The 288358-nt window shown below is 33.1% G+C and overlaps 1 protein-coding gene across 5 annotated transcripts; it reads right to left on the bottom strand.

Annotated features, from left to right (window-relative positions):
* Nucleotides 1-58911: 58911 nt before the first annotated feature.
* On the bottom strand, nt 58912-274979 carry LOC126745258 (telomerase-binding protein EST1A-like). Of its 5 annotated transcripts, none has more exons than XM_050453028.1 (27): nt 274933-274979; nt 274372-274704; nt 268439-268594; nt 266880-267184; nt 260336-260550; nt 259999-260244; nt 249732-249895; nt 249425-249672; nt 249188-249336; nt 249033-249062; nt 245255-245338; nt 237979-238154; nt 237541-237898; nt 233234-233550; nt 227598-227893; nt 218498-218608; nt 211748-211969; nt 211507-211568; nt 202899-203044; nt 118887-119166; nt 111725-111825; nt 105724-105998; nt 95377-95562; nt 65331-65478; nt 61712-62017; nt 61434-61652; nt 58912-60573 (listed from the first exon to the last, which is right to left on the bottom strand). In XM_050453028.1, the coding sequence occupies exons 1-26, from the start codon at nt 274940-274942 to the stop codon at nt 61519-61521; spliced, it is 5058 nt and encodes a 1685-aa protein (XP_050308985.1). In that variant the 5' UTR covers nt 274943-274979; the 3' UTR covers nt 58912-60573; nt 61434-61518. The 5 variants fall into 5 exon arrangements, with proteins under 5 accessions (XP_050308985.1, XP_050308977.1, XP_050308996.1 ...); XM_050453020.1 differs by having other exon boundaries at nt 274937-274979; XM_050453039.1 differs by having other exon boundaries at nt 259999-260214; nt 274937-274979.
* Between the last annotated feature and the right edge of the window lie 13379 nt (nt 274980-288358).

Genomic DNA, 288358 nt, shown 5'->3' with positions numbered 1-288358 from the left:
ATACAAACATTTTTACTAAAACGAGAAACCGCTATAATTGTAATCAAATGCGCGTGCATATTACACAACTTAATTCGTGACTTTGATGGGAATTCTGACTTGGATTATGTTTATGTCGTAGAAAATGCTGCTAATGCAAGGCAAGGCAATGTAAATAATTTAAATGTAAGAAACAACAGAGCCTCTAAACTTGCTACAGGAATTCGAGATTCGTTTAAGGACTATTTTAGTAACAACCCTCTTTAGATAAGTAAAAAATTATTTTAATTTTTTTTAAAATTTTAAAAACTAACACAATTAGCACCATCTATCAAAAATACAAAAACTGTATGCATAATTTTATTTTTTTTTTTTTTTAAATTGTATGTTCTAAATTTCATGTAAATATGTCATTTGGCTCCGGACCTATGAGAAAAAAGCGATAAATTGAATAATACTCTGACACCCTGTATTTCAGTTACTATTAAAGTTAGGATAAGGCAAGTTGACCTAAATCACATTATTTTGATGTAAGGAATCTACTATTGTTCTATGTCCCATTACTTTCGGGACACCCTGTATAGCTTAAATATACTCTCTTCGAGAAATTTGGCTGCGTAGATTAAAATGAAACCGTCGTGTAAAATAATAACGTTTATCTAGCTAGCTATAAGATAATTTAATTAACAACATACTTACTTGAAATACCCAAAATTTCAGCCACTTCAGCATACAGACGATCCCTTAAATTTTTGTCCTTATACGATCCCAATTTCGTATTCCACAATGGCGGTCGTGCCTGTATTTCGGTTATTAGCATCTCGTTCATGTCACTCCCTGAAGTCATCTTGACCAACTAACCACCACAAAACGCGAAAAAAAACAATCCTAATTGAATCGGACGCTGACGCTCGACAAACGCTCTTTACGACGCTAGACGCGCCTTGCTGCGACGCTCCTACTCTGAACGTGTATATGCAAATACATTGGATTGTTTTTTAACAGACGCGACGCTCGACGCTTCCACTCTGAACGGACCTTAAGCGAGACTTGCGCCAGACTTAAACTGCATTAAAACAGAAATGAAGTATTGTATGAGCATTTATTCATTATGTAGGTTTTTGTTTTAATTAAAGTCATTATTTATTTGTTTATTTATTTATTTATTTATTATGTTACTATGATTGTAAACGATTGAAATGCTATTTATTGCTAATAAATTTATTATTGTTATTATTATTTTGAAAAAAGCAACATTTACTGTTTAATGTTTAATGTTTCTTGGAGATTTTAATACTTTTTAAGGATACCTTAAAAAGTTACCTTCCTAATATTGTTTTATGTTACGATTTAAAAACAAAATATAAAAAAAAAACAAAGAAATAAATAACTTATTTCTCATTTACCTTATACAGATTACTAAATTTTATGCTAGACCGGAATTACCTTCACTGATAGCCATTAAATTTAATTGTTTTCCACCGAAGATATTATCAACGTTTTCAAATAATTGTAAAAGAGTCAAAGTCGAAAAATCATCACAAAACCAATTTTTAGGAATGTAAACGACTTTTTATGAACGTATGAACCGTTACGCTAAATATACCTTAGAACCATCAGATCGTACGACCAAACCATTCATCTTGTGATGTTACGGGCATATTTTTAGCGAACGAATTTCACGGACCGCAGGTGGTTGAGCCTGAAGAAGCAAAAGAATTCAGTCACGTCGATCTTCAGGATGAAGGATTTTTTTCTTCGACAATTTAAAATGCAAATGACTCGCGGCTTTGTTTTGGGGACCGCGCGATCGTCAAAAAGTGAATTCGCAAATGTATTCGGGTTTTTTTTTCTCATGCTTATCTCGGTTGATTTTTCGCGAATTATTCGGTTAAATTGATGTATTGTCGATTGTTAAACTGCCATAAAATAATTAAAAAGTAATCGGAATAGAATTGTTTGCCTTTTTTTTTTAGTTTTTACTGAGATTAGACCACGTGCGTCTACGAAAAGCGAAACGCCTTTAGCCTTAGAAGGCCAAATTACTGGAATCTTGCATGAAAAAAGACTATTCTTTTTTAGAAGCTTTCATATTAATTGACAGTGGCGTAACCACTAATTTAGTTTAATCATTTCTTTTAATAAAAATATTTTATTATTTTCTAAGTCATCTTGAAATTCAGAACCATCATTTCGTTACGATCCTCCAAGAATGATGGAATTATTTATGAATACTATCTTTAAAAAAACATTATTTCAAAATAATTTTACACAATAAAAGGGGTTGACTATTTATTTAAGTACAGTCTTAACTAGTCGAAAATTAAAAGATAAGTGAATGGTAAAACTAGTAATGGCAATTAATACTATGTTATTGACCTGGTTGCATCACATAACTCCTTCCTTCTAAAGTTTGGAAAATAAAGACTGCGATGGTTGGCTTTTCCGGCTTTCTTATAAATGTTAGTCCGTAGGAGAGTTCTTGTAGAAGTGGTTTCTTTGGGAGGAAACAGACTTCTTTCATTCAATGTACAAAAGCATTTCATATACAAGGGCGGCAACTGATATCAGTGAAGCGGTCCAAGCTTAGAATATTGAAAGGCTAGATAGAACTAGTAAACAACAACTTTGTTGGCTTTTTCTCTAATATACGTTATCTACATTTATTTAACTTTAAACGTTGACTTCTTTATAGAGTATCTTATCGTATTTTATAAATTATTATTATATTTTATGAAAAAAAAATGCTTCATATTCTATCAAAGAAAAATAGTATTGTTTTGCGCCTGTCAAAATAAGTGACAAATTTTTATGATATTATAAAGTGTGTTTTTTTTTGCCATTTCTACATAAGCATTTGGCATCATTGCATCAGAGATGTTGCAAGCAAACAAACTGCCCATAGTTCCACGGCAATGATAATTCTAGCCAATGAGGGTTTATTTAAAAAATCCTGATACATTCTTGTTTTAGGATCCACTTTCTAATCTGGAAAATTGTACAGTAACTACTATATTAATAAAATAAATATATATGCTAATAAAATTATATGTTTAAAATGTAATAAAAATGAGTCGTGTATGTATCTTTAACGATAATCTGATGAAAGGTATTCATTATTTGGAATTGTTGTTTTTCTTAATCGATAGGAATGGATAGTAAATAATCAAAATAATAAAACAGATGAGCCAACGTGGGTGTGCAAATTTCATGATAAATTGAATGAAGTCCATATAATCTATGCAAAGGGATAAAACTTCTTAGTTCAGCTTGTGTACTTAAGCACTTGTCATTAGAGAACATTTCTTTATTGATTTCTATGAGTTCCAAGAAATCCAAATCCAAAATCAAATTTTTACTCTTGACATTGACTAAAATTTTTGAATCTTTGTCGGGATCAAATTTGTGTTTAAAGAATTTTATATGATGTATTAGGATTTTTTACGTACTCGGATTACCAGATCATCAGCGTAGGCTTGTGTGTATAGGCCAGCATTATTTAAAATATTTATTAGGCTGTCGACTACAAGGCACCACAAGGTAGGTGACAATATTTCTCCCTGCGGGCAGCCCCTAGCCGCCAACGTTTTGACAATCTCGTTGTTAAGTTGGGCAGATACATGACGTTTCGTGAGCATGGCCTCTATCCAGCTAACCAAACAGGGTTCTGAGCTGCGGCTCTCGAGTGCTTGGCAGATTAATGCGAAAGGGGTGTTGTCGAATGCCCCTTCAATGTCCAAAAATGCACCCAGGTAGGCCTTGCCACTACCCGGAGCACCCTCCAACTTCCTCACAAGGTGGTGTAGGGCCAGGTCCGTGGATTTGCCCGCCTGATAGGCGTATTGGTGCACATGCAGTGGTTTTTTAACCAGGATGCTTTCCTTAAGGCACCGATAAATCAGCCTCTATTATGGATATAATCCATCCATGCCCGGAGATTTGAAGGGGGAAATTACTTGATTGCCCATTTCACCCTCTCGTAGGTAATTATTCTTTTAGCAGTCTCGAACTCTAAGCGAATCGGAGCCCGAGAACAGCTAGGAGGATCGCGAGATGAGTTGGAGTCTGGGAAGTGAGTACGTAGCATGACCTCCAGTGACTCCCGCTCATTGGTAGTAAAGCCGCCATCTGGAAGTGACAGCTACCCCACTTTAGTTCCAGGTTCCTTGGACAGTACTTTGCACAGTCGTGCTGCGGAGGGTGTGTTTTAAACGTCATCGCAGAACCGTCTCCAGCACTGTCTTTTGGAGTCCCTTAGTGTCTTTTTGTATTGCCTTTGAGCTGCGTGGAACGCATCCCAGTCAGTGGCAAGCTTAGTGCGCTCAGCCCTGCGAAGGAGCCGACGCGTAGTGTCACGGTGCTTTTCCGTGTTACTGTTCCACCAGGCATTTTTGGCATTGGCGGGTCTCCGTCTGAGGGGACAGCTGCCCTCGAATGCCGCGACTATCGCACGAGTCAGGTTGACAGTCCCGATCTCTGTGTCGGCCGGAAGTGTGTACCTTGCCGGCATGTCCGCAAGACTAGAGTTGTAGTTGAATAGTTCTAAGCCATTTGAGCACAGAAAGTCAACCAGGGAGCGGCCCCTTGGGTTCTCATCTCCGCATCCCCAAAGGCCGTGATCGTGATGTGAATTCGAATCGCAACCCATAAGAAGCGGGAGACCCAAGTCTTCACAGTATTTGACAACCGCAGTGACGGCCGGGGGGGGGGGTGTGATTCAATTTCGATGGGAAAGTAGGCAGAGCTGACTACCAGATCCTTTCCCGTGTCCATTGACAGTTTGACGGCTACTAGGTCCCTTGTACAGAGACCTGAGAGGAGAAAGCACCGCACAATATAATAAGGCGACGTCGATATGGAGCTCAGTGAGCCTTTTGCACAGAACAGCGGTGGACGCTCTTCCATGCTGTAGATTCGCCTGCAGAAATGTTAAAGGCATGCTGTATGGTGTGGGACTGGCTGACTGCCAGCACGCTTAGTCCTTGGAGCTGGAAGGGCCATCGTCTACGGATTGCCCTGGCCCCTCGGAAGCTGCGGTGTCAGCAGTAGTGGCCATTTCTAAGTCGGCGGCCGAGGGCCCAGGGGCCACTGTGGAAGTAGCCACCCTGGTGTCATCAGCCGCTTGTTGTTGTGTTGTTAATGTTTGTGGTGTTAATCCAATAGCTTTAGCAGTAAGTTATATCTCAAGATTGTAATTTATGTCTATGCATTGTTGTTTTTATACTAGGGTTGCTTTCTATTTTCTTTTAGATCTGCCTTAGGGCGAAACACGTGTAATCGTTTTTTAAAAAATAAACATAATTTGAGACCATTGACTTTGTGTCCCTCCAATCTCTGAATTTTTATTATTAAGAGGTCTCTTTGAGAAAAATGGACTACTTTTTTGAATAGTGGAATATTGTAGATGCCATGCACAAATCATTGGCTATGATGCGAATAATCACAATACAGTGCGAAGAACACGAACAAAAGAGGTGAGTCATTCCTAGAATACCTAATATACTACTATGGGGATTGAAAATAGGGGTAATAATTTAACTTTTTACAACGTCATGCGTCAGTAGGGTAGAGGTTCTTGATCTGACACTGATAACTAACAAATCTCTTGATACGATCAATGGGTGCCGAGTGGAGAGTCTCCGAAGCAAAGTTCATTGAATTAAAGGAATCGATGACGAGTGAATCGCTGTATAGAAATGCCAGGACAAGAGATAATATGTTAAAATACTAAAGATCGGCAGTCTAAAATTAGTAGTAACACATTTTCCATTAGATCACCTGAGGAATTCGATGCTTCAGTAGACAACTAACTGATACGATAATATCCTCATTTTAAGACAATTGCCATGTCAAGACAAAATCTTCTACAAAGACGTTACTTTGGTCACTGCACTTCACTTCCTTGACTGCAGGTTTGAAGCTTCGACCAGGTAGGCAGGAGATTAGTGCTCTTTGAGAGAGTGGAATGGGCTGTGAACTCTTTCAGACCTTAGAAGTCAGATGGCATTTTCCGGCACTGTTGTCAAGAGCAAATGATATCCTCTAGCGGGAGATGGGCAACACCTTTCCAAGCTTAAAATTCATATTCCTATTCTTTCCCAAGGGTACTCTCGGAATCTCCCTAAAATACAATGGAAAAATTATTGGACCAGTACCTCAAAATGGATGTACTCTCTATGAGACGGTTGCATGGACTGCAAATCGCCTATCAGAAGAGCAAATCTACTATTCGGGATATCGAACTACTGCCCAAATTCTATATGAATTGTGTTTTTTACGTTATTTTATACTTATATACTTTATCTTTTTGTATTGTTCTTCTTTTCTAACACACTTCATTCCTCTATTTCGGTCTTTTTTTATATCATCATTCAATTCATTATCATACGTCAATCAAAAAACCACTGCTACATTGTACCAACGAACGTCGCACTCTTTGCTACCACTTTCATTGAAAAATATAAACTTTCCTACGACACTGGGCATGTTTTTAAAAACGATTATTCTAATAATAAAGTAGGAATTCCGCTTTTTCTCACAAGTACCGTTCACTCGAATTTTAGTCGGGGAAAAGGGGAAGGGGACATTAAGGTAACTGACCCACGCTACCAAATAATTCTGACCTCTCCTTTACGATTTCCCATCTTATTATTGCTGAAGGATTTTCATTTCGAACTGTCGGTATCTATTAGAAGGTGAACTCGTTCTCTTTCTGTGTCTACAGTTTAAATTGTGATACTCTGAAAAAGGTAAAAGTGGAACCACCAGTATTTGCTCTCTAATAATAATAAAATTTTTATTTGAAATTTCAAACTACAATAATTATATTTCAAATTTTAGAAGATAATTACGAATGGAAAACACTATATCCTAATCAAAATAAACTTAAAAAGTCTTAAAAGCAAAACATTGTTCGTTGAATAAAAATGGATTAAAGACTCACGCATTATTTTTCATTATTAAAGTATCAAATTTTTTTAAAACACAAACATCTTTTGTCCAAAATATTTTTTTTTAGTTAGAGAAAGTTCAGAAGTAAGTTTCTATAATAAACTACGTCATCTGCATATGCAAGATATTTACAGATAGAGAAACATTGACCAATGTCGTTTAAAAAGATTGAGAACAAAATCGGTCCCAAATGAGAACCTTGCGATACTCCTGAAGTTACGGTTGTACAAGAAGACTTTACTCCATTTATGACAACGTACTGAGAGCGATTTGTTACATCACTTTTAAGGAGTTTGAGTAAAGCCCCGTGCACACCGACTTTAACTTTACGACAAGTGTAGGATGATGTACCTTATCAAAAGCCTTAGAAAAGTCGGTGTACACGGCACAAGTTTCCAGACCCCTAGCCATACTTTCGTTTATACTCTGAATAAATGGTATTAAGTTGGTTATTACCGATCTTTTTTGGAAAAAGCCATGTTGGTTAACATCAGTAGCTTCTTTGACCTTAAAGAATAATTGTTTTAGCAGCAAAGATTCAAATAGTTTACAGGAATCTACCGTTAAGACCGTCTAAATGCTACCGCACCCCAAACCCAATATGTCAATAATAATACCTAAATATTTAATTGAAGCTGACTATGGAATTTCTTCGCTAAACATTTAATGAACCGAGAAGTTAGGTACTTAAGTTTAGGATATAAAGCAAGGGGAGGGTTTAATGATTTGTAAGTTTATTGATTTGAAACTAAGATCCCATATTTTGAAAGTCATTTGTTACTAAAAACTAATCTATGTATTTGCACTGTATAAAAAGGCAGTGTCATCAACGAAACTTTATTATTTTTCCAGAGTATTTTAATTTTATTGATCGATCCATGCAAATGGTAAATAACAGAGATTCTAACATCGTACCTTCAGGCACTTCATACAGTAATTTTTCTGTTTTGCTTACTTCATTCTCAACTTCCACAGATTGATGATTGATTTGTCTGGTTTAAAATTGATGACATAAAAAGAAGTTGTGAAATTGTAACATAACATGTTTATACAGATATTTCCAATCTCTTAGTGCGGAAATTAAGCAAATTTCGTGCTTTATAGACCGTTGTATCGGCCAAAATCTAAATAAATGTACAGCAGGATGGTAACTAACTGCAGTGCAAGATTTAGCCAATTTGCATTCCATAAATTTTAACTTTATAGTTGTCGGTTATAGTGAAATGGAAAATGAATAGTCGAGTGAACTTAATGGATGCGCAGCAGAAGAAACCACAGACAGCTTGAATGATCAAATACCTGTCACCTTGTTGAAAAACCAAAGATATTGATACAGAAAGAAAAACAGCTAGGACAAGCAACTAATGGAAAAGAAGGAGAGTTAAAAGAAGCGATGAGACGACCACTACTAAACAGTGAAAAGAAACAAACATACTAATATCAAAAGTCATTAGAAGAGACATTAGATTATATAATCAAAGGCAAATCCAACTAACAACAGAAAGTACTACGCAAAAATGTCTAAAGTGGGTGATAAAAGTAAACTGTTAACAGGAAAAACTTATAATAAATAGAGAGGAGATTCTAATAATAGTTAGATTCTAATAATAGTTAGATACTATTGTAGCATCTTTACCCGTTCGTGAGTTATAAATTAAAACAATTAAAAATAGTCAACTAATTTATTTACACACTTACAACAACACGATCAATTACTTCTAATGGCACTATTTTTCTTTTCACTGTATTTATTTCCAACTATTTAAATCTCGCGCCAATATTACGAACTTTACTTCACTGAACTGACAGTTGACAACTCTTGGTAATGCGGCTCCTTATATACTCGGCAGAACGCTGTTTTAGAAGATTCTCGCTAACCTTTGAGACATCGTGCGGTGTGTCATTCTGGAATGACGAAGTATCAGCTGGATTCTGATGTTGTTTACAATATCCTTATAATATTTAAGAGTCGAAAGGAAGAAACAAACAATATCTCAAATATTCTTTATTCTTTATTTACGGGATTAACCCCATTACAAAACAAAGAAATTCAAATACAAAATAATATTTTAGCCTAATACCCAATTTAACACTTCATAACAAAAATAATACAGTTAATATGATTGTTGCTACATTCCAACAAGTACTATAAACTATTAAAACAATAACTAACAACAATTCATATTAGCCCGATATTTGAATAAAATTAACAATAAATAAAAATTTAACAAATCATTTACTATTAATTAAGATCCAACATTAATCAATAGCAATTTACTAATCCACATTATAACAACCAGGTTATGGAAATAACAAAAAAATAGTAGTTTAAAACTAGTTAAAGTAATGCCCAATATTTCAACTTCATTAAAATGAATAAATTTAAGTGTTCATTCAATAGAGGAGTGAGACTCAAACCAAACACCTAGATCCTTATTAATATTACATGACTGAAGAGAAATGCCTCTATCTTGTAAAATGAGTCAAACCTTTTATTTTTTCTTGTAGAAACTAATAAACTTACATTTTCTTACATTCAAAAACAGTTCATTGGCAATACACCATTGATTGAACATTTCTAAGTCACTCTGTAATAAAACCTAAAGATCAGAAGAAGAAACTGTTCCCAAAGCACTTACTTATATCATTTATGAAAATGATAAATAGTAAAGGAGAACAATGCCTCCCTTGAGGAACTCCAGAGGTTACACTCACGCCACTTGATTTGGCATTTCCGATTTTCGTCTGTTGAGTCCTGCTTGACAAAAAATCCCTAAACCAAGCAACCATAAGTTTCGAAAAACCAAAATGTTCCAGCTTTCTGAGCAGTATAGTATGATAGACCTTGTCGAATGCCTTGGAGAACTCGGTGTATACGGCATCAACATGGAGGGGTCATCCCCTGAGACAATGGCATCCATGAGGAAATATTGAGCCAGAGACAATGGCATCCATGAAAAAAATAGTTAACCAATGGTTAGATGTGTTACCAGAAAACACTATCGATGAAATAAGTTGGCAAAGTTATTTAGCTTAATATGGTTACATTTATTTACTTTAATAAAGTTTACCAGCTTATCCTTAGTATGAATTGGAAAGAAAACGTCGCAGGTTTAGGACTTTTCAGAACTATTTCTGTTTAGTTTCTGTTTGTGTGACATACGCTGATTTTATAAACAGACATAGTCCTGAAGATAGCTTAAATAGGGCCAAAATGTCGGCAATTCTTATGAAATAAAATAAGTTTTATTTGAAGTCCTAAACCTGCGCACTTTCTTTTCATTTATTGACTTTAACTCCGTGGAAGGAAAAATACAATTTTCAAGATGCCTCTTTGTCTTTAAGCAAAATTAATTTATATATACAAAACTTTTTCCAAGGACTATCTCAATAATCAGGATTCCTAAAGGAATATCATGATAGACTTAAATTTATTATTGCAGAAATAACATTCTTCAAATGATGTGTGGTTCATTCTTCAAAATGTGCCAAGTAAATTGAATAATTTCAAAACTCTTTTAGGCAGTTGAGGTAGAAGGAAAGATGTGTGTGTATGATAAAAGAGAATCTTTCAAAGAAAGATAGATGGGATTAGGTATCAAGTAACTGTTCAAAAGGTCTAAAACTTTTGAGTAATATTTTTTCAATTTGCCTATAAGTATCGTGAGACATCGTATTAGTAGAGCTATCGACAAAAATGCAGATGCTGCTTTTGTTTGAATTTATAACGTCAGATATTTGCAGTGTTATAGCATATTGCAGTTGACCTCCCTAAAACCATCCTGCATCAATTTAATTGAAAAACTAAAAAATTCTTTCTTTTAATAGTTTCTCAAGCATTTTTGAAAACACAGAAAGCAAAGATACCGGTCTGAAATTAATAATTTGGTCTTTCTTTCCCAATTTATCTAAAGCTTTCATTTTTCTTATTTTAAGATAGTCGAGAAAGCAGTAATTTTGAAAACATTAGTGGTTTATTTATTTCGTATTCTATTTCTTTTATAGATTAAGTTTTAAAATTTTCCCAACAAGGTGATTTTTTGTTTTTTTAAAGAGTTTATTGCAAAAAATACTTCACTTTTTCCTCTTCAAACAAGTGCATATCGTCTTCGAGACTTTCTTTATCTTCAACTTGTGCTTTATATAAAAGTATCTTATCTGAGTAAGTTTTTCCTAAAGTACAGTAATGCGTATTAAATCCATTATATACAGGGTGTCTCTAAAAGGTCTGTACAAAATCCTAGGACATATTCCTGAGGTCAAAATAAGCCGATTTAAATCTTACCTTTGTCCAAAGTTGCTTCGTTTCTTAGTTATAGGGTGGTAAAAAAAATTTTTTATTTAATTTTTTTAACATTTTGTGACATAGGGGAAAGGTGTACAAAACGATATAGTGGGTAAAATTACATACTTATTATATGTAACTTGCTAACGTCGTAAGAATATACGCATGCGCTAAATTAGATCATAAATTATTTACCTAACAGGTTACAACCACTTCAGTTTGTCTCTGCTCACTAACGGAGGTGTACGCTCGATATTTCTAAATTTGTGGTGCAAAAATATTTTTCGCGCTTTGTTTAATTTGGTTATAATACTAGACAACATTTCGCTAGGTAAGTTGTTTTATTTAAACTATTTTTGTTAACATTTGGTAATAAGAGATTTACAAGAGGAATAAGGCAAATATTAGAAAAATTTTTTTTTTTGTTTTCTCTAGTCGTGTAAAATGACATAGTGCGTTGTCTGCTAAAATGACATAGTATGCCATTTTGCCCGACTTATAAAAATTTTTTTTTAATTTGTTATTGCAGATTGTCATGCCCCGACTGTACGAAAGAAAGACAAATAGGCAGTCATGGAGTACAGATTCGATGTTAAAAGCCATAGAAGCGGTCAATAATGGTGAAAGGGGCTGGTTAAAGGCATGTAAGACTTACAGGGAACCACAAGCAACCCTACGAAGACATGCTTTAAAAACAAATAAAAGAATAAAGACGGGGGAAAAACGCCTTGGTAGATTTAAGCCTACTTTTCCACCAGAAGTAGAACGGCAGTTAGTAGTAGAACATCTAAAACTTCTAGAGTCAAGATTTTTTGGACTCACAAGGAAGGATGTGTTAAGCTTGGCCTACCAGTTAGCTTTTAAAAATGACTTTCAACACAACTTTAATTGGCTGCGAGAATTCCGAAGAAGAAATCCGGATATAGCATTACGTAAGCCAGAAGCGACATCTGCTGCTAGAGCCCAGGCTTTCAACAAACCAAAAGTTGCTCATTTTTTTGAGATTCTAGAAAAGGTGATTAAAAAAGAAAATATTAACCCACTTAACATATATAACGTCGATGAATCAGCACTCTACTGTGCAAAAGCCTGAAAAAATATTCGCAACAACAGGTCGTAAGCAAGTAGGAGCCATAACCAGTGCCGAAAGGGGATCCCATGTAACCGTTGTTTGCTGCATGAGTTCCAATGGTAATTTTATCCTACCAGCCTTAATATTTCCCAGAAAAAACATGAAGAACGAACTTACTGATAATCCTCCCCCAGGGACTCTTGGCATTGCTCAGGAGTCTGGTTGGATGACTGGACCAGTATTTTTGCAATGGTTAAAACATTTTCAAAAGTTTACGAAGGCCCCATCAGACGAAAAGGTGCTTTTAATTATTGATGGCCATTCCAGCCATAAGTGCCTTGATGGTCTGATTTTCTCCAAAGAACATGGTATTGTTCTGCTCTGCTTGCCTCCTCACTGCACCCACCGACTGCAGCCCCTTGATGTTTCATTCTTCGGTCCCTTAAAAACCTATTTCGATCAAGCTATAACCAAGTGGCTTAAGGCACACCCAGGCAGAGTTGTAACGCAATTTCAAGTAGGTGCCTTACTTACTGAAGCATATGGAAAAGCTGCCACTATTCAAAATGCAACCAACGGCTTTTCTAAAACCGGAATATGCCCACTAAATCCTGATGTATTTCCAGAATACATGTTTCAAGCAGCAGAGACAACAAATATTCCAGAATCTGAAGGTAATATAAATATAAAAAACACTCTAGCTGAAGAACCTTCCGCAGCACTATCTCTACAAACTTCAAGCGGGATGGGCAATTTAAAGGACGTAACCAATCTTCAAAAAGTAATCCCCAGTACATCAGATCAACAAAATAAAAGATTATACTTGCCGTTACTGTCTCCGATCTGAGTCCCATTTATCTCAGGCCAGGGAAAGAGGAAGCCGAGAAAGCGTCAGAGAACTACCGTGCTAAATTCTACTCCAAATTTAGAGGAAGCAAAATCAAGAACTACACCCACAGTCGAAAATAAAAAAAGAGCTGCAACTAAAAAGGTATTTGTTGACGCTGACTCTGAATCGCAAAACAACCCATTCTTAATAGAAGACCACGAAGATTGTACTTGCATTTACTGTGCAAAGGAAATTTAGCTGCAATATTGTTCTTGCTCGAAATGGGCACACGCTGAGTGTGCTGGAGTCGACAAAAAACTAAGATGTTTATTTGTGAACTGTGTTGCGATAATTAATTTTCTACAGAAATTTTTGGCAATATTAAGGTATGTCATTTTACCCACTTAGGAGGGTAAAACGAACTTTTACCTTTTTAAATTAAATACTTTAAAATGAGAATTTCTTTTTGAGTTTTATTTTGGAAAATAGAGTAGAGATGCCTGTATTTTTTTGTTACTTTTGTAGAATCAAAATATTTTTTGTTCATAGACAATTTTGATTTTTGAAAACCCTATGTCATTTTGTACACCCTTCCCCTACCACTTTGAAAGTTAGTACCTAGGGGTTTTTTGGTATGAGAAACTTGAAAATGGGCATCTTTTCACTGTAGATAGAGATTGATGGTGTCCTTCACGAAAAACTAGCCATTTTTTCAAGCTGAGATAGTATTTTCTCTAAAGAAATGCTATCGTTAGTGATCTGTATTTTTGTTTCAGCGCTGAAACCTTTGTTACCCAGAAGTATCCTAAGATATTTGGGTCTAAAGTCAAACTTAATTATTGGAAATTTATAAATACTGAAATTGTCTAAGGCCTCATATATTTTTGGATCTCGTTGCTTTATCGTGATGTTTTCTTCTCTTACTCTCTCAGATAAATTATTATCATGTTGTTGATTTCTTGTCATCGATCTTGTGACTGCCAAAATTTGTAAAGACTGATTTTGTAGATTTTTTAGTTCATTTATACTTATTCTTGATAGTGCGTCTGCGCCAACGTTGTCTTTACCCTTAACGTACTGAACCTCAAAATCGTAATCTTCAAGGTCCAATCGCATTCGTGTTAATTTTGATGAAGGGTTTTTCATTGAGAATAAGTATACAAGCGGCTTATGGTCTGATTTTACCAAAAATTTATTGCCATATAAATAAGGTCTAAAATGATTTATTGCAAAATAAATAGCCGTTAACTCTTGCTCAATTGTAGCTTTATTAGCTTCGCCTTTAGTAAATGATATTGATGCATATGCTACGGGTAGCTCTTTACCATTAAATTCTTGTGCTAAAATAGCTCCACACGCTTCCTTAGATGCGTCTGTTGTTACAATGAAATTCTTGCTAAAATCAGGATATTGCAAAATTCGCGGATTAATTAAGGAATTTTTTAGTTTTTCAAATGAATTTTGACAATCAGGAGTCCATTTAAATTCTGTATTTTTTCTGCTTAGCTTGTTAAGCAGTTTTGCAGTTTCTGCAAAATTACGAATAAACCTCCTGTAATAGTTACAAAATGCGACAAAACGTTTAGCTGAGTCGGCATTAGTTGGGATAGGATAGTTTTTAATCACATCGTATTTTGATTCATCTGGTAATACTCCTGAATCAGTTATCTTATGCCCAAGAGATGTTACTTCTTGCTGAAAAAATTCACATTTTGAAGGATTTAGTTTAAGATTGTATTTTCGACAAGTTTGAAAAGCATCTCTCAAATTTTGCAAATGATGATTTCTAGAACATCCTTTAACAATAAGATCATCCATGTAAAGAAATGATTTTTCAGGTGTCAAACCTGCAAAAGCCATTGTCATCATTCTCTGGAAGCTGTTTGGACTTATTTTTAAACCAAATGGTAATCTTGTATATCTATAAGATCCTGAGCTTGTACTTAAGTTGGTAATATCTCTTGAATTTTCTTGCAAGGGTATTTGATGAAACCCTGCTTTAAGATCTAAAGTAGTAAAATATTTAGCTCTCCCTAGCTGATCCAATATATCATCAATTCTTGGCAATGGAAACTTGTCTGATAATAATTTTTTATTTAATGCTCTAAAATCTGTAATTAATCTTCACGATTTTTCTCCATTTGCTGACTTTTAAGGAACCAATAAAATTGGACTGTTGTAATCTAATGTAGAAGGTTCAATTATACCATTTTGTAATAATTTTGAAACTTGAATTTATTTCTGGAATCTGTGAATGTGGTGTGCGATAATTTTTTATGTAAACTGGTGTTGGATCTGCAAGTCTCAATTCTTGTTTATTAAAATTATTGGTTGTTAATTTGTCTGTGTTTAACCCAAAAATATCTGAAAATTCATGACATAGCTGAACAACTTCTCTTTTTACAAAAATAGGCATATTCTGATTTATTTCCGCGTCCAAAGCTTTGTTTCTATTTTCTGTGTCACAATCGTAATTATAAATATGATAGTCGGCTAATTTTGCAGTTTCGATATTGGCATTTTTTATTACAACACTTTCTAATGTAGTATTTACTATTCGTATAACAGGGCTTGTCCTTGACACTATTGATCCAGCAACAAAAATTCCTGGAGAAATTTCCTTATTTAATACAACAGCATCCTCTGTAAGATTTTCTAATTTTTTAATTTTTCGTAAAATCTCGCATCTAGGTGGTATTATCAAGATGTCATCTTCTGGACTATTATAAATCGGCACAGTGATGCTCCTATTAGAATTTAGCAATTTCATGTCCAATTAGCATAATCTAAATAACACTGGTATTTACAAATAAAATCACGACCTAAAATACCATCAAATAAGATCGGAAAATCTTATGCTTACTATATGAAATGAATGTTCCACTGAATAAGCATTTTTTAAGTAAATTTGCGTTGTTGTCGTACCTAATGAATTTGTTATACCGTCTGTTATACCTTTGATTTGACTAGCGTTTGATTTATTTACTATTTGCTGTGGATTTATTTTTGTTCTCTTAATTAGTGAAATATCTCCTCCAGTATCAATCAATAATGTTATGTTGTCATTCCCCGTCATTTCCAAATTAACCACTACAAAATTAGAGAGTGACAGGTCCAAATTAAAAATATTTAGATTTCTCCCAGTGGACCCAAATGGGATTCCCGTTGGTTTTCCGATTTCTGATTTTCATACGTCCAAAGGCATTACCTCTGCCTCTTTGTGCGAATCCTCTATTAAATCTACCTCTTCTATTTCCACTATAACATCTAAAACTTTGAGGAGGAGGGGTCAGGTACCTGGTATTATCAGTTTGACGCTGGTATTGCCCTTCATAACAATAATTGTTTCTACCCCGATAGTAATTTCCTCGCCTTGGCTTGTGCTGACTTGATGTGAACAACACTGCAGATGAACCGGATTCATTGCTCACATTTACAAATTTAGCTATAGCTTCTTGACAAGTTCCAAAAGTTCCAGCTTCCAAAATTAATTTTATTTTTTCTGAATTTGAATTTGTTTTTAGAGCTTTTACAACAATATTTGAGGGATATTTCTCGGCTACAGAAACTGGTACACCTTCGTTAATATATGCTCTCTTCAATTTTGTGGCTAAGTCCTCCACTTCTGCAGCGTATTTGGACGGCTCTTTGCTATGATGTCTCAGAGATAGCAATTTTGCTGATATTAGCTCTGAGCTTTCGCTTATTATGCCACTTTTTATTTTATGACTAATATCGGCTAAAGAGTCTCCATCCCCGATTAAGTCTCTAGCTCTTCCTGTCAATTTTGTTCTAACATAAGCTACAGCATTTTGCTCATTGCCTTCGCAATTAGCTTGCAACAGGCTAAGTGAATCTAAAAATGACTGAAGCCTATCGACTGAACCATCAAATTCTTGAGACAAAATCTTGCTGGCTTGCCATTGCCATTTTTGTAAGTGTCTGTATTTTCTGTTCTTGATACGTATTGCCTAATTCCGATACTTGTTCTTCTTCTTCTTCTCCTTCTTCACTACACACCAATTCTTCGTCTACTACTTCCGTATTTATGATTTCAGTGCACGAGGTTGGTTCCTTATAAGGCACTTTAAGAACCTCATTTGTAATTAACTGTCTTAAATTTTGCAATTTTACAAGGATCTCTTCTCCGCTTTCCGTCATAGGGTTAAATAAACATTAGTTCATTTAAAAAAAAACAAAATTAAATCAAATAAATTAAGAATATTTATTGTTATAGTTATTATGGTACCATTATTTTTGCAAAATTCCCAACTTATTGATTAAAGGCTAATTAGAATTTATGCATCAACAGCTTTTTTTTTTTTTTAAATTACGCAAGTAAAATATTTAAACTTTAACCGTGTTTTATACCTATACGCGAATTTTGATAACTTTTCTGTATTTCTGGCAGTTCCTGCATAAATCTAAAATTCATTATTTATGTATTTAAGCTCATCTTAAAACCTATTAATTCATACCTCAACTTACTTAAAAATATTTTCAAAATATGACCTATATAATCATTTTTAACCATTGAATAAGCAGACCTTTATTTTGATTTTTAATTTACTGCTTAAATATACAAATTTTAACACTACTATAAAATCTGCTACGATATATAGCGATATTTGGACTGCAATTCCTCATTATTCTTAGATTACCTAAAACTAATGCGTATACGTAAAGCTAATGTGCATAAAACTTTTGTTCTTAATCTTTGACAATCATGTCAGGATTCACTTTGAATAAAGTTTATAAATATGAAATCTTCTTATGAACAAGTTTACTAGCGTAGTCGAAAATCAAAAAGCCCCTGGTCCCAGCAAAATACAAATGTACATACCATTCGGCTGCCTTTGTTTTTTTTTTGTAATACTTGCATTTTCTGGACTGAACACATAGTTTATGATACCATCCATTGTACACTACGCGTCACCCGCCTGGGTACGAAGCGCCATGCTACGTGAAAGGTCTCTTTTTAGGGTCCTTCGGTATGATTTTCGCACTTTTAGAAACACTATTACCGCTAATAATACTAGCATTATATACATTAAAACTCTTAGGGGAGAGGTCCCTATTTTGGACCGGCTCTTAAATTGGACCATCGCCTTTATCCGAATAAAAACTGTGCCAGGCGCCATTTGTTGGCCGGTATATAGCTTATATAGCTTATATATTTGCTAGCCACAGCCCGAAACAAGAGATCTGTACAGTTCGGATAATTCGGGAAATAACATGTGTTATATTTTCGTGCTGGCTGATGTAATTTTGCTGTTAGCTTCTTAGGGCTTTATTTTTTTACTGGTGAGTAACTTTGTCATCTGCCTATGTATACATTTTAAACATGTTGTCACCTATTATTTCGCCTAATAGTTTACCTGTTTTTTACAACAAAACCGTTTTAAAAACGACTATTTTGAAGTGAGGTTACAGTATCCTAAATTGAACCACTTAATAATTCTTATTTTGGACCGGTCCAAATTAAGCATTTTTTTTTCCTCAAGGTAAATATGTCACAACGTGGAAAATATGGAAAATGGAACGAGGAAGATATGAAACAACCCTTAATTGCCCATCAAAATGGAACTATCGGTTTAAACGAAATAGCTAGAAGGTATAAAATACCGAAGGCAACTTTAAAACGCAGAATTGACGACAAAATCAAACATATTCATGGAAGTGAAAAAAAATTTGGACGAGCCGCAGATCTTCCACCAGAAATTGAGGAAGAGATAGTAAAGCATGTTCTAGAGCTTGAGAGAAGTCTGTTTGGAATCACTCGTAGTGATTTAAGGAAACTCGCATACGATATCGCCGAAGCGAATGGAATTCCGCACAGGTTTAAAAATGGACGAGCGGGCAAAAAGTGGTATTATTGTTTTATGTCTAGACACAAAGGGCTATCGCTTCGCCAGCCGGAGGCAACTTCAGCGGCGAGGCCTTTCTACAGTCCAGAGACCGCAAAAAATAATTAGACAGAAGGGTAAGCATCAAATAGGATCTCTTACAAGCGGAGATGTAAAAAAGTAAACAAGATGCATGTGTTTGCTGCATTAATGCTGCTGGTATGTACGTCCCAACGATGCTTATATTCAAGCGACTAAGATTCAAAGATGAACTCAACGAAGGCGCACCTCTAGAAACAGGAGGATGACGAGTGAATTATTCGCAAAATGGCTAAGGCATTTCATTAATTTTGCGAAGCCATCTAAAAATAACAAAATACTTTTAATAATGGATGGACATACCACCCATACAAAAAATTTAGAAGCCATAACTTTAGCAAGGGATAATGGAATCATCATGTTGTCACTACCAGCACACACTACCCACAGGTTGCAACCCTGTGACGTCTCATTTTTTAAGCCCCTTAGTTTATATTACAATCAAGCAGCAGATAAATGGCTTCGTGCGCACCAAAATATTACGCAATTTCAGGTATCAAGATCACTGGGAGAAGCATATGCAAAAGCTGCATCAGTGGGAAATGCGATAAGCGGATTTGCGAAATCCGGCATATGTCCTTTAGATCAAAATGTGTTTGATGACAGTGATTTTGTTTGCCTTTTCAATGTGAACATCGAGCCTACAAATGCGCCAAAAGACAACATTACCTCTTCAGTAAACGAAATGTCCCAGAGTACTTCTACTAACATCAACAGCCTATCCCAACATGCCTCCACATCCTCAGATATCGCCCCAAAAAAGAAAATCCATTTCTGAAATATCTCCTCTACCAATTTTAAAGCGAAAATCGTGCACAGCAGCTTCCAATTCTATGACAATAATAACTAGTAGCCCTTACAAGGATGCCCTTGAAGAAAAACAACATAAGAAAGTGGCACCTCCTCAAACCGTTGAAAAGGTATTTTCTTCTTCAAAGCCGACCTTCAAGGGACATCTAAATCTGATAAGGGAAAACGCCGTTTGCCGCAAAAGTCATCAAGTGAATCGGAATCGGAAGACGAAGAGTGCCTTTGCCTCGTTTGGCTATCTCCATTTTTGCAATCTGGTCCAGGGGAAGAGTGGATACGCTGTGTTTTGTGCAAGAAGTGGGCACACTTAAAATGCACCACTGGTCGCAATATTGAGTTCTATGAATGTATAAACTGCGAGTCTGACAGTGACTGATTTTTTTCTTTTATATACCCAATATTTTAGGCCTATATATATGTTAGTAAATTAATATCAGAATTACATTTAGTTTTGTACTGTATTTGAATAGTTTAATAAACGTTTTTTTCATTTAAAATTAAAAAAACATAGACATGGTCCAATTTAGGGAACTTGCGGTTCAAAATAGGAAACCAGTATCCTAAATTGCACCAATGACTCTATTTTGATTTGTTTTTTTTTGCTAACCACAGGAACAGGTTTTAGCCTGTTTTGTAAGCTCTATACATTTATAACAGACCTAAAGTTATGTACAATTTTTTTGTTACAATTTGGTTCACAAAATTTCATTTTATAGAGGTATTTTGTTAGGTGGTCCAATATAGGGGCCTTTCCCCTATGTCTGTGGGAACCGCGATGGCACTTTCGTCGACAATAAAATTTGAGTTCACGTCGCCCGTACTTGTTACTTCGGCGTGTTTTGAACAGGTCTTTCCCATTTTAATGCCCTTTTTTTTTAGCTAAATGATATCTTTTAGGGCAGGGTCGCCATGTAATGGTCCAATCACGTAAGGTTCAAAATATGTCAAAAGAAACAACCTTATGTTTTGCATACGTATATTGTACCTCGACTGACTATCACTAGGCAGCCTAGATACCCCCAATTGGTTACTTAATTACCTAATAGTAATTTATAGAATATATAGAGTGATTCAGATTTAGATAACTAACTTGCACTACAAAATAAAAACCACACTTGCATAAAAGTTATGGCCATTTTACACCATCAACAGTGCAGTATGGAACGCCCTCTATCGGCCACAGTAAAAAGAAGCCCATTTTCGAGTTTCTCATACCAAAAAACACTTAGATGACAATTTTCAAAGTGGTAGGTATGTCGCAAAATGTTAAAAAATTAAATAAAATCGATTTTTAATTTTTTAATTTACCATCCTATAACTAAGAAACGAATCAACTTTGGACTAAGGTAAGTTACTTTAAATTGGCTAATTTTGACCTCAGAAGTATGTCGAAAGGATTTTGTACAGACCTTTTAGAGACACCCTGTATATCTGTTTTGTTCAGAACTAGTTTTTTGTCATATTGAATTAAATACCTTCCAAAGTTCAACTGACAAATTTCTATTTTGTTCTATTTGCTTTTCAAAAAAAAAAAATTTTCAACTTTTGTAAGATGTCTTATATCATTTTTACAACTATTATAATTAGTTTTTAGGTCGTTGTCTGCAGGATTTTTAACGAGTTGATTATATAACCGATGTTTCTCTTTCATTTTGTAAGGCCTTTAATCATCTTGGTTAAAGTTTTTAATTGTAATTGTACTTTTATTTACCATATTAATGCGTTTCTGAACAAACAAAAAGACCGCCTTATTTTTTTCGACCACACTAAGAAACAACTAACCACGTTTCTTGTTCAAAGTTTAAATTTTTTGACACTAAATAGAATTCTTCAAGTGTTTCCAGGGATAGTCGCTTGATTTAAATTGAATGACTCGATTTTTTATGGTAAATTGTGCATTTAAGGTGAGAATAGTACCATAAAAAGACATTTTACATAACCTTAAGAAGCGTTATATAGCGACTCTATGGCACCTCTGAAGAAATAAAATAAATTCCCAGGTGTTAACCGATGAGCTCCGACCTTATCCGTCAATCTTTTTACGATTTTTTTCACTCATTGATCACAAAAACGTCGAAAATAAATCGATTAACTTCTTGATCGTCGGACGCATAAGATGCGCCACTCGAAAATGGTATTGCACGATTCGAGGATTTAAAGTCATCGGTTAACGATTCTTCTTCTTTTGTTTCTCGAGATTCTTCTTTTTTTTAAGCAATTTGCCAAGGTGGAATGTTTTAAGCTGTGTCCAATTAAGCGTAATAAATATCCGCCACCACCGACGATTATTCAAGAAAAAATCTACGAAAAAAGAACCGATGCAGATGCACGAGAAGATCCTGGGAAGAGAGGTGATCCCATATGGTGCATACCTACCAATTAGATGAGATCATCGCGATTTGATTAAAATGTAAATTTGATCGTTGCTTTAACCTATTATTATAAAATAATTAATTGAAAAACGTTGAAATGTATATAATGTGGGCCACCTTTCCAGGAGATGTAACCCAAAGTTGGTCCTTTTCAAATTAACACTTTGTATTTTTTTGTACTGTTTTATATTTAAATTGTACCAAAAATGTACAAATTTTTAAATTTTTGACTTGCCAGCCAGGAGGAAAGAGTATTTGAATTGCGTCTTGTATATAGTCCAATTTAAATGTTCATCTGGTATGTGTTTATCAGAATCCATCAACCAGTGTATCTATATTTCTAACTAAATTGCAAAGTGTCCTTTCAGCCTATACTTTATAATCTTAGAACATTGAAAGGCTAGAATTAGTAAACAACAAATTTGTTTGAGTTCAACATGTGCACACGGGCAAGGGAGGTGTTTTGTTTACATACAACATATTCATCAATTCTCTGTTGTCAAGCTTAGACGCAATTTACAAAAGAGAAAATTTTCAGCTATATATCAATACTTATGATAATGTTAATTTAAGTTAGATTTTGAACTAAAAATAAAAAGTAGAAAGAGATATGTCATTCTAAGCCTAAAAATAACATCTTCGCAGCAAAAAAAAAATTATTAACATATTAACATTCTTATGCCTAAAACCACTTCTAAAAAATGTGAAATGGCAACACCGCAGGCAAAAACTGATGTTATTTTGACAAACGGCTTTGTGTTTACATTTGGCATTTGTGAAGTTCTGTGTTTTTTCTTTACTTTTTGGTTTAAAAAGGAAAAAGGTTGAGTCATTCCAGAGTTTTTGTAAATTATTACGATAGTAAAGACTTGTGCTGTTTGTGCCGCACCATGGGAAAAAGGCGATTTAAGCCGATCTTTTCACAAGTAAATACCGATATTGTCATAACATCATATCAAGAGAAACCGTCGTCATAAACGTAGAATAATGCTGGTTTTGATGCCTATAAAATCTTCTGTGCGACTGCCGAAAAAGTTCGGCAAAACAATCGAAATGCCAATATCATAATATTTGGAGACTTCAATTTACCCAATATACCATGGGAAATTGACAATGAAAATATGGTTCCGAAGAACTTTAACTATGCAGAGGATGAGCTGCTCTTAAATACAACTTTATATTTGGAAATGATTCAGGTCAACTTTATCAAGAACCATATGGGTAAACTTTTGGATCTGATCTTTACAGACACGCCCCACAACATCGAGGTATCTCTTGTCGATCAAGCAATGTGTAGGCTTGATTGCTATCATCCAGCTTTGGAAATGCAGGTTATCATGGGAAATATTCCCACATGTAAAAATAGAGCTAAGACCAAATTCCATTTATTTGAGCGTGCAAATTATTAGGAAGTTACTCAATATTTTGCTTCAGTCGATTGGGATCATGGGATCAAATGTTTCATCGTAATACTGTTGATGATATGGTGGATGAATTTTATAAGCATATAACATTTGTTGATAAGTTTGTGCCCAGCAAGACTATTGAGCGCGAAAAGTTTCCATTATGGTACAGTCAAGAACTTGCAAAATTATGTTCTTATAAGCAAAAACAAAATTGCTTATAAGAACAGGCTTCATAGAAAATATAAAAGGTCAGGTCTACAAGGGGACTACGATAATTATTCTGTGGTTAGGTTAGAGACAAAGTACCGCATGGATTTGTGTTACCTTCTCTTTGTCACTAATACAGAACAAATGATACCAGATAATATGAAGTATTTTTGGTCCTATGTTAACAATCTGCGTAAAGATAAATGAATACCAAAATCTATGGAATACAAGAGGATGACTATGGAGACTCCCGAGGAAGTATCTGAGGCTTTTGCTGACAATTTTGAATCCTGCTATTCGGATTTTTCTAACAAATGCATTACATCTGTTCCAGAAAATCTGGTGTCTGTTCTTTCACATCATATTTTTACCAATGAAGAAATACTGGACAAACTTAACTTATTGGATGCCAATAAAGGATCAGATGGAATCTCGCCAGTGTTTATCGAAAACTGTTCATCTGTGTTGGTTGAGCCTCTTCGGTTAATTTTTCAGAGGTCATTTGATACATCTTCATTTCTCACGTGTTGGAAGCTGTCAGTTCTATACTCGATTTTTAAAAATGGACGCAAAACTGAGATTGGAAATTATAGAGGTGTTTCTTTGCTTTCAGTTTTCTCCAAAATATTTGAATCAATTTTGACTGATGAAATATTTAACACCTTCAAATCCTATATTTCTCCGAAACAACATGGCTTTTACAAAAGTAGATCAACGGCGAACGCGAAACTTAGCGGATTTTCAGGATTTTTTAAGTGAAAATATCGAAAAAGGCTATCAGATTGATGTTGTTTACACCGATTTACAAAAAGCATTCGACAGTGTATGCCATGGTCTGTTGATAAAGAAACTTGAAGCATTGGGAGTACGTGGATCATATCTGAGAGGATCGATTCATATTTGAATAGTCGACTTCGTAACTTCTGGAGTGCCTCAGGGATCACATCTTGGGCCAATTTTGTTCCTTTTATATATAAATGAAGCTGTATCTGTTTTTAAACACTGTTAATGTCTTTTATATGCTGACGATCTAAAATTTTTTTGAACTATTGACTGTGATCTTAGTGCAACTAGATTTAAATAATTTTAATCAATGGTGTGTAAAGTTATGTCCTTTCACCGAAAAAAAGGTCCTTATAGTTTTACATATACATTAGACGGATGTTTGCTGGAAAGTGTAGATACTTTTAATGATTTAGGCGTAAAGATTTTTGATCATCAATTGGCTTTAAATGCTCATGTTGATAACATTACGATGAAGGGTTTTAGAATGCTAGGTTTTATTAGGAGACATTGTGATCAAATCAGTGATATTAGAATCATAAAATGTTTATACAATAGTTTAGTTTGTAGTGTTTTAGAATACAACTGTATTGTCTGGTCACCATTCTATAACATACATATTAATCGTATAGAAAGAGTTCAAAATAAGTTTTGCACATTTTTACTTTATAATACATAGGTTCCCTTACGAAACTATTTGTTATAATATTAGACGTCAGCTAGTTGGGCTGCAAACTTTGAAAATTAGAAGAAATAATGCCAGAATCTATTTTTTGTTTAAATTACTTAACGGTAATTTTACCTAAGAACTATCTATCTGTTTAAGAACTATCTATTTAGATAGTTCTTATCTTTTAAATAGGATATTATTAAAAGTCCCAAATAGGGTTACACGTCAAAGGATCCTTTTCTTTTTCTTTTTCCACGATCTCACCGTACCAATTATGGATTTAGAGGAGTAACAGACCAACTAATTAAATTGTATAATACGCACTATAGTTTGTATGATCTATTTACGGGAGAGTCTTGTAATAGTTTTAAAAATAAGGTTATAAGAGGAACAGGGGGATAAGTCAGATAATATATGTAGCTACTTTATTTTCTTGCTTTTTTGTTTGATTTATGTATGTTGATTTTTAAGCTTATTGCATATTGTGTATTTTTTTTAACATTTACATGTAAATGTTAATAAATAAATAATAAAAACTTATTAAGAAATCTATAATAAATATAAAATATTTAATTTCCATAAAAATGCCTTTTATTAGATAGGTGCCTTTAATGAAGTACGTTAAAAAAACGCATAAAGAGGTATAAACCGTAATATTTTTTATAATTGAAAGCATAACCTATTAATAATAGATATTTATCATGTAAATATTTTTTGACGACGTCACTGGTAAAGATTACTTGTGTCGGTGGAATCAACAATGCTCTCGAGCGGCGTTGCGATGTTGTTGCATTTTTCTCCAATATACGTTAGCTACATTCATTTATCTTTGGATGTTGACTGCTTTATAGTGTCTATCATATTTTATTGAAGAGCAATGATATTGTTTTGCTTCTGTCAAAATAAGTGACAAATTTTTATGATATTATAAAGTGTATTTTTTGTTGGCATTTCTACATAAGCATTTGGCATTATTGCATCAACTAGCCTTTCAATGTTGTAAGCTTATAATTCAAATATAATAATTTGTGGAGATTTCAATGTAAATGCCCGTGATGGAACTAACTCAAATAAAAAAATGCTTCAAAATTTAATGATTTCTTGTGGTCTGGAATTACAGGTAGACAGGAAACCCAGTCTGAAACGCTTTTTGATCATGTGTTTTTTAACTACAGTAGTGACGAAGTGTATTGCCGAAGTTTCACTTTTGCTTCCCTATAAGATCTTTAAAACAGAAAGTTTCGTCAACAGTTCGTAGAAGGAGATGAGCAAACAATTTAGGATCGTTACATCATATAAGAAAATTGAACATTTTTAATGAATTTTTGTATAGGAGGTGATATTTATTAGCTTCGCTGATTTAAGAGAAGAAATGATTTTAACTGGTATAATTAAACCAAAAAATATTATAACTTATAAACTTTACTAGCAACTGGTTCAGCAGAGAAATTTATGTAAAACCAAAAATTATTGAAAAAATTAACTTCTTAATTTAGGAAAATTGTACAATTATTTATGTCTGATATTAACACTATAAAGTATTGACCTTGTAACAAAAATACTATCTAATTATGTATTGCCGGCAGAAAAGTTGTCTTGCCTTTATATAATATGGTCCAGAAAGGCACCATATTATATAAAGGCAAACATGCATTTTGCATTACTTGAAATACATTTCGTGCAAGGAAACTAAGGCAAGGATAATCCACAAAGTCACAAAAGTTGAATCTTAAGAGAACTAAAAACTCAGACAATTCCTTTCTTAAGTTTAAATTTAGATATTGATGATTTTAATACAACAAGTTTAAACTAGAAAATGCATTTTTTGTTAACTTCAGCAACCTAACGTTTAAATTTTAGTTGTGAATTCAATATTAGACCCAAATTGCGAGATAATTTCACACAAAAAAATCAACCTTATTCTTATTTGGAAATAGCATCACGTTAGATTTAGTGCTGATTAAAAATTCGAATTATGTTCTGATGATTAATGGCAAATAAAGTTCATTTTTAGCCACATTACTGATTTTAGTAAAGTAATTAGGGTCAAATGAAAAATAGAACTTCGTAACATCAGCATAAGCAATAATCTAGCAGTGTTTTGAAGAGGTTAATAAATTCGACACATAGATAATAAAAAGTAAAGTTCCTAAAATCGAACTCCTGCTAAAATATTTAGCTTTTCTGAACAATTCCCTTTATATTGTTTGAGATAGATAAGATGTAAGTAATGCTAGAGCAGGGAAGTCAAAACCATAAAATTTAAGTTTTGAAATTAGTAACTGATGGTTAATCGTGTCGAATGCTTTTGAGTAGTCGAACAAAATGAGCAGAGTAGCAAACTCTTTATTGTAGGCTTTGTTCGCTAACACAGTTGCTGTATGAAGCCCTTACGAAACACACACTGATTTTCTGGGATTATTTTCTTCAAATAACAATGCATATTTACGCATTTTATTGCAGAGTATTTTTTCAATTGTCTTTGACAATAATGGTAGAATGCTTATTATCCTAAAATGTGAAAAATGTTTAGGTTCCTTACATTTAAGTAGGGGAATACCTTTGACACTTTTCCAAATGAGGGAAAAATAAGTTCTCTCTATACAGCAGTTAATTAGAATAGCACAATAAATTAATCAATTTCGGGACTACAGTGCGGAACCATTTTTAATGACATATAATCAGACCTGATGCAGTTCCTTCTAAAAGCAAACAAACTATAATGAACCTCCTGCCTTGTGCACAAGTTAAAAGAAAATTTAGCGGTGTTTAAAAAATTTGCATTATAAAAGTGAATTTTGCTTTGGCAATAGTCATTATTTGCAGTTTGAAAAAAATGAGAAAAATAGGTATTAATGAGGTTAGGATCCGCACGACTTAGGGGTAAATGAATGATTTTTTATTGTTGCAATAAACGTTTAGATTATCTAAGGCATATCATGTTTTACGAGCATTATTTTATACTGAATTAAAACTTAAGTCCATACTGCTGCTTTTCCCTTCTAATAGTAACAGGCAGTTTACGTAGCTGCGTGTAAGTTTCCCAGTTATTACATTATTTGTGGATTGTTTATATTTTTGTAAAGCTCTCTATCTCTATCTCGCTTTACCTACGATTTATAAGCATTTTCACGTGCTTTATAAGAAATCAAAAAAACAGTCTATGGTCGGAAATAGTATCAGCATTCAAAGTTTCCACGGAGTTCGGATCAATCAAAGTAGATCAGTTTTCGTAATTTGTGTAGGTTCAGAAGAACCTGTACTAAATCATGTGTATCAAAACTTGTTAAAATTGATTTAGATTAAATTATTCAAAATTATTATCAGCTAGTATGCTTTCTGTTCAATGTACATTTCATGCGAAAATGTGATTTAATTTAATCTCATGTAATTTTACTGCATTATGTACCATTATAAAGTGTGTGACAACCCTGCCACGCCACATAAAAAGTACGCCAAATACTTTCGCGTTATTGCTAATTTTTTCTCAGGGTTGTTGCATGGGATTATCTCTGTACCTACTAATTAACATTTCTTACTGATTTTTTTGATATTTTATATTAAAACGTCTTTTGTATGGTCACAGCACCACCACCACGCAATTCTTCCAGTTATCACATTTTTGTATTTAAATTAAAACATTTAGAAATTTTTTAGTGATTTGAGGCCTTTGGCCATGAAAAAGATCTTTTTACTACTATTTTTGTTATAAAACTGAGTCATAAAAATGTACTAATAGGGTAGTGTATATTCATGTAATATAATAGGTAGCAAACAGGGTGAGGGAATTAGCCCTAAGCTTAGTAATCTTAATGATTTTCTTGCATTTGCATCTCTAAAACAAGGTAACGATATTACAAATGTACAGGATCATCCTTGACCTGGTTCTCACGTACTTGTTATGTAATATAGGAAAAATTGTTTTGTCTCTAATGCGTGATGATTTTCACCACCCCAAAATTGATGTTCCGCTAATTGTTGCTATCCTTAAATACGCAAATTTTAAAGTAAATGGTCAAAATCAGAAATACAACTTTCGCAAAGCAAATTATTTCCCTATTAATTATATTAAATTCTAGAAATTGATTCAGCAAAAACACAACACAATACATCTCGAATCCCAGGAAACTTAATGAAATAAACTATAATGATACCCACATAAGATAATCCAGAGGGAATTGTGAATGTCTTTGCTTAGTTCTTTGAGAGTATTTTTAATGACTCTGTTGAGCACTGAGATTATCAAGATGAAGTTTCATCTCAACACATCAAAATATCAATATACAATAGTTGCGATACAGGTGCAATACGTCGAAGTTTGGTCGAATAAACGTCGTTGCAAAACCAACTAAATTTTGCACTGAAAACAACGTTGCAACTAGTAAAAATAAGAGTACCCTCAACTTAAATGACTGCAAATTGTTACTTGGATGACTAGTATCAATTAAATGACATTCCTTTACTCTGGCTATCCGGCCATCACTTGCAAACAATAATTAGATGTTATATAATATATGGATTTCGGCAAAAACATTTGGCAGGATGAACAAATTGCTCAAAGACTCTTGTTCAAAAATTTACAAATCTTGTCAAATTGTTTTTTTCCTGTCTCATCAATAGAAGTCAATTTTTAGAGTACAGTAGATTTGGTTCAGATACAGAGGGTACTCTTCAAGGTGGCAACCTTGCACCCTTTCTGTCCTCTATTTTTATAACATAGTCACAGAAATAAAGATTACAATTAATACAAAGTTGTCTTCTAACACTGATATTGACAAGTCTGCTTTGAGATCACTAGGACTTATCCTAAGATGAACTTCTGACTTTCCAAATATATCTAGCAGACAGTCTGTTTAATTCGTCGGTCAGATTACTTTATATTGCTCCTTTGTTACTAGTCTTAAATCTGTGCAACGCCAATATTTAAAATACTTATTATTCAAGACTGATGGTGTCTACCCATTTAGAAGTTTGGACCATCAATTACTCTTATACCATCTTATCTGTCTATCACTGTATAATAAAACTCTTTGTGCTAGCTTAGTCTTGCTTTATAAAATTTGTCTTTTAAATAATAATTTTGCACATTGAATTTAGCTATTTTCTAATTAATTTACTTTTATATATACTTCATGAATGGCATATAATAGTTTATTCATGTTTTCTATTTCTCATGTCACCTTAAGCATTTTATAATTGTCTTCTTATAGGTGATATTTATGTTAGACATTAAAATTTGAATTTTGAAAAATTGAAACTGTTACTTAGATATTGTACAGTGATTCGTGATCTTTTTAGTACAATTTTATGATAAACCATTTGATAAAGTATTTTAAATATTAATCGAAAAGTGTATTATTTAAAAATTTGTACTGTAAACGACTCGTACCACTGTGCAATTCAAATTCGAAATGCTTATCCAAATATACCAAAATCTATTATATTGCGGAGGGTTGTTGGGTGGGGCAGAAATAAAACAGCAACTTGTTTACTTAAATGTCGACGTTTCGACTTATATTAAGTCATCCTCAGGACACTGGTTGGTTCTACATTGTAAAAGAAAACACTTGTGATTTCTGTAATTCGTAAGTTGTCTCTATAAGAAACTGAAAATACCAAAATCTTATTGACGAAACATTACATAAACTAAAATAAAGATAGGTCTTATAATTATTAACAAACAAGTAGTAAAAATAATATATGTAGCCGATTATACAAAAAAAAGAAAAAATTTAAAACTTTGTAACTTACATGTGTGAACATATACACACACAAAATACATACACAGAAAACAAATAAAATAAAAAAAAACATGGAAGATAAAAATATATTATTTAAATTGTAAATGGTAAAACGTGCATACATATGTATATCACAAACATAAATTACACATGAATAAAAATACTGTTTTTCCTATCAGACCGCTTTAATATAAAAATATAAACAGAAGAAAACATACTTTTAAGGCACAATAGTTCGATGATAACTTCTTGTTCAGGAAATTGTTGGGTGTTTCAAATTAAAGTTTGTTGTCAATATAGGTAAACTGAAAAATATATTTTCTGTGGTATTTAATACAAAGCAATTGCCTATATATGCCGCACAAGAATCACTTTACAAAGTCATTATACTTGCGTTTGATATATTTAGACAAAAGAACTCCATGATCGAAAGCCTTTGTTAAATCACAAAATATAACCGCAGATATTTCTTTGGTCTTTTTAGAAAACTAAAAAATAGCGTCATTTATTGACTTACCTTCTAAAATTTGCATCTTTATTTATTTATAAAAATTCATTAAAAATGTACACCGAGAATTACCTACAACAACCCTGAAATCAAGTGTTATACAAATATACAAGTTCGCCACAATTTTACATCCTATAGCACAATAAAATTTACTTAAATATCTTCCTGTGACGTCTTAGCAGTTGTATGTTACCGCTCCTGATGATGTTATTGTCTTCAAAACGAAGAAAGACAGTAGAATAGCGTATGCAGTTTATGCGCACATCATGCTGAGTACAAAATGCTAATGGGGTAATCCTACCTGACTTATTTTGTGTTCTCATGCATTAGTTCCAGCGCTTACACACGGGCCCATTTTATATGCGATTAATCTTGCGCTTAGGGGGCAAATCTCCTAATTTATTGTATTATTATACGTTTATCATTTATACAAAACTAACCATTTATCAAAAAAATGAGTTCGTAACTATAAAATCTCAATTGTTGAATGGTCTCTTTTCTGGCACCTCATTAGATCATTAGATGTTCCCCTAAATCCTAGTTACTTTCTAATCTCTCTTACTTTCATTTGGTTTTTCATGTTAGCATTTTCAGTTCTCTTTGTCTGGTTAATAGATATTGTTTTTTTAGAAAATAATTATCACATTTAAAGAAGATAAATGTGTAAACAAAAAGAGGATAATACTCCCTAATTTTTCTTTACTATTTTTCTTCAATCTCAGAAGATTTTAAAGTGTTTCTAGTTATTAAGGGTGACCATGTGCCCTTCCCATTTCTTTCTATCTATATTCCGAATCTTCTGCATTAATCACTGATGATTTAAAAAAATTTATGTATCTAAGAACCAATTAAGTGATTTATCGCATCGCATCCGGGTAAAATCAAATAAATCTCAGCACTAATTACGACGAGGTTAAACTCACGAAGTCTGATTTTCATTCATTCCCATCGAGCAAATACAAATAAATTAATAGGAACATAAAAAACCGGCTATAATAGTGATTCACCATTCGTTTAGTTACTCAGCATTGAATTATGTATTTTTAGTTTTTCATTCAAGAATTGGTTCCTTGCGGTTTTTGACTGAGTAACTCGTTAAAAGAAACATTATAAAACCACAGATAATAAAATGTAGAATGAGATGAATGGATATAGAACACAGACGATAACCAATACTTACTTATACCTCTCTCACAACACCTTAAAGAAGACCAGAAAAGCCACTTAAAAATAGCAAGAACATGAAAGAACATGATACTAATTCAGTATCAGACATAATTTTAACATATCATATCAATGTATTCTAGAGAAAAAGTAAGTTCCCTAGGGAATTAAAGGGCAAGCTGGCTTTCGAATTAGAAGCTAAAACATTCATTAAGCCTAGTTACCAGGAGTAGAGAAGTAAAACATGATCGATTCAAAAGTTTTGAGAAATGGAAAAGAGAATGGTGAAATAAAAATACAAGCAAGTGATGAAGGGGAAAATCAGATTGTTTAAGCATAGAGGACAAGAGGAGATGGACCAAATAAAGAAGAACTTTTTCACTCCAAATAATCCAATCACTCATAAGCTCTTTTTAGGTTAAACTTGTTGAAACAAGTGGAACCAGTAAAGACTTGTTAATAGTTGGCGTCTTAATTACGATTTATGTGATTTATTACCAGTTAGGTCTTAATTAATTTTCTATAAAAGATTGCAGATGATGCATTTCTTGTATCCGACCATCACATACTGAATCCTGGCTGATGGCTTCTCTTTAGTTACTCTGATCTTTCATGCTTCTTTTAAGTTTTTTAATTGTTCTTTGCTCTTCTTCCATAACTTTAATGAAGTCTTCCTAGCTCCTCTAATTTTTTATTATACTTCTCCGAAAAATTAGAACACCTAAAATATTAGATCATTACTCTCTATAGTTCTTCTACCTACCATAGTTTTAACTCTAAAATGATCCTTTAGGCTTAGTGGTCATCAAAAAACTTCTTATTCTTACATTCCTATCGCTGCACCATTCTTCTTCTTCATCATTGTGTGCCATTAAAATATTCTTTCCTTTTCTTCTCCTTGTTGATCATTAGCATTTCTTCAAGATTCTTATCAAATCTTTATTATTGACTTTAATAAGGTCTTCTTTTTCTTCCTCTTCTTCTTCTCCCCCCTTTTCTAGTTCATCAGTTTGACTTTTGTATTTGATTACAAAATGCATTAGGATTTGACAAATTAAATCAAAAAGTAATTATTCCGTCCTATTTATAAATTCTTCTTGTTCTCAAATTATTTTTTCTTCGTCTCTCCTTGTTTTCTTTGCTTAATTAGACCATCTTTTTTTTATGATGTCATCCTCTTTATCATTGCACTCTACTTCTTTTTTTTAATGAGCCTAGCTTCAACGTCAGAATGTTTTTTTTTATTTAATGGCTATCATAATGTGAATCCTTCATTTTCGTTTTTTTTCCTGGTTTGTTACTAGCAGCACTTTTATAATATATATTATATTCCATCTTTTTTTCATAGATCATTAGGTGTTTTTCTTTACTGTTGTCTTCTTCTTTTTCCTCTTCTTTATTGGATTTAGATTCAACTTGAAAATGTTTTTGAGTTTTAATGGCTATTTTAATGTGAGTATTACTTGCAAACTTTACTTTCCTTCTCTTTTCCTGGTGTGTTATTAATACTTTTAAGATTCTTATTAATACTGCACATTTTTCTTTTTCTCCTTCTTTTGCTAGTTTTTCTATAAAACATTTAAGGTTCTTGTTCCTCTTTCATAACTCATAACCACTTTTTCTATATACTTGCATTTTTCTTTATCTTCTTTATTGGAATTAACTGCAATGTCAAAGTCGGTCTTTAGGTTTATTGGCTATCAAATTGTGACTATTTCTTCTAAATTCTTCTATCTTTCTCCATTCTTGGTTTATCACTAATTTATACTTTAATGATTCTTTTTTTTTCTATAGTTAACATAAGCACAAGAGGAAAGTCCTATGTCACTCTTGGAGTGGTGCTTGCGCGAAGATATTTGTAGGTTGTATGCGTCGGGAAATATGTGAGGTGGAAGCCCGTTCCACAAAGAAGATGTTCTTCAGATGAATGAGTCCCGATACAGCGACGTCCTTGGGGTAGGCAGGTAGACTCGATGTTGATGAGCCGCAACTGCTAGAGGCGTCCTTCTTGCCGGAACAGCCCTGGGTGGAATTAGGCCTGCCAGCTCAGAGGAGCACTTACCGTGATAATACCGGTAGAATAAACAGAGATCAGCCACCTGTCTCCTGTGCTCCAGACTATCCAGACTCTTTGTCAGTTCTGGTTTGTCGATAAGAATAGCTCTCTTCTGTATAGAATCCAGCAGGTTTAAACTATGCTTGGGTGCAGAGCTCCAGACATGCGAGCAATACTCGAGGGAAGGGCGTATTTGAGCCTTATAAAGAGTCAACAGCTGTTTTGGTGTATACAGTTTTTTTGTTTTGAAAAGCACTCCGAGTTTTTTGGAAGCCGCCCTGGCGACCTCGACAATGTGGTCATGCCAAGACACACTATTGGTGACCTCGACTCCTAGAAGATGTAAAGATTATTTCATTGGCAATATTTTCCCTGCCATAACCAGCTCCGGGCCACCAAGGTTAGTCTTCATCGTAAATACTGCAGCCTGCATTTTTTTAGCGTTAAAATTGACCAGATTGTTACCGCCCCACTCCAAGATTGCTCTAATATCGTTGTTGATTGAAGCTACTTGTTGCTGCCTAAGATTCTGAGAACTTGCGGCTGTCGTTGGTTTGGCGGACTTAAATGTGGAAATAAGTGTGCTATCGTCTGCAAAGCTGTATATTGGATTGACAGTGGTTTCTAGCAAATCGTTGATATATATCAAGAAAAGGGTGGGGGATAGAATGCATCCTTGAGGGACTCCAGCGTTAATGTTAAATTTGTCGGAGAGGTATCCATCGACGGCTACTTGGATTGTTCGTTGTTCAAGAAAACTTTTGATCCAATTCAATAATGAGTTTTGTATGCCGATTGAGGAGAGCTTGGTTAGTAGTCCCTCATGCCACACTCTGTCAAATGCCTTGGAAATGTCAAGAGCGACTGAGCGGGACTCGCCGTGCTTCTCCATGGCCTCCGTCCACAAGTGTGTGACGTAAGCCAGAAGATCGCCGGTGAATCTAAGCTTTCGGAAGCCGTATTGATGATCGCTGATTAGTCCAGATGATTCCAAATATCTTAACAGTTGTTGGTTGACTGCTTTCTCCATAATCTTCGATATTACTGGAACTAGTGCAATCGGGCGTTAATTGGAGGGCATTGCCTTCTTACCCTTTTTGGGTACAGCTTGCGCTCGAGCAGTTTTCCAGCTTGTTGGAAATTGGCCCTGCTTATACGATGCCGTGAACAGTCTACATAAGGGAGGAGTCAATTCGTCGGCACAACGTTTTAGTATTAGGACTGGAATTCCATCGGGTCGGAAGCTTTGTTGGTGTCTACACTTTTAATTTTATTTATAATTCGTTGGGGAAACGAAATTTCTCCTATCGATGAATTCACCCTTGGCAAATATGGCGGTGTTTTACCTTGCGAGTGCAGAGTAGAATTGGACGCGAAAAGTTTACCCAGTAAGTTGGCTTTTTCCCTTGCTGTTACCGCGATAGAACCATCATCTGCTGTTAGGGGTGGCAAGGCCGACTTAGCAAATCCTTGACTAATGGCTTTCGATACCGACCAGAAAGATCTTGTTCCATTTGGGCAGTTTAGCAGTTTGTTTTTGATCCTGTTGTTGTGACTCTCTTTGCATTCATCAATAATTCGCTTGCAGCTATTTCTGGAGGCTAAAAAGTTCCTCTGATTTTCGATGGAAGGATGTTGACGCCATTTGCGATATGCTGCGTTTTTAGTGTTTACTGCCTTTTTGCAATTCAGGTTGAACCATTGCTTGTTGTTTGATCTGCATTTAGTAGAACAAGGGATATAAGCTTCCATTCCTGCCAAGATCGTCTCTGTAATTTGGTTTGCACATTCTGAGATGTTATTGGTTCTAAAGCAGACTTCTTTCCAAGGGAATGAGCAATAAAATTCCCGAAGATGGTTCCACTCTGCTGATTTATAGTGCCATACCTTCCGCGGCATCGGAGGATCCTGCGTTTTAACCTCCAACTGTCAAGAGACTGTTATCAATTTGTGGTCCGATGTTCCTAGGGGGGCATGTACTGATACAGTGTAAGAGTCAGGGTCTGAAGCCAAGACCAGATCTAGGAGACTCGCGAACTCGCCGTCTCGATCGGAGATTCTGGTAGGTTCCTCCACAAGCTGCGTAAGCCCGCATATGGTGGCATATAGCTCAGCTTCTCGTCCTTCATCGTCGTTCTTGTTGCAGAAGCGCAGCCAGTGAACGTTAAAATCACCTATGACGATGATTTCTGCGCTTGGGTAGTCAATTTGCAGATGGTTAATGCAATCAACCAGGTTCAAAAAGAGCCGTCTATATTGGGAGTCGCTTGGTGGTCTGTAGATACAGCAGATAAATGTGGTGGCACCACTGGCTATTATTCTAAACCACATGACGTCGAAGTCCGCAGGTTCAAGCGTTTCCTCCCGCTGGCAACTCAAATCGTTCTTGATAATACTGCCAATCCAAAGTTTAGTCGAAATCGGGTGTGTAGATCGTATCCAGGATAAATGAAGTGAACATTTGTTGTTGAAGGTTTCACCTTTGTTTCTGTCAATGCCAGAATGTGAGGCTTATTTGATTGCAGGTGTTGGTGTACTGCATTAATATTGGTGTTTAAGCCTCTGATGTTGCAGAAATTGATTTTTAGGCTTTTTGATCCGCCTGATGGACCCCTCGACCAGCCTCCGCCCGGAGATCCGAATGTGAGGTGAGTTTACCTCCGGAAAGTTTTGGTAATGAGGGCGCCATCATGCATTATTTTTCTTCTCCATTTCCCCTTTGGAAACCGGACACATCGACATGGCGGCGAAACGTGAGTTCCATGGAACCACTTCACGCCGCATAAGTCCTATGTGGTGGTATTGAACCGGGCGATGCAAGTGGACAACATCTACCACTAAAGGGGTTGCTCTTTAAGGCGCCTTTTACGACAGGCAGAGCGTACCGGAGGGCTATTCTACCCCGGCCCTCCCCGAGGTTAGATTGCTCTTCCTATTTTATCATCAGCACTTTTATGATTATTATTCCATCTTCTTTCATTACTCGTATGAGGTATATAGCTCACTATTTTTCTTTATCGCTGCACCATTCTTCTTCTTCTTCTTCAACGGGCTTAGATTCAAGATCAAAATATTTTTGAGGTTTAATGGCTCTCTTAATGTAAGTGTTACTCCAAAATTCTTTTTTCATTTTCTCTTCCTGGTTTGTTATTAGCACTTTTATGATTCTTATCAAATCTTCATTCTTAGCTTTTATGAGCTGTCCTTCTTCCTCTTTTTTTCTTCCTTTTCTAGTTTACTCATAGCTTGTCAATAGAAACTTTAAGATTCTTATCCCATCTTCCGTCATAACTCATAATCCCTTTCTTTTTATAGTTGCATTCTCCTTTATCTTCTTTATTGGCTTTAGCTCTAACCTAAATACTACCTATATATTACTTCTGAATTTATTTTGCCAGTTTCTTTTCTTCTCTTTCTGATTTATTACTGATATCTTGTCTGACTAAGATCTTTGTTCATATCGCATAAGTCCTTTCTCTTTATCGTTGCATTCTTCTTGTTTTTCTTCTTCCTCAAAGATTTTAGTTTCATCACTGAAATGCTCTTTTAGATGTCATAACCAAGGAGATGTCTGTGTTCCTTCTAGTTTCTTCTTTACCTCTCCTTTGTTGTTCGTCCCATCTTCTTTCATCACTCTTGTAAAAAATATCTCATTTCTATAGCTTTATTCTTCATCATTGGGTTTGGATCCAATGGCCAAATGGTTTTTAATGATTCAAATATTTGTTCCTTTTTTCTTCTTCAGGCAGATTTATCACTTCTATGATCCTTATCAAATCTTCATCCTAAAATTTTACGAAGTGCTCTTGTTCCTCATTTCCTTTCTAGTTCATTAGTTTAGATTTTGCTTTGGTCCATAAAATAGACGGAAAAGAGTCAATTTTTAAAATAGCCATGACAAAAATGTTTATTCTTTTTAAATGCTATTTGCTCTTTATTTCTTCTCTTTATCGTTCACATTCACTTTTCTTCTTCTTTCTCATTGGGTTTAGCTTCAAAGTCAAAAGGGTTTTTAGCTTCAATCACTATCAATATGTGACTATCCCTTCTAAATTTGTGTTTCCCTTTCTTCTCCTGCTTTGTTACTGGCACTTCTATGATTCTTATTAAATCTTCCTTCTTGGCTTTTATGAATTGTTCTTCTACTTCTTGGGATTTAGCTCCAATGGCCATTAAAAAGTGACTATTCCCGTTTCTCTTCCTTTACTGGTCTTTCCGGCTCTTCCTGCTTTATCATCAGCACTTTTACGATTATTATTCCATCTTCTTTTATGAGTCTTATAAGGTTTTCCTTGTTATTGTTACATGACGGTGGTCTTTTAAGTTTATTGGTCAACAAAGAGTGAATATTCCATTTAAATTCTTCTTGCCAATTTTTTTTTTCTTTTCTTCTTCTTTTCTTGTTAATTGGGTTTATGTCCAACGTACTCAAGACACTATGGCCAAATATGTTGTACACCATTTTTTTGAATAGTGTCGTTGCTTTGACAATGTCTTAAACCCAAATGATGGCCTACGGCCGAAAACGCTAGGCAGCAATTTTTAATTTAATATACGCTGAATACAAGTAGTGTCTTTTATTTATTAAGCAAGCACAGCGCACAACTGGTAAATTCATTATTTAGGATTAGTTGCTTTCTATCAAATAGTGACTATTTCTTCTAGATTATTTTTTTCTTCTAAATCCTTATTAGTACTTAAACTTCTTATTGGTACTTTTATGATGTCTCCTTCTCCTTTTCCTAACTAATCTTCATCATGGCCTTTGGCCAATGAAATCAATATTTAAACACACGTATTTAATTATGATTAATAGCGCATGAAGAAATAAAAGAATTGCGGTGCCGCATCAACATAATAATAACTTCCTCGAAGAATTAACAATAATAATTTATTGCTTTTATAATAGCACAAGTGTATTTCCGATTTATTGAAAAAATAACGATTTGTTTTGTAATAAAGTGTGCCTATTCCCATACGGACTGTTGTAGTTTATTGTAAAGTTATTGTGCTATTCGTAGTGTAACTTTAAGGTTAAATAAATAAAAAATGCAATATTTTTTACAATTATTCATGTTTATATTAAGGCAGGTACTTAATACTCAAATCAAATACGTTACAGTAACCAATAATTAATTTTTTTCTTTATTATAGATATACCGTTAAATGCTTTAAGAATCACTTAACATGTATCATTAATCTACATTATGTAAAGTATTATACTAATAAACCTCTCGGTTGCGGCAGCGTGTATAATGTTTTCACAGTAATTATCACAAAAAGTGGCAGTCGATTTGTTAATAATAAAATATTGGATGGGTAATGGTCTTATCAACTGGATATATCTTCAGATTCGATATAATCTAGATAATCGCAAAAATGAAGCAAAAAGCTTCCCTGAAGAGCAACTTCAGGACATGCCTTAAATGATTTTCAAGTCTAAACTATAGTTGCAGTTAAAGTCTATCTTTTACAGGTAAGATATTGTCGTCCTAAGCCAAAAAGACGCATCTCAAGATTTTAAGTTTTTGAGTTATTGCAATTTATCGGTTTTTTATTACAGCACTCGTATTTATTTCAAATTGAATTTTTTTTTAGTTATTTGTAGTAATGTGTTTGAGTAATAAATAACTTTAAAGTTTTATTTGTTTAGAAAGAGATTTTTAGTTAAAAATGAGATGCGTCTATTGCGCTTAGGATTTTAGTACAAATTTTAGATACGTCAAGAAGGATATTGCATTTTGCTAATATTATTATTAAACATTTGCTAATATTACAAAAGAAATGGACAGCTTTATTACATACTTTTTAAACAAAGGTTTATTGAAAGTGAATAAGTTTAACATATCAGCATACAAAAAAATACTAACATTTTAGTTTGAGTCATCGTCTTGGGAAACTGGAAGCAGGGCCCTGCCTAGGGGGTGGCTGGTTCGTGCCCCGCACGAAGGCGCCATGCGACAGGGGTGCCAAAATGAAGAATCAAAAATAAAAATTTATAAAAAAAAAACGACACAAGCAACATAACATTTGTGAATACATATAATATCCAAAATCCAAGCAAATCGTTTGCAAAACAATTATTCCAATATTGATAACTATAAATTAAGTTTAAATTTATTTTAAAAATTATTTTGCTTTTATACACTATACAGTTTTAGAAAAAAATTACTAAGCATGATTAATTTGTAATTGCTATTGGGATTATAACGTATGCCATGTGTTTTGCTGACAATGAATTTTCCTATTTGGGCGCTAGCGTTCCGACAAGACGGCAGTGAGCGATCCTTGCTGTCTATTGTCTTTGGTATTTTCGTTAATTGATAACGGATTAGCCAAAATAGCGCGCGGCGCACCTTCTCCCTCTGTCTCCTACCTGATTACTGTCCGGTACGGTATATCATACGTTAAAAGACAAATATGCCCAGCCAATGAGAATCGAACACGGGACCAAAAACCGATTGATCCTATATTGGTCTATTGATACTATATCAATAGTATCAATAGACATTTGCTTGGTATTCACAAAGAATGATTAAACAATCATTTTTAGATTTTAGGACTTTTGAATAATATACCTCTTGGAGGCCACAAAGTAATAGGGAAATTGATTCTGATTGTCAGATCCAAAATAAATTTAAGAATGGAGAAGAACATATATTATACAATTATAAGAGGAGCGACATTAAAAGTAGTATAAACTCTTAGTCATCAGACATAATTGTATATTTTGTTGTTTACTTGTAGGATTCAATATCTCATGTAAAAGGAGATGACACAATAGAAAGGCCAAACTTGGTAACAAGAGGTAACGTGGCATATTTGATAAGGAAATATAATGTTGATAAGAAAAGAGACCATTATGATATGGTAGCTACTGCTTTAAGAATTAAGGAGAATTAAGGAGAATAAGAATTAAGGCTAAGGGAAAAATTATGCTTTGTTTTCAAATGAATTGGTATGTGTCTGTGTATAAAGATTCAATTAATACTCATAATAAATTAGAGAGTTTTGGGTGTTTTAATAATGATGTAAATAATGAAAGTGCTCATGTATATGAGGGTTGATCCATCAATGAAAGACATATCTGATTTTCTGACCAATTTCATAATTTTACTTTAGTTTTTCATAATTGAAAAATTACTACATAAAAATAATTGCATGAAAAATTATTTTCATGTAGGTTGTCTTTTTAAAAATTCCATTTACAAATTGATGTGACAGTTTTTAAAGTGATTTTTTTTGCAATAAATATAGCAATTAGTCAAACTAAACAGTTTGTACCAACATCGAATGAACTCTTTATTTATTAAGCTTTAATTTTTAGGGAATTCTTATCTGGGACTGAATGATAACAATTTTGCTACATACACTGAATTATGGAGAAGAAATCAAAAGATTGTAAATATCAGTTTAAAGAGCCTATTATTGGTATTTTATTTATTTTCTAGTATTTTAAAGTATTTTTTTTCTTTCATGGTACTACAAAAAAAATCTGTTGAATTGAAGGTAGGGTTGTTCATGACCAGCAGAAATGACAATGCTAGCTAAAGAAGTGCTACAGACCAAGCATGATGGATTCAGTTTCTTCTTTACCATTTTAGTTTTAAGTTGTTATTATTTAATATAATATATTTTGACCAATCTTAATAAAATATAGAGTCCATAGTATAGTTTATTTTAAAAACTATTAATATAAAACATGTTATTATAAAATTTAAAGCATATTTGCTAAAATTTAAAACATTTCAGTAAGCTAGTTGGCATCAAGATATTTGATGAATATGATGGGAATCTTTTCATTTCAAAGTAATATCACTGTCATCACAATGATTGAAATAATTTTCAAATTGTCTTTGAAAACTACTCAGCAAGTAAGCTGCCTCAAAATATTTATGGAATATTTACTTTTTATGGCGACTATGATGATGCTATGGGGTTTTATCAAAACAATGCCTAAACAGTTATACAAAAATTAAAATAAACACACATATTTTTTAGGATTATTTGTAATATATATTTTGATATTAATTGTTGTTAAATAAATGTTTATATGTTATTCCTATGGTTTTTTTTTTGAAAATTTACATACATTCATCGCCTAGAAATCTTTATCATATATCCACTTGATATTCTCTGATCCACATATTTTAATTTCCTAAGTAATTTATAATTATTGGCTATTTAAATAAACTTCAAACATTCATTGACAATAATTATTATATTATGAAATTATAGGTACCTATCATAGGAATATGACATGTCTCAAGAGGTTTTTTCACACTAAATTTTAATATAATACCCTAAAAACATCTTTAAAACAAGCTAAAATACCAAACAAAAAATACAAACTTTGAAGTATTATCATTAATAATAATGTCATAATTTTTTGGATTGTTTAATGTGTTTTGTATATACCGTACTCACTCATGCACTTGTACTTATTTACTAAGTAATGCAGCAGCTCTACCGTACTCCGTTCCCTATTACACACGTTTAAACTTCAACTAAAGAAAAAGAACCCTAGAACTACTTAGTGTCCTGAGAATGACTGGTTTTTGTTTTTTTTTTAATTTCTGACCCCATCCAACAACTATCTCCAGTAATAATGGATATTTCTTTCATACCTCTATCGCTATCATAATAAAATGATTTCATTATTATAGCAATAGAGAAATGAAATAAGGTACTACATAGATATCTATAAAAATCAAATTTGGCAACTATTTATAAATTACCTAACTTCATATTCTTAAAAATCTTGATCACGCAGTAATTATATAAAAAAATCATTAATTTACTAATTTATAACAGCTACAAATATTTCTTTATTGAACGTCTTTTATATTCATATGGCATTTCTTTTTCCATCTAAAATATAAATGCCTAACAAAACAAATATCTATATTAGCAATTATATAGGTAAGAGATGCCAAATCTTGCTGTTCAACTATATGCATTGAAAAATTCGTATTTTGAATTTTGGCGGTACGCAAGCCACACCTCCGTGGTGCCAGAATGCTCTCATTGGCTGGGCATATTTGTCTTTTAACGTATGCTGGTACGGTATGCTGTAGAAGTTAGAAGTTAGTAAGTTAGTTAGTTCTAGTTGGCGTTTTGGAGTATTCCGGCTCGCCTGTTTTCTGTTTGTTTTGATTTTTGCTGTCTAGTGTTTTATCCCGACTTGGTTGGAAATTGGATCGATCCAGACTATGACTTCATTATCATTTATTAATACTCGGTAGTTTGTTAATTTGGTTTATTTGTTTGTTACAAAACTGTTAAATAAGTTAATAAAAACGCCTCTCCTCCTAGTCTGATCTGATATAAGGTATGTTTATTTTTATTTATTTTAGTTATAGGTAAAATGTATTATACCGGATATTGCATTTTGCATTGCATAGCTAGGCAAGACTCATCAATTTTTTTGATATAGACGTCTTTAATTATTTTTAAATTAAATTAAATACTATTTAATTACAGTGTTAATTACTTAAATATTTAAATAAATAAAGAGCACTAAAATATACGTCAAACAAAATAAAAATTATTAAATATTACCCTGTATACCTAAACTAAACGTGCATACCTCTTATTGTTACTACTTTTTTGTAATTATTAACTTTTTTTTTTAGTAATTTACAATGTTCCCAAAGAGAAAAAAACCATCCGGAGGTGAATTTAAAAAGAGAAAGCAGATGCCATACAAAAATTTTTAAAACCCAAAGAAATTGGCAAAAATTAATCCAGTACGTCTAAAGTTAATTTTTCTAATCTCGATAGTACCAGTGCTAGTGATGAAGTCAGCTTTCCTTCGTGTAGTTCAAACAAGAACCAGGTAGACAATTCTTTAGGGTAAGCAGGGGTAATTGCGCTCAGGGGGTAATGCCGCTCACCCTATTTACTTGACACATACGTTGCATAGAAACACAGCACATGGGCTGAGACGCGAGGGGGTGATGTCGGTGCCGCCCAGCGCCATAATACCTAGCAGTTTGCTTCCGTAGCCGTAAGAGTGAAGTGCGTTTGTTTCTTTTCGGCAGCTTTCATCTAATTTTTAGCTCGGAATTTTTAGCGGTAAGTCAAGATTTTCAACACTTTTAATCACATGTATTATTATCTAAAGTACTAAGACATTCTGTTTTGTGATAATGTAAACATTATTGTGCAATTGTATTTGTATATATTTTATATTTTAAATCAAATATAAAACGGTCATTTGGGGTTATGGCGCTCAAGTGAGCGTAATTACCCCATTAGTAAAGGTTTTTTTTCAGAATATGCCCAGAAAACGTGAAAGGACCACTGCCAAAGCGGCTTGGACCGAAGAAGACCTACTGCATGCCAGAACTGCGATTGAAAGGGGGATGTCGAAAAGACTAGCAGCAAGAACATATAAAATTCCATTTACTACATTAAGAGATAGGCTAAAGAATCAAAACATAGGCCGTCCACGACTGGGTCGTAAACCAGTTTTTAATCAACAACAAGAAAGTGAAATAGCTGAACAGGTTAAGCTGCTGGGATCAATATACTATGGATTAAGCGTTACAGATTTGCGTAAATCCGTTTACAAGTATGCAGAGATTAACAGTATCAAAAATAATTTTGATAAGAACAGCAAAATGGCTGGGTTAGATTGGGTACAAGGTTTTATGCGACGCAACCCTTCTGTTGCTGTACGTAAAGCTGAAGCAACAAGTTTAAATAGGGTTTCTGCTTTTAACAAAGAAGAGATTACTCACTTCTACCAAATGCTTGGTGACCTAATGGAAAAGTATAGGTTTCCTCCTAATAATATATACAATGCTGACGAAACAGGGATCACAACCGTCACAGATCGGCGAACGTGGCAGAAATATATCAGTCATATGTGCCATGAGTGCGGCTGGGAACTTCGTACCACCAATGTTTATTTTTCCCAGGCAGAGGATGACACCGTTACTAGAAAAGGATGGACCGCCTGGTGCATTTTACACCCACTCCAAGAATGGCTGAATAAATGAGGAATTGTTTGTAGAGTGGCTTAAACATTTTGCAGCATATGTCAAGCCTACAGAAGATTCTCCTGTACTCGTAATACTCGATAACCATAGCAGCCACATCTCCCTTCCAGCTTTTAACTATTGCAAAAAAAATCACATCGCCATGCTTTCCATTCCACCACACAGCTCTCACAGAACACAACCTCTCGATGTGTCTTTTTATGGTCCCCTGAAAGCTGCTTATAAACACGAATGCAACATGCATATGAAGACACACTTAATGGCTAAAATAACTCCATATGACGTCGCCTGTTTATTTAACAAGGCATATGCACAAGTTGCAAACATAAGCAAAGGAGAAGCAGGATTCCGAGCCATTGGAATCTACCCTTTAAATCCAAATGTTTTTACTGAACAAGACTTCTTGGCAGCATCTCTGATGGCTCAAAACTCAGAACAACCCACTCAAAACGAAAATGAAACTGGCGATAATCTTGGAGCTGCGCAAACTCATCACATGACGATCAATCAAGCACCTGCATCTCCAGTTACTGGTTCATCGCTTGATATGTCAAACCACCAAGATCATGAATCTCCTGCTCCTGATCCACTGATGGAAGCGCCAAATCAAAATCTTGAAGCTTCTGTACATGCTGCATCTAAGTCCCAGTCTATCAAAAATAAATCACCCAATTCTGGTCCATCTAACCAGGCACTTTTGGGTGAACAAAAACCAACTTATGTTTCTTTTTCTAAGATAGCAATAACACCACCAACTATTGCGTCAACTTCAAAGCCATCTCAAAGGAAGAGAAAACAACATTCTACCATATTAACATCGACTCCAATGAAAAATATATTAGAAGAGAAGGAAACGAACAAGAAAAAAAAACTCAATAAGACCGGAAGAAAAGATCAAACAAGAAGTAAAGTCACAGGAAATAATAGAAATAAAAATAAAAGTCGAACATCTTGCAAACGCAAAGTTTTGCAAGACAGTTCATCAGATGACGATGAACAAATTGAAAATGTCTGTGACGATGACAGTGATGATGAATTGAGTGTGGAAGGAAATGAATATAATAAATGCAATATTTGCGAAGAATTTGGAAGAAATAATGAAATGTGGTATCGCTGTACCATATGTGGGTTCTGGACTCAAGCCATGTGCACCGGATGGGATTCTCCAGATGGATACATCTGTGATTTCTGTAACTAAAACTACAATGATGATGTTTAGTGATGCTCAACTATGACTAAATACTTTATTTTAGTTATTTAAGGTTGTTTTTTTTATTTGTTCATAAAAAAATATGTGTATACGGTTATTTTTTAAAAAAGCAGATTTGAGCGTCATTACCCCTATGGCTGAGCGGTATTACCCATAGCCAGGGACATTGACGCTCAACCCTGATTTTTTTTTGAAGTTTTCCTACTGTTTTTAGGTAAACTATAATTACGTTTTATGTTAACATATTGACACACAAAGAGGTAAACTTTTGTCATTTGTTCTTATTTTTAATAAAAACCAAAGTTTTATAAAAATATTGCGTTTTTTCCTTAACTGAGCGGCATTCCCCCTGCTTCCCCTATATAATAGTTCGAGTGAGAGCGACAGAAGTGATATAAGTACGGAAAAAGAATATCTCCATGAATCCAATTCATCCGATGAAGAGACTGAACTTGGTTGCAACGCTACAACAGCACAAGAATGTGTGAGCGATGATTTGAGTGATCCAGCAAATTGGCCTTCACCCCTTACCGTAAAATACATAGATTTTTTAATTGCTCAATATAAAACCCATGACTTAACTTTGTATTTAAATTTAGTGTTTCCTAAAAATTCAAACGGCAGAAGTTTTTCGTTGGCCTATTTTAAATAAAGAACGGCGAGGAAATTTTAAGAGAATAGCTAATATATTCAATAAAGTTAAATAGTGTTTTCTGCTTTTGTTACAAAGTTTTTGGTCAGTCTTTACAAAACATCTCGTCATGAATAAATGATAGCGGCTTCTCTGATTGGCGACACATAAGTGACAAGTTGTCCAAGCACGAAAAATCTGCAACCCATTTAAACAATTTTAAAACTTCGCAATTAAAACAATTTTAAAAGAAGTCGACCGAAATGTCAATAAAAAATAAAACAGCCATTGATGGCACTCATCAGACCCTCTTCGAAATGGAAAAGAAACATTGGTATGCAGTAATTGAAAGGCTAATTGCTATTATTCAGTATTTGGCAAGTTGTTCCTTGCCATTTCGCGGAGATTCTAATGAGCTATATGTAAATAATAATGGCAACTTTTTAAAGGCAGTGGAAATGGTGGCAAAATTTGATGCTGTCATGGCTGAGCACTTAAGAAGGATACAATTGTCAAAAAACCAAAAAACTTACCATACTGCTCATTATCTAAGTAACAAATTTCAAAATGAAATAATTTCTTTAATGGCACAAAAAATTATTAAAACCATTATCGATAAAGCAAAGATTTCCAAATATTTCTCTATAATTGTTGATAGCACTCCAGATTCCAGTCATACAGAACAAATAACTATTGTTATTAGGTTTCTAAATGAAGTAGAAAATGCATTCGTAATAGAAGAAAACTTTGAGAACCTTTGTAATAGGAGAAACTATTGGCCAAGGATTTAAACTGGGATTAGATTTACGAGATTTACGTGGCCAAAGTTATGATAATGGCGCATATATGAAAGGAAAGCACATCGGTCTCCAAAAAAGAATTTTAGAAATATCTAAACCTATCTACCCTAAAGCTTTTTGTGTGCCCTGCGCCGCACATACATTAAATTTGGTTATTAACGATGCGGCAAAAATTAATCATGAAACTATTAATTATTTTGGCTTAATTCAGGAGTTGTTTGTTTTTTTTTCAAGCTCTACTTATAGATGGGATGTTTTGAAAAATTATGTCAAAAATTTAGTTCTGAAATCTGTTAGCGAAACAGGATGGTAGAGCCGAATTAATGCAATAAAACCCCTAAGGTTTAATTTAAACGAAATATTAGAGTCCCTTTTTTTTCTAAAAAATGATAACTCAAGAGATTTAAGCACAAAACATCAAGCTGCTGCTTTACTTGGTAAAATTCAAACTTTCCATTTTATTATTTCTACTGTCATCTGGTATGGAATTCTTTCTAAAGTCAATGTTGTAAGTAAAGTCTTACAAACTTCAAATGTGGACTTAAATCTGGGTATTGACGCTTTAGAGAAGTTGCTTAGTTTTTTAAAAGACTTACGCGACAAAGACAATTTTAATAGGTTTTATAGCATTGCGGCCAACTTATCAAAAAACCTAAGCATTAATATAGCATTTCCCCAAGTTCGTCAAGGAAAAGTAAAAAAACAGTTCTCGTATAAACATAATGATGAAGCAATTATCGCCCATAAGGAACAGTTTAAAATTAATTTTTATTACTCTGTACTAGATGTTTGTATAAATTCTGTAGATGAGCGATTTGTAAGTTTGAGAGAACAGTACAGCAACTTTCATTTTTTATTTAATATACAATCACTAGATGACAATATTCTGCAAGCCTATGTAAATGATCTATATGCATTATACGTTAATGCGACAGATCAATCTTGTGATTTTAATGGTGTTGAATTATATAACAAAATTATAGCTTTAAAACCATTTTTGACAGAAAAATTAAAACCATTACAAATTTTGAATTATATATGCAAGAATAATCTTGTTTCATTATTTCCCAAGATTGCAATTGTTATAAGATTATTTCTAACTTTACCTTTAACTGTGGCATCAGATGAGCGTAGCTTTTCAAGGTTAAAATTAATAAAATACTATTTGCGCTCAACTATGTCACAGGAAAGATTAACTGGTCTTGCAACAATCGCAATTGAACAAGACATAGGCGAAAAAATTAGCTATTGTGAATTAATATCGGATTTTGCATGGAAAAAGGCAAGAAAGGCAACATTTTAATTCAGTATTTTTTAATATTTTTTAAAACCTTTATATGTCTGCATATATTTCCTTATTTTCTTTTATGTTATAGGGACTTGTTATTTTTTTTACTGCATTTATTATTAATAATTTTTTTAAATTTAGTTTTGTAATATTTTATGTTAATGTATTATGACTGAATGTTATTTTTTTGCTTATGCTATGTTAATGTGCGCTTATTAAAATAAACGCTATATATGCTGTGTGCAATAAACTGTTATACGAAAAAAAATCTTGTCATTATTTTAGTGGGCGCCAATAATTATCTTGCACGAAGGCGCCCTCACCCCTAGGAACGGCCCTGACTGGAAGGTCTTTCCAAAACTGAAGCCTGTTCTTCATTACTGCACCGAGGTTTTTTATTATTAACTCTTTCTTTTTAGATGAAATTCCAAGGACTTTTTGTTGTTTTTTTTGGTGGCGGCAGTATTTTATTTATTTTTTTTTTTTGAGCGGTAGTGTATGTTTTCGTCAATGCCACCAGAAATTATGTATTTTTCTTTAGTTGCATTTTGCCTAGCATATGATATATCACATATCAAAAAAAAAAAACACTCAGAACTCTTTTTTCTTAAATTTAATATTTTACCATATAGACATCCGTATAATTAGACACTATCGTGTGAACTAGGGACAGCTAATGCCCATTAACAGTTGTGTGTAACCATGGAAATTTTCTCACTTTTTACCCTAGCCTATTCGGTTTTAACTAAATGACACTTCGGTATCCCTACTCTCCATACATTAAGAAGATAGACTGAAAGAATATTAACAACAATTATTTGTTAAAGTATAACTAATTTGTCCAAATAATCATATTTTATATTTATATTGTGATTATTTATTAGTAAAACGATGGTATACACAAACGAATCCCATGAATCCCGTCGAAAGAAAACTTTGTCCCACTTACCATAAAAAGAACACGTATAAGTGCACTCCTAGACATACCAGGTAATTTATCTCCACATTTTTTCCCATAAAATAACTGTTATGCGTATATGTACTTAAATTATAGCCTCTCGACACCTTCTTAAAAGCTTCGCATATTTGCATATTATAGTAGTCGTGGAAAATGATTGTAATGAGCCTGATGACCACCTTTATTTAACCATAACCGTTTTTTTTTGTGCAAAATTTGAATATAAGAACTTAGTAATAGAGTGACGTCACTTTATGACCAGTTCTGACTTCAGTTAGTTCTAGAGCAGCTAGCAACATTGGTCAAAGCAAAAAAGCATTTGCAGACATGTTAACCCTATTTTGGCATTAATCTAAAAAAATAGACTATATAAACAACATTTACCATATTAATTTATATTAGGCACTAATATATTCTGAAATGCACCTGTCACCCATATAGTGGGTCGAGAGTCACCGATACGGTAGTACGATGGAGTACTACCGGTGCAGCCACGCCCATCAGCCTTTGTATGTTGTAACTTTTAATTTGCATTGAATACGATCGAGAGCTGATGATGTTGATGGTTTTCGACCGAAACAATCTTGACGGGCAGTACCGGTAAATAATACCCATCGGTGCGATCGAGCTTTAGGTTCATATTATGGTAAAAAATACGCATTTTGAATGATTGGATGGTTATAGTGTATTGTAATTTGTGAAATGGTGGGTCGAAGATGAGTCTGGTTTAGATTATCGAGTTTTTACCAGAATCTTAGTACCATTTGTAGATTCTGACCTACAATCTGAATTACTTTCAATTTAGTGGCATCTTTTTTAATTGCATTGGATCAAAAAGTCAAAAAGCAGCTTTATTTGTAACTAACAAAATAATGTTTTGTACAAAGCCTTATCTCTTAATCCTTAATTTCTAGTCTATTTTAATTTCTAAGTTAGTCAATACACAAAGCACATTTATTATTCTTTTACTTTAAGTTACATATCAAATAATATGCGAGGGTAACCTTAATTTAAACCAATGTAGGACATACAAAGATTTAATCAAATAACATAAAAAACATTTGAACAAATTTACAAAGAAAGCATCATACATGCATTCAAGCCTAATAACTAAATTTAGACAGCCGTTAAAATATTCCTGCAAGGAATAATAAGATTTTTTATTAATAGTTTCTTTCATGTTTTTCGAAATTTCCTCGCACAGTGTTGTTTTCTTAATGAGAGGGAAAGATGATTAAATAGTTTTTTGTTCGTTATTAATTATGGACTTTTTCACTTGCTCAGATCCACTCGGTAAAGGTAAAGATAGCAAAAAAATCTGTCTTGTATTATACAGGGTGGTCCAGTTTAAACGTCATTAATTTTAATACGTGATACAGAATTTAAAAGAGATAGACTTTCATTATAAATTTTTTTTCAGAAATGTTTAATAACAAGGTTACAGGGTGTTAGTTAAGAATAATTATTCGTTTATTTATCATAAGTTTTAAACGACCAGCCTAATTTTAATTAAATTGCGCATGCAGGTTATTGTAGTGAATTGTCAATTACTGATGAAGCCAATTTTTAAAAAACTTTCCAGTGGTGTAACATACGGAGGGACTTGGTCCTTTTTTGTCTCAAATCTGCAAAGGTGATAAAATATTTTTTATAAAAAGTCCACTGTTAGATTCTCCATTTAATTTGAAAAAAAAAGTTACTTTTGCAAAATTTTGATATAAGGCACTGTTTTTAAGATATCTTAGTTTAATTGTACGGAAACGCCAGTTAAAATACTGCAAAAACTTGAAAAAAAAAAGAAAATTAGGCTTGAATCTTAAATTAAACCTGTCAACCGGGAAATGAAGTTGTAAGAAAATTTCCCTAAAAAGCGGAATAATAGACAATGCAGGTTCCAAACAAAATAGCAACATTGGACGTAAACCCGTTCGATGAGCTGGCCTGTAGACCTTTAGCAGTGGAGCAATATGAAATATGTCTCAAACCGCGTCAATTTGAAGGGGGTGCAAAAGCAAATAGTTGGTCATCCACGGAGAAAGCCACTACCCTCACATTGGCGTTGAGAGGACATGCCACCCTGCAAGGCATATCTCCCAAAGAATAAGAAGTGTAACTGGTGAGGGATTTGGAGATGCCTTATGGCCAGTCGCAACTGGAACATGTCTACTACAGGAAGTTGAAAAATCAGTGCCAAAAGTCAAGGGGATCGTTGCAAGAATTTGAAGCCGATATAGCAGATTTGGTTCGACTGCCATAACCAGATCTCCACGAAAGGATAAAATGAGGTAGACCTGACTACTATCACATCCATCTAAACTAGTAGATGAACTAACACAGGGCTCTAAATTTAAAGCTATCAAGAATACGAACAGGAGCCAGGCTCGTGGCCAGCAAATGATTCCAGGAGAGCGGAAGTTGAAAATGTGGCAGGACAGGTCACATAAGAAGATACTATACAGAAAACGCTAGTTCCACTCCCGCCAATCCGGAAAACTAAAACAGGTCGATGCGAAGGAGCAATCGTCGACCTTTATTCAGCCAGCCCCAGTAAAAGTAAATACCGCCCAAATTTCCTCGCTGCAGGACCATTGCAAGTGCTTTCGACGATGCGTGTGTAGATGTAACCCTCCGCATTGTGCAACTCAATAAAGATGCGACAAAGATAATTATAAAATTCAACATGAATAAAATCTGCAGCTAGGGTTCGGCAATCAAAATGGCGTGGACGAACAACGACGGAAGATCAAGCCAATGTCCATAGTGAAACAAATGCCACTTTCACCATAGAAAAAGCTACATTCACGAACATCTCTCAATAGTGGTTGATATTGAGGATCTTCAAGGGCTTCGAGTCAAGCTTTAAGCAGGGAGTCGTGAACATAGACAATGATGACATTGTTTTTCATCATGTTAGGGACTATCATGATGCAAAACAGTTCCTCCTTTCTCCCTTTGGGTTTTAATAACAGAAGGGAGCGAGATAGTTCTGGATGGCTGCGTTGATAGCAAGTAATGAATCTAAATCATTATCTTTGCCTGAGTTTAACTCAAGACTTGCCTGGTTTACATTAGTGATATTATTGTGATAGAAAAATCGTTTGGACCGCATGAAAAAAGTAGAAGTGTTCCTGAGGCTACGAGAATCTGGATTAAAGTTGAGCCCAAATAAATGTCATCTGTTTCAAAAAATATATACAGTGTCTGGTTCATGTCGTTCATGTAGTTCCCAAAGACAGTTCTTGGTATTAAGAACTTACTACCGACGCTATGTGGAAGAATTTGCCAACATCGCAAAATCAGACCAGACCAACAGAAAAAAAAAAGAAAAGTCCAATGGTCCCAAAACTGTCAAGAAGTGTTCGATCACCTAAAAAAGGCTCTGACAAGCTGAGGTATTTCTTACCTGAAGAAAAATTTGTACTGGACACTGACGTTAACATAGGTTCCGTGCTGTCCCAAGAATGGCCAAAAAGAAAAAGTAACTAGCTATTTTAGTAAGTTGGTGTCCAAGGCAGAGCATATTGAAGGTTGCTAGCTATGGTCAAAGCGATGGAGCATTTCTACAACTACCTCTATGGGAGCAAGTTCCTGCTGCGAACTTATCATGCAGTTAAAATGGCACATTCAGTTGAAAAATCCGGAGGGTCTAGTGGCAAGACGGATAGACAGGAGTTTTGCTGAACATCGAGCAGGGACAATCCATGGAAATGAAGATGCCCTATCAAGAATACCCTGTCCAAAGAAATGCAAATATTGCCTGCTGGCAGAAGGAAAGGATGCCCAGTTGTTCAGAATCACCATCATCATATTAATGATAGTTGGCAAAATGAGAATTTTAGAAGAAACCAAGAAGAAGATCCTGAAATCCAGATAATCCTATCTAAATAAAGGAGCAAAAGAAGTCAACTTGGGAAGAAGTTGCCAAGTATTCTCCTAAAGTCAAGTCATGTTGAGCACAATGGAATTTCCTAATTTTGGAAAATGGACTTGAGGTTGAAAATGATTGACCACGATGGCAAAGAGGACAAAAGGCAAAACGTTTTACCAAAACGTCGAATATTGAAATTGCCATACGTGCACCGACGTCGGTGTGTCAGGAGAACACATTGGAGTAATAAAGATCCTGTGAAAGTGAGGAAAGATTTTATTAGATCAATAGCAAAACAGACGTAAAACACTGGTGCAGTAATGCGTTGTATGTGCGGCAAGTAATGGATCGTAGAAGAAAACGGATGGAAGCAGAAAACTTTGGTGTATCAGTACAAGTCCCTTTGAAAGAATTGCTATTGATATTGCTAGTCCATCTCCCAAGTCAGAGGCAGGACATAAGTAAATTGGTGGTCATGATGGACGTCTCCAGCAAATGGGTTGAGGCGTACTCTCTACAAATGTCTGAATGTAGCTATTTGGTATAAATTTGCAGTAAGTTTGGTATAAAGCTGCTATAAGTCAGCAATGAACTTTTTAAGGTTCAATCATATCACACAAAAATCAATTAATTATTTTAAATTTTTGGATATTAACTTACCTTCATTTGACACTCATCAAGTCAGCGACTTCGTCAGAATAAGAAACTTGAATAGTTTCTTACTCAAATAGACTAGATGTTAAAAACATCAATTAAATACCTTAGAGTCAATTTACCTTCGTTTGGCACTTAAATCAGCAACGAACTTTTCGAGATTCACTTAGATACAGACAAATCTACTATTTATCTCAAAAAAATCAATTTTATTTTTTTAAATGTATTTGGCCTTCTTTTAGAATTTGTTTCACCAATGAACTTTTCAAAATTCAGTAATATAACAAAAAATCAATTAAGGTAAAATGAAAATCGTTCAGTCTCCCTTCACTTATTTATTAAACATTTAGTTAACTTAAAATTCCCTACAAGTTTTGGACACAGTGGTGTCCATCATCAGGGGGTAAAACGTTTAAAATTGGTAACAGGCACACGCCCCAGGGTTTGATAACATATCAAAAACCCTCCATTTATTATTATTGTTTTTAATTTTAATTTTTTATTTTTATTTGTTTACATTCTGTTGTTGACATTGACGTAACTAAATGTTTAATAAATAAGTGGAGGGAGATTAAAGGATTTTCATTTGACCTTAACCTACGACTCTACTGCAAGTATGGACTATTTCTTCACTATTAAAAAATGAATTGGTTATCTAAAATTCTGTTTTCTTCTTAAGTAATTTTTTCCTCTTTTGGTACTAAGCACCGATACATTATTCAAGATTCACTCATTTCAGATATTTATATAGACATTAATACCGCAGTATAAATAGACCTTTTCAAAAAAGGCTTTTATGCCCGTAGTTAATAATTGATAATTAAATCGGGCACCTTATATACGGCAGTTGACACGTTATATCCCTTATACCAACAAACTCTAAAGAAAAGATAACTATCTCGTAGCAATTACAGAAGTTGTTAGCAGTGCTGTGTTAATTAACTTGCTCCTACCAAGTTCGCATAAGTCTGCTTTAACTGAAGGTAAATTTAATTTATAACATTTAATGTGAATAAAGGAGATTTAGGGGGAAGGATAAATTAAACAACCAATTAAATGGATATTTACAATATATTCCTGAGCAAAAATGACATTGCAATAACAATTCGAATAAGGTGATTCTTAAAAATATAAAATTCTATGCATAGATTTAACCAAAAGTTAATCCGGACTTTCCGATGTTATTTTGCGTTTATGTAAGGTAGGAGACAATTTAAAAAAAAATATGTTAAAATATTGTATATCAGGTACTATGGTTAAATTAGTGAATAAAATACCAGTGCAAGACCTAAAATCGTTATTTTATACTGTAAAATAGAGTTAGAAAGTCGAATTATCGTAGGGTCGGTTTAAAAATAAGTACAAAGTTCGACTTAAAAAAAAAACTATAACTAAAGTATTATAATTAGTAGGAATCGTAAAATAATAAAAAGAATAGCGTGTATAAATTAATTAAAAAAAAAGTTATAATAATAATAATAGTATTAATGGCACCATACGTCAGGGTTTCAACGTAAAGTTAGAAAAATAACTACGATATCGTAAATTATTATTGTTTGGGTTATTTGTGGATTCTCTTCAACAATTTTATATATAAGGTGTTTCTTTGATTAAGTCTGGTTTTCACATACTAGGTGTTACACATTTAACTGTTATATAAAAAACCAAAATAATAAAAAAAATTGTATTCAAATTGAAATTGAAGAAGGCATATTTCAGTGGTCATCATCGATATTTTTTTAATATGGTAATTTGGGCCATCCTGTACAGGGCCAAATTGAAAATATAAAGTTGATGGTGGCCACTCAAAAGTCGAAACGTCGAATTTAAAAAAAAAACTGTCTTTGATGATTCGGTTCTTGTATAAAACATCCTGTTAGGTGCAAAATTCACTGTGCTACAGCAGTTTTGGTTTGATAGCATCCAAAAAAAAAATCTAACTTGCTAACTCAAAAAATATTACAGGCATTTGAATGAGGTTTCCACTCAAAGTTGAGGCAAATCCTAAGAAACATTTTTATATACGAGGGCGGGTCAATAAGTCCGTGACTTTTTGAATTTCCCGCCCTTTAATGGAAATGGCAACTGTCAGTTGACGCCTATCAAAATTTGAACAAGCTGCGTCATTTAGTTTGTGTTTGACAGCTGTTGATAGCAGACTACCACTCGTTTTGAGAAGAAAATGGAAAAAAGTGAATTTCGTGTGCTCATTAAGCATTATTTTTTACGGAAAAAGACCATCACTCAAACCAAGGCTAAGCTTGATAAATATTATGGGGACTCTGCACCATCCATTTCCATGGTAAAGAAGTGGTATACTGAATTTCGATGTAGCCGTACAAGCACGGAAGATGCCGAACGTTCTGGACACCCAGTCGAGGTCTCTACATCCAAAACAATCGAAAAAATTAACGATATGGTTTTAGCCGATCGGAGATTGCAAGTGAGAGAGATTGTGGAAGCCATAGGCTACTCACATGGTTCAGTAGTTTCAATTTTGAATGATCATTTGGGTATGAGAAAGCTTTCCGCAAGATGGGTGCCGCGTTTGCTCACAATCGACCACAAACGCAACCGTGTGACAATTTCCCAGGAGTGTTTGGCGTTATTCAACCGCAATATAGACGAATTTTTGCGTCGTTTCGTCACCGTGGACGAAACGTGGATCCACCACAACACGCCGGAGACCAAACAGCAGTCAAAACAGTGGATTTCTCGGGGTAAATCGGCGCCCAAGAAGGCAAAGGTGGGTTTGTCAGCCAATAAAGTCATGGCGACCGTTTTTTGGGATGCACGCGGTATAATCCACATTGACTATCTTCAAAAAGGGAAAACAATCAATGGAGAATATTATACTAACTTATTGGATAGATTCAATGAGGAACTGAAAGAAAAAAGACCACATTTGGCCAAAAAAAAAGTTCTTTTCCACCAGGACAATGCAAGGGTCCGCACATGTGCAGTTTCCATGGCAAAAATCCATGAATTAGGTTATGAATTACTTCCTCATCCGCCCTATTCTCCAGCTTTAGCCCCCAGTGACTAGTTACCAAACTTAAAGAAATCGCTCGGCGAAAAGAGATTTGACTCCAACGACGAAATCATCTCTCAAACAAATGCCTATTTTGATGACCTCGACAAATCATATTTTTCCGAAGGGATAAAAAAATTGGAGAAACGTTGGACTAAGTGTATAGAACTCAAAGGAGACTATGTTAAAAAATAAAATAACTTTTTATATAAAAACCTGTCTTTTATCCAAAAAGTCACGGACTTATTGACCCGTCCTCGTATAACATATTCGTGTAGCGTAAGTACTTTCGGGGTTATATTCAGATTCACATGAGGTGGACCTTGCAAAATAAAAATAGAATTTTCGGAATGAGATTTATCATGGGTCATATAGAGATATTTTTGAGTATAACTCAAAAAGTTGTTGAAATATTTTCATATTTCATTAGGGAAACTTTACAGGAATCCCTAAGGATTCAGTTCTTGTACAAATCATCCTTTTAGGTATAAAATTGAGTGTGCTATAGCAGTTTTGGTTGAACCATCTTTGATAGCAGTTTTTTCCATAGAATTCTAAATTCTTTCCTTGATAACTCAAAAAATATTCTATGCCTTTCAATGAGGTTTCCACTCAAAGTGGAGGCAATTCCCAAGGAAAATGTTCATATATGAAGAATTCTTGTGGCTTAAAAAATTTTTAAATTAGACTCAGATTTCCATGAAATGGCCTTGGAAGGTAAAAACGAAATTTTCGTAATGAGTTTTAAGATGAGTCATATAGAGACATTTTTGAGTATAACTCAAAAAGTTAATGGAAGGTTTTCATATCTTTTGAGAAAACTTTACAGGAATTCCTGAGGTTTCAGTCAAACCTCCTTCTAGGTACAAAATTCATTGAGCTACAGCAGTTTTGGTTGAACATTGTTTGATAGCACTTTTTGCCATCAAAATTGAAATTCTATTCTTGATAACACAAAAATATTCTAGGAATGTCATTGACGTTTTTACTTGAAGTTGAGACTATTCCTAAGGAACATTTTCATATACGAAGAATTCTTGTAGCTCAAGTACTTTTTAAGTTATATCCATATTCACAGGAGGTGGACCTTGGAAGGTAAAACTGGAATTTTAGGACTGAGATCTAATATAGTACATATAGACACTTTTGACAAGACAGACAAGTTAGGAAATTTGGAAATTACTTGGATTCTAAACCCAAAAAACAAGAAAAAGATACCTCAATGGCGTTTCATTATTAAGTCGTCATCATCAATATTTTTATTTAAGTTTTATTAATATAAACATGGCCTATCCTGTACAGGGCTGTATTTAAAGAAGAATACTTAATGATGTTCTCTTGAATGCCGAAACGTCGGATATTAAAACAAAATTGTTCGTACTTGGAAAATCGAATTATTTAAATAAAAAAGGAACATAGTCTACTTAAATAATAGTTTTTAAAAGTCAAGCTAATTGCACACTAAAGGTAAATTTTTCAAAAAATGTAATTGTCCTATATCTGAAAAACTGACAAAACTTCAAATTATCCATTAAACACAAATAAATTGAATAACTTAAAAAAGTGACATAAGTAAGCCAAAAAGCCTTTAAATTTAGATCAATAAAAATTTTTAAACTAAGAATAAAAAATATATAAATACAATAAAGAAAAGTCATGTAAAAAAATTTTTAGAAGAAAGGCGTACAACTTTTAAATGATTACACCTTGTATATATGTAAAAAACAAAAATAATTTTAAATAAAATTGAAAAAATATAATATAAAAAGCGATATTAACCCAAGGATTATAATTTTAATTGATCAAAATAAACCTAACTAATAAACATACATTAATTAATTAAGTACAGAAAGTTATTTTTGTAACTTTACGCAACTATTTTGTCATTTTGCACTGTCTTGAGCCTAAATTATACCTAACTACAGTAAAATAAAATGTATTTATACATTATCCTTAGGGCTAAGTGATAATAATAAACAAATATGAGATTATAATAATGATCTTAATATGCAAGGAAAAGTAAGTTTCGTAATATTCGCTAAAATTTCCAAAAATACGTTAAATATATTTGTTATAAAATATCAATAAAACAATAGTTATGATAAACCTTTGATATACAACAATAGTAAGCAATAAGTGCTTAGTAGTAAAATGTATGCTTCACGGGATGTTAAAATTACAAGGGAATGACAGTCACAACCCAGTAAAAATTAACACTAGTGGCCTTTTTGTGACGGATAAGTAGTGAAATGTGCAAAAAAAGTCTTACTTAATTAAGGAGGTCCACTTATTTTGATTCATTATTAAATTCGTTTCGTCTATATTTTCCTTTTGAATCAGTTTGTTGATCTGAAAATGATAAAAATTAATTGTTAAAGAATTAATAGTTAAATCAAAACATGTTTGGGGGCACTTTATTTGTTGACAAAATAAAAAAAGAATTTCTTGTTAAATATAAAATACATAAATTAATATAAAGTGTATAATGTCTATTTAAATTATGCAACTCTAATAAATAATCAAGTTTCTATTGCAGGCAGTTAAATAATTTTTTGATTTCTTAGTGGAGTTGTGGTTATTTTCGGTCAACTAAAATAATTTTTGAACGAGCGCGGCAGTCAATGGTTTGTAGGGTAGGTACTTCCATTAAAGTTAGAGGACAACACTTTCAACAAATTTTATAACCTCTACTCCTACTTTATGTTTCACGCCATGTTAATCACTTTTCCCTTTCGTAAAAATCTTTGATTTTACAAGAATTAAATTGAATAAATAAAATGGATATTTTCGCGGTTCTATTTAAAAACTCAAAATGTAATAAGTGGCGCTCTCTAATAGGAACATCAAAACTATCAAAAAACTTAAATTTAGCACCTTAGAAAACCTTCCTATATCTAATTTTCTATGGTTCTTCTCGTTTACTTTCAAATTATTTAGAAAAATTTAACGTTAAACTTAAAAATTCAGAGATTGGAGGGACACAAAGTCAATAGTCTCAGATTATGTCTACTTTTTAAAAAACTATTACACATGTTTTGCCCTAAGGCATCATCAGATCGGTAAAGCTATTCGTTTAACACAACAAACATTTAAGTTAAAATAAAAAAAAAGTATATAAAAAATATTGCTGACGTTGACGCAACTCACTGAATTGCATTAGTCACCTATTTCAGCATTTTTTCAAAACTCTACAGGAAGTATCAACTTACCCTATGTTGGTTACCCGACATCTAGCAGACGCAGTAATTCTCAGTCGTGGGGTAACAGAACCCCATATCCATCAGTGGGACCCATTCACCCCCCCAGACCGGACCATCGCATAAAGTCTGGCAACGCGCGCACAGGCACGTCGCGCGCGTGCGCCTTCACGCGTAAGTTTCGGTCTTCGGTCAGCAGCACCACTTCACGTATAAGATGACGAGGCTCACCTGGAAAAACCAAAAAAAAAATTAGATAACTACCAAAAAAAAACCCTTACGTGACATACCTTCCTTCGGATCACCCGCCTGCTGATTCTTACATAGGACCAAACAAGTGGTTAGTATTTTATCGTCGTTTTTAACCGTCGCGTCCCACGTGGTATCGTCTTCGGTACTAAACGAGGTGGACGGCAACACTGTTCCTTTGGTGGTTACACATTTGACCGAAGCGTGGCGCTTTTTTAACAAATCCAAGGCCAGTCGTGATGCGACCGCAACACGTTGCACGTGATCCGCAGTAGGCGCCGATTTGCTTTTGGTGACGGTGGTGGACAAGGGGGTGCCTTTACTCAGCCCTTCCAATTCACTTAATACTGAAACAAAAGAAGACAACAAATATTATAAAATGAATTTTCGTCGAAAGTCATTTTATTAGCAGTCGGTAAAGTGAGACACCACGTTCGCATGTTCCAATACCTATATAAAGACTAGTAGGTTCGTCGGTTGCCGATCATTTTCACAGGTTTTTCTTAAAATAAGAAAACTACTAGATGTCCCTATGTATTTAATAATGGTTTGTCATTCTTCCCACCAATGCCTAAATTGCCGCGAAAAGCACAAGTAATACACAACTGTGTAGGGAGGTGTCAATACGTTCGCTTTTTTAATGCAATTTTTACTTCGTTTTTCGCGACTGAAAAGTCACTTGGGAAATAGCAGGTAAACTGAAATTTTGCAATTTTTAGTGACTTTTTACATTTTTCTTAAAAATCTATACCTATTTAATTTACCGAATTCAAATGTTTTCTTGTCCATTTTTACTTTTTTTTATTTAAAAAAATGGTAGTGGAATAATTGGAAACGAAAAAGTGTTAAAATAGCTTTTTCGACCGAAAAGTCGACAACCGGCAATTTCATCGTTTATTTTCTTGCTCTCTCGCTCCTTTTTTACACACTACTTTATTTTATATATGAGATCTTTTTTTATTGGAAAAAAAAAGTTTAGTTTATAATCTCGAGTTCGGTTTTCGACCACCCATTTTTGAGCTGCTTTTAAAAATAATAATTGAATATTAAATGTCATTAATTTCTAGTCAAAAAAGGGGGTATTACTCGACCACACCTTTGAGGTCGCCATTTTGGTAGTCCAATAACAGACCTATTTGACGACCACGATCTTTTATAATTTTGTTATTCAAAATCTGAACCTAATGATTCTGTTTTTCGGTGTAGATGTTTTTAAAATGTCATCCAAAAAGAGAAAAACTAAGAAAACTGGCGATTCAGGTTAGAAAATAGGTGACTCACACCTAACATATTTCATTTCTCTCTTACAGGTGGAAAGCTCAAGGCGATAATAAAAAATAATAAAGAAAAAAAGGCTTTTCCATAATTATTCTGCCGAAACACTAAAACTAGCTTTAAATGATAATATATAACTAGGAACCCTAAGCATAAACAACATTTCAAAAAATTATCACGTTCCAAAGAGACACTTATTGATCATTTGAAAGGCAGGAGTTCTATTGATAAAAGAAAAACCAGACCACCACCTATTATTGCAGATGTGGAAAATAAAATCAGGGAGTGGATCATAATTATTCAATATCGCAAAAGGTGGCCTTCCAGTTAACAAACAAGATTTGCTAGAAAGAGCAGCAAACATCGTAAAAGATCTGAGCCAGATTTCCCAATGGCAGACCAGGAGCTAAATGGTATTACAATTTTTTAAAAAGGAATCCGGATATTGAGGGAATGAGCAAGGCCAGAGCTATTGGGTACGTTCAGCCGATATCAGCGGATGAGTAGTTGAGCTAGCACATGCGTCGTTCATGAATATTCTTTGAAGTTTCGTTTAGTTTAAAAAAAAAAAATAATAAAGAACAATTTTCGTTATTTTAGGGAAAATGAATTTAGGAATATACAGCCTAATACTAAATGAAAAAGATCAACGACCCATAATACAAAATAAGAAAATCCTTCTATAGAATGGTTTTAGTAAGTAAAAATTTAATAAAACCTGCCTATAAAATTTTTTAACGCTAATTAATTTATTTCAGTTAAAGCGGCTGAATACCTTGAAATTACTGATGAAGTTAGAGAAAAATTTGACTTGGCCAATACGAACGTAGATGTACTGATAAATTTGGAGCAAAGTTCTACAAAATCCTCAAGTATTCTCGATGAATCTGTAGATATTGAAGGTAAATCCTTGATGCTTTAAATAAATTTACATGGACGCACCAAAGTACACTATTGCTTTTGGAAGAATACAGGAACTGAATAACAAAATTCAGGGATCCAAGAATTAAAAAAAAGAACCTTTGGGATGAAATTTCAAAGGTAATGAAAATAAGGAACTACTTTGTTGATGCAGATCTCATTGATAGAAAAATGAACAAATACAGAAAGACAAACAGAATGAACAAATAAAGAAACATGACAAATACATTCCGAAAAATATGTGACAATAATAATAAAAAAAAGTCTACTGGAAAAGGTAGAATTCAGTGGGAATACTATAATATAATGCTGGATATATTTCAAGAAAACAAAACTGTTAATTTGCCAAGTACCATTTTGTCATCAACAAAAATCACTGAGGAGTTGTCGATTGACCCTTGTGTTAGTGATAACAGTTTAAGTTCAGCTTGCATGTCACCATTTGATGATAATGGAAGAAAAACATTTTTTCCAGAGTTCAGGACAAGATATCCCAGGATGTACACCATCAACATCAAAAGCAGCTGAGGCAAAGCAATTAGATAAATTTAGAAAAAGGCAGTTGGATATTGAGGAGGTGAAATTAAATGAATTGAAAAGAATAAGAGAAAGTGTTGAGGAAAGTTTTGCACAATAATGAAAAATAGAAATTTTTGTGATTTCATTATTTAAGATACGTAAAAAGTTAAGGTATAAACATATTTTTTAAAAAGGAAGCAACTGTATATCCTAAATCTACAGTTATTGTTTCTTACACTTACTCTCGTTTCATTTTTTTTTGCTTTTAATGTTATACTGGAAACAACCAAATGTCACAAATCAATTCGTTCAGCCGAATTTCCGCATCGCTACTCTAAAGTCACCCAGCAGATAAACGCGTAAAGTCAGCCGCTGACGTCGGCTGAACGTACTCATTGTAACAGAAGAGTCCATAGTTTTTCATATTTGTTACATTATCTGTCGATATTACAATAATTGTTTTTATTATTAGGATTTATCTCCTGTTGGACCATAAATATTCAATTTGAATTATACGAGAAAGATCAAGAAAAGAAGTTATCATTGTCATTATGAGTAGTAAACATGATAATGATGAGGTGGCTTGAAGTTTTTTAATAATTTTTTTATCAACATTTGGTCGTAATAAGTGTGTTAAACAACAACTCTTTTGAACGTTTTTAATTAAACTCTGCGGCGAGAAAGACATAAATGGGACTTTTTGCTCAATTAAGCGCCCAAAGTGCTTAAGATTACGTTTTGATCTATTCTGAACGAAGGCCGTTGTCTAGACGATGGCCCCCTCTTTAAGAGGACAAATATATAAGCGGGTAATAAAACCCAGCATATATTTACGAGCAATAAAAACGACTCAAAGGCTCAAACGGGATTAATTATGCAAGTTATCGAACGGTTAAATCAAACTAGTGTAATAAGATAAGAAGGGTTTTTTTTTGCAAAACTTACCTACTATGGGGACCATTAGAGTATACGTATGGGATGTGGCTAGAGTTTGTATGCTATCCAAGTGGTCTATAAAGCAGTTGGTGTCAGGAACTAGGTACTTTGGGCGGATTTCTAGGTGAACACTTACGACTGATTGGCTTAGGATTTTCTGAAACAAACATATTTTATGAGTATAAACAGTAAAATAGATTAATGGTTTCACTAAGCAATTTCCAATTGGGTAAATAGGTCATTGATCATGATAGGTCACAGATATAATAAAGGGAGGATTGTAAGAAGGAAAAATAACTAAAATATATAAGCAGTTCGTGGGTCAATTCTAATATGTGGAGTGAATGATCAAGAGTTGATCCGTGGAATATGGCTTTTAACTTTTTTTTATAATTTGTTCATCTTCATGACAATTTATTCAATGTTTTCTTTTATTTGCCTAATGAGTGTAGTACAGTCAATTTGTCATGGAAAAAGGCTACTTTTAAAAAAATATGTCCGATTCTCTGATTTTTGGAGGGTCAATAATAGTTCATGAGAGAAGCTTAAAATTGAAGTTGAGAGCCTCCTCACCCGTTTTTTGGGAAACCCAAAAAAATTTTGGATTCGTTTTTCTTGCTAAACCGTAGGTCAAACATACAATGAAGAGAATCTTATTCTCTACAATTCATCTCTCAATCACCATGTATTCTTTTTAATATTTTAAATTAGATACAAAAACCTTATCTTTATACCTATATTTAGATTGTATCTCTTTTGTAAATTGCATATATGCTTAAACAGCATACCTATCAACTATGGTTCGTTGAAAAACACCGAGTATTTAAAAATAGTCTTGCAAACAATGTAGGGAAAATATGCACTTCTTCTAAAAAACTAATCTGTTTACAGCTCGTTTCCGATGAAATTTGAAACATTTAAAGGTTTTTAGTCTTCAAGAATCGATTTTGTGTAACATTGGTAAATAATTTCGCTTGCTTATTGACGATTGTCACCGTTTCTTTGCTGGCTTTTCAACATTCTTTAAAATGGCTAAAACAAAAGAGTTATTGGTAGAAACAAAAGGTATTATCATTGGACTTCATAAGGCTGGAAGGACTAACCGTCAAATTTCGACGGATTTGGGAATTCCAAGGCGGACTGTCGAATATAATGTTAGGAAATTCACCAGAGAAGGGACTATTAGCAATAAACCTCGATCGGGAAGGCCAAAGACAACAAGTTCAAAGGAGGATTTAGATATTATAATTACAAGCAAACGCAATAGACGCCTTACCACCCCTGAAATCGCAGCAAAAATCAACAAGGAGCGTAAAAAACGGTCAGTGTTTCGACAGTAAAACGACGACTTTATAATGCTGGTCTTAACAGTCGCACCTGGAACGGGGGGGTCAGTGCCTGATCCCCCCTATTTTTTTTAGCATTCCTTAGCTGTTTTTAATTTCCATCCAAAAATCTTTTAGGACTTTTAAACTGTGTATTTTTTTAACCCATAGACATAACATTTGTTGGTAATGGTAAAATGTTTAACCTTCGGCGTACGTTTTTATAATGCATAGTACGATCCACATGCCTACGCCTTTGTAAAAATACCGATGTGCCCGCGTCTAGCGACTTTTGACCAGTACTATCGTTACAGTTGTTGTGTAGTTCAGTGCTGATACAGTTTTTTTATAGTTTTAACTGTTTCATTTTGATATGAGTGGAAGATATTTGACTGATCGCGAATTGGAAGAAGCTCTTTATGCTGAGGATGAAGATGATGTGAGGGATTACATAGATCCAGATTTGCAAAGTTCAGATGAAGAATCCGATGACGATCAAGGTGAACAGCAGAATCGCTTTTGTCAAGAAACGGAAAATAACTCATTATCTAGTAAGTAACGTATATTATAAATAAGTAAATAAATAACTAGTTCCAAAAAAATCATAAAAACGTAGCGCGTTGTGGCAAATATTTTACTGCATTTGTATTCTATATTTTTTTGTATTCTTTTAGCTTCAAATATTCAATCAGAGCAGCATGAATCTTCTGAAGAAATTATGAATGAGGAATCAGATGAGGAAAGTAGTAGTACGGAAGAAAATAATGGTACTTCTATCTTCAAAATGGTTTATTAGTAGTTTTGATTGTTTTTTTTCTAGATTCTACAGCAATACGTCGTCCACGGCCTAAAGCTGTAATAAATCAAATTATATCTGACTTCAATCTGATCCTATTGCCCGACGAAGGCAAATTGCTGCTAATGTTATGAAAGAAGCGCCAGGTCTCAAAAATGGAGTAAATCCTAAAACGCCATACTTGAAGCTATTCGACTTTTTTTCGATGACGACACCTTCGAATTTATTTCGCAATATACGAACCAGAAACTCGCCCTTGTAAAAGAAAGCACTCCACAATCTTCTTTCATACAAAAATATACAGAAGAAATATTAGACTACATCGGCTTCTTGTAACAGCAGGTGCTTACAAGCAAAACAAAGATCCGCTTATCGACTTATTCAATGAAGAGAATTTGCCAATTTATAGGGCTACGTTTTCACACTACCGTTTCCAACTACTCCAAAAATGTATAAGGTTTGATGATAAAACTACTCGAGATGTTCGTAAAGAATACGACAACTTTGCTGCAGCAAGAGATATGTATATGGAAGCGTGTCACAGGCCAAAATCCAAATCATCAGTCAAAAGATTACAATAGTGGTCCAGAAGTCGTAAAACGTCTTGTAGAATTAGCAAAATTGCACAATAGTGGTCGCAATATCACAATGGACAGAAAATTTACGTCAGTGCCAACAGCAAATGCCTTGTTGGAACAAAATCTTATAGTCGTGGGAACAATAATGAGTAACAGAAAAGATGTTCCACCAGAACTAAGACCACAATCGTTGAAGGATGTAACTCCCGGCACTATTCGCTTTGCTTTTCGGGACCGTGAAACACTTGTAAGTTATGTACCCAAAAAGAAGGTCGTCACTGTTCTTTCTACACAAAATCATAATATGCAAGTGAAAAATGACCAGCCAGAAATTATTCTGTACTATAACTCCACAAAAGCCGGCGTCGATATACGCTTGATAAATGTGTAAGGGCATATAGTTGTCGGCGAGGCACAAGAAGATGGCCGATGGCTGTTTTTTTCAATCTGATCGATATAATTGCCTCTATATTCTTTTCATAAAAGGTAACGAGAACTAGGCAAGAGAGAAACTAAAACAAAAATCTGGGAGAAAAATATTTCTTAAATGCTTAGGCAAGGAGTTGTGTCAAATCAACATGAGAAATCGGTCAAAGTATAAGGGACTTGAAAATTAATATATAGCGTCTTTGAAAATTTTTGGTTTGGAATGTCAACAGGACCAGCACACAACAAGAGGTTTAGTTCGTCGCGAGGCAAATGGACCAGCTACTCGGTCCGCTGTGCAGAAGATTTCCAAAAAAGGAAGATGTTTTATTTGTCCAAGATCGGCTGAAAATATATGAAGGTATGTTCTAATTGCGAAAAGTATATTTGCCGTAGGCATACGGCCAGCGAACAAATTAAAACAACTAGACATTGCACAATCTGTAATAATAGTTTTTTGCACACTTATTTTTTATTATTAAGTCTTTAAAAAAATAAAATGTTTTTTTTTTAGTAAGATCATTGTTCATTCATTCATTCATTCTTTGTTGATCATTTTATTACTTAAAAAAAAAGCACCTACACACAAAAATCTGAGGTCAGTCGCTAACCCCCCTGTTCCGGTTTCAAGGAAACCTGGGGTTAGTTCCTAACCCCCTCCTTCCATATTCTCCGGGTATACTGTTAGGGTCCCAGTGCGACTGGTTAAAGACGTTTAGCTGTATCAAAACCGCTACTGAAGCATGTTAATAAGAAGAAAAGACTTGAGTAAGCCCAATCACACAAAGAATGGACCATTGATGACTGGAAGAAAGTTCTCTGGAGTGACGAGTCGAAATTCGAGATTTTTGGAACGAAGAGGCGAGTTTTTGTTCGCTATTATGCCAATGAAAGGGTCGCTGGCCTCCGTTAAACACGGTCGTGGTTCGGTGATGGTGTGGGGTTGTTTCGAGGATCTGCAGTGGGCGATCTAATTAGAAGAGAGGGAATTCTTCGAAAAGAGGGCTACAAAACAATTTTAAGTGACAATGTACTTCCTTCTGGTACTCGAATAATTGGGGAAAACTTCATCTTTCAACATGACAATGACCAAGCACACGTCGAAATTGTGCAAGCAATATTTAGGTCAATTACAAAGGCAACATCTTCTGAAAGTTATGGTATGGCCCCCACAATCACCGGACCTTAATCCTATCGAATTACTGTGGGATCAAAAGAAGACTTGTGGAGGAGCATCCAAGAAGAGTGGCACAAGATACCTCAGGAAACTTTGGACAAATTAATTACAAGGCTACCGAAACTATGTGAAGCTGTTATTCAAAATCGAGGCGGACATGTAGATGAATCCAAAATTTGATTTTCTTAAATTTAATTAATTGAAAAATGTATTGTTTATATTCTTTTTGTTATAATTAAACCGTTTCATAAGAATAACTGATTATAACTTTAAAACAGTCATAAGTAGGCAAATACTTTTGAGTGGTAGTGTATGTACATTGCATAAACTGCAAAGACTTGGGTTGTTATGTAAAACAATATGGAACTGAAGAATAAGATTCTCTTCATTTTATGCCTGATCAATTTTTCTGTCCGACCTACGGTTTAGCCAGAAAAACGAATCCAAATTTTTTTGAGTTTCTCAAAAAACAAGGAGAAGGAGGCTCTCAACTTTTGGAATTTAGGCTTCTCTCATAAACCACTATTGACCCTCCAAAAATCAGAGAATCGGATATATATTTTTTTTAATATTACAGATTGACTGTACTAGTGGATGATATCTTAAATAGTTTTAAGCATTGCAGTTCGATCGGGAAAGCTGAGTTGGTCATTATCGTATGTGACTTTTTGCTGTATATTTTTCTTTATTGATGCTGATTTTGGTTTAAGATGTTTCATTTCTCTATTACTGTCTGGATCATCTTTAAATTGTTTTTTTCTGCTAAATTTTGCATGGTAACATAGGAAAAAAACAATTTTAAATTAACCCTGAAAATGGGCTCCTTACCGGTAGTTTTATATATCAAAGCCCGAGTATGTCATACTTAATCATTTTGTGAGGAATTAATTCTAAATTTAAAAATTTGAAAAAAATATAGTGCACTTAGAACACTTCAAAAAATTTGTGAGCCTAGGAAATTTTACTCGAATTTTCAAGAAATTAGACAATAATTGCCAATTAATGACATTTTTTTGAATTTACATTTTCATGGTAAATTTAAAAATATATTAATAATTAGCAGAAAATTCCTGGAACTATTAGAATCACCCCAGTACTATTTATCTTAAGTACCATCTAAAGCTTGTAAAAATTCGCACGATTATATCATTAAAATATTTTTTCTACTACCGGGCATAAAGCGGTCACTTTACACATTTCCCAGGGTGTGTAAAGTTTCACTTTTTACGCACTAGTGCATAAAAAAGTCTTTTTACGCACTAATGCCTAAAAAGTAATTTGACGCTTATTGGACATTTAATTTACAATTTGTCAAAAAATGTTTTGACTTTTTTTACCGTAAAGTCATTTAAGTGCGTAAAGTAGTTTGATATTTTTGATTTTTTTTTATGTTTTCTTCGGTGGTAGAAAAAATTCTGTATGTTACACGTGTGTAAAATCCCCTTTTTTTATTCATGGGATTTGCTGACAAATTTCCCATTCATCAAAAAAGGCTTATTTTACACACTTGTAACATAAATAGCTGTTCTTGATGCTTTATTAGACCTGATCTCCGTGAAACGTATATACGTATAACTTCGGTTAATCAAGTTACTCAAAAAAGGCGTTGGTGAAAGCCTCTATCTTATTCGACAATTTTAAAATTACTTATCGAATCTAATTCAGTATTTTCTTGTCTTGTGAGTCTTAAAGTTTGATCTTTGTGATTGGCCGTTGGTGTCTATCTATAATCTTTGTGATTCAATTTATTTAAATTTGATTAGTTATTATAAGTAATTTTTCAATATTTACTGTCAAAAATATGTTAATACTAGAAAAAATTCACGAAGGTAAGGTTGACATTACAAATGTGCTAATATTTTTTGATATTTACAAAAAAATGCGACGGAAGAACAAGGTGTGGAAAACTAAGGAGACAATTAATTTTAAAAACTGACCAAGCAAACCAATGATAAAATTTAGAGTTTGAAGAATAAGAACTCCCAAAACACCAACTTTTTCGGTTTTTATAGTAGACACCCTGTATAGTTAAAACTAAGGGGAAATCTGTACTTTTTTGAAAATAAGGTTAATTATTGTGTTTAAAGTTAGGTTAGATTAAAAGTGTCGTACGGTGAAATAAAAATAGTTGGATAGATTTCGATGAAATTTGGTTTAAAGTAAAGGGTTTTTAATGGAGAATAAAAAAGTTTTTATCAAAATTTTGATAAAACTAATAGTTTTTGAATGAAAATATTAATGAAATTATAGTTTTTTAATGAATTTGTTCCAAGTCAAGGTTGGCCAATATACCAACAAAATGGCCACAGATATGCCATATTTAACCCGATTGTCATGAAGTTTGATTTAAATCGAGAAGTCTTTAATTGGGAACAAAAAAGGTCCTTCTGAAAATGTTGACGAAATTAGTAGTTTTTGAATGGACAACGTTTGTTCCAAGTCTAGGAGCGCAAACTTTCTTAAAAGAATGTCAATTTATGTGAAATGAATGTGAAATTTATTTTAAATTCAACAGTTGTTAAATGGAAAAAAACTTCTATGAAAATGTTGATAAAGTTAATAATGTTTAGACGAATTTATTTCAAGTCAACGTTTTCTTAACTTGCAATAAACTCATTCAACAATTTACAAGTTTCCTGAAAAAATATGGCAATTCTGACCCGATTTTTATAGTTTTTGTTTTTAATTAAAGGATTTTTAACGATAATTTAATTTTCATATATAGACATTATTATTATTATTAATAAAAGGCGTAAAATTGGGGGTATTGCTCTAAAAAGAGACAACGCCCAACAATGCAGTTCTCTAGAACCTTAAACCCATCTCGTTCGGCCGCACGGTATGTACCACTCGAGAGGCCAAGTGGTACGAGAAAGAGGCCAGCAAACTGCAACAGAAGAAGCAGAAGCAAACAGCGGGAGCAGGAAATGACCATCTCTCGCCTGTTTTAAGAGTGACATTAGTGACACCGTTGTATGGGAGGATGAGAATCGTTTTAAAATCTTATACGATTGGTATGCATGCGAAATGCAGCAGGACGTGGGTGTCCGCTTTAATCTCCTTAATAAATCACCGGCCGCTCTTCCCGGTTACAATAAATTCTTCCACCTTGCTTTGGGTTCGGTTACTTTAGGTGTGAACGCCGATGTTCGAATTTTGAATCTATGAATTAAAATCCTTGATGGTTTTAATGTGGTGAATACATTATTGGCGTTCCGCGAGTCTATAAATATGCTCTTCAGCAGCATTTTAACCCTCAAGTCTAGTCAATAATAATAACGTTTATTAATCCACACCTTTATACAGAGTGATGAGTGAAAAAAATATAAATAATGTTCATGATAATGATAATTATAACATAATAAAAAAAAATTATTGTCGTCAAACTTGCTCTTATGAGCATTTATAAATTGTGTATAAGCTCAAAAGGAGCCCACGCTAATAAAATATTTTTATTTCATTAAACTCGTTTCATAGTTTTATATCAGATTATAAAATCACTTCCAGCTCATAATAAAATATTTACAAAATTATTTTATTAACGTTATGTTTTATAACTAACTTATAAGACTATATAAGACTTTAAGATTAATAAAATTAAAAAAGTTTATAAGTTTTATAGCTTTTGTAAAAAGAAAAGAAAAATGGCGAAATTGAGAACAACACCATGGCGGCTTGGCTGATCATACCTCTAATGATTATTATATAGGTGCATATTCGCATCTCAATTTTGATGCCCTTTCGGTATATTAAAGATTTTGGATAAGTAAAAATAAATTCATAAAATTAAGATTAAAAAAGTTGCAATTTTTTCACTCAATTTTGCCTTGCAGTTATGCAATGTACATAAATAAATTAGAAATATCACAAACTAAATCGTAATTCAAGTATGTTTTTCCTAAAATTGCATATGCATTTAATTTAATTCCTAAAAGCCAACATGGCGCAAATGAACAAATGTCATTAAAAATGGCATCATTAGATAAGTCTATCTAATTTTATAAGAAACAGTAATAATTATTTTATCTGTAATAAAGGTGATATATATTTTTATTTTATAAAGAATCCGCATAAAATATAATTGTTCATTCGCGAACGCTGTCACCACTTAACAGATGGCCTTCTATAGGTGTAAAATTTAAGAGGAAATATATGAATTTCAGAATAATTTTGTTGTTCTTAGAGATCTGAAGGAATAATATTTGGAATTCTTTTATTAAAAATCTTAACTTATATTATAGTTTATTGCCCTCAACCTTAGCTCACTACTGACATCTAATTATTTAGAAATATCACTAAGTTCGCTAACCTTATTAGTACTATTTATAGCTTCCACTTAATCATCATCAGATTCTGATCAATTTTCAATGTTTCAAGTTCATAAATGTCCTCTGAGGAAGACGGCGATCTAATTACGTCACTAATAGTTGAATTCGAATGAATGTTTTTCAGTGATATGGTTTTCAAAATATTTTTTTTAAATTTCCCTTTAAATTTTCCCGATTTTTCATGTTTTTCCAGGAAGAAATTCTAGATATTTTGAACAAAATTATACTTTATAACTAAGTATTGGCAAGAAAAAACAAAACAGATTCTATTCTAGCAGATATCATTTATTAAGGTCATTTATTAAGTACAGATTTCCCTTAGTTTTAACTAAACAGGGTGTCTACTATAAAAACCGCGAAACTTTAAGAGGTAATTAAACAAGTCATTTGCAACAAAAAAGTCGTATAACATTTTTTCGAAGAGTTGTTTAGTTCTTCTGGTATTTAACATTTTTTTGATTTTATAAAATGTTTTTTTTTTCATATAAACAATATCTCCGTTATTCTTACAACCACATAAAATTTAGATATACCATCTGAAAGAGAATTAAATTTGCTATAAGATGGGTATATTTAAGTTTTTGAGTAATTTTTTATACCGGATGTTATCAAAAGTCAAATGTAACATTTGGGAAATGTGCAAAATTAGTGGTATCTTCTTCATTTTGGTAAATAGGGACATGTTTTTTTTTCAGCAAAAACTACTGTATTTAATATGCTTTCCAATGATATATTTACTTTTGTGATAGCTATTTGTTTTCACAGCAATATCATGAGCAAAAGAAAGAAAATCACAAAAATTTTTAAATTTTATATTTCTTGATCTTTTGAGCACCAACGCGGTGAGTACTTGTAGATCTCATATCTTCTAGTATCTCTTAAAGTTTGGCGGTTTTTATAGTAGACACCTTGTATAGAATCATTTACATAATACCAAGATATTTTCATTTAATAATATTTTGATATGATCTGAATATAATATTTGTAATAGCATCAATTATTTCTCTTTACTTGTCTCAAACATATTTAATTAAATAAACTTAAACGAAACAGTTCTACTAAACTTTTTCCAGAACAAGTCCGTAGGTTTCGCAATCATGATCAGTTCTTATTCTGGGCACTCTTTTACTCAAGCCTTTCTTTTTTATTTATCATAACAACATTTACGGTGTACATTACTTCTAGGTCTTTTTCATTCTTCTTAGCACTTCTATTTTTGTAATGCCAGCTGTCCATGATATTCTGAGCATTCTTTTATACAGCCACATCTCAAATGCTTCCAGTTTTTTACTGATGGCTTCTGTGAGCGTCTAGGATTCTACGTCATATAATAAAACAGAAAGGGCATACGTTGTGACTTTTGAAGATAGCACTTATTTTGTGAAATACCGTCCTTGCTTTTCCTATAAGTTACCTTATTTCTTGTGTACTGTCACACTGTTTACTTATGATAGTTCCAAGGTAGACATATAGGTGATCTCTATTTACATCTCTTTTTGTGTTGTTTCATTTTTCCTTTAAGTTGATTTTAAGACTTTGACATTAACTATACTGCGCGATATAATTTACTAACTTTTGCAGTGCTTTCAAGCTATCTGCTATCACCATGGTATCGTCGGCGTATCAAATATTAACTATCTCTTACTCCGTTAAGGGCTTCATTGAAATTTTTAGAACATATGTTCAATATCAAAGTCTAAAGGACAAATCCCTGTCTGCTGTTTAATTCTAGTAGAGACTTGAAATTAATTACCTATCGTACAAGCCGGCTTCTTTCAGGATATTAATCAATTTATGATGTTGAACGCTATTAAATGCTTTTTCATAATTGGTTAGACAAGCGTATACATCACAGTTGACATCTTTGTATCTCTAGATATGAATTTCAACTTCTGAGTCTCTTTGGTTCCGACTGCATAATTTATAAAACCAAATTGGTATTGGATTGGAAATATTTTTCTCATTTCATTCCAGGAGGTATTGGAATTTGAAATATATCTCTTCATGTATTTTAAGCATTTCAAATAATTGTGCATATTTTTTAGGTATATTAAATGATTTTTCATTTTTTATAATTATCATACCTTTAAGGTCATACCTTACAAATAACAATAATAATATATTTCAATTATATTCCAGGCATCTGAGATAATTTTTCGATTTTTTCCAGGCGTTTACTTTTATTTTATACCGATATTTTAAATAGTTTTTACATCATGGCAGGATTTGATATTATACTTAATTTTTTCCAGAGATTTGAAATAATTTGTCAAGTATTCCAGGTATTTAAAAAAATTGTGCATATCTGCTAAGCTTTAGTTTAGAGATCTTATTTAATTTTGTTTATTTTCGACGGATGTGAAATAATTTTTCATACGTTGCAGACCTTAAGTAATTTTTATTTTTTTTTTACTTTTAGAGCCGTTTTTTAAATCTTCCAGTTTTTCCAAAGATTTTTTCAATTTACTTCTTATAAATACATTTTTATTTCTTTCCCTGCGTTTGCTCTTATTTATTATTTGATCCTGATATTTTAAAATAATTTTTCACATTTTTAGCCTTGTCCAGGTATGATAATCACATTTTTCAAGCTTTGCAGCCAAAAATAATCTTATTTACTAAAATAATCGATGTAGTAGAGCAACATCAATCGCACGCATATATAATCGATTTAAATCGCTCCAGGGCAGCGTGGACAAAACGCCACACGGCTTTCGTGTTGCATTATTAAATCACTCCCGGCTCCGCTGGATAGATCAAAGAAAAACGCCACTTTTTTCCGATATCGTAAATTTTCTTCCCCCGCGACGTATCATGAATTATTGAAGCGTAAATTTACAATGTTGCGAAATTCACATTCCCACCGTCCACAACAGGTTATATAAAGCGCAGTTTAGCGTTTATGTGCTAAAAGTCCTGCGAGAGGATTTAAGTGTAATGTGGTTATTATCAACTAATTTATTCTCTAAGTTGGTAATGCTTGGGGTACACTTTTTTTCAGAAAAATTCGCGGCCGCTAAGTGCTTCTGGTAAATTATGTTGAGAGGAATGAATGTACGGCGACAATGTAACGCGATATATGAGTCGATTTGTCTTCAGGTTTTCAATGTAAATTTAAGATCAGTCTGTTTTTTAAAGAAAATACGAAACTGTCAATTGGAAAATCAAAACCGTCTAAGTATTTTATGGTTCTAATTGGATATTTTGTTATTATTGTAGTACCAAAGCCAATTTGATACGCGAATTTGATGCTTCCCAAACAGGGTAGATTAAATAAGGTTTTTTTTCGGTGTAAACACCTAGGACTTATTTTAAAGTACCAAAATGACAAGTTTGACTTTTTATTGGATGTTAGCTTACGAGGTTTTTATTTTTGTACACAAAAATAAAAAAGAAAATACAGGGGATAAGCTTAAACCTTGAAAAAGAAATAATTAGTTAATTTTTATTATCTTTAAACAATAACACATTTAAAGATTTAGAAGTTATGTCCTATAATTCTTCGTCTAAACTCACTTCAACTGACATTTTAACCTTATTTACCTAACTAATGACTAATTTAACCCTCAAAATCAATCCTTGTAGATAGGGCTGTACTAAATAAAAATAGTCATTTGATCCATGGACCTAATGAGGTTATAAATAATCACATTATGAGTTAATAGTTAAAATGAGTGAATACGTGGAAGTTTTTTCTCAAAATACGATTCTGAAAAAAAAAAGGAAAAAGGGTAATGAAAGTGTCAAGAAAAAAAGGAATTTAAGGCTAAGTAGTCCAATACAAAAATTACAAAGGTGTTGCAGTTAAGAAGCCACCTCAAATCGAGGTAACTTAATTTTGTGCACATTATTTGTATATCGGATGCAATTAAAAACATTCTTTTTACCAAATATTGAACGCACTCTAATAGTGACAATTAAACTTTCACCATTTTGCTAATAATTTTTGACAATCTGTTGTTGTACCGTGTTTACCAACTCCCGTCTGCCAAGTTTCGTTTCTGCTTTTTTCATCTACTGTGAAAATAATAATCAAAAAAGTCATTCTCAATGATGAGGCTCATTTTCACCTCAATGGCTTTGTTAACAAGCAAAACTGCCGCATTTCGGTTAATGCGATGTTGATTCTGTCTGGCGATCTCAATGTAAATTTTTTAGACAAATCTAATGGATCAAATCGAATGCTTTTTAATCTGTTAAACTCATTTGATTTTAAGATGGACGTGGATCAGCCAACCTGGATTTCAGCATTTTCTTCCTCACTGATAGATTACTTCTGTACGAATTTTAACCAACACGAAAATCAGTGTACAACAATCAATGCCGGTTTGTCTGACCATGAGGCAATAGTGGGATTAGTAAAGCTTAATAGTGCAGCTAATGAGAATAAGTTTGGACGCGATAGACTTTATACTAGAGCTAATTTCCGCAAATTTTCTTTGCTTTGCAATATGTCAAGTTGGAATAATGTATTGACTACTGTTAACCCACTGCATAGTTTTCATCAAATAGTATTAAACCATTTTAACACTGCTTTTCCTGTTGTCAATATTAAGAAACCAAATAGAAAACCTTGGTATACTAAGGGTTTACGAGTATCTGGGAAAAATATGCGTTCCCTTTTTTACATTAGGAAATACGCTATGAACAATGCAACATTTTTAAATTATTATAACAGATACCGCAAGATTTACAGAAACTCAATCAAAATGGTCTACAAAAAGTGGACCTACTTTCAAAGGAGGATAAATAATTCCTCCAACAGAGCAAAAGAGTCTTGGAAGATTTTAAATGAGCTAAGAGGCAAAAATAATGTCTTGGTTATTCCAAGTACCTTAGATTCCAATGTCCTCAATTCCTTCTACTGTGATATTGCTAGTAACCTTGCAGCCAATCTCTCACAAAAAATAAATCCCCGGAGCTATCTCAGCAATGTGGTAGTAGCCGAATCTTTCTTTTTTGCCCCTACAAGTGTAGAAGAGCTTAAATAGTTAATGGTTAATATTAAGAATAAGAGTTCATCAGGTTGGGATGGGCTTTCTCTTAAAATACTTTCTGCTTTACCTCTTGTTGCTTTGCAAGTCTTGGCCGAGTCAATTAACTTTTCATTTATGTCTGGAGTTTTCCCAGAGTGCTTAAAAAGAGCAATGATTGTTCCTCTTTACAAGGGTGGCGATCGCGACTGACCTTCTAACTTTAGACCTATAGCGTTATTGCCTACTTTAGCCAAGATAGTGGAACGGCTCGTTAAGGTGAGGATGGTTTCATTTTTAAATAGGTTTGGCCTATTGAGTCTTCAGTAGTTTGGCTTTCGTGAGTCTGTGAGCACAAATGATGCTATCTTTAGCTTTCTAGGGCACCTGTACAACCGACTGAATGTTGGTGAAGTTGCAGCAGCGGTATTCTGTGACTTGACCAAGGCATTTGACTGCGTGAGTCACAGAGTGCTGCTGATGAAACTGGAGCTCTATGGTTTCAGAGGAACTGCCCTTGAGTGGTTTCGTTCCTACTTATCAAATCGTGTCCAGACTGTCAAATTTAATGGTGGTATCTCTAAGGAACTTAATATAAATGTGGGTGTTCCGCAAGGATCAGTACTTGGTCCTTTACTTTTTCTCATTTATGTGAACGATCTGCCACAACTGCAGGTAACTGGCAAATTTACATTGGTTGCCGATGATACCACCATCCTCTGGCACGACTTTGGGCCAATATACGTGCAGATTTGTTAAAAATAAAATACTGGTGTGATGCAATTTTTTTGACATTTAATGTTTCCAAAACAAATATCCTTAATTTTAAATGTAATACAAATGATATATGTTTAAATAATGAAGCCATCACCATGCCACCGTTCAGTAAGTTTTTGGGTCTTTCCATAGACAAGTTCCTTAAATTTGAAGACCATATTGTGAAGGTATGTAGAAAAGTCTCATCAGGCTGCTACGCCCTAAGGGTTATTGCCACCAGTCTTAATTTCTCCATCGCCAGATCTGCATACTTCGCGATTATCGAGTCGCACCTTCGATATGGAATTTGCTTTTGGGGTTCATGTTCAAATTCACTTTTTAGTTCAGTGTTTATACTCCAGAAAAGGGCCATTAGATATCTATGTGGGGCCAAGCCTCGTGAGTCATGTCGACCGCTTTTTGTAAGTCATAATATTAACCCTGTGTTGTATTTTTATTTTGGAAACAGTTTGCTTAGTTTTTAGAAAATATAAACAGGAACTCCGCTTAGGAAGCCACTATAATACGCGACAAAATTATTTGTTGAGGCTACCCATTTCTCATTTCGAACTTGTCCGCAGCTCTATCATATATGGAGGTAGAAAGCTGTTTAATAAACATTAAACAATTTGTTAAATAATTTGTTCGAGTGGAACTCGAAATAAGACAACTTAAGACTGAAAAAAGCCTTTGTACAAGGACGAAAATATTTCTTGCTAGTAAAGCGTACTATAGTTTAGGTGAATTTTTTAATGATTAGCATTTAAGTATTTTTCAAAGTTTTATATAATTTTATTTTTTATTTTAAATTAGTTTCTCGTTTTTATTCCTTTAATTTACAGTCTATTGGCTTTGTCTACAACTTCTATGTTTATATTGAGAATAAAGCATTTTTGAGTTTGAGTTGAGAAAACCCACGAATGATTCATCAGAAAGCAACGCATCCACAACGTATCACTGTATGGTGTGCATACAGTGACATTTGGAGGAATAACTGATCCGTTTTTCTTCGGAAACAAAGAAGGTAATGCAGGAACGGTTAATGACGAACGTTAACAGGGTGTTGTTGTGTTCATTTAGAAGCTGTTGATCTTGACGACATGTGGTTTCAGCAGAACAATACATGTCATACCGCTCATGAAACAATGAATATCTTGCACAAGTTTGCTCGGGGTCGAGCAATTTTTCAATTTGGTTATAAGAATTGACCTCCACGCTCTTCCGATTTACCGCTACTAGACTTCTGACTGCGGGTTGTCTGAAGTCATATATTTATGTCAATAAGCCTGCAATCATTGAAACGTTAAAACCCAATCAATGAAATACCACCACCTGTATACAATTATTGAAAATTCCGTCAAAAGAGTACGCGTATGCCAGCAAATTCGTTTTCATACGTAACTCCCAAATGTATAGTTTCTAAATCAACAAATATTTCAATTATTTTCTACAGAAAACCATGTTTTATAACACTAAAATCTTGCTTCTTATTGAAACACCCTTTATAATACAGGCTAGCCATAGACGCTAATTACACATTTAATTATTTAGCCTCATTAACCTTATGGCTAATAGGTTGACTTCTCCTTATCCCATAAAGAAACCTAAGACAACAATTATGTATTCCTTGGATATGTTAGGCTAGTGCTCTTATATATAAGGCAAGGACCATAAACAACATCCGCATTGTCAAAGCTTGAAATGACAAGGGAGTAATATACATTCCGCACCAAAATTGATGCATAATTTTAGAAATTACATTTTTTTTCAATGAATGTTTTTTCCTATCCTTCCAGCCCATTTTTTGTCTTTCTAGACTAATTTATAAATAACTAAAATAAAAATACACAATGTGTTCTCAAAATTTTATTCCAAACAGTAAATCACATAATTCTATTACAAAATACATAAATTGTAACATCGAAAAAAAATCAATAACGGGTTTTCTCCCTCTGGCTTTTATAACAACCTAACAATGATCCGTCATACTAATAATTAGGACCCTTATTTGATCTTGAACTATCTGACCCCAAATTTCTACTAATCTCAAATAAAGGTCTTTCAAGTTGTTTGGGGGATCTTGGCAACTGTCGCAGTCGTCTCCCCATGCTCTATTGGATTCATATCTGGGCTTCTGGGTGGCCAATCCATGGTAGCGATTTGAACTTCTTCTTTCACCCTTGCCATGTGTGGTCGCGCATTATTGTGTATAAGCAGAAAATTAGCTCCAACATAGGGGCGAATGGGAAGTACTAATTCTGTGCGGCCATCTATTACTGTAATTAATTCCGCCCATATCATTACTGTCCTGCGACGATAACTGGCGGTTCTCACTTTATTGCACTGCGCATATCGTTCTCCTGGTACACTTCCTCGGTCACAAAAGACAGTATATGGATTCATTGCTAAACATGTTAAATGTGCCCAATCTTCTATTCCTGAGTGAATTGTAGTCTTCGTCTCCTATGCTCTCTGGTGAATAACTGACCAGTAGCTGCTTTAGCAGGCCTTATATTGGTCTCCGCTAGCATTTTTCTAATTGTGTTTTGACTTATTCTAAAATTGTAACGCTCTAAAAACTCATCTTCTAAAGAACTGCTAGTCACGAACGGCTGCTTCAAGGAATGAATTCGTAGAAATCGGTCTTCAGCAAAGGTTGTAACTCTTCCACAACCCTGGCCAAGTCCTCTAATGTCGCTACCAGTTTGTACAAACCGACTCAAAACTGTTGTTGACTGGTTAACATTAAATCTTTCAGCACGCTGAATTTGGGTACACCCTCCTTCGTGAAGTGTTATAACTCTAACACAGTCAGCTTCTGACAACTTGTAGTTTTCTCGTTGCGGCGGATTTATTTTGCAAGAACTCACTACGTAAAGTTAAAATCACGTCGAGTATCTTATCACTCTACTGAAGTAAAACGCATGGAATTCTGAATGGAGAAATATCAACCTAAACACTTTTTATCTTTGTTCGTTTTATTGCTTCCAAAGATCCAATCTCCAAGTATTCATTTATTTACAATTTATCGAAAACCAACCGTTTTAACAATACATGTACTTCTATGGTTTCAGAAATAAAAAATATTTGAAATAAAATTATGCGTTAGTTTTGAAGCGCGGTGTAGTACATTTTTAACATGTCAGTTTAATTATGCAGTGCTTTCATTTCAAAACGAACCACCCTTAATAACTTTTTCAAAAAAAATATACGTCAATATAGATATACAGGGCGACGTTTAATTTTGTATTTGACAAAGTCCTTTTAATCACCTTCGCACCTCTAGCTAAGCTTACTGTAATATGTAAAAATCCCTATCGTGTGAGCAGCATTAAAATGTCTCCTCAGCAGTGCCAAAAAATTAATTGGATGAGGTACCAGCGAATAGTGAGCTAAAATGTCTGGTAATAATGAATATTTTATCGACGCATACTTTGGTATGTCATATGGTTATCCTATAGTGTGACAGATCCATCAATTTAAAGGACATACAATCTACCACCCCAACGGTATTTAAAAAATAAACAATTTAATTGGTTTACAGAATTTATTTTATCAAGTGCTCAAAATGTGCTCTGTTTTTCGCGAGACAATAATAAAGTCTGTTTCGAAATTCCTCACGAACATTGACAAGTGTTTGTCCGCTAATATCTCTATATTCGCGAGTAATTCGATCCTTTAAATCATTAATATTGTCAGGTCGGGTTTTATAAACGTTGCTTTTTAAATACCCCAAAGCAAAAAATCTAGTGGTGTTTGGTGAGTTCCATCTTGTTGGAAATACACTTGCTCTTTCCGAAGATTAGACGATTGAAGGATATATGGTATTTTCAAGGAAGACTAAATAAATTTGTCCAGTTAAATTTTCTTCCAAAAAAAATGGCCCAATGATTTCGTTACCATAAATTCCTGCCTGTACATTAATTTTTTCAGGATACTGATTATGATCATCTTGAAAAAGGTGTGGATTTTTATTATTCCAGTATCTACAGTTATGCCGGTTTACCAGTCCATTTAGAAAAAAAGTTGACTCCTCACTGAAGCAGATGTGCTTTACTAAATGGGGATCCTCGTCAATTCGCTGGCACATCAGGTCGCACATTTCAATTCTCCTATTAAAATCGTCTTCTAGTTGTTGAAGGATTTGAATTTTGTAGGGAAAAAACTTATTTTTTTTTTTTTTAAACTATTGTGTACAGAACCTATTGAAATATTAGTTAACTCTGCAACTTTGGGGATAGACAATGTTGGATCCATTGCGAATTGTTTCAGTACTAAAGTATACATACTAAAGTAATACTTCAGTAATTAATATCGCATGCTTTATTAAGAACCCGTTCCTTAGTACACTTTTTATTGCAAACAGATCCCGTTTCCTCAAATTTCCTTACCAATTCTAGTACATATTTATGATCTACGTTCTTGTCTGTATGTCTGTCATTTAAATATCCTGTTCTTTCGGCAAGCGTGTACTACATTTTAAATTATTCGCACTTCTGAAATTTTTAACTGAGCGTCAGAATGAAAATTTTGACAATAATGATCAAGAGGTTTTTAAACGTATGAAAAGTGTTAGTTACTGCAGTGATATTTTTATACCTATTAGGTACTGTAAAAAATACTAGTAAAATAAATGCGCCAAATATTATACTGCTAAAAAATTTTCGTGAAAATTTCGAGGTAGCATTATTTATTTTCTCGCAAATAATAGATGCATATTTAAAAAAAATATATTTGGTCTCAACTGTTTATTACCATCCATTATTACTGGTAAATCGTTTTAAGTTGCATCAATTTTTTTGACGAAGTAAGATGGAAAATTGTTAGCCATTTAAAATAATTTCTGAGACATCTTAACATTTAAAATAATCAATTGACCAAAGTTTAAGTTGATAAAATGTCTTTTATTACCACACATTTTTGCTTACTATTCACTTATACGTTAACCGATTTTGTTTTTTGGCAGTTTGGTTAGACAGGAAATTGTATGCCCTTTAAAATGATGTATCACATTTATTTTTTATTTTATTTTTATTATTCGTAATATTACACATAGTGTTTTTACAAGTCAATATAAACGGTAATATATAAAATGCAATTTCATGATTTAAAACTTAAGTATTAACTAAAATTAATAAATAAAAATTATATACGCACATATACAGTAAGATTCTAAAATTTATATATAATTAAAATCTACAGACACTCAATTTAATACTTATAATAGACACACAATATTTATAAAACAGTTAAATTAGGTCATTAAAATTGTTATTTAGGTACTCTTCAAATCAATAAAAAGACTTTTTTAATAAATAGTTTTTATTTTTTTAAATAAAAGCTTGTTCATTAAGTTCCCTAACCTGCAATGGTAACACATTATAGAAACAAATCCCATGATAAACAGTTCCTCTGCGGGTTCTCCCAAGCCTGCGAAATTCCGGCAAAATATTCAGATTGTTTCGAGTTGAATACTGATGTATATTACTGTGTGTTAAATATGATGGTAGATTATTTTTTATAAAAGTCAAACATTGCCACATGGAAAAGTGAGGATGCCAAGTTCAGAATAACAGTGTCGACAACAGTCACGGTGCCCCAAACCAGTCATAGCCCTTATGCACCTGCGCTGTAAACCAGATATCTTCTCCCCATGAGTAGAGTGACCCAGCAGTGATGCCAGCTGAATAATGTGGTTTTCCCAAATGAGACCAGAGTCAAGAAGTACACCCAAGATCTTTACAGATTCATCCTGTGGCAGATCTATTTGAGAGTTTCGAAGTGAAAAATTTAGATGCTGTGTTTTTGTAGCATTAAGGTTTAGTTTGTTTGCTACAAACCATTCCCTCATTTTACTCTCTATTTCCTCTGTACTGGCGATTTTCTGTTTTGCCGGGTGATGATGCTGGAGTAGAGTAGTGTGATCAGCAAACAGGATCAACTTATGCTCATTTGCCCGGTCTGTAAAATAAGGCAAGTCATTTACATAAATAAGGATTAAGAGTGGGCCTAGAACGGATCCTTGTGGTACTCCATGATGTAATGGCTGTTTATCAGATACACTAGCATTGTATGACACATATTGGAGTCGGCCATACAGGTATGACCTGACAAAGGCAATGCTCTCTGAATGAAAGTTGTAGTAACAGAGCTTGCTTAATAAAATTTCATAAGATACACAGTCAAAGGCCTTTGTCAGGTCAAAGAATGAAGGATAGGTGTCGAAACCCATTTCCAGACCCCTTGATGAAAAATCCACCAAACTCTCAATAGCCAATGCAGTTGACCTGTTACTCCTGAAACCAAACTGAACCTGCATAGGGAGATTGTTATTTTCAAACTGTTGGTACATTTGATCCTTCATGAGTGATTCCAGAATCTTTGAGAAAATTGGCAACAGTGATATTGGGCGATAGTTTGACACATCATCAACTGAACCTTTGTTTTTATATATTGGTATCACTTTAGCCACCTTATATGTAGGAAAAATGCTTTCTTTTATGCAGGCATTTAAGAGATTTGTCAATGGATAAATGATAATATTTTTAATTGTTTTAATGAGTTTAAGTTAAGATCAAAATAGTATTTGCTCTTTTTATTTTTAAGAGAGTTTATTTTATCTCTAACCACATTGAAAGTCACCTCATGAAATTTAAAAGAGTCAGTGGTGAATCTACCAGGAGTTAAAAATGTGGAAAAATTGTTTGTGGGTGTAGGTAATTCTGAGACTATACTTTCTGCAATGTAAACAAAAAAGATTTTAAAAGTTTGAGCAGTTTGATTTTTTGAAGAAATAGATGTAGCATTTTTTGAACTAATTAAACTCCACATTGCTGCCTGCTTATTTTCCGAGCTTTTAATAAAGTTGTCATTTGCAGCTTTTTTGGCTTTGCACAGCTCTCCCCGATAGGACTTTTTATACTGAGTTAACTCTTGCTTAGAAACCATAGTAGGGTGCTGCAAATGTAGTGTGCACATGTAGTGCTCGTAACCTTTCCCTCATGTTCCTAAGATGTTCACTAAACCATGAAGGTTTGTTTTCTTTAGAGCCCGATTTAAAGATTTTAGATTTAATAGGGAAACTTTCCTCCATAGCATTACCTATTAAACCGTTGAAAGTTGCACTGTTGTTGTTGTTGCTCTGTTGTTTATATCTTGGTTGGTATTGAGAATTGAGTTAAAGTTAATTGATTCGACAGTATTGTAAAAATTGAACAAACCTTTGTCAGTGATTGGCCTGTAATTCACCCTATAAATATAATACTATAGGATAGCCATTTGACGTACCAAAGTATGACGTCGATAAAATATTAATTATTACCAAACATTGTAGCTCACGATTGCCTGGTACGTTAACCAATTTAATTTTTTTGGCGCCGTTGAATAGACATGTTAATGCTGCCTACAATATTGTGTCACACGATGGAGGTTCCGATTTGACATATAAAAGTGAGGTTACCTGGAGATGATTTACAGAACTGTGTCAAATATAAATTTGAGAGCACTGTATATTAATTTTAATACATACAATTTAAAGTCTGCTTTTTTGTACATTCGTTATTTAGACCGAAAAAATTCGTAATAAGTGCCATTAATTTCAAACCGATTTTTATGAAAACAGGCTCAAAAGAAAAAGTTATGAATTCCAGAATAAAATGAATTGTTAATAAAAAGTACAGTTAAATAACATTGCTTATAGAATTTTTTCTTGATAAAAGCTTCATACTCGTTCATAATATTAAAGACCAATACCAAAAAGTATCAAAACTAAAATATTAAACATCTGATATATAAAAGCATATTATTACGGTAAATATACCTAGAACGGAACTAAGTTATAAAACTGAACGAAATCCACCTATGGGCACAAACGACCGGTGAGGTCCGTGCAAATCTCCATTTTAACAACCTAATGGCCATCGTAGACCATGCAAAAGCTTCTGCAGAAATGATCGGAGCTCTCCTGAGAGCGGATGCAGCAGCCGCAGCAGCAGCACATCACCTAATCAGCAGCGATGGGCGACAATGGTCCTGCGGTGATTTACGGCCGCGTACTTTATCCAAGTTAATCGCAGGAATGCGACAGCAACAGGAGCAAACCGCCTCCTGCATACCGTTTTATGTTCGGCTGACCGATTCTTTCTTAGGAAATTCGTTAGGCAACGTTCTTGGTTTCTGCTTTTATAGAGGGGTTCTTTTTTTTGTAAACATATCTTATAGGATGTTCAAGGGAATTCATCCATGCTTCTTTGGTTATAAATGAAGTTTAAGATACTGTAACGAAATTCAGTAAAACACTTCTACACCTACTGCAGAAATACTCTTTCATGTCAGGAACACACTTTTATTGCCAACGTCAAAAACTCCGACCTGACTCGCATTGACTGCGGTTTAATTGTTTCCGAGGTAAATAACAAAACTAATTATAATCAGTTTAATCAGTTAAAAGTCACGAAACGCGATCCCTTTTAGAAACTCATGGACCGATTTAGAAATGTTTAAAATTTTCTTCACAAAACACAGGGATTTACAAAATTATGGTGCGACCTCAATAATCCGTACTAATAAAAACCGCACAGAAAGTTTTATTTATTGAAAATATAAATATTAAACATAAAACAACTAGAAAACATTGTACGAATAATATTTATTGTAAATTGTTAATTTGTAATATTTATTTGCGTAGCCCTCTTCTGGTTCATAAGAAATGCAATTTTTTTAAATCTTTAAAGTACCAAAATATCATGTAGTGGAATATTATTTTTCTCCGCCCACTTTATGCACACATTAAAACCTCTTGCCACCACATCATTTTTAATCTGATTACTGTTTAAAATCTTTAGTTTAACTCTGAATCTTCAAAAATTTTCCTATTATGCTCTTCAACTGTAGCTTCCATGACCAGTTCTAGTACTACCCTTCTTTTGGTAGTGATGGTAATTCTTTTGGTACTCGGCTTACTTAAAGTTTTATATTGCCCATATCACACAGTGAGCAAATAAAAAAGTCATTCGTTTATATGGGTGAGAAAAATGTCAACCACCTTCCTCTTTAAAGTAGATCAATAGAATGTCCCGTTAGATTTACGAAAATATTTCTTTAAAGAAAATATTGATCTTAAAGGCCTGTTACTAAACGAATATTAATGTAACTATCTGGAATTACTAGTCAACTTTTCTTTTATATAATTAGGGAGTTTTATTTTTTATGTATTTTAATGTTGTTGAATTTTCAATGTACAATATACACACCTCCCATTTTTATACTCAAGAACGTCGTTCTGTACTCCGTGCTACTTAGATTTTATTAGGATTAATTTAGCTCCTAGCAAGACTTTGTCAACCACTCGGTTTGTGAGAATACAGTTAGTTTTTGAATTTGGTAATAATTCTTTGTCACTTTCAAGGCAGTTGCCTATTTCAATGTTGGTAAGATCTGGTTCTGTATGAACATTTAGCATATTTATCTAAAAAATCTAAAAACTATTTGAAAAAAAAGATTAAAAATCTTCATTCAATGAAGGCAAATTTCGCCGTAGTTGACCTAGACGAATTAGATCTTCCGCATCATACTCAGTATGTGCCAGCACTTTTCCAAGACTTCAGGAGAGACCTTTTCCCAGGCATTAAATAACAGACATACTGCATTTGTCAAGTTAAAAAAAGTTTTTAAAGACTTTTGTGATAAAATAACTTTGTTAGCCGGATCGCATTTTGATCTATAGGTTGCAACAACGCTGTACAATTTCGCAAAAGCAAAAATTTTGTAAATTCTTCATCCGCACTACTAAGATCTTCTACACTTCCATGGCTCGATGAAAGAGAGCTTTCTCAGGCAAATGAAGACTTCTTCAATAACTTCTAACTTGAGAAATAAATGAAGAAAGGAACTAGTTTAGAGACATCTGTGTCGTCATCCACGCATTGGTAGATGATGTGTATTCAATTGGTGAGTTCACATTTTTAAATGCCCTTGAATTTCTTGCTTTTCCTATTAACAAATGCTTTAATTTTTCTGAACTATCAGCATTGTAACATGCTAGGAAAGTAAAACGTTCTTTGCTTATTTTTCGACCTGACGCTGTCTATTCTTGGGAACGAGACAACGAGCGCATTTTGTATTTGTGCACGTACGAGTTTAAGGTGTTTTATCTGCGTGTCTTATGCAATTCCGAAAGCGTTAAAGAGAAAAAAAGATCGTTTTTCTGCAAACCTTTTTAAAGCTCGAAACCCATGTCTTTTTGTAAAACTTGAAATCCAGCCCTTGCTAGCTCTAAAATTATCATTTCCATACGCCAGTGAATGAACACTATGAATTATATTTTTGTGTTATGTTCGGCAACATTGCAATCGACGCGTCGCACCGTTTTTCCGTCCGTTGTTATTAGCAACGATCCCGAACAACTCCCTCGAGCCGAGCGTCCAAGTACTTATTATTTCAGAAAAAAAAATTAGGTGGTTCCATTTAAAAACCACGCTTTTTTGGGATACCCTGTATCAACCAAACTAATTTTAAATAGTAACAAGTTGAACAATTTTTTCTCTTTGGTTATCCTCTGCAATAGGTTCTATATATTTTTCTTGTTCAGTCATATATAAGTTTCTCTACATAATGGTTTTTCCCCTTGCCAAATAATATTCTGAAAATATATTACATACGAGTTAATACATGCCATGTTAATCATGTTATAAAAACAAAAACTGAAAGGTCATCGTCTAGTTTTACGGTTAGTATAACATATTTTGGCACATTTAATTAAAGGTATCAACTGATCCTTTAGTTGAGTTGTAAGTTTCTATAATATATGGCTTTTTTAAATCAGGTTTAATTTTTCCAATAGTGGTGTGCATTCTGGAAATAAGATTTACTGTTTTATTTTGCTTTGCTTTATACGAAACTAAAGTACTTTTGTGACTATATACAAAAATTGTAGTTCTAACTTCTCGTTCATTTTTATTTTCTTTATTATTTGTAGTGGCAGATGGGCTTTATTCTTCCGAATAGTGCCCACTACCGTAAGACTAAATGGTTTTGCTACAAACCGATCTACTAATGGCACAGACGTAAACCAATTATCCATAATACATTTCTGTAGTTCAATGTATAGGCTTGGTACGCTGCTCCACAAAAAATCAACTAATGGTTTACCATATGTATTTGTTGATTTACCTAGATATGGTGAGGCGTTGATTAAATATTTCGTCGCCTCATCACAAAGCATTACAATTTTTAGACCATACTTTGACAGTTTATTTGAAATGTACATCCTAAAAGGACATTTTCCTCTAAACCCTACTAATTGTACGTGCCTGGTTTGTAACTTCTTTTACGCAGTCAGAAATTCAAAGCGTCCCTTGCTTGAAAAAATTTTATTAAAGCAAACTTTTGTTGATAAGTGGTTGTCTTTTAAAGCAGCAGAAACTATGTATGGACCCAAAAGCGATTTAAGTTCCACCAGATTTGTTTCAGATACAGTTTGTGATGCCACTTTATAATTTTTATTTTGTCTTATAATTTCCTGATTTGTGTAAAATAAGACTTTGTTTAAAAGTGTATCAAGGAAAAATCACTGAAAGTGTGTAACTGGTTGTAGCAATTCCTTAGCCTCTTGTGTTGGATCTGGTCTCATATATGATCAATATTTATTGATGGTATTTTTCCTCTCTTTTTAGGTTAAGTTTTCCACATACAACCATTTTTGCCTAGTAAATTTTTAACCTGTGGAACAACTATGCAGTCTAGAGTGAGTAACTTCATCAGGCGTTACTAGGTTATCCTAAAATAAGCATTACAATATATGTGTATATATATTAAAAAGCAAAAAACAAATTTACCGAAGTACTTGGGGTAGACAACCTAGCTTGAACAATATTAGAGTTTTGACGTCTTTTAGAAATTTGAATAGTACCTGGCTAACAAAAGGTGTTTTTCAAGTTATTCTCAAACGTTTCCTCAATGTCGTTCTTACCAGGAGCAAAATTAGGATCGGCTACGCTATCGTCAGAGTCACTACCTAACCACTTACATCTGTTAAACTTTTTTGAGATATTTTTTGGTAATCTAATACTGCTTATCACTATTACCACGTCAAAATTACGTCCTAAATAAAATATGGTTAATACTATTGCTACGTAAAAAATACGTGTCGGCTTTTAGAAATTCGGCTTCAACCAACACTGTAAATACACAGATCAAACTAGTTCAGGCGTGTCATACTCCTGATAGACCGCTCAAAGCACTACTGAGCGCTAAGGTGGGACACGCTAAATAGTGCTGTCCGCACGTAAATATTACGTACAATAGCATTCCAGGGTTAATAAGGTTTTTTCCGTTTCAAGGTTTAGCCTTATCGAGCACCGCGATATTGAATGTAGATAAAAATATTAAACTAAATGTAAGTCGAACCCTGAATAGACCCTACTAATTAACTTACAAAATACAAATAAAATAATACAAAAACTATGAGAATAATTATACAGTGACCACCTAAAGTTCCGCATAAATTCGATAAAAATTAGAGACATGATTTTTTGAGAAAACGCTCGGACCCGTCGGTTTTTATTTTAAGTTGCGCATTATTTCACATAAATTTTTGTATACAGGGTGAAACAAAAAAAAAGATATGACGTCATCGGTCATTTTTTTTAATGAAATGCTATATTTTTTATGGCATTTATGAAATATAGGCGAAATTCCAAGCAAGTTTCGTATCGTAACACACCTTATCTCAAAACTCAACTGTTTCAGAAATATTTACATTTAACCAACAAGAAAGCAAGTAAGTACCTCTATTTACAAATTAAGATAAAATGGAGGATAAAATGTATTAAACTGTGAAAACTCTTATTAATGTATCAAGTGTTCAAACTGATCGCCATTTACTTCTTGGCAGAAAACAAGACGGTTTACAAACTCATGAAAACACTATCAATTATTTCGGGTGATATATGTCTAATTTCATATCTAATTCTATTTTTCAAATCTTCTACGTTGTTTGGCTTCTCAATATAAACTTTACTTTTCAGGTACCCCCATAGAAAATAGTCGCAGGGATTTAGGTCTGGTGACCTGGCCGGCCACTCTATTGGCCCTCTTTGTCCTATCCATCTTCCTGGGAACACTGTATCCAAGTAATTACGGACATCGCGAAAGAAATGTGGCGGTGCGCTGTCTTGCTGAAACCACAAATTATCTGTCGGGACAGCAGGGTCTTGTTCGTCTGGGTATAGGGCAGCCAAAGCAGGGATAAGATCTTCTTGAAGAAAATTCAAATAGCGTTGTCCTGTTAAGTTTTCTTGGAAAAAGTATGGCCCTATTACTTTATTTTCCACGATACCAGCCTAAACATTAATAGATTTACGCTACTGTGTATGAGTCTCAGTGTGGATTTGACACTGATCAGTACCGACAATTTTGCCGATTTACGACACCGTTTAAACAAAAAGTTGCTTCATCCGAAAACAAAACTCGTAACACAAACTGACGGTTATTATTGCGTTTCTTCGATCAGGATCGTCCTCATTTAATTCGTGTTTAAGTTTAATTTTATAAGGGTGGTACTCATTTGCTTTTAAGATACGTCTTACTGACCTTCCAGCTATATTATTATCAACTGAAATTTGTGAAGTTGCATTGTTTGGATTTTCTTCGACGAAGAGCAGAACGTTTAATTTTGTTTCTCCAGAAATTTTTGGACGACCTGATTTTGGCAAATCCCTAACATGACCTGAAGTTATGAATTTGTGCTCTATTCTACTAACTGTTGACTGAGAAATAGGATGGTTTGGGTATTTGGCATTAAACAGTTCACTTACTTCTTTTTGCATACGCACTCGATCCCCGTACCCTAGCATCATCAAAATTTCAATTCGTTCGGTGTCCGTTAAATTAGCCATAATTTATTCTGATAAAAACTATTAATTTTCCAACTGACAGTGATACTCGAAAATGGAGATTCTTTACAAGTGCAACCATGGAAATAGAAACAATTGGCAGTGTTTATAACATTATTTTTATCCTCGATTTTACCTTAATTTGTAAATAGACGTACTTATTTGTTTTCTTGTTATTTAAATGTAAATATTTCGGAAACAGTTGAGTTTTCAGATAAGGTGTGTTATACGAAACTTGCTTGGAAGTTTACCTATATTTCATAAATGCAATAAAAAATATAGCATTCCATTTAAAAAAAAAGACCGACGAAGTCATATCCTTTTTTTTGTTACACCCTGTATACAAAAATTTATGTGAAATAATGCGCAACTTAAAATAAAAATCGACGGGTCCGAGCGTTTTCTCAAAAAATCATGTCTCTAATTTTTATCGAATTTATGCCGAACTTTAGGCGGTCACTGTATAATATATTAACGTATTTACATTTTCATAATAATACTTATAATCCCTATATATACTATATAATCCCAGGGGCATCAGTCGCTCATCCTCCTATTTAAAAAACACATAAATCCAATTTCGGCAAAAAAAGAGAGGCAAATCATTTACATGCTGCATCTCACTTAAACCAAAGAAAGAGACAAACATAAAACCAGCATCTCCCAAAGCCAGAAATTACGGAATAAGTGCGAACTTTTTCTGGTCACGTACGGATTACGCGTTGCACTTTGGAATCGATGATGATCCTCCGATGTGCGGTGAGAACCGGGTTAAGTCTTCCGAATGCGATAATTAACGTTTACGCAAAATGGTAACGCTATTGAATAATGCGATCTTGACCTTAGTTGGTAACGTTTAATGGCCCGAAACAAATTTGACAATACCGCTCCGGTTTCATATTTATGACCGTAATGGCTTTAATGTTTATATAACTAATATGCGCGGTAAATTAATAGATTCCCATGATTAAGTTTTAATAGAAGTTTAGTTTGAAGGTGTCGCCAACTGGTTTGTAGAAGCAAGGGAAGGTTTTAAATAAGATCCGGTTCCCTGATTTAAATCCTAATGGATTTCGGTTTTTGGAGGTTTATGAACAGTGGCGGCTCGTAAGGGAGGACTCTGGGACTCCCTTACAGCTCCGCAGCCAAAAGAATTGCCTAAGAAAACTGTGATTCTTGTCGCAATAAGTTTATTATTTAGAATTCTTTTTTCTTTTATAGTCAAATAAAGTATTTTGAATTCGAAATTAAATATTTCATTTCGACGTGAAGGGAAATCAAAGGAGCCAATAAAAAACGTATAATAATGCCACGTTGCCAACTCACCTAAAACATCCAGAAAGTTCAAATGTTTTTTCTGACTTAACAAAATCGTTTCGTTGGTTGACCCTGTAAATGGTGCTTTACTCTAGATGTTATCGAAGCACCGCCAAATCAAACCAAATCAGGTAGAAACCGTTTATTTTTTAGCGCACACTGAGGCCGACTACGAACGGTCGTTCGGATGCCTACCGGGACACGCAAAACGATGAATAATTCAGTTTGGGAGCATTTTTTCTTTTAAGTTCGCGGATCTCTGCGACCCCGAATGCTGAATTATTCACGCGGTTCGGATTACGCGAGGACGACAGGCGCCGGCGGCGCTCCAGCTACATATTTTTAGCCGAAAACCAACTTTTGAATTGAGAAAAACCGTAAAAGAAAGGAATAATTTGTAGATGACGAGAATCTCTGCAATTTATCTATTTGAGTCACCTACCTAGAACTAAAGGTACAGACGCTAAAGGGCCCCAAAGTTACTTACCATCACACGTTGCTGATGCAATTCCTCGCTTCTTTTACGCTTTTCTAGTTCTAATTTCCTACTTAAGAGGTGCTGAACTTCAGTTGAAGCCTCAGAAACGTTCAGTTTGCTGATGTTATCGTTTAGGTTTGTTATCTCTTCGTCGTCCCCACTGAACGTCTCTAGAAGAACATCGTCATTCCTTGCCTGCAATGCAAAAATGAATAATTACTCTCCATTAACTAATTGATTGACTTTACTTCGTTAGTTGTACGCTGTAATGAACTATCGGGAAAGTAAATTAGAATAATAAACGTATTCACTGTAAGAGTAATAAACGTATACAATACAAACACAAATTCTCTATTTCCTTTATACAGCCAATTTGTACATTGTAAGGTTCGTCAGTAATAAAAGAAAAAGTGCAGAAAATCTTAGATATCAAATTCATAATATAAATTAAATTTAAAAGTAACATTACATTACAAGTAAAAAACGATAGAAAACCTACGTATAAAGAAAAACAAAAATACATCTGAAAAAAGCATATAAAAAACTTGTATGATATCCGGGAACTGACCTAGTTAAATTTGTCTTTAGAATTTCAAGGATTATTAAAAAAAATTAAAATTAAAAAACTGTTTTAAATTTGTTTATGCTATAAAAACATGAATTGATGAGGAACCTGTTTAATTTCTTTTTTTTTAACTTTTTGCGGTTAATTCTTTATACATTTCCGAAACATATTATAAAGGCTCAGACCGCTATATAGTGGAGATTTTGTAATATTCGTGTTTAGGTTTAGGCAAATAAAATGTTGACCGTGTCTACTTGGATACGTATGTATTTCTTGGATCTTCATTTTTTATACAGAAAAAAAAACACGGTAATCTAGATATACAGGCGCTCCACTCGTGTGACCCCCATCATGTGACACATCATTGTACGCAACACGTTGACGTATCAGCAAAGAGTGAGCTAAAATAATAATAATAATAATAATAATAATAATAATAATAATAATAATAATAATAATAATAATAATAATAAGACGTTTATTAGCCACCAATACAAAAAAAAAGCATAATTACAGAAGGTAATATGATTATATACATGGAATTGAATATTAGAATATTAAACAAAGAGAGCATATTAAAAACAATAGGTTATATAAAGAATTTAGTTAACACAAGTAAGGCAACTAAAAAGCCATGCATTCAGACTTCCAGAAAAGAAGGAAACAACTTCCTGGATTCTGTTAAGGCTTATAATAGAAGAAGTGAGAGAAAAAAAAACAATTCTTATAGACAAACTAAAAAAAAACACAAATAGGTAGGCATATACTTATGAGGGGAAAAAGCAGTAGGGGAAAAATGGATGAAACGGAATGAAAAAATTCTTCTTTTTTCTTCTGTTTTTTTTAAACAGTTAATTTTTGAATAATAATTGTTAATAGAATATTTTACGTTGTATTCAGTTAGTTAGCATGTGCGTAGTATTTTAATAAAGAAAGGCATTCAAGAAAAATTAAGTTTGATTTAAAAGAAGAAGCTTGGTTTTTAATTTAAAAGTTTTTTCAGTGACAGTCAAATTAATTATTTTGAACTTATTTATCAAATTTGGTACGACATAAGAAAAGGATCGCTTAAAGAGTTCTTTGCTATGGCTAGGAATTAAAGATTAGAAATAAAATTAGAAATAAAAAAGATTTTTACGTCTTATATTAAGATTATGCACATCAGTACGATAGGTAAGCTTTTCAAGTAAATAAGGCGGAGTTTGTGATTTAAGAACTTTGTAAGAAAAACATAAAATATGTAATATTCGTCTATTGTGCATATTTAGCCAACCTGCTTCTTTTAATTTATAAGAAATATGTTGCCGTCTTCTTATACCAAATATAAGTCTTAAGCAAGAGTTTTGAAGTTTTTGAATTCTACCTGAGTCGGAGTTATCGAGACATGGTCCATAAATTGTGTCGCAAAAATTTAACGGTGATAGTACTAAAGCATCACAGAGCAGTTTTTTGATACTTGAGCTTAAAAAATGTCTTTGACGATATATTGTTTTTAAGGCAGAATATCCATTTTTTAGTTTAAGGGTAACATGTTCTTTGAATCTAAGTTTATAGTCCATTACTAGTCCAAGATTTTTTGCAGAGTTTTTAAAACTTATTATATTGTTATTAAGGTGTACATTTAAATTATTTAAAATATTAGTTCGATGGTTGTCACTACAAAAAAGAATAGCTGCTGATTTAGTGGGGTTAATCTTTAGAAGTAATTTTTGAGTTTCTATATTTAAAGTATTTAAATCCTCATTTATATATTGATTAGCTTGGACAACATTAGTGTGATGAAATGAATAAAATAGCTGGGTGTCATCTGCATAGCAATGGTGCTTACAGTGTAAAATTTTTTTAGTAATTTGTGAAGTATAAAGAGTATAAAACAAAGGACCAAGAATGCTACCTTGGGGAACCCCAGAGGTAACATCCAGTGCATTTGATTTATTGTTATTAAGCACTACTCTTTGTTTTCGATTAAACAAGAAAGAAGACACCAATGCCAACGCAGACTCAGCAAAACCCATATATTCTAATATAGCCAGTAATATTCTGTGATTTACCATGTCAAAGGCTTTAGAAAAATCTAAGAGAATCAACACCGTAGCTTTATTTTTATCAAGTTCCTTAAAAATATCATCAGTCACTTTAGATAAAGCGGTTGCACAACTATACCCCTTACGAAACCCAGACTGGTATTTAGGAATTAAATTATTTACATTTAAATATTGAACTATTTTATATTCCATAACTTTTTCTAATATTTTTGATAGTATAGGAAGTACAGATATTGAGCGAACATCATTAAATTCAACAGGATTTTTTATTTTGGGCAAAGGAATAACATTGGCTTCTTTCCATTGATCGGGAAAGCAGTTTTGTTCTAAACATACGTTTATAATATGAGTGAGTGGTTTAATTATGGTTTAATTAGGACAACAAATCAAAATCAGGGTAATGTTTAATTGATCAACGCCAAATGCTTTAGATTTAATAGATTTTAAGTAATTTATTATTATATCTTGTGTCACCAAATTAAATTTAAATTCAGCCAAATAATTTAACCTATGTTTTTTAAAATACCCAACAAATTCTTCGTCAGGGTTATTATTGTTTTTGTTAATATTAGAAAAAAAAATATTAAGTTTATCTACATCTTGCATAAGAGGAGGAAGTTGTATATTTGATTTATTAGAAATATTTAGTTTATTAAGTTCTTGCCATGTTTCTTTGTTATTACATACTCTAAATTAAAAAAAATATATATATAATATATAAAAAAAATGTCTGGTAATAATGAATATTTCATCGACGTCATACTTTGGTATATCAAATGGCTATCCTATAGTATGATACAAAATTTTAAAGAGCATACCACCCAACGGTGTATAAAAAATAAACAATTTAATAAGTTCACAGAATTTATTTTATTTAGTGCTTAAAATGTGCTTCGTTATTCGCGAGACAATAAAGTCTGTTTTAAAATTCCTTATGAACATTGGTAAGTGTTTGTCCGCTAATATCGCTACATGCGCGAGTAATTCGATCATTTAAATCATTAATATTTTCAGGAGGGATTTTTAAAACTTTGCTTTTTAAATACCCCCTAGACGAAAAAATCTAGTGGTGTTAAATCTGGCGACCGTGCGGGCCATTTAATTGCACCACGCCTGCCAATCCACATCCCTGATAACTGGTCATCAAGCCACTCTCAAACTCTCAAAGCGTAGTGCGGAGGAACTCCATCTTGTTGGAAATACAAATTATTTTCGTTTAGTATCCCAACACCATTTTCATCCACTTAATTACCAAATATTGGACGATTGAATGGATGTATTTATTAAATATATATGGTCAAGGTCTATTTATTAAACTGTAGAATATACGTATACCATATACTATCCTGTTTACAAACGAGAGAAAATTTTTTAAAAAAATCTCTCTTTTGTAAACAGAAATCATTTTTTTAAATTAGTTTAAGTTTAATTCTATTAAATTTAATTATTTTATAAAAGCATACATCGCATCTATTTAAGCTTTTTTCAATTGATGTTAGAATATTTATATACGACTTAAAATTTACTAATAAATAAGCAAGCTATACTCAAAAAAATAATATTTTTCGCTGACAATCTTTTCATCTAAAGTATTCTGCAGATATAAATTTCCAATCCGTAATAGCTCAAATTGCAATTAAAAAACATCGAATTACTGAATTTGAACTGGGTCTCATTTTACAAAAGCGTCCATCGTATCCATTTAAGTTATGCAATTTAAACTTTTTTCAATTGATGTAAGAGTATTTATATATAACTTAAAATTTACTAATAAATATGCAAACTGTACCCAAAAAAAAATAAATTTTATTCGCTGACAATCTTCTTTTCCAATCGCTAATAGCTCAAATTGCAACTCAAGAACTTCGAATTTACCGAATTTCAAAAATCTCATTTTATAAAAGCGTCCATCATATCCATTTAAGTTATGCAATTTTAATTTTCGAAAATTACAACATGGTCTTAGATTTAAGGTAAAATATACATCTTAAGCTCATTGCACTCTAAAATATTTCTGAAAAAAACCTTTTTAATTTTTTTTAACATTAGTTTATGTTTAAATGTTTCAAATTTAATTATTTTATAAAAGCATACATCGCATCTATTTAAGTTATGCAATTTAATTTTTTTAGAGTATTCATATGACTTAAAATTTGCTAATAAATATGCAAACTATACCCAAACAAATCATATTTTTCGCTGACAAACGTTTCATCTAAATTATTCTGCAGATATAATTTTCCAATCGCTAATAGCTCAAATTGCAATTAAAATGCTTCGAATTAACCGAATTTCAAAAGGGTTTCTTTTTATAAAAGCGTTCATCGTATCCACTTAAGTTAAGCATTTTTTACTTTTTTTTATTGATAGAGTATTTATATAGAAGTTAAAATTTACTAATAAATATGCAAGTTGTACCAAGAAACCGCTGACAAACTTTTCATCTAAATTAATCCGCAGATCTAATTTTACAACCCAAAAAGCTAAAATGGCATCTCAAAAAGTGACATTAATAATAACGTTAAAACGCCTAAAAAAACAAAACCTCTCCATCGCTTTGAATGTAGAAGTTCTTTTATGTTCCATTAGGGTGTGACATTGACATAACATTTACATATCTAACTTTTAAACTTGATTACTACACCTCAAATATATATATGCCACTGTGTCGACCACGCAAAAACAGTGTTAAACGTGAATAACAAAGACATAATATTAAATTATAGATAATAATTAAATTATAATTATAGGTTAAATAAAACCCTGATAATCCTTTTCTGAGGTACTCTTCCGATATCATTGCACTGTCTACCAGATCAAAATGTTGTACCTTAATACTGAATAAGCAGTTGCATAATAAACATGCATTAGTCCTTTATTATTAAGATAATTCTTTGAGGATAAAATTATTTATTTCATTTCTTTGTAAGATTTTCTATTTCCAAATGCCATGGGAGAGTGGAATCTATTAGCGACCCGGGATATTTTGTATTGTCTGTCTGTAATAATGTTTCTAGTCCAAACTGGAGTTTATATTGATATTAATTTATTAATATTATTATTATTATATATATAACACAGGCCGTTTTTTAAATATTCAAAATAAGTTTATTTCCCTGACACCAGTCATAAAATTGCTAAATGCAAATTTCAGCTTTGGTTCATCTGGGGTGGAACCAGCCACTTCACAGACTGGGTCGTCAGCGTATACAAAGATTTCACCATCGCATCGGTTAGGAACAAGTGAAGGTCATTAATATAAAGGTGACATTTTTCTGCCGATCAGGTACGATTTGGAAAACGTGTTTATGCAATCTCTTATTCAAATTCAAATGTTTTAATTGCCCATATATAAAATCATAAAATACAGTTATAAACCTAATTAAAATTTTGACAAAAAGGAGTTTTACCCTATTTTGTAACTGATGTTAATTAACCTATTCTTTGTTTAACTAGCAACTGTGATTTAATTTTTTTTAGAAAATATGTTTGAAGATAGTTGTTTAATGCTGCTTAAGGATTCCACATTTTAACTTCCTCAAATTAAAAAAAAAAAAACGCTGAAATGATGCGGTTCTATGGCGTGGCACGACAAAAATAATCATTATTTCGCTTCATGTGTTCATGCTCAGTTTCATGCAAGTTTTCCGATTGGTCCTCCTTCACAATCCGATAAAGATAAACATATGATTCTTTCTTTTATTTGTCATCTTTAATAAATTTACGTCCTTAAGGTATGGCGTTATATGCTTTCTATATGGAATATTATAGCCAAATCGCATACAAAAATTTGGATTTTTATAATTGCTTGCTTGATACATGCATACCAAGAGCTACCATATACCAGATCACCGTAATCGAATAGAGATAAAACAAGGCTTTTTAACAAAGTAAATATTTTTGTTATGGAGGCAGGTTCCGTTTAAGTTTAAAAAGGCTTTTCAGGCGTAAATAGGCTGCTTTAATTTTGTTTTATACATGGGGTTAAAAATAAGAGAATTGTCAAATATGAGTCCTAAATTTTTTGCCTCAATTGGAACAAATGGTACTGGAGTGTTATTTATATGAATATTTATACGATTTTCAAAATTTTGCCTGAAATTATTATTCGAACACAAAAGAAATTTAGATTTGTCAGCATTTAATTTATACTTGTGATTTTTTGTGTAGTCTTCTAGATTCATTAAATCGAACTGAAACTTACGTTGAAATGAATTATTATTAGTATCTTCAATAGAAACAGGAATATACGGTTGTGAGTCGTCAGCATAATGCTACAATGTGGAATATTTTACTGTTTTATACATGTCTGCCACATAGAGTGAAAAAAGTAAGGGTGACAGTATAGAACCTTGACATACGCCTTGATTTGTTTGTCTGAACTCTCTCTTGAAGTCCGAACATTTGTTTTTCTAACTATAATACAACTTTCACGATTATATAAAATTCTTAAAAAAAGGCGATTCCCAAATTCCTTAGTTTAGTCGACAACATTTCGTGATTAAGTGTGTCGAAAGCTTTACTAAAATCGAGCAAGACCACACATGTCCCTTGATTTTGCTGTTCATTCTGGATTAGTTTCGAAATTTAAGTATCTAAGCATCAACCAACTTAAAACGTACCTTTTTTTCATTTTTAAGGGTTGGATAAACGGCAAAAAAATCCAAGCTTTCAAATTTTTTCTTTATATGTCAACGTTTCGGCCTATATTAGGCCTTCTTCAGGGCAATCAATGCTCTTCGTTTATTTGTGATAAATAGAACATAGTATAAATAGAACATAGTATTCTAGTTTCATATGATTGTATTTGGTTTATTTGTTGTTGAGGAATATGTACCTGTTGGTGCGTAAGTAACAATGACGTAAAACGTACCATTCAGTCTCAATTAGGTTATGGCCTTGTAGGGTCAGGTGGGGTAAGCGACTGTCACCTAATACAACTAAATACCCGTACTATACAAAAATAGATAATTAAAATTATTTTTGAAAAAAAATCGGTTATTTTCAACCAAGTTTCTTCACGAGGAAACGAAAATAATGAGTATGCGGCAGTTATATTCATTCACCCTTTTAATGATGTAGCGGGGGTTCTACGTACTTGCCGTATGTCCACCCTCTAACCTTTGACGTCGCAGGGTATCCGTCAACCCCTCCACTATTTCTTTGTACAGTTATAGGAGAAAAGTCGACAAAATGCCTGGGGCGCCACTTTAAGTAATTAAAGGAGCTTAGAGTTCCATCTAGCCTCTTGGGTAAGCCTTTAGACAGTGGAGAAACCAGGTAGAGATTGAAAGTAGACTGTCCCGTTATAATGAGATCTTATTGCTCTTACTCTTTATTATTATAAATAGATACTAATAAGTAACAGGTTTGGTTGCATAAAACTAAATGAACAAAAAAAGTCCTTAAAATCTAACAATCCCCATTACCAATTTCTATGATTAAGCACAGGCAGTTATTTGGGAAAATGTACCGGAAAATTCGGCACTCTATTAATGACGCAAAATAGTATGATCTAAGGGACGGGGTTATGATGTTTTGTACAAGCGGTTACGGATGACATTCGTGAAGCAAAGCCGGAAACTCAACACCAATCAAGCGAAGCAATCTCAATCAATCGGAGAACATTTACCCCTGCTCTGTTAATATACGGATAATAATTATATTATCACGGACTCGGTTATTACTTGTCTTTCACCACTTTGAGAAAAAAAGTAATACTTAAGAAACGCGGCTACTGCCTGCCCTACAAAACACGAAGAAAGATGGGCCCAAACAACAGTATTTCAAAATAAAATCAAACGGAACGGAACGATATCCATAGCAACGGATTCGATAAAGATCTTGATACGCGAGCTTGGAAGCGGCCGGTCAACTGTCAACAGGTGGCTCTTACCTAACCCAATTCACACTGTCAACGTCAAAACAAAATTTAAAATTTAACGGTATTGAAATAAGGAAAAATTACTGGTACTTCGCTCGAAAGGTATGGTACGACCTTACTGCGACGAATGTGACACCTTGGTGGACAACTCACGAACATCCTCGGAACCAATCGTTGGATAAAAATGCAATTGGGAAAACTTAATGAAAATAGAGTTTTTTGCTCATGAAAACAGTACGCATTTATAGGCTATGACCTTATATGGTAAACAAGTTTAGTTTCAGCTCTCAAAACCGGGTATTTCTAGGTGAAAACTAATATAAAGAAAACCGGCTTTTCAGGAAAACCGCGGGAAACTGAATCATGATTTATATTATATTTTGCCACACCGGGTATGCCCCTTCATTTAACAGGGCTTCCCAAGGTAGGTAAACCTTGAAACTTGCAAAATAGAACATGTAAACAATGCAACAGCATGAAAGCAAAATTTCATGAAAATAACCGGAAAACTGGAAGCATAGTGATGAAAACCCTCTCAGTTTTAGGCATTTGTGGTTCTTTATTATCCTAAGAATAACCAGGGCTGAAAACAATAAGGCCAGAGACTACAACATAGTCAACGGAGAACTAGGCATAACCTATAAAAAATCGAACCTTTCCAGGATACTATCAGGCTAGAAACCTCTTTAAGTTGGTTTCTTTATATATGTTTACAATTATAAATCCCTCATGACTCACAGGTAAAGCTTAAAATGTTAACGGAGCAAAATTATCTAAGTTGTCTTATAAAAGACTGCCTGGGCTTACCCTTATTACTATAAAATAAAGACAAAATTCAAATAGGTCCTCTACCAAATCCCTACATCACCAGAAAGAAGAAAAAAAAACATGCCAAATTTCCAAAAAACAAAAAAACTATTGGTTTTAACATAAGCTAGCGATATGTGTAAGATTTTACATATATCGCACCAAAACTCTTCAATATATACCCTACAAGCCAATTAAAAATTACCCCAAAAATTGGATGCAAAAAATTGAAAGATCAATATTCCATAAAATGGTAAATAACTGATGAAATGTATTTTATGTATTGTCTCCGTCGGAGTTATTAAAGTAAAAGTAATAAAGTTTTAAATAAAACAGGCTTATTTATTTTATAAGTGTTTAAAAATTTCAAATATGACTACAATATTAAAAAAATGTCCTATTCTTAAATGTGACTTTATACTCAAATGTAACAGTCTTAAATATATTTTTTCGGACTGTCTGGCAAATTAGTGCAGCTCATGTTATTACTCGTTTTATTGCCTTTTTAGGTTGATGTAATTTCTAGATATCTTTATATTAGCAAATAAACGTATATTTAGTGATTTATTGATTTGTGTCTATGTATTGTTTTTTTATATTGCGGTTGCTTTCTACTTTTCGATTTTCAGATTCCTTAGGGCGAAACACGTGTCATAAGTTTATAAGATAAACATTCACTGAGACCGTTGATTTTGTCTGAAACGTGCATGCATTTTTTAACGTAAAATCTCTTTATGTCTGACTCCGGACGAAATCGATAGTCGTCCCTACGTAAAAGTAATTACCAGAAATTTATTGGATTAAACCCGTTGCGCCTCATAAATCTCATCCTCACTCCACTTTTAATGAACTTTCTTAATGACCCCGTCGTCATATTCCTTTAAAGGTCGCAACGATGTTTCTATGCTAATATCTGTCTCCGAAAACCCTTTCAGCTTTTAAAGTTTCCCACGTAATTGCATCAAAATCCAGAATTTACCTTTCAGCGGTGACAAATTTTATTAGTGCCAACTTTCCGATGAAATTATTATTTTTTTACTGAAGCATTAACTTACCAGGACAGACCGACTGGGCGAATCCCTCCCACGATCGGTACACACCACAGACACATAATCCCTCCTCCCGTCCTCAATTTCTAATTTTAACACGGGAGGTTCCAGACCGCAAAGGTAAACCGTACCGAAGAACAGCAACTTGGCAACGCGCAGGCGCAGTTGCGCGATTTCCGCGTCCATGTTGACCGGCGCGTACGACACCTCGCAATCATGAAAACTCAGAGGGGTGAAGCCGCTCAGGATCGCGTCTTCCGGCAGTTTTACCGGATCATAACCTGAAACAAAGAGGAAATTTTAAATGGTATTTAGTAAGGTAAATATGCAACAGAGGTGGTCATAACAGATGAGAAGGATGTGACATTATTGGGTTTATGTCACTATGAAGTCGTCTAAATAACAGATCACAGGAGCCAATTGAGTTATAGGGCAAAGCTGAAAGGAGGTGCAGAAAGATTTAGGACATAGTTGCTAAGGATTAATTATTAATTAGTCATTTGATCTATTGGTTAACATCCAAGCAGTCCAAAGAGTAGGTAGTAAAAACTTCTTGGAGTTGAGCTTGGACTAAGATCTGACTCCTTACAGTCCTTATTTTTTTTCTCCTAAGCAGTGCTTAAGAATCTAGAACATTTAAGCTTTGGTTCGACTAGTCCATGATCTATATGAGTCTAATTAAACAATCAAAGACCCTTTTACTTCCTTTCCAAGTAATTTCCAATGAAAATGCAAAAAAAAATGCTTCACATTGCAAAAGGCGAATCGTAATCGTACACGAAAACCGGCCAGTTAACTGTTACGTGTTATACAAACTATTAATAATTTAATTGTGTTCCTTATGGATATTTAACACCTAACAGCCGTGTCGTACGTCATACCTTATAAGGTCCCTATAGCGGTTTAATATATGGTAATAAGCAGAACTGCTTTAATTAGATATCCAAAAGGAACAAAACAGGGTCCAATCAATGTGATATTGTCGCCTATGGAATAGATTTTAATTAGCTCCTTAATAATGGCTCACGTTGGCGCAAGATGAAGAAGGAGAATCAGAGTCGTCCCTAAGGTTTTTTATTTTATTTATGTTAATGTAATTAAACTACTCGAGAGAAATTTTAAATTTCATTTATTCTAGGCGCTTGGATTCTATTTCTTTACTAGGATCTATACTAGGATCTATACTAGGATCTTTACTACCATCAAGGTCTCCTTCGGAAGAATTACTCTTAATCATTTTACTGAGATCAAAACTTTGAAACTACTTTCCAGATTATTTTGTTTTCCGAATTCTCTGGAAAGATCCTTTAGATTTATCACATTTTGACTATATTTATATTAAAGCCTTTTGTACTTTTTATCGTGAAGACCACGTCATTTCCTTGGTAAAAGAAATATTACTACCTTATAAGAATATACTGTGAGGTTATATACAGGAGTAGAAAGTAATAAAAAAAAGTCGCAAAGTTATTGAAACTTAGGGAAAAATGTCGTGGAACACGTAAGGAAAATTTCATGAACCTAAAATCACTAATTAATCAGTTGTGACACCACTGTTGGTGACAACGTATCAAGAGACCTTCAAGTTGTCAAGATCAAAAAGGAGAATCAGAATCATCTTAAAGAAGTGAGTTTTTATCTTATTTTTTGTTGATGTAATTGAACAACTGCCTGAGAGATATGCCTAATTTCATTTAGGAATTTGGATTCTGGTTCTTCCCTAAATTATCCAGGTCTCCTTGGAAAGAGTTGCTTATAAGCATTTCACTGAAATCAACTTTAAAACTTTCCATTCATATACCTTTCCAGGTTATTTTGTACTCCAGCTTCTCTGGAAAGGTCCTTAAGACTTATCAGATTTTGACTGAATTTACATCAAAGCTTTTCTTATTTTTTACTTCTAAAAGTCTGGCCATTGCCAAAATAAAACAACTATTACGTTACAAGAACATACTCTAAGAGTATGAGTAGATGCGGCAACAAAAACGTGTATGTAAGGGATGCAAAATCAACCTCAAATGTTCGATTCATTAACTGTTAGGACACTGCTACTTGAAAATATGCAAAAAGCCCCACAACTTAGAGCAAGATGGAGAAATAGAAGCAGAGTTATTCTTAATAAATAGGTTTATATTTAGTTTTTTGTTTATGTAATTTAATACCTGAAAGAAAGGTTTAAATTCACTTATTTCAGGCACCTGGTTTTTGTTTTCTCCCAAGATCAACCAGATCTCCTTCGGAAGTGCCACTCTTAAGCATTTTAGTGAGATCAGCTTTGAAACTTTACATTTAAATGCCTTTCCAGGTTATTTTGAAATCAGAATTCTCTTGAAAAGTCCTTTAGACTTTTCAGATTTTCACTTTAGATAGAATGTCACTTGTCAAGCCAATCTCCAAACTAACCGCTAGCAGCACCGAGGAGGAAAGCATATCATTCCTTTTTTTATGAAAAGAAATTACTATAAGGGTGTGAGTGATGGAAGGGTAAAAAAAAAAGAACTGCTGTCACCAATGGTAAAATGTCAGATTAACCGAAAATCGCTGATTAATCAGCTGATACGCCACTGTTGATTAAAAACGCATCAAAAGACCCATACACTGCACGTTTTCTTTATATAATTAGGTCTAATTACGGATCTCTAGTGGTTTTTTTCTTCATTTATTTGATAGAGAATAACAATGTGACCCGCGAACAACTGTGTTACGCAACGCCAATGATGGGAGAGCATTTTTTATGCCCCCCACATCGCTTATGTCAGTCATACTCACTGGAGAGAAAGAGAAACAAGGCAATTATCTCGGCCCGGTAGCAATTTTTCGTTTCTGTTGTTCTAACGGGTTGCTTTAAATTGAACTGGTATAAACAAAGATAGAGAAGCGTGTAGTTACATTAAAGCTTTTCTTATTTTTCCTCGTGTATGCCAGGCCATTTTCAGGGTAAAAAAGCGATTACCTTACAAGAGGATATTTTAAAGGTGTAAGTGGGTGTAGGAATATCAAGAAAATGGCAGAAGGTGGAAAAGAAAATCTCAGAGTAAATAAAACTTATGAAGAAGTGCTGTGGAGCACGTACAGAAAGCTTAATATACCTAAAATCACTAATTAATCAGGTGTTGAATACTGCTGGTCGACGATGTATCAAGAGACCTTTAAGTTGGCATAAGATAGATAAGAGAAGATAAGATAGAGAAAGAGAATATGAGTTTCCCTCAGAAAGTTTTTTTAATTTTATTTTTATTGTAAATTGAACCACCTAAAAGAAAGCTTCAATTTTATTTATTCCAGGCACTTGAATCCTGGTTGATCCAGGTCTGCTCCAGATGTATATACTCTTAAGCATTTCACTGATATCAACTTTGCAATTTTACATTTATACTCCTTTCCAGATTATTTTGTATTCCGAATTCTCTGGAAAGGTCGTTTAAACTTCTTCTTCGGAAGTGTTACTCTTAAACATTTCACTGAGATCAACTTTAAAATTTTACATGTTAATGCCTTTCCAGGTCATTCTAGACTCCAAGTTCTCTGGAAAGGTCGTCTAAACTTGTTAAATTTTCAGTGTATTTATATTAAAGCTCTTGTTATGTTCAGTCATAAAAGCCAGGGCATTTGCAGGGTAAAAGAACTATTAGCTTACAAGAAGATGCTGTAAGCGTATAAGTGGATACAGAAATAAAACAAAAATAAAAGGTGAAAAAAAAATCTCAGAGTGATTGAAATTTAGGAAAAAATGCTGTAGAACACATATTAAACAAAGCGTAATTAACATAAAACCACTCATTAGTCAGCTTTTACGCCACTATTGGGTGATGAGAAAAAAATTGAAGCAGAGTTATTTCAATAAATATGTTTATATTTAATTTTTTGTTTATGTCATTGAACTACCTAGGTTTAATGTAATTGATTTTAATTACTTGATTCCTGTTTCCTCTTTGGTTTATCCAGGTCTCTTTCGGAAGTGCTTCTCTTAAACATTTTACCGAGATCAATTTTAAAACTTTACATTTATATTCCTTTCCAGATTATCTTGTATTCCCAATTCTCTGGAAAGATGGTTTAGACTCATCAGATTTTCACTATAGTTAGAAAATTACTTGTACCAACAAGAAAGCAAGTATTCCCTGTATGACTACAAAATACTATAAAGGTATGAGTGAATGAATAAGAAGATGGAAGATAGTGTAATAAGGATTCTCATTGAAACTCAGGAAGGAGTGCTATGGTGCATGTAAGTGTTTATATTTAATTTCTTGTTTACGTATTAGCACTATCTGAAAGAAAGGTTTGATTTATTCCAGGCTCTTGTTCCTGCTTCTTTCCTGTTTCATCCAGGTCTCTTTCGGAAGAGTTGTTCTTAAGCTCTTTCATTGAGATCAACTTTAAAACTTTACATTTATATTCCTTTCCAGATTATCTTGTATTCCCAATTCTCTGGAAAGATCGTTTAGACTCATCAGATTTTCACTATAGTTAGAAAATTACTTGTACCAACAAGAAAGCAAGTATTCCCTGTATGACTAGAAAATACTATAAAGTTATGAGTGAATGAATAAGAAGATGGAAGATAGTGTAATAAGGATTCTCATTGAAACTCAGGAAGGAGTGCTATGGTGCATGTAAGTGTTTATATTTAATTTCTTGTTTACGTATTAGCACTATCTGAAAGAAAGGTTTGATTTATTCCAGGCTCTTGTTCCTGCTTCTTTCCTGTTTCATCCAGGTCTCTTTCGGAAGAGTTGTTCTTAAGCTTTTTCATTGAGATCAACTTTAAAACTTTACATTTATATTCCTTTTCAGATTATCTTGTATTCCCAATTCTCTGGAAAGATCGTTTAGACTCATCAGATTTTCACTATAGTTAGAAAATTACTTGTACCAACAAGAAAGCAAGTATTCCCTGTATGACCAGAAAATACTATAAAGGTATGAGTGAATGAATAAGAAGATGGAAGATAGTGTAATAAGGATTCTCATTGAAACTCAGGAAGGAGTGCTATGGTGCATGTAAGTGTTTATATTTAATTTCTTGTTTACGTATTAGCACTATCTGAAAGAAAAGTTTAATTAATTCCAGGCTCTTGATCCCGATTCTTTCCTGTTTCATCCAGGTCTCTTTCGGAAGAGTTATTCTTAAGCTTTTTCACTGAGATCAACTTTAAACTTTACATTTCTTTACCTTTCCAGGTCATTTTGTACTCCGAATTCTCTGCAAAGGTCCCTTAGACTCTTCAGGTTTTCACTATAAATAGAATGTTACTTTGACCAGTAACACTCACCAAACTAACCGCTAGCCAAAATGAGAACGAAAGCAAATATTTCCTTCTTGTATGAAAAGAAAATATTATAAAGATATGACTGATGCAAGTGTAACAGAAAAACGTGTTGTTGCCATTGATGGAATGTCAGGTCAATCTAAAATCGCTGATTAATCACTCACTCATACATTTTACCTACTATTTGCATAATGAGCACACGAGGGTAGATAGAAAAGGGCGTAGTTGGATTTGCAGTAAAAAAAAATAAAATGATGAGGAGAGTCCACTGACACTATTGCCACTTTGCAATACGTCGCGTTTTTCCACTTCTAACCGATTAATCTGTCTTCTCGCTATCTTCGTAATCGTTGTGCGTCTGAACATCTCCCGTTTCTTCCCATTCCCACTCGCATCAATTAAAAATAATTAATAGTGAAAATGATTAAAAATGCCGCAGCATAACGATCCCAGTAGGGGGTGAAAGTGAAACATTAATAATACCAGACGTAAACGTATTCATTTTCGTTGCATCTGTAATAAGTCATCCGCGATGATCCTCTCTCGATTTGATTAATGACGTCGTTACCAAATTAAGCCGACTTAAAGCCTGCGTGCAAGTTTATCAGTCTTTACGAACGAGTTTGTCGTATCTATAAATAAGTGCTTAACGGCATCGATTCATCATATGTTTTGTATAGTTTTTTTTCAATGTTTGTAGGAGGCAATCGAGGGATTTGATCAAGGGTTCGTACCTTCTTTGGACTCCTTGGTAATCACATCGGTTGAATGCTGATCCATCCTCTCCAGAATGTTCATTAGTAATCCGAGTCTGGACCAGAGGTCTCCCGATGGCCTGAAAAGAAAATTTAAGGTTTAAATTCGCATAAGTTATGGGATATTTGGATTATTCCAGGAAAATTAAATTAAAGGGGGGATATTAGGGGGAACTTTAGAGCTTTCTGGATTGATGAAAAGATTCTGAGATAAATTTATCAAACTTGGACTTAATTATGTCTTATACCTATGGGCATAATTAAGAAAGTTAAAATGTAAATGATTAAATGACTTATTACAGGAATTCTGGTTACTTTCAGATACTTAAGGTAAATTATGAAAGATTTTTAATCGATTAGTTACCCATTCAATCCTCTCGTATTAATTAAAAATTCTATTCCAGGCACTGGAGGTTTCATTCAAGCATTTAAAATAACTGGTCACTTATTCTTCTAATTTCAGATATTTAAAATTTATTTTCAAGCACTTAACTTATGAATACATTTTAATTAAATAAATACTTATACCAATTAAGTGAATAAATTAAAAAAAAAATATTCCAGGCTCTTGAGTTACTCAAATAATTTTCCAGGAATTTGAGATAGTTAATTTAATATGCCAGAATTATTTATAGTCACTTTGTCCAGACTTTAAGGTTACTTCCAGGAACTTGACTGCGTAACAAAAACTTGAAAATATAACTTAATATCTTGTAATAACTGTATGTTTCTGTGAAATCTTTGAGTTACCCAAAAGAGGGTTTAAGCGACTAGAAACCTAATTTCCAAGCCTGGACTAAGTGTCTGTTAAATTAATCAGTTACTTATTGCAGAAACTTGAATTACTTACAGGCACTTAAATTAACTAAAGATCCTAGAATAAGTGTCATACCATTCTCGATACCTGAAAGCAATCTTTAAGTTACCCAAAAGAGGATTTAAGTGCCTGAATGGGGCATTTAGGAATCCGGACTAAGTATTTTTGAATTATTTAGTTACTTATTCCAGGAGTTTGAGTTACTCAGAATTAACTTAAAGAACCTTTTAATTTTATACTTCTTGACTTAGTCATTTATTCCAGTTACATTATGTTTCAGGAATCTTAGGGTGCTGGTATTAAGTGCCACATTATCCTAAATACTTGAAACCAACCTTCAAGTTACTCATAAAGAGGTTTAACTGACTGGAAAACGCGTTAAGAAGCCTGGACTAAGTACTCTTCTACCTTCAGTGCTTGTTAAAATATTCAGTTACTTATTCCAGAAATTTCAGTTACTTCCAAGCACCTAAATACAAATTGCAGCCTCCTGGATTAATAAATAATTTATTCCAGTTCTTGATGCCTTGACATTTAAAATATATAATATAATCTGAAATAATTAATCACTTATTCCGCTAATTACACGATTAACTGGTGGCTTAATTAATTTTTTGTTTCAAGAACTTATTCCGGACTTCAACCTTATTTAAAAATTAATTCCAGGCACTTAATTGCTTAAAAGTTGCTTTTTAAAGAACTTAAAATTCCGGTTTCAGTACCTGAAAGAAGCATTTATACCACTGAACTAAGTTTATTATATTAAGTGTCTGTTAAATAATTCAGTTACTTATTCCAGGAATTTCAGTCACTTAGAAGTTACTTCCAGGCACTTAAATACCTATTGCAGGTGCCTGGAATAATCAAAAAATTATTTCAAGTTCTAAAGTACTTAATTTAATATGAAATAATTAATCAATTATTCCAGGATCTTCAGTTAATTACTTATTTGTTCCAGGTTTTTCAAGAACTTATTCGAGAGATTAAGGTTACTTAAAATTGATTTTCAGGCACTTAAATGCTTTAAAGTTGCCCTTTAAATTCTGGTTTAAGTACCTGGAAGAAGCGTTTATGCGCCTGGATTAAGTATATTATATTAAGTACCTGTTTAAATTGGTTATAATTCCACGCTTTTTAGTTTTTTTTTAGTTACTTCCAGGCACTTAAATGCTTATTCAAGGCACCCAGATTAATAAAATAAATATTTCAAGCTCTTGAAACCCCTGGCATTTAAGATACCTAATTTAATCTGGAATAGGTAGTCACTCATCCGAAAGAGATGAGTTAATTATTTATATCGGGAACTTATTACAGACTTTAGCCTTATTTAACAATTATTTTCAGGTACTTGATTGCTTAAAAGTTGCTCTTCAAAAAAATTAAAATTCTGGTTTCAGTACCTAAAATAATTTATAATTTATAAATAAGTGTATCATATTAAGCTCCTGTTAAATTATTTTCTTCCTCATTTCAGGACTTTAAATTACTTAAAAGTCACTACCTTGTAAGTGAGTAGTATACTCCATACTCCAGGCTCCTGGATTATTTAAAAAATATAAAAGTCTATTGTTCCAGGTTTAAAGCAACTTATTTCATGCTTTGAGGTTACTTAACCGAAATTATTCAGGTATTTATTTCAAAAAAATATAAAAGATTAAGTAACTTATTGATAATTCTAAAGTTACTTAGTGGATAATTTCAAGCACTTTACTGCTTATAGTGTCACATAAGATCCTGGACTAAGTTTACTAAATTTATTATATTAAGTGTCTGTTAAATTATTCACTCACTTATTCCAGGAATTTGAGTCACTTAGAAGTTACTTCCAGGTACTTAAATACTTATTGCAGGTGCTTGGAATAATCGAAAAGTATTTAATTTAATATTAAATAATTAATCAATTATTCCAGGATCTTCAGTTAATTACTTATTTGTTCTGATACAGTTATGGCCAACTTTTACTTTATATTTCATTTATGTTTTTATTGAATGTAGCTTTTGCTAAATAAAGATATTATTTATTTATTTATTTATTTATAACTTATTCGAGGCATTGAAGTTACTTAAAATTGATTTTCAGGCACTTAAATGCTTTAAAGTTGCCCTTTAAATTCTGGTTTGAGTGCCTGGAAGAAGCGTTTATGCGCCTGGATTAAGTATATTATATTAAGTACCTGTTTAAACTGGTTATAATTCCACGCTTTTTAGTTTTTTTTTAGTTACTTCCAGGCACTTAAATGCTTATTCAAGGCACCCAGATTAATAAAATAAATATTTCAAGCTCTTGAAACCCCTGGCATTTAAGATACCTAATTTAATCTGGAATCATTAGTCACTCATCCCAAAGAGATGACTTAATGAATTATTTATTTCGGATGAATAACTTATTGAATGAATAACGAATATCGAATAAATAACTTATTACAGGCTTTAGCCTTATTTAAAAGTTATTTTCAGGTACTTGATTGTTTAAAAGTTGCTCTTTAAAAACTTAAAATTCTGGTTTCAATACCTAAAAGAATTTATAATTTATAAGCCTGAAATAAGTGTATCATATTAAGTTCCTGTTAAATTCTTTTCTTCCTCATTTCAGGACTTTGAGTTACTTAAAAGTCACTACCTTGTAAGTGACTGGTATACTCCATACTCCAGGCTCGAGAATTATTTAAAAAATATAAAAGTCTTATATTGTTCCAGGTTTTAAGCAACTTATTTCATGCTTTGAGGTTACTTAACCGAAATTATTCAGTTATTTATTCCAGGAATTTCAATTTCACCCTTCAAAAAAATATTAAAGATTAAGTAACTTATTGATGATTCTAAAGTTACTTAGTGGTTAATTTCAAGCACTTTACTGCTTAAAGTACTACTTAGGATCCTGGACTAAGTGTTACACTATGCTAAATACATCAAAACAGCTTTCAAGTTACCCAAAAGAGGGTTTAAGTGCCAGAAAGTGCCACTTAGGAGTTTAGACCGCTTATTTATCTTAAGTGCTTGTATAATTCATTTACTTATTCTAGAAATTTCAAATTTAAATTCAGGCACTTAAATACATATTCCAGGATCCTGGAGTAATAAAAAAAATATAGTTTCAAGCTTTTAAAGTCACTTATTCCGGGTCTTTTCAATTATTTGGTCGTTTGTTTCAGGCTTTGTAGGAATTTATTCCAGACTTTAAGGTTACTTAGAATTTTTTTGCAGGCAGTTAGATACATAAAAGTTGCCCTTTAAACAACTGAAAATGTTGGATTAAGTGCCTATAAGAAGCATTTATGAGCCTGGATAAAGGTTCATATTGTCTTAAGTGCCTGGAAGAAGCTTTTAAGTAACCTAACAGTTCCGGCGTTCCAGGTAAATCGAGTAATGATTGGTACCATTACTTGTAATTTGTCGATATTCTGACACACTTTTATGGGAATAAGTCACATCTGAAATATGTAGTTTTCAAAAGGAAGAAATCCATGTTCAGTTTCCTTAACGGTTCCAGGCGGTTTGTATGGATTGGTATCGCTAAGGAAGCTCTAAGAGGTTTGATTTCAGAAATATGAAATTCCAAAAAATTGCAGAAACTGAGTCACTTAGAAGTTACTTCCGGGCACTTAAATACCTATTGCAGGTTCCTGGAATAATCAGAAAATTATTTCAAGCTCTTAAAGTCAGTTAATTAATAAATTATTCCAGGGTTTTTAAAAATTTATTCTAGACTTTTAAGGCTACTTTGTTTTCAGGCATTTGAATGATTAAAAATTGTTCCTTAAACAACTTAAAATTTCGGATTAAATGCCTGCAAGAAGCATTTTAGAACCTGGACTAAAGGTCACTTTATATCATCTTCACTCTTGTGTCTGCAAAAAGCCTTAAGTAACCCAAAAGCTAATATTCCAGAAAAATCGAATAAAACGAGTTTTACTGAACCTAAAACTAGTGGTACGAAATTTAAATTTTTCTAAATTCTGGTTTATAAACTGAATATGGCACACTTTTATAAAAAATATCACTATCAACTATACAGGGTGCCTGCGATTAAGTCGGCACTATTGGTATCTTTGTTAATATTTAAGATACAGGGTCGGTTAAATTAGCAAACTAGTAGGATTTTTTCTGTTGATTAAAATGGTGAAAACAGAAAAAAAATTGAACATCGCGTTTTCGAGAAAATGTGAAAAATGTACTTTTGTTAAATGGAATCCCCTGTATATTTTTACATAAATCAAAAGATAATAATTTTCTTAATAAAAAAGTTTATTTACACTAATAGCCTAAACCTAAAAATAACAAGGTTATAGCAATATTAATAATTTTGTTAAATTTAGGCAAGTTGGCTTTGAAATAAATAACATCAAGTAAAACTACTAATTTACAATAAATGAGCAAAAACATCGCCATCTTGTTCAATACATTTTTGAGCACACTTAAGCACACGTCTTGTAGCTTTTAAGATTGATATTCTATCTATTGATCCAATTATTTGCCTAATATGTGTTTGAAGTTCATCAACGGTTCTGTATTTTCTTTATACACTTCATTTTTTATGTAACCCCAAAAATAAAAATCTAGAGGGGTTAGTTCTGGTGACCTAGGTGGCCAACGAATCGGGCCACGTGTCGCAATCCATTTATCGTCAAACAGTCTTTTAAGTAATATTCTTACATCATTTAGTTGATGGGGAGGTGCTCCATCCTGTTGAAAATAGATTTGTTGCCGTCTCTCCAAGTTAACATTATCCAAATAATCTTCCAGCGCTCCAGATAATATGAGATCAACATATAGCCTTCCAGTCAAAGTGCCATCATAAAACACAGGTCCTATTACTTGGCTTCCTATTAAGCCGCACCAAACGTTTATACTAAATTGATTTTGAGGATTTCTGGGATCAGTAAGGAAAAGATTTTCTTGGGACCAATAGTGTACATTTTTACGGTTAAACATACCTTTGTTTGAAAAATTAGCTTCGTCGCTCCAGATTATACGGTTTAAAATATTATCATTAGCTTCATATGAATTACGTAACCAGTTGCAAAAAGCAAGTCTTCTTTCATTATCGCCAGGCAACAATGTTTGTACTGGTCGATACTTATATGGCACAAATTTGTGTTTTTTTAAGACCCGCCAAATTGTTACTAAGCTTACACCATAGGCTCTTGCTAAATCTCTAGTTGAGTTTTCCATATGAGCTTCAAAATATGCCAAAATAGAAATTTCAACATCCTCGCTTACTATAAATTGGTTCCTTCTTCTAGTTCTTTTAAACACGTTTTCGTTACTTCTAAATTTTCTGTAGAGAATTAAAAAGTATCTACCGTTTGGCAAGTTACGAGTCTGGAATCTCTGGCGGTACTCTTCTAGCGCTCTGTCACTATTTTTTCGACATACAAGGTAACATTCTAACATATCACATTTTTCAATATGCGTAAAAGGCATTTTACTAATTTAGATTTTACAAAAATCACAAACTTTGCTAACATGTAACTGTCAGTATTTCTTTATTTAATAAAATCTCTACGGCTACTGTCATTTTATTATTCAAACAATGATTTATTTGTTTTGCTCTCAAAAAGTTCAAGGCCAACTTGCCTAAATTTGACAAAATTATTAATATCGCTATAACTTTGTTATTTTTAGGTTTAGGCTATTAGTGTAAATAAGCTTTTTTATTAAGAAAATTATTATCTTTTGATTTATGTAAAAATATACAGGGGATTCTATTTAACAAAAGTAAATTTTTCACATTTTCTCGAAAATGCGATGTTCATTTTTTTTTCTGTTTTCACCATTTTAATCAACGGAAAAAATCCTACAAGTTTGCTAATTTAACCGACCCTGTATCTTAAATATTAACAAAGATACCAATAGTGCCGACTTAATCGGAGGCACCCTGTATAAGAGGCTCTTGTTCAACTGCCTGAAAGAATCATATTCTCCTATTTATTACAAGCAAATGGAAAATGCTAATGTCCACCACAACCAATGATATAATTGAAAAGAGAACATAATTATTTCAATTTATTTCCAGCCAGAGGATTCTAAATTCTATAGACAGGCCAGGATAGTTGCTTAAGAAGATTCAACTTGGAACTATTCTGGATTTTTCCAGGCTCTAGGAAACGTGTGTTTTTTCTTTTAGGTACTGACATAGTATGCTAGGTAATAAGCCTATGACTTTTCGTCAATATAAAAAGTTATTAATGCAGAATTCTGGAACGATAAGAAAATCCTAATTGTTCTTAAAAAAAAATAAGAAAAGACAGGGAAAGTACATGGTTGACCAAACAATTAAATCCAGAAGGGTTTGCAGTAACTGAAGTTCTATTGGTCTCTTACCCAACTTTATAATCGCCAGTACTCGGAGGCGGATTCCAAACGGACGTGTGGCACAACATCCAGTCGCACCACACTTTGATGGCCGGCAACAGTACATTGGCGTCATGCGGCAACGAATCCAGAGGGGATCCAGACTTGCCCTGATCGATGAATTGCGCGTGGTAGTCCTGCAGGATCGACACGCAACGCTCCAGGATCAAATTGAACATTTGCAGGGAGATGATTAGGGCACGCTCCTGAAACTCTGAGCGGTAGCTACTTGACTGCTGAAGGTTGATATCTGAAAGAAAAGAAAGCTAAAGATTATTTATCATATATCTACATGTGTAGAAAGAGTTTTTTTTTAAATTTTATTTAGTATTAATGCTACATACAAAATAACTAAAAATAAAGTAATCATAATTAATTAAAAAAAAAATATACAATAAATAAACAGTGTAAAAAAAACTAACATAAAAAAGAGTATAAATAAGAATATGATTAAAGCTGTATAAATAAAACTTTAATAAGGGTAAAATAATACTAATAAAACAGTAAAACTAAATCTAAAAAAAAAAAACAAACGATCTTACTAAGCCTTTTAAATTAGTTTACGTCATCACACGTTTTAATAATCACAGGTAATTCGTTGAACTGGATTAAGCCTTTATATAAGACTGAATTAAGCATTTGACCAGTGTTGCATCTATTTATCATTATAAGGTCTGTACGGTGTCTAGTTTCGTAATTATGAACATCTCGTAAGACTCTCAACTTATCACAGATATAGTTAGCTAACAAATGACTAATTTAATTTAAATATAAACATTAAACATTATACGTTGACTTACAAACATCATACTAAGGGCACTTAACATAGAATTGACAGGTGCATCACGATTACATTTCAATATCAGTCTCATAGCTTTATTTTGGATTATTTGTAATTGGTGAATTCTGTATTGGGGTAGACCATACAACAGAGTTGAACAATACTGTAAATGAGGAAGTGCAATTTTGTTGAAAATAAGTAATTTAATATGCATTGAGAGATTTTTCCCACTGTCGTAATAAATCCAAACTTTTTAGTTTTTGCCTACTATATACACCATTGTATCATCTGCGAATAAAACAACTTTACACCTTTTTAACACTTTCACCATATCATTTATACATAATAGGAACAATATCGGCCTCAGAACAGTTTCCTGTGGTCGCCAGAATTAACATAAACAGACTCGGACACTCCTAGCACTATAAGTTTTCTTATTAAAATTTGTCTGTCAATAGTTTCAAATGCCTTTTTAAAATCTAGGAACACTGCTAAAATTATGTTATCACAGTCAATGGCTTTGAGAAAATCATCACAAAAATTAACAATTACAGACTCGCAAGAGTGATTCTCACGAAATCCTATATGGAAACTATTATTGCATTTTTGTCACAAAAATCAAGAAGTTGTTCCTTTACGCATGACTCAAGAAGTTTCTCATAAACAGGTACAGTGTTAATAGGTCGGAACTCATTGTACTGCTTGGTATTTAGAACTTTAGGAACATGAATAACAGTAGACAGTTTCAAGATTCGAAAAATCTACTATTCTGTTGTCAATAGTTGCTGTACAGTACACATTAATGTTATTGATGCTTTTAACACCATTGAAATATAATGTCATAATCTAATTTATGGGCCAGACGAAATACCTGTTATTTTCTTGAAAAATACAAAACGTGTTCTGTCAAATGTCTTGCAAAGCATCTTTAATAGATCATTCAGTTTGGGTATTTGCCGTGTGCTCTGGAAACAGAGATACATTACACCTATATTTAAAAATGGTGCTCGTTCTGATGTCGTTAATTATAGAGCTATATCCAAAATGTCTCTTATACCGAAAATTTTGGAATCTCTTATTACTAAAGCTCTAACATCCCAATTTAATTATATTTGTTGATTCAGCGACAACACGGATTTATTAGGTTTAAATCAACTACATCTAACCTATTGGAATTTCAATCTACTGTGCCCTGGAGAGTCATTATCAAATGGATACAATAGACTTCTTGAAGGCTTTCGACCAGGCAAATCATTGTATTTTGAATCACAAACTTGTAGTACTGGGTGGTGCTCTACTCAATTGGTTGGGCAGTTACATTACAGGACGAACCCAAGTAGTAAAACTGAAGAATATCTTGTTCATTCTGATGTTCCCCAAGGTGGACACTTGTCTTCATTTCTGTTTCATTGTTTCATAAATAATTTGAATGGTGATTTTTTACTGTATGCCGATGAAAATTTTTACAGAGGTCAAATCTATTAATGACTGCTTTAAGCTTCAGCAGGATCTTACATCAATCATGCAGTGGTGCAAATTGAATAAATTAAAGCTTAATATAAATAAGTGTAAATCAATAACTTTTCACCGCATAAGGAATCCAATTTTATTCCCATATGAAATTGGCAGTATTATTCTAAAAAGACCACAAGAGATAAAGGATCTTGGCGTCACCCTAGATCAAAAGCTTGTACTTGCTTCTCACGTTGCTCAGATATCCAACAGAGCTATGAAATTGCTTGGTTTTGTATTGAGATCCCTCAAAACCTTTAATGTGTGTGTCATTAGGGATGTCTATTGTGCTGTTGTAAGATCTGTAATGGAGTATGCTAGTACTGTGTAGTCACGATTCTATCAGTGCCACATCGATCTTCTGGAAAGGGTTCAAAGACGATTTCTAAGATTCATCGCCTACAAGTTAAATATTCCGATAGATAATATTAATTATGATAATCTCCATGTGTTACTAAAACTCCCTAAATTATTAGACAGACGAACTTATATAGATTTATGTTCTCCTAATCTCCTTGCACTACTTAATTTTCATATATCTGTTAGAAGAAAAAGATATGAGGTAACGTTTTGAACACAATTTCATAGAATTAATTATGATTTTAATAGGCCTCTTGATCAGTGTAGACTGGCCAATGATCTACCCAAGGAAATTGATATCTTTTGTATGCCTTTTTTGCAATTTAGGTCACAAATAAAAAGATTGATCATTTAAATCTAAGTATATCTTTTTGTTTTTTTGCCAGTCAAAAAATAACTTGCGTTTTCATTTTAATTTATATTTCTATTGTACTATACCGAAAGGTTATTTATAACTTTTCTAATGTACTTGTAAAATACTAAGATCTCTTTTTATTATATAATTTTATATTACCATTTTATAAATGGGAATTCCGTCAATAAACTTTATTTATTTATTATAAGTTTATTTATTTATTATAAGTGAGGCATTAATAATATCTAACAGTCGATTACCAACTACACAAGAGACATCATAGAGAACTTTCTTTGAACTACCACTTTCACCACCTGCGACATTTTTTTATTTTTTTTCATTTTTGACATAGTAATTTTTTCAAATTTTGAAAATATATGGGGTGGCAATATAGGATTGTTTAATCTATCAGTTGCCTGTGGTGTCTCCCGTATAATGTTTTCCAGACTCTCAATAAAATATTTATTAAATGTATATAACTGCTTCTTCCTGGGGCCGTATTTTTGAAACCATGCGAGAATCTTCGAATGCGAACAAAGTCGAGCGGCAAAGTTCGCACACGAATTAAAAAGTGCCTTTTTGAACAGCATTCGAAATTTCATTCGCATACGAACATGAAATGTAGTGGCAACGTAGCAAAGTCGAGTGCTATTGAAGGCCATAGTAAACGGGATGAACATGATAAAGATTTTTTAACCTAATCTGAAATTTAAGTTTTAAAACATCAGGGAATTTTAAGGTTTTTTTCATGGCGTTTCTTGGGTTTTTCGAATAGATTTTTTTTATGTTGGATTCAAAAAATAACAAATATTGCGGTTTTGTGTCGAGTGAGTAAAAGAAAGAATTAATTTTATTTATGGCAGAGCACCCCGAATTAATTTGAAAGTTGAAACTAAACAGTACAAGCCTTGTGGACAAAAGTAGCGGACAGATTACACAGTCTCCCTGAAGCAATTCAGTTCCATTGTAATAGGCTTGCTTAATCTATATAATTTAATAAATTGAGCATCTGAATACATTTCAAATAGGTCAAGAAATGAAGAGTACATCCTATTCTTTCGATCTGCCAGAGTTTCAGGTGTTTTCAAAAATAGGGCCTCTGGACTATCTCCGATTTAAAGTTAATTTGCTTGGGTAGAATTTGCTTTTTATTTGGTAGAAGAGTCCTTAAATTTCTCCACATTTCGTTGGAATTATGCATTCTGCAAAAAAATTCTTCTTTTCCACTCTGATTTTATTTACAATGAAGTTTCTTTTTGCCTTGTATTCATCCCACGTATATTTTCGTTTCTACTGATTGTAGCTTTCTTCTATAGGTTATCTCTTTCCTTCATAAATTCCCTAATCTCAGCGGTTATCCATTTTTCTTAACATATTTTTATTTTTGAATAATTTGAGTTCTTGGGCAGCAGGACGACAATCATAATTGCTTATTAGCCTAGAAAATCTAACATACGTGCGGCGACTGGCGCCACACCGTAAAAGAAATCACAAGGGGGGAAAAAAGAGCCGCTGGATGATCAACGAACTATAGAAAAAAACATGAGTTGAAGAAAAAGTTGCGTGAGCGAGCACGCTCACGCCACGAAATCGTTTCGCATTCTTTCTTGGTTCTTCTTCAGATGAAATACTCGCTCGGACATTACCATAAACCGGTTGCCAACGTAGTACCGCGGCACGTATGGTACGTTGCGATGATGCGAATCGTGTTGCTTTACCCTAGGTCTATAGGGATCTACCGGGTGTACCAGTTCAGGGTAACTATCTGTTGTTCTACCTCACTAATCTTTCTTTTCTATTGTCATTAGAAGCTGTAGAATCCTCGAAGCTTCAAAAGGATCAACAGAAAGTCCAGCGACATCAGAAGAACTTCTAGTGGTTAAAATCCTTCCAGCTAGTTGATTTGGAACCTGCGGCTCACTATATCCTATAAACAAACTGGTGGATTGCTCAAATGCCTGGAAGTAATAGAAACATTCTTCCAGGCAGTTTGTAAGTTTATTTTGTGAATAATGAAGCCCTGCAACAAGTGTTTAAAGCCAACGGACAGCTCAGCCACATTTTCTGTGGCATTAACTTTACAGTGTTACTATTTTGCCAAGAGTTTGCAGACGGTAGTTCACAATTATTGGAGGCTTGGGATTGTTCGACGGTTCACTTATGACTGGCTATGCTAAAGAATCTAAACTTGATTATAACTAATAAATAAGAGGGCGCCACTTAGTTTTTTTTATAAATGAAAGAAAACTAAGAAAAAGACTTGGTATATAGGTTTCAATTCACAATTAAATGACCCTGAATAAGGTAGATTTAAAGAGGCAAAAAAAATCTCAACAATACAACCGAATTATATTTACATCAAAGATATGTACATCTGATAAATGTTAATAATTTGCTATGAATTAAAATATGAATTTTGTTGATATGAATAAAATAATTTTGACAAAAGTAACATTTAAATTATGATTTCGCTACTAGGTAGATTTCAGCACTTTAAGAAATTTAATTGCAATTATTAAAGTTTTTAGTATATATTGGTTTTACACAGGGAAAAGTTTATGAATCTCTTTACCTAAGGCATATCAGCCTTAACCGTATTATATCTACTTAACTACCAAAAATGGTACTGAAAAATACTGAACAAAAAATAATTAATATTGTAGATAAGAAATTGACGTATTAAATTATGACACTGATTAAATATTTGAAACATTATATTGAAATAAAAGGTATATTAATAAAAATGTAAATAAGTGAGACAAATCTATGGTTAGTACAATTTAAATAAATGTAATAAACTGGCCTGTACATTCCTCCAAGAAATGAACGGCTAGCCTTCAAAACCGAGGCTGTGGATGTATGCCATTTGTAGCTCAGCTATCCGGACTGGGAATCTCTAATACTAGCTCTAAATCTAGCTCCAGCTCCACCGCTTTCAGCAATTTCCCGGGGAAATCAGAAGCCTGCAGCCATCAACAATTGAAGAAGAATAAAAAGGAAAACGGAAAAGTAAAACCCTTGCTATGTTTCATTATCTATCCATCAAAATCTTGGGCATCCTGCCACCAGAATTATGAAATAAACGGTTCCCTAAAAGAACAAGATTAAGGACCATAAATTATAAACCATATTGGCCACTTCCTGCTTCACAAACTTCGGAAATTAAAAAAAAACTGGCCTTTTACGTGCGCTCCTACCTGCAACACGGGAATAAGTCCTAGCGTTGGCTCAATGATGATCAGATAGAAAAAGCCCCTAGATGTGATAGCTGCCGTGTATTTTTTCATTTGGATGAAAAATGTTCCGGTCTTTGTGCAAGTGAGCAGAAAGCCATAGTTGTGCAGAAACGCATTATTCTATTCTTTTGTGATGCTTGTGTGCCCTCCTTCAAAAAAAATCCTCTGCTGACAAACAAATATATTCAACTGGAGGAGCAGATTAAATCCCTAAAGGATGAAGTGGAAACATTAAAAAAACAGCAGACATCTCAACAGAACTTAGGTGCTCCTGCTAACAATCTAATGGTTTATGGTGTTCCTGAGTCTGGAAGTAGCAGTATGCAAGAAAGAATTGACAATGACAATATTGTACTCGCCCCCATCTTAAAAAATGTTGGCATCGCACAGGATGATGTTTTGAAGGCTTTACGAGTAGGGCAGGCTTCTCAAGGAAGGAATAGGCCAATTAAAGTAGTAACTAAACACTCAAATTTGGTAAAGAATGTAATGAAAAAGCAAAATAGACTTGATGGTAACATAAGAATAGGCTATGATAAAACAAAGCTTCAGCAAGAACGGTTTAAAGCTATCCTATCTGAGCTACGCAGCAGAGAACAAGAAGGAGAGGCTGATTTAATTATTAAATTCATAAATGGTTCTCCATCTGTTACCAAAAAGCCACTACCAAAAAACCGAACACAATAACCAAAATTAACATTTATGGTTGTATCTAAACTATCGGAAATAATTTTTCTAATAATTCCAGGCTGTTGAGCATATTCCATCAGCTCATACATAGAGTGTACAGGTTTCAACTCAACTGCCTGGAAGAACGCTTCGATTGTTTTATCGTCATAATCGATAGCAGATTTTTTGATCATATCTTACCTTCATCTAGGTATTTCCAGCCCATACCAGTCTCTAACTAAAACTGAAGAACCAGAGTTAAATCTCAATTAAACTGAAGACATGAACTGCTCTAAGGATTCAATTCAGTAAAAGACCTTGCGAATCAGTAAACTCTAACTTAACTCATTAAAAGAATTATTTTATTACTTCCAGGCAGTTGAGTAATTTACGAGCTGTCAGATAGAGTATTGAGAGCATCATGTTCCAATTTAACTGCCTGAAAGAACGCTTCGATTATTTTATCAAGTAATACTGCAGGTTCCCTGATTATATCTCATCTTCATCAAGGTATTTCAAAGTATAAATTCTTAGACCTTTTGTCTCTTAGCGAATACTGACTTGATCTTTGGTCATCAGCAATGTTTGAAAATTCATTGATCCTTAAATATTTAATGAAACTTGCTGATAATCTGTTGCACTCAAGTGTCTTTTTTTTTTCTTAAGCTTCATCCAGAATCCCAGATATCTCCTGTAAAACTGACATTCATAGTAGGAGCTGAACTATCAGGAATGATTTTTCTAATAATTCCAGGCTGTTAAGCTGTTCATCAGCTGGTACATAGAGTGTACAGAGTTCCAGGTTTTAACTCAACTGCCTGGAAGGACGCATTGATTGTTTTATCGTCATAATCGACAGCAGATTTTTTGATCATATCTTACCTTGATCCAGGTATTTCCAGCCCATACCAATCTCTAACTAAAACTGAAGAACCAGAGTTAAATCTCAATTAAACTGAAGACGTGAACTGCTCTAAGGATTCAATTCAGTAAAAGTCCTTGCGAATCAGTAAACTCTAACTTAACTTATTAAAAGAATTATTTTATTACTTCCAGGCAGTTGAGTAATTTACGAGCTGTCATATAGAGTATTGAGAGCATCATGTTCCAATTTAACTGCCTGAAAGAACGCTTCGATTATTTTATCAAGTAATACTGCAGGTTTCCTGATCATATCTCATCTTCATCAAGGTATTTCAAAGTATAAATTCTTAGACCTTTTGTCTCTTAGCGAATACTGACTTGATCTTTGGTCATCAGCAATGTTTGAGAATTCATTGATCCTTAAATATTTAATGAAACTTGCTGATAATCTGTTGCACTCAAGTGTCTTTTTTTTCTTATGCTTCATCCAGAGTCCTAGATATCTCCTGTAAAATTGACATTCTTAGTAGGAGCTGAACTATCAGGAATGATTTTTCTAATAATTCCAGGCTGTTAAGCATATTTCATCAGCTGGTACATAGAGTGTACAGAGTTCCAGGTTTTAACTCAACTGCCTGGAAGGACGCTTCGATTGTTTTATCGTCATAATCGACAGCAGATTTTTTGATCATATCTTACCTTGATCCAGGTATTTCTAGCCCATACCAGTCTCTAACTAAAACTGAAGAACCAGAGTTAAATCTCAATTAAACTGAAGACGTGAACTGCTCTAAGGATTCAATTCAGTAAAAGTCCTTGCGAATCAGTAAACTCTAACTTAACTCATTAAAAGAATTATTTTATTACTTCCAGGCAGTTAAGTAATTTACGATCTGTCACATAGAGTATTGAGAGCATCATGTTCTAATTATTTAACTGCCTAAAACAACGCTTCGATTATTTTATCAAGAAATACTGCAGGTTCCCTGATCATATCTCATCTTCATCAAGGAATTTCTAGTCTACCTGTAGGACCACATATCCTTAGACCCCTCAATAGATCAAAAACCCTTTGTCTCCTGATGAACATGACTGTCTTGATCTTTGACCATTAGCAATATTTGAAGATTCATTGATCCTTAAATATTAAATGAAACTTGCTGATATTCTGATGAACTCATCTCTCTTGAATCTAGTTCGCAAGCTTCATCCAGCATCGATTAGGATTGTTACAGATCTTAAAAAGCTTAGGAGGGAACTAAAGAAATTAATCTTACCAAAAGCTTACTACAGCATTGAAGAGTATTTTAACGACTCATTTTAATATTTATCATTAATTTATATCTGTTGTTCAGATTTTTTTAAATTCTTGTTTTATGATAGTTTTTTATTGGTTTTTTCTTCTTTTTTTCGATTTTTCTTTAATGATAATAATAATAACGTTTATTTTCAAATGCAATATAACAAAAGAAATACAAGTCAATTTAATAAACATTGGTTCGACAATAAATACATAATGCCCCAAGCCCTGCCCAGGAGCTAGTGCGCTGTGCGAAGACCTGCTGGTTTTTTTTTCGCCTTAATATAAACCTAAATTGCAAATCAAAACAAACAATCTAATCTATTAATCTATTGCAATACCAATGCTATTTGCAACGCATAAAAATTAATTAAAACTCATAAAACTAATCAAAATCAAAAAATATCAAACAATTTAACAAAACATTTTTATAACAGGATTACCAAACTAAAGACCTACTGTATTTTGTAGTCCGTTGAAAAACTGTTTTTACCGTACTGCACCAAAGCAAGACACAGATCAAGATTAAAATTAAAGGACCATATAAGTGGACACGTTAATTTCTAATATTTACCAAACCATCAATAAGCTGTCTATTTATAAATTTTTTGATCCTACTTTTAACCAATCCCAATGAGTGGCTACCTAGAATCACACCTCTCATTTCTACTGGTAAAAAATTATAACATCTGGTAAGAAGATAAGTAAAACAATGTTGTCTTATTGTCTTCCTAACTGAAATATGCTTCTATACTCAACTCACTCAACTACACTCACAACTCTTCTACACTCAAAATGAACTCTGTATCCTGTTTTAAGTTTAACCAAATAACTACTAGTATTGTAAATTCTAGGATTAGGAAGCTTTTAGCACAAGTAACTTAGCAAAGTTACTTAGTATATTTTGACTTTGACATCCCAGAGGTCTTTGCTTGAAAACTGACTCTCCTGGTAGAAACTCAATTGCCTGAAAAAAATTTTTTAGCACTTCCAGGCAGCTAAATAATTTACCAGATAATATCTGGAATAGAGAGTACCAGGTTCCAACTCAACACCCTGAAAGAATGCTTTAATTGTTTCATCAAATAATTTTGCAGGTTTCTTGATTATATTTCACGTTTATCAAGGTATTTCTAGTCCAGAAGTCGTCCATTGAAATTGAGAAGGTAATGGACGTTCTAAACGTTCGGTAAGGGTCTAACTTAACTGATTGGAAGAATATTTCTATTTCTTTCAGGCAGTTAGTAACAACTGTCAATTGGCTTGTCAAAAACAGTTGATATTAAGCCTTCGTAATACATCCATCTGTTTGTGAATTCTTAGGTAAGACTTATTGATATTGTGGTACACACAACTTTTATCTGGCTGGGAACTGCCTGAAAGATTTTTTTTATTACTTCCAGACAGTTGAGTAATCCATCAACTAGCAGATAGGGTATTATTAGGTTCCAACACAACAGAATGCTTCAATTCTTTCTATAAGTTTTCTAATCATATCTTAAGTTATTTTAGTTATCTTTAGTTATAACTTAATTAACCTAAAAGTTACCTGATCTGGTAAGACAAAACAACTTTTTCTTTTGTTTCTCTTTTTTTTAATTATCACTTATATTTTTAGTTAAGCACAAGGTGGATTAAAACAATTCAGTGAGAGATTTAAAGTGGACTGTATTTGTGTAATTAAAAGTAAATGTGAAAAGGTCGAAAAACCAGCCTTTAAAGATCCTTACCTTAAAGTGTCTGTATCCGGCTTCAGCAAGGCCTGCTCTGGACTTCTTAGGTCTTCTAATTCGGGTTTAATCACTGGGAGTGGTTGCGGGTTTGAAAAGTAAATCACGATCTGTGATGCGGTAAGATTAAGACAACAGTTGCGGAAATAAACGTATAGATCACGACACTGGAATCAATGGGCGATGATGAAGTGCTAACAACGAAGTCGTCTTCTCTCTGGTCTCCGTTCAGCACAAACCAAAGGAATTTGGAAATTTAAAGGCTATTGTACACCCGCAGATTTGTTGTTGTTAAGACTTAGAAAATATTAATTAAATTGGTTATAATGAAAGGAGAAAATTAAATTAAATGAAATGGTAGTTTTAATTTGGAGAGAAAAACAAAGAAATATTATAAAAAGAAAAAATTTAAACTATTTGGATGTTCACAAACTAAATGTGGACGGACCACACCTTAAGGTATTTCCAGTCCAGAGGTCGTCCATTACCTTTTCAATGAAATTAAAGACATAATATGGACTGCACTGTGAAATTCCATTCAAAGTGCTTTAACTTAACTGATTGCAAAAATGTGTCTATTTCTTTCAGGCAGTTGAGTACAACTCTCAATTGGTACAATTTCGGTTGAGCTAAAAGAGAAAATTCTTCTGATGTTGATCAGGCAGATCAGTTACTACGAGGAGTGTCAGATTTCAGCAAAGACTTCTATAACTCCATTCGAAGCTCAAACGACAAATTAAAGAGAGTTGGGTGCACTAAAATATAAGCGAGTTTCGTTTAAGAGATGGGTGTGTTAAGCGTGACTGATATCTCTTGTCGAACTTTCTCTGGCAACTCAACTTGTTTTTGAAATAATTTAAATTTTTTCAACTGTTTAAAAGAATGATTTTGTTTTTTTTTTTAAGACAAATATCTTCTATGGCTGATACAGAGCAGTATGTTCTAAATCAAATATCGGCGAATGATATGGCCGACGTAGGTTGCAGAGAGGACCAAACTGTTAGTCTTTCTAGAGTTTAAGTATCGTCTAAGGAAGATCTATGTAATAAAAATTACTATGCACATTTTTTTCTAATAAATTCTAACAATATTAATAACGGCGGTTTATTCCAATAATAATCGTGGTATCTTATCCGATCGCTAGATTAAATCCACTTAAGCCTCGGGACCTTTTGAAGTCAAGGCTGTTTAAATCGTCCTGTCACCATAAAATCCACGCGCTAATCGATTTGGTGGGCTAACCCACAGTAAAACTCTACGAACCTTGTTTAATATCAAATTACGGATTTATCCTGCGGCGGTTTCTTCCTTCCTGATTGGCTGTTGTTAATGCCGATTGCGTTATAAACTTTAACAACATGAGAAGATTCTTACGCACTTCGATTCCGGGGCGCCGAGTGGTATTGATTACTCGTTTATCAAATGTAAATGTTCTTTCGTCTTTGCTGCGGTATTTCAAGCCTTAGTTGCCTTGTCGTTTCTTCACAATGAAAAAAGATGGCACCATTAAAAGGAAATTATCGGTCAGTTTTACGATGGTCTTTTTCAGGAGATGAAATCGTATCCTAGTTGTGCGGGTATAAAATTACTTTTTCCTTACTTCCTATTAGCTTTCTTATGCCTATTATCATTTGATGTCATCTGCATTTTATTCTACAGTTGAGTGTATTTGACTAGGTGAAATATTAATAATAATACTAAGCACATGGCTACATGTAAGGCAATGGAAATTAAACAGCCAAAATAAGGCTCTAAAACACCAACATAAAACTTCCACCAGTCGCCATCCTAAAAACTTGCCATGCTGTTAGGAAGAACGACCCTACTCCCCTGTTGGTACTTTATATACGGGATAAGTCGATATTAAAATAATATTAATAATTTCTTCCAGGAACTTGAGTTTGAACCTGGTGCTATCCAGACTATCCAGACCCTAGATAGAAATAAAAATAGCAAATAAAAGATAACCTTCTTACTAAGAACACCATCCACCACAACTCCAAGATATGTAAGGTCCTCAGTATCTACTCAAGAAACCTCTCCTTAGACTTTCAATTCTAAGAATCCAATAACTTTAAACCCTTTCTCCAACTATATTATAGTCTTAATTCATACTTCAGTGAAGAATCAGCGAAAACACATCACCTATCATATGTTTCACCTCAACACAGAACTACTCAGTCCTATTTCCAATAATGGTTACCTAAATTCATCTGTCGACCTTTTTTAAAGAATCACTGATAAGCCAATGGCCTTTAGAAAAGAAACTTGCTATACAAGAAAATGCAGATCCATCTGATTTAAACTTCTGCTACATGCCTAAAAGAAAATCATTTAAATAACCTATAATTCACTGACGATAGCCTAACTAAAATGATGGCTCATAGAGAGAGCAACGTGGATAAGAACCAAGAGTTTGATAATTGTTTGAAAAAGAGAAATTTGAAAAAAACTGATCGAATCAAAAGAGTATTTAAACACCAAGAAACTCCTACCATTTAAAATCTCATCATAATTAAACTTATTGCAACTATCCGAATCTATTAATTACTATATAAATGCCGTGAATTGGACTAAAGAACTTCCTTTCGAATGTACAGGTGATCAACCCCAAATACATTGATCTGACTTAACTACACTATTCCATAACACACTCAATCTTTTCCCAATCAATCTTCTAATCTTATTTACACATCTGATTTTCATCCCCAATCATCCCTACATCGCTAGTTCTACACATATCAGTTCCAGAATAAGATCTTGTACTATCTATGTCTTGTACTATCCATGAATTAAAATCTTAAGTTAACTTAGGTGAGCATTAAATTTTTGTAGAATTTAATTAAATTCGTTGTATTTTAATAATTTGATTTAAATTTTCCTCAATAATTTTTTTCTTAAGTCTTGAATTTCTATTACTTCTAATTAAATTATTCTGATTTTATTGAATTTAAACACATTTTTTCGGAACTTTTGTTTCTTCAGCTTATCCTTATTAAATTTCTTTAGTAATTTGGGTTATCTTAGAATGGAATAGGTCGTAGTCTAGTATATTTTCATTATGTTTTGTATTATCCTTTAAGTAAAATATTTAATTAATGTAATTTAGGTTTGAAGTTCTGTTAAATTCAATTAATTTTCTCTTATTTTATAAATTGTGCCTATATTTTCTTGGACATTTATTAAATGTATTTTAGTCTTGAACTTCTACTACATTGAATTGACTTTAGTTCCTGTTAAATATCCGTTGATTTTTGTTACATTTCTTTAGTGTATTTTGGCTTTCAAGGATTAAAGTAATTCTTAATCGACTTAATCAATTAAATAATTAAATATGTAATTTTCTTATGTTTTATAATATTCTCGAATTAAAATTTTTAGCGTAAGTGAGGTTTCAATTTCAATTAAATTTATCAATTTTAATCAAATTTTCTACACTAAATCTTGAATTTATAATAAAGTTAATTAATTTTTCCGATTTTATTGTTCAAATATCTTTAAACTTCAGGTTCCTCAAATTTTTCTTGGATTTTTATTAAATTTCTTCAGCCCTTTTGGCTCTCTTGGATTAAAATAGCTTGTAGTACGTTTTATAAAATTTTCTTCTGTATTGTATCCTTGAACTAAAATCATTAGTGAACATAAGTGAGGTCTGAATTTCTGTTAAGTAAAATTAAATTTTTTTAACAAGTAAGAACAAGTATTAAGTTTAAGAACAAGTACCGTTGACAATTTCTTATCTATTGAGGCCATTATGTCATCAGTGAAGGTGGTAAGGACAACTCCAGTACTTAAGTCTTTTCTAAAGCCACATTGATTATCTGGAATAATTTTATTTATATTGCAATATGCTATCAACTGGCTTTATAACATATTTTCATAAAACTGGCAAAATACTTATTACTCTCAGGTCACCAAAGTTCTGTGGATTTTTTACTTTTGGTAAGGGTTTACCTAGCGAGATTTTCCATTAATTGGAAAAATAATTCTGTTCTATACAAGAATTAATTATATGAGTGATAAAAACATCCAAAAATGGACTGCAATCCTTTAACATTTTGGTATTAATTCCATCCACCCCTGAAGCATTGGTACCAATACTATGAATTATTTACACATCTATTTTTTCATCCCCAATCATCCCTACATGCTAGTTATACACATCTCAGTTCCAGAATAAGATCAAGTAAATGATCTACATTTCACTGATAATAGTAATATCCTGAGTAATGACTAAAACAACATGGACAAACACCAAGAGTTGATTTAGAGGACGAAGAAGAGTTTAAAGAAACCGATCAAACTTATTGGATTCATAAATATTTTTATTTTTTCTAGACACTTAAGAGTCTTGTAAACTTTATATCAGATAGAAGAATGCACCTAACTGTTTAAAAGAAATAAAAACATTTCTCCAGGCTTGAGATATACCCTGCTGCTCTATATCAACTAGTAGTGAGAACTTAATGCCTAGAAGAAATGATCCACTCTTATCCAAACCTTACTAAGATAGTCTCAACATTAAAAACACTATCAACCATACTTAAAGAAACATACAGTCATCATTATCTAATCTTTGAAATCTATCATCAGTATCTAATCTCCTTAGACTATCAATTTTAAAAACCCAAAACAACTGCCTCCAACTATCGAAAGTCATTAATTTTCAAAAACTCTCACTTCAGTGCCTATCAGCTTCTCTTCGACATTCAATCATCATATTCTCCTATCCCAATCTGTACATCTATTTTTTCATCCTCAATCATTTCTACACCTCTAATGTCTAATGCCTCTCAGCTCTAAAGGATCATGTAAATAATCCATAATTCACCGATGTCTGGACAAGAACTCAAACCAAAGAAAAGATGTTTAAAGAAATTGACGAAGTTTATAGGAATTAAGAATGTTTTTATTTCTTTGGGCACGAGTTAGAGCCTGGTCTTCTGTGAACTCTATATTAGCTAGAAGAATGCATTCGACTGACTGGAAAAAAATTAATACATTCTTCCAGGCAGTTGAGTAGTAGCCTGATATTCTTTATGATATTCCTACGTCACCTGGTAGACTGCACGTAACTGTCTGGAAAAAATCATCCACTTCTTAGCAACTAAATACCAAAAACACCATTAAGCATAACTCAAAGAAGAATTAGGTTCTCAGTATCTAAACCTTCGAAATTCTGAGGAAATCTTTCCTTTCAATTCTAAGAACCTACTCAATTATCCAACCCACATCTGCTCATCAAATTCTTCATCTCCAATCATCCCTAAACCTCTAGTTTCACGTCTCTTTAGAAGAAGAGCTTTAGAAGAAGATCGTATAAGGAATTTTTAATACACTGATGATGACTCAAAGAAAGAACAACCTGGATAAAAACTAAGAGTTCATTCAAAAGACAAATTTTAACAAACTGATTAAATTTATAGGATTTATTAATATTTTTATTCCTCTAAGCGATTAGAGTACAGTAAAAACTAGCCATTTTAGTGCTCTATAAACTGAATAAACACTATGCGCCCTAATAAATAAAATAGAAACATTCTTCCAAGCAGCTGTGTTGGAGTCTACTGTTCTATGTCAACTGGTAGACTATACTTAACTGCCTGAAAGAAATCATCCACTCTTACCCAAATCACACTAATATAATCTGAAAACACTATCCACAACAACAACAACAACAACAAAAAACACTATTCATTACGACTCAAAGATAAGGTCATCAATATCTAATCTTTGGAAATCTTGTGGAAACTTCTCCTCAGACTCTTAAGTTTAAAAACCCAATGCAACTTCCTCCAACTATTGAAAACCATTAATTTGTAAAAACTGTCACTTCCGTTCATATCAGCTTCTCTTCAGTCTTCGGCTTTTAAGGCGATTAACCTTTAAAAATTATCAGTCCTCACTTGCCATGTTCTCATATATTAATATTGTCAAACGAAGATAATTCATTAAAAAACATTTTAAATTTTATTTTATTAATATAAAAATCACTTATAAAAAATATTCGTTCGGTATACCAGGTCATTTACCCACAAATTGTGTAAGTAACAATTTCCTGATTGCATGATGAAATAACCAAGTCATTTCCATCGTAAAAAGATTGCAAAAGTACTTTGTCGACAGAACGATGGTTTGGAAAAAACCGGAAATTCTGCTGACAAGGAAAATTAATACCAGGGTACGACGAACGAAATTTAGCAGAGTTACGACCGGGTCTCGGGCAAGAAGAGGTAACCGAAAGCAGTGCGGAAAAGCTTTGTGAAATGTTTGCTCCAAGAATAATAATAATGTAAGTACAACATTTTATCATATCGAAGAAGATCACAATTATTGTCACTTTATTAAGTTACGTAACATTACTTTCACTTTAATTATAGAATTCGCTACATATTCCCATGTACTTAAATTATTAATCCTGTTATGTCGATCTTAGTTTATCTCTTGTCAAATTAGCTCTTTTATTTGGGTAACTCTACTTAAATCGTTATAATTATATTTTGCTGTCAATACAAGGTATTTAGTAAACTATATTTTGTTTCAATGCTAAAGCGTACCTTAAGGTCCCAGTTACATACAATGTATGTAACCGTCACACGGCCTTGTCCTAGACCGGGCCAACCCCCGGTGTGACATATGGTGGAGGCGCCGTCCCTTTTTTCCTTTTTTTTTAGCGAGACATGTTAGTTTTTTTTTTATTATACAGATTAGACATAAAGTGGAGGCACAGTTTATTTTCTTTTCTATACAGTATGATTAAAAATTTAATTAAGATCTTTTATTTTTATTTTTGATTTGCGACATAAAGAGGAAATGACAGAATTAATAATTTTAAAACATAATTTAGAGATATAAAATTTAATACAATAATATACAATAATTGCGGTCTTCGACATTAAGGTCTATTTTATTTTATTTTTTTTTTTTTGACATACTTCAGTAGATATATCGAATATATATGAATATAGGTAATACTTTAAATTTAAGTTTTTTTTAATTCAGCGAATTTTATCATTCCATTTATTATTTATTTCATAATTTATTTATAAATTAAAGTGCATAAATTTAACAACGTCGGCAAACAAAATTTTGCGCTTACCAATTATCAGTTTAATCTTCGAGCTAAACCGAACGGCTTCCACTTATCACGAAATAAAATCTCTCCCACAAGGAATGTCAACACACTACCACACATTAAACAACTCTTCTTGACACGGCGAGACATATAAACATTCATTAAATATACATTAGAAGAATAATGCGTCTCCGTTCTATGGCAGGATTCGCACCTCCAGACACAACGACATTCTCCCATAATCCGTAACTATTTAACTAACTTATAAAACCATAAATTAAACACAAGTTAATAAGCGCTTTTCGATAAATTCGCAAAACTAACAGTAATTGGAGAAACATGTACCAACTAAGAGGAAGTTTTATGTTACCAACAAAGTCACTAATACGTCATGTATAAAACTCTTAATTCTGGGAAAATAATATATTCATAAATTATATATATATATATACTTATATTATTTTATTAATATATCGATGTCTTGTCACAAGTAAAAAACCTAAATATACAAATAAATGTCGTTATACTGTTAACGCTAATGAACGAAGACGGGATTGTAACCCGCAGTAAAACAAAGAATAAAGTCGAAAAACCAGGTCCCTTAGATTTTTCAAATATTTCCGAATTTAACCCCAAGCACCAAAGCTCGAGTGCTAATGTATTTGCTTCGGCAGTGTCATTAAAAAGGACACCACCAAATTCAGCGAAAGTTTGTGGTAGCCAATTTACATTTGATTTGCCATTACACAAAACAGGTAACACAAAAAGCAGTTCTACACTAAACCAAACACCGAGATCCTCGACACCCAGACCTATACCTACAAAATCAAACGATATTTTAAATTTAAAACAATCAAACAAAATAACACATTTTCAAGAGCCAAACCCAGATTTTGACTCACAAGAAGATACACTAGTCCAAGACACATCAACACTAAACACGATTTCAGAAGAAGTTCAATCCACGAACACAACTGTAATTCCTGTAGAAAATAACCAAATTCAAGTAACAGCAGTCGAGTTAGAGCTTGGTGCTCTCAACTGGTAGTCGGGACTTCCTGAATAGAAGAAATCTTCCACTCCTATCCAAACTAATCTTTGAACATCCTGTAAGAACTTAGCGTCAGATTATCCAATTTAAAAACTCAAAATAACTTCCTTTCATGTTCTTAACTCTAGAGAAAGATCATAAGTAACCTTCAATGCACTGACATAGCAGTATCCTGCATGATGACTCAAAGAGACAACCTGGACAAGAACCAAGAGTTGATTGAAGAAGAGATATTTGAAGAAACGGATACAAAATATTTATTCTTCAAGTGATTAAATTAGAGTATTCTAAAAACTAGATATAAAACTCACTATATAAATCTCACTAATATAATCTCAAAACACTATCCACAACAACAACAAAAAACACTATCCATCACGACTCAAAGATAAGGTCATCAATATCTAATCTTTGGAAATCTTGTACTCTGAATTTTAAAAACCCAATGCAACTTCCTCCAACTATTGAAAACCATTAATTTGTAAAAACTCTCACTTCAGTTCGTATTAGCTTCTCTTCAGTCTTCGACTTTTAAGGCGATTAACCTTAAAAAAATTTATGAGTCCTCACTTGCCATGTTCTTCTATACCAATATCTACATCTACTTCTTCATCCCCAATCATCGCTACATCTCTAATTTCATGCCTCTCAGCTCTAAAAGATCATGAAAATGTACAATTGACTGATGATAACATATTTAGTGATGGCTAGCTCAAAGAAAAAACAGCCAGGACAAGAACCATAAGGCGTAGAAAAGATATCTAAAGAAACTGAATAAATTTATAGGATTTAAGGAAGTTTTTATTGCGTCCAAGAACATGAGTTAAAGCCTGGTCTTCTACGAACTCTATATCAGCTAGAAGAATTCACTCAACTGACTGGAAGAAATTAATACATTGTTTAAGGCAGTTTAGTGGTAGCTTGTTCAACTGGTAGACTGCATTTAACCGCCTGGAAGAAATCTTCCACTCCTATCCAGACCAAAGCAAGATAACTTCAATAACAAAAACACTATTCAGCAGAATTTAAAGAAAAATAAGGTTAGTATCTAAACTTCGAAAATCTTCGGAAAACCTTGCCATTCGATTTTGAATTCCAATTCAACCCAAGCTATGGCAAAGAAATCAATTCCCATAAAAATCGATCATATTGAATACAAAAACTATAACACACTCAATCATCTTTCCCTATCTAAACATCTACGTCTTCATCAATGACTTAAGAACAATTGTTACATTTCTAATTTCACGCCTCTCAGCTCTAGAAGATCTAAAGTAACTTCAATTTACTGATGATACAAGTATCCTGAATAGTGACTCAAAGAGAAAGCAACCTGGACCGAAGCCAAGAGTTGATTCAGTGGATGAAGAAGATAAATTTTAACAAACTGATTAGGTTTAAGATGAACTTTCAGAAAAATCGCTGTAACACTCTTTTCCACAAGAATTTAGAAGAAACCTTTCAGAATACAGGTGACCTTATGCACAGTTGATTTTTATGTAAGATTAAAAAAAAATGTGTTGAGAACAGAGAGATTCAAAAATGATTTTTTCTTGAAATGAGTTGAAATACATGAAAGTTTTAAAAATTAATCTCGATGAAGAATAGAGACATGTATAGTATCATCATGTATAAGCTATGACAAATTGGTCTTGTTTAAGATTTTTTGATATTATAATAGAAAGATCTGCAGAGGCAGTGAGGTTATTGCTATTTTTTTAAAAATCTGTTCTCATTAAGATCTGTATCAATATTTTTTTTATTACAATTTGTAAGAGGCTTTTGATAATATTTTACATAAATCTGTAATGTGACTTCAGATTAAATTTTTTTTTCAATATTTGGATATTGACGGTGGTAATATACTATTACATATACATAATAGGATAAAATACATAATAGGAAATTTTTATTAGTTTTAATTAAAGAAAAAAAAAATTTAAAAATACTTTTACAGCGAGGCCAACAATAAGTAATATTCCATCAAATGCATAAGAAAATGATGAAGGAAATTACGACAAAAATAGCGAGAACGATGAAGAATCTGTCGATGGAGGTCAAACTGATAAAAGTGAACCGATAGATAAAAGTGCAACACAACAAAAGGATGTATTTGTTGATTTTATGAGTTTTTTTTGAATGAGCAGCTTACTAACATAGAGAAAAAAAAATGAAACCTTCAATGCGAAAACTAACTTGGCTAGTGATTATCATTTTCTGATGAGTTTATTGCCGCTTATGAAAGCACTTCCACCTATGAGAAATATGCAAATGAGACTTAATATACAACAACTTTTTCCAACTGATCATTATCAGAATACACCTTAGACCCAGAATACACCCCAGTATACCATTACCACACCACAATCTGCTCCATGTGATACATATTCTTTGTCATTAACCGAACAGGTTTACAGTCCACCATCAACTATTGACAACAATTTTCATTATACAGTACTAGAAAGATCATTGGATATGACCCAACAACGCTCATCATTTAACCAAAGAGACCAAAATGCAGCAAGATTTTTTTTACACTTTTAAATAATTGTTATAATTATTATGTAAAAGCATTTTTATAAATAAATAATATTTACTTATCTAAGGGTTACAGTTAATTTTTCTTTTGGGTCAATATATTTTCGAAATTTTGAATATTTTTCTAGCCTTCTGGAAATTCCATAAAGAATGTATTCAAAAACTAAGGGGCTCTGAAAATCCGAAATGAAAAATTCAGCGCCGTATTTAAAAAAACAAACTGGATGATGACAGCTCAAATACGAAACGTCGGTTTGAAAATCTGACGACACCATTTTGTAATATAGAAAAAGTAGCAATAAGAATGAGTAATTTATTTTGTTATATCTAGTCAAATAGAGTCGTAAAAAAATAAAAATGAAATCGCCAATATTCGGTTTTTTCCAAATATCTTCGGAGCTATTCGGAATTTTTGAAATTTCAAAAGGGCATTTTATTAAGCATCAAATTGCGCAACTTTGCCTCAATTTAACCGACCTCGTATCTCTTCTAGTTAACGAGATCTCAACTGTTGCAAAGTAGGTTGAAAAAATTGACACTGTACAGCGTTGTGACTATTTGATCGCCCTTCAACGTGTTAATATGCCATGGTCTACTGCGCCGTGCCCGACTTTGTGGACAAAAAATTGAATCCTATTGACCAAAGACATATTTACGCTTGACATAATTAACTTCTTCAGTACATCATAAATGGTCAATAATAGTGAGAGAGAGGAGTACGTTGACCCATGCGGTGGCGCTACTGGTCATTAGCATTTCGACCATTATCATCATCGGTAGAAGGAGATCGGGGAGGAAAAAAAGGCGACCATAATAAAAATAGACGAAGCGAGGCTGTAATGGGAGCATCGAAGTGAGACAGCGGCAAGTCCGCGACCGTAGGCGACCTTGAAACAGCCTTGGGGAAATGATCGCCCTCCTGTCCCCCCTCACTTCTCCACCGTTTATTGTGTTATATTTTATAGCGAGATAGGCGCCGATTTGGAGAGAGGTACTACGTTATTAGATGAAACGCAACTTTTGTATCTTCGTAACAGGTTAATTTGTCGCAGTACCACTTTTATAGAATAATTTACTCATTTGGTTTGGATTGGAATATACAGAACTGGCATTACTTCACCTATTTGTGGACAAAACTAATCGAATACAGGGTTATTCTAATGATTAATCATGTCCCATAGTGAGTGATCCGCCACTCTTAGTGAAAAATACATATCCAAATCTACCCATTTTGCAAAAAGTCATCATTTTTCGTTAGTTTAGACAAAAGCCGCTAAACTGCAGAATTACCCAAACGATTTATCATCTATACACAAAAGCGATCCTAATCTCAATTTCGTGACTTACAGAATTGATCTGCATACTTCAGAATAATGGTTATTAAAAGCATTTGTAATTTCAATTATTTCGCTTTGTCCTGTAAGTTTATTGACCATTGTCCATAATTTATGCGCCTTTCATAATTTTCATCTTAACTCTCCATTTTAATGCTGTCAAGCTATTAAGAATTTTACCCTTATACCTCAAGTAAATTATTGAATTTCTGTTTCCTTGAACATTGATTAAATTAAATATAATGAAAGGTATCGATAAAGTAATTCTTCTAAATACGTTAATAAGTCTTCTTCCTTTTTTCTTCTTTTTTCAATATTTGAGCGTGTGAGATATAGTATTTTCTGAATTGATTTTTACTATAATAGTGACGTAATACTCAATAAAATAAATAACTCATTATGAGTTCGTCAAAACAATACATATTTTACTTACTGTCCAATTTGCCATTCCGGTTGGCTACATTTAGAAATTAAGATTAAATTTTTTTTTCATTAAATTAATTTCGAATTTAATTAATTTTCGAAATTAATTAAATTTTTTTTCATGTAGCATTGGCACACTTGGCAAATAAACTTTTTTTGAATTATTTGCCAATAATACTCCATGTATCACACATACCATTTTGCGTTTCAATTTTGATAATTTTTTGGTTATTGGTTAATTTTTTGGATTACTAATGAAGATTCTGATGGCCATATAAATTTGGTATTCAAAATCATAATCTTTAAATTGATTAAAGATACTGTAACCGTTCCTCAGCTGTACGTCAGAAGTCACAGAAGATCTAAAGGGTAAAGGGCAATAAAACCTAATCACTAGGAAAAGATAATTGAGACATAGAGACGTTTTATGACCATTAAGAAGGGTTTATGGTCTCGTGTTAAAAAGGGGACCAGGATAGTCCTATTTCGACAGTGTTATCGTTTGGTTTATTATTTTTTGCTATACTTTGGTTTCCGTGTGCTAAATAAATATATTCTCTCATTAAACGATTTATTTCCCGAAGTTTACACTATAAGTGTATTACATTAGATGCGAGTACAAGCGATTTTTTAATCGTACGACATTGTACGAGCATTTGCCGTACGAATGGGTGGTTACATTATATGCGAAAAATTCTATGAGTATTTCCGAATGACACGTATAACGTTGGAATACATTATTTATAGAATTAAAAGAAAAATATTTAACATTTCGAAAATGTATTGACCCAAAAGAAAAATTAACTGTAACCCTTAGGTAAGTAAATATTATTTATTTATGAAAATGCTTTTAAATAATAATTATGACAATTATTTAAAAGTGTGAAAAAATCTTGCTACATTTTTGTCTCCTTGGTTAATTGATGAAGGTTGTTGGGTCATATCCAATGATCTTACTGGTACTGTATAATGTAAATTGTTTTCAATAGTTGATGGTGGACTGTACACTTGTTGATGACAAAGAACATGTATCACATGGAGAAGATTGTAATGTGGTAATGGTATACTGGGGTGTATTCTGGGTCTGGGGTGTATTCTGATAATGATCAGTTAGAAAAAGTTATTATATATTAAGTCTCATTTGCATATTTCTTATAGGTGAAAGTGCTTTCATAAACATCAATAAACCCATCAGAAAATGATAATCACTAGCCAAGTTAGTTTTCGCATTATAGGTTTTTAGTTTTTTTCTCTATGTCAATAAGCTGCTCATATACGTTCTCACAACCCTTTCTTTTTCTTTGTAGTTTATTTCGATGTTCTCTTATCATTTTCTCCGTAGCAGAAATACGAAAAACATCCTTCTGTTGTGTTGCATTTTTATTTATCGGTTCACCTTAATCAGCTTGACTTCCATCGACAGATTCTTCACCGCTCTCGCTATTTTTGCCGTAATTTCCTTCATGATTTTTTTCTTCATTTGATGGAATATTACTGATTGCTGGCCTCGCTGTAAAAGTATCTTTTAAAAATAGCATCAATCCAAATGGGCCTATTGATTTTTTTTTGGATTGTCTCTCGCTGCTCAAGATCGAAAACTTTGTGACTATGCTAATTCTCTGCGTAAAGTATCGTGCAAATTTCTTCATTTGCCTTATACTGCACTATTTATGAAAATATTTAATCATTAATCAATATTATTTATTAATGAGGAAAACTAATAACTTTTTGAAAAATTAAAATAGCATAATACCTATTGACTATGGTTATTACTACAAAGGATTCAGATCTCTTGCTTTTTCATTCAGAATTTCAGATTCTACAATAAGAAACTTTGTTTATCAGGTGTGCCAAGCAATATGGGAAGAATTTAATGCACAACATCTGCGACAATCGTTATGCATGAAAAAGTAGCTAAAGATTTTTTTAGGAAATGGAATTTTCCACAATGCATAGGATGCATTGATGGAAAACTTATAAGGTTCCGTTGTCCACCAAATTCTGGTTCCATGAATTGGAATTATAAGCATTATTTTTCTATTGTTCTACAAGCTGATGCACAATGTAGATTTTTGCATGTTGATATTGGGTCATCTGGAAAACAAAGTGACCGTGGAATTTTCCCTGCTAGCAGTTTATGGGAACGATGATAAAATAAACATTTTCCATACCAGGGGAACGGCTGATTCCAAATGCAAATATTAATGTTCCATATGTACTGTTGGGGCATGAAGTGTATCCATTGAAAACCTATTTGATGAGACCTTATTCTGGTCGAAACTATCGAGTATCTCGGGCAAGAAGGAGTGTTGAATGCGCATTTGGCATACTATGCTTTAGATGAAGAATCCTCAAAAAAGAGGTAGAATGTAACCCAGATAAGCCAAAAAATAATTGTTAAAAGTGTGCGTAAGGAGAAATGTATCGAAAATAATTTTAAAATAAATTTTGAAGTAGAGAGAAAAAATAGAAATTCTGTGCATGGTTGGGTTTGGTGATAGAACACGTACTCAAAGAGAAGCTGCTCAATTATTCAATGAATTCCATCCTGATCGTCCTCCGATATGTCAAAAGGTGGTGAGTAGAATAGAGGCTAAATTTGGAGAATTCGGTCATGTTAGAGATCTTCCGAAATCTGGTCGTCCTGCTCGAGATGAAAATTAACAAATTGACGTTTTGCTTTCTTTGGAAGAAAATCCATGCACTCCTCTGTCGCTGATTGGGGCAAATTTACACATGGCGAAATCTATAATTCACCGAATAGTTATAAAGCAGAAATATCACCCCTACAAAGTTATTCTTGTGCAAAAGTTATTTGATGACGATTTCGATAGGCGAAATGAGTTTTGTGAACGCTTACAAAACATGTGCAATCTAAATAATAATGTTGTAACAAATATTATTTTTTCCGATGAAGCCACGTTCTGTTTGAATGGTAGTGTGAACAGACAAAATTGTCGATGTTGGGCAACAGAAAATCCGCATTGGATGATGCAGGTAAACACCCAGTACCCTCAAAAACTAAATGTGTGGTGTGGAATAGTGCGCGGAAGAGTAATAGGTCCCTTTTTCATTGAACAGACTTTACCGGGACAAGTGTATCTCGATTTTCTCCAATTTGAATTAGTTCCAACATTACTAGCTTTATTTCCAAATCCATTGGACCCAGACTCTCCTGCCGAATAACTAATTTTCCAGCAAGATGGCGCTCCTCCGCACTATGCTGCCACTGTGCGTACATTTTTGGATGGAACCTTTCCCAATCGGTGGATAGGAAGGAGAGGACCCAACGAATGGCCTGCTAGGTCGCCTGATCTAACACCAATGGACTTTTTTTTGTGGGAACACCTCAAGTCGAAGGTATTTGTTAATAGGCCAAATAATCTAGACGACTTGAAAGAGAGAATTCGCAGAGAAGTGCGCGCCATAACTCCGGAAAAGATTGAAAATGTGCAACGAGACTTTATTGATTGCCTTGGATAGTGTCAAGCCGTGAATGGCAAAAATTTTGAAAATACCTTGTATTTAATTTTTTTTAAATACAAGGTATAGTATAAGAAAAATTATTATTTTGTTATTAAAATAAATATTCACATTTTTTTAGACTGTCGACGAATTAAACATTAACGAATTCCCATTCACACCCTGCATCTTAGAAATTAATGGTATGTTTTTATTATTATTATTTTTTAATATATAAACTTTTCTTAGATTTAAGTGAAGATCCTGCGGCCTCAATATATTTCGTTTACTGCGAGAAAGAACAATTGAATATTGAACCATTTGACAGCTTTGGAGATTCTTTTAAAGTCTGCATGGCTAATTATTTTATCTATAACCTACAATACCCAAAAGAACTAATTACGTTATTAGAACGAGTTCAAAAAATGTTCCTAAAAATTCATCCAGATTCTGGATCGAAATCCAAAAAAGCCAATCCCACAAAGGGAAAAGGATTTAATTTCATAAATAAATATAAAAACAAGTTATGTATTTTGCCATAACCTTTACAATTAACTAATTAACTAACTGATGACTTGATAGTGATTTTGTTATTTTTGTTTTTTTATTTGTAGGTATATCCTTGACCTTAGTTATTTTTTTTCATGTTTTGCAACATCGAAATATTTACGTTATATCTTATAATTTATAAGTAGGTAAATTTATATGTATAATTTTCAGTTTAAGTTTTGTTAAGTTAAAATTTTATGAATTTTAAGTTTTTTTAACAAACCTGTTAATTTCCTGATAAAAAAAACCTGAAAAATAATAATTTGGTTTAAGTATTTTCTGTTTTTTTTTTTTAACCTGTTATATTACAAGATTACGGTAATTATACTTTACATTATTTTCCAAGAAAAGTTAGATTTTACTACTTACTTTTACATAGAAATCTACGTAAATTTACATATTTATATAACATTATCTTTCTTGTGAGTTTACTTGGGAATTCTACTGATACCGTGTAAATTACATAACCTATACAGTATATTGACATAGATATTTTACATAGCCTATTATTTTACATATGCAATGAAATTTTACATACTATGTTATGGTAACAAAATTGCAAATTATCGAAATTTACAATGTGCTTTTATCAGTTTATTCTGTTGTGGTAATCTTTGCATTTTTGATCCCACTATGGCTTTTTAGCTTGTACACATGAAATTAATTTTTCTAAGTCCATTTAGAATAATTAAATTAGGTTTTGAAAGTAATTCTCCACTATAAAATGGCACAATGTGGCACTCAAAAGCAAACAAGTTTGTTCCTCTCAAACACTCGCACAACGTTGTACGATTAAAAAATCGCATCTAACGCAACCATACACTAAGAGGCAGTATTCTCTTAATCTGCGACAAGACAAATAATTTAACTAAGATCATGGTTTTCGTAGGTCATCTGATCCTTATTTTATATTTACTTACACTGCTTTACATGAAATCAATTTACAGATTAGCACAAATCCTTGATTCCAATCACCATATTGTTCCATATGCATTTAATCAAAACAACATGATTAAAGCACATTTCATACATTATATCTTATGGCAAATAGCATGTAGTTTACTCATACACACACATTTGGTACCGTTGCGGATCGCCCTGGGGGAAATTCTTCCGAGTCAGCCCATCCCAGCCCAGCTCATCCTCCAGTGAGAATCATTTTACAGAACCAGGGTCAATTTAATTAGCTTTTGAAAACGAAAAAAATCCCGTTTTGTTTGATTCGTTTCTCGCGAACGCGAGATGTGGGTAAGTGGGTCGGCCATGGGCTCTACGACACCCATCGTTACCATACGATAGGGCCGTGCGAGTTGAATCTATCGAATCCAAGATGATTAGGCTAAAATTACGGTTGTTAATAATTATTGTTGTTGTTTTAGTTAATGATCCTTTTTTAGGATAATAAAAGTCATATATTGAGAATAAAACGGCATTTTAACGGGATTTCTTGCTTCTTCGCGTATAAGGTAATAAAATTGAGGAGTTAAATTGAATTCCCAGACTAACTCTGAACGGTTTTTCCGTACCTGCGATTGTTAAAGATTTTCATGTAAAACGTGTATTTGCGGTTAGTGAATACCGGGGGGTAGGAGAAACCTATTAATTTCTTAATCCTGGAAATTCGAGAATTTTAGGTTGCGTATGTTTTCTGACCTGTAAAGTAAAATGGACGTAAAATATATTTCGCTTGCATACAAAATTATAGGCACACATTAAGATACAACAGTGTTTGTGTGGCTGAATTTTAAAAAAAATTTTTGAGGAATTTTTATGATAAATAAGTTGAAATTTTTACCGTCTATTTTTTTCAAATATATAAAAAATTTGAAAATAAAATAATACCAAAATCTTGGCAAAGGCATAGCCCGCTTACCGTATATTAAAAGGAAATTTCTAGTATTCATATTAATCATAATATTAAATTATTTATTATTTATAGGAGCGTTAGCGACTATACAGGTCGGCGAATAGAAGACTACACAGAGGCATTATAAATGGCAACACCGCTTCTCGCTTACTTTCTGGTTAATAAGCGGCGCGGCGGATTCCGATCGTTTGATTTGGTATTTTCGGCACGGCACAATTAGCAGAGCTCATTGTGCTCAAAACGGAATTTCAAACGGCGGCCATCTTAGGGTGACTTGACATTAGGAAAATTTAATAGTGATGTTAGTAACAGTTTTGACGTTGACTTTTTTTTATTTTGGGAAGGCGTCGCCTCGTGGATCAAGATAAATTTGCAGACATTAATGGCTTTCTATTTACCGTAATTTCTAGTTTCAATTTATATTTTCTGTAGAATTGGGAATAGGGTAAGTTTTCTACACATATATACGTATTAACTTACCATCAAATATTCTTTAGTTCACCATCAATACTATCACGGTTCGCTCCAATATTTCAACAAATTTTATTGATAAATATTCTTTTCTCTTAAAGCAATATATAATGTCCATAAATTCACCATTAGCAAGTTATCTAAATTGAGGTTACTTCTAAAAAATGAAACAGTGTATATTGCTTCTTTAATGTCTCTTTAAAATGATGGAAAGTATCAGTTTATAGAAAAAAATCTTAATGAAGTAACCAAAGATTTCATTAGCTCTTATTGCTATGAAAATTCCAATCAAGAAATTTCACGGTTTAAAGACTTGTGTTCTTGGAGTAAAAACTCCAACCAAACATATAATGTTCTTGTATCCATAATTCAAGAGCTTAAAAAATCTTATAAAATGCCAGTGTCCTTTTTTTACACAACATACAGTTTAGGCAGAGGTGGTAAAAAATCTTATAATTAACTGGATTAAAGGCTTGCACTCAATTAGGATAACGGTCTATGCAACAATTTGTGGTCAAGGTAGTACTATAAAAGAGTTAACTATTGAGTACACTGAAAACAAGCCAACTATACAGGGTATCCCGGTTCATGTGGGAAATCTCTCGGATTCAGGTAGAACATCGAACGTTGCTATAAAAAAAAATTCCTACAGGCCTTCTTTACGAAGATACAGCCTCTTAAAGGACGCTGCTGGAAATTGGTTTTTCATAAATTACTTTTAAACTACCCGGTAGAATTTAATAAAAATTTTAGGTGATGGACACTATTAGGGACTTCTTAAAATGACATCCTTAAAATACATTTACCTTGTTTACTTTACCAGGGGCGGACTAGGTTGTACACTTTAATGCGTTTATTTTTAACACCCTGTATGTTAAAGTCTAAAAAAATTAATTTGGATACCTTGAACCCTAGGCTAAAAAAAAGGTACTCTTGTTCATTACCGATAAAATGAACCGTTTTGGAGAAAAAAAAAATAAACGAGCCAATTTTTTTTTTTTTTTTTAAATGAGATAAGTACGCTAGTTATTTGAAGAACAGAGAAATTTACATCGAAATTTCTCTTTAAAATAATACATGTTCCTAAAAATACAGTGATGTCCTAAAAAATACTTTTACAATATAATTAAAAAAAACCTATCATGAGTGTATGTTTTTAAATTAGAAAAAACATCTTACAAAAAAATGCCAAAAACCAAATATGTAAATAAAAGTTAAATTCTTCAATACGAGCAATAAACAATTAATTATTAAAAACTTCATAAGTATGTTCGACGTGGGCTCCGTGAACTCTAACACATTCGCGGGCACGACGAATCGAGGACTGCTGCACTCGTCACAATAACCGAAGATTGTTTTTTATATTATCACAATAAAATGTAATTCTTTGGAGCAGTTCTTCCTGAGTATCGACTGGGGTGGAATACACCAAGGTTTTGAGGTGACCCCATAGATAAAAATCTAATGGCGTTAGATCGGGAGAGCGAGGAGGCCAAGCAGCAGGTCCTCCTCTACCTATCCAACGGTTTTCAAAAGTATTATTTAAGTAGTGTCTTACAGCAAGGCTAAAATGGGCTCCATCATGCATAAAATACATATCTCGGCGGGTTGCAAGGGGCAAATCTTCTAATAAATCTGGAAGATTGTTCTGGAGGAACTCCAAATAAAGTTCTCCGTTTAAACGTGGTGGCAGTTCAAATGGCCCAATCAAAAAATTGCCCATAATTCCTGCCCAGATATTTATTGATTGGAATTGATGTTGATGATGAGAAATAATAGTATTATGGGGATTTTCATCAGCCCATACATGCGAGTTATGTAAGTTTTCAATTCCATTTTTGGTAAACCCTGCTTCATCCGTAAAAAGAATCGTGCTGATAAAGTTAGGGTTATTTCGCTGCTGGTCTAACAGCCAGTTTGCGAAATGTATTCTAGGAGCAAAATCTCTGGGCAGTAGTTCATGCACTTTTTGTAAGTGATATGGGTACAACAGTTGTTCTTGAAGTACCATATGTACAATTGTTTTGGCCGAATGAAGCTGAGCGGCTAATTTTCGAGTACTCGTTGTAGGAATGTCAACTACAGCGTCTAAAATATTTTCTTCCAATTGCACTGTACGTGTTGTTCTCCTCCGACCATCATTATTCTTTTTTTTTTTTTAAACATTCTAAAATTGCATTAAGGAAATTTAATAGTATTACCTCATTAAGTGGAAAACAGAAACCTACCAGTTTCCCTTAGACGTTAATCAGCACATTGAAATATCTTCTTATCCGGAATAATGCGATTGGGAAATCTTTCTTCGTACAATCTTTTTGCTTCCAATGCATTGCAAGACGCCAGACCATACATAAGATGCATATCTGCATACTCAATAAAAGTAAACTCCATATTTTGACGTAATTTAAATTAAAAATTACCAAAAAATATAAAAATTAAAAAAATATTATCAAATAAAGGATGACTATGTTGACAAAGATTAGGTTTAAATGATAGGTATTTGCTAAATTTGGAGTATAGCAACGTTTGTAACAAGTATTTTTTAGGACACCACTGTATTTTTAGGAACACGTATCTTTTTTAAATTAAATGACTTACATCGAAATTTGCTGGTCTTTGAATAACTGGCGTACTTATCTCATTAAAAAAAAAAAAAAACATTGGCTCGTTTTCTTTTTCTCCAAAACGGTTCATTTTATCGATAATGAACAAGAGTACCTTTTTTTTAGCCTAGGGTTCAAGGTATCCAAATTAATTTTTTTTAGACTTTAACATACAGGGTGTTAAAAATATACGCATTAAAGTGTACAACCTAGTCCGCCCCTGGTAAAGTAAACAAGGTAAATGTATTTTAAGGATGTCATTTTAAGAGGTCCCAAATAGTGTTCATCACCTAAAATTTTTATTAAATTCTACCGGGTAGTTTAAAAGTAATTTATGAAAAACCAATCTCCAGCAGCGTCCTTTAGGAGGCTGTATCTTCGTAAAGAAGGCCTGTAGGAATTTTTTTATAGGAACGTGCGGTATTATTTTTCGATGTTCTACCTGGATCCGAGAGATTTCCCACATGAACCGGGACACCCTGTATATCATGTTGTTGTTAATGGGTAATTTACTATAAAATATAATGTTGTGTATCAACTAGTTAAAAATTACATATTCCATTTACATATGTATAGTTTCTTTTACTGTTCTGTTTTTTTATTATTTCATATACAACTTGCCAGCTTTTATTTTAGCTTATCTTCAATTTTTTGACCCAGACCAATGCAGACCAATTTATTAATCGGTGTACATGGTCTATCTACCGGGTGGTGCGTCGCCGAGCGGAACATAGGAAATCCCATGTAAATTTTAAGGGGGTCATTCAGCTGAGACAGCAAATGTTTTTTTTTACATGACGGTGCTCCAGCCCATTTTAGTTTAGTGGCTCGGCAGTATTTGGATATTAGAATATATATTCTATTATTATTTATTATATATTATTAATATTCTATTAATTCTATAATATATATTCTACGTATCCAAATCGTTGGATAGGTCGGGGAAGTACGGTGAACGACCCCCACGGTCTCCCGACCTAAATCCGCTGGATTTTTTTTTGTGGGGCCACCTTAAATCACTGGTTTATAGAAATCCAATTGATAATGTGGAGGAATTGCGTAATCGCATTAAAACGTCTTGTGACATAATTCGGCAGACACCAGGAATTTTTGAACGTGTCCGCCAATCAATGCGACGTCGATTAGCTGCTTGTATTGATGTTGGAGAAGCACACTTTGAACAACTTTTGTAAAAATAATAATATTACTTAAATAAATAATAAAAAATGAAATATATTTTTATTACTTAAAAACTTGTATTTTAAATTAAATATTGTAGAAGCAAAAGTTTTAAATCCTCAATTACAATTTTATTGAATTGGGCTGGCTTTTGTACTAAATTAATTAATAAAAATTTTATTATTTATTATTAAAATTGGAATAAACTAAAAAAAAACGAATAATTACTAGAATAAAGAAAGTCTAATCAAATCTGAGCAACATTTCCAGTCCATCGTTTTTAATTTTTTGTGCGAAAACCGTGCATCTAACGGACAAAGTCCAAGGGATCAAAAATGTTGCAAATAAAACGGGGAATTTAAAAATATTTTTTAATACAAGAAAAACCAGTGGCGTACCATTTTTGTTTATAAAAGTATTCAGCGGAAAACCCGCACACACGCCACTGGAGAACATAAAAATGTTAAAAGTATGTTGGTAAATGGCTCTGGATACACAGACCCTGCATACCAATCTTTGGACAAATATCTACAGGGGTATTTAAGTTATCGAAAAAAAATCATTTTTTTGTTAAAACTTTACCACCCTGTAGCTCAAAATCTAAAAGGTTTAGGACCTATGTTTATAGGAACTTTTTTGCGAATTTTTGTCCAAAGAATACGTTCCTGAATTTTGTCGCAATATATAAAAAGCACCCTGTATATATGTATGTGTAGTGTAGCTTTTGACTACTTAAATATATATACAGGGTGTTCATTTGAAAACTTCCCACCACAGATTTATCGAAAAACACTCTTTAAAAATGCCGAAATACGTCAAAAGGTTTGTCAACGGAGACAACTTTCTAACCTAAAATCACTTCACCCTCTGCCCCCCAGGGTCATCCCCTTAAAAATTTTAAATGGCAAGGGGTATCGAGTAATAGCTTGTTTAAAAGGTCTTTCGAAGTCTTTTATTTTGACGTTTCATTTTTTTAAATCGGTGGATTCGAAAATTAGAAAAATCTTTGTTTATCTTAATTTGTTCAGATAGAAAACAAAAACATGAAAATATCAGTTTTTATTTCAATAAGTGTCCAAAAACATGTTGTGGGATATCATATGGCAGCTGTTGATGATGCGTTGACGAAGTTCATCCAAACTTTCAAGTTGGTGAGTAAACACAATAGATTTCAAATGACCCCATAGAAAAAAGTCTAACGGCGTTATATCAGGAGATCTAGCAGGCCATTCTATAGGCCCCCTTCGCCCTATCCATTTAACTGGAAACGCGTCGTTAAAAACCTACTTAATGTATTGGAGATACCTCAATCTGGGTATTCTTCCAATTTTAAGCCTTTTTTTTGTTTGTGTATTTATAGTGTATATCTACAAGAAGTAGAAATCTTTACTCATCATAGGTGTCCAATAACTTCAACTACATTTACATTGACTCAAGTCCTCCGTCTCAATCCTAGATCAAACCTGGCTCCAAGAGGGCTGCACTCTTGCGAGCCAGGTTTAGATCTGTGCTTGTAATGTATGCAGTCAGTAAACTAGTCTTGTCGACGTTTGGTAGTTTTACTGCAGTATATTATACTAAATACCAATCTCAAAAAATCTGTTCTATCATCCTCATTTTTAGATTTCACTGCAGTTTTTAAGATTTCTCTAATAAATTAAGTGACTATTAGTTATTTAATTATAATAACCGTAATATTCTTTTTTTGGGAGTGGATTAAAAAGAAATGTAATCAATGTGGTTGCAAATTTTTATGCATTGTAAATCTATACAGCATAGATAAATAAAATAGAGATATATTGCAAACATTTAAAAAAATTAAACTATTTTTATTGAAACGCAATTAATTATTACTTATTTGGCCGACTAGTTATTATCGTCCTTTGCGGCACAACATTTTCCCGAGGCACGAAGAAAAACCAGCATTTCGCTTTATATACCGCACTTAAGTTGGTGGTAATGTTTTACTAATACGACAAGAATGCAAAAAGTTGATTCCAGGTACATGCCTATGACATAACAAAAAAGAAACATGATTCGGACAAGTTTATTAGTGCTACATTACAAAATAATCATTATTCTATTATAAGCCTCCAGTTAATTGAATACTATTACTGTGTTAACGGTCCGAAGTAATAGAAGAAGAAAAAATAACAGCCCGTTCGTAAATCATCGTTTTTCCGAGAATAATTTCCCAAAGAATGAGTCTCTTGGCCGTCGTCATTTGTTTAACCGGAAATGCACACAATATCGTGCATAATTCCGCGTGTAAACATATCAAAAGAAAAACGACTCGGTAAACACGGCTATTTAAAACATTCAGTTTTACCGGGTTTACTGCGGGCTATTGCACCGCAATGAAACATTGTTATTTCCCATACCGTAATATCCTGAACAAACACAAAGTTGTACAAAGTGTGTTTATGATCTGAAAGCAATAAAGGGCATCTTATGAACATTTAAATGTTGTACAAATTGACGTACGGTACGCATACAATTTTTAATGTCCAAACGTATTATTTCATTGTAATGAATTTGTCGGATTTATCCCTTATTTTACTCACATGATCTACTGAAAATTGAAAAAATATAGATAGAGAAACAAAATTTTCAAAAGAAGTACGTACCATGCACCTTCTACTTTTATGGCTGTGTTGTTCGTAGATTTCAAGGAATGTATAAAAAGTAGGTGATGAAAGTTCTTGTTGAAACGCCCTTGGGAAGAGTTGTGTGTTATCACGTAAGGCAACTCTTTTAAATTCTTAACTAAATGTAACTTTCTATTTTGTATTTGTAAACATAACCTCTCAAAAACTTTAATTGTCCTGTTTCCCTACAATTGGCACAACTGAAATTTGTCAAGAGTGACCAACATCGAAAGGACACAATCAAGTGACCATGAAACTAATTCGGAAATAGAACTATCCCAAAATGATCAGGAAAATGATGTGGAATCAAGGCAAGACTCATTATCTTCTGACAACTATCAAGATTCACCACCCAAAGAAAAAAAAAGAAATCCAACCCTAAAAGTTATTACGCGAAAAATAAATTCAAATGGTCTTCTGAACATCCAAATACAAACGTTCGTACAACATCGGAAGAGTTCACATCTTCCAGGCAATATTGGTCCTACAAAAGAGCTAAGAAAATATTGTAGTCACATTTCTTCGTGGGAGCTTCTATGTACTGAAGACATTTTAGATTAAATAATTCTCCGTACGAATGAAAAGCTGTCACAAGTTCGGCAGAAATTGTCTAAAGAGGCCCTTTTACAGGTAACACGTAAGAAAGGTACGTAAAAATATGACTTGTCTTACTTAAATTCTTCCTGCTGGTCTTTGCATATATTTTACAAAATAGTGTAATAAATCGTTATCCAATATTGCCAGACACTTGAGTAAAAAATATTTTTATACTGATTATTTTTTGTCCTATTATTTGTTTGAAAATATTAATAAAATATAATTTGATTAAATTAATTACTATTAACAAAACTTTATTTGAAGAATTAATTAAAAAACTTATTGTTTCAGCATTAAAGCCTAATAAAATTCAATATATACGAGGGTGGTCCCAGAAGTACCCGACCCAAGAAAGAAAACACGAAAATTTTGGAAAAAAGTGTATTTATTTTTCAACATAATCTCCTTTCAGCTCTATACACTTTTCCCAGCGATGTTTTATAAGTTCGATACCCTTTTTATAATAAGAACTGTCTTGCGCCTCGAAATAGCCATTAACTGCAGACATCACTTCTTCATCGTTGGAAAATCTTTGACTACTGAGCCAGTTTTTTAAGTTTGGAAACAGAAAATAATCTGAGGAGGCTAAATCTAACGAATAGGGTGCATGAGGTAGCAATTCAAACTTTAATTCGTTAATTTTCGCCATTGCAATAACGGATTTGTGAGCTGGTGCATTGTCTTGATCAAACAACACTTTCTTCTTAACCAAATGCGGCCGTTTTTGCTTGATTTCTTCGCTCAAACGTTGCAATAAGTTCGCATAATACCCTTTTTCAAGATAGTCAATGAAAATTATCCCTCGCGCATCCCAAAAAACCGACGCCGTGACCTTGCCTGCAGATGAAACGGTTTTCGCCTTCTTTGGAGCCGGTTCTCCCTTTTGAGTCCATTGTGACCCATGTTTCCATGGTTATGAAACGACGCAAAAATTCTGCTTTGTTGCTATTAAATTTCGCTAAACACTCAATTGACCCATCTAATTCAAGACACTGTTTTTGCTCGAGTGTGAGCAAACGCGGCACTCAACTTGCACACAGCTTTCTCATGTCAAAATTGTCAGTTTTTTTCAGTCCGCACTTTTTGAAATGCCTACTATGTCCGCTAGCTCGCGCACTTTCAGTCGACGATCATCCAGTACCACTTTGTGAATTTTCTTTAAAATTTCTGGAGTCGTCAGCTCATTTGGTCGACCACTGCGATGCTCGTCTTGGCAGCTCGTACGGCCTCGTTTAAACTCTGCTACCCAATATTTTATTGTTGTTAACGAAGGAGCAGACTCACCCAGAGTAGAATCCAGTTCAGCTTTTATATTGGTTGGGCTGAGGCCTTTCAACTAAAAGTATTGTATCACATAACGATGACCTATTTTCTCCATTTTCACAAATTCACTGAAAACGTTCACTATTGATGGCTGCCAAACAAATACTAAACAACGTGGCGTCTTCAAACTTGAAACATATGCTTTATAGATTGTATACTTTCTAATACACTGATATTTTTCAAACTACTACCGACATCTCTAGGTCAGGCCGGGTACTTCTGGGACCACCCTCGTATTTGTATAATTATATATTAAATCCTTTGGTGTATACTGAGTTTGTTGACGAATATTAAAAATTTGAATTTTACTTACTTTTTTTATTATTATTGACAAGAATTTAAACGTTTGACTTCAATCATTTCTTTGCCAAGAATAAGACACTCAGGACAATAATTAGATGTTTTATTTTTTTTATTTTATTAAATATTAAAATATTCTAGTAATGATTTCACAAAATTTATTATGCTGCAATTAATTAAATTTTTATGGAAATAATGCTAAGTTATTATTTTGATGTTCATCAAAACCATTTACCACTTTAATTTCATGAAGCCATCTCATAAAGCCGTCTATCTCGCTCGCACTCAAGCGCATGGATAATGCTGTCGCGCTCACACACACACATGACGTTAATGGTATCTGGGGGGATGATTGGCCCATGGGGTTGGTCTGGCTGCATACAAAAGTTATCAAAATAGTCCCCTAAATGTCATATATAAAAATTAAAAGTAAGAAAATAAGTAAGATGCAAATATTTTTAGTGGAACTTTAATTCGTCTGCCAGAAGTTACCGCCGACAGGAAGTGTCTGACAATATTCGATAATGATTTTGTACACTATTTTGTAAAACATGTCCAAAAAAATTCTTACAGGTGTAAAAGGGACTCGTACCCAAGCTAGCGGGTATGCATGTTTTCTTAGACATATATTACTATACATATTCTGAAAATTTCGAGCAGGAGAAAATAAGTTACGTCTGGGGGGCCTGGGATCTCAGTCTAATACTCATCAGTCTTCAAATCCAATAAAGAGGATCTCGAAGCACTTTTCGCAACGGGTGGATCGTGATGTATTTCGATGCACTATTTCATTGAAGCGGTTCCTGGTTATTTTAGCCTGTCTTCGTTTTGATAATGCTGCAGATAGAGATGAGCGAAAAAAGACTAATGAGATCGCTGCAATATCTTGAATTTGTAATACATTTATCAAGAACTGTCAAGAATGTTAAGCGGAGAATATGCTTGCATAGACAGAATGTTTGTCGGATCAGATTACGTTGCAAATTTAGGATGTATAATTATGCTCAACAAGCCACGTAAATATGGCATTAAAATCATGCCCTTAAATGCAAAGACACATTAGTGCTTTAATGCCTATATTTATTTGGGAAAGGATTGTGATGAAGATACACTTTCTGATGATGAAAGAACATTGTCAAAACCAACTCAATCAGTATTACGTCTAACTGCTCCAATTGTAGGAACAAACCGAAACGTAACAGCTAATAATTGGTTTTCATCCATTCAGCTTGTTACAGAACATAAGAAACGAGATCTAATTTACGTAGGCACTTTGAGAAAAAACAAACCAGACGTGCCAAAGGAATTTCTTCCATCAAAAGTAAAGCATAAGACCACTTTATCGCTTTACTAACTAGTTCACTTTAGTTTCACAAGAAAAACAAAGCAGTTCTTTTGATCTCTTCGATGCACCACAATGAATGTACTGATAAATGTAACTGGGAAACCAGAATTATCACGTTCTACAATGCAATAAAAGGAGGAGTGGACGCGCTAGATGAAAAATGCACTGTGTATTCCACCAGTCAAAGAACTAACCGCTGGCCAGTGTTTATCTTCTACACTTTGCTCAACATAAACCTAGCCAATGCTTACGTGATATTTTCGAGTTTTCCTGGCAATTCCGCACAAAAAAGACTTGCCTTCATAAAAAGCCTTGCAAAAGAAGTTGTTGAGCCCCAACTAAAGTCTAGACTATTCAACGGTCGCTTGCTTCGCGAACTACGAGAGACCATTGTATTAGCTCATTTACATTGGCTCGTGCCTCGCCTCTTAGCTTGCGCGATCAACGCGATTTCGTATTCACACTCTCGCGGTGCGTTCAGTTCATTTTCGTGCTGCCCACAGCTAATTAGATATTTCACAATGGGCGATGTTGAAATTTTAGCGGCAACAACCCTTTCGCTAGTAAGTTTTTACTATTTTGTGAAGAAGTCACAAAAAACAAGGGAAAAAAACGATGCCCAAGAAGATGGTGGATGTTATCAATTCACCGCAATAGAACCCTGTAAGTATCCTGTGTAATTATTTACGCATTTATTACTATCGGTACGACATTGTTTTGATATATTTATTTGTTATAGACAAAGTATGGAAACTATGTTCCAAAAAATGCTCAGTGAGGAGTCTGGAGAGTTCAGCAATTTTTGTAGAATGTCACGTGCTGATTTTGAGTATCTATTAAGGAAAGTCGAACCTTTGATTAAGAAGCAAAACACTAGATTAAGAGTAGCTTACCAGCATAGGTACGCTTAGCCGTAACTTTACGCTTTTTAGCTATAGGAGATAGTTTTAGAAGCCTTCACTATTTATTTAAAATTTCAAGTTCAGCCATCTCAATAATTTTGCTTGAAGTCTGCATTACTATCAATACAATTTTGAAAAATCAAATTCAGGTAATTAATGAAAGTAAACACATAGTTTGTAGTGACTTTTTTATTTATTGAGTTTTTCATTATTTCTACATTCACATGCCATTCTGCCCTTTAAACGTACGTAATAATATTATTTATTACACAAAATCTTCGTTGCTCATAGCAGATTCATAAGCTGCATCTAAAATGTTTTGACAAGTAGTTGGCTGTAGAAATTATTCAAGTTGTATCTTGGAGGTCAAATCAATCTACGAATTCTGCTGTAAGATCTATACAAACTGTTGCCCGACGTTCACCACAGAGTGCCATGGAAATAAGAAACGAATTCGCTAGTTTTTTTTTAAACTAATCAACCTGATTTTTAGTCATGATAAAATATTATTAATACAACGCATAATAAATCTCTAGTGCCGATCTTAATGTTTTTATAGCTGTTGAATAAACAATAATTTAAACGGTTTTAATTATACTTTCGATTTCTTCAGTATTTACAGTTTTATCACACAGATAGACTGATGCCACAAACGTTTCCATCACATCATAATATATCCATACTGGCTTTTAAATATTATCTGTTCCTGCCCCGCTTTTTAGGGACTGCTTTTTACGCCGTAGATGATGACGAAAAGTTGCCATTAGAGAATTTTTTTTTGCCTTAAGCTCGGTTATGGGTCGACTCATTGACTCAGATATTCTCGTCCACGCATCATATCTTATTGTTTTTTATGAAATTTGTGTTTGGGATTCCAAATCGCTGATTCTTTTTGAAATAATTCTAGAAACCGCAAAGTATTTTCTTCAGAACAAACAAAACTAAAGCATAAAAAATGAGCGGGAAAATGCCGACTTGCCGACTAAAGAGAGAACGCGAGTGTAAATGCCACGCTCGTATCTCTCGCGAGGTCCTTTGACTCGAGTCCAAAAAACCGCTACCGCGAACGCGAGGCGACGTACCAACGAAGTGTTTACACATTCGCCTCGCGCCTCGTCTCACCACTCGCGCGAGAGTGTAAATAAGCTATAAAGATCCTGGATCAACCCATGCCATGCAGCTTTTCGAACGTCCTGGAAAAGCAAGTAAGATGTGGTAAATATCCAAGGAACAAAGATAAATAAACCAGAATTCTTTGTTCGGATTCCAGCACACGTATATGTGGCAGCTGTAGTGTGTTTCGTTGTTTAGGTTGCGCTCAATAGACTTTACGTGAAATATGATTTTATTTATACTTTATCATTTCCTATGTTTTTCAAATATTTCTGTACAAGTTCTGTGAATTTTTGAATTTACATTTTTCAGTTTGCTAACTTTAAATAACAATAAAACAAAACTAATATTGAAAAATAAATTTTAAATTGTATTATGTGAAGGGATACATTAAAATTCTATTCCTGTCAACATATCTGTTTTTTTATTTTAATATTAAAAATATTCATGCATTGTAATCAATAAGGTTACACAAAAGTAAGTAGCAAACCCGTTTTTTCTATTAGGATGCTAAAAACTGGCCTTTTCATCTGGGGGATTTTCATCTGGGTACCTCACCAGCTACGAGTTAAAGACTACCTAATGAAATATAAATATTTTGAAGGAAAACCAGTTATAAGAAAGAAAGAACCTCTGTGTTAAATATCTTAAGGAACCCAATAAACAAAAATTATAAAAGAAGATTAAAATTTTTGCTTTAAATGATTTTTATGGTCGCAGACGTATCGCTATAAAACATCATCCATCGAGCGGAATCGCAATCGGTTTACGTTTTAACCATCTCCTCGACAAAACCGTTACGCGTTATGGATGGACAAGAATAAGACGAGTGGATTTAAAAATAATCCCGAACAAGTTATCAATATTGACAAGTTACACACTGGGGTTCGCCGCTTATATACGTAACCGCATACTCCGTAAGAATCTCCTTTATTTCTTCTTCAGATTATTTTTTTTCTTGTTTTATTCTTGTGTCCATCTTCTCTCGGTGCACAGTGGAACGGCTTAGTATAATATCAAGTATAAACACGGTAAATTTTTTCCCAAGGGTAACTTGTCACGAATTTCGTTATTTTTTACATTTTTTTTTTATGTTTTGGATTAGACAAGACACATTTACATATTTCTCAAATTTACTGATTTCTCAGATTTTTTTATTGATGCATAGGTATATAAAGCCCACTTTATTGATCGAGCCAGATTTATAAATTTGAAAGAAATCATGAAATTTTTGGAAAAACAGTAAAAACATAAAAATTAAAAAAAAAGGGCAAATGATTATGTTTGTCAAAATTCAATGATTTTTCTTGCATAAAAGTTACTCCATTGATTCGGACACGTCATCATTCGGGTTGTCAGTCCTTGAATCACATGTCTCTATCTATAATGTCAAGAAAATGAAGTTTTTAGTAATTTTAAAATTACCTAAAACAGTGCTTTCATTTCAAAACGATCCACCCTTAATAACTTTCTTAAAAAAAAAAGAAAAAAAAAACACGTCAAATTAGATATACAGGGGGACGTTTAATTATGCATTTACTGAAGTTCTGTCAATCACCTCCTCACCTCCAGCTAACCTCACTTTAATATGTCAAATGAGAACCCCCATCGTGTGATACATCATAGTAAGCAGCGTAAAATTCTCTATTTAACGGTACCAAAAAAAAATTTAATCGGTAAATGTGTAAGCAAATAGTTAGAGAAAATGTCTAGAAATAATAAATATTTTATTTACGCCAAACTTTGGTATGTCAAATGGCTACTCCATGGTGTGATACATTATTTTAAAGGGCATTCATTATGCTATCAATGGTTGTAAAAAAAAATAAAATTAATTGACCAAGAAGCAGTTAAAGTGTAAATCGGTAGGGTAGAAAAACAAATTTTATTAGTTTAACAAATTTATTTTATTAAATGTTCAAAATGCGCGCCGTTATTAGCAAGACAATAAAAAAGCCTATTTTCAAACTCCTTACGAACATTGGCAAGGGTCTGCCCGCTAATTTCTCTGCATTCTTGAAATATTCTATTTTTTAAATTCTCAATACTCTCAGGTGGGGTTTTATAAACTTTGCTTTTTAAGTAGCCCCAAAGAAAAAAGTCTAATGGGGTTAGGTCCGGAGACCGCGCAGGCGATTCGATTGCATAACGTCTGCCAATCCACTTTTCTCGAAAATTTTCATCAAGCCGCTCTCGAACTACCAAAGTGTTGTGCGCGGGAGCTTCATCCTGCTGAAAGTGAATATTATTTTCATTCAATAATATAGCACTATGTTGATCTTGACATTGACTTGATTTTCTATAGATTGGATGATGGAAGGGTATATTGCATTTTCTAAAAGGTTTAAATAAATTTCGCCAGTCAAATTTTCTTCCAAAAAAAATGGCCCGATTATTTCATTCCCATAAATTCCTGCCCAAACACTAATTTTTTGGGGATATTGGGTATGGCCTTCCCGAAAAACATGCGGATTTTCATTATCCCAGTATCTACAGTTATGTCTGTTCACCAGGCCATTTCAAAAAAAAGGTCAATTCGTCACTGAAGCAAATGTTCTTCAATAAATGGGGATCGTCGTCAATTCGCTGGCACATCACTTCACAAAATTGAATTCTCCTATCAAAATCATCTTCTCCGAGTTCATGAAGAATATGAATTTTATAAGGAAAGAACTTTATTTTTTAAACTTTATGTACGGAACCAGTGGAAATATTTGTTAGTTTTGCGGCCTTTGGTATAGCCAAAGTTGGATCCATAGCAAATTGTCCTAGTACTTCAACTTGGCATGCTTCATCGACAACTCTATTTTCATATTTTTTCTTATTGCAAATCGATCCCGTCTCTTCAAATTTTCGTATCAATTCTAATACGTATTTATGGCTGACGTTTTTATCTTGATACTTTCATTAAATGCTCTCGCGGTTCTGCGAGCACACCGATCTTGAGCTTCATATAGGAAAATTGTTTCTAAGACTGCAAAGATATTTGCAAAAAATTTGAAGACACTCTACTTTTTCGCAAATAAGGGTCACATTCTTTACTTAAAGAAATAAATAATTTGCTTGATCTAAATGTACTGTTTGTTAGCACACATTTTAACTTCTAAATTGCTTGTATTTTTTTTTTGATGATCTATTATAAAAAATGTAAGAATTTTAAAATGATGTAGTTACCACACTAAAAGTATTTATTTAATTAAAATACCAAAGTTTGGCGTAAATAAAATATTCATTATTTCTAGACATTTTCGCTAACTATTTGCTTACACATTTACCGATTTCATTTTTTTTTGAACCGTTAAATAGAGAATTTTACGCTGCTTAGAAGAAAGTTATTGAGGGTGGATCATTTGAAATGAAGGCACTGTATACATGGATACATGGTGATTGGCGACCGATAGTTAGCCGTATATGGAAAACGGATGAGCATTTTTCTGATAATTTGGGAGCCATGGTAACAAACAATGCTCTATCGATCTAAAATATTAGCTAAATATTAGTCACTACAGCGTTGCCGCTTCTATACAAAAATCTTTGATTTTTTAAATGGAACATCCTATATATTTTTAGATATATGATTCTTTTTAATAATAGTTCCGTATACTTATCTCTGGCGGTTTTCAAAAAAAATAAAAAAATTTGCGTGTTGTTTGTTAAAAACCAAGGGACAAAAAATTGTTTATTTCTCAGCTGTGTAAGTTCTTAAAAAAAAGCTCAATTGTTAAAAATCACTTTAAGAAACCATCTTGATTAACTTCCCATAGCCTGATTTAATCACCATTATACAGGGTTGTCGCAAATTAAATTAAAATTCCTCATTTACAAAAAGTCAGTTTTTTTTTAAATGGAATTCCCTATATTTTATTTTTCATTCCCAATTACAGAAAATGCAAAAATAAATAAATCTTGATAAAGTTCATAAAAAAAGTAACAAAAAAAAACAAAGAGGAAAAAGAAACAAAAAATATTTTACTAAAATTACTTAATAAACCATAACCCTAACCTAAACTAAAAAATAAGTAAACAATAGAGGACAGTAATAGATCAATTAACCTTGCTAATAATTGCTTTCAAAGAATCATAGAAAATATCACAATGTGTAGAATAAGTATTAAACAAATAACAGATATAATTTATTGGCGCTCTAGTTAGCATATTAGTTCTAGGACGTTGACAATAAAAAGTTAACGAACATCTTGCGTTTAAACACGATCCTCTTTGAAAGGTTAATATTTCAAAAATTTGCGCTGCACAGACTCAAGCTTCATAATATCAAGCCGGTAAATTGGATGTCAAATGAGACAACCATACTCCAATTTGGATCTAACAAAACTAAAGTACAGAATTTTTAGTGTGTCAGGGTTCTGAAAAGTTTTGCTATTGCGAATAATAAATTCCAAAGATTGAGGCAGAGACAACATTATTTAGATCAGTTTTGAAGTCAAAGCTGCGATCAAAAGTAATCCCTAAATCCCTAATCTCACTAGATCTTGATAAAATATTATTATCAATTGCGTAATCAAATATTATTGGATTCTGTTTTCGAGAATAGGTTAAAATGCAGCATTTAGACTTATTTAAGTACAACTTTTTTGTTTTACACCATATATTAATTTTATTTATTTGATCTTGCAAATCAATACATTGATGGATAGTGTCCGCAAACTTGAGTCTCGGGCATTTAATAAGTTTAGTAAGGTCATCAATAAATATCAGAAAAAAAGGGGACCTAAATTAGATCCCTGTGGGACACCTGAAGAAACCTCGTAACTATAAGAACGGAAACCCACAATTTCGACCAATTGATGGCGGCTAGTTAAATAAGATTGTACAAGAGCAACCAACTTATCCGAAAATCCCAAGGCATTAATTTTAAAAAGAAAAGTTATCAAATGTCTTCTGATAAAATAAAAAAATCTGAAATCCATATAGGCTACATCAACCTGGCCAAACTGATCCAGAGTAGTACAGACACTCAGTATACAGATAGTCAGATACTCAACGTAGCACATAAGAGTATTTCATCAATCTGGGCGGCCAAAAGTCCGTTTTCCGAAATCGGGCCGGAAAAGATTTGATACATGTTTTTAAGTATCCAAGAGTATAGTGCATCAAACCCAACTGTTATTTATTGTTTATGCCTTATCAACGCTCTTAATTGTCATTTTAAGGTTAATAGTTTGTGAGGTCTATATCAAAGTGTTTAGAATGAAATAAATTTAATAATTTTTAATTTGAATTGTGTCGTACCTAGATTATTTTAAGAAAAGAAAAGTTATGGAGTCTAATACAACAGGTAAGTACTTACAAACTGCATTTTTATTTTTTTACATTTAATTGTATACTTTCTTTGGTATTCCATTTTTAAGATCATAACCTTTTAGTAATAAACATTTAAAAAAAATATATATCAAAAATGATATTAATATTTTTGAATAGCCTACATATTTGTCTTCTATGGTACAAAAAATAAATGTCCACTTTTTTCAACTTTTTGAACTAACGCCTTAAAGGAGGGAGAAGGACATCTCAAAATATCAAAAATTTGAAATGTGACATTTCGTGATTTTTTCATGTTTTAGCTGCATCTGGCTTTCGAAATATGACACGTAGGATGCTATTTACATTTGTCAGGGAGTCAGAAGGTGTTAATATAACAGAAAAATGCAAAAATCTGGAAGGATACATCCTTAACTTTGGACCATTTTCTGATGAGGATGAAATAAATTAAAACGAGAAATTCGTCGGTTGAAGTCGGAAATTGTATCAAAATGGAAAAAGTCACATGCTATATGGGATAAATTCGAAAAGAATAACAAAGGATGGCTGAATGGAATCATTTCACTTCCTAAACCTCTGAGCTCGTCCTCTCAAAGAGTCCAAAAACAAAATTCTATGATTCGAGTGAAAGAACCAAGAGAAAAAAAACGGAAACTTTGAGAAAAGACAATGACCTAAAAGAACTTACTTTTGCAACTCAAGTAAAATTAGGTAAGTGAGTAAACAAAATAAATCACTTTCCGACGATTTAATGCTAAAGGCCGGAAATGGCAGCAAATTTATCATTTAATGTTTTTTATGCTAATCAAATTTATCATCTAAAAAATATAAAGATCATAATAATAACAAACTTAAAGAAAGTACCGTTCAGATTTTAAAAAAATACACACATATCTATTTATCATAATTTTATATTATTAAAATAAAAAAGGAATTAGGTTCCTATTCTTAATTTATAAAAGTTTAATTTAGCGCATCGTCTGCAGACCTAATTATTCTTTGAAGGAAACTTAAAATCTCCTGCCGCAATCTGCTTCGGTCCAGCTCTGGTATTGGCATTGGTCTGAAATGCCTGTCAAATGTTATCATCATCTGCTGTTTGGTGTTGTTCGGTAACCCAATATATGCAGACCAGGTTTTTCTTTGTAGGACACCTAAAATTTCCTGCTGCAACCTACTTTGGTCCCACTCTAGCATTGGCACCTCCTGATTCTGCATTCCGTAAATAAATACAAGTAAAGTATCGCGACTTATTTCCCTCAAAACGGGTCTTAAATGCCTATCAAATATATTCACCATGTGCTGTTCGGTGCTGCTCCTTTCAGATATAACGTATCGGCTATTATCATTTGCAGCCATTTTCAAAATTATATTTTCGGATTGAAATATTTATAATCACGGGTATATGACAACTAACTTTGTTTTTGACATATTTGTCAATATCGCAGAATACTTGATTTAATAACACAACTGTAAGTGGATGGTAGATACATAGGTTTTTAAACCCAATTATTAACCGTTTTGTTGCTTTTCTTTTCCAGCTAATGATGCTTCTCTCGTACTGAAAGAAATCACTTCTACACCCAAACGAGCCACTGCCTATAAAAAGGCGTTCAGTGCAAGTAAATCCAAAGAGAAGGTACAACTAACACCGCAACAAGCGTTATCAATGATCAAAGAGGCAGTACGAAATCCTAAGAAGTTATAATCCATCTATGTATCCATGCTACAGTAAGATCCAAGAAGTCAAAAAAGAGTGTTACCCCGACAAAGAATCTATTACTGTCACCGAAACTTTGGCAGATATTAAGCTTCAGAATTTGATGGATCACACTGTATCCAGATTACTGACAGATCTTTACGAAGTAGTTAAAACGCTTGACGAAGAAGAAAGAAATGCCTTGGAACTCATATGTAAATGGGGATGCGATGTAGCGCAACAAGCGCAATTCAAACAAAAATTTGTATGTGACTCCGACACGGACGTTAACTTGTTCCAAAGCTCACTTGTCCCTTTACGGCTTATTTGTTCCTTAAATGGAAAAATACTATGGCAGAACCCCACTCCTTCATCTCCTCGTTATTGCCGCCCAATCAGGCTGAGATTTATAAAAGAAAGCGCAGATGTGACAAGAGAAGAAATATCATATATCAAAGATGCTTCAAAAAATTTGGACAAAACGAAAGTCCAAATGAAAGAAAATATTGCTTGCGAGGTATCGCATACAATGATGTTGACCATGGTCGATGGAAAAGTGAGTAAAAAAACAAAAATTGAAAATGTTTATTACTATTTTAAGAATCGAACCCGAAACATGATTATTAGGTTTTATTGTTGTAGTTCTATCTAATAATTAAAAAAAAAAACATGTGCATCAGATGTGCAACTCTGTGACAAACACATCATCTACAATGAGATGCTACATATGTTGGTTAACTTCAAAGAATTTTAACTGTATCTAAAAAAAGCGGACAGTTAATGTGGAAACTTTTGAGTTTGGTTTATCTATTCTTCATGCCCGAATACGATTTTTTGAAGCTGTTTTACATTTGGCCTATAAACTATCAGTACAAAATTGGCAGCTCAGAAGCGATGAAGAAAAAGAAAAAGTCAAACTCAGGAAACTCGCAATCCAAAGCGAATTTAAGTCAAAGATGGGTCTCATTGTAGATGTCCCAAAGGCAAATTTCGGCAACATGAATGACGGCAATACCAGTAGACGATTTTTTGTAAACCACGAACTGTCTGCAGAAATTACTGGTATAGACGCGACATTTATCTATCGCCTGAAAATTATTCTGGAAGTTTTGTTGAGTGAGCATGAGGTGAATACGAAAAAATTTTCGGTTTTCGCTACAGAAACGGCAGAACTTTATATCCAGCTGTATCCTTGGCATCCGATGACCCCCACGCTCCACAAAATACTTATCCATGGGCCTCAAGTGATAAGACATGCTTTGCTGCCAATCGGACAACTGTCTGAGGAGGCTGCTGAAGCCAGGAACAAATACATACGTCTCTATCGCCAAAACTTCGCAAGAAAATTTTCTCGACAAGAATGTAACGCGGACATATTAAACAGGTGAATTATCTTTATTTAGTACTAATAATAACTGTTATGTACCGTCTTTTTTTACAGACTTCTTCTAAACTTGGATCGGGAATGAGACCGAGAAGAAGAAAGTTGTCGGAACCTTTCTCAAAAGACACCATATCAATGCTACAGTCGACTGTAGTTAATTAGTATTGACTGTAGTATTATTTTGCAGTATTTACTGTAGGTAGTATTGACTGTATTAATTGTTATCATGTTAGAAACATGATTACAAACCAAAAATAATTTTGGCCGCCCAGATTGATGAAATACTCCTATGTGCGTAGTACAGAAAAACAAGTCAGGTTTGTGTCACAAAACTTTCTCTGCATAAATCCATGCTGATCTGATGATACGAGGCTTTTAATTTGTGAGTAGATTTGATGGAAAATGCACGATTCAAAAATCTTAGTAAAGTTGCACAAAATCGAAATAGGCCTGTAATTACGCAGCTCAGTTAGATCGCCTTTTTTCAAAACAGCTCTGGCGGTTTTCCAACAACGTGGAAAAATACCAGTTTCAATAGATTTGTTCAATATAAAAAGAAGTGGCTTGGAAAAAACATGTATGTAATCCTTCACAACAAAGCTTGAAATGGAGTCAGTACCGGCAGTTAATTTGTTTTTCAATTTTTTGCAGCTAAAAAAAATATCAGGCTTCATGAACACATTCAATTTGGTAAAACATTTTTCCAGAGAAACAGGATTAATATCGACGGAGTTACTAGTTCTGCATAAACACTTTAAAAAAATGTTGAAAATGCCTCAACAATAGCTTTAGACGATGAAAATTTTCTACTTCCATCTTTTAAAGTACCAGGTATTCGGGATTTACCCTTTTTCATCCATATAAAGGACCAAAACTCTGGGCTATCATTATGAATATCACTTTCGATTTTTTGGATAAATACTTGATACGCAGCGTTTATTTGATTCTTAAGTATTGTTCTATAGACTTTAAAATTATCATGTTTGGCTCTGGCATTTACTAAGTATCAAGTCAAGAGAAAATATAATTACAACTACACATACACTACTATTTAATTAGTTGGGCTAATTTTACGTAGATTTGGGTTGCGGATGGCACAAATAAGTTTATTAAGGAAATTCATGCAGTAAATCTATTTACTTAACTTTATTTTAAATCTAGTATTCACTTCAGAAACCCTAAAGGTTATGACAGCTGTTGTGACATGACAGCATAACAACAAACCGTTTGTTTGGCCCACTATACAAAATAAACAATTTTCCTTAAGGCAAGCACGTACAATACTCCAAAGATTCGTGCATTCGTCAGTCTCTATAAGAATTCAAATTTAATGATTTATTAAAACTTGAAAAAATCCAAATCGCTTGAAATTGGCTAGTCTTTGAATATCACGTCTCTACCTCCAATAGCAAGTCTATAAGTTTAAAAAAATTACCTAAAAAGTCAAAAAGACGAACGGCCGAATAAATAAAATTCTTCATCGATATTTTCCCAAACAAATCGCTATTTTCTTACAAATAAGAAACATTTTTTTTTTTAATTTTATTCATCGGCCGGAGCACTGTGCGGCGGACGAACAGTTACGTACGTTCTCTGTATATCGTTATCCGATTCGGAGAAAATAATTATTTGCAAGAAGACGGACGGACGATAAAATACGTCGTCGACAATGATAATTATTTTTTATTTGTTTTTTTTTTTTTTATTCGGAAATCAGATACCCCACGTCCCGAATTAGTGCCTAAATTCGTTCGCTCCGGTTTTCGCGGAACGATCGTCATCAATGTTTCCTTTTATGTTTCAGGCTCATAATCTGCCGCATTTATCGGAGCAAAACCGGTTCTTATTTCTTTTGATTTTCGGGGTGTTTTTATGGCTAATTAAAATTATATAGAAAACGTTAAAACGTCAACATAATGTCCACATTATTCAATAAAAAAAAACAATAATTTGTCCTTTTTGACTTAATTAATTATTAACGTTATAAGCCATTGGAAGTTGCTATATAAGTTTTCTATAGTTAACCCTTTCAGACGTAGAGTCCACTCCAGTGGACATGATTTTTCCTATAGCCTAATTATACTCCACAATTTATTTTTGTTGTTAAACCGATATGTCTATTGAGGTGGACCCATAAGAAATGCATTGAGTTCCTAGCGACATATCCCGCTAAATAATTAAAACCCAAGTGGACGTTTCAATTTGAGGGTATAACAGTTCGTGTTTACATATCGATTCACTTTATCGATTTTAGGTTATAAATCGTATAAAAGTGAAACATTTTCATTGAGTTGTTAATAAAAGGTAAGTAAAGGTTAACTTATAAGTTTTTCGATGCATATAAGTTGCCCCAATATCTTTGACGCCTCCAGGACCACATCGTTTTGTTGGCGTCCACTGAGATGGACAAAGATTGTTTGTGTCGTAAATTGTTAAATAATCTAAATTTTTGTTCAGAACGCAATTGGGCTTGCCGGAAAAAGATTTTGACCGATGATCATTTTTTAGAAATATTGAAAAATGACGATTGGCCAGACATAGAATTATTGTCTGATGACGGTTGGCAGCTGGAAAATGCTTTCGAAAAGCGCGCGGATGGCTGATGACATTTTGAAATATAATAAAAATATGGATAAATAGTTTTTTTTTTGTTCCATTTTTAGATCAAGAATCTGGAGAGGATGTGAACAAAGCTGTAATAGAATTATTAGACGAAGAAAATTTTATACTTGATGCCGAAAAAAGTGAAAATAATGGTAATTTTTGTTAATAATACGTTTATATTTTTTAGTCTTATTACTTTCCGATGGAACAAGCGAGGTGATTGAAATGGAATATGAAATTATAGGAGAAAAAGAGATGAAACAATTGAACAAAAGAAGAAAATTAGAACATACAAAAAGTTTTTATGTAAAATTCGATCTAACTGATAAAAAAAACGTAAAATGGCTAAAAGATGCAACTTATGAAACAAGAAAAATAAAATGGGCAAAACCAATAGAAAATGAGTTAATTGATCTACCCACATTTATTTTTTGTAGAATATATGTCCCACGAAATTTTTGAACAAATGGCTGATAAAACAAACCTTTATGCCACTCAACAACAGATTGGTCGCTTTTCTCCTACTGACACTATATAGCTCAAAAAATTGAACCTTCTAGGAATAGAAATGTACTGGGACGGTTCAATTGGTATCCCAATTATAAAGGACAATATGAATCAAAACGGTTCTCAAAACTGCGCCACTCTTTTCAGTTAGTAGATGTAAAAAGTAGGCCAGAAGGAAATTCAGATCGGCTCTGGATGCCTGCAACTTCCCTTGGAGAAGCTCTCTCTATGTGTGGATGAGCAAATAGTACCATTCAAATGACAAATCAATATTAAACAGTACATAAAAAATAAACCAAGAAATGGGGTATTAAAATTTATATTCTATCCGGACAAAGTCGCTTAGTATATCGACTACCTTATATATAAAAGCTCTACAATCGAAATTCAACTAGTTTTTGACACTAGGCTCAAGTGCTGCGGTGCGGACTATTCTTTGATAATTATTTCAGTAAGTATCAATTATTTCAATATCTGACTAAGAGGTCAATATTTGCAATTGGTACTGTCAGGATCAACCGGTTTTCTAACCCGCCATTACCATCAGTTGCTGCAATGAGAAAGGGCGGACGAGGTTCATGTAAAACTGTCATTAGCTCAGATGGAGTTGTTGTAACTAAATGGTATGACAACAAATCAGTGATTGTTGCATCTAATTTCATTGGTGAAGGGCTTTCTGATAAGTGCAGTCGTTGGGATAAATCAGAAAAAATATATATAGAAGTAGATCGGCCAGAATGCATCAAAATATATAATATGAATATGGGAGGGGTCCACAAATTAGACTTTCTTTTGAGCTTGTATCGTTCCCATGTAAGGTCTAAAAAGTGGACCCTACGAATGATAATACATGGTCTTGATTTGGCATTAGTGACTTCGTGGTTAGAGTATCTAAAAAACAAACCGAACTTCTCTTTACTTTCTCATCTAGAGTTTGAAGGAATTCCTCTTGAAGGAAAATCGGGAGGTTCTTTTGGGTTCTCTAGAGTAACTCTCATTCAGTTGTACTCTCTGAAAATTTTCTGATTTTATTAGACAATCATAAACCGAAAGAGTTGCAGATGCACTCCGCTTTCAAGCTCTGCCTCTGTGAAAATTAAAAAATCAGTGACAACTTTACAATAGTGACATTCTCCATCATCTGGAAGTCAACATCTTAGTCAAACATAGAAAAAGTCAATATCCTCTTCTCTTGCTTATGCTTGAACTATGTCCTAGGATGAGCAAATCCAAATCCACATCGCCGTTATTGAGTAAACTTTTATTTTTAGTACCACCCTGAAAACGTGATCGCGGCAATCACTTTCGGATTTAAATCGGATCGTGTGCAAATTACTTGGTACAATGCGCCAATGATTACAGGGAGAGACGGCCACAGACTGTTGCAGATCCGCATAAAAACTGCAAATCAACCCACTTCGGTTGTTCTTCACTTAAAACGCACAGTGGTGCGCCACGTGAAATAATCGGTATTCCGATTAAGTTTAAGGAAAGGGAAAATAAGCTTTGTCGCACTTGTTTCAGCATTAAGTACCTCTGGCACCATCTAAGAGTCATACATTCAAATACAATTTAAGGTATTTCGAACCGAAAAAGCATGTGTGCAATTCTAAGTACTTGTTACAGATTAACACTCTTTTAATCAGATGCTAGAGAGAAGATTTAATAACTAACTAGAGCTTCTTAGGTAATTTGAATCGCCGCGAGCCATGGTTGACAGTCATAATGTCACATGATTATGACGTGCCAAATCGAAAGTTGATTATGATGAGAGTACACACATAAAAATAATTCCTTAAGACTTGAAAGGTTCTTTTGTATATTTGATTTTAATTTAATGAAGTGGGTAATTGACATTCACAAGTCATTTTTCTCAAACAATTTCTTACATTTCATTATTAAAAAATAGATTCATTTCTTTAAAATATTTTGTAGAAATAAAGACATAGCATTATTTCAAAAATGCCTGTTTTTAATTCAATAATATGAAGTCTTCTTCATGAATATATGAAGATATTAAATTATGAACGCGAGTATATTACCCCAAGACACAGAATCTTTAAAATAAGAGACCAGGTACTTGGTCTAAAGAAATGGCATAACGCGTCTGATGCCGTTCTTCTCTGATTACTCCGAAGTCCGATACTCTTAATCCACTACGTTTTTGCGTTGTTCTTGTGTTTCCTGATTTTGATTGTGCCAAATTAGTTGGAAGGGTTTTTTTAAATAATTTAGCAATGGATGATCTGTTGAAAACTTGGGACATGAATGAAAATATTACTAAAACATTCAGAGGTAAGTTAAACAATCCTGTTAAATCATATTACTGTTTGATAATAACGGTGGCACTAAGGCATCCTGTGGGCTTTGATATTGCAGGATTGCGTACGCGTAGTCAGCCTAATTTTTAAGTTTTTATGACTCAAATCATTTTTAATGTACAATTTGAGTACTACCTATATACTGTAGGTCACATATTATTTTTTTAACATTTTACAACATTTTAGAAAATGAAATAGAAACATTATCAAGTTTGCATGGAAGGGCAGACTTGTTAACATTGAAAGAATTAATTCCACAAGTTGGCAAACGTTTACAATTTGAAATGCACTTAAAAAACTGGATCTCAGATAAAGTAGGTGTGTAAGTGCGTTAAATTTAGGCATATTCCATTTGGAAATAATAAATAATATATTATTAGAAGATACAGGATGCAACAACAAATACTATAACATCCCAAAGCCTGAGTGATTTTGCATTTGAAGAGGACACACAAGGGAAACAACCTGTAACTGAGGAATCAAATAATGAATCCAATGTGGAAAATACCATTTTGACACCTTTGCTGGTTAATGAAAATACGCCTATAGGTATTATTAATCTTAATTTGTCATTTTTCAAAGAACCTTTACCCTATTTTGACCTAAAAACCCTTTTAACCCCATCCCCATTGGGACAAAAAGACCAAATGTTAGACAAATGCCACAGAAATGGACTAATCAAAATTATTGTTCAGCATATATACAACTTTATTGTTAAAAAGTAAGTAATTTTATTTATTGTTAAAATCTTCTTAGTACAGTTAATTGAATAACTTAAGAAACAGAGAAGGTTCCCTTTTATAACATTTCTTAAACAAAAGCATTCCAAGAGGCTTTAGAAAACTGCAAAAATATTTTAAATAAAACGATAATTGATATAACACTACAATTTGTAGTAAAATACAATTTTAGAGCATCACAATGGAATAATTTTTTATAATAAAATTACTAAAAAATAATTGCTATGTTACAATACCTTAAATAAAAATCAGAAGACAAGTTTATTTTTTAAATTTAAAATTAAAAAAAAATATAATTATAATAGATATACATTTAAATTTTTTTAAATTTAAATGTATATTATAATTATTATTTTTGTACTCAAAACTTTATTATCTTAGGATATTGGGTTACGTTACGTTGCCATAAATAAGCAAAATTTATATTTATTTTTTCAAATAAAGGTATATTTTTCATATGTGTGTATTTATGATTGATTTATCCTCATGAATAGTACGATATCTACAATATTTTAAAGAAATTTATAATTTGAATGAGACAGATAATTTATTATACAACTAAGTCATTAACAATAATTAAGACGAATCACATTGCAAAAAACCTGCTTAAGAATGGAGTTGATAGACACCTGCACCAAATGCATTGTGGAGCAGCTCATTTCTAAGATGAATCGTCTCAATTATTGTTAACCACTCCCATATTTGATACTAATTCTAGAATTCCTTAAATCAAGAACTTTTTGGACAAATGAAAAAACTGCAAACTTAAATAAAAGATTTATAGTTTTAAATAAAACACAATATACTCTTAGGGCCATTAAATACATTCTTACTTTAAAACCTAAATAATAATTAATTCAAGAATTTAAGTTCTTTATATTGAATCTTTTGAGTAATAATGTTAAATACTAAAGTCCTTAATGCAAGATCAGTTTTAAATCACTTTAATAATTTCGTATTTTGTAATATGGTATCTGCATCTGAGGGATTCCATTCCAAAACTCGCCTTATCCATTTTTTGCGAAAAATAAGGTCATGGTGTCTATAGCATCTGTTAATGTCCCTCTATACATTAGACAAACTTAACCATGCCAAAACTCGCCCTTACCTACGGTAAAAGCATAGGAAAAATTTAGTATCATTTCAAAACTTGTCTTATCCATCGCCTGTATCATTCCAAAAGTCGTCTTATCCAAGCAACCAATCAGAGCGCAGAATTTTGTTTTCATGCTGTTGGTCGCGTGATTTATTATTTTTGCCTCATTTTAATGAGTAAATCCTAAGCGTTTGCTCTACGTTTTTAAACAGCTGTTTAACAAAAATTTTAATAATTAAAACAAGAATGGATAGTAATAATGATTCATTTTGTTTACTCGTGGCACAAGGAAAAGGCCGGCGACGTCCCAGTGATCCGATAAAACCTACCGCTATTCAACTCTTCCAATGCAAGATATTAAAGAGTTTCATGCCCTATTTTATTCTTTAAAAAAAAAGATTGAACAAGACAATTTTATTTTAAAATATATGTCTGTTGAGATCCCATCCAGATCAAGAGCGAGAAAACCTGATTCATCTAGGAAGTTGGTGGCGATCAAGTATTTTATTAAAATACGAGAAACAAAGAATTTCAAAATACAGGTATGTCAAAATAGATTTAAAGGCGTTCTGCAAGTTTCTAAGGATCGCATTCAAAGAATTGGACGAGTTTTTCTACAAACTGGCTTACCACCTAAAGAAAATCGCGGTGGCTCAAATCAAAAAATTATGTATGCCCAAAAAAAAAGGCTGTTAAAATATTTATTGAGAAACTACAATGTTCTGATGTACAGTATTTGGCTTCTGATTTAACTATAAACAAATTGTTAAATATATATAATAACCAAATGCCTGAAAGTAAATTAAAAGTCAAAAAAACTTTTTTTAGGAATATATTCTGCCTTGAATATAATATTGGTTTTGGATAACCAGCATCCGACATTTGCTCTCGTTGCAGTTCTTTAACAGAAAAAATTAAACAAGAAAAGGATAATGACAAACGTAGTCAGCTTCAAATTGAAAAAAGAGTTCATATCTTAAAAGGCAAAGCCTTTTTTTCCAAGTTGAGGGAAACAAAGGAAAACACGCTCGTCGTATCTTTTGACTGTCAAAAAAACATGGTAAACCCAAAAGTCCAAGATCAGATCGCCTATTATAGTCGCCAGCTCTACACTTATAACTTTACCATTGTTAAGGGTTCCTCAAAAACTAAATTACAAAATAATAACGTGTTCTTATACACCTGGATGAAACCCGAGTTTCATAAGGGCTCGAACGAAATTGCCTCAGCTGTTTTCCATTGCCTATCAGATCTCATAAATTGGTCGGGTTACAGCAAAATAAGATTGTGCGCAGATGGCTGCGGAGGGCAAAACAGAAGCTCCATAATGGTTGCAATGTGCATTTACTTCTTGGGGAATATCGCACCGCCCCATATTGGTGAAATCGAGCTGGTTTTTCCCATTAGAGGTCATTCATTCCTACCATCGGACCGTGTATTTGGAATCATCGAAAAAAAATTAAGAAAACTTAGTGAAATCACAAACCCCAACACGTATATCGATATCTTTAAGAAAAGAGGAACCGTCATTAATTTAACAGATTCTGGTGTCAAATCTTGGAAGGAAGTTGCAAAGGAGTATCTGAAAAGTGTGCAGTCTTGGCACTTTAAATTTTCTAAAGCGAAAAGGATTGTTATTGAGAAAAATGGTGATAAAATAACAGTTAGAGGCGAAGAACACTACAACAGTGATGTTGGAGAATCCAAGACAATTTTTAAACGTGGGAAACGATTGAATCAAATAGAAGTGGGTAACATTGATAAAGGAGTGGCGGTTAATGAAAAAAAAGTTCAAGATGTCAAAAAGTTACTAGTTGCTCATTATGGGAAAGATTGGATGCAGAAAATTGATTTAGAATTTTATAAAAATTTCTTCGAGGAACAGGAGAAAAACATTGGGAGAATGGACGAAGAAACTGAAAATAATGAATTTTGCGAAGGAGGAGTGGAAGAAGATATTTCGCTAAGAATTTAAGAAATTACGATTTTTTAAACAATGTTATCTTTTTTTAATAAAAAAAAAAATAAGATCAGTCAATTGCTGTACTTTTTCGTGCCAAAACTTGTCTTATCCATGCAGTCATGCCAAAACTTGTTTTGTCCATATTGTTTTAATAAATTTTATGGAAATTAAAACAGGATTTAATTGAATGCTAAAATTAGCACACAAATGATTATAGTAAATTCAAACATATTAAATTTGTATTTGTAAATCTTCTAAAACGTTTTTTGCCAATTGTGGAATTTTACCCAATATGGAAGTTTTGGAATGGAACCCCTCATCTTAAAGAAACAATATATTTCCCTTAATTGAATAAACTTAGTCTTTTTACAATAATAACTTTGTACTTGATAAACTAAAAGTATGTCTCAAGACGATTATCTGGAGATTTTCAAATAATAGTTTTCTTATCTTTTTATAAAGAAAGAAGTACTTGAGCCATGTCTATAAAGTTTAAGAAATACAAACTTTGATGTAAAGAAATATTTCATAAAAATATATAAAGTCAGGCTTATTTTATTTAAAGGGAAGTAAACAGCTTAAATTAAGGAATTTCTTTTTTGAGTGTAGTAAACATGGAGCATTACACAGTAGAACAACGCGTCCTGATTCTATACTATTCGTAAAGTGCGGCGAATGGTCGGTCCAAATAATGTTCCTAATTCAGCTACTGTGAAAAGAATAATTATAATCAAAAAACCGAAAGTATTCGTTCGGTTAGTGAAACACGCGGTATGAGCTCATAGAGATCGTTCATAACAAAATATTACAGCAGTTCGGCAGAGTGTGACAGAGAGACCAGAGACGTCAATTCGTCATTGGGCATAAAAATTGGACATTGCAACACGCATGGGTACATAATTTCCAAATTAATAAATATTTCAATATTTTGCTTTAGAAACCCTGTTGTATTCAACACTGAAATCTTGCACCCTTATTGAAACACTCTTTATAAATATAAATAAATTTTTCCTCAGGACCCTGCTAATGCTCGACATATGTGGTTCTCTTTCATCAGACGCATCACTGGCCGCGTAATATAAGCTCGGTCAAATAATGGTAAAATGGCGACATGTGTAGCAGAACGCATAAATTGTAATGGGTTTATGGGGAAATAAAATGTTTCAGATCATGAATCTGACCGGAGAATTACGGTTTGGCTGGGAGTAATTTATGTGCCACATACCTGCCTCTTGTCCAGATTTTATCCAGATTAAAATGGGAAATTTTAACTTGTGAGAGACAAAGGCAGTTCGTAGGAAGTTCAAAAACCCAAGGACAGTAGAAAAAGTGAGACCATCAAGTTCAACTCAGAATAAGGACAACGCGATTTGGTTTCTTGTGGCAGAATAATGACGTCGCCGCACAAGTTTCTGGATAGGACTGAACCTCCAGCCTAAGATATGATAAAATGAGACGAAAACTGTTGAGTAAATAAATGATCATTAGGATTTCCAATTGAAGACTGATTGGTCAATATCTTGGAGTGGAATCAGATGAGCTAGTCTACTAAATTCCTTTGAGGTCTTGAAGAGAGTTAAGTCTTCTGCTCGAAAAATTGAATACTTGTTGCGTACCAGTTTTCCTTTCACGTTAAACCTTCCAAGTGAGGTACCATCGTGAGTGTGGCTTGAAGGTGAAAGGACGTCTTGGGACCGAGGGGATTGAGATACTACTGATTATCTAAACTGAGAGATATATTAAAAGGAGATAAAGAGTTTTGTCTAAAGAAATGATCATTGATGTCACTTGAAGGACAGATTTTAAATTTCCTTCGGAACCTAATAGCTTCAAGTCATTCCTCAGTCAGTCAAGTCCTTCATCTTGAAGGCCCAGCAGAAGACAGCTGGACTGCTTTTTGAACAGAAACCTTTCCCATTAAAACCACAAAACTTATTGCCTTGTGATCTGTTGTACTTTACATCGACTTGTTAAGAATGCTCTTTATTTGATTAAACCAACAAAACTTTACTTCGATTTTAGCATTCAACCACCCAACTTCTATACCATCATTAAAGAACATCGTTAGATATATTTTAGATCCGTCTCTGTCTATTATAGAGAGGACATATCCGGCGCTCGGGGAGCATCTCACTTTTGCCAACCTTGTCAAGGTTGCGCGTTTGAGGTTAATAACATAGGACGGCTCTTTTCTACGGCCACGTTAAAAAAAATGTAAAATGAAATAAGCACTTTTTTTTTAAACTAATTTGAATTTAATGCCGCTCTAGGAGTTTAGCAGGCGTATTACGCCGAACGATGGCGCAATAAGAACGTTTCGTATTTCTTGTTGCTTAACGTAGATTTTTTTTTAACTGAGTTCTTAATTAGATTTTAGAAGTCTGCTGTTTATTAGTTCATTGGTTTCGTGTATTGCCAGTATAGAGGTCATCAAGTGTTTTTATTATTCTGCCTTCAGTTTCTTATATCAGTTGTTTTCTAATTCTTTGAATTCCCCAGGTACTTCTTCGTGTTTTAGATGTAGCGGGTTATCCAAATCGAGGTTAAGTACAACCCTGCCGTTTGACACCTGTCAGAAATAAACGTCATGTGAAGAGTTTTTTTTAGTTGAAGGTTTGCCATTTATAAATATGGATCATTTAAGAGTCGAACAACGTACTAAAATTATTAAATTGTTCTATAAAAATGCTGATTCTCCTGTGTCAACGTTTAGAGCTTTACGAGCTGATTACGGTCGACATAATCGTCCTACAGAGCAAACAACTTTGAACACAGTAAGAAAATTTGAAGAGACTGGATCGGTGACTGATGTTGTAAAGCACGTGCATGACCGTAACGTTCGTTCAGCTGAAAATACCGCTGCTGTGGCTCAAAGTGTGAAGGAAGACCCAAATTTGTCAATTCCTCGGCGTGCTCAAAATTTGGGTTTGTCTTACGGCTCATTCATCTATCCGTACAAAGTCCAACTCACTCAAGAACTTAAGCCTACAGACCATGAACAACGCAGAAACATTCGCAAATTGGGTGCTTGAACAACAAGCTGCTGATGCTTATTTTTCGAGCAGAATTTTCTTTAGTGACGAGGCTCATTTTACGCTGTGTGGCTACGTAAATAAACAATTTTATTGTTTTATCCTTCAACTTCAACTTCTGCATCATTATCATCTCTTCATTAACTCAATATCCACCAAATGCCTCTGTAAAGTCCTGCCCTGCACGAAGACATCCGTACTTAATGGCCAAATAATTTGTTTAATAATAAGTGTATTTTTTGTGCGGCTCGGCTTTCGCTATATTTACGGTTAATCCAGGGGCCATTATAGTAATAATACGGATTTGTCCGTATCGCCGCTTCTTCTAGTCACTCACTACTGATGCCGGACGAGGAGTCGGGTCATTTTTTTTTCATCTGCTCGCTTTGTGGTATAAATGGGTTATATAGTAACGAATTCTCTTGAGGAGAACCAATAGATGTATGTTTCCTTTTATTTACCATCATCATCATTTTTCTTTTCATCACTTTCCTCAAGAAATTATCCTCAATCTTTTTATCAAAGGCGCCTTACATCATCATGGTTCATATTATTCTTCTTAGCTACTTCACTCATTATTTAAATAATTTTCTTCTGCTTGGAACCAGTTAAATAATTCCTTTCTTCAGGTTAACTCCTGCTTGTATTTAAATACAAGGCTCTCCTACAGATAGACTAAGCAATCCAATAACAGGAAAGCACAAAATATCTTATGAATTTAAATACAAGTAAGCGCTTTGCCAAACATTACATTTTTATCAAACCCTATAAATATACTAAGTAATATAAACCTAACTAACTTATTTAATAGTATCTCTTAACAATAATGAAGTATATACAGGGTGTTCATTTGAAAACTTCCCACCGCGGATTTATCGAAAACCACTGTTTAAAAAAAAAAACGCCGAAATACGTCAAAGGGTTTGTCAAGGGGGACAACTAACCTAAAATTACTTCACCCTCTGCCCCCCCAGGTCATTGTACAAGAAGACTTTACTCTATTTATGACAACGTACTAAGAGCGATTACTTTTAATGCGTGTTATTAATGCCTGTAAAATTACTTTTAATGCGTTTGAGTAGGGCCCCGTGCACACCAAAATTCTACAACTTTTCGAAAAGTGTAGGATGACGTGCCTTATCAAAAGCCTTGGAAAAGTCGGTGTACACGGCACAAGTATCCAGACCCCTATCCATACTTTCGTTTATACTCTGAATAAATGGTATTAAGTTGGTTATTACCGACTTTTTTTTTGGAAAAAGCCATGTTGGTTAACAACAATAGCTTCTTTGACCTTAAAGAATAATTGTTTTGACAGCAAATATTCAAATAGTTTACCAAAGTAGGGAAATATGCCTGTAATTCCGTACAGGAGTTTTTTCTCCAGACTTAAATACTGGCACAATTTGAGCTGTTTTCCAAATATTGGGAAAAATGCCGCTGGAGAAACATTGATTATACAAAATATGCAAAGGCTCGCACAAGCTAGGACAGGACTTAAAAAAAAATGAAGGAAATCCGTCTGAGCCAAATTCCTTTTTAGTATCCATAGAAATTAGTGCGGATTTAATGTCATTTATATCAATATTGTTAACTACAAAACATTCTTGACATTGAGTAGGCTCAATTACAGTTGGTGTATCAGAAGGTTCAAAAAGGAGTTGAAAGTGCACCTCTGCTTTCACCATACTTCTTGCGAATAAGAGGGTTCCTGTTTCTTCCTATGATTCTACTGGATTTCATCTTACTGCTTTCTCGTTGGCGTTTGAAGGAATTCCTCTTGAAGGAAAATTGGAAGGTTCCTTTAGGTTCTCTGGAGTAACTCTCATTCACTTGTTCGCTCGGGAGAATTTCTGATTTTTTTATGGAAGGCTCCAACCAAAATTCTGATTTGTTTAAACAAATCATCAACCGAAAGAGTTGCAGATGCACTCCTGTCTGCTTCCATAATATTTTTTCTGAATAATTTCCATGAATCTCGATAATCTTCTTATAATTCCTTCTCCAGAGGGCTTCTGTCTCTTTTTCTGATTTCAGCAAAGCTTCACTGCTTTCTTGTCAAAGGAATTTCTCCTTATGGAAGATTGGAAGGTTCTTTTGGGTTTTCTAGAGTCTTACTTCCTATTTAGTTCTCCTAGGATAATTCCTGATTTTAGTAAGGCTTGAAATCATCAAACAGGAGTTGTAGGTGCAACAGGTTGCTTTCACCAAACATCTTATGAATATGAATCGAATTGAATCGAAAGAGTTGCAGATGCACTGCGGCTTCCAGCATATTTTTTCTGAATAATTTCCATGAACCTCGATGATCTTCTTGTGATTCCTCTTTCAGAGGGATTCTCTCTCTTCCTCTAAATTCACTGCAGCCAACCTTGTCTGCCAGAGGTTGAAAGGATTCCCCCTCAAGGCAGATTCGAAGGTTCTTTTGGGTTCTCTGGAGTAACTTTCACTCACTCTCTTATTTTTTTATGCCTCATTCTTGTTCTCTTGGAATCATCAATCAGGACATGCAGATGCGGTCCTCCTTCCACGATCAATCTTATGAATAATTTCCATGATTCTAGGATGGTGAAAAGATCTCTTTAGAATGTGGGGATTGACATATGAGTGAATATCCAGACTTAGAGATGTGTGAAAAGGAGGTACAGACATGTTGATCGAAAAAATTATCAGTGTTGACAATAAGAGGAAAAAAGTTACATTTTCTTGTGGGAATTTAGGACATTGACCAATAGCTTGGAGCGAATCAACATCAACCATTTTCAAGTCTTTCGGTGGAGGAATTGTATGCTTTTCGTTAAATGTTGGTTTGTTGATAAATGATTTGGACACCATACTTCTTGCAGGTAGTTTGCATGAATCGCGATGATCTTCTTGTAATTCCTGTTTCAAAGGGCCTCTGTATCTGATTCCACTGCTTACTGCTTCCTCGCCTTAAGGAAGATCAAGAGGTTCTCTAGAGTAACCCTCACTCACTTCTACGCCTCATCCATCTTCTTTCATGAGAATTTCCGATTTTAAAAGAATTCTTCCATTTCAATTAATATCAGCAGTGAGTTGGTGCGCATACGGTGGTCTAAGCTTTTCGCAATTAAATAATACACAAACACCGTATAGCAACGTGAATTCTTATGCAAATCCTTAAACTGTTAAGATGGCGAGATTAAAATTCCCCATCGTCGGTTTGTTTTGTTTCCTTAAAAAGCGGCCACGCGTAACACGGGGGACTGAACTGAACGAGAAACAGAGAGAGAGAAAAAAGCGCCACTTAAATTACCTTTAAATTATGTGAAGTGTGCTGCTCGGGTCGGAATTTTTCCTAAAATCATCGTTGTACCGTTAATTAATGTGCCCGAGGAACGTTGCGCTCGTGTCCTCAGAAATAATAAAAATGTCGCCTAAAAAGTTGATTGTGATGGATTTTAGTGCTGAGTAATAATAAATTTCAGAAATTTTGAAAAATCTTTTTTTTTTTTTGTCCTGCTTTTTCAACATCTTCAGTTTTTTGGTCTTTTTCATTATCATCACCTTCATCCTCATCTTCTCTTTCTATCAAATCTAAAACAACTTTTCCTTTTTCTTCACAAATCTTGATTGGTCAGTTTGATCTCAGCTTTCCAAAAATTATTCAATATACAACTAATTCAGTAGAACACGATGAATAATTTTCATTTTTTAATATTTCTGATCTTTTACTGATTCAGTTCCTTATCCCCTTGACAATCTGACCAGATTTGAGTTTAATCCCTCAATTTCCTTGAGATGAATTTTTACATGATCGAAAGCCTTTTGGAACTCTTCTGACCTATTAATACAAGCACTTATGATTTTGATGATCTGACCCTACTCGGATTAAATCTTTAAATTTTCGTGATTTCCAGGAGAGCTTTTACACGCCTTTAACACCTCCAGAGAGTCGAAGGGTTGAGAAACATTTTCAACTGTTACATCATTTACTGATGCAGCTTCTTATCACCTTAATAATACGACCATATTTGTGGCTAATTCTTTAATTTCCTAAAAGACCTATATAACCTCAATGACTTTTACAAAGTCGAAAGCCTTTTGGAACTCCTTTGACCACTAATACAGGCTCCTATCATCTTGACCCTACTGAGAGTCCTTCAATTTTCTTGAATTTCCAGCCGGTCATTACATATCAAAAAAGAGTCAAAAAGCCTCGAGAATTGAAATTTTTACATCATTTACTGATGCAGTATCATATCCCTTTGAATGTCCGAAGAAATCCTCTAAGCCTGCATGTTTCAAATCATTAATCAAATAATAAATAACAAATTACAATATAACCGAAAGAGAGAGATAGGTGCTGACGGACAGATAGCGGTACCACTTAATTTACAAAATTACCTACGTCACGAGATGGCTGTCGTGTCTTAAAATCCGTAATAAATTTTTGGTAATAGCGTTTAACTGGACGAACTTCCCGGAATGCCGCGGTTTAATAACTCGACTTTTTGTGGCGATTTTTTTTTTCAGTGGTTAAATATAATTTTTTGTTAATTATTAGGACGTCAGCTCTAGCTGTAAAAAATCCCCCTTAAAGTAATTGACCAAGACCAATATAATACACCTTGTCACACCTGCTGATCTTAATAACTGTGATATTAATTTCACACTAAGATTTTTCGGTTTTATTGATTTTTTTTTGTGAAACAAGAATATCGTATTTGGGCTAGGTCATATTAAAATGTAGTAGTAAGAAGAAGACTGAAAGATTGCTTTAAAGAGATGAGAAGATGAAAATAAAGAAGGTGATGTTGAAAATAGTGGAGTTGATGCCAGACCACGATAATCATTTGTGGTGTGGATAAGTGAAAGAGATCCTCGGTGATGAAGAATGACAGAAGACTGATGAGTCGAAACCCACCTGGTCTTCTGGAGCGAACCAACGATGTCTTAATTATCTACGAAAATACTTTCATAATAAGCGGTTTATTGCATATTGCAACAACTATAGATCTGTCTACCGAAAGCTTATGAAGCAGAAAGAGTCCATTTATTATGGACAATGAATTGCTTAGCTTCGATTAGGTCAAGCTCACCCAAGGTTGACTTTAATTCCTTTAAACAATTCTTTTGTTCTGTAGCAAGTACTTTGACTCAGAACATTATGCCAAGTGTCGACTCTTTCCTTTTTTTAAGGAATGCTTCTGTTCCTAATTCTTTTTTTTTTGGCCAACACATGTCTTTTGAACTAAAGACAGCCATTTTTAGGTTAAGAAATCAAAATTCTCATGTAGAAGATGGAATTTCGGCTCAAGTGTTGTTGAAACTACCAACCAGTGCTGTGGAGATCCTGGTATTTGCCATAAACTTCAGCTGGCAAAGCGGCATTTTCCTGTCTTGCCTAAAGTCAGCTATTCTATAAGGGGGGCGATCACAAAGAACCAGCAAATTACCGACCAATTTCCTTACTTTCTACTTTATCTAAGATTGTAGAGAGACTCGAATTCTAAACTACCTCCGTAGTATTGATGCCATCGCACCAGCCCAGATAAAGGCTTCCAGCAGAATAAAGGGACTCAAGATGATAAAGGAACACATATATGTGAGTAATAAACAACATCCGGCGATTGCAATGGTGTTCTGTGATCTATCCAAGGCCTTCGACTGTTTGGATCATAGAATACTGCTACCTAAATTTTAAGTTTCGTGGCACTGCCATGTTTTGGTTGTCCTTGGCATAGTGCCACAAGTGTTGGAGGTTTAGTCAGGCGTACCTCAGGGATCGGTTCTCGGCCCTATTTTATTTTTAATTTACAGTAATGACCTAACTAGAATCAAGATTGCTGGGAATTTTATCTTTGCTGACAATACTATCGCCAAAAATCTCAGCACTATTAATGCAAGTGATCTGAATATTGTAAAAAAATGGTGCGATGCCAATAGGCTGGTTTTGAATTCAACATCCTATATATTTTTAGATATTTTGATTCTCTGGGATAATATATTTAAGTTCCTAAAAAAATCAAATCTTAGATATCACTTTAAGAGACATCTTAATTAATTTTCCATAGCTTGATTTAATCAGGATTATACAGGGTCGTCGAAAATTAAATTGAAATTTTCCATCTAATAAAATGGCATAAAGTCAATTTTTGTAAATGGAATCCCCTATATTTTATTTCATTTTCTAATAGACAGTTACTCATAACATGTGGAAAATTTAATACACTAGACCTATATCTACAACTAATGGATAAAAAAACTTATTTATACTACAAAATACTTCGTTAATTATATGTAAAAGTAAAAAAAAGTATTATTATAGGAAAAATTTGAAATGTCCCTGAAATAGGTGTTCAGTTAAATTACTTCAAGATTATGTATAGAAAGTCTTGGCATTTTATTTCCACTGGTTTTTGAGTTATGGGCATTTTGTAAAATTTTTGAAAACAAAATTCACCTCTCAGAATTTTTTTTCTTAAAATTGTGTACATTAAAAAAAAAACGCTGAAACCGGTTATATAGTTGAATTATTTCCTTATATACTTAAATTATAAACGGTGTCCCAATAGGAACGCACGCTTTGCATTGCGCAGCATTCTTTTTTTATCGCAGTATGTCAAAAAAAAAACTGAAAATAATAATGTAAACAGTTTGCGATTAGTAGCCATGGAACGATATACGGTCGAACAACGAATTATTATTGTTAAAACACACTACAAATATGGAGAATGTTTTGCGGAAACAGTTCGTAACTTGCGGGGCATTTTTGGTCGACACGATGCACCAAATCACACGACCCTCCAAAGACTAATTGATAAATTTGAACAAAATTGTTCTGTCGTGGATGTAAAAACACCAGTGCGTCACCGTACTAGCCGTTCTGTTGAAAATATTGCCGCAGTGCGTAAAAGTGTTGGCGAGAATCCGGGAACATCTATCCGTCATCGTGCACAGCAGTTGCACATTTCGAAGAGCACTACCCACCGAATTCTAACAAAAGATCTTCATTTACATGCCTATAAGATTCAATTGACCCAAGAATTAAAGCCAGTGGACCATGCGACGCGCCGTACATTTTCTTCTTGGGTATTGCAAAAACAACAAATGGATATCGATTTTTCGAAAAAAAAATTGTTTACCGATGAGGCACACTTTCACCTTAATGGCTTTGTTAATAAACAAAATTGCCGAATTTGGGGCGTAGAAAATCCTAGAGTCATTCATGAGAAGAAAATGCATCCATTAAGAGTCACTGTTTGGTGCGGACTGTACTTCTTAGAGGACGAAGCTGAAAATGCAGTTACCGTGAACAGCGAACGCTATCGTAATATACTCACTGAGTTTTTATGGCCTCAATTGGATGGTATGTGGTACCAACAGGATGGTGCGACATGTCACACTACACGTGAAGCAATTCAATTGTTGCAAAGAAAGTTTCCCGGTCATTTCACGGAATGGAGACCAGAACTGGCCCGCAAGATCATACGATTTAACGCCTTGTGACTTTTTTCTTTGGGGTTTTTTTAAATCCCTCGTATACGCTAATAACCCAACAATTCCACAGTTGAAAAACGAAATTAGACGTATTATTAGCGAAATTGGGCCGCAATTATGTGAAAATGTAATTGAAAATTCCTCAAAACGAATCAGTCTGTCACGAAAGTTGAGGCGGCCATTTGTCAGATATTATTTTTCACGTTTAATTGCAATGTATTAGCTTTACATTAAAATATAAATAACACTCAGTTTAAAATAAATTATGACTTTTATTTACCAATTAAAACGTGCGCTCTTATTGGGACACCTTTTATTTATATATGAGCCTTTTATGAAATTTCGGAAAAATTAAATCAACCTCTCCAAAATTAATTATTTTCTTAAAAACTACGCATTTTTTGAAAAATGCTAAAATATGCGTTTAATTAAATTATTTTAGGAATACTTTAGATATTTACAAAGAAGTTAATACAAATTTTGAAAATTAAATTTTTACTGGTTTTTGAGATATGGGTATTTTGTGAGTTTTTTGGATGTTTTTCTCAAAACCTTTTCGATTTTTTGAAAAACCCTGGAATGTTTTTCTCAAAACCTTGTTAATTTTTTGCAACACGTTGAAATAGGTGTCAGTCAAATTATTCCAGGAATATGTCTAATGATTTTCAGAATTTTATTTTTACTGGTTCTTGTGTTATAGGTATTTTGTGAAATATTTGGAAAAAAATCGACCTCTCCAATAATTTATTTTTAATTCTGTGAATTTTTTGGAGAACAGTGAACATCCAGTTAAATTAGCCTAGGAATATGTAGAAAAAATTTCAAAATATTATTTCTACTGGTTTTTACGATATGGGCATTTTCTGAAATTTAAAATTTCTCAACATCCTGTACATTTTTGAAAAACGCTGTAAGAGATGTGCAGTCAAATTATTTCTGTAATATGTATACGAATATTCAGAATTTAATTACTATTGGTTTTTGAGTTATGGGCATTGTCACGTTTAAAAAAAAACGATTTTTCAAAAAAAAAAAATTCTCAAAACTTGTATGCAAAACACGTATTGAAATTTTCAGAATTTTATTTTTATTGGTTTTTGAGATATAGGCGCTGAAATAGGTGTGGAGTTAAATCATTCCAGGAATTTGTGTATAAATTTTTAAAATTTAATTTTTACTGGTTTTTGAGTTGGAATGGACATTTTGTAAATTTTTGAAATAAAAAGCGAATTCTTCAAAATTTTTTTTTCTCAAAACTCTCTTAACTTTTTAGAAAACGCTGAAATACGTGTCTAGTCAAATTATCCTTGGAATATGTGTAGAAATTTTCATAACTTTATTTCTACTGGTTTTTGAGATATGGGTCTTTTGTAAAATTTAAAAAAAAATCAATGCTTTCATATGTTTTTTTTTTTTTTAAAGTAAAATAAACATGAAAACTGCTAGAGATAGGTATAGAAAAGTATGATTAAAAAAGACTCAAAATGTAGCAGGGAATCAAAATATCTAAAAATATATAGGGTGTTTTATTTAAAAAATCAAAATATCTTGTGGCGTTTTTATTTTTTTAGTTGCTCTCTAATGTAATAAAATTTAATACTGTATGAATAGTACTGATCGCGACATCTAGTGTCTAGTAAATAGCATTCTAAAAATAAGAACCCCTAGATAGCGTTAGCCGTTCTTCGCTTTGAATTTTAAACAATTTACTGGAATCAGGTTGTTTTTCTCTCTCTGGCTAACGTGATTTTTCTATATGTCTGTCTTTGTCATTGGTCACGTACGCCATGTTCAGCCTAAAATCCTAAATCCACATTGGTACATAATTACGTATACGTGAGGCTGTTAAGCCTATCCGTAATTATGTACCTATATCGATATATCCTATTCGAATTTTTGGTGTTTATAGTGTTGACCTTCCAAAATTGCTTCAACCTATTTTTATGCCTTGATTGTAAAGGAGTTATCGGATCCCATAGAGGTTTTCTGACATAAATGAATAAAACGAACGTTTCGTCATCTAATTTGCTTGTGTTTTTGGCCCCTAAAGTTAAAATATTGTCCTCATTGGCGCAAAGCTCGAAGGTAAAACCCTGGTTTTCCTCCATAAATATTTGAAAACTGGTGTTCCCAATAGTTTTGGCACTGACCATTAGTTAAAAAGCCGCAATAGTCACATTTAAGATATGTGGAACTCGGTGTCGAACCCAAACTCGAAATTCTAAAAAGAATAGTACAAAATAACAACTAGTAAAAAAAAAGTGGTAAAAACTCAAAAATAACAATAAAAAACAAATAGTACAACGGACCAAAAAATCGGAATGAAGTTCGAATTAACCAACTTCTATCCGTGTTTTCCTTTACGTAAGTACGTGAAACCTTGCGAACCTCTTATTGGCTAATTACGTATCAATGTGGATTCAAGCTCAAGGATCAACTTTTACGTATTGGCGTTTTCGATACCGGGCTGTTGTTGCCACTGTTTTTCCTGTAATTTGAATACTTTGCCTTTTGAAATTAGATTGATTTCCGTACTCGCTGCAACTTAAAGCTAAGCAAGGCAACATTGCATTGTCAATTCTTGTAAAATTGGTCCTGCGTAGGATTATCCATGGAGGAGGTACCCAGAAATTGCGTTGTGGCTTTTTTTCCAAATGGTGCCTTCAGGTTAACAAGTGTAATTGCTAGAGGTTAGGATTCGACCTCATGGCGACACTAGCCATGTAATGTGAAAGATTACTTTAATACACTTTACAAAAGATCCTCCAACATCTTGAGATTAAAATTGATTCCTATTCTTTATTAAACGTTTTCTCATGGTTTTTAAGGTCGCCATTCTTAAAGTTTCACGTGTTAATTTTAGGGTCTTATGCCGGGTCATAAACCTAGCCTTAACCAGATCTTGAGCATATTCTGTTACCATGCTTACCAAATTTTCAGAAAAATGCTACGTTCCGTTTTCCATATACGTCTAACGTACCATCGATCATCAGTCACCCTGTATATGGTGGTATAAAGATTTTTAATCAATTTTCAATCAAGATTTTTAATTCTCCCGAATTAAATCAAATCAGTATTAATATTAAAGCAGCTTAGAAATAGCCTAAAAAAACTTGTCTCTTAGAAATGAATTTTTTGGGGATCATCTTAATCACTTAGGGTGTTAATTTAATTGTCATTGATAGTACTCTTTAAGTTGCTTTGTAAGGGAAACTGTTTTTTATTAAACAATAAAGCATTTTTGACTTTGAGTGAAACAGGAAGATATTAAGATTTCATTGACGCAGTGAAACATATTCAATTGACATTCACTATAAAACTAAAATACATTATTAAGTATAATTATCATGCAAAGTGATCATATCTTCTTCAATAATGATGTTCCTATAAAAAACTACATTAATTTAGATGAAGCAGAAAAGACGGGAGTTCATTGACGCACCAAATCATTTGGTAGCGATTCTACTAATCAATTATGATGTTATCTTAGTAAATTGAAATAAAGGCCCGCTTTAAATCCGATTACTATGACCGGCATGCCCGAGCCAAGAACTAATTTGCCGTTTTTTCCCTCTACCGAGTCGAACAATTTACAATGGAATTCCGTTTTGGCGTTTCGCTTTTTCTCCCATGAGTATCCATAATTTGTTGCTCGGCGGTATTGTATTGCAAGATTGTGTTTTGTATTGTGTTGGTTATGTATGAGTCGAGTGCAGTAGTTTTTTCCTGTTTTTTTCTTTGTTTTCATTTATTAAAGATGAAATTGTTGCTTTTGTAGTGCTACGGTAAACCGCATCCGAATGATGAAATTTATATGAAGGACCAGTTTTTTTTTTAAGTGAAATATACTGACGGTCAAACTCCTTGAACGAAACTATGATTATACAGGGTGTAAATAAATAGATGCGAAAAAATTCAGGGGCTGACTGTTGGGTAAATTTTAAGAAAAAAACTTTATATGAACGTATATCCTAAAAGTCCTAACTTTTGAGATACCGAGTGATAAAGATTGCAGAAAAATATATATTTTTTTTTACAATACCTGTGAAATCCCTGTAGATATTTTAGTAATATTTGGCAAGCATTTTCTATGCATCAAAAGGCATTTTCTGAAGCTTACTGATTTTTTTTATTTGTACCAGTGACGTTCGTGTAAGGTTTAAACTAACTATTTTACCTCACTGTCCAACTCCTTAGAAAAATCCGTGAATACTCTTCAAATTATTACACTATAAAGATACTACTTGGGTCAATCACTGATTATCCAATTCCTTTAGAAAATCATCATTTTTATTTTAGAATAATCCTACTGGTTCCTTTCCTCAATCAAGATGTCCAACTTCTTTAAAAAAATCTGTAAATATTCTTCAAACTATACATCATTTTATTACAGAAGGAAGTTACTAAGTCCTATTATCAATCAAGATAATATATATACATGCTAATTCTAGCCTTTCAATGTTCTAAGCATATTTCTCTCCAGCCTCATGATTTTTATACTTTGACCTATTTAATTTTGGCTGTCTAATTATCGTTCAGCTTAAATTTCTTGGTGTAAACTACTACGGACTAAATAAAATGAGTCCACAATTTGGTACTATGTCTAAATTAGTCGTTCGGTGTAAACATAGCTATTGTCGTCATTTGTTTTTTTTTGTGTATCTTCTATAATCAATGATCTCATATAAATGAAAACGTCAACCAAAACATATAAGTCGATCGTCTGAAGTAGCAAAATGAGGCAAATGAAGCAAGTTATTTGCAGATTTTGCAGTTGCTCAGTAGCCTTGAGCCAAATCGTTGATCAATTAGAAGAAGCTCAATACAGGAGATAAAGTAAGTAAAGACTTAATTGAGAAATATTTGTTTTCATGCTGTTTCATCGAAAAATGTTTGTTTTATTTCAGTGCTTTTTCTAGAAGCACTAACTGCTTTGCCACTCAAGAAGGAAACTAATTAAACTGTGATTTACGTGCCTTTTAAAATTTTAGGTTAGGAATGGAAAATGACGTAAAACAATGTAAAATTTTACTGCGAGCCTGTGTATAGATGTTCGAGCGAAATCACGGAAACCGGTAGAAACGAGGGATTTTTCACGGCACAGTCGGGTCGTAATTTTGATTTAAATGCGACGTAAACGGCTCGTTTTCAGTTAGCTGAAATAGTCGTACACGTATTGACAGTTCGAGAAATAAATTTGCCGAATGGCCCTTTGTTGGTTCCGTTTAGAATAAATATTTTGAAAAGCTCATGTTGCTGTTAGTGCCGGTACTGCTGCCGCTTTGGTCGTTCACCTGTGCCGATTGAGACGTTTTACCGGGGTTATTGCCACGAATATCGGGCTCCCGGGCCCAGCTGGTACCATGCAAATGGTACTTCACTCCCGTGGGTATTTAGGTTTCTACGGTCGGAACAATAGACAAACTCGATGATGGCAAATCAGTGCACGTTCTTAAGTATTCATTATCTAGATTTTTTTAACTGAGGAAGAATCTCCGCTCAGTGCGAAATCCTCTAGCAATTTCATATATGTGAAGAATTTTCATAGTTCAAGGACGTTCTGACTTTTCTTCAACTCATATGCATCCACAGGGGTTTAGATCAGATGGATGTGCACCTTGTTTTAGATCAGATTTCTTTGCTGACAGCCATTGAGTAATTCTTTAAAGGTCAACAGACATTAAGTTGGTCAATCATTAATCGAAATAAAACTGAGTAACTCCGCGTTAAAGTAAAATTGCTCATAATTGAAGAGTATTTACTGATTCGTGAAAGGTCTTGGACAGACAGTGATTGCTTTAATTAGTAGCTTCATAGGGTATAAAATGACTGATAACTTGAGGAGTATTCACTCATTTTTCAAAGGGTTGAACAGTCAGTAATGAAGTCAATTAGCTGCTTAATTAAATGACTTATAATTTAATTTTTATTCATTGATTGATTAAAAGACAATCAGCATGTTAAACAATCTTAATTAAGGCTCAGTAACTTAATTTTGTGATAAAATGGTGATTAATTTGAGAAGTATTCACTGATTTATCAAAGGACTTGGACAAACAGCAAGTTAATCAATCTTTATTAGGAGGCATTCGTTGATTCGTCAAAGGCCTTGGACAGATACATATTTAATCAATCTTGATTGAGGATAGGACTCAATAGCTTCATTTTGACATAAAATGACTGATGACTTGATGTGTATTCATTGATTCGGTAAAGGATTTGGACAGATAGCCATCTAATTAATCTTTTGATAGCGAAAAATAACCAGTGGCGTCAGTATAAGCTAAAATGAGGAGTTTTTAAAGGAGTTGGGTAGCAAGTGTCTGAGTCAGTTAGTATCTTCATAGTGTATATACATACTAGCTGATGAATTAAGGACTAGTCATTAATTTTTTAAAGGAGTTGGACAGTCAATCAGCAGCTTTATTAAATAACTGACAATTTGAGTTGTATTCATTGATTCGTCAAAGGATTTGGACAGACAAATTAATCAATCTTAATTGAGAAAAGTAACCAGTGGCTTCAGTCTGAGATAAAATTGGGAGTTTTCAAAGGAGTTGGGTTGCACGTACTTGAGTCAGTTAGTATCTTCATAGTGTATATACTACTAGCTGATGAAATGAGGACTAGTCACTAATTTTTTAAAGGAGGTGGACAGTCAATCAGCAGCTTTATTAAATAACTGACAATTTGAGTTGTATTCACTGAGTCGTCACAGGACTTGAACAGTCAGCAACTTAATCAATATTCATTGAGGAGAAGAATTCAGCAACTTCATTTTAACACAAAATGGTAAATTCGTTGAAGAGTATTTACTAATTTCACAAAGGAGTTGGGCAATCTGTAACTGAGTCAATTACTAGATATATTAAATGACTGACTCTTAGATTTGTATTCATTGATTCGTCAAAGGATTTGGACAGACAACAAATTAATCAATCTTAATTGAGAAAAGTACCCAGTGGCTTTAGTCTGAGATAAAATTGAGAGTTTTCAAAGGAGTTGGATTGCACGTGCTTGAGTCAGTTAGTATCTTCATAGTGTATATACTACTAGCTGATGAAATGAGGACTAGTCACTAATTTTTTAAAGGAGGTGGACAGTCAATCAGAAACTTTATTAAATAACTAACAATTTGAGTTGTGTTCACTGAGTCGTCACAGGACTTGGACAGTCAGCACCTTAATCAATATTCATTAAGGAGAAGATTCAGCAACTTCATTCTGGGACAAAATGGTAAATACGTTGAAGAGTATTCAGTAATTTCACAAAGGAGTTGGGCAATCTGTAACTGAGTCAATTACTAGATATATTAAATAACTGACTATTAGATTTATATTCATTGATTCGTCAAAGGATTTGGACAGACAACAAATTAATCAATCCTGAATGAGGAAAGGAACCAGTAGCCTTATTATGAGTTAAAGGAGTTGGATAGTCAGTAACTGATTCAAGTAGTATTATCATAGAGGAATAAGTTGAAGAATATCAACTGTTTTTTTGGCGTCCCGCCGCCATTTTGAACTAAAATTAAAATTAAATAAAAAGGGGATCAGGCGATACATCTTTAGGGTCCTAGAATATTAAGTCATTACTTCTACCCAATCGAAATGCATTTTGATTGTTAGCAAAAAATAACTTCACTATCTCTATTCTCTCTTGTAGAGTATAAACCATTTTGACTATTACTTTGTTTTTTACACGATAAACTAAAAATCAATTATCCGATCTCACTCTGACCAAGTTGAACTGACCTCTAAGTGACATTATTATTTGTATTTTGACGTTGTTATTTTTTTCCCTCCTAAACGTCGATTTGAACAAAATCTGTTTTATTACATGGAGGTTAATGGTGGCCATTTTCAGCAATTGTTGAACTAATGTTTATGTATGATTGTTATAAATTAATAGTTTCACAAAGAATTGCGATTTAATACAGGTTTTTCAAAAAAACTAGGTATAACCGTAAAGAGAAACGAAAGACCTTTCAAACAAGGTATAACTCGACCCACTATTCTATTTAAAATTTTTAGGTTAGTTCTACCCTGGCTAAGGGATGACAGATGGGGGTGGTATTATACTCTGAAAATGTTTCCCCCTGGTAATCTAAATTGACATGTCCGAGCGTTTTCTTTTTAAAATCTTTTCGCCGTTTCGTTTTCGTTTAACCACCCTGTATGCAATAACCCTGTGTAAGTTTTAACGAAATTAATTTAGACAGTAGACGGTCGTAAATAGGATCCAGCCTCTTCAAAAAAACCAGTTAAAACCGTTCACATTCTCGGTTTAAGCGCATGATAAATCATTCCCGAACGCATAAACGCGCATAACGTTTCGTTAGAAGTTAAGAAAATATGAAAATCCACATAAAATGAGCCGTGAACGACGCGACCGCTGCCGCCTTAAATTTTAAGGCAAACCGTCAAAAACGCTTTTTATGACGGAAGTCGCAAATCTCCTCTCAGATTTTCTTTTTATCCGCGTTACCGCGTCGTCGTAAAACGCGCTCCTTTTTGGATTTCAAACGGCGAATTGCTGTTATGGATATGACCAAATACCGGGAAAGAACTGGAGATAATGTCTCTTTGGGTTTATTTTTTTTTCATTATTATTACTATTCGACTCGTAGGTGTCGTAAGCTCATGAATTGTTGGACCACCCATTGGAGCAATTCTCCGGTTACTTGATACATTTATTATACTGTTACTGTTATGGTTTCTATTTAGAAAAATTGGCTGCTAAATGTTGTTTTAATAGTTTTTTTTGTTCGCACAGCAGTAAGAAACAAGTTTTTGACAAATAAACATGCGCAATAGAGTAAAATGCGTTCGCACAAAAATTTCTGATCGGTTTCAAATCAAAAGTTTAATATGTTCTTACACAAATTTCTGATCGTCACCTAATAGTCAGACTTGTTTTCGGATTTATTTCAAGCAAAGCGTCAGAGAATTCGTGTAGCCAGTCAACGCCGATCTTCGTTTGAAATTTGTTTGATATTCGATATTCGTTTTAAAAAATTGTATTTTAAATTGTTGGATTAGTCTAAAAAATACACATTAAGTAAATGAGTGATTTTGAATCCTCGGAAGAATCTGATCAGAATTTTGTTGATTCCGAGTTATATTGATTCCGACACAGACTTTTAAAGAAGATTTACTTAAAGAATGGATAAGCCGATAAGGCCCAAAAATCAAAACTATTTTGATGAAACTCCCAATTAAATAGAACAGAATTTCTCGACCATTTTAGTTCGCACAGACGGTTTCAAATTGATCAGAAGTTGTAATGTTTTGCGCATGCACATCAAGAATAATTTGGAAACAATTTCAACCAAAGAAATTTGCAGTGAGAACAAACCTAATAATAAGATACGCCATTACGGAATTTGTAAAGCGTCTGATACCACGGTACCATGGTTCCTGGTATAGTGAAAACATGAGTATATCAGCACGAGTCATAATCTTTCTCCCTGACAAATAGGGTAAAAATTCTCATTTCATTTTCAATCAAAATTTCTTTTAAATGTAAGCTGCGGTATTCTAGGTTCTCGATAACACTGAGAGATAGAAACTTGGTTAAATGGGAAGAATTTAGCGGCTTTGGGTGCTCAATAATATGGCGTTTTGAAATCTAAGAAATCCCGTGTAGTTCCGGAGATACCGGAAAAAACTGAATTTTCGAAAAAAAAAAATTTCTGCTGAGTTTATTATAAAAGATTTTTGAAAATAAATGATACTTTCTTATAGCTCCTTTTCTTCCCTCTTTAAGATGCCGTTATTGAATTTTAGATCCAACGTTTTGTCTTTGGGCCCCCATCATCAACTTTTTTTTTTCAAATACAAACCTGGTTTTTCGATATCAAGTATTAAAAGTGCCTTTAATTCTGAATTCAATGGTATATCACAAGTTGTAGTTCAATCATGTTTTAGACCTTTTTAAGCATTATTAAAATTTTTTTATGCCTTTGAGAAGAAAGTAGGAAAGTAAGTAGTTTTCAGTGGTCCAAAGTAGAGTAGAGTAGTATGCAGCATATTGATAGATTGTTGCGTGCGCAGGAAGTTGCGCGCGTCGAATGTTGTCTGGTGTGATGAAGGTCATGCGGCTCATTCTCAACGGTTTAGCGGTCTTCCTTTAATGCTTTGGCCCATTTAACCCATTCCGGACGTGCGCCGTTCAGGTACGTTTGGCATTTTCCAGTTTGCAGGCCGTTAGTATTTTTTGTTTATTTGAAAATGTTCGGATCATGTATAAAAACAAAGAGCAACATTTCACGATTTATTGCTGCTTATGGTCAGAGGAAGAAACTATTCAAATTCAAAAGACTTTTATTACCACTTAAACATTGTACATAGAAAATTACATTTTTTTATTACAAGAATTTAAACAATGCTAAGAGTAATGCGGCCTGAACTGCGATTATAAAAACAACCGATAACACATACACGAGCTAACGCGCATGTGCTGCTCAGACCGTTAAAACATACTAACCTAATTACAACTAAAAGAAGAATAAAGACTTTCCCAATTATAATTATTTAGAAAATAAGTCATTAAACCCTAAAAACATATAAAAGAAAAAACAAAAAACAAAAAAAAAATAGTGTAATAATTTACTATATATCAATTACATTAATATAGGTACCATTTGTGCAATAGACAGAGAGGAGGAAGGGCGGCAAAAAACACGAGCCGAGGCTGGAAAACCAGGGCAACACGACGCAAAAATGAATAGATATTCCAAAATGAACCATTTAAAATTTTATTTTTATGCCTGCAAGATCAACAAGACCAGTGTTGATTTAAAAAAAAAACTATTGAATTCGACGTGCGGCCCGAATGGGTTAATCACATCAGCCCTACTCATTACCAAACTGATTTTGGAAAAACGAGAAATTTTTGGTGTTATACGCCCTACAACACTAAAAAACGAATGGCAGGCAATACGTTGCGTAACACGGTCGACACTTGACGTTCACTCATGATCCTTAGCGCATGCGTGAAACATGCGCTCCTAACGAAAACTATGCCAGACTGTTCGTAAGGGACACAGCTATATATCACATACTCCGGCCACGACCTTATACATACCCAAAACATACATGCGCGTCATCTACAGCATTTGTCTCCATCATATCTGAACCGCCCTCGTAATTATTACTTTTTTAAAATGTCATGTGAATTAAACCTATTTAGTTAATAATATTTTAAGCATTAACTCAAAATATTATTTTTTAATTTAAACTTAAAAATGTTGAAAACAAAAAAAATATATCGGTACAGATTTAACATTACAATCTGTAATCACAACATGGCCGTAAGACATTTAAAATTATAAAGGGTTGCCTTTGTAAGTTTCTGAATGCTTCTTCGGTTGAGGCTCGGAGTTCATCTATATTATTATGCCGATTTGCATATTTATTTTTTTTAAGTATGAATATACCAAGAAGTCTAAAATACTTAAATTCGGTGACCCTATTAAATAAGTAATGTGATATTACTTTTTTTGCAAAATTCGATTCTTCATTAGTTTTGGTTAAAAACCAATTAGAAAATTCCAATCGTTGAAATGGATCGTCAGGATGTAAATCTCTAAAAATATTTACCTTATGCGGTTTAAATATACTTTTTTTTTAAATTTTGCACTTTTGTTTTTGAAACTCAACATGGATTGGATGGAATTATTTCGCCAGCTTCATTTCTTTCAACATGAAGTTGTCTATGTTTTGAATAGCAGCCATAATTTAAAAGATTGGATTTTAACCGGAATATTGTAGCCCGAGATGGCCGACTTAAACCTAAACCTAAGATCTTTTTTATTTTTTGAATTTTGTAACAAAATAAAATAGGCCGATGCTTTACCTGTTTAAATATAATTGCAGTGCTACTTCCATATAGAAAGTTTGTGCCCAATCGTAAAATCAGTTCTCTAAAGAAGATTTTTAAATATGCCACTGACTTGTATGTAAAGATATCTATCATAAGCAGTATTCATTTTTTTCTACCTTATACAAGGCCTGAGAAATAATAATGTATTTCAGGAACAAAAGTAGTTTGAATATTTCTGTTTGTGGCTTTAAAAGTTTTACAAAAAAGTGACACAGGGTCGTGAAAACCGCAAAGCTATAACTTAAAATTACAGAGATACCCTGCAATCCAAAATGGAACACAGTGTACACTTTGCATATTTCAATTTATTGTAAAAATGTTTTCGAATGAAGAAAAATTTGATATGCTAGCTTGTTACATTTTAAGTTATCGAAATTGTATTTTAATAAATATCCCGAAAGATGGCAGCCAAACAGAAGCAACTTTAGTAAGTTAGAACGCAAAAAGAAGAAGAAAAATATGAAAGAAATCATCTGAAAGAATACAGTGCATTTAAAAAAACCCGTGCATTCCCGACAAAAACCAAGTAACGAAGACAAAGTGACGACCGTATTATTAGCTGTTACCAAAAACCCTTGCATTTTAACACAAAAAACTGAAAATAACACAGGCGTGAACAATTCCACGGCGCAATTTATTTAAAAAAAAAACACAAGTTTCATCCGTATAAATACAGACTTTGTCAAGGACTTAGACCAGGTGATGCAGAGAGGCGTCGGACATTTTGCGAGTGGTACACGAGAAAATGTCAAGATGATGAATGAAAATTTTCCTAACCAGATGATCTGGTCTGATTAGAGCATGGTAACGAAAAATGATATTTTCAATACAAGAAATGAACATTATTGAGCCACAGAAAATCCTCGTTTGGTGAAAGAAGTACGACATCAGGTGCATTTTGGATTCAATATTTGGGCTGATATTGTAGGAAGAAGAATTTTAGGCCCTTTCATTTACTGCCATAATTTGAATTCTAAGCATTACCTTGAACTACTGCCAAAAACGATTTAGAGGAAGCTTTAGATAATTTGCCTCTTGCAGAAATTCGAAACCATTGGTTCAATAAGATGGAGCACCTGCTTATAATGCCAGGGTAGTTAGGGACTATCTATCAACTAGATTTCCAAGAAAACATATCAGCACATATTCCAGAACACCATGGCCAGCATGTTCCTCCGTAATTTTCATAAGTAAGTAATTAAGAGAAATTTTGTAACCAAAGAACTTCGAAGATTGGTGTTCGAGGCTTTTGAGAGTATAACACCAATTATGCTCGATAATGTGTTGGAATCCACGACAAGATGCTATTTATGCTTAGAAAATCAAGGAAATCTTTTTGAACATCTACTACCGAAGTAGATTCTTTTATTTTGTATTTTTTCATTAGCTTTTTATTAGTTATTTATTGTACTTATGTTATGTATTGATTGTTTGTTAACATTGTTGAATTGATTTATTAACCAGCATTAAATTAGTTGTCCTGAGTAGTCCTTAGATCGTTTTTTTTTTAATAATATTAATATTCTAAATATTTTAGGCACGAAAACATGAATAAAGCATGTCTATAAAAACCATTTTTTTCTAAAGCCTACTTTCCTTTGAGGCATCGAAAATATTTAATATTGCTTGAAGATGTTTAGTAATACTTAAAAAAGGTCTAAAAAATAATTGAACCACTACTTGTGATACATGAATTCGGAATTAAAATCACTTTTAATATCTGATATTGAAAAACCAGGTCTGTATTTGAAAAAAAAAAGTTGATGATGGTGGCCCGAAGACGAAGCGTCGGATATAACATTTAATGACGGCATCTTAAAGAGGAAAAAAAGTGGCTATGAAAAAGTGTTACTTATTTTCAAAAATCTTTTGCAATAAACTCAGCAGATAATATTAAAATTCTTTCGAAAATTCGGTTTTTTTTGGATATTTCCGGAACTGCTCGGAATTTTTTAGATTTGAAAGCGGCATGTTATTGAGCACCCAAAGCCGCTGAATTCTTCCCATTTAATCATCTCTCATGGTTACCGAGATTCCTGTACTGGCCCTTATCTTGGACACGTTGCATAGCAAATCTTTCTATTGGCAAATTGTAAAGTGTTGCCTGAGAGTAGAAACTGCACTTCCAACCCTGCAGAATCTTGTCCCTGACCGCTAAGTGATAATGGTGACAACTATAAAACAATGAATTTTATTTAAAATAATCCTTAATTTGACTCTGTAAGGTCTCAACTGGCCAATCGGAGCGAAAAATAGGGAAATTGACCGATAATTCTTGGGCTCCATCTTATATCCATGTCATAGTAAAAACCATATTTAATCAATTAATTATTATAACCTAATGACGATTATTATCATTCATACTAGATTTTCAACCCCACCGAAAAGGTAAATAATTTTTGAACCAAAATCGACTTACCTTTAAGCTGTGTACTTTCAATGGCGAACATATTGAGAGCGAGCAGTTGCAGGAAACGATTGCAAGGTAAAGATACCGGCGAGTGCTGCAGGAGAGCCCTGAATTCTTTTAACATTTGCATCGCTGCGTCTTGGAAACTTTCCATACTAAAAGAAAATCACATATCATATATTATAAGATCAATTTTACACTTTTTAAATTAATATCTATAAGTTTAAAGTGATTAAATATGTCCGAACTAGATATAGTCATATTCTTTCAATGGAAACACATAAGCTTTATCGTGTTTTCAATTACATTTATACCTGCTTTGTAAAATAAATTTTGAAATAAATCGTATTTTATTATGTATTCCTGCTCATACATTTAATTCAACTTTATAATTCAGAAATGGCTCCTAGGTATAGTCCTTTTATTCTTACTTTAAGGAGCCAAATATCAAGCCACCGCAAAAAATATATTAAAGTCCGCCGCCGTCAGAAGCGTGCCGTTGTTATAAAGCGGCTGGATAATACAATAAAAAAATCTTAATATTTTCAATTAATTTTTTTTTATATCAGTTTTACTAACTAACTTTGTAAAATGGAAAATTTTAAAAATTAAATTATAATTATTATACACTACCGCTCAAAAGTATTTGCCCACCATGTATTCTTTTTAATATTTTAAATTAAATACAAAAATCTTATCTTTATACCAATCAAATCTGTGTTTAGCAATATTTAGATTATATCTCTTTTGTAAATTGCAAATATGCTTAAACAGCACACCTATCAACTATGGTTCGTTGAAAAACACTGAGTATTTAAAAATAGTCTTGCAAATAACAAACAATGTAGTGAAAATATGCACTTCTTCTAAAAAAACTAATCTGTTTACAGCTCGTTTCCGATGAAATTTGAAACATTTAAAGGTGTTTAGTCTTCAAGAATTGATTTTGTGTAACATTGGTAAATAATTTCGCTTGCTTATTGACGATTTTCACCGTTTCTTTGCTGGTTTTTCAACATTCTTTAAAATGGCTAAAACAAAAGAGTTATCGGTAGAAACAAAAGGTATTATCATTGGACTTCATAAGGCTGGTAAGACCAGAGAAGGGACTATTAGCAACAAACCTCGATCGGGAAGGCCAAAGGCAACAAATTCAAAAAAGGATTTAAATATTATAATTACAAGCAAACGCAATAGACGCCTTACAGCCCCTGAAATCACAGCAAAAATCAACAAGGAGCGTAAAAAAGCGGTCAGTGTTTCGACAGTAAAACGGCGACTTTATAATGGTGGTCTTAAAGGACGTTTAGCTGTATCAAAACCGCTACTGAAGGATGTTAATAAGAAGAAAAGACTTGAGTGGGCCCAATCACACAAAGAATGGACCACTGATGACTGGAAGAAAGTTCTCTGGAGTGACGAGTGGAAATTCGAGGTTTTTGGAACGAAGAGGCGAGTTTTTGTTCGCCGTTATGCCAATGAAAGGGTCGCTGAGAACTGTATGGTGGCCTCAGTTAAATACGGTGGTGGTTCGGTGATGGTGTGCGGTTGTTTCGGAGGATCTGCAGTGGGCGATCTAATTAGAATAGAGGGAATTCTTCGAAAAGAGGGTTACAAAACAATTTTAAGTGACAATGTACTTCCTTCTGGTACTCGAATAATTGGGGAAAACTTCATCTTTCAACATGACAATGACCCCAAGCACACGTCGAAATTGTGCAAGCAATATTTAGGTCAATTACAAAGGCAACATCTTCTGAAAGTTATGGTATGACCCATACAATCACCGGACCTCAATCCTATCGAATTACTGTGGGATGAACTGGCTAGTCAAGTGCGAAAATCATGCCCCACATCAAAAGAAGACTTGTGGAGGATCATCCAAGAAGAGTGGCACAAGATACCTCAGGAAACTTTGGACAAATTAATTAGAAGACTACCGAAACTCTGTGAAGCTGTTATTAAAAATCGAGGCGGGCATGTAGATGAATCCAAAATTAGATTTTCTTAAATTTAATTAATTAAAAAATGTATTGTTAATATTCATTTTGTTATAAATAAACCGTTTCATAAGAATAACTGATGGGTTTATTATTTTTAGTTATAACTTTAAAACAGTCATATGTGGGCAAATACTTTTGAGCGGTAGTGTATATTATAACATAATTATGTTAATATAATTATTTATTAATTTTTTAAATTAAAAATTTTATAAATTAACTTTGAATGCTTTGATCTGATTAAATTTTTATTAGTTCTAGGTCTGTTTTTTGGTTTACCAGATTTAGAATTGATACTATTAAATGTATTGTTGTAGAACTTACATGGGTTATGGTTTTAATGTTATACAATAATTTATGTTAGGAATCCAAATAATCAGGTATTTTTAAGATAGAGATCATTCTCCAGACATGAAAATAAATTATACAGAGTGTTTCATTAATAATGCCAAAAAATTCAGGGGGAGTTTCCTTGCTTAAAAATAATAACAAAAGTCCTTATTAACCTATGTCCGCAAATGCTTAATTTCTAAGATACAGGGTGTTACAGTATTATTTTTATTTTTTCCTAATAATTTTAGTAGTTATGCAGATATTTCAACAAAAATTGGCTTCTGGGGGGTTTTTGATATGGTAATTCAAATTTCATGTTACGAAGGTTCGCACTTTTAGAAAGCGCTACATACACGGTTTGTTATACTTTAGAGGTGTCATATCTTTTTTATGGTTGCTTAAATATTTTTTTTAAATAAAAAAGTAGATTTATCTATTATTTTTACGGAAAAAAGGTATCTTGGTCGAAGTCGCTACAAGCGACCATTTTCGAGATATTTAGACTTAACATAATGAATGTATTACATTTTAAAAGTCACAATAATTATGTTTTTTAAGTTGTGTGAAATATCTTTAAAAAATTTTAATAATAAATGTAAAAGGAATTTTGTGTATAACAAATTTCTAAAGGCAACAGAAATACAAAAAAAAAATATGTATGAAAAGGCTTGTAACATTAACATAACATACATTAATATCCATTATACCGAACGGGTTTAATAATTTTTAAATTATGAATTTTTTGCAATGGTTTACACAAATAGTGAGATGGCAGTTCATTAGCAGCCAGGCATTTTTATGAGGAGAAATATCCTAGTCGTGTTATCCCGCATCATACGATATTTGCCAGTCTGCATCAATGCATTTGTGACACTGGGTTTTTAAAAAACCCTATTGACTAACTAGTGGCCAGTTATAACAATTCTTGCATTTAAATTGAGGCACTTTACAAATTGTTTATTAATAGTTACAAGTTTAAGAAGAAACCTCTCAGTTAAAGCACAAAACGTTAAAAGATCAGACAAAAACAAGACCTTTCACATTATGTTACAATGACGGTCTATTAAACCCAAGACCTGTATTACCCTATCAAGCTGTTTTGTGCTATTTATAAACTTGTCAATACTTTTTGAACTCTTGGCCGTGGTCGCCGTCGTTGTATTGTTCGAGAGAGAAAAAGAGGCCCACCGACAATCGGAATCGGCATGAGGGCATAACTCAACTAGACATTCATAGGCAGACAATAATAAGATTCAGATTAGTTGGATAATAATGCGGCTGCCTCGGCAGCTACTTTTACCGAGGCCGCATGACTCATGAACAACACGACTATGACGACAGTCGTTGCGTGCATTACTTTAGTAAAAGTAAAAATACACACGACAAAAAAAGCAACTTAAACAATTGAGGAGCCTGCGTTCAAAACCGGCTATATCCATTTTTTTGCCAATATGCTTTTTTCGAGATTTTCGACTAAGTTCCATAAGATCTATGATTTGGCATGATCAATTGCGTTCAAAACGCGCTATTTCTATATTAAAATCGCATGCAAAGTTGGCCTTTTGCATCAAAACTGGCTATATCCACTTTTTGCGATGAAAAGTGGATATATCCAATAATTCGCTTTAATTTAAAAATACGACAATATAATACATCTGGCACGACTGTAGACCGTATCTAGGAATGCTGACAATCGCGTAAATTTGCCCCGATTGTTTCGCGATATACGATGCGTGATGCTTGATGAAGTTGAATGACCAAAAGTTGTAGGTAATTTTGAAAAAACCGCCGCAGACAAAAATGTTTAGCAGTGTTATAGTGGTTTTCTCGTTAATAATATGGCCTTTTTTCGCGGTAGTGCAATACGTTTTTTGCATTTTACAGATATGGTGACCCCGACCCAGCACTCATGAGATTCAATCGACCTTGTCAACATAATGGCAAATCATTTCAATGTGCTACAGTTAAACAACGGCACATTCAGACTTTAAGGCAGACATTTTATGCAGATTCGATCAAAACCAATCAAGACATTAGACTGTGCCATATGATGTCCGTCGCTCCTATTGTTCGTCGAAGATTGGCTGATGTTAATAGGGTTCCCTTAAAGAATCTTAGTGTTTATAGCAACACGGGTATGCAAAAAGCTTTTTGTTGCTGCTCTAAGTATCTCCAAACAAAGAGCTAATACTGTTGCCAAAGTGCTCCTAGCAGGGGCAGTGCCGAAGGAAAATAGGGGTGGGGATCGGAAATCCCAAAAAAGTGAAGAAAAAAAAGAATGTGTTCGCCGTTTTGTCAAGAGATTAAAAGGGCGCGAAAGTCATTACAATAGGAAAAAGTCTAAAAGAATTTACTTGTCTGCAAGCCTGTAATGGCCAAGTTATGGAGAATGTTTGATCAGGAATACCCACAAACTCGAGTATCATATTTTATGTTCCGCAAAATTTTTATACACTATTTTAATATTGGGTTTTCATCACCCGCCTCGGATGTGTGTAATAAATGTACGCGACTAAAACAACAGTACAAATTTGAGACAAAAGCTGAAATTAGAAATCAGCTGCTAATGGAATACCGCGTACATAGAAAACGTGCTGCTACCTTCTATGAGCTAGCTAAAGAGGCCCCAGAAAATAGTTTGAGTTTCTGCTTTGACCTTCAACAGGTACAGCCTCTTCCTCGGACGGTTATTGGTGATGCCTTTTACTCACATCAAATAAGTTTATACGGCTTTTTGTTGTGTCGAGCTGTCTTCGCGAAACCCAACATTCTATGTATGGACCGAAGATTATGCTGGGCGTGGCTCAACAAAAATTGCCTCAGCACTTTTTCACCATCTAGATTCACTTGACTACAATGGAATTAGAAAAATAAGACTTTTCTGTGATGGTTGTGCAGGCCAAAATAAAAATGCCTACATAGTTCATGCACTAATGTATTGGCTGAAATATAAGTCTCCAAAGGATCTGTCCGAAATCTGGATCACTTTTCCAGTCCGCGGACACAGCTTCATGGCTGCTGATCGTTGTTTTGGGAGAGTGGAGAAGTTGCTTCGGAAAAATCCGGAGATAATTTCCGAAGAGGAATATATTAAATTTTATTCAGAAGTTGGGCAGGTGAAAATTTTAGGGACCGACTGGAAAATTTATAATGTAAAGGAACTAGAGAAAGTGTATAATAAAATTAAAGGCATTTCTGAAACAAAAAGAATTTTTTTTAGAAAAAGCAGCAAAAACCAAAATAATCCTAAGATTGAGGTGAATACTTATCTTTATTATAGGTTTGAACCTGCAAATTTTAATAAGCCGTGTCAGATGCTGAAGAAAGGAAAGGACGATAGCCACCTTGTCCTTAATATTATAGAGCCCAGAAACTGTTTGCCAGATAAAAAGAAACCTACTATTGAGTTTTTGAAAGAGCTCTTTGGTGAAAATTGGATGTCACGAGCAGACCCAAAATGGTATAAAGATTTACTCGTATCTGGTAATCCAGATATAGAAACACACGACATGGAAGAAGATGAGGGTGAACAGGATCAGCCATGTGACTGTTTAGATGAAGAAGCTGCTCTTCACATTTAAATATTCTGTTTTTTCTGTTTTTTTTTTATTTTCTTATCTGTGTTGTATTTTTACAATAATAATGTATTTTTTGTTTCAGTTTAAAAATTAAAAATAATGATTTCTTGCGTTTACATTTTTTTTAATAAGATTTTTTAACGCTTTGCCATCAAAACCGGCTATATACAAATTAAATGTCAATTTTTTTCAAAAACTATTGATAGTTCAAAATTTTTTTTTAATTGCATTAAACAACTTCCCTGAAACATTCCAAATAAACTTTTTTCTCCATCTCTATGTATTAAGGCGAACATTTTTTTAAAATGGATATAGCCGCTTTTGAACGCAAGCTCCTCAATTGTAAAATTAATATTGATGGATAGGTTCACTATTTATTTATTCAATAAAACTCGAGGCGTTAAAGGATCTCTTTTTACTTTAATCTCAAATCTCAGGGTCTCTTTCTACATCAAAAAAGGTTTTTTTCTCCGAACCAGTTTGGTTTCTTAACTTAGATGCAATATATTGATTTGTAAACAATAAAAAGGAACAAACTGATAAACTGACTTTAACCTTCCAGGTTAAAATAGAAACTCTAAACCTGCAGTATCAGTTAATGTCTTTTAATTAGTATTTATAGTAACACGTTTCACTTTAAGCGCATCATCAGACCTGTAAGAGAAAACCTCATTTATCTCCCCAAATTATAAAAACACTTACCAAGCGTTCAACACAACATTCAAGTATAAACATTTAATGACTAGGACAAAACTGACAGTTATTAAAATATAAATAAATCGGATATAATAGTGACTTCTAATAAATAAAATACTGACAGAAATTAAAGATTACTCACTTAAGGTTGGATACTACAGTTATCTAAAAATCACAAAAATAGATGCTCACGTTACTACACAAGACACGGTACTATATGACACCATTATTGGTCTATTATATTGTTAAAATAAAGTGTGAGCTATACGGCTGTTCTTCAGTAAAATCGAGGCTTTTTTTAAGGGTTTTGTTTAAGAAGTTCTAAAAGATCCAGTTTTTCCCGATGATCCTCTATATGGTGGAAAATTACGTTTTTCGGCCTTGGAAACTGTTCACATGTCGGTATGAAGGTATTTAAAAAAACTGATGTTTATGTTATTTAATTCCCTGCCAAATTTTCTGGTCAGACTGACCCACTGGCTGGGCACTTCGTGTATTTTATTTCCTAAGCACTAGATAATACCAAAGAAAATAATTTGCCTTTAATTTTAACTAGATGCTTCGAAATAGTGTTTTTATTTATTGTTTTCCTTGGTAAACAGAGAAAAATTTTCTAAAATGTCACACGACCACGGCTCCCCTATCTATTTAAAATTTTAGGCCTTTAACCCACCCTGTCTAAGGGGTTGCCGATAAGGATAAGATATTAGGCTTGTTTCCGGTCCCCCTCGGTTTAAAGAAACTGTTTTCCTGTTGAAAAGTTAAATTCTCATTTATATATCCCTATAACTTCTAGTATAATTGGACAAACTAAAAGAGAAAAACACTATCTTCAGGCGATCCAGACACTATTAACGAAATGAAACCATGATATAGAAAATAGTGGAAAAGTTGAATTCTTAGTAATATATCTCAATCTCAGTCTGAAAATTAGAAGAGGATGGGCATAAACTGATGTTTTTCTAGTATAATTGGATAAACCAAACGAGAAAAACACTATTTTCAGGCGATCTAGACACTACTAACGAAATGAACCAATGGTACAGAAAATAGTAGAAAGGTTGAATTCTTAGTAATATATCTCACTCTCAGTCTGAAAATTAGAAGAGGATGGGAATAAACTGATGTTTTTCTAGTATAATTGGATAAACCAAACGAGAAAAACACTATTTTCAGGCGATCCAGACACTATTAACGAAATGAACCAATGGTACAGAAAATAGTGGAAAAGTTGAATTCTTAGTAATATATCCCACTCTCAGTCTGAAAATTAGAAGAGGATGGGAATAAACTGATGTTTTTCTGGTATAATTGAATAAACCAAATGAGAAAAACACTATTTCCAGGCGATCCAGACACTATTAACGAAATGAACCAATGATATAGAAAAAAGTGGAAAAGTTGAATTATCATTCATATATCCCTACCTCAGTCTGAAATTTAGAAGAGGATGAGAATAAAGTGATGTTTTTTTAGCATAATTGGACAAAATAAACGAGAAAAACACTATTTTTAGATGATCCGGACACTATTAACGAAATGAAACCATGATACGCAAAATAGTGGAAAAGTAAGGGGTTTGGGGGCAGAAAAGCAGAATTCACACCCTGATCCAAACAATCTATCTTTTAATAGCTAACTAGATGGTGCCGTTAGATTTTTAATTTTTTTATTGCAAATAGAAGATAGGGGCCATCAGAAGGGTAACCCTCCCTGAATCCTCCCCTAAAATTGGATTTACACCATTTTTGGGATGGAAAAGGTGAAGATCACCCGAAAAACGAGGACTTACAAATTTTCAGGAGATTTGACGCATAACTATAGTCACGGTTCCAAATAATAATTTTTCTTCAAGCAATTTATGTGTTCATAGAACAAAATTCTTATTTTGACTCCAAAAATATACGCTCTTAAAAGATTTGCACCGGATTTTGTAACACCCTGGATAACTTACCTAATTAATTAAAAATCTTCGATAGCAAGTAGAATTTTTAATTGATACACACTTACCCGATCTTGGTTATCAATTTTCCGTGGACGTGCAGATAGCTGGTCACAAATCGTTTGTTTACCTTAAAAATAAAACTAATTACAACTGAGAAAACACAAACCTAACAGAAAGTCGGCATAAAATATTAAATTGATCATGTCTTATTGGCGTTAAAAGGAACCAAATATGACCATAAAAAGTGCAATTGAGGATTGAAATAAGAGAACCAATAAAAACCATATTTCTAACTCTTTTGCTTACATCCACGCTGCTCAGTGCCGCCAAGTCCTCCTCTTCAGAATCCTGCTCGTCTTCGTGTAAAGCTTTGGTCGTTCTATGCAGTGTTCTACCACCTTCCGGATGTAGCCAAGTCTCTTTTCTTAAAAAATTGGGTGTCCCATTCTCCTCGGATTCTTTTTGTTTCATGTGCTGTCTCTGTCGTTCGAGGCGTTCTTCTCTGCGTTTCTTTTGGCCTTGTTCATACTAAGAATGATAAAATTATTTTTTTTTTAATAAAATTTCAAATTATACTTATTAATACATAGTGAAGCTAGAATTTGAGAAAGAAAGTGTGAATAATGGGTGGTCACCAAAAAATCAAGAATTTCCTTTAATAGATTTTTATGACAAATTTGTAAGAGGAGGCAAACATGTCGAGTTTTATACGTTTAAACAGAAATGTAAGCTTTAGTGCAAAGTGCTAGGTTATAAGAACCTTAAATAAAAAAAACATTTGATTTATAACTATTAGCCCAAATCTACATACACTAAGTTATCTGTGTTCTCCATTTTTTATTTTTTCTACTTGAAACTTCTGCCTGAAATAGACTGAAAAATAATTTTCAGTTCCTGGAGAACCTCAAAGACTGGACGTCATCTTTAGCTGGCATCAAATGAAAAACTACATCAAAGGCGTGAAAGACAAAATTATTAAAAATGATTGAAAAGACATTATTTCATATTGCTGGAATCAAATGGAAAATTACATTTAATGCAAAAAATACATAAATCATTGTTTTGAATGCCTGAAAGACATAAAAAATTACGTTAAATCATTGAAAGACATTTTTTGTGAATTACTGGAATCCAATACAAAATTACATTAAAGAATAAAAAACGACGCCAAAGTCCTCGAATCAAATGGAAAATTCACCCTAAGTGAGTAATAGACGTAAATTATGTTTCAAATGCATGGAATACATAAAAAAATTACGTCAAAGATCTTGAATTATTAGAAAATTTAATTTAATGTTAAAGAAGTAGTCCATTCATGCAGTTGAGTCAATAGGTAAATGGGTAACTAAAGATACTTTGGTAATCCTCCACTAAATTAATTTAACAAATAATATTAATCCGACATATTTCGGACATATAACATGTCCATCATCAGGGATAACAAATTATGGGGTTCCGTCAATACATCTTATAGATGTGCCTCAGACAAGGTTAAAAGGTTGAAACGACTAAAAATGAATAAAAATGGCATATTAAGATACATAAGAATGGGGCCAAACATGGATTTATAAAAACTTTAAAATTGCATCACTACGACAATACGATAATTGTTTTGTAAACAATTATTACTATCCAGTCTATATTAGCCTATATTAGGTCTTCAGGGCTCCATCATAAGTTTTAAAAATCCACATATGCTGTTATCCTTCTCATTACTTAACAATTACAATTAAAATGGTGAATATACAGATAACAACCAATAACTTCCAAATACAATAAAATATTTTACATTAAATAGTTTTAAAAAGCATGTGAAATGAATACTCCTACAGACTCAACTATAGGCTCGCAACTAGACTTTGTCTAGCTAAGGAAAGGTACAGCACGTGTTGTTCACGGCTCGATTGCGCAGTAAATTTGTTTACGCCGCTGCCAAAGCAACGGTATCGATCGCCCCAATTTGCATATAAACAGTGCCGTTGCGTTAATTCTTATATTTGTGTTCTGTGCCTTTTAGTTTTCTAAAATTAAAATTAAAAAAAGGCGCGCTACTGTCGCTAATCGCGCGTTATTAGGGGACAAAACTTGGCGCAGCTTTGAAACAGATGGTGTACCTTTCCTTAGCTAGACAAACTCTAACTAATATGTACATACATTTTTGTTTTATTCTTGTCTTGTCAGTTTCTTTTCTTTGTTTTTTTAACAATAAAGATGCCGCATTTGCTTTTTGACTTAACATACATACAAGTAAACTTTATTAAAAATTGTCTGGACCGTCCATCATCCGTCTCTCGCCATTCGTCATTTCCTCTGTCTCTCTCTAGCTTCAGGCTTATAATTAATTATTATAGGAAAAATATATTATAAATAAAAATATTAATTACTTTGACTTTTAGCGCACACTCGTGCAAATCTGTTGTTATTCTTTCTGTAATAATTTAGTTATTTAGCTTGATGATCTTTTTTTTGTAGTTGAATAGAAGTCCATATTTTGTAGGAGAATGTGTATATAAAGATAACAAATAGGGGAAGTCTTTATCTCCAAGAAAAATACATGTAGGTCACTCAGGTTAATGTATTATGCATTTCGGCTGTGTAAACAGCCTTCATTAGATACTAAAATAAAATACAGGTAATTTAAGACAATTTTAAAAAAGAGCTTCTAGAGAGCTTCTTTCTTCTAGTGTCGCACAGTGTTTTAAGTCCAATGAATTTGTCACTAAACCTAATATTTGTTTTAAAACCAAAAACAACTTGGCAAAACATTTAGTAAACACTAAAGATAAAATACCGATAACACACCGATCTGGAGTTTACAAGTTAACTTGTTCCCACCCATTATGTGATATCTGTTATGTCGGCCAAGCGGAAGGAAAATTGAGGTCAGAGTCAACGAACATTTAAGACTTATCACGCGAAATAAAAATACTTTTATTAACAATACCAATTCTCCTTTTGCGAACCACATATTAGAGTCTGGGCATAATTTTGATCCGGGACCTAACACTGAGGTTCTGCATGTTTGTGAGAAAGGGTTACAATTGGACTTGTTGGAAGCATTTGAAATAAATAGGGCCATAAACTTCCCAGACTGCACATGCATTAATGAGCAAACTAAGTTTGACAGTTTACGCTTTTTTGATTCAATTAGCCCTAGAAAATAACTTTTACCTTTATTGTTTTTAACTCTTTCATCTTATAACATTTGTATTAGTCAAAATTTAAAATCTTTTCTTTAACGCAACGCTAATATACAATAGTTCCTTATAGTACCTTCTTTTAATATGTAGAAATCTGTATATCCGTCCTAAGTATAAATTTTATATTTATTGTTTTTATTCCTGATAACGGGTAATTTTTGTTTTATTTGGTGAACGTATATGTTTTTTGTAATGTTCTGGTACGTTCTAAATCTATATTCTTATAGCGAATAAGCTCTTTTTTTAAATTGTCTTAAATTACCTGTATTTTATTTTAGTATCTGATGATGGCTGTTTACACAGCCGAAATGGATAATACATTTACCTAAGTGACCTACATGCATTTTTCTTGGAGATAAAGACTTCCCCTATTTGTTATCTTTATCTTTTTTTGTGTTTTTTTTGTTAGTTTCCTTAGTAATTCACTTTAGGTTGACGGGTTTGTCCCACTCTTGGCTTCTTTTGTCAGTAGGTAACGATTATCGGTTGTTGAAAATCGCGGGACAGACCTTTTTGCCAAGAGACAATGTAATTTCAAATATCAAATATATTATCTTTATTTTGTTTCTAGCTTTAGAAATAAGTTAAGGCCGTTTGTTGTAAATTATGGACCGGAATATTGATAACTTAGATTGCCACTAAGAGTACATTTTTGAACACAAATAAAAAAACCCAAATATTAGTATACAGGTATCCAAATTAACTAAGTAATATCTCACCCAACAGTTCAAGTTCAAACGTAATTTGTTGTCAAAAAAATATATAAAAATTATATTATTATATACAAAGCATAGTCTATAAATTTGTAAAGATAACAGTAATTATTGTAAATACCTACATACATAAGAATAAATAAAAGTTATATTTACGTAACATAATTAGTAAGTAAAATAGTCATTGAAACCTAACCTAGTTACCGATTACTTTCAAAATACTGTTTTAATGGTTTTATAATTTGATTTTCATGTTCCATTTTCATTCACATTTTTATGATTTGATTTCTTATAATTTGATTTTTCTCCATAGGATTTTTTTTTCTTTTTTTTTTTTTTTAAATAAAGCAGTCAAGCTACATAAGGTACATTAATAATTAAAGTTTTAAAAAGTATTACAATAGTCACAAGATCTAGAAAGAAATACAGATAAAATAGAGAATAAAGCTTACAAGAATAGAACAAAATTTGGTGTATAAATAGAACAAAAAACATAGTTAATAAAAATGTAGCACACGGCAGCTAATAAGGGAGTAATAAAAATAAATAAAACTTAATTATACAGGGTGATTTTTAAGTTAATACTTTTTTTTTTAACTGTGTATAGAACTCGGTAAAATATACATTTTTTTCAAATAACTTTTTTCGATACACTCAAAATCAAGGGACATACAGAATAAAAAAAGTGAATATGGGTTTGTTTTTCATCGTCTGTTTATGTTTAGTTTTTGCTCGAATTTTTGTATTATCGATCACGCATTGTACCGATCAGTTAGTATTAGACACTTTTGGTTTATTGTTGTTAATTTTAAATTTGCAAATCCTAAAAATGGCACATCGTTATGAAAACAATGAACTTGTGGATATGTTGCTTATTTATGGAGAGTGTCTTCAAAGTGCTGCTGCTGCTTCGGTATTATACGCAGACCGCTTTCCTTTGCGGAATCATCCTACACCCAGAAGTTTCATAAATCTTATTCAATGGGCTAGGGATACAGGCGATTTACGGGAACATCGTGGAGGGCAAGCAGGAAGAGGAAGGAGACCTGAAAATGTTCATAGGGAAGAACAAATTTTAAATCTCATCGAAGAAGATCCAACAACAAGTACTCGAGTTGTTGCAGGGCAGGTCGGATTAAGTCAAACAAAAGTATGGACAACATTGCGCGAGAATCAATTTAATCTCTTTCACGTTCAACGTATCCAAGCGCTACTGCCTGAAGACTACCCCCGCAGAGTTCAGTTTTGTGAATGGTTCCTACAACAACATGGAAATGATCAGCGTTTTTCGAACAAAATTTTAGCCATGGACGAGGCAAGATTCACCCGAAACGGAATTAACAATTTTCGAAATACGCATGTTTGGTCTGTTGATAATCCACATGCAATTCGACACCATTTTTCTACTAATGTGTGGGCAGGAATTGTGAATGGGATACTTGTTGGACCATTTATCTTACCAGACCGTTTGACGGGCGATGTTTATTTGGACTTTTTGCAAAATAAACTGTCTGTTCTGTTAAAAGACGTGCCACTGAATATCAGGCAAGCTATGTGGCTCCTGCAGGATGGAGCACCTGCCCATTTTAGACGAGAAGTGAGCGAATTTTTGGATATAAGTTACCCAAATCGGTGGATTGGCCGAAATGGACCAGCTGCATGGCCACCAAGGTCGCCAGACCTAAATCCATGTGACTTGTTTTTGTGGGGGTATATCAAAAGTTTAGTTTTCAAGACGCCTATCGACACACAAGAACTAATAGCACGTATTGAGCAGGCTGCGGCAACAGTTAGACAAAAACCGATTTCTCTATTGCGTGCCGTTACGGAACAGTGGTTACGTCGAGCAAATTGTTGTGTTGAAGTTAATGGTGACAACTTTGAACAACTTATTTAAATTAGAGAGGACCGTATTGGATTCATTTTATAACATTTTGGCAATGCAATTTTTCGGTTTTTTGAATAAAGGTATTTGAAAAAAATGTTTATTTTACCGAGTTCTATACACAGTTAAAAAAAAAGTATCAACTTAAAAATCACCCTGTATACAAGCAATTAAGGAAGAACAATCATTTAAAAATAGAAAAATCTTGAACGTCACAATGTACGTTACACACGCTCACAAACAAGTTATAAAACGAATATAAATCGATTAGAATATTCCCGCCAAAACAGAGCCGTAGTAAGGCAACTTTGTAATAGTATATTTACCATTTGAATTGACCAATTTTCGACATTTTAACTAACCAGTCTTAACTGCTAGTTTTTAATTATGAATGGTAAGTAATAACAGGGATAACAATATAAATATTTAATTTTTTATAATTGTTTTAGAACCCTGAAGAAAGCCTAATATATGCCGAAACGTTGGCATAAAGAATAATTTTAAAGGATGTAACTTACATTTGGACCCATCATGACTGAAATCAAAAGGAAAATTACATCAAAGGCTTGAAAAACACGAAAAATCATCTCAGATGTCTGGACGATGAAAAATTATATTTAGTGGAAGACAGATTTAATTTAGAAGACAGAATTAAAGCTCAAAAATTCTCAGAACGGACGGCGAATTATTGGTATCGAAATTTTAATTAAAAAAATTAATTTCACTTAAAATAATAAATTAGAGGAAATTAATCGATTTAGTCGAGCTTAAGCCTTTAAATTTAATTTTTTGTAAAATCTTGAGGTTAAGCACATATTTAAAGCATGAATTTGTAATAATTGATTATAATTATGACCAAATCAGCGTGAAAAAAATTACAAAAAGATGATAATGCAAAAGAAAATCAATTTGTAATATGATACTACCTCAAATAATACTACAGGCCTTTTTATACATTAACACCATTGCTTCCGTAACTAAAGCGCAAAAAGCAAAATACACAAAACAACTTGGGTGCAAAATGTAAAGCTCTTTTTTTTAGCTGTACTCCAGGCCAACTATTAAACTGGTAAAGCGAATTAGCTACAAGGTGCCAGAATAATCATCCAAAAAAATGAATCCATACATACGTATATCTGTTGCAGATACTGTGATTCACACGGCGAGCATGTTAAGAAAAAAATGAATTAATTCGGTAATACGTTAGTGAAGCGAAAAGTCCCGCATTTAAAGTGTTTAAATTAGGAAAAGTGCTCACCTTTTTTCGGTTCTCGTCGAATAAGGTGTTCAAACGTTCCTTGGCTGATATCACCGGATTGGAAGCCATCAAACTTCTCATGTAGTAATAAACCGCATCCAGTTTCCTCCTCTGGAATATAAAATGCTTTAATAGTAGTGTAGTCCATATTTAAGGAGTGGAACTATAAATATTAAACAATGGTTGTTCTCCCCATAATAAAATGCAAAACATCTTTAAACCAATGCACTAAAGTCAATATTTTTTACAAAACAGTAGAGTAGGGGAACTGACTGCTCTTTACTAGTTACTATGACGTTGTATAAAAGAGTCTTCTCTAGCAAGGTTACGTAGTTTGGGTAATATTGAGAGGTCAAATTTTTCCAATTTTTAATTGAAATACTTTTATAATCATGTTGCGGGAATTAGCATTTTTTATATCCGAGAACTCTTAAATGGCGCAATAAGTCCAAGCAAATGTGTAATTTTAACCTAATTCTCTACAGACGCATTGGGTTAAGTGTGCGCATAAAGCTGTGTTTCCAATGCGTACTCTTACCCCAATAATGATAGTTTTTTGTGTGCTGACATTTCTTTTTATTGGTTTCAGGTTATACTAATAATGCCTCGAAATTTTAAGCAAATGGCACCACATAGATCAGTCGTTACAAGTGATCAATTCGATGTAGTTAAGCGATTGGTTGCTGAAGGTTTGAGTAAAAGAAAAACAGCTGAAGAAGTTGAAATAAAAGAGGGTATTCTCAGAAAGTGCCTGAAATCTGACTCAACTGCACCTAAATTAAGCAGAGAGAATAAGATGTATAACTATCTAAAAAGATGTGATGATCTCTATTATGGCTGGACGTGATTAGGTATATGCTTTTAAAGGGTCATCCTGACTTTAATCTACGAACCAATGCAAACTAGCATAGCTAAAGCAATGGTTCAAGTTAAAGAGTCTTACCAGTTTAAGCGTTATCAGTTAAGCCCAGTTACGCTTACCTAAGAGATTCCTAATTGTTATTTTAAATTAAAGGTGATACGTATAAGTCGGAATACCCTCGTATACACGTTTGGCGAGTTGAATCTTACGGATTGAGTTTTATTGTATTATACCCTATTTCAGAAGTGTATAGAGCAATAAACTGGGGAATTCCGTTCTGTTTGGCTACATTTCGTGGTAGTTCATAGGCGCAGGTACTTATAATATTTATGAATTTAATTTTCACGGATTAAATGCCTTTATTTTGAAAGAGATTAAATACTAAATAAATACTTTTAATCCTTTTGTATAGGTACCTATCTTTTAACGCTTTGTAACATGCAAAAATGGGGTCAGGTAATATATACAGACTATAAATACTTTTAAATCATATTTTAAACGTTAGTAGTCACTGCTACGCTGTAGTGTAATCACAATATTATTATCCCAATATTTAAAAAATGGAGGTATTCAGTCCAACGAAAAGATGTACTAAAAATTCTCCACTATCGCTGAGTGAAAAAGTTATTATTTTAAATGTACATGATTGCATAAAACACGATTACCCTAGTTTTACTGTGCAAGAAATTGTTGAAAAATGTTCTCGAATGAGTGGAATTGGAAAGTCCACCATTTTCAAATTGTTGCGGGAAAGAAAAGTAGCAGGTCAAGTGGAATCTCCCAAGCAAAAGCCAGGACGACCTACAAAAGTCCTTGATGAAAATGCTAAATGTATAATTCGAAGAAAAGTTCACTCTTTTTATTTTAAAAAGGAAATACCCACCCTAGACAAAATTTTAATGGAGCTTGGCCGAGATGACAGTATTCCGTTGATAAGTAGAAAACTTGTATGGAAAACTTTAAAAAATATGGATTTTGCCTGAGAAAAGCATAACCGCAAAGCAGTTTTACTGGAGAGCGCCGAAATTGTTTGTTGGAGACGACAATACTTGAGAAGTATCAAGCAGTACCGCAGGGAGGAAAAGAAAGTTTTTTATCTTGATGAGACGTGGATTAACGAAGGGTATATAGTACAAAAAATGTGGCAAGACAAAAATATAACCAGTGCTCGCCAAGCTTTCATAGAAGGCCTGTCTATGGGTATTAAAGTACCTTCGGGAAAAGGAAAAAGACTTATAATCACACATATTGGAAGCGAAGAGGGATTTTTAAAAGAAGGTCTGCTAACCTTTGAGTCGACTCGCACAGGAGATTACCATGAAGACATGAACTCAGACGTTTTCGAGGACTATTTTGGTGAAATGATAAAATTTCTTCCGGCTAATTCGGTGGTGGTTATGGATAACGCAAGCTATCATTCACAGCGAATAGAGAAGACGCCAACCTTAAGTTGGAGAAAGCAAGAAATTATCGATTGGCTGACTGCAAAAGGTATTGCGTTTGAAGCAAATTTGATAAAAAAAGAACTGCTGGCAATAGCAAACTTACACAAAACTCGTTTCATGAAATACGCCGTGAAAGATATAGCCGAAAACTATAATATAACTGTACATTGCGAACTAAATCCTATAGAACTGATATGGGCGCAGGTAAAAGGATTTGTAGCAAGACAAAACACGACTTTTAAAATGAAAGATGTTAAGCTACTGTTTGATCAAGCCATTACGGAAGCGACACCAGAGAATTGGCGAAAAGCAGTCCAGCATGTAATTAAGCAAGAGGACAAAATGTGGGATCTTGACAACCTCATCGATCAGACAGTCGATCCTTTAATTATAATGTCAAGAGGTGATGACAGTTCGTCAGATGACGAAGAAGACTACAATCTATTATAATTTAAAATTGTTATACACTGTTCAAAAAGTGCCAGATCCAAAAGTGACATTTTCAACTGTTTTACTCTACATATTATCTTCAATAAATTTGTGAAAAAAAAAATTATTCCATTTAAACAAAAGTAACTTTCTAAAATAAAATAGCATTTAAATACATTAATTATAAGGTAAAAAACAAGTCCCAGTTGCACGCCTTTGGCGAACCGTTTTCAATGTTTATCAGTGGGTAACAATGGGCAAAACTCATAAATTGACCCAAAACCGGGTGGCACTACCTGCAATCAACGAAAAGAAAGAATTTTACATTGAAACTAATACCCAACTAAGGTAGTGGCATAAAATATTGGTGGATCACCAGGTACCACTTTTGCATACCTAATGAGGTTTTATTGCTCTACACACTTCTGAGATAGAGTATAGACCTAATATATAGAGAGTAGACAGAGAACGACTGCTTGTGTTCATGTTGTTTTTTAACGTGTTCATAATCGCAAGTCAAAAAAACAACTTTAATATGCTCAAATCTTAAAAACCTTTGGTGAAAACTAAATACAATATTCTAAAATAAAATGAAAAATAACTCTTAAACAAAATAATAATTCTAATTAAATGGATTATTTAATAAGGTGTTCAAATACACCTCCTTGTTGGGCGTCACAGTGTCCCAATCTGTCGTAAAATTCTCTACGTACATTGGCTAACATTTCAGGTGTAATGGACCTAGAAATATTAATAATTCTAAGTCGAAATTCGTCCAAATTAACGGCTCTTTCATGTCGATGTTGGTAAAGAATTTCCGTCAAATAGCCCCATAAGAAGTAGTCGCAAGGCGTCAGATTTGGAGATCGCAGAGCCTATGGTATGGTACCTCTTGTGGAAATAAGCCGTTCAGGAAAAGTGTTTGTTAAATAGTCCTGCGCTTGTCTAGCGTTGTGAGCGGGGCATCCATCTTGTTGAAACCAAATTTCCTCAAAATTAACATCCAAGTTTCGTACAGCGGGTATAATATTTTGTTGCAATAAAAGTAAATATCTCTCAGAGCTTAAAATGTAGATTTTCCCGAGACCAATATCTCACGACTGAAGAATTATGTCGACCTAGAAGAGAAAAAGATGACTCGTCTGTAAATAAAATATTACTTGTGAAGTCGTCATTTTGATCAATTTTTTCTCTTAAGGTTTCACAAAACTCCAAGCGTTTTATTTAATCTTCTGGAAAAATTTCTTGAGTGTTTTTAATTTTATAGGCTTTGTACTTATTTCTTTTCAAAATATCACGCACTGTACGACTTGGAATATCAAGTTCTTTAGAAATTTGGGAGCCAAAACAAGGTTCACTTACTTCCACAAAAGCACACACCTTGACCTCCTTTTCAATCCTAGCGTCAGGTGTTCGACGAGGTTCCTGATCGCCACTAGAACATTTTGCACACCGATTTACACATCCCGACTGCTCAAACTTATGCCAGATATTATAAATTGTTTTAGCAGTAGGGACTTGCTGATCAGGATAGGCAATTATAAAACGGCCGACAATTTCTTCTGCACTATCCGCATGACAATACAATTTAATGATGTTAATCTTTTGATCAACAGTGAAAACCATTTTTATTTTATTACTGTATCCGTCTTCGTACCAAAGGTTGAAATAAATTGTAAACATGATCGGCTAACACGTACATAGGTATGCGAGGAATTGCAACCGAACTTTAACCGGACTGATAAGCGCAACGACGACGCGATAGCCGCCCAGGGTGGAGCCAAGTTTGTTCTCGCTCTACTCCGTCTCCTTCTTACAGATTACGCAAAAATCATATTCGAAATTTTTCAACCGCCGAACGTGTATATCGAATATTTATAAAAATGACCATGAAATTCCTCAACTTTTTCTATACGCTGAAATATAAATGGTTTTTCGATACCTGTAATAAGTAACACTTGAGTGAGAGTTTTAGGTTCCAAATAAATAGTTTTAAAAGTATTACTTTTGACTTTTATTTGGGTGTTCAGATTTACCCCAAACAGAAAATTGACGACGAGGATTTTTGTCAAAATTACCCACGTTTAAAACATAAACTATTAGTTTGTTGTTACATTTAGTAGTATTCTCGGAGTGAATGGTCATATTACATTATATTATTTATAGATGCTACAACCACCGGTTCACCCGCAATTGCAGTAAACAACAGGTGCAACCCACGGTTAATGCGTAACATGCAATCGCTTCTGTTAGATCTGCATGCAAAAGTTGATCGCCTGTTGACTCAGAAACAGCTACATCAACCACACATATGACCATTTTAGAAAAAAGTAATTTGTACTTAAAGATTATGACTATGACATTGAAGAAGATATAAATAAACTGGAAGATTTTTTATTATCCCGAGAATGTTACGGGGAATTGGTAAATATATGAGGTAAAAGTACTTGCTCTTTAAACAACTTAATTTATATTTTAGGTATCATATTTTATTCATCAAGGCGGTACAAATGTATATGAATTCATTAGAAGGTGCCTAGCTCCACATATGGAGGATAGCTTGTGTATGTTATATTCTTTTAAAGGAAAGAAAGGAAAGAGATAATTTAACAAGCTAAAATTTTTTTAAACCATTATAGGTCAATAACAGTGATAGAAAAGGGCTCAAATTTATTGGATCAAGTCCAAAAATTATATATTTTACCTTATAAAAGAAAGAGGGTACGAAAAGAAAAGAAGTAGAGTCTAATTCTATATTTAGAAATAAAAATTAAAATTAAAAAAATATTACCAAATGTTATTACATTGGCAGGAAAAAAACTTGACCTATTTCTTTTTTAAATAACATTTTATGGACTTGGTTCATTTCAACTTTAAACCCATTATATTATGATGATGCATTGGTACAGGGCCTATATAAAAAACACGTGCAATAAATTTTCATAAGTTTTTATTGGCTTCCCTGTAAATTTTAGAAAAAGGCTGTATGGGCAGTATTAAAGACTAAAGAGATTATTTTTGTTTGTGTTATTAATGTTATAATTTATAAATGTAATATCTGCATAAATTATTATTATATAACTAGGATGTTGCTATATTAATACCACAAAAAAACATTGGAACAACAATAATAATAATAATAATAATAATAATAATAATAATAATTTCTTTATTGCTTTCAAGATCTAATTAAAATAGACAAAAGCAACGTCACAAAACAAACAAAATTAAAATTTGATAACATCCACACAGTACATACTGCTAATAAAAATAGTAAGAACAAAAAGATAATGTTGGACATAATAATGGGTGCATTACCTTACCACTTATATCTCAAGTATGATACATTATGAAGATAAATAAATTAGTAAACAAACCCTTAATATTAATCATAATACACATTTAAAATTGTAAATCGAAACTATAGATACACTTGCCCAACAGATACCTTGTAGTGTCTTTCCTAAACTTCATGATATTTTTCTCTTGCCTTAGGGCGAGAGGTAATCTATTATATGTTTTAATAGCAGCAAAGGCAGGAGATCTTTAAAAAAAGGCAGAGTGATGAGTTGGGACACTCAGTTTAGTTCTCCCCGTTGTCACAATAGACATACCCTCAGCATAATGATCTTCATTAGTTTGGAAAAGATGCAGGTGTTTCTTTGCAAAAATAGCTAACATAAGAATGTACAGAGCTGGAACAGTAAGTAGACCAAGCTTAGTAAAATAAGTCCTACAAGACGTTTGTGGTGTGAGTCTGAGCATGCATGTTATGATGTGTTTTTGTGCTATAAAGACTGACAAGGCGTCAGTTGAAGATCCCCAAAACATCACACTATAAGTGATTAGAGATTGGACCGATGCATAGTAAAGTTGCTTCAGACAATTTAGGGAAATCTCTTCTCGTAGACGCCTTATTAACGCGCAGAAACTATTTAGTTTTTTGCCAAGAGTGTCTATGTGTGGGACCCATGTGAGACAGGAGTCAATTTGTATACCAAGGAATTTTAAGGAAGCTACCTCTCGAAGAGACTTTTTTTCAAACTTTACTAGTAGGGAATTTTGAGGTAAAGTTTTGGAGAATGTCAGTAGCCCGGTTTTATCAGCATTTAGCTTCAGAGCATGATTGTCACATCACTCCTGCATCCTCTCTACCACCTGAGAAGCTCTGACAGATAGTTCTTCAATCAGATGTTCTGACAAGATTATGGAAGTGTCATCAGCATATTGGTTGATAAAACACCCTGGAAAACACTCACTGAGACCATTTACATATAATATGAATAGTACTGGGCCTAGAATTGAACCCTGAGGCACTCCCTGTACCACCAAGGATGACGCTGAGTAAACATATGTACCATTACCAGAGCCAAGGCAAACTGTTTGTTCCCTCTGATCTAAATAAGAGGCTATAAGTCTGGCGCAGTTTCCCCTCAGTCCACAATTTTCAAGGATTGACAGCATCAGACCATGGTTGATTGTGTCGAATGCTTTCGATAAATCGAAAAAGAGTCCGGCAACTTTTTCATTTTTGTCAACATTTCCAATCACAAAGGATATAAGCTTGAAAACTGCCAACTGGAATGATTGGGCCTAAAACCAGACTGGGTAAAGAATAGTTTGCCTTTTTAAAAAGTTTATAATACGGATATAAATGACTCGCTCAAAGATTTTTGATATTGAAGAAAGGAGAGATATTGGTCGATAGTTTTCTACATCCAGCTCATCACCCTTATTTTTAAAAATTGGAAGAACTTTCGCCGTTTTTAGTTTAGATGGAAAGATTCCCATGTGCAGGCAGGCATTTATTATGTGAGCTAGAGGCACATCTATATGGTGACTAGCTTTTTTGAGTATGTTTATTGGTATTTCATCAAGACCTGCAGAGTATTTATTTGTCAAGGCCGATAGAATATGCTGAACTTCCTTTGAATCTGCGAGAAAGAGGAAAATAGTGGGGATGTGACTTCCTTTAGGCAATTGACCAGAAATTGAAGGAGTAAGAGATGAAGCATTAAATTTCTTCAAAAATATGTTGGCTATCTCATCCAAATTTTCAATAATTTCATTATTGCTAGAATTTAGGGTGACAGGTTTAGATGACTTTGACTTATTTGAGCATTGATTGAAAATAGTCCAAGCAGTTTTAGTTTTATTATTTGAACAGATAATCTTGTTTTCATTTAAAGAAGTTTTATAGTTTGAAATAAATTTTTTATATTCTTTTTTTTCTTTTTTATATTGATTATAAGCTGCCTCACTATTTGTTTCCTTGTACCATACATACAGATCTTTAATATGACTAGAATAATTTTTAATTTCAGAGTTTACCCATTTTTTATCAGGATCCTTTATTCTGTGGCTACTTAGAGGAAATGTTACATTAAAATAGTAACAGAAAATATTATAAAGCAATCATATTTTAGATCGACTTCAGTGCAGTTATATACATCTTCCCAGGATTCATGTGTTAAAAGATCATTAAACTTCTTAATGTTGTTTTCTGTGTATGAACGTTTCTTTATAAATACTGGCTTTTTACTCTCTTTAGGTATTTCTATATGGAGTTTCTGACCATCATGATCTGATATATTTGAGAATAATGTATTACTTGTTACCTGACATTTAGCCAAATTGCTGAAAATATTATCAATTTGAGAGCCAAATTGTCCAATGAAAGCTGCGAAAATTCTGAAACATAATGTTGTGGTCAATAACAACAAAAAGGTTGATTTGAATAATTTATAATGCTGTCATTTTGGAAAAAAGTGGAAAAAGCGATCCTTGTTTAAGTTTTTACAAATTCGTCATTGAAGACAATCGATAAGCACGATATTATGTAATTGTTAAATCAATAAAGCCTTTAAATGAATAAATAAATTAATTGTATAACATAAAGAAAATGCGTACTCTTAATATAGTAGCCCTAATCAAGTACTAAAAAATACAGAAATCATAAACTTCTAATCTTAATAAGTATTAAAAACCTATCAGAACTATATAAAACAAGTTTAAAAATTCGGATAAACATTAACTTCATGGTACTGACAAAAATAATAAAAAATATTAGAAACAATACATCTGTTGGCATCTATGTTAAGTACATGCAAAAAGTTAAAACTTCGATAGACAAAATCATATTTAGACACCTACAATTTATTTAAAATAAAGGGTATTTCATAAATATTTATCTATTTTAGGCAATAAATAAAAATACTTAATAATGATAAAATACTTAACATTACTATGCGTAATACATTGGTTTATAGATGCTTTTAATTTTTTTGTGGGATGAACGACATCTTGAATGACAACCTTGCTTAACCTTTATAAAATACGTTTTTAGTTCAAAAACGAAACTTACCGAATACACTGCCAGCACAGCCAGCTGATTATAAGGTCTTCCATTTTTAGGGTTAATTTCGTGAGCCTTTATATACCACTGTCTGCATTTGCCGTAATTGGATGTTTCGTTGACTTCTTCCCTATAACGGCCCAAATCTCCCAAAAATAAGAAGAGTTTTTGGGCGGAAACTAACGCTAATCCCGTAAAACCTAAGCCTTTATGCTGGGACATGCTGTTATTTCCCACATAGCTGCTCACTTTGAAATTGTAAGTGTCTTCTAGGGTGCCGATAAGCCTTTCGAAGTATTTGGTACCTACAAAAAAACAATTCCAAGAAATAATTTAGAGGCAAAGTATACTTCTGTAAAATGTATGGTCTTAGGGGATATTGCTGTTTTGAAATAGGCCGAAGAATTTAAACTGATCAATTTTTACCCTTATTTTAATTATTTTTAAGAGTGATGTTTTTTTTTTTTGAGAAAATTTTGACTAATGAAAAAAAGTATAATGACTGAAAGTTTTCTATTTAATAATTTTAATTTTAGTCATAAATTATAAAGGACTAAAATTTTATTCATATTTTTTTGTGTGAGTAATCTTTTTAAGAAACCTCAATTTGACAAATATTTTGATTCATAGCTTTAAAACTACTGGACTAATGATAAAGTATAAAAACTAATAACTAAAGTTGTTGATCAAAAATTTTTCTATTCTATTTTATATTTTTCCCCAGGATTCTTTAAAAATTCCAAAAGCTTATTTAACCCTTCCATGGATAATATTGACTTCAATTCTGTATTTTCACATGAATCAGTAGATGAATCCCTAGAGCGGCTCAAGCTAAACACGGTTTTTAATGAATTTGCCAAAGTCAAAACAATTCGATGTAGAACACAATATAAACCTTACATAACTAACAGGAGTAAAGAAATTATTAAACATAAAAGGAAAACATATAAGAAGCACTAACACACACTTACTTTGTCAGCTAAAAATTATTATCTCGATCTGAAACATTATTTGTCTTTCGCTATTCAAAATTCCAAAATATGTTTTGATATTGCACATAATATAAAAAATTTTAATGAAATTACTGGCCATTTTGCCAATATAAGTCATAAGATCATTGCAGTAGATAGAGAGCCTATACAGTTTTAGTCATCTGACACTATATTCCCCACAACAACTGCTTTTCAATTTCGTAATATTCTTAAATATAATAAATGGCAGATAAGAAATCTTAAAATTATATCAGTTTGTAATGTAAATTATATTCGAAAAATGCTTTGTTAAAAAGATAAGGGTGTGATTATATTTTGAAAACTACTTTAGATGTTTAATTTCTACTTGGTACGTTTGAATATGTAGCAAAGAGACATCTTTCTATGAAAAAATTATAATTGTACTTCAACGAATAAAATGCGTACGAATACATCTTCGCACAATTTCTTCCACTTCTCAAAGCTGCTAAAATCACCTCACTGAATGACGGTAGACCAATATCCATTATATCGATTCTTAGGAAAATGCTTGACCTACTGTTTTCTGATATAGTGAATGAATTTATGGCTTCCAAGAGACTTGGATTCCAGAGCTCGTCATAGCACCGCAACTGCCCTTGCTGAGATAACCAGTGACATTTATAAAAATGTGGATGTTTCCGAAGTATCATGTCTTGTACTCTTGGATTACAGTAACGCTTTTGACCTTATTAACGATGTTAACCCATTAGTGCCCAAAGTTAGTTTTTGTTTTATTTTTAAATTATAATTAGAAAAAATACCTTATTATGGGTCTAATAAACATTAAAAAAAAATGTTTATTAAGTTCTAATTCACTTGTTTTAGGGTGTCCCTTTAGAGGGACGCTGGGCAAAAGGAAAAAAAATAATTAAAGTAAGATAACATGTTTATTATGTTTTGTATATAATTACAGTATATTTTAGTTCTCATGGTAAACTTTGAAACAAATTTTAGAATGCGATGCAATGTTACACTTTTCGCAGATGAATTGACTTTTTTTTCCACATAGGGCACATCGGCGGTCGGTTTCATTGTAGACTATCAGATGCCCAATATTATCGAATCGTACGTCATGTAATGGTCGAGGCACTCTGGTTTTTCCTTGCAGGGGTTTAATACCAAAACTTTTCAAAAAACTTAGCGATATGTATCGTCGAAACGCCAATAAACTAACAAAGTCAGGATGATTTGTTTTCAATTTTCGCATAAGTAATCAAGCATTCACAACAGATACATCTAATAAATATAAGACTAGTGGCCAATACCATTTCCTTTGTCGAAATCTTGATCTATAAGCCGCAACAAGACCATCTAATTTGTCCACACCACCCATATATTTATTATAGTTGGCTACTATTTTCGGCTGAGGAACGGTCTTCTTAGATCGGGTGACCCTATCCCAACGAAGTGTGCTAGTTACTTCAGTGGTTTCAAAATTGGATGCAACAGAAACAACTTTATTATCTTTCCATTGTACGAGCATGCTGGTGTCATTTCGATAATACTTATAGCTTCCCCTTTGCTAATTATTCCATTCCTTCTTAATTTTTACCGGACATTTCTCTAAACGACTCTTATAAACTTATATTAAACTTATTTAACAATAATTGTTTTTCGATAAATAGTCAAAGAGAGGAAGGCCTGTAAAGTAATTATCCATAAAAATTTTATAACCCTTACCTGAAGGTAATTCGACTTGCTCTAGTAAAGATAGTATTACATCTCTCGTCAATGGATAAATGCTCATCAAAGCTATTGTGTGTTCTAAAATTCAGGTTTAGATGATCTATCAAGGGTCTTAATTTATATAGCCTGTCGTCTTGGGGTAATTTTGAATAGTCATTAAAGTGAATATACTTTAGTAGAGTCTCAAACCGATTACGACGCATGCTGTTTTGTAATATTTTTGGGATATCTTCTTCACTCGACCAATAGTCTTCTGTTTGGATATTTTCTATATTCCGATAAAAGAAACGCTCCTAGTACCATATGCAGTTCGTCCAGAGTAAAATTTAGTTCTACATTTTTTTGCCGTGCATACCTATTACTTTCCGTAATAATCAACGTCAAAAGTTCTTCATTGAAAAACAATTTGAAAAAATCAACCGGGGTAGTTGCATTTTTTGCATCCTGTGATGGTTCACTAGGGCTGCAGACAATCACAAGGTCACTATTATTTACTCGGCCAGTATAAGGATCAGACTCCCGCCATCTTGATTTTTGGTACGCGTACTCTATTTGTTGCTTTGTATTGTTATTGCCTTTTAGGTTTTTCTGAATTTCTTGCCAGAATCGTCAGAGTCATTTACGTAAGCTATTTCACATTCCTGAGATAGGATTCCGCGAGGTAGGTGATTTATATTCGCTGCATGATCGTCGTCAGATTCGTCGCTATCAACTTCGGTCTCATTTTCATCATCTGGAGGTAAAATATAGATGTTAGATTCCGGCAAGTCGTCATCCTCCTCTAAACAGTCCATTAGTTGAGCTAAGGTCAATCTGCAATATAGGAGACATAGCGCTTAGCGTCCCTTATAAGGGACACAACATATGTAGTAACGTATTTTACACGCGGTTACAAAATCAGGGGTTCGATGACCTTTACTATTTTCTTTGATAATTATTTATAAAGATTCAATTAGTAATCAATGCGGAACATGTTTATTTACACATCCATAAAATGAAACTTAGCCTTGACCCCTAGTAGAGTAGACGGAGGGATCCATTTTCAATAACACATAGATAATTTCGCGAGAAATAGAAAACAAAAACACCTGACACGTCGAATCAAGTCTGCTAAATACGCTCTGCAACTAAGTGGTCGATGTATCCCCACTTTTTTTTTATCGCAAGGAATTTGCTGGTCCCTTATAAGGGACGCTAGGTATTAATGGGTTAATATGCTTACGTAGAATTCTTACTTTTTTGGTTTTTCCACTGAAGCATGTAGGTGGTTTTCTTCATATCTAAATCTAAGGAGGAAAATTGAAACTGGGGAAAACTCCAACAACAAAAAACACTTCAACAACCATTAATCTTTATCATCTACATCGCTGATATTCTACTTTTTTAAACCTCATGGACTCATCAAGGATATTAACTGTTGTTAATAGGGATCTGAACGGAATCTAAATGTTCTATCTTGCTTTCACATAAATGAAGACATTATGCGGTCTGTTGAACACATCCGGAACTTGGGATTTGTATTTGATTTTTTTTTTTTTTAAATTTCAATTACATGTACGGAATAGCTTACTTTTGCTTACATAACAGTGAAATCTATATATGAATTTAAATATATTCTCCCACAATATACAAAGATGCTGCTGATTAAATCATTATTATTTATCCTTAGGTAGACTACTGGAATATTAATTATTATCATTATCTTACCAGTGAGTATTGGAGGACAATTTAATTAGCACAAAATACATGCATGCGTTATACAAGGTGTCCCGGAAAATGTGGGAAATCTCTCGAATTCAGGTAGGAAATAAAAAAATAATATGGAACTTTCCTATAAAAAAAAATTGTTTAGTTTATTTCCTGTTGTATATTCCTTTAGTTATTCCCTCCCTACGAAGATACGACCCCTTAAAGACGCCACTGGAAATTAGTTTTTCTTGAATCACTTTTGAAGTATTTAATATAGCTATCCATATTAAAAATTTAAGTGTGTAATAAATTAAATATGTTTTAAGGGCTCCTTTTTAAGAGGTCCTTAGTGGTGTTTATCACGTAAAATTATACCAAGTACTTTTAAATTATTCAAGAAAAACCGATTTCCAGCAGCGTCTTTAAGGGGCCGTATCTTCGTATCGGGACATTTTTTAGTTTCTACCTGAATCCGAGAGATTTCTGACATTTTCCGGGATACCCTGTATACATGGGGACCGCGAATTTGACCGCATAACTCAGTTATGTCTATCTAATGCCCACTAAAAATATAACTATCGTGAAAAACTTCACTTTTCTTTGTTTATCCATAAAATTATAAAAAAATACACTCCTGCCGCAATTCCTAATTCAAAGAAGTTCTTTGCATACATGCCATTCATTTAAGGCATTTCAATTCAACTTTTCATATTCCTGCACAAACAGTCAAGATTAAATACTGTTTTGCATATAGAGGTATTAAATTTCTCAATAAATTTTACCAACTTATAGTCAAGTCTAGTCAATACTCCTTTACACCCAAATATTTAAAATTATTTGAACAAAATAGGCTATCCACAACAATTTATTAAGCTACCACAATTATATAGGTCTCTTTCCATGTAAAAGTTTTACCTAAATATTATTGTAAAAGTTTTAACCTTTTGTGTAAAATTCTATACATTTGTATTTTTTAGATGTATTTTATTTGATCCAGTGTTATGGAAGATCGCTACACGCGAATACCACCCTTTGTGTTTTGTATAGTTAAGAATGTACTTTGCACAATAAGTATTTCTATGAATACGACTATAACTACTGGATTATAAAACTAATAAAATTATTATTATCTTAGCATGTCATATTACGTTATCATGGATTAAACAAAAGCTTATGGTAGTCATAGTAGTAAAATAAACTGTCTCTTGGCCGGGATTAACAAAGATATGCGACATAATTACAATAAACTTCTCATACCTTCATCAATAAGATACAGTAAAAATCCTTTGTACTGCTGTTTATTCCCGGGATCATCAATAATAGCTTTCCTAGTCAATTCGATTATGTTATGGTATAAAATCCTCCATAAATGTTGCTCCACATTCTCCGTTTGGCAGAACTTTAGGGCCTTACAAAGTAAATCTTCCAGTGCACTTTTTAAAAATTGCCTTAAGTTGTCCACCGTTTCATAATCGACCAGCAGCAATCCGTTGTTCATTATAAATTGTAATTCTGTGTCTGCTAATTTGATGTCCCTTAGAAGGTCGCCGAAATGGCAGGATTTAAAGTCTTCACTAGAAAAAAAACAAGTTGATTATTAATATTAATAAAACAAATAAATCAAAGCATTGCTTATATTTCCCAATTTTTTTTTTGGGGGGTTAGTTTACTCTTGATCCCTAACCCAGTAGTTCATCTTTTAAATTTAAATATATTTTGCTTTAAAATTTACCGTAGTAAATGTGTACATTTTATTCAAATGTCTATAAGAAAATAAAAAAAATTGCACAAAACTTATGAGAAAACGAATATAAGAACGATACTTGAATAAAAAACAAATATACTGAGACCAAAATAAATTGTTTTAAATGAAACATTTAAAACAGCGTTTTATCTTCGAAATCAGATGAACTGATTTGTGCGAAATACTTTTGTGCGCTTTTCCATAGAACGGGGTCGTCGTAGGACTTATCCAACATTTCCAAACGTTGAAAACCCAAAATATATATATATATATATTTATATGGAATAGGCTAATATGTGCATAGGATACATATGGAAGTCTGTAATAACAGGAACATGGTTACATGACTGTTAGAAGTTGTCAATGTATTTGCGAAGCTTGTTGCCTAACCACAATATGTAGTCTATTAAGTTCGCGGACTATTTTAGACCTCTGTCAAAACATGACAATGGGACGCTTGCAGCGGACTATTGTTTCTTTGGTTTTTGTAAAAAGACAGAGCGTTGTTCTCAGTGTTGCCAGACATACCATAATTATGGAATTGTGCCATAATTTTGCAACATTTTTTGCTTGCTCCATAATTTGTACCATAATCAGAAATGTACCATAGTTGTACCATAATTTTGTTTTTTTTTTTGGGTTTTATAAATTTCTATGATTATTTTTTATAATAATATGATATGAACAATTTCGCAGTAAAATGCGAAATGTACATGAAAAATCCCATTAAACACAAAACTACATTAAGACACAACCCTTCTAAACGTCAACATCAACAGTCCGTCATTTGTTTTTATTATTTGAAGTTAAGTTGTTTTGTTATTATTTTTGTTTGCTTTTGGCTGTTGGGCGTTGGGGGTGAAATAGAACTAAAGAATAAAGCTTCGATAATTATTATAAGATTATGACCTCCAACTCCGGCTTAAAACGAAAACATATAAATATTTCTGATTCTGAATCCGAAGATGAAAATAGTGAAGAAACTTAAAACAAGTTTGGAAATAAAAATAGACGAGCAAATAGACCCCAAAGCTATCGAAAGGATTGGGAATTAGATAAGTCGTTTCAGGGTTGGTTCAAACCTGTTAAAGGTAGGAAAATAATATATTTTGTTCCTAAAACTTTATGACTACTCTCTTACTTCTTTTAGATAAACCAACCAAAACTCGATGTCATGCATGTGACACAGAGTTTCAGGCTGACATATCCGTAATAAAAAAACCATAGTAAGGGAATAAGACACATTACAAATGTTCAAGCATTTGCTCAAAATCAACCCAAGATCAGAGAACTTTTTGGCAAGAAAAACAATGATGAAATGGAATCTACTACAGCAGAAATTAAAATTGCTGCAATGCTTGCGGAGCATAATTTACCAATGCAGCTGTGTGATCATCTTATACCACTTATGAAAGATATCTTTCCGGACTCCAAAATAGCACAAGGCATTCAAATGGGACGGACAAAAGTAACTGCTGTGATAAAAAATGTTTTAGGGCAAACACACTTTAAAGAGTTAATCCAAGAATTAGCATGCACCAAATTTAGCCTGTTAATTGATGAGTCCACTGATGTAGGCACTGTCAAAAATCTTTGTGTTTGTGTCAGGTACTTTTCCCAAAACTCGGGTAGTATAACTACTAAGTTTTTAAGTTTAATACAATCTTTTTCAAACAAAAGTTATGATGAAGCAAATATCGGGGCTACTGCAGAATCGATATATAATAAATTATTAGAATTAATAAAATCTGCAAAAATTCCAGACTCAAACCTTATAGGATTTGGATCAGATGGCTGCAATACTATGTTTGGTTCAAAAAATTCAGTTGTCAGCAGATATAATATCAACTCTATTATATTCATCTATTATAATTCTATCGAGAAGTTTTTCGGTAGAACACGATTGTGTTCTCTGTTTTATTGTAATGATTAAGAACTTTAAGATAAAAAAAAACTTTTATTTTTTAATGGAACACCCTGTATATTTTTAAATAGAAAAATCCGCTTTATTTCTTCTTTTTTAAAAATATATAGGAAACACTAATAGTTTTTTAATTGTCTGTAATTCTTCCACGGCCTTCTTAAAAAAGCGGAATTATTTCAATAGAAATGCATAATCATGGCCTACTATAAAAATTATATTAATTTTATAAAAATGGTCTCTTATTTCGTCTTTTGTGAAGATAAGTCCATAGTATTATATATTTTTAAAAAGGAAAAAGTAAAACTGATTTTTCTATTTTAAAATATACAGGGTGTTTCGTTTAAAAAAACATAAGTTTTTTTAAGTCTCAAAATCCTAAATTATTAGAATCAAACAAATTATATAGTGCTGTTCTACGGACAAAACCAATTTTTTTATTTTTTCAAAGAAAGGATCCGAAAATCCAAATTTTTAAAATCACTTCGTATATTAAATACTATGACAGCTGTCAAACCCTTGACAACGGCATATTTCTTTTTTTAAAAAAGTAGCACATTAATCCGACCGCAAGGCTCTCTTATAGCAACCGACATAATCTACAAAAGTGTCCAAATTTGGACATTCTTTACACCAAAAAAAATTAATTAATTAAACCAACAGTTTTGTTGTCATTTTGAGAATGATTAATTCAATCAAAAAACTTTAGAAAAAATCTGTATTTCGTAATTAGTCAAACCATGTTTAAATTAAAAATCGCGACAAAAAATAAAAATTAACGTATCCGAGCGCTTTTTTTTTCGAACACAACCCTGAATTTTAAATGAATTTGTTCCAACTTGCACGTCCTCAGTGTATGTTTGTGTGTGTTTATCTAGATTAATATAATCAATTCTCATCAGATAAATACATCAAAATCGAAACATTCTGGCCAAGGATCTTTTGCTACCAGTAAATTGATTTTTTGCCCGATAAATCTTAAGATTCATTAAGATAATTTTATAATGTAATAATAATCTTTATATTAAGTAACAAATTTATATACAAATCCATACCAAGGTACGGCGAGATCTAGCCCAGGGTAACTCTATCTATCTCTATCAACAAAAGGAATAATAAAAACAATTAACTTAAAACAATGAACGCCCATTAATACTTTTTAAAAAATAAGAAATTAATCAAAATGAAAATGTTACTTAAGAATGAAAAACCTATATCAGAAAGCAGAAGCAGCAAAAGCCTATTCTGAAATGAAATTTCATTATAAATTTAAAATAGGTTAATTGTTACTAAAGTTGAGGTTGACCGGTTTTCTAAACGACACAACCGATGGTTTGGATTTGAAGTTATTAGGCAATGTATTATAAATTTTATCTGCGTTATAACGAAAGAAGCCTTGAAATTTGGCAGGCAGTTTTATGTTTTGGTAACATAACGTTTTGAGAGTGACCTAATTGTCGACCATGTACGCTATTATTACTAGCTAACTTGTCATACAAATATCTGGAAAGTTTGTTTTGGATAACTTTATACACCAGAGTAGCCATATTTATTTTCAATCGTTTATCCAGCTTTAGCCACCGAGATGCCAGAAATAATGCAGTAACGTGGTTAAATTTTCTTTTGTCGTAACAAAACTTAAGGCAAACATTTTGTAGTTTTTATAAACTTGATTTCTCCCTTTGAGCAAGGGCAGCCCAACAGAGTATATTTCCGTAATTTAGAAAGGATAAGACTAAAGACTCAGTGAGATAAATTTAATCAAGACAATTTTCATATTTATTCCTGATCGTTAAAACTTTGCTATTAATAAGATAATGATTTCTTATTTGTTTCCTGATTATAGCGCTTTTAGAATCACTAAAGTATAATCAATGCTCGCCCGGTATTTTTGCTTACCTCGATTCATTGTACCAATTTGGCACAAGTCTTCCACTCGAGTCAGCCGTATCCATCTTCGGCGGTATTTCGGAATTATTCTCGGAAAATCCTGGCACTGAAACCCTACTGCCCGGCGATTTAACCAGTATCGGTTTATTGGGATTTTTCGGATCAAAAAGGGTTTTCTGGGGTCCCGGTGTCCTCCTAATATCCGGAAATTTCGGTCTTTCCGCACTAGATCGGGGCGGTTCCGGAGATTTTGTCGGTAACACCAAAATGCCTCCTTTCTTACTAGGGGCTTCCGCTAAAGTGTTTTCGTCTAGCTCGGAGTTTTTTCTACTCCGATCCACGGTCACCTTTCGGCTTACTACTGAACCTAACACATAGATATTTAACAACAAATGTTTAAAGTTTCATATGCTATACATATTTTCTTTCCAAATTGCAAATGCTTACCTTCCCTTTCAGAATTCTGTCTACTTCTAATTATTTCGTCCCTCCAGTTCTCGTTACCCCTTTCGAAGCTAACATCCCTGCTAGGACCCCGCGATTTATTATGGAATCTTTCAAAACTAGCGTCTCTAGATGAGCGTCTCCTTCTACGACGACCTGTAGCCGGATCTTGTGGTACTCTTGAGAGAAAATAAAACTATTAATCTTTTGGGAATGTATGATTTTGGGATATAACCTAGCATGTAATATTTATTTTTCACAAAAAAAAGTACACTTGGGATCATAAAATATAACGATTAATAACCCAATGAAAAAAACATTTATATTGATATAATTACTTTAAGTATAAAAGAAAAATCCAGACAAGCTAAAAGATGCCGGATGAGGAAGGAATATCGGAATTACAGAAAATTTAATCGAGTATATACAGATTTAAATGTAATATCTATCAACACCATGACACTGACTGCGAAGTAGAAAGCCGTTAAATCGTTTATTAAATACTTTGGGTAGAACAGACAAATCCGAAATTTGATATTTATTAATACCATATTTATGTTTATATCGACATTATTATGTCGACATATTTATGTTTATGTTTATTTATATTTATGTCGACACATTATATGAATTCTTTCAGTTTGTGGGAAACTCGCTCTCCACCCCGTATTCCAAACATAAAACATGAATTCTGTAACTTGAATTCTTTGAATATCCGAAAAGTACCAACAGAATCCATATATATACAGTTGTGGCCAAAAAAATAAGAGTGTATATTAAATTTCAAATCAAACTGAATTAGCTTCCTTATATGTTGGAATCTGCAAATAAAATACTATGCATTTTCTTCCAGCATTTAATCTGCTTACTTGGTAAAATTTATAAATAAACCAAGAATGCCTTATCTTTTAAAAGCAATGTTTTTTCATTATTGTTAGAAAATCTTGTGGACAAAAAAATAACAGTATTTCTTTATTGTAACTATTTGGTCTCTATTTATTCAGATAAAAGATTTGTTTGTGATATTTTCCATAAATACAAGTCAGTTTCAACAAGATCGTTGCAAAATCGTGTTGGTAAATATGGGTCGCCCAAAGCATTTTAGAAGCCGTCTAATTTTGCAATTGAAGAGTCAAAATAAATCTTATGCATTTATTGCAAATGTGCTTAAAAGATCACCTTGTGAAATCTCCAGAGTTTTAAAAACACAAAATAAAACGGAAAATGTTCCTGAAAATCGAGGCCGTCCAAGAAAAACCACACGGAAGACTGATAAGCTTATTGTACACGATGTCAGTAAACAGCCTCTTTCCACATCTACCTCTATAAAACGAAACTTAAGCCTAAGTATTAGCACTAGGTCCATAAGAAGACGTTTGCAAGACCAAAAATTATATGGTCGAGTGGCCAAAAAAGTCCCATTTCTAAGGAAAGAGAATATAAAACAAAGACTGGCATTTATTAAGAATAATTTTAATGAAAATTTTCAAAGAAATTGGTGCAACATTCTTTTTAGTGATGAGATGAAGATCAACTTATTCAGACCAGATGGAAGATGATTCGTTAGAAGGAGGAAGAATGAAGAATTAATCCTAGAAACACAATAAGCACAGATAAACACAGAGGTGGAAATATCAAACTGTGGGGCTGTTTTTTTACAATGGAGTAGGTCCCATATTTTGGATTAAAGAGACCATGACAAAAGAAATTTATTTGGATATCTTGGATAGAGTCGTGACTACCATATACCGAAAAAATCATGCCTATAAGGTGCGTGTATCAACAAAAAAAATTTACATCATCACGTAGCCTCAACCTTCCCACATAAAACGGTGAAAACCAGAAAAAAAAATCGCCATAGAAGCAGAGTTATTAACGTTTATGTAACTCAGGGTCCGAAAATCCGTCAATTTAGCAGGATGCGTTCTTACAATACGCGAAGCGTATTGTAAAAGCGGTTAAACAATGGTTTACACAAAATAGGATTTCGGTTCTGGAATGGCTATTACAATTGCCTGACCTTAATCCTATTGAAAACCTGTGGAAGGAGCTGAAAAACCGAGTAGCTTGTAAAAAAACAACAAATAAGCAAGATTTATGGAAGGAAGTTCAGGAAGCTTGGTATTCCATCCCAGTTGAAACATGCCAAAAGTTGATCGATTCGATGCCACGAAGATGCGCAGCCGTTCTCAAGATTAAAGGTGATTCTACCAAGTACTGACTCACTTATCTAATGCTGTCGTTTATTTTGCGGTACATTGTAATTATAATTTTTTATGGTCATTTTTGAAAAATGCTCTTATTTTTTTGTCCACCATAAAACGTGTAAGAAATAAATTATTTATTTATAATTACAAGTTAAACTGGCAAAGAATAACGTGTATTTATTTTTATTTATTTTTTTATCACTGATGGCATATGTTGTACAAATATGAAATCGTTATTGTTTTTTTTCTCTATGTAGCACAATATAATATTAGGAATATTCAAATAAAACCAGGTACTCTTATTTTTTTGGCCACCACTGTATATATTGTCACAGAAATTCATAGGTTTCGCATAACATTTTTTTTATATCTTTATTTAGTTATAATATACTATTATTAGTATATTAAATTATATACTATATCTTTATATAGTTCCTTATCTAATAGTTGATTTAGGTTCTAAGTTAAGACGTTACATGCTCATTATACCTCATTTTACTGTCAATAATAAATTCTACATTTTTAAAAGTTTTCGATTAACTTAGAATTAAGTTCTATGTTAAGGTTTTAAAGAACATTATTTCTTATTTCTTATTATTTCTTATGCATTTGTTTAGTAGCTGCTTAAAATAGTTTAATTTAAAAAAAAAAAATCCAAAATCCCCTTTCCAGATTTTGAGAGGGCTTAAATGAAAAATACACTTGAGTATCGTCTGCATAGACATAATGATTACAATACTTTAATGATTTAAAGAACTTATAGGTATATAACATGCCGACCCCGGTAGCACCGTGGGCAAAGCGTTCACGATACAATCGTGTGGTCTCGGGTTCGAATCCCGGCATGGTTGTTTGTGTTTGTCTTATAAAAACAAAACATTGTGGTTCGGAACCCACGTTAAACTGTAGGTCCATAAACAACAATATTGGGCGGCCATCGAAATACGACGCGAGTCCATTGTATTTGAGGAAGAAGAAGAAGGTATATAACATAACAGCTCTATAGAGCAAAGGCCCAAGAATACCTTTGAGGTACACCTGCAATCACATCAATACTGCCAGATGCTATGTCATCCAGAGATACCTGTTGTGGTGGTAAGAGTTGATAATATAGAAACTGAACGTAATTGCCCCAAGTCGTTTCTATTAAGAACTTTTGTCAAAATATTAGCTCCTTAAGAGGAAAATATGACTTTTTGATACAAGGGTTTAGTATTAATGTAAGCGGTCTCAGTGTTATTAAGCAGGTAGGTAAGTAAAATTACATTTATATTAAGTTCATCATTACCAAAGACTTGACTTTTAAATACAATATCTTCCGTTACGAGGAGTAACTCAAAGGTAGATTGGGTAAACCGATTATTATAATAGAAGTAAATCAAGTCTGGATCAGGATTAAAAGGATTTTTTGAAGTATCAACAGAATATTTATTTAATTAATCTACTCTTTTCAATGAATCAAAAAAGGAAAAGTTTATTTTATTGTGAACGTCAATTTTTTTTCTTCTTAGTTCTTGCCATTTTTGTTTTTGTATGCAATTTTGGAATTTGATATTTAAATAGGCTTTCTTTTCTGATCGTATGGCCGATGATGTAAAATTACGTAATTGTTTGTAGTAATTCCAGTCTGTCCGACTTCTGCATCAGGCGTATATTAAATACTGAGATAACTTTAAAGGAATAAAATAAAATGAAAGTATCTGTATGTAAATGGACCTACAGGTCGCGTGTAATTATTAAATCAAAGATTTTTATTTCAGTGGACTGTATAAAATATGTATATTAAAATAAAGTAAAAATGCCAAGGTGGTGGCGTAATTTAAAAAAATACGAAAGTAAATCGTCGTGCGTAAATGACGCGAACCAAAAGAAAACCTCTTGCTGCGATTAGATGGAAAGGCTAAGGTCAAGTGGCGGCACCGCACAAACGAACGACGGAGACGGTCCCGATGGCGCGATTTTGCGGTTCCAGGAAATCTTGAATCGTTGTTGCCGCGTTGGCGAAAAAATAAAATAAATGAAATCCCTAACATTTTACAAATCTAGACAGTATCTACTGTTCCAATCCACAGATGGAAGTACGGAGGGTGATTAATGAAATAAGGGGTAAACAGTAAAATGATGAATAATGAAGTAAGGGATAAAAAATACAAAACTTCTACAGTAATATTGCTGCTATCAGGTTAACTATAGGCCAGTAGCTCTGTTACGAATGCCAATATTATAGAAAGACTGGTTAAGAAACAGATCGTTGCTTTTCCAGAGAGAAATAGAATCCTAAATTTAGCACAATATGCCATCTTAAAATCCAGAGTTGCAAATGACGCTATTTTTAATTTTTTAGAAGATTTGAATTCAAGTTTTAATGAACGAGAGATTTCAGAAGCTATGTTTGGTGATTTGACAAAAACTTTTGACTGTGTCAATCATAAAACACTGCTATAAAAATTGGGTTCTTCATCATTTGTTTTAAACACTAATTTGAAACACGTATTTTTCATTTGAACAAGAAATTATCTTCTAATTATGGTTTTGATCTTAAATTAATAGCTAATGAACTAGATAGAAACATGTTGAGACATGCATTAATAGAATCCCATTTACCGTATGGCATGTTTTTGGGATCCTTGTGCTAAACATATGACGCACATAGTATTTTTATTGTGCAAAAGACAGCATTAAGGTGGATGAATAAGAAAGAGAAGAAATTCATGTAGACCTCTCTTTCTTTCTAACAATATATTGACTCTATTCTCATTTCATAATCAATTAGCCATTTATTTCTTGTAAATTTCACGGCAACACACTTATCAATATTCAAATATAATTTGTCTTTTTTTGATTGAACTGTTAGCCCATCCAAATTATGATGAAGAAGATCGTAGTATCCCGTACTATTAATAGTTTTGTAAAATTTGAAATTTTGAAGATCATTTATAAGACAAAAAATTAATTAATCTACGTTAAACCTTCGACGTAGCATCCCTGATAAAACGACAAAACTTCGAGATGTGGAGCCTCTATGTACTACATACTTAATTATTGCTTTTAAAACTGAGGCAACATCAATTTTTGTTTCATAATTATTTGGTTATACAAAATACATTTTTTGAACACCCTGTATTATGGATAAGAAGAAGTTTGCCTCTTCTATTGGATGACTTATTTGGCTATTTTATATATCTCTTCGTATTGACAATAATTCGTCCGCTAGACAATTTTATTCAATGGTCCTATGGCCGTCTACTTTTATAACATCTGTATTATTTCTTGGATATCCATTGAATTTTCTGAAGAAATGTGTGGATGTCCATTGGACTTTTATATTTTCAAAAAGAGGAAATCCTTCTCTTTTTGAAAGAGGTCCATAGGACACATTTGTGCTGTCTGGATTTAGGAAGAAAAAAAGGGTAAAAAAGTAGGTCAAAATTATGATATAAATATAAATATATACAGATATAATCATTCAATCCTCGACTATAGGAAATAGTCTATGAGCGTAAGCGAGAGGAGACATATGGAGTCCGCATGAGACAGACAGAGGGCACAATACATGCCGTTTGCAAATTAATACGTTTGGCAACACTGATATTTCTGCCACGCGGCTCTCCGCTCGTTCATCGAAAAACGAGACAATTCTTATCCCCATCACACTGCACCGCCAATATGAAATAGCATTTTAAACGTTTAACGTTATTTTTATTCCTAGCTTCCTGCTTAATCAGAAAAGATTAAATTTAAAACCGCTCGCTAGTTTCTTGTTAAAATGTGTTCTCTTGAGGAAAAAAAGCAAATTATTAAGTGGTATTATTCCAGCAGTTCTGTTCATAAAATATCAGGCAGAATTGCATTCACGTTCAGATCACTTTTGCATTCAGAATTGCAATCAGCCCTTTCCCGTACGCAGCACAATTTTTGTAATTATCCATAGGTTTGAGACCAAAATTGCAGGAAATGCTACGCAAATGAGCAACCACCTGTTGTTAGATCGCTAGGCGAAGAAAGCTTAATGTTTGTGCTGTTGCTGAAATGAACTTTCCTTGCAATAATACAACCATTGCCAAATAAACGGGTATTGAGCCTTTAAGGGTTAGAAGAATTTTAAAAAGAAATAAGTACAAGTGCTATAAGTTGCAAAAAAACCAAGAAATTTTTCCACAGGACCATGAGAGACTGATGGAATTTTGCCCCGAAGTATTGGAAAGGGCAAATCGGGACGAAATATTTATTAGTAACATTTTGTTTTCAGATGAGTCCTCTTTCTCTATTTGTGGTAAACATAATCCGTCAATTACAGTGGGTTATTCAAGGGGAAAATAAGCACATAAGCATACCAACACGTACACATCACCCTCAAAAGGGTAATGTATGGGCTGGCATTTTAGGTGATTTTAGGCATTAGCATTTATTATTATTTTAGGCATTTTAGGTGATAGGACAAATTTGGTTTTAGAACAAGTTTGGTTTCAACAGGATGACTGTCCCGCTCATAACGCATTAGTGGTACGTCAATTTCTCGAAACGTCTTTCCCTGATCGAACAATCAGTGGAAACGGTACTATTAAATGGCCCGCCAGAAGCCCCGATTTAGCCCTAATGATTTTTTTCTTTGGGGATACCTAAAAGAACAAATTTATAGGCACGAAAATGAACGGGCTACTAATTTAGAAGAGCTTTGTGTTAAAATCAGGCAAGCATTTAATAGTATCTCCATTGAAATGTTGTCGCTTTATGATCGACTGACATACTGCACTGCTAAACAGGGTGGCCTTTTTGAACCTGACATAAAATAATTTCAATTTTTATTTAATATTATTAAATAAATATTATTAAAAAATTAACTTAATTTTTTGCTTTATTTTGAATTAATTTTTTTATTTCCTGTCCAATATTTAGTTAATTTATGTTTACAACATTAATGCAGTCGGTTTTTAGTTTATTTTTTGCAGTTAATATTACCACCTTATAACTGTGACCTTATAACGTTCCTAAAATATTGATCCGACTTTTTTCTAAAAACTTTTCATTGGCTTTAGTCAGCATAATTAAATTAAATGTCTTTAAACGCTTACCTAAACTCCCTTCCATCGATGCTGGCAAAAGAGTCTTTTCGGTCTCTGTTTGTTGGTGTTTCATCCCTGTAGGAACTTCCGCTCCTGTAATACATTTTGAAATATTTAGTATTATTTATTATTATTTGGGTATTAGCGAAGATTAAAACAGCATTTATTTTAAAATTACATAATAAGCTGCTATCACAGGCAAAATGAGATCGCTTCCAAATATCAAAGAAACTAGTATGTAAACGATACATTTTATTAATGCGACAAAGTAAAGTAACTTTTGCACGGAGTTTAAGCAAGTTGGTAGAAGTTTTTTTGGAAGGAACACGTTTGGTTGATATTTCCAGGCAGTTTCTTTTACCAAAATACGAGGTGCCTAGAATATTCGGGGATATTTTGTATGAATAGAGAAGATTAGCCAAAGAGATCCGTGGTTTTCAGGACAAAGAATAATTGCTGAAATAAGTAACTGGAAGTAAGAGCTAGGACGAAGATAAGTTGAAGCAAAGCTTTACAGGAGACGTCCAGTTAAAAAATCGCTAGTTTCCCAAAGAAAAATTGGCTGAGATCGGTATAAAGGATAATACTGCAAAATGGTATGCTGAGTGGCAGATGCCTTTGCGATTGGTCTTTCAGAAAGACAACGACTCGAAGTGTACATCTCGTCTTATTCAGGAATGGTTTTAGAAGTCCTTCAATGGCCAGTACAATCATCGCATTTAAACACTATTGAGAACCTGTGGGAAGAAGTTGAGCGTCAAATCCGTACCACGACATTTCCAAACAAACATACTTTTATTGATCAAATCAACAACGTTTGGGTTAAATGAAATTTTGATTTCCGTAAAGCTGCTTTACTTTTGTCGCGCTAATAAAATGTATTATGCATAAATTTTATTGAACCCACAGTTATTTGACATTTGACAATTATATTTAGCCTGACCTTAAGTGACCTTTTAAACTGGCAGGTGTTTATAAATAAATATTTGATAATTTCATAAGAGTTGTTTTACTTTTGTCCGATAGTGTAGGTGTGCAGTAGGGTGGAGCGAATTTTCGATTTATGGAATTTTAATTACCCTGTATGCTTAATAGGTGCCTATTGTAGTCGTTAGTAAGCCAAAAAAAACTTAACGTCAGAAAACAACTTCTTCGGCTGCCAAAAGTGCCTTAAAATTTCGGAAATTATTATGTTTTTTATTAATTTGGCGAATTTTTAATTTCTTAAAATTTAACCACCCTGTATGTTTAAAAGGTGCTTATTGTACTCTCAAGTGAGCCAAAAAAAAACTAAACGTCCAAAAACAATATCTTCGGCTGCCGAAACCTCCTCAAAATTTCGATAATTAAAGATAGAATCCTATCTATCTTTAATTATCAGAGGGAGCCATTGGTAAGACCCTTGAATCGTGTGAAAATTTACCAGTCGTACAGTTTAAGAAAATTGAAACAATTTTACCATTAGTTGATCTAGAAACCGTAAGTACCGATGCAAAGTATTTATATGAGATGTGTCAAGGAATCTCTACTGGAGTTTTAAAAGACGATTGGGCTCTAAAAGCGCCAGGGAAAATGTCACACTCCAGATGGCTTACCACAGCCAATAGAGTACTAAGGTTATACGTTGCTACCAATGAGCCCTCTCAAAACCTTAAAATGTTAACAGAGTTTATAGTAAAAGTGTATGCCGTATGCTGGTTTCAAATTAAATGCCATTGGTCTTGTAAGGATGGTGCTAGGCACTTGTTTAGCATTATAAATAAATCTCGTTACCTCCCTGAAGAAATAAAAAAAGGTATTGATCCCGTAATTGAGAGAAATGGATTTTTTGCGCACCCAGAAAATATTTTATTAGCCATGTTAGGAGATGATAGAAAACATATTCGAGAGTTAGCTTTAAGAAGGATTTTAAAATGCAGATCAACCGCGAAAACCGAGGATGTTAGAATATTTCGCGTGAATAAATTGAATTTTGATTGTCAAGATTATGTCGACTTAATTGACTCGCAAAATGTTGTTATAAGCGAGCCCCCATTAACAATGGAAATTTCGAACGAAGAACTAACTAACATGATTTCTTTGGTTCCTGATGAAATAGGGTTATTAAAATTCCCTTGTTATTCACAGGCAGTTGAACGAGCAGTTAAGTTAGTTACCGAAGCCTCTATGGCGGTTTATGGCCCTGAAGCACGAGACGGGTTTATTAGAGCTCGTATTGAATCCAGACAAATATTGCCGCAATTTGATACTAAAAAACAATTCTTAGCAGTTCTAGAACAGAAAAAATAAAAAAAGGTATTCTAAGGGTGGGAGGGTAGGATGGAACTCGAGATGCAGCCACCTCCACGTTGCACCATTCATCCACGTGGTGAGTTCTGGGTAGTTTTTCATGAAAAACTAGCTGAGAGCTGCATGTTTGGCTTTTTTTGTAGTTTTAAAGATTTTTTTAATTTTAAAATTTTCAATCTCATTTCGGCAGCCGATGGAATCGTCATAAGTGATTCGGTTTTTTTTGGGTAAATAAGAACCCCGAAAGGCATCTTTTGCACACCCAGGCATATTCGTTTTCGAAAATTAGTTATTTTGGTCCGGTTTTCGCTCCACCCTAGTGTGCAGGTTAAAAATTAAAAAACATAAATGGCTTGCCTAACCCAAACCGAACCATTTCTTAAAATGTTTGTATAAATATCCGCTATACGTCGGTTCACAGTAAAGAGAAATACAATATTTAAAAATAACTTAATTACAGGAAAAAGGTCCTACTATCAAAGTTAAACTGAATGCAACAAACATTGGTGATGCCGACAAAAGATAAGCCACCAACAACGTGTCTCGTCTATTATTTCTTTTGAATACTCATGCTGCGATTAAAACAAACAAAAAATTAAGAAACTGCACAAAACACGCTATAATAACGTAAAAAATTACTTGTTTTCATGACCTATCAAATAAAACAGGTAAAGACGATTTGTAAGAGGAATTTCTAACTCAAGAAACCTAGAAATTTTTTTTTTAATAACACCAAAACTACCAGATGGTACAAGTAGGGAAGCTCCTGACTTATATAGATAGAATGTAATAAATAATCAAAAATTAACTTTTCGACTTAATTGACTTGATGAAAGTAATTTAATCAAATTAGTTTCTGCAATAAAATCTAATGCGGTAGGGTTCGACGGGAGTTCAATTAAAAATATTTTGTTTACCTTTTTGGCTCAACACTCTGATACACATTATTACCGAATGCATCCTTCAACAAAAGTGTATGGAAAACCTCAATTCTAAAGTTCATCACAAAAATTTCAGTGCCAAAAGAGTACAATGATTTGAGGTCTATTAGCATTCGGCCCGTAGTATAAAAAATACTTGAAAAAAACCTCTATAATCAACTTTAATGAGTTAAACAAAATAATACCTGATTGCCAGTCGAGGTTCAGGAAAAATGAAGAACAAAACCACCCTCCGTGTATGGCACCATCCAACATATCGCTTATTTGTATTTTGGTATTCAAAATTAAAATTTTAGTTTTAATTTTGGCTCAAAAATATTTAAAATTTATTGCAACAGGAATGTAAATAGTTGTTTAAGGTCTTTAAAAGGGTTGTCTCACTTGTACTACATATTTGTCATACTAAAATAAGTGAACACAAAATTGTAACTGGATGATAAAACTGACAAATAAAATCTTTTTGTATTTGTAAATTCAATTACCACTATTAAAGCCTACTATGGTATAATAGACACAAAACAATTAAAAACATGACCAAACCTCCACATTCAACTCACCTTTGCTTACTTTTCCTTCTGCCGTTTTTCCTGTAATAAAACAATCAATAATGAAGAATGAACAACATGGATTGCCGGGCATGCAGTTAAACGACTTTCCCAACACATTTTTCATTAAAACGTGACTATAATTAATAATTTGTTAATGAAAATACCTTTTCTTTTTTCCATTCGGGGTTGTAGAAGCGGGCATCGATTTAGTGCTGATATCTTGTAAACTGGCTACTGAGGAGCTTCTCGTCAATGTATCGCTAAATATTTCCGGTTCTAATGGATGATTCAGTTCAACTTCCTCGCTCCAGTCCTAAAAAATTACACATTTAAGTTCAGAAAATATCAAAAAACTTTCGATGAAAACATGTTGTAACTAAGATATTGCGACTAGAACCTACCAAAATCTCTTTATCTTCATAAAACTTTTCAACGATAACCTCTTCACGTTTATCTTCAATAACGACGTCCACCTCCTTAGTACTAACGTCCGCCGTGCAAGAATTATTATTAACCATTAATCTATCTTGAACGCTATAAGACTGCTTATCTTTGACTTCCGTTAGTGTTCTAGTGCTGCCGCTACTATAGTTGGACTCTCTTGAATCTTGACGCGTCAAGTCACGACTGGAACTTCTCTTTTCGCGACCTTGACATAAGACAAAATTACTATTATGTGAATTGCAAGTTGTTTAAGGTATAGCTAACCTCCTTTTTTCCTCCTGTCGCCCTTTCTTCTGTCTCTGTCGGAGTGTTCTCTATCTCGCTCGGGCTCGTTTCTTCTGTCACCCGTTCGGTTTCTGTTGTCATCTCTTCTATTTCGGTTATCGTCGTCTCTTCTTTGTCTGTCATAGTCGTACGACCCTCTTTCTCTGGAGATAAGAAAATTGAGGATTCAGCAGTTGTTTGACAACAAAAAAAATGGACAAGGGCAAAATAGGGAAGCCGCTTGAAATTGCTATAAACGGCTGAAAGATATAGAAAATTACAGAAAATAAAAAATTGCTCTTGATATACGGTGTTTTAAGAAATTGTTTAGAAAAAGCCTAAGAGCCCAAATATTATGACAAAAAAAAGGGGGGTAAAAATCATAATGGCTGCAGAAGCCTGGAAAATATAAGAAATTGTATGGAATGTATTAAAAATATTATCTCCATTCAACATGGAACTTTCTATATCGAGAGTTACGCATATCTTGAAGAAAACTGTATTTTCATCATTTTCTTGTAACTTTTCACAGCTTAAAGGTTGTGATGCACTGCAACTGTGGCTAGCAACGTAGGCTCTTGCCGGTTTTATGACTATATGAGTTTACCGATATTTATAGGCGCCTATCTTTGTTTTATTTGGTCGCATCGGAGTGCTTTGGATTTTGAGCGGCTCCACAGAAAAAAACAATTACTCCTAACAAGTAAATAAATTTTCTCATTTTTTTAAGAATAATACATTCTCAATTGAAATAAATAGGCTTAAATTGCGGAAATAGAGTTCATTATAAATAGGAAACAACATATTTAAAATACAGTTTTAAAAAGAGAATACTTTTTTAATCAAAATATTTCATAGATTTAGTTGTATTAAATGTATTCTCAAAAAAAAACAAGTAAAATGTCCCATTTGAATAATAAAGGTATCAATTCAAGTCATTATTATCTTGAATTTAGTAAATGTTATGTTCAATTTAAGCTTTTCAAGTTAATTAATTTAAATAAATCAGTTTATTGTTTAGAAAGATATATATTATTGCTTTAAAGCCCGTATATATAGTTTAAAATACTCTATTAATCAAGTGAAGACTATACCCGGTTCGTTTAAAGAAAATAAATTGTTGCTTTGAATATTTATTTTCTTACAATAAAATCAATGTATTCAATTGAATTTATATATTCTCAAATGAAACTTTTTGTTCATCTCGAAAATGGCAACGTCGGCGTACCACGCCACGCATACCATACTTGTCTCTTGTACTGTTGTTAGTCATCACAGAAAACAAAGGGAGGACCTTTTTTTTTTTTCTTTTTTTTCCTCCCTTTGTTTTCTGTGTTAGTCATAGACGCGTTGAGTGGTGTGTGGCGTGCAACCTGTGTTGTTCCTCTAAGAAATGTAAAATCTGCGCGTGGAAAGTGTTTTGCGAGAATGGAATCTACCGGAGGAAGTTATCGAAGTGTTTAAAAGTAAGTTTAGTTTAATATTAGTACGTATAATTAAGTAAATTTATGATTTTATGTGATTCGCACGTTTGACCTAACCTACCGGCGACATATAATAAACGTTTTCGTTTACTATACGTCGCTTTCCTTCCTCTTTCCTAGATTTTTTTTTGGCTACAAAGTCACAAGGTCGAAAAAATACTGTATGATACTGGTTTATAAGTCATTTTGTGACACTCACTCCCTTTAAGGCACTCCTCGCTGGTTTAGTTTCTGTTTTTCTTTTTAGTTAGGTTTAGTCTTTATTGAAACCCGCCATTGTAAAGACAATAAAAAGCTTCCGCCATTGTTACGAGTAACTTTTTATATTTATTTTTAAATCTGTATATACGTTTGATAAAGTTTTAAACAGATTATATGACTTTTTTTGCTCGATACTATCGAAAGAACATTCAAACAAAGACTTCTAAAATTTTTATTTAAAAATCATTTTTATTACAATTTCGTTATTTTTAAGATTTGGAAAGGGGCTTGCTTTTTTCATAACTTTTTATATCAATTTTATCAAAAAACTTGCCTTTGTTGATACATTTTAACAACTGTGTCACAGATGCTTCTTAATATTCTTCTTGACTTACTCTCGACTCTTTATATAAATCTCTTTAGAATATAACACCATTATTTTCCAGTATTATCCACTTTTGATTATTATTAGATCCAGTATTATCCTTGACTTTAAATCCCCCTTCAGCATTTTCTTTATTTTTATCGCATAATTGCATTTAACTTTGCAATGCAGACATCACAAAACAAACAATCTAATTAACGTATTTGCACATTATTATCGCATTATTTTTCTCAATAAGTTTAACATTTTCTGTTTTTTAGTTTTCTTCCTCACTGTTCGTGTCACAAAATGTCTTTTAACCAGCTTATATTTTTTCTAGAAAATCAAATGAATGAGGATCAATTAATAAATCTTAATGAAGAGGTTTTGAAGGAATTAGTGCTTCTTGTGGGGCCCAGACTTAAAATTCTTGATAAAATTAAAGAAATGGTAATTATTTTATATTAAATAAAAATCAACTGTTTAAAATGATATACATTTTTAGAAAGAAACATCAGCAACCACTGTATCAGTCAGTGAGATTGAACAATCATTACCATCTGAGGCGAACTCCTCAAATTTTTCTGACGTAGTGAATGTTATAATAGAAAATTCTGCAGTTTCTTGTTGTAGTATGTAGTGGTTTTTTTTATCATAATTCAAAAGAAGATTCTTTTAAAGTTTTATTTTTTGAAATATGTACTACATAATAATATTATTACCATTTTTTTTGTAAGTATTTAGTAGGATTGTTTAAACATTTTTTGGAAATAAACTTGTTCACATTTTTATTTTCTGAGTACCTACTTTGTACTTTGTGATAAATATGTACCTATATTTAAAAAACATACACAAAATGTGTGTTTCTTTTGGTTTACTGTTGTTGTTGCAATGTAAAGTGATATTTTTGTTCCTATATAATGTATGTATAAGTTTTTGTTTTTGGATAATATTTGTTCACAGTTTCATTTTGTATGAGTACTTTATGACAAAATTGTACCTATATTTAAAAAACATACACAGAATGTGTTTTTTTTTTGTTTACTGTTTTTGTTACAATTATTTAAAGTAATATTTGTTCCTATATAATGTATGTAGGTTTTTGTTTTTGGATAATAAACATATGTTTGCGTAGAACCTGTCCTATTAATTTATTACCAGAATTTAACCGAAAAATAATTAGGTAAATACATAGTAATTTATTGCAATACCTAAATCATAAAATATAAAACGATTGAATTTTTAATACGTTATAGCAATTCTTACACTTGGTTGAAATAATAATTGACAGTTTTATGTTATTTAGTGTTGTGGTAATTTATAGGGTTCTTTTGCTATCAAAATAAAACTACCAGAAAGTGTGTGCCTTTTGATATTTTTATTTTGATTCAAAAAGAACCCAATAAATACCACAGCACTAAATACTATAAAACTATTAATTTATGTCAACTAAGTGTAAATATTACTCATTTCAAATATTTAACCTATTTAAATCGATTAAAAAAATATTGTATATATAATATAACAAGCCATAAACATTTTAATTTAATACTATTTAACATTCAATTTAATTTGCCAAGCGGTTTAAAGCAATTCTACACATCTTTAAGTTGAATTTATAACTTATTGTAGCTAGTCTTAAATATTTTTGGTTTGATGAAGCAATTCGTCAAAACGATATGTTCATAGATTTATTGTTAACAGTAGAATTACTTAAATTAAGAATATGACCATTTCAACACAAATTACCAAAATGGTTCAATGTAAGAAAAAATAAATTTGAATTAAATAATTAAATTTCATTGCTTTAAAGAAAAAAATATTCCTTGCAAGAATATGATATTGAAATGAAAATTCAATATATTCTCACAATAAGTTATTTGTCGACTTAAACCAATTCTATAAACATCTTGAAATTAAAAATATAATATTCTTAAATGAAACTTTTATCTTCTTGCGGATATATAATCCTTAGATTTTCTCAAATAAAGTGTCTAATTCTCATTTTAAGTATCCTTTTTTTCCTGTGTCGGAGCACGGGATTTAACTAATCGGAAGAAGGTTTAGGTGGTCATATTTATAGGATCGGTGGGACACTGGCATTGCTTGCGAGCACGAACGCAAGTCAAACCCCCCTCCCCCCCCCAAGGAGAAATCTGTTGACCGGTGATCTAATGATGTTTGTGTTTCATTTTGGCGGTGGATTATGGTTTCTACCGCGTTGCGGTTTTAAGATGAATTTACCGCGTTTTGGTGATATTATCGATGGTGTTTGTTTTTGCTGCGGCGAGAGAGGAGGATGAAAAGCTCGTGTGCTTCGTGAAACGTTGAAATTTTAAAAGATGCCTTTCCACGGCCAGTTTTCCCTCCACTTTAATAAAAACCTTTTCAGTTCTTCATTCTGCAGGGCCCTGACCCGCTCCTTGAACTTTGTATGCTTCATAACAATTAGCTCCTCAATTGTCTCGATACGGCAGTCCTCCCGTATATTTGTTATTACACGGAGTAGCTTGTTTTGAAAGGTTTCAAGCCTTATTAAATTTATCCTTGAGATATTCGTAAGTACACAAGATCCGTAAAATAACTTTGCCCTTATGACCTGTTTGTACAAGAGGAGTTTATTGTTAATCGACAGTTTACTTTTTTTGTTCTGCACTAGGCCAACACCCACTCAAAGACAAGGCCTTAGCGCTTGGCGCGTGACGTCATCGATGTGGGCCACCGATTTTTAAAAACTAAGGGATTTCATATGCCAATACCTCAATATTTGGCTTATTTTAAAAAAGCTAGGAATAAAATAGAGTTCAGGAAACATTCAAAGGTATGTTTTAGTTCTGGTTGAATGTCAGGTTATATATTATGGTGTAATATTAAATGCAGACTCCCAACTCCCCTACATCTGCGCCAAAATTCAACATATGTATTTAGGTATTTATAATAATTTTTTTATACCACCAAGTAGTAAAAAATGTTATATTATATATACATAAATACATATATTGACTTTAAAAGCTTAAAAAGAAGCACATTTTTTCTTCGAAGTGTCAAAATCAGGAAAATAAAATTTTTGGTCTGGTTTAGAGTTAAGCCAATTATTAAATACACATTTAAGTAAGTGAACTGTGTCAAATAGGTAAAATAATGGTCTCTGATTATCTATGGGATGAAGATAAACAATGCTAAGTTGGTCTGCAGTTGAAAAATGACTCATGACTTTCCCGTTAATGGCATCACTTATAACACAAAAAACTATGTACCCAATCTCCTCTAAATTTTCAATAATTGCCTTAATAAAATTATGAAGTATGTCTAATGTAATTTTGGATATGGGAGCTATGTGAACTACTTCCTTAAAGCTGGAACACACACTTGTAATCATAAAAGTAAATGCCGAGGAAGCTAGAGACTGATTATTGACTGATGTTCCAGTGATATTACCGCCTTTATAGCCCATGTAAGGGTCAATATGAATTTCATCAATAAGTAGTGTCACAAATCTCTCATGATCCTTTAGCAAACTAAACACATTTTGGGCATAGGTTAAAAACATTTTTTTCTTCATCTATGTGGGGATCAGTCATGTGTTTGTTACAAATACCCATTATAGTTTGAGGATGTGGTAAAACTAGGAATCCATACCTAATTTCTTAAATACTTGTACGCATGAGGATTAATAGTATAGATTATAGAAGTCAAAATTATTGGACTACTTGAATATCTGTACCTTTCCTTTGCAGTTGTAAGCAATGCTAATTGTTCACAAATAAAATCTATTTTGTTGTCTTCAATGTTTTCAAAACTTTTTAGTATGTTTGACACAAAATCGAACAAACATTTCATTTTATTTATGTTATTTGATGGTTTGACATGATTGAGAATAATATTGTCAAGGGAATTGGTAGTAGTCTTGGTAGCAGTATTTGGATTTAGGTCACAGTCGGGGTTGTCATTATTGGTAACATTTTCCTCCAAAGGCAGGGTAATAATCGTAAGGTCTATTGCTTCAAGTATTGCATATAAATCATCTAAACTATGGGAAGTATATGGAGTTTTAAATTTTGATGTTAAAACACAAACTGGCTCGCTATATAAAAAAGTTTCAACATTTAAATTAAAATTAAAAACAATTGTCCAATTAATGCATGGACCAAGTGTGTATTCAATTTTAAAAATTGTTAGCTTTTTGCTGTCTTGAGACTCACTGTGAGCAGTAAACCAATCTTTCGGTAGTTTAAAAGCAGAAAATGTTTCAATAAACTCTTCAAAACTGTCAAAATTATTTTGTTTCTCATGCTCGCCAAAGTCAATTTTGCTTAGTTCAAGGGCTTTTGCTAAATTCAACTCGTCAATATTTTTAAACCTTTCATCTTTACTTGGCCGTATTTTTATAGTTTTTGACAAATAACTAGGGCAATTTAAAAAAATAGATGGTGTACAGTCTTCTTTTAGCCGTGGTTTTAGTAATTCTATTTTATAAAAATTTTACCTGTGTTGGAGTCTTGAACTTAAGTACTCTTTATTATACTACCTTCAGGAAAATGAGCTTCACATACTTTGATGTTGTTTGTGGGCTCAAAGTCATCTCTTTGTATGGGCTTTTACCCATTTTCGCCTTAGATTTATATCCTTAGGAAAACCGAAGACATGCACTTTAGGTCCGTGTTATAGTTTCCGTTACAACCCGGAACGCAACACTTTTGAAGCATATTTACACTTTGGTATTAACTAGCCGAACTAGGAGAAAAACATTAAACTAAACACGAACTAAAGTATTAAAGTGTGATATAAACAAATAAAACCGCGGCGCGCCGGAGAACCGGTTTTTTCGAGGATTTTTCTACTCCGAACATACATTTTGTGATTTAAAAGTACGCGAAGGGTTTACATAAAGATAACATACACGTTTCGCGGAAATAAACAGTTCCGATTTTAGAAAAAAACACAAAAATTAGCTATGTTTACTGCGGATCTCGTCAGAAATACCGGCAACCACAGAACATAAATATAAACAACCTAACCTCTCGTTTCATCAGGTGGCACAACTAGTAGATGCGCCGTTGTCAGATTTATATAGAAAGAACTCCTATTGGCAAGTAACAAGGCATTAGATAAATGATAAAATGTGAAAAAATGGAAGTTTAAATTATAAAAAGAGAAATAAGGATGCACTCTTTTTTTTAACTAAATTGTAAAGTAAGAGCAGTTAGAGATATAGATTTAATTATTTTAAGATAGTAATAAAGCATCCTAACGTTCACGGCAATCTGCAAAGTCTAGCAGCGTTGCAGGCAGCCTTCTGTGGACGAACAACGGCAGCGTCAACAGCTGAATTCACCCGAAAATCAACCCAAAGTGCATGGCCCAAACGCGTGACGTCACGAGCAAAATTTTTTGGAGCGCTTTGTCCTTTTGTAGAGGTGTTATTGACTAGGCCCTAGCCCTGCACCACAGAATAAACGATCTCACAGAAGCGAAGGCTAGCCGTTTTTACCGAACCGGTTTTTCGTTCAGGCTCCTCCCATTTACCCCCATTCTAACGGGTACAACTGTCGTCGCCCACGTGGTGTATCGGGTCGTAATTAGTGTATTAGTACGAGCGTTAGTGTGTATATTTGCAATATTTTGTAATATGCCGTTTTTTATTTTCATTAAAGTAGGTATACAAAAGTTACATTATTATGTATTATTCATTATTATTATGGTTGTTTAAAAGCTTTGAAAAGTTCAGAATATTCCCTAATTAATTTGTCGTGCCATGCAAATAAATACAGAATAACAATTATTTAATTTAATAAACATATATGTATATGCCTAAACCATATGTATCTATGTATGTGTACATACGTGCAGGTACATAACATTGTACATAGATAAAAAATATTAAGGTTGATTTAGGTATACAGTATTTTTATGTGATAAAGAATAATGACTTTAATTTTCAATTATCTGTCTTTTTATGGACTGGTTTACCCATGCAAGTGCATAATATAGTAGTAGTAAAACCCTTAAAAATCTTATATTTTGTTCCAGACTATCATAATGGACGGCGACTATACAACGTATAATACCTTTATAAAATATGGACGTGTGTGTGGCACCTACATATATATATAATAATACATACATATATCTTTTTATATATAAATATATAAAAGCGGATGATATTTACTCTTAAATGTGTTGTGTTTAAAACATACGAGAAAACATACCTGCGTATAAACCTTCCAGCTAAAATTTAATTTAAAAATACCTACCTATGTACATATGTATATATATATTGTTAACATATTAACATCACACAAATAGCAGACTTTTTCTCAGCTAGTGCCTTACTAAAGGCAAATATTATTTACCATTATAATAAAACAACTTTCCACAAAAAAACACAAAAATTCCATTCCAAAACAAATTAAAAGTATACTAACCTACACCTCTATCGTGTATCAAAACTGTCAAATAACAATTTTTATAAAAATAATAATTATTATAATTATTCTAAAAAGCAAGGACCAATATAAGCCTTAACAAAAAAATCCTATTTGAAATGTAACTAAATTTTGTAGTTTGCTCCCGTATTATATGAATATAACCATTTCGATTGTAAAAATAAAAGCACTTCGTTCGGTGTATGCGTTTACTACAACTTTACGAGATATCTCAGTGTATTTGCGCCGGGTGCATCTGTCAGTTGGGCTTATAAAAAACTGGTTCACGGATATCAAAGGAGCCGACGCAAGCCTTCGCTTCTGTGAGATCGTTTATTCTGTGCCTGCACTAAGATCCTGCACTAGGCCATTGCACAGGTTTATCTGCCTTCTGATGTGGGACCCAAAATTGTTCTTGTCATCGAAAATCACTCCCAGGTAGCGAATTTCGTTCCTCCAGGGGCTTCCCTGTCCAATATCACCAAGTTAGGAATATCACGATCTCTTTTTTTGGTTATTAGAATAGCTTCCGTTTTGCCTTCGTTTATCTTAATCTTCCAATAATTTGCTCAGACGCAAATTTTGTCTAAGTGACTTTGTATATATGCCGCGATCTGATCCAGGAATTTACAGCTGGCGAAGACACAAGTGTCGTCCGCGAACAATGCCAACCTTGAATAATGACTATTCTTAGGTATATCCGCCTGGTAAATGTTTTAACATTTTACGTAACTATTAAACTTAAATGTTTTAACACTCTATTTATAGAGTGTGCTTAAAGGTTAACGTTACGGGAATCCTGATATTTAATTATGCTATCCGAGGTGCAGTCAGAGTTTAAATTTCCAATATAAAACCATTTACGCGGAATGGCAGCTGAAATGTCTTAGGGTCCAGAATTCGCTCCTTTTGACAACAAAAGAATGTGTACTTGCCCCAACAATGTTGTCTAATTTACAATGAATCTCATCTGATTGGATCTTCAGCTTATACCAAGGCAATTAGACCAGTTTAAGATTCATCATTTTCGAAAGTTTCGGTTGCTCTAGAAGTATAACCAGGCATTTGGTAACTTGACAGTTTTTCTTCTTAAACAATTGATCTCTCCGTTAAATCAGAGGATGTATCATCTTGTCTGACAACATCACTATCAAGTATTTTGACCTTCTACTTCTTAACTTTATAACCCTCTGGTAGAAATATGTTCTGGTCTCCCCAGCCAAAACCACGCAAGCAGGATAGAACGATCCTCCATATCTCGAGCAATCAGCACTAAGCACTACATTCTTCTTGCAAAGACTACAGATTTTATCACTCATTTTAATGTTACTGCAGTACACTCTAACTCACCAAACTTATTGCAGTACTCATAGGAATGTACCTGTTGTTCACAACATGTATCTATGTATGAATGTATTTATTAAAAAATGCATTAAACAGGTGCTCAGTTTTACACACTAATTAGGTTTTTCAATAATTTAAGTTATTATATTATAATTATAGTAGATTTTTTAGTAACTTTATTTTTTCCGAATCTACAAAAACTTAACTTTTCACTGATATAAAATTCAATGTTAATTATTATTCGGTAAAAATTTGATTCAAAGAACACCAATACTAACGCGCCATAACTCTCATCAAGTCTTGTCTAGTGTGCAAGTGTCCCACGGGAAATCCGTAACAATACCAATTTAACTACTTGCTAGCAAAATAATAAATATTGGCTAAACAGCAATAATAGTATAACTCTACAAAACATTAAACTCTACTAAGCATATACCATACTAAATTACCTGTCGCGTTCAAAATGTCTGGGTGGTTCGCTATGCCTATTACCCAGTCTATCAACTACACTGGGCCTACCACTGCCTCCTCTATCCCCCCAAGAATCATTCCTCTGGGATTCCGACGAGCCATCATTTCTACCCCGATGGTCATCATAGGAGGCAAGGGGGGTATGGGAACGGCTCGGAGGACCGCTGCTATCATATCGTCGATTCGTTGGTGTACTGGGGCGAGAATTGATCGGACTTTTGATACTACGTAAAGCAAACGAAAAGCAACAACAAAAAATAAATAAATAAGCGACGGGAATTTAACAAGCATGGTGCAATAGAAGCGAATATTTACCCTGGCCTGTCCGGTGTAAGAGGTCTAAAATCGACGTCTCGGTTACAGTACCGGCCTCTGCCTCGCTGCCTGCCGGGTAAAGTGTAATATCCTGAATTCTGTATGTTCGAATTATTGTAAGTTTGATTGCTGGTCGGGTTGTGGGGTAAGCTGCTGTAGCCAGATAATGGTGGTTGCGATGACGGGAGGTATTGAGTGGAAGACGACGTTTGTGGCTAAAAAAATTAAATTCAAATTACATATATAGTTCGCCCAGCGAATAAACGTAGACGGAAATAATTTAAAGAATGCAGAAAACAAAGATCTGTGGTATTTGCGAGATTGTCAGACTTCATTGATGTATTTCGTTATCTATCCCTAAGAAACAAGATGGATGAGCTTCATCTTTTGCTGGACACATGTAATTTTCCTGATATTGTACTTCTGACTGAGCACTGGTTGAGGCCTAGTGAATGTTTTTTAATATCTGATTACGTTCCTATATCAAATTTTTGTCGTCAACAATCTATACATGGAGGAACCATGATCTTGGCTAGGCAAACAATTGAAACGATTTTTTGTAATATTGATAACTATGATAATCTTCGGTTAAAGAATGTTTTACTAGCGTCTGCCGCCTGGAAATCACTGTGCCTCTGCAGTCAGATGTGTGGTGCTACGTTGCCGCTATTCATATTAAAATACCGGCTGCATATGTTGCCCGCCGCGCCGGCAGCTCTGAGAGATATTTTTTAAGGTGGTAATTCTAACGGGTTTGAATTAACAAAATTCGAAAGGGCGCGCCTGGGTTGGAGTGAGACTTTATTTTAGAGTTGGATCTCAAAACGGATATCGACCGTGGGTTGGAGCCTCCCATCGGTTGGGTTAGTGTCTTTTGAGCCGCGTACCGGGAATATTGACTTTATTTATTTATTCTATATATATATTTATAACTTTTTTTCGTTTTCACGCAAAAAAACTTAATTTTTCCGCATTTTTTTCCTTCAAAAAATAAAAATAGTATACAATGCCTCTCCTCTTTAAATTTTCTTCAAAAAACGTTTACTCTTGATTGTAAAAATATTGAATAGACCTCTAAAAGGAGTTAAGAATTGATAAAGGTACCTAGTACGATTTCAATGAACTCATAATGTAATAAAATCACATGCCATTATTTTATTCAACCATTCATGAGATAAATGTGTTGAAAATTGTGCTTGCTATGACTAGGCAACTGTGCAGGACTCTAAAGATGGTAAAAACATATTGCACTTTTCTGAATGTAACCATTAACCTTTGAATTGCTAATTTTTAGGATTCATTAACATTTTGATATTTTATTCAATAAATACCTAGGTATTTTTTTACATAGGTAAATACATACATAAGAAAATGCGATTTGTTTATTGTTTATCTGCAAATAGATAATAGATTTAGCTGCATATTACAGACTGAAGAGCATTAACGCATTAAAATAGTAATAATGTAGGATTTGGAATTTTTAAAATATCGCTTTTGAGAAATATGTTTAAATTAGCAATTATTTCAAAAATATTTCAAATTTAGAAACAAAATAATTTTCTAATGATCTAAACACTATCAATAGAAGGAATAAAGGCACCAATCCAAAATAAAACCATAGTATAGGTAACTAAATTTTATTAATAAAAAACAAAGAAAAAAATAAACTTATTTATGTAGCGAAGGGTTACCAGAAGTAGGACCCAATCCCAATAAGGAAATGAAACCAATTTCTTACAAAAAAAATGCCGACGTTTCGACCTTATCCTTATATTTAGATCATCTTCAAATGTGGCTGGAAATAACACAATACATGCATAATGTAAATGGATATACATTTAAACCAATCACTTAGCTAATGATATTTGTTTATATTAAAATAAACAAGTAAATACAAAATTGCTAAACATTGAGCCTGCGAGACTGCGAGCGAGCACATAACGGCTCACCCAGAATGCGTTTTAATCATAAAATATGATATGTTTGATGAAAGCGGCAACATTGACTATGCTCTGCCGCGAGAGCGAGCGCCGGCGGCACAAGGAACGGTGGTTCCGCAGACGCTAGTGAATGTTTTTGAATTCTCTTTTTCTTTTTGTAAGCGTTTTAATTATTTATATATTCTTTGTGTTTATAGGCCACCTACAGGAGATATTGCTATGTTTTTGGACAAACTTGATTCTCTCAGTTGTCCCTACACTCTAAGGTTATATTGGCTGGTGACTTTAATATGAACTACACTGATGAAACCTTGCCACGTACTTCTCTTTTAAGTATTTGAAATTCCTACGACTTGAAAATGCACGTTCTTTCTCCCACACGAATAACTTCTTCATCTGCAACTACAATTGACTATTTCTGTACAAATTTTGATGACGTTTTATGCACAGTACTCCCATCTGGTATTTCCGACCATGAAACTATTCTTGCTAAAATGCCATATAATACTGTATTATCTTCATCTCATTATATGGGGAGAATTTTCAGCAGGAGAAATTTCAATGCTTTTTCTGCTGCTACAGCTTCGGTAAATTGGAATGCACTTGAAACGGCTTCTGACTCACTTACTTTATTTTTTCAAGTTCTGTGTGATAAGATCAATCAGTGCTTTCCTAAAATGAGGCTTAAAACTAAGAAACGAAAACCATGGGTTACAAGAGGCCTTAGAATTTCAGCTAAAAACCTCCGTTTTTTTGACTAAATTGTGCAAATATACCACAAATGAAAATATTCTTGTATATCATCAGAAATACCGTAGTCTGTACAGAAAGACAATTAAAGCAGCAAAATCTAATTATTATAGGGATCGCTTAAATATGTCATCAAATAGGCAAAAAGAGTGTTGGTCGATTATTAATGATTTTAGACATTGCCATAGAAAAGTATCTGACCCGTAATTAAGACCTGACATTTTAAATGACTATTATTGTGATATACCTAATATCTTGCTCAAGGGCATTCATAGTAACATTGATCCCTTACATTATCTTCAACAAGTGTCGGTTGAGCATTCATTTTTCTTTCATCCTGTCGATCTTACCGAAGTAAAAAATGAAATCAAACGCCTAAAAAACCATAAATCTTCTGGAGCTGATGGGATATCTTCGAGGTTGTTACTCTTTTTGCCTGATTCAGCCTTAAATGCTTTAGTTTCTGCCATAAACAATTATTTACATATTGGCATTTTTCCTTTATGTTCAAAAGAGGCAGTGGTTATCCCTCTTCATAAGGGTGGAGATTTGAATGAGCCTTGTTATTTCCGTTCCATTTCTATTTTGTCTACCCTCTCTAAGATAGTTGAACAACTTGCAAAAAGCAGAATTTTGTCCTTTTTACATTATAATGGCATTTTGTCTGCAAATCAGTTTGGATTTCAAGCCGGTAAAGGGACTCATGATGCTGTTTTTAGCTTTTTGGAGAGCATCTATGTGTCCTTGAATTCTGGAGAGTCATCGGCGGCAGTGTTTTGTGATCTATCCAAAGCATTTGACTGTGTGGATCATGGAATACTGTTATCTAAGCTCGATAAATATGGTTTTAGGGGCGTAGCGTTGCAATGGCTTGAGTCCTATCTATCAAATAGTACTCAGAAGGTTACAGTGTCTGGGCGTTTGTCTGCTTCTAGATCCCTAAAATGCGGCGTTCCCCAGGGTTCAGTGTTGGAACCACTGTTATTTTTACTGTATGTGGATGACTTGAGTTCATTGAAACTGCAGGGCAAGGTGGTTCAGTTTGCTGATGATACCACCATACTATGGAGCCATAAAAATTCTGCTTATATTAAGACTTGTATCCTTGAAGACCTTCAGATTTTATCAAGGTGGTGTGCTTCCAACAGGCTAGTGTTTAATGTAAGAAAGACGTCTATTATGGGGTTTAAGTGCGATGTTCAGGATCTGATGTTTGACGAAAATTCCCTCTTGCAGAATAAAGAGTGCTGTAAGTTCCTAGGAATTACCATTGATGGTCGCCTTCGGTTTGAAGATCATATTTTACATTTAGCTGGGAAATTATCTTCTGGATGTTTTGCAGTAAGAATGGCAAAACAAGAGCTGGGAGGGGTGGTTGCACGTTTAGTGTACTTTTCACTTATTGAATCTCATATTCGGTATGGCTTGCCTTTTTGGGGTTTAACCAATAAGGAGCTACTTAACATTGTCTTTGTTATTCAAAAAAAGCAGTTAAATACCTGTGTTCTGCTAAGTTAAGAGATTCTTACAAACCCCTCCTCATTTCTGAAAAAATCCTAACTCTTTTTTCACTCTTTATCTTAGAAACAGCTGCTCTTATTCACAAAATTCCAAAACTACCCTCTGACACTGGCCATTTGACTCGTCGTGTAAATGATGTTCCCCTACTGGCAAGGTCAAAAGTTAAAATCTCAACAATAAATAAAAGGGCATATTAAGATGCATAAGAAGGGACTAAGCAGGGTCTATATTTTAATGTTTGTATAGAATCCAGTCTTCCTCAACTATTTCACAAATCTTGTATCCACTGATGAAATAGACGACGTTGGACCACTTTCATTTGGAAGAGAACAACGAATAATTGTTACTACTTTTATTAAAAAAACAATTTTTTTCTCCAACCAACAGTTTTCCAGAAAAAAAATAAAAACCGAAATTATGAAAAAAATTAATTTAAAAAAAAAATTGTATTTCGAATTTTTGTATTTCGAATTCCAAAAATTTTTAAATTTTTCATAAATTGTCCATAACTTTTTTATTTTGCGATTAACGGTTAAATGTTATTCTTTATATTTGTTCTATATTTGATGAGGAATATAGTACTAAAAGAAAATTTTCCATATTCCCAATAGTTTTTGAGAAAATGAGGAAAAACTGTTCAAAGATTTTCCTCAATTTGCTGGAAAACTATTGAAGGTGGTGAGTATTTTTTTGTTGCATCTGGTGCGTATTGAAATTCCAAACAATTTTTGTTTTAATAGTTTTTTTCTCTGGTCAATGGTTTTCCAGAAAAAGAATAAAAACTGGAAAAAAAAATTTTTTTTGAAGAAAAAATTGAAGAAAAAAAGAGAAATTTGGGTATAACTTTTTCCAGGTACATTTTTCAGAAAAAATAATAAAACATATACGACTTTGATTAGATATCCTTAAAACCTTTTAAAGGCAAAGTAGTGTATGCCACTTGCCCCCTATTCCTAAAATTAATTTTAAATTTAGAATTGGTCCTTAATAAACCAGAATATCCATTCCAAAAATGGCAATTTAATCATTTTCTAGATTACAAATTGACATAACTGGGAGCTTTATGGTCATTTGCAAAATCCCTTCAAAGTTATCTTCACCCATTTAGAGGATCAAAATTTATAGGCCATAAAATGTCACTTTTTTATGATCTTTAATGTAAAAAAAAACAATTTTCAAAAATTATGTTCTAAATCACAAAATATTTCTTTCAAACACACTGCACATTTCCTTAGCGTCTATTATCACATTTCCTTAGCCAAATATTTTTTTAAATTAAATAAAAAACGCCTTATGTATAGCCAGAGGCATAGCATCATTAAGAATCTTCTAATGTATCTTAATTTAAATAGAATAATTGTCAAAATGGTAACAACTATTTGGTGGTGGAAGCATAGACAGGGAGCACACTAGAATATAGAACATAGTTTTTATACAGGAATATTTGCCCTATTTTATACTCATACCTGCCTTCTTTCTATGCAATTGTGTTAGTACACTGCGTTAACTTAAAATTGTGGGAGTTATATATTTTTTTCAACATTATTTTAGAGTGTTTTGTATTCATGTTCCAATTGTTGTCATGTCCCAGCACAGGGCGTTCTGGCACAAAGATTTCCTTTCAAAATTGTACTAAAAGCTACTTGTGCTTGACCAGAATGTCTTAGTTAAAGTGTTCGAATTTAAAGCTAAAAAAGGTCAAAATGGGAAGAATTGTGTGGTGGGTATTATAGATTGCTTCATGGACCAAACAAAACATATAAATGATCACAAAACCCAATGTTGATAACAAACCTTTCTATGCATTTAAAATGTACCAAGAATTTTTCCCTATTTTATACTTATACCTGCCTTCTTTCTATGAAATTGTGTTAATACTGCGTTTACTTAAAATTGTAGCATTTATATAATTTTTTAACATTATTTTAGAGTTTTTTATTGTCATGTCTGATACAAAGATTTCCTTTCAAAATTGTAATAAAAGCTACTTATGCTTGCCTAGAGCGTCTTTCTTTTAAAGTGTCTTAACCAAAGAAGATATATATTATATGTTTTCACAAAGAATGCCATGTACAGTAACCCAATATTCATAAAGAACTTTCTATTAATGTTTTAAAGTGTACCAGAAATATACTGAAAATGATCTGTCAGTAATATGAATATCCTTGGAAGATTTTCCTTATGTGATGATCCTTACATGATAATATAAGGAATTTATAGGTTTTAACTTAAAATTTTGGGAATTTCATTTTACAAATAATTCATAATATTCCCATACATAGCCCACTTGTCTTGATTCAAATTATATTAAGAAAAAAATAATCAAATATTACCTGGTCCAACTCCAAATCCTCAGGCTTAATCCCATTATTCTCCATATACTTCTTCCTAAACCTTGGAGGCAAATTCTCCAAATACTGTATTAAACTTTTCTTCTTCTCCTGCTCATTGTTATAATGATAATTCCCGACAGTGCTGTGTCTTCTTCCACTGGGAGGCTTAGATTGCGCCTTATTGCCGTCATTGCTCCTATAAACCACACCTGAAGGTTCGACACTTTTGGTATCTCTATCTCTGTAATTTCTCTCCCTGTCTCTGTCACTGCTGCGGTGCCAAGTTTGGGAGTTGTTATAACCACCTAGATATAAAAAAGGACTAAGTAGATGGTAATAACACTCTTAAGAAGGCAATTAACTAGCTTAATTGACCAAGTTTTGAAGTTTTTATGGGTTTTATATTTAGCATGTAATATAGTTTCTAATTACTTTAAGGTGAAGATTGTCTATGTAACTATGTGTGTAGGAGTGTATATATTTGTTTGTAAGCGTGTAGGTGTGTGTAGAAAAGGTAAAAATATAAAAGTGTGTCTGGGTATACATATACATATGTAATATAAAAAAATAAATAAAATAATCTTTATTGTATGCAACAAATAAATTACATCTATTCTATATACATACAAAGGTGGAAAGTACCGCTAGGCGTCTTTTAATAACCACCACAATAAATAATAAAAGGACATAGTAAAATTTTCTTAAAAATAAAAACTTAAACAAAAATGATTCAGAGAACCATACCAAAATCTAAGTTAAACCCGTATTAAAATATCAGCAGTCTCCAAACATTTTTTTAATTTAGACTTAAAAGGGGCCATGCCTAAATCTTTAATTTCTGCAGGTAGGCCATTGTAAATACAGGCAGAGGTATATAATATGAAAGAACTTTTCAGAAATTCAGTCTTATGCTGGGGGATTGCCAGTGTGCTTTTATAGTGAATATTTACATTATGTGTATCTCCCCTTTGAATAAGGAATTCTGACGGATATTCTGGTTCATGAAAATTAAGTAATTTATGTACAGTGCAGCTTATAGACAAAAATCTTCTTTGGGCCATATTAAGACTATAGACCTGCTTTACATGCTCACTCACATGAACCCTCCAAGGCAAATTTCTAGTAAATCTTACACAGGAACTTTCTGGATTTTATATTTATTTTGTTAAGTTAAAAAAGGACCATATACAATATTTAAGTATCCATCAATACTAAGCACTAAACTATCTGTAAGGATTTTTTTGTATTAGCAAAATATCCTTAAATTCATATAATGACTTTAATTTATAATATGACTGTTTACAAATCTTATTTACATGCACATATAATATCTATCAATTATATCAACTAATATCTTAGCTGTAATTTTTAAACCAAGTGAACACTTTACTATCTACTTTTAGCTAACTGCTTACATTAAGATATCTGCAACTGTATTAGAACTTGAATAAATAAATAAATATGCTGATTTATTTTTACTTCTTGTTTGCAGAGTTTCTTTGGGATACTATGTAAATACTTTTTCCGGTAATGATGAAATATAATTAAGGAGTGCTAACCTCTAGGTTCTGATCCCATCCTATGATTCCTAACTGGAGACTTATCTCGCCACTCACTTGGTCCATTGCCTCGACCACCATTATGATCATCATTGTTTCTATTACTGGAATATCTCTTCATATTGCTCATGTTGTCTTCGGCACCATTAACTAAACCTTAAAAGGGTTCAAAATAAGCTGATTTAAAAAATGCTAGAATTGTGTGAATCATATATATGTATGTACAGTAGAGTCTCGATAACGTGCACGTCCCATAACGTGAACATCCCTAAACGTGAACAGCCTAATTGGTATTCAGCCTATTCTAAAACGTGAACGCCAAAAATATCTCGCCTCTATAACGTGAACAAAAAAATATTTATATCGTTTTACCCGTAGGCATTAAGCGGCATTTCCTATGTTCCCTTTGTCGGCAACTTTAGTACTAACTTAGTGCTTTTGCATATCGCCGCCAAATTGTATATCTTGTTTGTACATGTTTGGAAGAGATATGAAATTTGCGTCTTCAGTGTTTGTTCGCCGATCAATACGAAACAAGCACGATGTCTACTAAGAAAGTAAATTATTTAACTCTGGAAAAAAAAGCCCAACTCTTGTCCGATGTTAGTAGAGGTTGCGAAGTTACCTTTTTAGCAAAAAAGTATGGAATAGCCAAATCCACGGTGTGTGCAATTAAGAAGAAAAAAGACCAAATTACTTCAACAGTTGCCTTGACTTTTTCTGGACCAGGTAAACGAAAATCTCTTAGACCTTCTAAATATCCATTAATGAAAAAAGGTTTGTATAAGTGGTTTTTGCGACAACGAGAGAGGAATGCACCAATAAGTGGTTTAATTTTAAAAGAGAAATCCAAATATTTTCACGAAAAACTGTACGACAAAAATTCCACTTTTTCTGCGAGCTCAGGGTGGTTGCAAAAGTTCAAGAAAAGATTTGGCATACGCTTCCTAACAATAACTGGTGAAAAACTATCTTCTCAGCCCGAGCTGGTTTCACCATTCTTACGTAAACCTGAAGAAAAAATTAAGGACCTAAACTTAGACTATGACCAAGTGTACAACGCCGATGAAACCGGCTTGTACTGGAAGCTTTTACCCGGAAAGACTTACGTATCCAGTGAAGAAAAAACTGCCCCTGGAAGAAAAACAGCCAAAGAAAGAATAACGTTTCTAGCATGTACAAATGCGACTGGACAACATAAATTGACTCCTTTGTTAATAGGGAAAGCTAAAAAACCACGAAGTTTTAAGAACTCTTACATTCCTGTACACTACAAAAACTCACAATCTGCATGGATGACAGCCGGAATTTTTAAGGAATGGTTCAAAGAAATTTTTGTTCCTAAAGTAAATTGCCTGCCATAGCTATACATTTCAAAATTAAAAGTTTGTTTTAATTTTAGGTGAGAAAGTTTCTTAAAAAACAAGGTCTTCCAGAGAAAGCACTTCTTTTATTGAATAATGCCCCCAGTCATCCCCCAGTAGAAAAACTTTTATCTGATGATGGACTAATTCAAGTTATGTATATGCCTCCCAATGTGTGACACCTTAATTCAACCTATGGACCAAAACGTTATTAGGTTGACTAAACTGCATTATCGCTCCATGTTTTTGGCAATGGTTGTAGCTAATAAATCTAAAGACATGAATGTCATTATCAAACAATACAACCTCAGGGATGCTATTTTAAACTTATCACAAGCATGGAATAAATTAGAACCAGCAACCATTAAAAAGTGATGGAAAAATATTTTCGAAAGCCAAAGCAATGATGATCGTGAAGACACAATACCCTTGGCAACTCTTCGTCAAGAATTGCTAAGCCTGAATAGCATTTAGAGACTAACCTCAATTTATTAGAAGAAATTGATCCAGGGCAGAACTTCGAACGTGGAGATATCGAAGAATGGAATAAAGATGACTTCGTTGAATATGATGAGAATTGTACTGCAGTGTCTAATGATTCAGAAACCGAACAGAATCAAGATCCAGAGGTTTCTCAGGCTATGAATAAAGTCACTCACATTGAGGCAGTTCGTATATTTTACAGAGGTCTAGAATAGGCGGAGCAAAACAATGCCGACTTCGAGGATATTCAGTCTTTATACAAGTTAAGTGAATGTGCAACTATTCTTTCAAACAAACAACGTATCCGTCAAACAAAGTTAGATAACTTTTTTCTAAAAACAACCGATTAAATATAAATAATGTACATTGTACTTACTTACATACATATACTTACCTATATAATAAATATTTTTTTCTTTATACCATGTATAAACATATACATATACATTTTCAACTATATATTACTAACTGTATAACATGTTTTTGTTTGATTTTCCAATTAAATATATATTCAAAGTACATATACGTGTTAGTTTATCATGTGATTAACTTTATCCAGTAACATGAACTCCTCGAAAAAACATGAACACAGTCATCCCTAATCAGTTCACGTTATCGAGACTCTACTGTACTCTGAACACAGATTGTAGACATGATATTTCTATTTTAGACAAAATATTGAAACTTTTATACTGGAACTACCTTAAAACCTTATTATATTTAATTCAATGAAATATTTTAGAGAATTATGGACAAAAGCTGGTCAAAGAATGTTTCTTTCGATCGGAGTATTTATAATTTCTCCAGGCATTAACAAAATAAACCTCTGATGTGAAGTGCTAGTAAATTAATAATAACTCTCAAACATGTTTGCCACTTATCTGATAGCAAAAACCAATTTCTATTCAAATTGAGTGATAAATTTGATATTACATATTATTGCAAGGCAACTCCCAAATATTTTTTTAACATAATTTATAATTAAATGTAAGCACAGTCGTTATGTCATGACTTAAAATGTTTAAAGATTTACAATGATTTATTTAAGAATGTAAAAAAAATAAACAATATTAACCACTTCTGGAGCATTAAAGAAATAAATAAAAGCCATTTTTGTTGTAGATGTTATTGCACCAGAGTTTAAGCGTTTATTTACCATAAAAGTAATCGGATATTTAATTGGCTTTACTATTTGATAAACCTTATTACCTACAAAAAGAAGATTGCTCTTTCTTGTAATGTGTGATATAACACCCTACAATAGAATCCAAGGTATAGTAATTTGTATAAGGCATTTTATCATTGTCAGTATATAATCTGTCACAGGAATTGGGATATTGTCCATCTAAGATCAGAGAAATGTTAGTTAAACCAAGAATGATGTCCTTCCTCACTAAGCACACCATTTTAAGCAAATGTCAGGTTAAGTAATAATAGATTATTACTCAGTAAGCTCTATATGTATTCATGAAACTAACTATCATACAAACAACTATCAACTAACACAAAAAAATATATTTAATTTGTAAAAAATACAAATTGCATCTTACCTAATGATACATCTAGACCACCTTATAATACCAGACAGAATACAATTTTCAAAACACCGCAAATTTTTAAAAAATATGTTTTTTAAGAGATTTGGATATTATCCCAAACAAGGTTATAACCATAATTTGCTTTTGAGAATATTTAACAGATTATCCCTAGAAAATCGTGTACATTCATAAAATTTTCACAAATAAGTTTGATGCTCCTCAAATTATGCCAATGCTGTCATTCTTCATTAATGTTGGTAATACCAGACAAAGAAAAATGTTTCATCTTGATTGTCCTAGAGCGAATATATACGAGAACTCACCAATATATAGAATGTGTGATTATTTTGATATTTATGCCTCTGACCTTGATATTGCTATTACAGATTTAAGACATTTTACAGGAATTATTGACATTAGACTTTTTGCTTCTCAATTTCAGGCCTGATATGTGATAATATAAATGTGGTAGTTATAAATACTTAAATATATTATAGATTATAAGAAATATTTTAAACCTTTTATTATTTTTCTATAATTTCATTTTAGAGTAGTAAGTACATATTATAGGTGGTATCTGTAATTGGCCTCTATGGCTGTTGATACTGGAATTCAATAAATAAATACAATGAACACTCAATGGCAAGTGGTTATACATTTTAATGCCCATATAAATAATGGAGTCCTTTATGTATGATCGAGAAATTAGAAAGATATTTATGAACAATACAAACTGTTTCCAAAACAAAAAGAGTTGGTAGAGTGAGGATTTTATTTTCAATGAATAGTGGTTTGCAATAAGTATGTGGATGTATCAGACACAATGATGGAACAGCACTTTTTTGTAGCACAAAAGAGGATTGAAAAAAAATATTGGGTAGAGAACCCCAGAATGAAATACACTATCTTGATTCCACCAAGGCAAAATGACTAGTTCGTTAAATACCAGGAGCAAGGTCCCTTGCGGTTACCTTCATGCTATAGCAACCAGAAGCCAGCTTACTATTTAGACAGCTCACTTGATAGTCAAATTTCAATCTGCAATCTATGTTCAAACCCAGATATTTAGAATCTTCAACAATCTCCAAATTTGAGTCTCAATGGCAATATTTTCCAAAAGTGTGTCTAAATTTAACAACATGAGTTTTTGATAGGTTAACAGATAGTTGATTAGCATCACACCAATCCTTGATCTTTTAAACATCAAGAGCAAGAATATTTTGCAGATTGAGAGAATTGTCCACGTCCAGTGACCACAGTGCTGTACAATCATCAGCAAAAGCTCCAATCTCTCCTGAAATATCCAGGTTTGGCAAATCATTGATGTAAATCAGGAAAAGAGTTGGACCCAACACAGACCCTCTGATAACCCCTGACCACAAACAATGATTTTGCCATCCGATGCTCTGCCCTTGATAGAGATTGACTGTGTCCTGACTGATAGATAAGACTTAATCCATGAAAGCTCAGCACCTTGGAAGACATACTTATTAATCTTAGACAGCAGTGATTGACAATAGAATGCTTTTGATAAATTACAGAACACCACTGCCAAAGACTTAGGCTGGTTTAAGAAAATAGGAAGTCCTCATAAAGTGGAATACAGCATCTGCAATGCTTTTTTGGTGTTAAAAGCCAAACTGGTTTTTGTTTAATTTGCTGAAGTTATATAAAAGTTCAATGTAAATTCATAAGATACATTGCTTACAAGCTTAATATTTCTTGTATTGATATTAATTACAATGAAATGTATAGATTGCTGAACATTCAAAAGTTGGAGACTTGACATGTAAATACAGTCTCCTAAGTTGTGCCAGCTTAACTTAAATGTTCCTCCTACTACAGTACTTAGACAGACTAGATTAATCTATCTTGAACATCATACACTGTATGGTAAAAACTGTGCAAGAAATAGAATGATGATTAACTCAAATAGTGACAGTGTAGATTTGTTTCATTATTCTCTGAGTTAATTTCAATGAATTTAAAAATCTGCTTAAGTGCAATATAATTTTATATCTTGACTTTGCTTAAAGTGTGTCTTCTTTTTTATTGTAGTTACTCCAACCATTGTTGTGTTTATATTTTATTTGATTTTATTGATGTTACCTGTTATCTGTTTTTTCTGCTAGATATTGAATAATAGCACTAATACTTCAAGTGTTGTATTGCAATATAAAATCTCATTTATTGAATAGTTGTTATACTTACATTTATTTTGTAAATTGGTTAATTACTGTCATATACCTATTGAATTGAATTTAAAAAATTTCATCTGAATTTTCCGCTGAGTTTAGAACAACATTACAAACATGTAATTTTGTTAAATGTTTTTGAAAAACATTGGACTTGACACAATGAGGGTTAATGGTGTAATTGATTTATGATAGCAGGAGCCAAGGGTATATCTTTGAGTGAACTATAATTGCATTGACAAAACAGACTATCAATGTGTCAATATTGTTGTCTAAAAGATCATTCATAGTCTGGGTGGAAAATTAATACAATATAATAAACATATTGTGCAATATGAAATTAGCATAATTACCAGAACTTTGTTGTTGTGGTCTGATATGAGTCTGAGGGCTGTACTGTTCCCTAGCATGAGCCACAGGTCTCGGAACATATAATTCTCTCTCAGGCTTTCTCAGTCTTCTCTGTGTGTCTCTGCCACTATGGTTATCAAAGTTATCATAGTCTTGTCGACCCCTTACATCGTCCGAAGAGGCGAATCCGCTCCTAGAGCTACGGGTACTACCACTTTCCGAAATCGTATCGTCAAAATTCGGATTCGAACGTCTTAATTTCCCAGATCCCGGTGTATAAAATTCCTGTTGAGGTTTCCCACGTCTCATATTATTTCCTTCGACTAGTTTATAATCTGAAAGGCGGTAGAACCGTTGAGTTTTTTGTTTATAAACATTAAACGTGTGGTGTGTGTGAATAAGAAAAATGATAAATGTTTTTAGGTTATGACGCCTACGAGGTCGGAATGACCAAACATTTGTTAAATTAGCTTTTCTTTGTTACATAACGCAGTGAAAAACACTAGAAAAGTTCTAGAATGGAAATTATAAACGTCTAAAAAAATAACTTTGTTATTCAACACCTACCTGCATCTATTTTATTTTCACGATTTTCCATGACACATTGACATTAAAAATGACGGTGACGTATGTCATGTCAAAAATGACGTTGTCATTTTGAATAGTTTCAATTGGCTTCGCAGTAGACTGGTTAATTTTAACCGGTTATTCAAATTCATTTAATTGGTGCCATCCTACAAAGTATGTCCACAATTCCAACAAAACAAAAAATACATATATGATAATAAATACTGCATTAAAAATATCAAGTAACACAATAATAAGTACAAAAAGTAATTTGAAAAAAAATTAAAACCTTTACATAAAGTTACCGCTCCGCGTGACCGGCCTACTATTTGCGTCAGGCCGGAAATTTTTAAAAATCTTAGGAAATGAACATCATCTAGAAAATTATGTAATACTACTAATTTTTATCTTTTTTATGCATTAAAAAATAAATTTAGTTTTAAAAAACAAACGTAAATGAGGACAAATATTATTTTTTAAAGATTAGTATTAGTTATTTCATTTTAATTATTTCTGATATTTTATGGTGGATGAGTTCTTATATTATAATATTATGATATTTTTTCTTTCGATAATTTTAAATATACAAGGTGTCTACTATAAAAACCACCAAACTTTAAGAGATGATTAAACAAGTTATTTGCAACAAAAAAGTCTTATAACATTTTTTCAAAAAGTTGTTAGTTCTTCTGGTATTTAACATTTTTTGATTTTATCATATTTCTTTGTTTTTTTTTCATATAAACAAGAATATCTCCGTTATTCTTACCACCACATAAAATTTAGATATACCATCTGAAAGAGAATTAAATTTGCTATAAGATGGGTATATTTAAGTTTTTAAGTAATTTTTTTTACCGGGTGTTATCAAAAGTTAAATGTAACATTTGAGAAATGTGCAAAATTAGTGGTATCTTCTTCGTTGTCGTTTTGCTAAAATTTGGTAAGTAGGAACATGTTTTTTTTTCAGCAAAAACTACTGCATTTAATATGCTTTCCAATGATATACTTACTTTTGTGATAGCTTTTTGTTTTCACAGCAATATCATGGGCAAAAGAAAGAAAACCGCAAAAATTGAAAATTTTAAAATTTTATATTTCTTGATTGATCAAAATTATAGAATCAAAATTTCATTAAACAAACCAATAATTGTTCAAAAACACTAATTCGATTAATTGATTCGTCTCGAGTATTAATGTTAATACTATAAACATTAGATTTTAATGTGCCCCAGACATAAAATCTAATCATAAAAGTGCGTGGGTTCATAACGGCAATGTGTATATCAAGAAGAACGATCAAATGTTGAGGATCCTGGATATCAGTGATTTATGAAGTAATTAATCGGTGAGTTCAAATTTCTATGACTTGAAACTGTAAATTAAACATTGTGTTCAGTTTTTAGAATGTTGAAAGTCTATTACCTATAAAAATTCTTATATGCTAAGCTTAATGTAAGATCGAGCTATTTTTAATTAATTAATTTCTATGAATGATCTTAAAGATTAAAAGAGGTTTGGCAGGGCAAAGTTTGGGATATACACCTTAATGCCATTTTCTTTTGGCAGGCCTTTTGGTTATTGGGTTAATTTGTAGATTTTGGATGAGAATTTTTGCTGGTCTGTATGGGATTGTAGTTGTTTTATTTAGTATGCGAGTATATGTATTCATAATCGAGTATATATCGTAATATATATTCGATATATAGCTGGTGTTGTATAATTCTTCATTTTTTGTTTAATAAAAACGATGTACGATTTTAAACTTAGTTATAATAAGTTTGAATTGAGTAAGTGTTTAATAGCATTGATTTTTTTGTTTTTTTTGAAAGCATACTTTGGGTACTGATTAATTTCCTTTTTTTCTGTTCGTTTTTCCCTTTCCAAGCTATCCCTCTAAACTTTATATTGTTAAAAAAAATTATTTTTTTTGTTATGTTTTTTTGTGCGCATATCAATGCAAGATCTCTGCCAAATAATTTTCCTATTTTTCAAAATCATATAAATAATTTACATTATGATGTGATTGGTGTTTCGGAGACATGGTTACATACCGATATTAACGACGAAGTTGTACATATACCTAACTATAGTATTGTCAGACAGGATCGATTGGGCAGAGGTGGTGGCGTCGCAGTGTTTATTAAAAATATTTTTGAATTTCGCATAATAATTAGTGAATCGAATATGAATTTAGAACAAATTTGGATTGAAGTAAAGCTAAATAATAAAAAGATTCTTATTGGTAATATATATCGCCCTCCTAAAGGTGAACTTAATTTGTTTTACTCAAATTTAGATAATATTTTAGAGAACTTTTATGCTGTTTATGATTGTATATTTTTGCTGGGAGATTTTAACATTAACGTTTTGGGTCTGAATTCGAACCTACCTTTGCTTGAAATAACTGACGTTTATGGTTTGAAGCAATTGATCATTGATCCTACAAGAGTGTCAGATATAACAGTGTCTCTGATAGACCTAATTTTCTCTAATCATGAGTCTATCCAAGATTGCGGCGTTAGGGATGTGGGTGTGTCTGATCACATGCTTTTTTATGGTACTGCTGATTTGGAGGTTCCAGAACCGCAGACTTTTAATTTTGTATATAGAAATTTAAATGATATAAATTACGAGCAATTGCAGGCCGATTTAGTCGAATTGATTCCCTGGCATACTGTGTATGATATGAAAGATATAGACTCCAAATTTGACTTTTTCACGGAGTCATTACATAATATTATGGATATGCATGCTCCCTTAATTAAGTTAAAAATAAAAATAAACCTTACAGTCCATGGATTACGGCTAATATTAGGTTAATGCAAAGTTTTCGCAATAGGGCATTAAATAAATTTAGAATCACTAAAGAGCGAGAGGACTGGAACATCTATAAGCAGTATAGAAATATAACAACAAGCGCAATAAGAGCAGAGAAAAAAGCTTACCTTGAATATGAGTTTAGTACTTGTAAAAATAAAGAAGTTTGGCAAGAATTGAAAAAATTGGTGTTTCACAGAAAAATAAAAAACAACTTCCAATTTTTCTACAGAATGTTGAAGAACTTAATACTTTTTTTACGAATGGCAATAATAATAACAATATTGTTGATGCTAATTATGTTAAATATTTTAAAGAACATAGGGTTGTCGCAAATGCATTTAAGTTTAACCTAATAACTCAAGACTTAATCGTAAACATTTTAAAAACTATAAAAAGCAAAGCATTTGGGGTTGATAACTTAAACATAACTCTTATCTTACTTTGTTGCCCTGCTATTATTAATCCATTATGTCATTTAATAAATATTTGTTTAGAGGAAAACTACTTTCCTAAAAAATGGAAGCAAGCCAATATTATTCCTATACCAAAAATAAAAAATCCAACTGAATTTGGCAATCTTCGATCAGTCTCCGTTATTTCTGTTTTTTCTAAAGTAATTGAGAAAATTATGGAGCAACAGATATTGGACTATTTAAAGAATAATAATTTGATTCCTGAATATCAATCTGGCTTCCGTAAAGGGTATAGCTGTGCCACCGCGTTGGCTCAAGTGTCTGATGATATATTTAGAGCCCTTGATAATAGTCAAGCAACCTTATTAATTTTACTAGATTTTACTAAAGCTTTCGATATGGTTATTCATCAGATACTTTTATCAATTTTGTATTATGTGGGATTTTGTGAGTCGGCTGTAACTTTAATATCTTCTTTTTTGTCAGATCGTAAACAGCGGGTGATTTTGAATGATAATGAATCGGGGTTTCTAGACGTAGTCAGCGGTGTTCCGCAGGGTAGCATTTTGGGCCCATTACTCTACACACTTTACACATCTCAGATAACAAAAAAGATAACATATTGCAAACATCATAACTACGCGGACGACATCCAGATCTATTTCTCATTTAAAGATACTGATGTTTAGCAGGCTAATATAAAAATTAATGAAGACCTTAACAATTTATTTATAGAAACGCAAAAGTTACTTTTAAAAGTTAATCCCACTAAGTCCACAGCCATTCTTTTTTGTAGTAATAATAAACGAACAAAAATTTTAAATAACTTGCAATTTTACATTAATAATGACAACATAACTTTTAAAAATTCTGCTAAGAATCTTGGACTTTTAATGGATTACAAACTAAGATTTAAGGATCATGTTACTCTTAAAATGAAAAGTGGGTACTCCGCACTAAAAATGATTTTTTCGCAAAGGGATTACCTAAATTTGCCTATAAGAAAAATGCTTTGTAAAACATTGGTACTATCCCAATTAAATTTTTGTGACACCATCTATGGCCCTTGCCTTGATTCTTCTGACTCATATAAAATACAAAAACTTCAGAATTCCTGTCTTAGGTTTGTATATGGCATAAGAAGAAGAGAACATATTTCACATAAGCTAAAGGTTGCGGGGTGGTTAAATATGTACAATCCTAGAGTGTTGCATCTTATTTGCTTCTTTTTCAAAATTCTTAAGTCAAGGATTCCTTCATATTTACATCGAAAAGTTAGATATCGGACTGACGTGCACAACTTGAATATTAGAAGAAAACAATTATTAACTATTCCTTCACACAATAAAGAATTTTTTAAGAGATCGTTTTCTTACTTAATAGCACACTATACTAACAAATATTGTATAAATGATTTTACCATGTCAGAAAAAACTTTTAAAATGAAAACTAAACTAATTCTAATAAATCAATAACAAATTACTCACTTAAGTATTTATAATAAAAAATTGTTTTTTATTTTTATTTTTAAATTATAAAATCGAATTATTTATATGTGCCAACCTTTTCCTTGTCCAATTCCAGTTCCTTTTCCTATTCTCTCCTTATCCCATCAGTATGCTTTTTATTCGTTTTGTATTAACTTTCTTCTTTTTTTCTTTAACTGGGAAAATGCTTTTGTTTATTATTTATAAGTGTCATTTATAATTTATAATTATTAAATATATATAAGGCCTCAACAGAATTCAGGGAATCTCGCAGGGGTTGTTCCCTGGAAGTCTGAAAACATAGCCTATTAGTCACCTTCTGGAATTTTATTTGTATCTGTATAAAATTTAAGTTCTATAGATATTTTTTAATTGTTTCAATACACATTAAATGTGCTCTTTGTAAAGAACGAACTATTCAATATGTGATATGCATTTGGTTTATAACAGAATTGTAATTTTTTATTTTTCTGGTGATTAATAAAAGTCTTATTATTATTATTATTATTATTATTATTATTATTATTATTATTATTATTATTATTATTATTATTATTATTATTATTATTATTATTATTATTATTATTATTATTATAAAAGTCAAGGGGTGTAAGGTCAGGGCCTCTGGGCGGCCATCTTACCGGACCGTATCTTCCGATCTATTTCTCCCCAAAGCATTGATTCAAGGAATTTTGCCCAATTCTGCCATTATGGACTGGGCATCCGTCCATTTGAAACCAAAGTTCCTGTCTAGCGGCTAAGAGGACTTCTTCCAGAATGTCAACAAGGTCATTATTTAATAAATTTGAAAACTCATTGGAATTGAGCCGATCAGGAAGTATTACAGGCCCGAAAAGGCGACGTCTCATTAATCCTGTCCACACATTGACCCTTACCTCATGCTGAAAATGTGAAACAACAGTGGCATGACGGTTTTCTGTATGCCATATATGGTTATTTCTTAAATTCATTATTCCGGCTCTTGTAAATGTTGCTTCATCTGTCCAAAATATTTGATCTGTTCCCCAATCTTGCAACTTATTCAAGTACCACCTACAGAATTGAAGCCTCACCTCACCATCCACTGGCAATAAATCTTGGACTTTTTTCAAATGAAACATGCAAATTATTTTTTTAAGAACTCTATGTACAATGGAATGTTGAATCCTTAATGCAGCACCAATGTGGCGAGTACTTCTAGATCTATCTTCTGTAACAGCTCTCATAATCGCAGGTTCTTATCTCCAGCGTTGACCATTTTGACCACCTTCTTTAATCCGTAAACCTCGAAAGGAACCAGTTTCCCCACAGCGTCTGAACACTTCTGCAAATATACTTCTATGGGATTGCCGTGTATTAGGAAAACGAAGCGCATACTCCCTTGCTGCCTCCCGCGAGTTTCCATTTGCGACACCGTAAACAAATAAGTCCCGATATTCAATGTTGAACACACAATGTGAAACTAGGCATTATTTTTTTAAGCACGTTTAAATCAAATTACTTATTTAACTACTTTAAGCCTAAGTGAAAACTTAATGACAGTGCTTGTCAAATTGTAAATATCTATGCTTTTGTTTTAAAATCAAGTAATACATGGTTTGTAAATTTCCTTCTTTTGCGGATTCATTGCCATTTACAAAAAAAGGAAAACCTGCCTTTTTTCTTAAAGAATGAATATCGCGATATGTTATTTGTTTACGGCTTCTCTAACGGAAATTTGTGGAGTTGTTGTGTTAGGGAAGATAGATCTACAAGTACTCACCGCATTGGTGCTCAAAAGATCAAGAAATATAAAATTTTAAAATTTTCAATTTTTGTTCTTTCTTTTGCCCGTGATATTGCTGTGAAAACAAATAGCTATCGAAAAAGTAAGTATATCATTGAAAAGCATATTAAATGCAGTAGTTTTTGCTGAAAAAAAAACATGTTCCTATTTACCAAATTTTAGAAAAACGGCAATAAAGAAGATACTAATTTTGCACTTTTCCCAAATGTTACAATGAACTTCTGATAACACCCGGTATACAAAATTACTCAAAAGCTTAAATATACCAATCTTATAGCAAATTTAAGTCTCTTTCAGATGGTATATCTAAATTTTATGTGGTGGTAAGAGTAACGGAGATATTCTTGTTTATATAAAAAAAAACGAAGAAATTTGATAAAATCAAAAAATGTTAAATACCAGAAGAACTAACAACTTTTCGAAAAAATTTTATACAACTTTTTTGTTGCAAACGACTTGCATAATCACCTCTTAAAATTTGGCGGCTTTTATAATAGACACCCTGTATATAAATTTAAATGCTATCTCATAAATAAAAATAAAATTTGAATGGAATCCAGATTTTTTTCTAGATTTTGTATTACTTAGTGCCCTTCTATTTTTATGCAAATCGGAGTACAGGAGTTTTGTTATAATAGGGGTTTTTAAGACACTTTTAAGTATGCACTAACACAAGTTAAAATAGTTGCGACCCCTTCATAACCTCTAGAAAAAATTAAATTTGGACAAAATCCCGAATGTTCATTATTTAGTGCCCTCCTACTTTTATGCAAATCAGAGTGCTTAATTTTTTTAATAGAGGTATTAAGGATACTTTGACACTAAATATTTATTATACTATTATTAATACTATTTTTTTTGGCCAAAATTGGATTGTGCTTAAATTTTTCTGGATGTTTTATCTTATTTGTATATCTTGGGCTGCTACATATTAATATACATTTAGATAGATATATTGTTGAATTATAGAAAATTTGCATATTTAATAGATTAAGTTCATCATTATATATCTTATTAATATATTTGTTGATGGCAGAATAATTATATACATTTAGGGTTAGGATATAATTTATTTCGTAATTTTGTTAGAATGGGGACATCCCGTAAATAAATAAATAAATAAATAATGATCATTCTTCAAACAATCGGGATTTTGTCCAAATTTAATTTTTTCTAGAGGTTATAAAGGGGTGGCAACTATTTTAACTTGTGTTAGTGTATACTTAAAAGTGTCTCAAAAAGCCATATTATAACAAAAATCCTGAACTCCAATTTGCATAAAAATAGGAGGGTATCAAGTAATACAAGATCTAGAAAAAATCTGGATTCCGTTCAAATTTTATTTTCATTTGAGATAGAATTTAAATTTATATATATTTAAAATTATCGAAAGAAAAAATATCATAATATGATAATATAAGAACAAGAACTCATCCACCATAAAATATCAGAATCAGAAATAATTAAAATGAAATAACTAATATTAAACTTTAAAAAATATTATTTGTCCTCATGTATGCTTATTTTTTAAGATTAAATTTATTTTTTAATCCATAAAGAAGATAAAAATTAGTAGTTTTACATAATTTTTATTAATATGTTATAAATTTTTTTAAATATCCGGCCTGACGCAAATAGTAGGGCGTCACGCGGACCGGTAACTTTATGGCTGGCACTTTATAGATAGCTTTAGATAAACTATTATGATAATATATTATGTATAGTGATTATACAGACACACTATGCATAGGTCCATTTAAAAAAAATAAAAGTTTAAAAAATTATCTACTGACTAAAATGAGTTTTCCATTAATATATTTCTCAATTGGGATTTAAATAGCAGAAAGTGTAGTTCTATAAATCTGCCAGGTAGCATATTAAAAAGATTAACAGTCAAAAACTCCATACCACTCTGACATCTAGTCAAGCGTTGATATATGTGGACTATTCTTCTCCATGTATTGTATATTGTAATTTATTTCTGTGTACCCACCGCAGATTGTCAAGTTTATTAAACAGATAGTAGGGTAAGTATGCCTAGATTGGTAAAAACATGTCTACAGTGTCATCCCTAAAACTCAGTCCACCCAGGATTCTAGCAGCCTTTCTCTGTAAAGCAAATAATCTTTTTATACATGCGGAGCATGCCGAGGTCAAAGTTACCTTAATTTTCTAATACTTCATCTACCAGCACTTTTAAAGGAAGCTCATATAGCACAGACGTATATCATGTATTTTATGCATGAACCAAGTTTTTGAGAGGTGTTGGATAGGACGTGGTAGTCCAAAAGCTTCGCCAGCAAGATCAACAGATCTTAATCTACTAGATTTCCACTTGTGGGGCCACTTGAAAACTTTGGTTTACTCAATGGCGATTAACACTGAAGAGCAACTACGGCAACGCATTATTGACTGTTCTAATCGAATTCGTACATCACCAGGGATATTCCACAGGATTGCGAATCGTGGAGAAGAAGAGCAGATGTGTGCATTGAATTTAATGGTGGTCATTTACTATGAATGAATTACGGAATGCATTATTTTAATAAGGATTTTTGGTAATTGGTTTATTTCGTTTTTTAAGGCAATAAAAAGTTTCAAAAATCCTGATATTTTGATTTTTCAATTAATTCTTTAATAACCACTTGATTAGTGTTAAAACGCAATAACTTTCATAAGTTTGATATGTTGATTAACTGCAGTTAGCAATCCATCAAAGTAAACTCTTTTAATTTTCTCGAAAACCATCAACTGTGTGCCACAAGAGTAGGTTTGTTATAATAGAAAAAATATGTATTTTTTAAAAAATGACCCCACGTTGCAAAAAAATAACCTAAAAAAAGTTATTTACGAAACAACCCCATATCCTTGCAAAAACCACCCTTCCCAATTTTCTAATATTAATTTTTCAGTATCAGATTTTGGGTCAAAATTTATGGCAGAGGATTTTTTTTCGAAATCTTATCTGTTTTTTCAGCTCCTAATTGTTCCCCCCTTCTTATCTTTTGAATGCCTTTATATAGAAATTTGAAATTTGGCACACATCATTAGCAACTTAACGTTAACAACGGCGGCATTTAAAAAAATTAAATTACATGGGGGTCATGCGATACATCGTTTGAAACTTTCAAATTAAAAGCTCCCACTGAATATGCTTTATGGTCCTAGAATATTAAGTCCTTAGTTCTACCCATAGCAAAATGGCAGCCTTTCAAAATCTTATTTTTCGCATTTTTAATTCCATTTAAAATAATTAAACTTTAGGTAACACAAAAATGTAACTATTTCACTACAAAAGATGTTGAAAATGTGCACCATTAACTTCAAGACAGTAAAATAATCTATTGAAGAACTCTTCTCGAACATTTTGAAAAGTGGCAACTACAATATTGCCACATGCATCAATCATTCTTTGAGGTAGATCGAAGGTAGATTTTGGCCGCGGGAGATAGACTTTTTGGTTCAGGTAACCCTATAAAAAAAGTCCAGAGGCTGACCACTCGGTAGGCCCTTGATGACCAATCCACTGATAAGTGAGTATTAATTAGTCAAATATTCTCTAACATTTCGGCGAAAGTGAGGCCCTGTCCCTTCTTGTTGAAAAACTGTTTCCAACTCAAATTCGTGAGGTTTATATTTAATAATCTTAAGGATCAGTGGTTCTACTGCAACATGTTTAAGTAGAGGACCCCTGTTAAATTTCAATTAAAACTCTACAAACAACACACCTACAAACAAATTACACCTGAACAGGTGTAGTAAAGAAAGTGGCGAGAGAGTCCAGCCGCCATTTTGAAGTTTTGACCTAAACGTAGTATTTAGACTAGAGACCAAAAAGTAGTATTTAGATTTTATATAAACGCATTCAAAATATAAGAGGGGGGGGATGACAATTAAGAGCCGCACTGTAGGCGCTAATGCTATATAAAATATAATCGGTGGCAATACTCTTGGTGACGTGCACAATTATTCAACCAGAAAAAATTATAACATTGTCCGGCGTTTCCACAAGCTTACAAGCCCTAGGGTTGACACTGGTTATTTGGTTTTGTCATTCTTTAATGCTATTCCACCGCCTGTTTGTTTTTAGGAAACAGCTGGTTCTAAGCAGATTTTAGCTCTAATTTAATATGATTTCAAATGTGTAAAGTAGATTTTATAAAATCTGTATTTATTATTCTAATCTTTAGTGTCACTAATTTGTTACTAAAATTTCTATTTTGTATGTATCGTTTATATTGGCTTGTGTAATACTATTATTTGTAATTTACATTAATAAATTGAATTGATTTGATATATGATTTAACTTTTTGATTCTTAGAACGACACATAGGCGAAGCATAAGGGTCGATTCAAACACATCAGTCCCGTCACGTCACAGTTTCGGCGCCGAACGGAACAATCTGTTATAAAAAATATTCTTAATAGAAATATGCCGGCGGCGGTCACATCCATCCGTAGCCGAACAGTTTCCAAACAGACAAACTTCGACCAGTCTCACGTCCGACCGATTTTATAATCTCTGGTACGATATTTTTTGGTTTTGCCGGAAACATGTCGGGCAGTACAAGTGAACAAAATAAAATTAACGACGAATAATTAATAGAATGTGTGAAAAAATATAATGTTTTATATGATTTGTCGCATGCAAAATACATGGACACTAATTTTAAAAGTAATATTTGGAAGGAAAAGAAATGAAAACACAAGGTAATGAACTTCTTTTTATTTTTTTTTTCACTATCATATTATTATAACAAGAAAAAAAAACAGATTGCAATTTTCAAATTTTTTCAAGTTGCCACGGCAAAGACCCCTCTGGAGAATTAAAATAATTTTTAAATGTGTCTCTTACTTGAAAAGCATTTCCTGTTGCATTTCCACCTTGCAAAGGCAAATTTTGCAGTTTAGAGTTTGTTCCTACTTTTGGCTCATTTTTGTCATAGTTGTACGTGTATCCATCATATTTTTTAATAAAATTATGTAGGATGCAAGTCGCCAGTACAAGGTTATCTGCATTTTTTGGTGCTACTTGAATTCGCCTATTATAAATTCGAAATTTTTGAGATAAAATGCCAAACGTATTTTTGACAACTCTTCTGGCACGACAATGACGGTAGTTGTAAACACGTTCTGCTATATTTAAATCCTGAAGTGGATAAGGTCGCAATAAATATGTTTTCAAAGGGAATGCCTCGTCTCCTACATAAGCACATATGGTGCTTTAAGTCCTGTATTCGGTAGGGTTCTGTTTTGTGGTATTTGCAGTGTTCCTAGTTGAAGTCTTTTGCCTAATGAAGAATTTGCGAAAATTTCGCCATCACTATTCTTGCCATATTCTCCGACGTCAACCACTGAAAAATTGTAATTGGCGTCTACAAGAGCCAACAAAACAATTGAAAATGATTTCTTGTAATTAAAATAAAGCGATCCTGTGTTTGGAGGTGCTTGAATAGTAATGTGTTTGCCATCCAAGGCTCCCACACAGTTCGGGAAATTCCAGTTCGTGTTGAAATCTTTAGCAACGGCCCTCCACATGTCTTCAGTAGGTTCTGGTAGTATCTCAGCTATCAAAACGTTGCATATGGCTTTACACGTTTCATGTACAATATTTTGCACTGTACTATGTCCTAAGCGGAAGCTAAAAGAGATCGTCAAGAACGAGTCCTCAGTTGCCAAATACCTAAAAAAAACAACTGTAATGCTGTTTTTTTATGTAACATTTTTATTTTAATATCAAACCACTTTTTATATCATCTGTCACTAAAAACACATTAATTTTTTCCAGATCAACTGTGTAAGACTAGATGGGGAAATATTAAAGACACACTTAAAAAATATTTGAAAAAAACATTACAAAAAGTGGACAAAGTCGTAAAGAAACAAAGATATACAAATACGCTGATCAATTAGGTTTTTTGAAAAAACATTTAAATGAAAGAGAAACGATAACTAACATTAAGGATATTAATAACACCCAACAAGAGACTGAAGAAATAATGCCTGCAGATGAAGAAAGTAATTCTGGTGATGAGAAAGAACAAAATGTTTCTGTAATGGATGAACGAAATGAAATAATAGAAGAAACCAACAGTCAAAGAGAAGATTCCTCTACTTCAACACAAAGGACTGAAAAATTACCTATTCAAAAACTACTACATCAAAAAAGAACATCAGTAAAAGAAAACTTACATATTCTCAGCCTACTGCTTCAGCAAAACTCATGGACTATTTAATAAACAAACGTAAGGAACAAGTTACGGCACCACCAGATGCAGTTGATGCCTTCCTAACTGGCATAAGCCCTAAAATCTCTTTCGCCTCTAAACTTTCATTTTGCCAAATCAGAAATATTTTCGGTTGTACAGAAATATGAACTAAAGTCTCTTCAAGAACCAATTTATAATAATTGTAATCAACAACAATCACATGCTACAACAGCTCCTCCAATGGTATCGCCTGCATCCAGTTACCAATATTCTAATACATCAACAAGCAATACATCGATGCAATCACCTGTTTATACCCAACTGCAATCTCCACCGCCAATACAAACTATGGATGATAATACAGGCTCTTCTCACTTTCAGGATTTGCAGGACTATTTCCACAGATTTCATTAAAATATGTATTTTATATTCAAACTAGTATTAGATAGTGTTATAGTGTTTGAGAATTTTTTTAATTATTACAGTCAGTTTCAAAAAAATACCATTTGTACGTTTAAAAATTTGAAAAAAAATATTATTTTATAAATTTATTTATTTATTTCGTACTTACCTTAAACAAACTGCAAGACGCTGCCTCGGTGAAATAGCTCTTCTCCAGTGTGTATCCTCTTTTTTCAATTCTTTTGAAATTTTTGAAAACAATACGTTAAAGAAATTTTTCGACATCTTAAAATATTGATGAA

Source organism: Anthonomus grandis, chromosome 1 (genome assembly GCF_022605725.1).
Source record: "Anthonomus grandis grandis chromosome 1, icAntGran1.3, whole genome shotgun sequence".
NCBI classification, from domain to species: Eukaryota; Metazoa; Arthropoda; class Insecta; order Coleoptera; family Curculionidae; genus Anthonomus; species Anthonomus grandis.
The sequence above is the reverse complement of the archived record's forward strand: the minus strand, read 5'-3'. Positions and strand labels throughout refer to the sequence as shown.

Coding starts and splice junctions, on each gene's coding strand:
- LOC126745258 (XM_050453020.1), bottom strand. CDS start 274,967: ATGGAAAATCGTGAAAATAAAATAGATGCAG. Junction 268,595..274,371: donor ACCACAACAACAAAGTTCTG/GTAATTATGCTA, acceptor AACCCTTTTAAG/GTTTAGTTAATGGTGCCGAA. Junction 249,063..249,187: donor CCGAATGGAAAAAAGAAAAG/GTATTTTCATTA, acceptor GTTTTATTACAG/GAAAAACGGCAGAAGGAAAA.